At 46.4% G+C, this 275,352-nt stretch overlaps 2 protein-coding genes across 8 annotated transcripts; both read right to left on the reverse strand.

The window, feature by feature from the left end:
* Window positions 1–84,129: 84,129 nt before the first annotated feature.
* Window positions 84,130–184,913, reverse strand: PFKFB3 (6-phosphofructo-2-kinase/fructose-2,6-biphosphatase 3). Of its 6 annotated transcripts, none has more exons than XM_084651877.1 (16): window positions 184,774–184,913; window positions 135,543–135,668; window positions 134,832–134,928; window positions 133,888–133,954; window positions 133,161–133,235; window positions 132,557–132,613; window positions 129,426–129,550; window positions 127,617–127,824; window positions 127,210–127,356; window positions 126,527–126,631; window positions 124,771–124,900; window positions 123,992–124,054; window positions 123,689–123,753; window positions 122,049–122,222; window positions 120,699–120,721; window positions 84,130–86,339 (listed from the first exon to the last, which is right to left on the reverse strand). In XM_084651877.1, the coding sequence occupies exons 1-16, from the start codon at window positions 184,787–184,789 to the stop codon at window positions 86,036–86,038; spliced, it is 1,782 nt and encodes a 593-aa protein (XP_084508003.1). In that variant the 5' UTR covers window positions 184,790–184,913; the 3' UTR covers window positions 84,130–86,035. The 6 variants fall into 6 exon arrangements, with proteins under 6 accessions (XP_084508003.1, XP_084508002.1, XP_084508004.1 ...); XM_084651876.1 differs by lacking the exon at window positions 184,774–184,913 and adding an exon at window positions 144,104–144,582 and having other exon boundaries at window positions 85,278–86,339; XM_084651880.1 differs by lacking the exons at window positions 84,130–86,339; window positions 184,774–184,913 and adding exons at window positions 113,359–116,225; window positions 144,104–144,582.
* Window positions 184,914–204,041: 19,128 nt separating this feature from the next.
* On the reverse strand, window positions 204,042–224,932 carry RBM17 (RNA binding motif protein 17). Of its 2 annotated transcripts, none has more exons than XM_084617320.1 (12): window positions 224,726–224,932; window positions 220,791–220,932; window positions 218,003–218,119; window positions 216,709–216,875; window positions 213,327–213,424; window positions 212,117–212,173; window positions 209,052–209,193; window positions 206,686–206,837; window positions 205,567–205,640; window positions 204,917–205,015; window positions 204,475–204,547; window positions 204,042–204,332 (listed from the first exon to the last, which is right to left on the reverse strand). In XM_084617320.1, the coding sequence occupies exons 2-12, from the start codon at window positions 220,911–220,913 to the stop codon at window positions 204,229–204,231; spliced, it is 1,206 nt and encodes a 401-aa protein (XP_084473446.1). In that variant the 5' UTR covers window positions 220,914–220,932; window positions 224,726–224,932; the 3' UTR covers window positions 204,042–204,228. The 2 variants fall into 2 exon arrangements, with proteins under 2 accessions (XP_084473446.1, XP_084473445.1); XM_084617319.1 differs by having other exon boundaries at window positions 205,567–205,643; window positions 224,726–224,930.
* Window positions 224,933–275,352: the final 50,420 nt, after the last annotated feature.

The following is a 275,352-nucleotide window of genomic DNA, read 5'->3' on the forward strand; positions in this document are numbered from 1 at the left end:
ATAGTTTGTTAAATTAGGCACTAGTGAGCATTTGATCTTTATTTTTCTTGTAACCATTCCTGATTTTTATGCCTCATTACTTGTACTCACTTAAAATCTATCTCTTTGTCATTAATAAACTTGTTTTATTGTTTTATCTAATCCAGTGTGTTTAAGATGAAGTGTTTTGGTAACTCTATTTAAAATAATAAGGTGGTATATTATTCCCTTAAATGAATAATGGATTTAAAATATTTGTATTGTCCAGGAGAGGGCTGGGTAGTACAGGACATACATTTCTGGAGGGAAATCCAGGACTGGAGGTGTGTTGTGGTCACCCTGCAGTATAACCAAGGCTGATGAGAACCAGGCTATAACTGGCAGGGTGCAGTTACACACAGACACTCAGGGTGTGGCTTGCATGCTGAAAGGCTGTTTGTGAGCAGCCCAGGTGGCAGCTACTTCAGCAAGGCATCCAAAGTTGCAGGGCAGGGATGACACAGCCCCCCACCAGTCGGAATTATAGCCAAGTATGTCACAGAGGGTTATCAGAAAAAGGGTAAATGTTGTATTGCATGGTGGGCCAATTTAAAGCGGTATGCTGGTATTTTTGTTGGTGTGAGAAGTTCCTTGTAAATTCTGAAGCATGATTTTCACGTGAGCATCATCGTTATGTGCAGAAGGACAGTGCTGGTCATTACACAGCACCTTTCATGCTCAAGGTATGGCATAGTTCCATGATTCTACAAAGTAACTTGGCAGCCATTTTGAATTGGGCAGTGGGTCTCACACAGCCTTGCACATTAGAATCTGTGCATTGGAGAGGAATTTCAGGATGGCCCTCTATTGTAGTCCCCCTTCCATTCCCCATCATAGGCCCTCCATGGTAAATTTCAACAATTCTGAAACCTCCCTTTTTGATTTCAACCTTTTCTTTTTTCTTTTTTAATTTTTCACTAGAATTAGTTCAAGTTTTGAAACAAAAAGTCATTTCCAACAGGAAAACCAGAATTCTTCATTTTGAAAATGCCGGATGGGACATTTCAACTATTTAAAAAAATTTTTTAACATTTTTTGTGAAATTTGTTGTAACTGACCCTCTCCTGGCAATAGTTTCTATTTACACTGATCATCATTTTCCAGCAGGTATGTGCTGAACAATACTCAACCAGCTCTTGGCATAAGAAGGTTCAATGGGCATCTTTATGAGAAGTAACAAGGCCCTTTGTACTCTGGTCCCGCTCCTCTCCGTAGCTTCCTTGTTCCAGCTGGTTTTTTATTTCCTTGGGAAAATTACTAGACAAATACCAGCACAAAACTCAGCTGAAGCTATAAATCTTCCAATCATTAAATCCCTTCTACTGAATGACAGCTCTTATCACATTCTTTGGATTAACTGAGTAATAAAATAAGACACCGTTCATTGCTTGTGTAGTATATGAGATCTGGGAGTGCTAGGGGGAAGCTAAATCAGTTTACAAAACTGGCCTCAATCAAAATGGATGGATTAGGATCTTAGAAATGGGGTAGGTAGTTTGGTTACCGGTACTGGAATAGGTAGTTTGAAGTTAGCCCAGGTGGATATTGACTGTATGTTCTTACAACGTGATGGCTATCTTGTGTGGGTCTTAGGCTGTTTTCTAAGTAGACAGGAGTCCCAACCACAAAACTGCCTTTACAATTCACATGTTTGCTTGGAGAGACTCAGGACTGGACAGGCATAAGGCATAAGACAGCCCCTTCCCCTCAGAGGCTCAGTCAATCAGGCAGCTTTCACCAGCTCTAAATTCACCCCTGTGCAGGGACGCAGCACAAAATCCATGCACCACTTAAGTCTCCCTGAGGGTTTAGGAGAAAGTGGAGCTGCACAGGCTTTGCCTGAGGTTGGATTTCGCCCTATAAGAAAGAAGCCCCTCATGTGAAAAGTACTCAACCTGTTATGGCTGGTGCTGGGCAAACAATTCCCAATGAACAATTTAGTAAGCAAATGTCATCCTTTTTCCTCTCTGGCAATTACTGACAGAAAGTGAGTTCCTGTTCACACAGAGGAGGCAATATGACCTAGTGGACAGCACGTTGGACTAGGGCATGGTAAGAAAAAATGAAAAAAATTCAGTTTCAATTTGCAGCTTTTTCTTTTTTTTAATTTTCTCAGTGGCCACTAAACTGAAAAATTCAATATTTGCTCAGCTCTAATGACAAGGGTAAATTTTTGGACATAAGTGGATGACAGTTGCCCTTTAATTTGACTTGTTCTCTGTTAAACCACTGCTTGAGACAGTCCAATGAGGGTATAGCATGTCAGCCAGTCTCTCTATGCAATCTACTATAAATTCCTTCTGACTGAATGTAGCATTATTTATCATTAGCGGCAAACAAGTAGACTGTGAGAAAACTCACATACACTTAAAGATTTCTTTAAAACATAGGAGTAGCAAGTTAAAGGAGTTGCCAAGTGCATTAACAGTAAAACACTCTGGACATTAATAACAAGCGCCTTAAGTACAAGTGATCATGACTTTGATCACATTTATAATGTGCGAACAAAATAAAGTCAGGATTACTGATATCAGATAATAGGCACTGTAGAAAATTGATACGGGAGCCAAAGGAACACAAGGAGAACGCTATGGCCAGAAGAGTTAAGGACATTAAACAGGCATTTTTGAAGTGTATTAGGAACAAAAAGAATCCTAACAGTGGCACTGGTCCATTACTAGATGGAAATGATAGACTTATCAAAGGCAGAAGTGTTCCATAAGTATTTCTGTTCTGTATTTGGGAAAAAAACAGATGATGTAGTCATAACATATGATAACACTCTTTCCATTCCACTAGTATCTCAGGAAGATGTTAAACAGCAGCTTCTAAAATTAGCCATTTTAATATAATCAGATTCAGATAACTTGCATCCAACAGTTCTAAAAGAGCTGGCTGAGGAGATCACTGGACCATTTCTGTTGATTTTTAAGAAGTCTTGAAACACCGGGGAAGTTCCAGAAGACTCAAAGAAAGCTAAAGTTGTGCCAATATTTTGAAAGGACAAATGGGACAGCCCAGATAATTATAGGCCTGTCAGTCTGACATTAATCCTGGGCAAGATAATGGAGTGGTGGATACGGGTCTTGATTAATAAAGAATTAAAAGAAGGCAATATAATTAATGCCCATCAACATGAGTTTATGGAAAATAGATCCTGTCAACCTAACTTGTTATATTTTTATGAGCTTACAAGTTTGGTTGATAAAGGTAATAGGGTTGATGTAATATACTTACACTTGTGTAAGACATTTGACTTAGTACCATATAATATTTTGATTAAAAAATTAGAAAGGTATAAAATTAACATGGCACACATTCAATGGATTAAAAGGTGGCTAACTGATAGGGCTCAAAATGTAATGTAAATGTGGAGTCATCATTGAATGGGTGTGTTTCTACTGGGGTCCAACAGGTTCTTGGCCCTGTGCTTTTTTACATTTTAATTAATGACCTGGAAGAAAATATAAAATCATCACTGATAAAGTTTGCAGATCACACAAAAATTAGGGGGAGTAGTCAATAATGAAGAGGACAATCACCGATACAGAGCAATCTGGACCATTTGGTAAGCTGGGCGCAAGCAAACAATATGCATTTTAAATATGGCTAAATGTAAAAGTATTCATCTAGGAACAAAGAATGTCGGCCAGACTTACAGGATGAGGGACTCTATCCTACGAAGCAGTGACACTGAAAAAGATTTGAGGGTCGTGGAGGATAATCAGCTGAACATGAGCTCTCAGTGAAACTGTTGAGGAATATCTCTGTCTGCTGCCATTTTGTGTCCCAGCTCAAATGTAGAATCTTTCAGAGTGAACCACTGTGTGCTCTCTCATTGTTTTCCTTAGTCTGAAAAAAAAAAAACCATGTAAACTGACAACTACATGTGCTGTTCCTCGTGTATAGGGTAATACATAACAATGTTTGTTTAAATAAACTTTTGAAATTCCTCACATAATGGAAAGATTACTGTATATTTCTGATGAAAACTTCTAGAATGTCTGTAACGTTACCTGATTTCAGGTTCCAGGGTGAGTTTTTCCAAAGAGCCCTCTGTGACTTAGGAGCACAAGTCCCTTGGACTTTCAGTGGGACTTGAGCTCCAAGATGCTTTTAAATATTCCACCCTCAGCAAACACATTTATTTTGCCCCAAAGTAAATTCAGATATTTAGGCTGAAATTTCAAAAGGAGCCTAAAAGAGTTAGGTGTCCGACTAAATCAGTAGGAGTTGGCTACCTAGCTCCCATGGCTCCTTTAAAAATCCCATCCTCATTAAGAAATGCTATTGCCTACCAGATAGTACACTGGGTTAGGACTCAGGAGACCAGGTTTCAAGTACCCATCTCTGTCACTAGCCTGCTGGGTGACCTTGGGCAAGTCACGTAATATCTCCGTGCCTCAGTTTCCCCCTCTGTAAATGAAGATAATGATACTGCCCTTGTTTGTAAAGTGCTTTGAGATCTCCTGATGAAACGTGCTAGATACGAGCCAGGTGTTGTTATTACTCATAGAGCTGCAAAATGCTGACACAAACGGGAAGCTGGATAAGGCCCAGATCATGCAAAGATTACACCTGTGCTTAACTAACTGGCTGTTCAAGGAAACAGACTGTATATAAAAGTGCTGCCAAATGCAAAAAAGAAGCAAATTGCAAAACACGAGAGTTTTTTTCCTCTAATCTCCGTTAATTACAACAATCGTGTGCATTTCTTGTAATATAAACAGGCAAAAAAAAAAAGAATTCAGACAGACATGCTTTTTAAAATTGACAGTGTCTCTCTAATTTTACTTCAGATTTAGGGAAATACATTAGGAATTACACTGCTTTATTCATATTACTACATGGGGAGATTATAGTTGCCGAATTTTATGTATTTTATTTAAAAGCTAATAAAGTATCCAGTGAAAAAGCTTGAGTATATTAAATGTTCCAATCCAAAAATGCCTTAACATATTGGGCAGTGAAACATCATCTATATTTTTATCAGCTGTCTTTGCAGCAGTGGCTAAATATGGCTTGTACGTGCATGGCATTTTTCCCCGTTTGTGTAGATCCTTTCTGTTCTGTAAGGCAGTCCTCTGCATTACAGGCTTTATGTGCAACCACAAACTCATTTTGCCCCCAGTTCTTCCCTTTGTCCTCAGATGACTGAGCTCTGATTCCAGATTTGTGCATGCAAATTAAATTATTAAAACGAACAGTGCATCTGTCTTCTCTTATTTATTGTATCCAATGCCATGGGGGATGCGCTTCCGATTATAAAATAGGAAAAGATAAATTTAGCCAAACGAGCACTTTATACTGTAAACCGGCATAGTCCCTTGTGCCTCATGGACAGCAGTAGGGCTGAGCATTCTCCAATTAACAAAATTGGGCTAGCTTCCCAGATGGCATAAATCAGAACAGCTCCAATCAATGGAGCTATCTGATTTATACCAGCTGAGGATATATCCCAAACTCTGTTAAAGTCAGCAGAGCTGTGCCAAGTTACATCTGGCAAGGTTCTGGCCTTTCATGTTTTATATTTCAATGTTGATTCATCCACAGTACAGCCTAGAAGAATATGGGGTTATTTTTTTCAGTTTTAAAATAAACAGGAGCAGCTCCGTGAGTTTCAAAGCTATGATTTAATCTGAGCGGGGGGAAAATATCAGCCCCAACCTGAAACAAATGTAAATATCAAACAACCGTATTCAAACACAGACTAAACAATGGGGAAGATAGAAGGAAATGCAATGCCCTGCATGGTTCATGTCAACTTCTGAGAAGCAGGTTTATGGCCATGTGAAATCTTGCCAACCCAATTCACAAGTCAGCCGCCATTAACTATTTACAATCATTATTGCCATCTGCAATCTACTAGAAGGTGGTGGGCAGGGAGTATTCTCTTTGCCCTGGTTGTGTGGTATTATTTTTAGCTGTTCTTATTCAGGATCACATAGAGTTGGAGGAGTTAATTCACATTTTAAAAGTACATAAAATCATGACGTATTATTACACTCCAATTCATTAATAAATAGACGTTCTGATTCTCATTTACAATTAAGCCCCTTTATGCCCCCCGCCTGTGTAAAGATAAGCTGGAAGTTGCTAGTAGAATTGAACACACAAGACAATGCACAGATCCAAGACATCCGCTATATGATCTAACACACGGGTGGGTAAACTTTTTGGCCCTAGGGCCACATTGGGTACAGAAATTGTATGGAGGGCCAGGAAGGGAAGGCTGGGGGAGGCTATGCCTCCCCAAACAGCGAGGCGTGGCCTGGCCCCCGGCCCCATTCTGGCCCCCTGGAACTCCCACCCCCATCCAACCCCCCCTGCTCCCCACCCCTCACTGCCCCCCAGGACTCCTGTATCCTATCCAAACACTCCTGCCCTCTGCCACCTGACTGTCCCCCTGGGACGCCCATCCCCTATCCAATCTCCCCTGCTCCCCACCCCCTGACTGCCCCCCTGGGGCCTCTCCGTCCCCTATCCAACCCTCCCTGCTCTCCCTGCCCCACGTTACCTGTGGGGTGGGGGAAAGGGGGACTGTCCTTTCTCTGTGTGTTTGCCCTGCTCGTTTGGCTGCTCTCCCTGGCAGTCGGGCAGGGCTCGCTGTGGACAGGGGCCAAGCATGCTGGAGGTGGAGGGGGGACCTGGTTTACTCTGCCCCTGTCCCTGGCACCAGGACCCAGGACCCTCGACCACCCCTCTGAAACCCTCCCCTGCTCCTCGCCTCCCACCCCTGCCCCCGGAACTCCCCCTGACCACGCCACCCTGGAGCACCAGGTCTGTCTGCACTATAGCCGTGCCACCCGGCTGGAGAGCCTGCCACGTTGCCCAGGTGCCCCCCAGCAAACTGTGACTGAGAGGGAGGCAGGGAGGGAGGGGAGCAGAAGGGGAGGGGCCAGGGGCTAGGCTCTGCCCCGCTCACCATGCTGCCTGCGGGGAGTTGGGCTGGCTCCTCTGCAAGCCTGTCCTGACCCCGCTCCCTGGCAGGAGCTCAGGGGCCAGAGGGAAGGGACCTGCGGGCCGGCTGTGGCCCGTGGGCCGTAGTTTGCCCCCTCTGATCTAACACCACTGACGTCTCAGCCAAGATTTCTTGCCACCATTAAAGCCCTCACGTTGTCACCCAAACAGACAAGAGATCAGTTATGGCAAATGAGTAGAGAACAATCCTGTAGCCTCTGGACTCTGGCTCCAATCAGTCGAGCCCCTATTGCCCGGTGCAGATCAGCCTGGGACGGTGTAGCACTGCCTCAATCTACTCCACCATGGAGTTGCCGCGTTTAGAGATGTGATGATCAAGTGGGGCTCCATCACTGGCCCCAATACCTGTGACTGCGGCCAAAAGCCTCAGAATATGAAGCACCTCCTGCCAGAGATTCCCAGGACAGGAGCTGAAAAGTCAAATCCCTTTCACGCAGCTAAGCACAGACACTCCCACCAGAGTGTCTGGGAATGTTGACTTTACTGCAGACAGCTGGGACGAGGGCAGACTGGATGCAGCAATGTAATGCGTGTGAAAGTGGCTGGTGAACGGATGCAGGGGACCCAGCAATTCCCAACCTCACTTGGGGTGTATTTAACCCATTCATGCTACAGCAGTGACCCAGCATTCTTAAGATTCTGGGTTTCCTCCTATGCCACCGACTTACAAACTAAGCCTGTCTGTAGCCTGACAGGTCCTTATGCAGGGAGGTGCTCAAGGAGTCTCATTTGCAGAGACTGCTGCTTTTCGTGCAACCCCAGGGGACACAGCACTTCAAAGTGAGCGGAGAATAGGGTCTGCCATTGCATCTCCTCCAAACCTTGCATTGGTCCATGGAATGGGCTGACAGTTTTGAGTGGAACAGGCAGCGCTGGGGAAGGGTTGTGCCAGTTGAGAGACAAATCACTCCATTAAAAGCATATGGAGCATTTTTTCAATCCGATCAGATCTTTGATAAATCAAACACTCCTCAATCCAACCCTACTGCTCACCACACAACAACGATCAATACTGTGTGACATCGCTTTCACCTCATGGTGAGGGGCCGATATTCCAGGTGCAGGGCACCCCGAGCAAGAGCCTTCCCAGCTCCCATGGGCTTCACCAGAAGCTGCAGGTGTTTCGCACCTCTGAAAATCAGGCCCCTGGCATTTGAGTGCCTGACTTCAGGCTCCCAGGTTTTAAAAGTTGGCCTGATCCTATGAGCTGAGGATTCCAGTGAGCAGAGAGGGTGCTCTGCACCTCTAAGGAGCCAGTCTGGACCTCACAGGATCAGGTTCTTCATTAGGGGTGCACTCAAGCTGCAAAATACAGGTCTGGATCCACCTGTCAGGGATGGCCTAGATAATACTTAGTCCTGCCATGAGTGCAGGGGACTGAACTAGATGATCTCTGGAGGTCCCTTCCAGTCCCATGATTCTATCTTGGGTTGTTCAGATCCAGGGTTTTGGTTCAGCCCGTGATTAAGCATAGGGGCCATTTGCAGCTCCAGTTGAGAACTCGCTCCTCCCAGGGAAGGTTAAGGGCTGTTCAGACCTGTGTACTAGGTTTGAGCCCACTCTAGCTTCAAGGCTTTGAGAAGATTTTCATGAGGGGCTTGCAGATTCCTTGGAGGGGCATTTGTGGGAAGTTATTCAAGTGCAGGGGGCATCCTGAAGGAAAGGACAAAACTGATGGTGAGAAAAGGGGAGGGAAGTTGTAGTGAGGCAAAGGGCTGTGGAGAGCATGGGGCGTTTAAAGGGGTGTGGGGTAAAATCAGAGCAGGGATGTAGGCAGGAATGGAGCTGTGCCGGGCCCCAGTTAACAGCCATGACAGATCAGACCAGCAGCAGGCTGGTTTCATTAAGGGATACTGGTTAGATGGGCAACCTCCCCTACACAGCAGGGGCCATCTCTCCTCCTGGAAGGCCCCAAGGCAGATGGTAACTTATGAGAGCCTGCAAACTAGACAAAGCCCATAGAGGGGGGAACTCAGGAAGTAAGGCGGAGAAGTTTAATCACGACCTGAGTTCAGGGGCTGGAGCCCAAAACACAGCGCAACAACTATTTAAAGTGGCAAACGAGGCCCAACTATCCTCAGCTGTAGTGATCTTCTAGGGCCAACCACACTGGTCTAGTGGTAGCTCAGTCTAGACCAGGGATCGGCAACCTTTGGCACTCAGCCCATCAAGGAAATCTGCTGGCAAGCCGGGACAGTTTGTTTACCTGCAACGTCCGCAGGTTCGGCCGATCGCAGCTCCCACTGGCCACGGTTCGCCATTCCAGGCCAATGGGGACTGTGGGAAGCGGCCCATGCCCAGGGATGTGCCGGCCGCCGCTTCCCTAAAATGGGAGGAGAGGTAGATACGCTGGAGGGTAGGGATAGGATACAGAGGGACCTAGACAAATTGGAGGATTGGGCCAAAAGAAATTTGATGAGGTTCAACAAGGACAAGTGCAGAGTCCTGCACTTAGGACTGAAGAATGCATCGCTACAGACTAGGGACCAAATGGCTAGGCAGCAGTTCTGCAGAAAAGGACCTAGGGGTTACAGTGGACAAGAAGCTGGATATGAGTCAACAGTGTGCCCTTGTTGCCAAGAAGGCCAATGGCATTTTGGGATGTAGAAGTAGGGGCATTGCCAGCAGATCGATGGATGTGATCGTTCCCCTCTATTGGACACTGGTGAGGCCTCATCTGGAGTACTGTGTCCAGTTTTCGGCCCCACACTACAAGAAGGATGTGGAAAAATTGCAGAGTCCAGCGGAGGGCAACAAAAATGATTAGGGGACTGGAACACATGAGTTATGAGGAGAGGCTGAGGGAACTGGGGATGTTTAGTCTACGAAAGAGAAGAATGAGGGGGGATTTGATAGCTGCTTTCAACTACCTGAAAGGGGGTTCCAAAGAGGATGGTTCTAGACTGTTCTCAGTGGTAGCAGATGACAGAACAAGGAGTAATGGTCTAAAGTTGCAGTGGGGGAGATTTAGGTTGGATATTAGGAAAAACTTTTTCACTAGGAGGGTGGTGAAACACTGGAATGCGTTACCTAGGGAGGCGGTAGAATCTCCTTCCTTAGAAGTTTTTAAGGTCAGGCTTGGCAAAGCCCTGGCTGGGATGATTTAATTGGGGATTGGTCCTGCTTTGAGCAGGGGGTTGGACTAGATGACCTCCTGATATTCTATGATTCTATGATTCCCACAGCCCCCATTGGCCTGGACCAGTGATCCGCAGCCAGTGGGCGCTGCGATCAGCCGAACCTGCGGACACTGCAAGTAAACAAACCGTCCCAGCCTGCCAGCGGATTTCCCTAATGGACCGTGTGCCTAAGGTTGCTGATCCCTGGTCTAGACCCTTGTAGGGGATGTCAAGCCAGGTCTTCTGTGGGAGATGAATCTTTGCTACAGCAGGCCCAACAGTGTGGAAATACCTGCTTTAGCCCATCCTTCCCCATTTTACAATGCCTAAAATACTCTTCTTTCAGAAGCAGTTTTGTTGTTTAAATCATGATTTCTGCAAACAACAGGCGTAGGATATACCTTCCCATCCATCCATCCACCATATGGCCTTCATCCCTGCAATATATAATGTATAATGTGTAATTCACGTTTGGCCCAATTGGCCCAATGCATTTTTAATGAAATGCCCCAGTTACCTTGGAGGGGACGCTTTCTGACCTATATCCATTGGAGTTACAAGAAGTTACATCAGGCATGAATTGACACAGGCTGAATCAGTGGAGTTACACAAGGAATGATTTATACCAGGAATGTATTGCACAGAGTTGGGATTTACTCACACCCAGGATGAATCAATGGAATTATGCCAGGATGAATCTGACTATAAATAGACACACAGATACATGTATTTAATTTTACAGGGATGTGTTTTTCAGAAGGCTATATATACTAAATTAGACCAACGGTAACTGCTGAGTTCAGCACGTTTCACACTTTCCCACTCTCAGGTAGTTTCGCGCAAATTAAATTTCACACCAGCTCTTGCAAGATTATGAACTTTCCAGGCCAGTTTAGGGGATTCCACTATTTACGATCAAAGTATCTTTGCACTAACTGTGTAATGTGTGGATATAGGGAACATGTTTTTACAGCAATATCAGCTCATTCTATGCTGCAAGAAAAGAGCCCCCATACAGGAAAAACACAACCCAAAAAATGCATGCTGAAATGACCACATATGCATTGTGTCGCTCTGGTCTGGAAATCCACATTTCCCTTCTAGGGGTAGGAAGAAGAAGAATCTCTGATTTGTATGGTCAATAAATAGGTCCCCAAAGGCTGCCAGATTTCTCACGAAAGCTCCCCAAAACCATGCAACCAATGTTTCTTTCCCACTTGAAATCCAGTAGGGCCCTCCTTATTCAGGACAAGTTGCCATTCCAGTCTATAGAGTCCACATCCTTGGCTAGTGTAAATTGTCATAGGTCCATTGTTTTCACCAGTTTATGCCTGTGATGGCAGGTTGCCAGCTCAAATCAGAGCCATAGGCCAATTCACTTGTGTATTCACTTATTAGAATAGGAGAAAGGGGGATGTTACTACATTACATTTACATGGCATATGCCCCAGTAAATTACATTTGCTCTACATTCGTGAAAATTAGTGAAATGCTAATGTTATTGTCTTCACTTATCTGTAACCTGTTGGATTCTATTGCATTACATTATGTATAACCCTGTACTTAATTAACCTTAGATCAAGAGCATGTGTTAGTATTAAGATAATAATTTACTTGTTATATAAACCGCATGAAAACTAATAAAGTATTACTTTTATTGTTTTCACTTATCTATCCCTATCCTAATGTAATGGCAGACAATTGTATTATGTATATTCTTGTAACTAAATTACACATTAAATGCAGATGAAGCCTGGGGGGATATAAATGAGGAAGAGGCTAACTTCAAAGCAATGGCCATTAAGCAACACTGGGAATTCACAGACTGTCTGCATTGCTTATTCTTTGTCAAAGGCAGAACCCATGTGGGTGAAGACACTGTTCAGATTGGCTTCTGTGAGCAGGATCTATAAATGCTGGTTTAAGGGAATGATCCTGCATCTCTGAACTGTTTTGGATTCTAACAGGGTGAATAATAAACAAGTGGACAGAGATCCCCAGAATTTCTCTGAGTAACCCTGAGGAACTTTTAGAAATCTACCAGGTTCCTTAAACTCTGTTAACATTTTGGACTTACAAGCTTTGACTCACCTGTTAATGTATTTTACCTGCTTTAACCTCTCAATAACTCTGATTTCTTTTCTTAGCTAACAAACCTTTAGTTAGTTTCCAGCATTGTTTTTGATGTAAGATCAAGAGTACCCACTGACTGATCCTTTGGGATTGGGAGTAACCTAATGTGAGGTGATTTTGGGGTTCCTCACAAAGTCTAGTTTGTCTGGGCGGCAAGATGCGCTGGAGAGCCTAAAGGGACTGTGTCTGTGACTCCATGGTAAGACTAATATAGTAATCCAGGAGTGCACATGTGTTACTGGCTTGGTGAAATCTAATGATAGAATATACCACCAATTTAAGATGTCTGCCCTATTTTCTGACAGTCTGACCTGAGATGGGCACTCTCAGTTGTGAGTCTCTCAGACTGCACGACACCACCAACTGAGGAGCTGTCCCCCAGTGGGAGTTTTATCAGAGTCAGAAGCACAGACGCAGGCCCTCGATGACTCAAGAAATAACCGCCACAAGGTAAACAGGTAAAATCTGGCTTCCTCCTCAGATGGGGACTGATTCAAAACCTACTGAAATGAGTGGAAAGATCCCCATTGACTTCAATATGATTTCAATCAGGCCCAGAGTGTATTCATCCCTCTTCCTGTAAAAGTGCTGTAGGGCCACCACCTGGGGCTATAGGGCATGGAAGAAAGTTCCCTGCATGCTGTTTCCTAGGGGAGGTTGGGTGATGGGCGGTCCTGGATAGGGGAGGTGTCACCACTACACAAATCTGATGGTCCTTCCCCCAGTACCAGGGCCACGCCGCTGCTGAGTGTTGTCTGATGAGGGGAGGATTCCTCATTTCCCTCCGTCTGCAGTTTCCCAGCGTCAGTCAACCTGGGCACTATCGAAAGGATACGGGACTGTGTCCTAACATTTAAACTCAGCAGGAAAGCTTCTCAAAGTGCTTCCCTCGTGACAAGTAAGGCTGAGGACTGTGGTGTTGAAATCTCAGCAATAGCTGGCATTTATTATGCAATGAGCACAGAACTAACTAAGCTCAGTTTGTAAACTCAGCTCCCAAGGGTATAGAGTTTTACACTAGCTGGAGACATGGCCCATGGCAGGTGTGGGCCCACTACAAACAAGCTAAGAACAAATCAGAAACAGAGAGATGGTTGGTTTCAGAGTAGCAGCCGTGTTTGTCTGTATTCGCAAAAAGAGATGGTTGAATCCCCATGCATTTTTAGAGTTATTTAATTCATTTGCCTTTTCCAATTCCTTTTAAATCTGAGCCAAAAGATTTAACTAGCTGGGTAAATTGTGTCTGATGGCTCTATCTTTAACAACAAAAGGTAGGACTTCCTTTCCAAAGCTATCAGCCACACTTTCAATCCACCAGCATTAATTTGACTGATGGTTGGTAGCAAGGTTAATGGCCAGTGCCTGAAACAGTTGGCTCTTTGCATATTATTGGTTCTGGTAAAGGTTAAATAAGGACGCTGCAAAAAGCTGCATCAGGATTTGGCAGCCCTCTACGGGAAGTCTGTCTCAAGAAGAGTTTGCTGCAGTTTTTAACGCTGAATTTATTTCTTCAACCCCTCTGGAAATAAAAAGGTGTGAATTCATTACAAACAGTACCAGGAAAACCTGGAAAAGAAAAATCAACTTCTCTCTTTAAAAAAAAAAATGAAAATTTTTCAGCGACCTCTCTGTCTATGTCTTCCACCAGCCTCTTATCTGAGAAGAGGATTTTCTGTGGAGAAAGGGACTAGGCTGGAACCTGGGACAGCTAGGTTCAATTCCCGCCTCCACCATCGACTTCCTGTGTGGCCTTAGGCAAGTCATGTAATCTCTCTATGAGCCTCAGTCCCTAGTTGTAGAGTTAATATCTCCTTCCTCACAGGAGTCCTGTGGGGGGCAACTACATGTGCACAGATATTGTGGTAATGGGGCCCAGATAGGTGTCACATACATTGATAAACTTACCCTCACAACACCTGTGAAGTAGGGTAGTCTTACTAGACCCACTTTATAGATGGGAGACTGAGACACAGAGAGATTAAGTGACTTGCCCAAGATCACATGGACTGTCTGTGGAAGAGCCAGGAATTGAACCCATGTCTCCTGAGTCTCAGGCCAGTGCGTTCATACCAAGACCATCCTTCAATCATACAAGAAAAGCATGTGCTACTCTAAAAATAAGGATGAATGGCCAAGTTGGTTTAAAGAATCACTGACCACTATGAAGCTGAAATAATGGGTGGGGAGGTGACTCATCCATGTGGCAACTAATGGGTCTGTCAGGAGCCCTGTCAGCTGGTGCTCCAGACAGGAGCAGCAGGGTGCCGGGCAAGAAAATTCCCTGATCTACCAGTGACCGAGCAGAAGAGTCCAGGCATGGCAGCTCCTATGAGGGAATATGGGAAACGCAAGCAGATTTTCCAAGCACATTGGGAGGGATCCCCCTATCTCTTGGGCAGGGGGTACTGTCTCCAGCTTACAGATGGAGTAGCTGATACACACAGTTACATGCTAAGGGTCACCCAGCAAGTCAGAATCCAGGACCTTATCTCTCCCCTAGGCAGTAGCTATAGCAGCTCAGAGATTGGTTGCTGGGATGAGGTGAACTGTCCTTTACTAGAGAACAGAGCATGTGCCGACTCTATGATCTACACGAAAGTCTGTGGGGTCATCCCACAGTTTCCCCCAACTCACTTGGGATCCACTGACAAATACTGTGACTGCATTTTTCAAAAGGGCCGGATAATCTGTGGCTATTAATAATATTTGTAACTAGGGAAACTAAGGTAATAAGAGAAGAGTACTCCAGCACCATGCTTCAGGGCACAATCTGACCACCGGCAGGAATCAAGAAGGAATTTTCGTACTCCCACCACATACCTCAGCACTGCCCAACACTGGCTGGGTATATTATTAATGGGATTCGGTTTTTTTCATCCTCTGCTTAAGCCTCCAGCATTGGGCACAGTCAGAAACAGGAGACCGAACTAAACAGACCAGGTCAGATCCAGTAAGACAAATCCGACCTTCTTAGCTTCAAAAACACATCATAGCGTGGACACCAGCAGACAGTGTCAGAAAGCCTTTTACCAGCCCAGACCATCATTGCAACGATCATGGGCCCAAGAGAGCACAAGCTTTAAAGAAAAGCCCCAAGGTAGAAAATCCGATTATGGGAGTAAAAAAAAAAATTTTTAAAGGAAGAACGAAGCACGAAGTCTGAGCTTTTGTCCCCATGTAAAAATGTACAATTATTCTTTGACAGCCAGTGACTTTTGTGAGCGTGGCACATATGGGGGTGGGGAGGAGTGAGAATAGGTTGCTGCTGATGTTAAATATATTGCTAAAGTCCTGCCTGGATACAAAATTTGTCTCTGCATCCAATCCGCGATCCGCAAAAATGCTCCACGGGTATCCACGGATTTGTAGGGCTCTCTACGTTGCCATGTTCTGTAACTAGAGTGTAACTTTAAAGCAAGATATTTGCAAAGCACTGAGGCAACTATCATTTGAGCTAACCAAGATTTGAGAAAGAAAGCCACCCTGAGACCCATCAAGACCACTGCTTTTACTACTCTATAGAGAGGGTTCCTTGATTCAAATATTTTAAGGCCGAAAGGAACTGTTGTAATCCTCTAGTCTGACCACCAACATAGCATGGACATTGGCATCTCGCCCAGTAATTGCTGCATCAAGCCTGTACGCATCCTGTTCATAGAATCATAGAATCATAGAAGATATGGGTTGGAAGAGACCTCAGGAGGTCATCTAGTCTAACTCCCTGCTCAAATCAGGACCAACCCCAACTAAATCATCCCAGCCAGGGCTTTGTCAAGCCAGGCCTTAAAAACCTCTAAGGATGGAGATTCTACCACCTCCCTAGGGAACCCATTCCAGTGCTTCACCACCCTCCTAGTGAAATAGTGTTTCCTAATATCCAACCTAGACTTGCCCCACTGCACTTTGAGACCATTGTTCCTTGTTCTGTCATCTGCCACCACTGAGAACAGCCTAGCTCCATCCTCTCTGGAACCCTCCTTCAGGTAGTTGAAGGCTGCTAACAAATCCCCCCTCACTCTTCTCTTCTGCAGACTAAATAAGCCCCGTTCCCTCAGCCTCTCCTCGTAAGTTATGTGCCCCAGCCCCCTAATCATTTTTGTTGCCCTCTGCTGGACTCTCTCCAATTTGTCCACATCCTTTCTGTGGCGGGGGTCCCAAAACTGGACGCAATATTCCAGATGTGGCCTCACCAGTGCTGAATAGAGGGAAATAATCACTTCCATTGATCTGCTGGCAATGCTTCTACTAATGCAGCCCAATATGCTGTTAGCCTTTTTGGCAGCTAGGGCACACTGTTGAATCATATCCAGCTTCTCGCCAATGTAATCCCCAGGTCCTTTTCTGCAGAACTGCCACCTAGCCATACAGTCCCCAGCCTGCAGCAGTATATTGGATTCTTCCATCCTAAGTGTAGGAATCTGCACGTGTCCTTGTTGAATCTTATCAGATTTCTTTTGGCCCAATCCTTCAATTTGTCTAGGTCACTTTGGACCCTATCCCTACCCTTCAGCATATCTACCTCTCCCCAAAGCTTAGTGTCATCTGCAAAATTGCTGAGGGTGCAATCCATCCCATCATCCAGATCATTAATGATGATGTTGAACAAAATCAGCCCCAGGACTGACCCCTGGGGCACTCCACTTGATACCGGCTGCCAACTAGACATGGAGCCATTGATCACAACCCGTTGAGCCCGACAATCTAGCCAGTTTTCTATCCACCTTATAGTCCATTCATCCAATCCATACTTCTTTAACTTGCTGGCAAGAATGCTGTGGGAGACCATATCAAAAGCTTTGCTAAAGTCAAGGTATATCACGTCCACCACTTTCCCCATATCCACAGAGCCAGTTATCTCATCATAGAAGGCAATCAAGTTGGTCAGGCATGACTTGCCCTTACTGAATCCATGTTGACTGTTCCTGATCACCTTCCTCTCCACCAAGTGCTTCAAAATGGATTCCTTGAGGACCTGCTCCATGATTTTTCCGGGGACTGAGACTCTCAGCTTCCTACCTAGCTTCTCCGCCCTAGGTACTCTAGTACCTAGGGCGGAGAAGCTGAGTTTTTAATTATACTTACTATATACATGTTTAGTTCTTGTAACAATGAACAAATGATAATATTGGGTCAAATCCCCAGGGCCCAGATCCTCAAAGGTATTTAGGTGCCTAACTCCAATTGACATCTCACTGAAATACCTTTGAGGAGCCAAGTCCTTTCTCAAGGCCAATCAGTACTCACACCAGTTGTTCTATTGCCTCCAGTGAGAATACTCATATGAGGAACTTGCTCATCAGTGAGAATAAGTGTTCAGAATCTGGCCTTCAGTGACTACTCATGCAAAGCTCCCATTGGCTTCAGTGAGCATTGTGACTTTGAAAACCAGTCGAATTATTTAGATGCCTAAAAATGGACTAAAAAAGTGCCTGACAGTGGGCACCCAAGTTGGGATGTTTTTGCCTAAATGGCTTGTCAGGGTCACTGGACGAGTCATTGGCAGGGCAGAGCTGGGAATTGGATATGTGCCTGAACTACAAAGTTTACATCCAGCTCCAAACGTCGCCAAAGTTTGCAGGTGTTCAGACCCAGGATGTTCATTCAGGCTCATCTTTACTGGGAGCAGAGGTCAAGTCTGACTCCAAATCTTCTCAGCTATAGAGGAGTGTTTCTCAGCTGATGGGTCACGACCCTGCAGCTGGTCAATCAGGGTGGCGGGGAGCAGCCCAAGGCATTGAAAATGTTATTACTCTCTAAAGCAAAGAAAATGCAATTTCCAAAATAACTTTGGGGTAGCCAAATCCGACAACGTCTGCAGCCAAAAGTAGAAGCCTTAGTTGTGTGATGTAGCTCCACCCCTTTCCTATCCACAGCGACCTTCTCCCACTATCTCACTCTCCCACACACCCTTATCCTTCAACCTCTGGAAACACACTCACCCACACATTATATAGGCTTAGTGTTGTTAGCATTGATTCATTTCTATAGTAAAAAGAAAAGGAGTACTTGTGGCACCTTAGAGACTAACCAATTTATTTGAGCATGAGCTTTCGTAAGCTACAGCTCACTTCATCAGATGCATACTGTGGAAAGTACAGAAGATCTTTTTATACACACAAACCATATATATATAATATATGTATATGTATATATATACGTATATAGTATATGTATATATACTATAGTAAATGTCAGAGGGTCTTCAAAAAAGAACTGGATAAGTTCATGGAGGATGGGTCCATCAATGGCTATTAGCCAAGGTGGGCAGAGATGGTGTCACTAGCCTCTATTTGCCAGAAGCTGGGAATGGGAGACAGGGGACGGATCACGTGATGATTCCCTGTTCTGTTCATTCCCTCTGAGGCACCTGGCATTGGCCACTGTCGGAAGACAAGATACGGGGCTAGGACCTTTGGTCTGACCTAGTATGGCCATTCCGATGTTCTTACGCTGTAACATTTTTGGACTCCAAATAAAGGGTCACCAGCCTGAAAAGGTTGAGAAACCCTGAACTTGACCTTACACCTTCTTGTGACATCTCACATCTCAGTCAGTGGCTCCAGTGCCCTTTCAATGTTTATATTACCTCTCTCTTAATAGTCTACCAGTTTGTCTGCGGCATTACTAAATGCGACAGTAACACTGTTCGATTTGGTAATCCAGACCCTGCCTGCATCCTCTCTTCCTCTGTCCTACTTTCCTGCAATACCTCGGCCTCCTCCGGCAATTCAGAGTATAAGAAAACATTATTAACAAACAATGAGTAACAAATGGTGCTGCTGTTGCCTAGTCAGCTTTTGGCTCCTGTCCCACCCCTTGCATAACGACACAACTTTTTGGATCAGCTCCTTGGATACCATCACATTACTAGGGAAGGAAAGGTTCCATCATTCCATTTTCTTTTCCAAAGTAACTTCTATAATCACTATTACCAGCAGGAGAGTGAGTTTGTGTGTGTATGGGGGTGGGGGGAATGTGAGAAAACCTGGATTTGTGCAGGAAATAGCCCAACTTGATTGTCATGCACATTGTGTAAAGAGTTGTCACTTTGGATGGGCTATCACCAGCAGGAGAGTGAATTTGTGTGGGGGGGTGGAGGGTGAGAAAACCTGGATTTGTGCTGGAAATGGCCCACCTGATGATCACTTTAGATAAGCTATTACCAGCAGGACAGTGGGGTGGGAGGAGGTATTGGTTCATATTCTCTGTGTATATATAAAGTCTGCTGCAGTTTCCACGATATGCATCTGATGAAGTGAGCTGTAGCTCACGAAAGCTTATGCTCTAATAAATTGGTTAGTCTCTAAGGTGCCACAAGTACTCCTTTTCTTTCTATAATCACTGTAACCTAGTGAAAAGTACATTGGGCTAGGAGCCAGGAAGCCATAAATTCAAGTCTCTTCTTTGAGCCCTTGATGCCTCAGGTGGGCTGGAAAGGAAAGGAAGACCCTTTCACTTTTAGGGCACCTATTCAAATCCAGCCCATGTCAGTAGTGACCAAAAGGCCTTGTAACATTAGCGATTTAAATGCAGGAATCACATAATAGAGTTCTCCGGCCTGTAATATGTGAGAGCCCAGACTAGATATTCACAATGCTCCTTTTTGGTCTTAACATCTATGAATAATAATACAAGAATAGCACTTAACGAAGGGACAATGAACCTGGGGATTGCACAATTAGCTATATTGTTTGGCTTCCCTATCTTTGGATGCAGGAAATAGTGATGCAGAACGCCAGCTCCGAGTGCTAGCAGCCTTATCTGTCACCTAGTGAATTAACAAAAAGATTCCTGCATTTCCTTACTGTAAGTAGTATGTGAGGTGAGTCTTGTGATAAAAGTACAACTCATGACCTGCCCTCACCTATTGGTATTACCCATTGAGAAACACCCAGATTGATAATGTGGAACTATGGAAAAGGAAACAGTAGTAAATCCTGCTAGTCACAAGTATGAAGTATACCGGACGTGGGTGATGAGATAATGAACTTTCCCAACTCTGTTGCTTCACCACAGCTTTCCCGGTGAAGTTCAAGGTGCTATTTCATAGCCCTGGTCTACACTAGGACTTTAGGTCGAATTTAGCAACGTTAAATCGATTTAAACCTGCACCCGTCCACACAGTGAAGCCCTTTATTTCGACTTAAAGGGCTCTTAAAATCGATTTCCTTACTCCACCCCTGACAAGTGGATTAGCGCTTAAATCGACGTTCCCGGCTCGAATTTGGGGTACTGTGGACACAATTCGATGGTATTGGCCTCCGGGAGCTATCCCAGAGTGCTCCATTCTGACCGCTCTGGACAGCACTCTCAACTCAGATGCACTGGCCAGGTAGACAGGAAAAGAACCGCAAACTTTTGAATCTCATTTCCTGTTTGGCCAGCGTGGCAAGCTGCAGGTGACCATGCAGAGCTCATCAGCACAGGTGACCATGATGGAGTCCCAGAATCGCAAAAGAGCTCCAGCATGGACCGAACGGGAGGTACGGGATCTGATCGCTGTTTGGGGAGAGGAATCCGTGCTATCAGAACTCCGTTCCAGTTTTCGAAATGCCAAAACCTTTGTGAAAATCTCCCAGGGCATGAAGGACAGAGGCCATAACAGGGACCCGAAGCAGTGCCGCGTGAAACTGAAGGAGCTGAGGCAAGCCTACCAGAAAACCAGAGAGGCGAACAGCCGCTCTGGGTCAGAGCCCCAAACATGCCGCTTCTATGATGAGCTGCATGCCATTTTAGGGGGTTCAGCCACCACTACCCCAGCCGTGTTGTTTGACTCCTTCAATGGAGATGGAGGCAACACGGAAGCAGGTTTTGGGGACGAAGAAGATGAGGAGGAGGAGGAGGTTGTAGATAGCTCACAGCAAGCAAGCGGAGAAACCGGTTTTCCCGACAGCCAGGAACTGTTTCTCACCCTAGACCTGGAGCCAGTACCCCCCAAACCCACCCAAGGCTGCCTCCTGGACCCAGCAGGCGGAGAAGGGACCTCTGGTGAGTGTACCTTTTAAAATGCTATACATGGTTTAAAAGCAAGCATGTGAAAGGATTACTTTGCCCTGGCATTTGCGGTTCTCCTAGATGTAGTCCTAAAGCCTTTGCAAAAGGTTTCTGGGGAGGGCAGCCTTATTTCGTCCTTCATGGTAGGACACTTTACCACTCCAGGCCAGTAACACGTACTCGGGAATCACTGTAGAACAAAGCATTGCAGTGTATGTTTGCTGGCATTCAACCAAAATCCGTTCTTTATCTCTCTGTGTTATCCTCAGGAGAGTGAGATATAATTCATGGTCACCTGGTTGAAATAGAGTGCTTTTCTTCAGGGACACTCAGAGGTGCCCGTTCCTGCTGGGCTGTTTGCCTGTGGCTGAACAGAAATGTTCCCCGCTGTTAGCCACAGGGAGGGGGGAAGGTTGAGGGGGTAGTCACGCGGTGGGAGGAGGCAAAATGCGACCTTGTAATGAAAGCACATGTGCTATGTATGTAATGTTAACAGCAAGGTTTACCCTGAAAGAGTGTAGCGACTGTTTTATAAAATGTGTCTTTTTAAATACCGCTGTCCCTTTTTTTTTCTCCACCAGCTGCATGTGTTTCAATGATCACAGGATCTTCTCCTTCCCAGAGGCTAGTGAAGCTTAGAAAGAAAAAAAAACGCACTCGCGATGAAATGTTCTCCGAGCTCATGCTGTCCTCCCACACTGACAGAGCACAGACGAATGCGTGGAGGCAAATAATGTCAGAGTGCAGGAAAGCACAAAATGACCGGGAGGAGAGGTGGAGGGCTGAAGAGAGTAAGTGGCGGGCTGAAGAGAGTAAGTGGCGGGCTGAAGACAGGGCTGAAGCTCAAATGTGGCGGCAGCGTGATGAGAGGAGGCAGGATTCAATGCTGAGGCTGCTGCAGGACCAAACCAGAATGCTCCAGTGTATGGTTGAGCTGCAGCAAAGGCAGCTGGAGCACAGACTGCCACTGCTGCCCCTCTGTAACCAACCGCCCTCCTCCCCAAGTTCCATAGCCTCCACACCCAGACGCCCAAGAACGCGGTGGGGGGGCCTCCGGCCAACCAGCCACTCCACCACAGAGGATTGCCCAAAAAAAAGAAGGCTGTCATTCAATAAATTTTAAAGTTGTAAACTTTTAAAGTGCTGTGCTTAAAGTGCTGTGTGGCATTTTCCTTCCCTCCTCCACCACCCCTCCTGGGATACCTTGGTAGTCATCTCCCTATTTGTGTGATGAATGAATAACGAATGCATGACTGTGAAGCAGCAATGACTTTATTGCCTCTGCAAGCGGTGATTAAAGGGAGGAGGGGAGGGTGGTTAGCTTACAGGGAAGTAGAGTGAACCAAGGGGCGGGGGGTTTCATCAAGGAGAAACAAACAGAACTTTCACACCGTAGCCTGGCCAGTCATGAAACTGGTTTTCAAAGCTTCTCTGATGCGTACCGCACCCTCCTGTGCTCTTCTAACCGCCCTGGTGTCTGGCTGCGCGTAACCAGCAGCTAGGCGATTTGCCTCAGCCTCCCACCCCGCCATAAACGTCTCCCCCTTACTCTCACAGATATTGTGGAGCACACAGCAAGCAGTAATAACAGTGGGAATATTGGTTTCGCTGAGGTCTAAGCGAGTCAGTAAACTGCGCCAGCGCGCCTTTAAACGTCCAAATGCACATTCTACCACCATTCTGCACTTGCTCAGCCTGTAGTTGAACAGCTCCTGACTACTGTCCAGGCTGCCTGTGTACGGCTTCATGAGCCATGGCATTAAGGGGTCGGCTGGGTCCCCAAGGATAACTATAGGCATTTCAACATCCCCAACAGTTATTTTCTGGTCTGGGAATAAAGTCCCTTCCTGCAGCTTTTGAAACAGACCAGAGTTCCTGAAGATGCGAGCATCATGCACCTTTCCCGGCCATCCCACGTTGATGTTGGTGAAACGTCCCTTGTGATCCACCAGAGCTTGCAGCACTATCGAAAAGTACCCCTTGCGGTTTATGTACGCGGCGGCTTGGTGCTCCGGTGCCAAGATAGGGATATGGGTTCCGTCTATAGCCCCACCACAGTTAGGGAATCCCATTGCAGCAAAGCCATCCACTATGACCTGCACATTTCCCAGGGTCACTACCCTTGATATCAGCAGATCTTTGATTGCGTGAGCTACTTGCATCACAGCAGCCCCCACAGTAGATTTGCCCACTCCAAATTGATTCCCAACTGACCGGTAGCTGTCTGGCGTTGCAAGCTTCCACAGGGCTATCGCCACTCGCTTCTCAACTGTGAGGGCTGCTCTCATCCTGGTATTCATGCGCTTCAGGGCAGGGGAAAGCAAGTCACAAAGGTCCATGAAAGTGCCCTTACGCATGCGAAAGTTTCGCAGCCACTGGGAATCGTCCCAGACCTGCAACACTATGCGGTCCCACCAGTCTGTGCTTGTTTCCCGAGCCCAGAATCGGCGTTCCACAGCATGAACCTGCCCCATTAGCACCATGATGCATGCATTGGCAGGGCCCATACTTTCAGAGAAATCTGTGTCCATGTCCTGATCACTCACGGGACCGCGCTGACGTCGCCTCCTCGCCCAGTATCGCGTTGCCATGTTCTGGTGCTGCATATACTGCTGGATAATGCGTGTGGTGGTTGATGTGCTCCTAATTGCCAAAATGAGCTCAGCGGCCTCCATGCTTGCCTTGGTATGGCGTCCGCACAGAAAAAAGGCGCGGAACGATTGTCTGCCGTTGCTCTGACGGAGGGAGGGGCGACTGACGACACGGCTTACAGGGTTGGCTTCAGGGAGCTAAAATCAACAAAGGGTGTGCCTGTACATCAAGGAGTATTTCAGGCAGGACTGCACGGAGGGTTCCAATAAGAAATGGTGCACCTAAGTTATCGTTGTTATTGGAACAAGGAGGTTAGCCTGGCCTCTGATTGATACATGGCTAGATTTACCTCGCTGCACCTTCTCTGTGAGTGACTGCAGTGTGATCTAGACAGGGGAGGAGGAAAATGAGTACAAAACAAATCTGGTCTATTTCTTGTTCTGACCCACTCCATCTATCTTTTACATCTTTGGCTGGCAGCAGACGGTGCAGAAGGACTGCATGCCATCCACATCTCATGGCTGCTTGGCAGAAGATGGTACAGTACGACTGCTAGCCATCTTCATCTCTTGCCTGCCTGGCATAAGATGGTACAATATGACTGCTAGCAATCCTCATCTCTTGCCTGCCTGGCAGAAGATGGTACAGTACGACTGCTAGCAGTCCGTATCGCCTGCCCGCTCACCATAAGACGGTTCAATAGGACTGCAGGACTAAAGAGAATGACCTGGTCAAGTCACTCCAAATTTAGTCCCTGCGCCCATGTCTGCCCAGGCGCTCCCAGCCGACGTGGCCAGGAGCACCTCGGACACGACGAGGACGACTACCAATCGTATTGCACCGTCTGCTGCCAGAAGGCAATGGGTTGCTGCTACTGTGCAGCAAAGCCGTACCGCGTCTGCCAGCACCCAGGAGACATAGGGTGACGGTTACCTGAGCTGGCTCCATGCTTGCCGTGGTATGGTGTCTGCACAGGTAACTCATGAAAAAAGGCGCAAAATGATTGTCTGCCCTTGCTTTCACGGAGGGAGGGAGGGAACGGGGGCCTGACGACACGTACCCAGAACCACCCGCAACAATGTTTTAGCCCCATCAGAGTGCTCCATTGTGAGTGCTCTGGACAGCACTCTCAGATGCCCGATTGTTTGCCATTGCTCTGACGCTGGGAGGGGCGCTTACAGGGTTGGCTTCAGGGAGCTAAAATCAACAAAGGGGGTGGCTTTACATCAAGGAGTATTTCAGGCAGGACTTCACGGAGGGTTCCAATGAGAAATGGTGCACCTAAGTTATTGTCGTTATTGGAACAAGAAGGTTAGCCTGGCCTCTGATTGATACATGGCTAGATTTACCTCGCTGCACCTTCTCTGTAAGTGACTGCAGTGTGATCTAGAAGAATGAGTCCCCTAGACAGGGGAGGGGGGGAAGCAAATCTGGTCTATTTCTTGTTTTGATCCACTCCATCTATCTTTTACATCTTTGGCTGGCAGCAGACGGTGCAGAAGGACGGCATGCCATCCACATCTCATGGCTGCTTGGCAGAAGATGGTACAGTACGACTGCTAGCAGTCCGTATTGCCTGCCCGCTCACCATAAGACGGTTCAATAGGACTGACTGCAGGACTAAAGAGAATGACCTGCTCAAGTCACTCCAAATTTAGTCCCTGCGCCCATGTCTGCCCAGGCGCTCCTGATCGACCTCACAGAGGCGACCAGGAGCACCTCAGACATGACGATGACGGCTACCAGTCGTACTGTACCGTCTGCTGCCACAAGGCAAAGGGTTGCTGCTCCTGTGTAGCAATGCCGTACCGCGTCTGCCAGCACCCAGGAGACATAGGGTGACGGTTACCTGAGCGGGCTCCATGCTTGCCGTGGTATGGCGTCTGCACAGGTAACTCAGGAAAAAAGGCGCGAAATGATTGTCTGCCCTTGCTTTCACGGGGGGAGGGAGGGAACGGGGGCCTGACGATATGTACCCAGAACCACCCACGACAATGTTTTAGCCCCATCAGGCATTGGGATATCAACCCAGAATTCCAATGGGCAGCGGAGACTGCGGGAACTGTGGGATAGCTACCCACAGTGCAACGCTCCGGAAGTCGACGCTTGCCTCGGTACTGTGGAAGCGCTCCGCCGAGTTAATGCACTTAATGCACTTAGAGCATTTTCTGTGGGGACACACACACTCGAATATATAAAAGCGATTTCTAAAAAACCGACTTCTATAAATTCGACCTAATTTCGTAGTGTAGACATACCCTTAGTAAGGTCAATCCTTACATCAAAAAGCAGGAGTTAAAGTGAGGGATCTAATGAGGGGAATTGTACGAGCCACTGAATTAGGCTGCAATTAAAAAAAGACACTTTTAGGGCCACACCCTCATCTGATGTAAATCAACTCAGCTTCATTGACGTCAAAGGGCCCTGATTCTCATTCACACTAATTTTAATCAGGCCACTTAACAGTGTAAAGCAGTGGTTCTCAACCAGGGATACGTGTACCCCTGTGGGTATGCAGAGGTCTTCCAGAGGGTACATCAACTCCTCTAGATATTTGCCTACATGCTATATATAAAGCACCAGCGAAGTCAGTACAAACTAAAATTTCATAGACAAAGACTTGTTTTTACTGCTCTACGTACTATACACAGAAATGTAAGTATAATATTTGTAGTCCAATTGATTTATTTTATAACTACATAGTGAAAGTGAGAAGATAAACAAGCTTTCGGTAATAGTGTGCTGTAACATTTTTGTATTTTTGTGTCTGACTTTTTAAACAAGTAGTTTTTAACTGAGGTGAAACTTGGGAGTGTGCAAGACAACTCAGTCCTCTAGTGTGGATATGCTTATGCTGGTATAAAGTTGCTTATAGTGGTATAACTTATTCCCGTGTGGGAAGAGGGGATAATTATACTGATATGAGGCCAGGTCTCCATAGGAGAGATTCTGGGAATATAGTTAGGCCAATATACTATATTGGCAAAGCATCCCTAGTGGTGACACAGTTTATATGGGGCAAATCTGTGCTTTTAATGGGATGGCTTTTTCCAGCCCCTCCCCTCCAACAACAACAAGGAAATAAACTATACTGGCAAAACTAAGCTGTGTCCACACCAGCAGCTTTTGCCAGTACAGCCTTCTCAGTCACTAATCACACCCCATCATACTCCTGACCAACCCAGCTATGCCAGCAAAAGTCTGTAGCATAGACCTAGTCTAAAGCAATTTTATGATGATAGAACTGCATCCACCCTGTGGGTTGTACCAGTATCACTATTTCAGTAAAAAAAAAATCACATCCCTAAACTAATTAGTTACATTGGTACAAAAACTCTACATGAGCGAGGCCTAAATGAGAATCAGTCCCCATGTGCCTAGAGTTATTCTCCCAAATCCTTATTAAGGCACTGAAATAGACAGATTCGCAGCAGTGCTGAGCATCCAGCCATTCCACTTGACTGGGCTCATGTTTTAAGTGGCAAAAGGTGAACTGAGGAGTCTGTTCTGAAAATCTTGGTTAATGTGCACAACTAGTAGGATCATGTAGGTGCTTTTTAAAATCCCACCCACATTTATTAAAGCGCTGCACAATGATCATCTAGCCCAGGGGTTCTCAAACTTTTTCTTTCTGAGCCTCCCCCCCCAACATGCTATAACCCCACAACATGCTATAAAAATGTGCTGGCCCACATGTGCCACAACAACTGTTTTTCTCCATATTCAGTATATTAAAAGCCAGGGCTGGGGTAGCAAGCAGGGCAATGGCTCAGAGCCCGAGTCCACAGGTGGCTCCATGAACCTAAGTTGCTCAGGCTTTAGCTTCAACCCTGGGCGGCAGGGCTTAGGCTTCAGCTTTCTTCCCTGGGCCCCAGGGAGTCAAATGTTGGCCCTGCTCTCTGGTTTATTTTGGCGGACCTCCTGAAACCTGCTTGCAGCCCCATAGAGGGCCCCGGACCCCTGGTTAAAAAACACAGATCTAGCCGAGTTATCTGAGACAGGAACAGCATTGTTACCTTCATGCTATCACTCTCCCAGCTCCTCCCTCATCTCTTTGACTTTGATTCTCACTCTCTCTCCTGCAGGTCCCACTCGTATCCTTGGGCTTCAATCTCTATGGTGACTGATTCTGCTGACACTTGCATCTTCTCAGTGACTTCCTCATTCACCTTGCTATCCTGGAGCTAGTCTCCCTGCTCAGTACAAGGGTCATTCCCATGAACTCATCTTTGCCAGGAAGATGTGCACATACGTTGCCAACTGGAGCTGGTTGGGAATTTTCCATCAAAATGATTTTTTGCTAGCAAATGCAATTTCCGTATAATTGAAATTCTCTATGGAAAAATGTTGATTTTGCTAACATCTTTCAACTTTCCATTTAAGATCAAAGGCATTCATAAGAGAATGAATGCAACAAGCTAAGGAAAAAATACACTTTTAATAGACCTCTGAACGTTTTCCACAGCCGAAAGAGATGGGCTGAGGGAAATAAACGTAAAGGGGTTTTTCCATAGGTAGGGAAAGGGGTGATGGAAAAATTAACTCCACTGAAGCCAGCGCCGGTGTTGCATTATTCTTTCAGAATCATATGAGTGGAGTGAGTCACATGCTCAGTCTCTGCCTTGAGGGGACAAAGTGCAGCATTGCAGTTTCCTGCACAATGTGCTGGAAATAATAGCTGCCGGACAAAAGGAGTTGTAAGCTATTCCGATTGCCAGGCGCCAGGGACTCAGATCTGAAAGCATCTAAAGAATAACAGTCATGTTACTAATGATTCCAGCAGGCCAGGAGCCTTTATTGGAGTGTCATATGGTGTATTTATTAATTATTTAATAATATTGCAGTCATGTCCACAGACTGTGACTGAGATCCAGACCCAACTGGGCTAAGTGCTCTTAGCAAGAGGCATCCCTGCCCCAAAATGCTAAATAGATAAGACTGTTAAAGGTTATGAAAAAGGAAATGCTGTTTATGCACATTTTACAGATGAAAAATTGATGCACAGCAAGTGTAAGGCCTTGACCCATTGAAGTCAAGTGACTTGCCCAACAGTACAAAGATTGCCTGTGGCAGAAGAGGTACTTGTACCCATACGGGGTGAAAGTAAGTTAGAGGATTTACCGGTACTCCGGAGTCCTGAGCAGGGGGCGTGACCTCAACCGGAAGAGGCAGGGCCTCAAATCCCCAGGCCCTTTAAATCTTGATTTAAAGGGCCAGGGCTCCAGCGGCAGTAGTGGTGGCTGGGAGCCCAGGGCCCTTTAAATCACCCCCGAGCGACCAGCTGCAGAGGCGGCTGGAAACCCCAGGGCTCGGGGGCGATTTAAAGGGCCCAGAGCTCCAGCTGCCATTACCGCAGCAGAGCCCCGGGCCCTTTACGTCACTGAGGAGCCCTGGGGACTCCCGGTTGCCACCACTACCCCAGGACTCTGGGCTCTGGGGCTCTGCTGTGGTAGTGGCTGCCGGAGCCCCGAGCCCTTTAAATCCCCGCCTGAGCCCTGCTGCCCGAGCCCTGGGGTAGTGGCAGCTGGGCTCCATCGGGGATTTAAAGGGCCCCGGAGCTCCAGCCGCCACTACTGCCCCAGCCCTTTAAATCCACTCCGGAGCCTGCTGACGCTATCCCAGGGCTCGGGCAGCAGGGTTCAGGCAGGGATTTAAAGGCCTCGGGTGGTAGCAGAGGCTGGAGCTCCGGCGCCCTTTAAATCCCCGCCGCAGCCCCGCTGCCCCTACCCCAGGGCTTTAAATTGCCCTCTGGGAAAGCCGGTCCCTGTACAGTGCACTGGTTCTAACCGGTATGCCGTACCAGGGCGTACCGTCTTACTTTCACCTCTGTACCCAGATCTCCTGATTCCTAGCCCAGTGCTTTACCCACAGACCAATTTAAGTGGCTTAGAAAAAAAGTACCTCAAACCGATTTTCTGGGAACCCTGACAAATATCTGGTAGATTCATTTTTATATATTTCTTTATCCACTTGGAATTTTGAATTTCCCCTAAAATGGGGGGGTGTCATTAAAATGTAGAGGAATACCACAAAAGTAATAATAAATACACCTATTGTGTCTTTCATCTCTGGATCTTAAAGCCCTTTACAAACTTTAATGAGTGGCGGTCTAATAAAAATACGGGGTTGTTGTATTTGGCGGGGATAAGGAATTCACACTTAATAATACAATACTTTGCCTTTACTGTATACAGAGCCTTCGATTAAAAAAGAATACTTAGCTTTTACATATTACTTTTCGTCAATAGATCTCAAAGCATGTCACAAAGGAGGGCAGAATCATTATGCCCATTTTACAGATGGGGAAACTGAGGCACAGAAAGAGGCCGTGACTTCCCCATGTTTCCCCAGCAGGGCCAGCTGCAAAGTCAGGAATAGAATCCAAGTCTCCTGAATCCCAGTCAGGTATTGCAGCCTGTAGACCCAACTACCTCCCTATTAATAGGGCTCTACTGCATTACTCTCATTTTATGCCAGCTTAACTTTATTCATTTAATTTAATTTTAAAGGGAAATTTATGTATTTTCAAACCCCACCTTAATGGGATGCTGGGGTGGAAAGTTCAAGGGGCTGATCCAAAATGCATTGAAGTCAAGGGGAGTTTTTTTCCACTGACTTCCTGTTCCTGCAGTACAAAGTTGAGTTTACCACACTTTCTGGAAGCTGTCCTCATTTCACACCAACAGTAAAGCATCACCACTGTTAAACTGATGCCATAAATATTTGCCTTCAGTAAACTCATCCCTGTGTTTGCAGTATTCCATAAGCACCTGCCTTTCTTTGTGCTGGGTATAGGCAAACACTGAGTTAATATTATTTGGGTATCTCAGGCAAGAGACAAGCTTTTTCTATGTGGCCACTGCGCTGCACATGTGTGCATGGAAGTCTGAGTCACGGTTGCTGTGGGAACCAAAACTTTCCATCTCCTGACTCCTGTGCATTGGCATTCTTAGCCATAACGTTGCACTGATGTGGCTTTGTGCATCGTATTTAAATGAGCACACCCGAGTGTATAATACGCACACAACAATCTATTAGAAGCCACACTCCATTGAAGGGCAGTGACCATGTAAATGCAGCTTATCGATTTGATTGTCTGTAAGTGCGCACAGAGACAAAGGGAATGTACTGTGCTTTTGTTGGAATCAAGGTACTGTTGGCAGAAATAGGTCAATAAGCAAATGAAACACACACAGAGCCCTTCTACCTTGGACCATCTAGGCAAACTGAGATGACTCAGGAAAGCAATTGAGCTGGGAGTGAAAACTGGTTGGTTTGTTTTCCTTATTATTCTATTGGTTTTTCTTATTTGTAAAGTAAAGTAATGTCTGTGAAAGGTGCCAGATCAAAAGCCTTCACAACTGGAAGCCTCTAGCCATAGAACAGGTGCAATATAGCAGGAGCAGTTCAAATCTTCCTGCACTGCTCTGCCAGCCTCCCTCAATCTGAAGAATCCCCACTGCATGGCCGAGCAGACTCATGTATCATAGCATGCCTACCTACCTTTGAGGATCTGGGCCTTAGTCCCAGATTCCATCACTCATACGTATGTTGAGTCTGTCAGTAAGGAGCTACATATTGTGATTCTGAGGTCTTCAATGACCTGGGGAAATATGAACCTGTGACCTAGCAGTTAAGGCTGTCTAGGCCTGGAGACAACCAGTGCCCCATTTTGGCTTTATAATAATTCGCTGCTGGATTTTCTGACACAAAGTCACTCTTTTGGTTATAAAAAAAAAAAGAGTGAATTGGTAAAAGATACTGTGACACTGACAGATCAGATGCCCCCTCATGCCAAGGCCCCAGACCTCACTGAACGTCTGCTTCCCTTGAGTCAAGGATTTAAACTCTGCAATCTGGCAAGTCTTATCTCATGACTTTTAACAATAATGATGACATAGGATGCCAATCTCAAAGTATCATGTTTATGACTTAGACTTCAATTCCATCCCCTGGGGCTTTATAGAGCCATTACATAAAAATGATGACTCTACACCAGATAGTAAAAGTGTCTGCTTAATAGAAGAGATATTCTCTGTACTGTGCCCAAGCAACATGGTTCCCTCTTCAATAGGTCTGCAGTGCCACAGGCAATAGTGATGACTTCAAGATAGAGGAAGGTTTTGAGAGGACCAAAGAGAAGCACTTTGCATCTTTCTTCCCAAACCAATTCCTCTCCCTCCTTACTCCATCGCTGTTGCCAACACCTGTATCCTCCCCCTGGCTCACATCCTTGGTGTCATCATCGTCCCCTGTCTCCCACTCCTCACACATCTGGATCCTGCTCTTTCTTTCTTCCAAACATAGAAAAATCCAACCCTTCCTCTCCCTTTCTGGTTAATATATTTGCCCCTTCCCCAGGTTTTTAGTACCCTTATCTCAATCACCACCTCTTTGCCCCCTCAAATCCCATCTCGCTCCTCTCCAGCCAGAACACGGCAGCTAAAATCCATAAAAACCGTCTTGGCTTCCCCTTGCCTTCTGTATCAAGTTCAAGCTTCTCATCCTGTCCTTGAAGCCAATGCATAACTCCTCCCCCACCATCTTCATGCCTTCGCCCATGACACCCCCAAAGCTAGCATCCCCCACCCCAGTGCACCATGCACCCAACTTCTCTTCATTCATATCCCTCCTTAAAACTCAGTACTGCTTAGAGGTGCACAGACACCAACCTGTGTCAGCGAACCTACCCTCACCACCCTTTCATTAAAACAAAATGAGCAAACAGGTACAATCAAAATGACACTCTGTGCTGCAGCATCGATCTATCTGTCTATCAGGGCTGGTCACAAACTTTTCATTGAAACTTCTCCAGAGGGAAAACTGGGTTTTCAATTCAACAATGATTGTTGTGGAAAGGGTTCACTTACCACCAAACTTTTCGATTTTTCAATGGCAAACTGAAACATTTTCCACCAAAACCCAAAATATTTTCCGGTTTTTTCGATGCATGATGTGGTGTAGATTCCACACTAGCAGAGAAAGAGTTAACTAGAGCCAGAGAGCAATGAGTGGAGGGTGGGCCAGACCCAATTTAGGATTAGGCCTAGCAGGGGAGGAGCTGGGTGCCTGAATTAAGGACAGGAGTACTTGTGGCACCTTAGAGACTAACTAATTTATTTGAGCATAAGCTTTCGTGAGCTACAGCTCACTTCATCGGATGCATTCAGTGGAATGCATGTTTTTCGCTGCTGGATTTTCTGTCACAAAGTCACTCTTTTGGTTATAAAAAAAAAAAGAGTGAATTGGTAAAAGATACTGTGACACTGGCAGATCAGATGCCCCCTCATGCCAAGGCCCCAGACCTCACTGAACGTCTGCTTCCCTTGAGTCAAGGATTTAAACTCTGCAATCTGGCAAGTCTTATCTCATGACTTTTAACAATAATGATGACATAGGATGCCAATCTCAAAGTATCATGTTTATGACTTAGACTTCAATTCCATCCCCTGGGGCTTTATAGAGCCATTACATAAAAATGATGACTCTACACCAGATAGTAAAAGTGTCTGCTTAATAGAAGAGATATTCTCTGTACTGTGCCCAAGCAACATGGTTCCCTCTTCAATAGGTCTGCAGTGCCACAGGCAATAGTGATGACTTCAAGATAGAGGAAGGTTTTGAGAGGACCAAAGAGAAGCACTTTGCATCTTTCTTCCCAAACCAATTCCTCTCCCTCCTTACTCCATCGCTGTTGCCAACACCTGTATCCTCCCCCTGGCTCACATCCTTGGTGTCATCATCGTCCCCTGTCTCCCACTCCTCACACATCTGGATCCTGCTCTTTCTTTCTTCCAAACATAGAAAAATCCAACCCTTCCTCTCCCTTTCTGGTTAATATATTTGCCCCTTCCCCAGGTTTTTAGTACCCTTATCTCAATCACCACCTCTTTGCCCCCTCAAATCCCATCTCGCTCCTCTCCAGCCAGAACACGGCAGCTAAAATCCATAAAAACCGTCTTGGCTTCCCCTTGCCTTCTGTATCAAGTTCAAGCTTCTCATCCTGTCCTTGAAGCCAATGCATAACTCCTCCCCCACCATCTTCATGCCTTCGCCCATGACACCCCCAAAGCTAGCATCCCCCACCCCAGTGCACCATGCACCCAACTTCTCTTCATTCATATCCCTCCTTAAAACTCAGTACTGCTTAGAGGTGCACAGACACCAACCTGTGTCAGCGAACCTACCCTCACCACCCTTTCATTAAAACAAAATGAGCAAACAGGTACAATCAAAATGACACTCTGTGCTGCAGCATCGATCTATCTGTCTATCAGGGCTGGTCACAAACTTTTCATTGAAACTTCTCCAGAGGGAAAACTGGGTTTTCAATTCAACAATGATTGTTGTGGAAAGGGTTCACTTACCACCAAACTTTTCGATTTTTCAATGGCAAACTGAAACATTTTCCGCCAAAACCCAAAATATTTTCCGGTTTTTTCGATGCATGATGTGGTGTAGATTCCACACTAGCGGAGAAAGAGTTAACTAGAGCCAGAGAGCAATGAGTGGAGGGTGGGCCAGGCCCGATTTAGGATTAGGCCTAGCAGGGGAGGAGCTGGGTGCCTGAATTAAGGACAGGAGTACTTGTGGCACCTTAGAGACTAACTAATTTATTTGAGCATAAGCTTTCGTGAGCTACAGCTCACTTCATCGGATGCATTCAGTGGAATGCATGTTTTTCGCTGCTGGATTTTCTGTCACAAAGTCACTCTTTTGGTTATAAAAAAAAAAAAAGAGTGAATTGGTAAAAAATACTGTGACGCTGGCAGACCAGATGCCCCCTCATGCCAAGGCCCCAGACCTCACTGAACACTTCCAAATGCATAGCTGGAAACCAGTCTTGCTTACCTGTTTGTTAACATTATCAAAATAGCCATTAGCTATTTAAGTGCATAAGCATGTGTTTAGTGTTATAAAATGCTTGTAGGATACTGCGTGTGTTGTTCTCACTCAACTCTACCCCATGTTGTAAAGTGACAACAAGCATCTGCACTGTAAACCTCTGTGACAACGTAACTCGTCAAACAGGGGGAAATGGTCTCTAACAAAAAGATGTTAAATCCTGTTCATTAAACCCAAATGAGCCATTGTGTGAGATCAAGGATCAAAGACTTTGTTAAGTGCGTTCCTCCCCTCCTCCATGAAGAAGAGACTTGCCTGGGAACTGTTGCTATCGGCTTGATTTCTGAGGAAAGACAATATTAAAATGTCACACAAGGAAAAATAATCATCTCTTTGCAGTTTGAACGCTCACAGGACTAGATACTCTAAATTGAAGCCAGAGATCCCTCAGGGTTATCCTTAGGTTTGCCCTGAAAGACCTTTTGAATTGACCCATCACTACAACTCTGTCGCTCTGAGGATTTAGACTGCAGCTCATTTGTGTTATATGCTTGCTTGAACCTGTAAATAACTCTCATTTCTTTTTCCTTGTTAATAAACCTTTTATTAGTTTATTACAGAATTGGCTACAGGCATTGTTGTTGGTGTGAGATCTAAGATACAAATTGATCTGGGGTAGGTGACTGGTCTCGTGGGACAGGAAGCAACCTGAATATTTTGTGATTTTTGCTGTAAGTGACTATCACAAAGTCCAACTTGCCTGGGTGACAAGACAGACAGGAGAGTGTAAGAGGACTGTCCATGACTCCAGGGTAAGACTGATATAGTGATCCAGGAGTTCACATCTGTTATGAGGTTGACGAAATCTAATTACAGAATTTACCACCAGTTTGGGGTGTCTGCCCTGTTTTTGACAATCTGAGGTAGGCACTCACGGTCATGAGCCACTCCAGTCAGCAGGACAGATACTTAGACATCTATTAAGTAGATTAAACATATTTGCAGAGCAGCAGTCATTATACCTCTTGTGGACTAGCCAAAAAGGGAGCCGCTGTCATGACTATAGGTGGGCAGAGAAAAGTCATTCCATCTCGTGGAGGATTTTGATATTTCAAAATTTGATTTCATACCAATTCAGAAAAAAACCTAAATATTTCTAAAATCTCCATGAAAGGAAGTAGAGCCCCAGCACTGGGGCAGTCCCCATGGAAGTCCGGGGGTCTCTGACTTCAAGGCAGTCTGTGTGGCATGTTGCCCTGGACTTACAAACTGCAGGAACCCTGCAGACCAGAGCTGCAAGCCTGGGAGCTGGGGCTCCCTGGATTTCTAGGTTCTTGGCTGTCTGTCAGTCTGCCTGGCAGGTTGCTGAGGAGCTTGACAGGTGAGCTAGTGCCAGGCAGGATCTGAAACCTGCCTGGCTTCCCTCCAAACGTCATTGACATTGAACTCTTTCCTTAAAACCATTTCAATTGAGATGAATCGGCAAATTCCAACAACAAAACATTTCATCACAATTTTTCCAACCAGCTGTAGCCGTGACAATGATCTACCTACAGGGATAAACTGTAAAAGACTTAAGGCCTATGGACCATTACCCTAAAATTGTAGGATGCAAAAACAACGTCTGAACAGTGCACAAAGCACAGCTCCAGGAGCTGGGATTCTCACATATTTACAGACATGCAGTGGATTTATCAAATTGTGGCTCTCCAGATAATTAAGTGAATGGAAATCAGAGACAGGAAAGAATTATTAGCTCACCTAACCCATTTCCCAGTTAGTGCAGTATTGTCCCCATCAGTATATTCATGAGTGTTTTCCAGACTTGTTTTACAATGGTTAAGAACCCTCACATACCTCGTCTATACACGTCTGCTTCCCTTGAGTCAAGGATTCAAACTCTGCAATCTGGCAAGTCTTATCTCATGACTTTTAACAATAATGATGACATAGGATGCCAATCTCAAAGTATCATGTTTATGACTTAGACTTCAATTCCATCCCCTGGGGCTTTATAGAGCCATTACATAAAAATGATGACTCTACACTAGATAGTAAAAGTGTCTGCTTAATAGAAGAGATATTCTCTGTACTGTGCCCAAGCAACATGGTTCCCTCTTCAATAGGTCTGCAGTGCCACAGGCAATAGTGATGACTTCAAGATAGAGGAAGGTTTTGAGAGGACCAAAGAGAAGCACTTTGCATCTTTCTTCCCAAACCAATTCCTCTCCCTCCTTACTCCATCGCTGTTGCCAACACCTGTATCCTCCCCCTGGCTCACATCCTTGGTGTCATCATCGTCCCCTGTCTCCCACTCCTCACACATCTGGATCCTGCTCTTTCTTTCTTCCAAACATAGAAAAATCCAACCCTTCCTCTCCCTTTCTGGTTAATATATTTGCCCCTTCCCCAGGTTTTTAGTACCCTTATCTCAATCACCACCTCTTTGCCCCCTCAAATCCCATCTCGCTCCTCTCCAGCCAGAACACGGCAGCTAAAATCCATAAAAACCGTCTTGGCTTCCCCTTGCCTTCTGTATCAAGTTCAAGCTTCTCATCCTGTCCTTGAAGCCAATGCATAACTCCTCCCCCACCATCTTCATGCCTTCGCCCATGACACCCCCAAAGCTAGCATCCCCCACCCCAGTGCACCATGCACCCAACTTCTCTTCATTCATATCCCTCCTTAAAACTCAGTACTGCTTAGAGGTGCACAGACACCAACCTGTGTCAGCGAACCTACCCTCACCACCCTTTCATTAAAACAAAATGAGCAAACAGGTGCAATCAAAATGATACTCTGTGCTGCAGCATCGATCTATCTGTCTATCAGGGCTGGTCACAAACTTTTCATTGAAACTTCTCCAGAGGGAAAACTGGGTTTTCAATTCAACAATGATTGTTGTGGAAAGGGTTCACTTACCACCAAACTTTTCGATTTTTCAATGGCAAACTGAAACATTTTCCGCCAAAACCCAAAATATTTTCCGGTTTTTTCGATGCATGATGTGGTGTAGATTCCACACTAGCAGAGAAAGAGTTAACTAGAGCCAGAGAGCAATGAGTGGAGGGTGGGCCAGGCCCGATTTAGGATTAGGCCTAGCAGGGGAGGAGCTGGGTGCCTGAATTAAGGACAGGAGTACTTGTGGCACCTTAGAGACTAACTAATTTATTTGAGCATAAGCTTTCGTGAGCTACAGCTCACTTCATCGGATGCATTCAGTGGAATGCATGTTTTTCGCTGCTGGATTTTCTGTCACAAAGTCACTCTTTTGGTTATAAAAAAAAAAAAAGAGTGAATTGGTAAAAAATACTGTGACGCTGGCAGACCAGATGCCCCCTCATGCCAAGGCCCCAGACCTCACTGAACACTTCCAAATGCATAGCTGGAAACCAGTCTTGCTTACCTGTTTGTTAACATTATCAAAATAGCCATTAGCTATTTAAGTGCATAAGCATGTGTTTAGTGTTATAAAATGCTTGTAGGATACTGCGTGTGTTGTTCTCACTCAACTCTACCCCATGTTGTAAAGTGACAACAAGCATCTGCACTGTAAACCTCTGTGACAACGTAACTCGTCAAACAGGGGGAAATGGTCTCTAACAAAAAGATGTTAAATCCTGTTCATTAAACCCAAATGAGCCATTGTGTGAGATCAAGGATCAAAGACTTTGTTAAGTGCGTTCCTCCCCTCCTCCATGAAGAAGAGACTTGCCTGGGAACTGTTGCTATCGGCTTGATTTCTGAGGAAAGACAATATTAAAATGTCACACAAGGAAAAATAATCATCTCTTTGCAGTTTGAACGCTCACAGGAGAAAGAAAAGAAAAAGAAAAGGAGTACTTGTGGCACCTTAGAGACTAACTAATTTATTTGAGCATAAGCTTTCGTGAGCTACAGCTCACTTCATCGGATGCATTCAGTGGAATGCATGTTTTTCCACTGAATGCATCTGATGAAGTGAGCTGTAGCTCACGAAAGCTTATGCTCAAATAAATTAGTTAGTCTCTAAGGTGCCACAAGTCCTTCTTTTCTTTTTGCGAATACAGACTAACACGGCTGTTACTCTGAAACCTGAATTAAGGACGAGTCCCAGCTGAGAGGAGCAGGGTGACTAATTAAGGAAGGACTCCAGGACAGTAGATGGGAGGCAGCAGGCCAGGCTACGCTTTGGACTCCCATCCAGAGAAGGGAGCCTTGGCAGTGGACCAGGAGAGACACTGGGAAAAGACCGGAGTGGAACGAGCTCCTGGGGTGAGCCTTGACAAGAGGGCAGACATCAGAGAGGCCGCCCAGGGTTCAGGTTTCTGGAGGAAAGAGACATGCACACACACAGAGAGAGCCCGGGGAGAGGCAGAGAAGGAGTCGGGCCTGCAGGGAGAAGGCTCCGGGAAAGTATCACTCATTATATGAGCCAGAAAGAACTCTGCAGAGCCAGGGAAGGGGCAAAGAGCCTGCGGAGGAGAAGGAACTGGGGAAAAGGGTCCAGACACAGGCTGAGGTAGGAAATGGTCCAGGGAAGCAGCAAGGAGTCTGAAGAAGCAACAAGGAATCTGAACTGCTTGCTATAGGGACCCTGGACTGGAGCCCAGAGTGTGGGTGGGGGGCTGAGTTCCCCTACTGGCCCCTGAGAAAAGTGGCCTGGAAGCAGGAACAACCGTAGGCATTTTGCCATCTAGGGCAGAAAACACTCCCCCGCCTCTCCCTGAGCAAAAAAAGAAATAAGGAGAGGCTGAGCAGGGCACCCTCTGGATATTGGCCCCCAGGGCAACTGCCCTGATCCACCGCCTTCAGAACTGGCCCTGCATGAAAGCCCCTTGATATAAGGATTGCCAAAGACTATTAAGCCCACAATTTGGCCGAAGACCTGGCACATGATCACTGGACTATCATTTGGCGGGACCCCCTGTCACGCCAGAATGGGTGGGACTGAATGGGACCCTGCTGAAGGGCTGAGTCATAGCAAGCAGACCGCCGGAGTGACGTGGGCAAGGAATCATAGAGGACGAGAGCCTGCCATACCACATCCAACCAGGAGGAGGGGCAACAGCTGTGAAAAGTCCATATTTTCCATATGTAAAAAAACCCCCATTTTCTAACCAGCTCTTCTTTCTATCTATCCATCCATCCCATGCTCATCCCCACAGCAGCTGAGGAGTCAGAGGCTGAGGAGGAGCAGACAGGGAGGGTGCTGAGGTGCAGTAGGGATGGAAAAAGCAGTATGTGGTGATGAAAGTAAAGACTATATCTTAATGCATGTGCACAAGGGGTGTGCGCACAAGGGGGTGCACGCATGGTCAGCCTTAATTCGGGCCCTTCCTACCTTCTGAGTGCTTGACTTGGCAGCCTGAATGTTCTTTCAACATAGGTGGGGATTTTTGGCGGGAGGCAGCATGTCATGTGACTTGGACATGGGTGGTCAGGCCCATAGGTGCTGACTTCCCCGCTTTCCCCTGGGTGCTCAACCCCACCTCTACCCCCGGTCCCGCCCCCACTCTACCCCTCCCATGCAGCCCTGCCCCTGCCCCACCTCTTCCCACCCCTGCCCGCCCTCATTCCAACCCCTTCCCCAAAGACCCTGCCCCAACTCTGCCCCCTCCCTGCCCCTATTCCAACTCCTACCCCAAATCTCCACCCCAGCCCCGCCTCTTCCCCGCCTCCTCTCCTGAGCACACCACATTCCCGCTCCTCCACCTCCCAGCACGCTGCCAAACAGCTGTTTGGCGGTGGCTGGGCAGGAAACGCTGGGAGGTAGGCAGAGGAGCGGGGATGTGCTCAGCGGGGAGGTGGAGGGGAAAGGGAAGGAGATGGGACAGGGGGTGAAGGGAGCTTGGCTGCCAGTAGGTGCAGAGCACCCACTAATTTTTCCCTGTTAGCGCCTATGGTCAGGCCTAGTGGTCAGAGCAGGAGTCAGGCCTAGTGGTCAGAGCAGGAATTGGTACACATGAATTGGAACCCAGGTTCCAGAGCCAAGGGTCACAGCCGGAGTCAGGAATCAGAACATGAAGGTCAGAACCAGGTTACCTGGAGTGAGGCAAGGCAGACGCAGGGTCAGGACCAGATTGACTCTCCTGTGGGCCCAGGGCTATTAGATTTTGTGGGGCCCCTGTATACAAGTCTTTTTCCTAATTTAATATAAAATTATCACAATTATGACATCAAGGCTATTAACAGTATACTAAACTTGCCTTTTAATTAACATAAAGTCGTTCTGTGGTTCCATTTCAGTCCTAAAACATATAGAATATAGTTAAGTTAATTCAAAATAGCCTACTTCTTACCTTGGAACAGCTGTTATATTAGTGTTTCTGGGAGGAAGTTTGGGTGCAGGAGAGGACTCCAGGCTGGGGCAGAATGTTGGGGTGCAGGAGGGGATGTGGGCTCTGGGAGGGAGTTTGGTGCAGGAGGGGGATTCTGACCTGGGGCAGGGGGTTGGGGTGCAGGAGGGGGTGTGAGGTATAGGCTCCGGCCGGGAGGCTCTTACCACAGGCAGCTCCTGACTGGTGACTCAGCAGAGCTCAGGCCGGCTGCCTGCCTGCCTGCCATAGCCCCATACTGCTCCCGGAAGTGGCCAGCTGCAGGCACATCTCTGCACTCCCCTGGAGGGAGAGGGACAGCGTGTCTCCGTGCGGTGCCCACGTCCACAAGCGCTGCCCCCGTAGCTCCCATTGGCCAGTTCCTGGCCCAGGGGAGCTGCGGTGACGGAGCTGGGGCCGGGGGCAGCACGCGGAGCTGCCTCACCCTCACCCGCCAGGAGCCGCAGAGACATGCCAGCAGCCAGCCGCTTCCGGGAGTGGCGTGGGGCCACGACATGCAGGCAGCCTGCCAGCGCCCGGCTGCACCGGCGCCCCCCGTTAGCCCGGGGCCCTGGGCTGCAGCCCCTAAAGCCCCTGCATTAATCTGGCCCTGTGCAGGGTGAGGGAACAAGCAGACACGGCAGCTACCACAGCCATGAGCAAACGCTTTGAGCAGCCGCTGAACTGCTGCTGCTTCTCCTGGGCTTAAGAGCCAGTTTGACAGTGAGGCAGCGTAGCCCATCCGGCAATCTATTACAAGCCAGTTGCGCGCACTGGGAAGCCCACAGACAGGCTTTGCTGCAGGCCCTGATCAGTGGCAGGGGGGATGGAACAACAGAGACACAGTGCAATACATAAAGGAGATCACAAGACGTGGTCTTCATTCTACAGTCAACGCACGGATCAGAACCAAGCCAATTTGACCGCTTCCCTGGGAACAGAGCCCAAGTGGGATGTAACGAATGCATCATAGATTCATAGATTCCAAGGTCAGAAGGGACCATGGTGATCATCTAGTCTGACCTCCTGCATAACTCGGGCCAGAGAACTTCCCCCAAATAATTTCTACAGCAGATCTTTTAGAAGATCATCCAGTCATCTGTGCGGGTCCATTTTAACCCACTCTCACATCGGAGGAGATTCAGTGCTGTGAAGAGGGCAGACACAAGGCCAAGGTGCCACGTGAGGCCCTGAGGGGCTAAAGAGGAGCAAAGGCCTCTGTGCCGGTCTCCGTCCCTTGGCACAGCACCCATTCCAAGGTTCTGAGGGTGCTTGAAGCATTGCCTCTGTGAGATGGATCCACATCCTTCTAGACTCAATAAAGGCACCCTAAAGCCCATTGCTGAAAAGGACAGTTTCACTCCCTTCAGAAGGGCAAGCTGCCAGCTATGCTCAGTAAAGACACAATTGAGGCCTTTGCCCCATATGTATTCATACTGCTAACTTTCAAATAGCCAGCTCTGTGCAAGATGTTTTCAAATCGCTCCCCCCGAGCTAGGTTAGAGGCACAAACACGCTACTGCATATATTTCCGCAGAAGGGAGACATGTTCTGCACCTTTCTGTTACAATGCCTTCCATTGTTCTTTGTTTGATGGGAATTATAAAAATAAAAATAACACCTTATGCAGGTACTCCAACATAGGAGAGCTGTCAGTGCAGTCTGAGCCCACATGGCATTTCCCAGCTCTCAGTACAATTTGCCTTTTAATCATTAACCATTTTCTTAGCAGTATTAATCTGAGCTCCAGAGGAATCCCTCTAGAAAGAGCTTTGATAACTTTGGGGAGTTATTTTTAAAAATGTTAATAGCAAGAGGAATCTAATGAACTGGAGTCTTTCCATTGATTCCAATGGGCTTGGGAACAAGCCAGATGTTGGTACAAAGCTGCCTTGTAAAAAATAAATTTTGAAATTTACAAATGATTAAAAACTAAGACATCGACGTCGACTCTCTTAACAAGGATCGGGCTTTTACAGAGGCGCAGATTTGCCAGAATATATACAGGGTTGAAGCAAGACAGATGACCACCTATCACACCAAACACAGATCACAGGGAGCAAAAGAGCCAAAACATGTAAGAAAAGGACCTAAAGGGAGATAAAACACAGAACAGTGAAAAATGTGACAATAAAATACTAAATGTGAAATGCACTTGTATTCATTCAGCCCAAAGCTTGCATTAGAAAATGTTTTACAAAAAGTTTAACAAAGCAAAACTAATCCAAGAGGGAGTTACAAAGAAAATGTACCACCCGTGATACAAGGGAATGCTCAGAAATAAACCAGGAGCCAGTGTGGTCTGGGTGTTAGGTACAGGGCTTGGTGCCAGGAAATCTTAGTTCTTGTGCTGGTTCTGTCACTTATCTACTAAGTGACCTTGGGCAAGTCATATCCTCTCTCTTTCTGCCTCTTTTTTTTTCCCTTTGTGAGTCTTGTTTATTTAAACTGTAATCTCTTTGGGGCAGGGACTGTCTCTCGCTCTGTTTGCCCAGGGCCTAGCCCAATGGGGTCCTGACCTTGACTGGCTCTAGACTACACCATTATACAAATAATAATAATAATTAATAATAGACATAAAGGCTATATGATGTACCCAATGATGCATATATGGCTACGTTGTGTAACCCTCCTTACTGTTACCCTCACTTGTGTTACGTTTAACATTTAAGGCAGTGGTTTAGTCATAAACTGCAGCATCTCCTTGCCAGCCTGTCCCTCTAACCCTACCCCCATTCTGTTTTCTAACCCCACCCCTACACTGCAAGGGATGGGACACACTATGGTCTAGTGTAGCTGGTGGAGGTGTCTCTGGGAAGGGCTTTGCGCACCTTCGAGCTCTCTAAAAGAATAAGTAAACACCACTCATTCTCACATGTGCTTATTCTTTTAACACCAACCAGACTGTTCAGTCAAGATGAAATTAATTAGAAGTGACAGATAAAGTGGAAAAGAAAGATCAAGGTGATATTTCAGCCAGTGCATTGTGATGTTTACCAAACAAGTTACAGGGTTACCGGCATTTGGTTCAGGATTTACAAGAAGTCTCACAAGAGGATTATGAGAAATGCCCTCATCGAAGCACTTAGCAGCAAGTAGCAGAGAAGAATCAAGTTTCTCAGGGAAGCAATCAGACCATTTCAAGTGAACATGTTTCTCATCCGTTTACTGGACTTCCCAACGTCCCTTTATATGTCACAGGATATGTTATGTTTCCCACATACACAGTGGACAAACCAAGTGTTTCCAAGTCTAGCTAACTTTTACTTCAGATCAAGTAAATGAGAAGTATAAAATCTACATGTGAGTGAGAGCATACAGAGAGTCACTCCGAAACGTTCTGCATCTGAAGTGAAACACAAAATGGCAGCTGTCTCCCAGCTCCCCCCTGCAGCAGGTAGAGAGCATCAATATTTAAAGGTATAGTACAGAGAAACCACAATGAGAACATCTCCTTTCAGTTACAATCACAGGGTATTTTATCACTATGTCAAAACAAGGGCTGTGCAAATTGTTCACAATGAAACCAGATGCCATATGATTTTCAATTCCCCATAGCATGGGTTATAATTATGAAATGGAGATCAGCCTGATTTACGGCTCACTAAGGTTCATGCAACTTCTAAGAAAACCTGGCACTGAGTTATGACTTTATGTTAAAACCGTGCGACTTCTCTGACGGTTCTGAACGCAATTCACTTAGGGGTTTTGAGGTTTGCTGAACATAAAACTCAAAGCAAAACTTTGAGAGCTTACAAGTGAGTGGAAACTAAAATCAAGGGCAAAGCTTGCATAAACCACAGGGGAAGTGAAACCACCATATTTTACGTAGATCTGGTGAAAACATGCCAGCTTCATGTGAATGATACCAAAGATCCTCTACTCTTCTCCGAAGGGTGAAAGGAGGGGTCCATCAAGTCTGTCTGTCTGTCTGTGGGTCTGTACAGAGCCCATCACCATAGTATCTTAGTAGAGCTGATTTTAAAATGTTTTTTGTCAGAAATAATTGAAAACTTTTTTTTTATTTCCCATTCCATTTGTTTGTTGGGGAAATAGTTTTACTTTGTGTAATGACACATCCACTCCCAGTCTCTATTCAAGCCTAAGTTAATTGTATCCAGTTTGCAAATTAATTCCAATTCAGCAGTCTCCCATTGGAGTCTGTTTTTGAAGTCTTTTTGTTGTAGTATTGCGACCTTTAGGTCTGTAATCGAGTGACCAGAGAGATTGAAGTGTTCTCCGACTGGTTTATGAATGTTATAATTCTTGACATCTGATTAGGACAGGCCCAACAAAGAAAATAACAGAACGCCACTAGCCATCACCTTCAGCCCCCAACTAAAACCTCTCCAACGCATCATCAAGGATCTACAACCTATCCTGAAGGACGACCCATCACTCTCACAAATCTTGGAAGACAGGCCAGTCCTTGCCTACAGACAGCCCCCAACCTGAAGCAAATACTCACCAGCAACCACACACCACACAACAGAACCACTAACCCAGGAACCTATCCTTGCAACAAAGCCCGTTGCCAACTGTGTCCACATATCTATTCAGGGGACACCATCATAGGGCCTAATCACATCAGCCACACTATCAGAGGCTCGTTCAGCTGCACATCTGTCATAAATATAAAGGGAAGGGTAAACCCCTTTGAAATCCTTCCTGGCCAGGGGAAAGCTCCTCTCACCTGTAAAGGGTTAAGAAGCTAAAGGTAACCTCGCTGGCACCTGACCAAAATGACCAATGAGGAGACAAGATACTTTCAAAAGCTGGGAGGAGGGAGAGAAACAAAGGGTCTGTGGGTCTGTCTATATGCTGGTCTTTGTCGGGGATAGACCAGGAATGGAGTCTTAGAACTTTTAGTAAGTAATCTAGCTAGGTATGTGTTAGATTATGATTTCTTTAAATGGCTGAGAAAAGAATTGTGCTGAATAGAATAACTATTTCTGTCTGTGTATCTTTTTTGTAACTTAAGGTTTTGCCTAGAGGGGTTCTCTATGTTTTTGAAGCTAATTACCCTGTAAGATATCTACCATCCTGATTTTACAGGGGGGATTTCTTCATTTCTATTTACTTCTATTTTTATTAAAAGTCTTCTTGCAAGTGTTGGGAGGATTGTTCATTGTTCTTAAGATCCAAGGGTCTGGGTCTGTAGTCACCTAGGCAAATTGGTGAGGCTTTTTACCAAACCTTGTCCAGGAAGTGGGGTGCAAGGTTTTGGGAAGTATTTTGGGGGGAAGGACGCGTCCAAACAGCTCTTCCCCAGTAACCAGTATTAGTTTGGTGGTGGTAGCGGCCAGTCCAAGGACAACGGGTGGAATATTTTGTACCTTGGGGAAGTTTTGACCTAAGCTGGTAAAGATAAGCTTAGGAGGTTTTTCATGCAGGTCCCCACATCTGTACCCTAGAGTTCAGAGTCGGGGAGGAACCTTGACAACATCCACCAATGCGATATATGCCATCATGTGCCAGCAATGCCCCTCTGCCATGTACATTGGTCAAACTGGACAGTCGCTACGTAAAAGAAGAAATGGACACAAATCAGACGTCAAGAATTATAACATTCAAAAACCAGTCGGAGAACACTTCAACCTCCCTGGTCACTCGATTACAGACCTAAAGGTCACAATATTACAACAGGTTTCAGAGTAACAGCCATGTTAGTCTGTATTCGCAAAAAGAAAAGGAGTACTTGTGGCACCTTAGAGACGAACCAATTTATTTGAGCATGAGCTTTCGTGAGCTACAGTGAGCTGTAGCTCACGAAAGCTCATGCTCAAATAAATTGGTTCGTCTCTAAGGTGCCACAAGTACTCCTTTTCTTTTTGCGAATATTACAACAAAAAGACTTCAAAACCTGACTCCAAGGAGAGACTGCTGAATTGGAATTAATTTGCAAACTGGATACAATTAACTCAGGCTTGAGTAGGGACTGGGAGTGGATGTGTCATTACACAAAGTAAAACTATTTCCCCATGTTTATTCCCGCCCCACCACCTCCCACTGCTCCTCAGACATTCCTGTTAACTGCTGAAAATGGCCCACCTTGATTATCACTACAAAAGGTTTTCTCTCCCTCCTACCCCCCGCTGGTAATAGCTCATCTTAAGTGATCACTCTCCTTACAGTGTGTATGATAACACCCATTTTTTCATGTTCTGTGTGTATATAAATCTCCTCACTGTATTTCCACTTAATGCATCCGATGAAGTGAGCTGTAGCTCATGAAAGCTTATGCTCAAATAAATTGGTTCATCTCTAAGGTGCCACTAGTCCTCCTTTTCTTTTTGTTTGTTTGTTTTTTCAACGAAAAAATGAAACTGAAAACAAAACATTTTTTGGTTTCGGAAAGCAAAAATTTTTAATTTCTGTCCTCCACCGTCCCCGTCCCCCCTCCCCACACACACACGTTCCTTTTTCTCCTCTTTTCCAGTGACAACATTTGCCACTAGGGAAAAGTGGGGAATGAGTGAGAACAGTGGAGGAAAAATGTAAAACCAAAGCACTTGAGACCCACATTTTTGATTAGGAAAAAAATGCTATTTTCCATCAAAAATGTTTTTGATGGAAAATTATCCACCAACCTTGGACCTAATGGCGAAACTTGTGAAACTATGAAATAACTTCTCTGGAGGTGGTAGAAACTCCAACACTTGGGTCATTTAAAACTGAGCAAGAGAAGAGCTTGAAAATATGGCCAAGAGGCCAGTGCTGCGCTACCCCGTGACGTGATTAGGGATCCAATCCTGCAGCTGTACTATAGCCCTGAAATGAATGGGATTTCTGCATGCAGAGTAGGTGACCTAGAGCTATAGGTGATTTTTCATCTCTGCTGCCATGATATTTAATGTGGGGGAGGAGGGAATGTCTGTGGGTCTGATTCTGTGACGCATTGAACATTGCCTGAGAAGTTCTCAGTTCCTATTGATTTCAATAGGCTGGTAGCATTCCTCAAGAGCCACTGAGTACCTTGCAGGATTTAGCCTAATATGGAGGTGAACAGTAGTCTGACATGGATCTATTCCGGGGATCGGCAACGTTTGGCACGCAGCCCAAATCCGTCTTATAACTTTGGCACGCAGCCCAAATCCCTCTTATAAGTAGCCTTATAACTATAGCTGGTTAAAAAGCAGAGTCAGTCCCTCTGGAAGGTTTAGGTACAAGAAGCAAATGCTGCTTAGAGAATAGATCAGGGATCGGCAACCTTTGGCACGTGGCCCATCAGGGAAATCCGCTGACGGGCCGGGACGGTTTGTTTACCTGCAGCGTCCGCAGGTTTGGCCAATCGCAGCTCCCACTGGCCGCGGCTTGCCGTTCCAGGCCAATGGGGGCTGCGGGAAGTGACGTGGGCTGAGGGCTGTGCTGGCCACCGCTTCCCACAGCCCCCATTGGTCTGGAACGGTGAACCACGGCCAGTGGGAGCTGCGATCGGCCGAACCTGCAGATGCGGCAGGTAGACAAACCGTCCTGGCCCACCAGTGGATTTCCCTGATGGGCCACGTGCCAAAGGTTGCCGATCCCTGATCTATTCTCTTAGCAGCATTTGCTTCTTGTACCTAAACCTTCCAGAGGGACTGACTCTGCTTTTTAACCAGCTGTAGTTATAAGACTATATTATACCAGGGGTGGCCAACCTGTGACTCTGTAGCCACATGCGTCTCTTCAGAAGTTTCCAATGTGCCAGGGGGTGCTCACTGCTCAACCCCTGGCTCTGCCACAGGCCTTGCCACCAGTCCACCCTTTCCCGCCCCCTCCCCTGAGTCTGCCATGCCCTCGCTCCTCCTCCCTGCCCCCCAGAGCCTCCTGCACGTCACGAAACAGCTGATTGGAAAGTGCGGGGAGAGAGGGGGCAGGGAGCTGATGAGGGGCTGCTGACATATTACTCTGGCTCTTTGGCAATGTACATTGGTAAATTCTGGCTCCTTCTCAGGCTTAGGTTGGCCGCCCCGGATATTATACATTACACTGGAGTTTCCCTTTGAGTGACAATGGTTATCATATTTAAACACTTTGTATTTTTTCCTCTATCACTGTGGAGATTTGGGGCCAGATCCTCAGCCAGGGTAAATCAGTGTCATTCCACTGAAGTCAGTGGGGCTATGTTGATTAAAACAAGCTGTGGATCTAGCTCTTTATAACCTAGTGGCTCGATTCAGAAAGTTATCAGTTTCCAAATGATTTTTCTATTTTTGGTCGCATTTCCTGGCACTTGATTCTCCATGTGATTCAAAGGATTTCCTGGATCCTGGCTCTGCAGTGAGGTCAGCCATTCCGAATGTGTCTTCAGTCACACAAGCACTGAATAATAAAATTAATAAATAATACCCGCTCACGCTGTCAAAATATTTATAGCCGGCCCATTTAATTTCAAGTCATTGGAGGGATTTACAGGATTAATTTCTGAAACAGGATTTATTTGACTCTAATAAGACAAAATATGGGAAAGGTCAAGACTCTGGTGTACATTACTTCCCTGGTATCTGAATAAATAAAATGTAGGCACAAAGAGAACTGTACTAAGGACCACCTGTAATGGTTTCCCCCTTGTCTCAACACCCTGCCTTAAATTAACTCCAAGAATTTGAGCACAGGTTTGTGTGACCCATGGTTGCAGACCTAATTCTAAAGACAATCAATTTTCATCTGCCCCTGGATGGTCCTTAAAAGTGACCTCAACCACTAAATCTATTTGGCTTCAACAAATGGGACGAAAGTATTTAAAATGTGCCTAAAGGGAGGGTGACAATTTTCATTCAAAACACTTTTTTGACAAAAAATGTACATTCACATCATTTAGCAAGTGCACGTCAAATTTCATCAAATTGCTTTGGACAAAAAAAAAAGAAGAAAACAATTCTGAAGAACAGTAGACTAGTAAGAGGCCAGTATGGCTCAATCAGGAGCTCTTTAACACCCTGAAAATCAAAAAGGAATTCTACAAAAAGTGGAGAGTTGGACAAAAAAAAAAGAAGAAAACAATTCTGAAGAACAGTAGACTAGTAAGAGGCCAGTATGGCTCAATCAGGAGCTCTTTAACACCCTGAAAATCAAAAAGGAATTCTACAAAAAGTGGAGAGTTGGACAAATTGCCACAGATGAATATAAAATAATAGTGCACATATGTAGGGACAAAATCAGAAAGGCTAAGGCACAAAAGGAGTTACACCTAGCAAGGGACATAAAAGATAACAAGAGGTTCTATAAATACATTAGGAGCAAAAAAAAGACAAAGGAAAGTGTAGGTCTTCTACTCAGCAGGGCAGGAGAGCTAATAAGAGATGACATCAAGAAGGCTGAGGTGTGTAATTGTAAGGGGACTGTTGTTCCCTTACTAAAACTCAGTGAGGGTGTTCTCGTTGGCTAGCTGCCAGTACCAAAAGAAAGGGGAAGGGTTGATGGAAAATAAGGACCCTGAGACTGACAGTCCCCAGGAACAATAGCGAGAGGCCAATGTTCCAGGTCAAACTGATTGACAGGGTGGACAGGCTAATGAGGGAGTCAGGAGCCAGGAGGGTCCTGTCCTTTGTGTGAGCTGGAATTGCCTGGGACAGAGTGGGGCCAAGCTAAGGAGAGAGCAGAGGCCTGAGGTAAGCTGGGGAGCAGGGATGTGCCAGCCAGAGAAAAACAGAGAAGCAGCCCAGGGAGCAGGTCTGTGCTGGGAGACAAACTATAGCAATAAGAGTCAGAGGGGCCAGAAAAGCAGCCCAGGGAGCAGATCCATGCTGGGAGCAGGGCCAGAGCAGTCTGGAGCTGGGTGCGGTGAGCAGCTGGGGAGAGCAAAGGGGACCCAAGGCAGAGGGCCCAGTGCAGGGAGACGCCCCCAGCCAAAAGGCCCTGCAGGCCAGACTTGGAAGGGGATCGTAACCCCGACGTGGGGGGCGGGAGGCGACGCTGGGAAGAAGGGTCCTGCCACCTAAAGCCTGAGGGCGTGTGGCCACCGCCAGTGTCCAACCCGCAGCATCCCTGCAGCACAGCCAAGGCCTGGGCAGGAGGCCTGGGACTTGTGAGGAACAGGCTGAGCTTCTCCTACATTACAGAGACACTGGTTGTGACGTCCCCGTGCCACAGAGCAGGGTGACGGGTTTTCCTTATTTTTTTTTAATTGATTGCTGTTTAATAAACTGTATTTGCTTTGAACTCTATGTAATGATCAGTGGGTCAGGGAAGCATCCAGTGCAGAGAGAGCGCCCCGGAGTGGGGACACCTTAGCCCCTCCCCTAAGTGACCATGACAAGATTGGGGGTCAAGCCCCCCAGGAATCCTGGGCCCAGCCTTGTGGGGGTTATGAGGACTCTGCCACACAGGAGAGTGGAAGGGGAGCCCTCGAGGTTAGGCAGGCCTCTGGGTAAAGGGAGTGGGAGCGAGGACCCAGATCCTTTCACTAGCCCATTTCACTGGAGTAGTGTATAAGCCAGGAAAGTTCCCCGCAATAGCGGGACCATTCCCCCGCTTACATAATGCCTCTTTTGCTTCAGTCTTCACTAAAAAGGTTAATTGTGACCAGATACTCAATACAACTAATAATATAAACGGGCGAGGGGAGAGAAACACAAGCCAGAATAGGGAAAGAACAGGTTACAGAATATTTAGATGTATTCCAGTTGGCTGGGCCTGATGAAATTCATCCTAGGGTACTTAAGGAACTAGCTGAAGCAGTCCCGGAACCAATAGTGATTATCTCCAGGACTTCGTGGAGGACGGGTGAGCTCCCAGAGAAGTGGAGAAGGGTAAACGTACCAATCTTTAAAAAGGGGAACAAAGAGGACCCGGGGAATTATAGTCCGGTCAGCCTAACTTTGATACCTGGAAAGATACTGGAACCAATTATCAAACACTCAATTTGTAAGCACTTAGAGGATAACAGGTAGGGCTGCAGATTTGTCAGAGCATTTTTTATCAAAAATCACAGTAAAAGTCACGAGTTACTAAATTTACCATGACTGGCTCCCTGATCTTTGATAAAAAATGCCCTTCCCCTCTCCAGTCATGATGGAGGGTCCGGTGAGTCAAACCTGAATAAGACTGCGGCCCAGAGTGCCTGAAGCAGGGAGCCCGGCCCAGCCATGAGGGACAGGAGATGCAGGGGTGAGTAACGGACACAGAAGAGAGTCATGGACAAACAGAAAAATCACGCTATCTGTGATGGTTTTCCCACCATGACAAACCTGCAGCCCTAACAATAGGGTAATAAGTTATAGCCGATATGGATTTATTTTGTCAGGAACAAGTCATGCCAAACCAGCCTAACTTCCTTCTTTGACGGAGTTACGAGTCTCGCACTGGCCTAGTGGATATGGGGGAACCAGTGGATGAGATATACAGTACACTCCTGTTTATCCGAAACCCTATGATCCAAACCACCGTGTTATTGGAATCCTTTCCTTGGCTCCCACATATCCCACTCTACCGGAAAAGCAAGGAATTCAGATAGCGCAGCAGTTCAGATAATAGAATAGAGATCCCTAGCCAGGACTGCAAAGAGGAGGAAGGGGACAAGCCCCTGGCCATGGGTGACACCTAGGGCTGCCAACTGTTTAATCACAGAAACCCAAACACCCTTGCCCCACCCTCTACCCCACCCCTGCCCTGAGACCCCACCCCTGCCCCATCCCTTCTCTGAGGCCCCACCCCACTCACTCCATCACCCCTCCCTCCATCGCTCGCTCTCCCCCATTTTACTCACTTTCACTGGGCTGGGTCAGGGGGCTGGGGTGCGGGAGCGGGTGTGGGCTCTGGGTTGGGGCCGAGGGGTTCAGAGTGTGGGAGGGGGCTCCAGGCTGAGCCTGGGGCAGGGGGTTGGGGTGCAGGAAGGGATGCGGGGTGCAAGCTCTGGGAGGAAGTTTGGGCGCTGGAGGGGCTCAGACTCCCTGCCTGCTTAATCAGCTGCACGGGAGATTTAGGTTAGGTAAAGTTAAAAAAAAAAATTCCTAACAAGATAGTTAAACTCTGGAATAGACTTCCGAGCGAGATTGTGGAATCCCCAACATTGGAAGTTTTTAAAAACAGATTAGACACCTGGTCAGGGATGGTCTATGTATATTTGGTTTTGCCTCAGCATTGAGGGATGGACAAGATGACCTCTCAAGGTCCTTCCCAGCTTTACAATACTGTGATTCTATGAAAAAGTCCAAATCTTTCACTTCAACATTTTCTACAGAAAAATGTACATTTTTTATATGAAAAGATTTTTTGTTTTGACTTTTACTTCCATTTTCTTTTCTTTTTTTAATTATTAAAAAAAAACCTTAAAAGAAAAAAAAACATTTTATTTCAGGTCAAATGAAATGTTTTGTTCAACCTAAAATAAACTTTTTTATATTTTGCTTTGCCAAAAAAAATTTGAATAATTTTCATTTCAAGTCAACTTAAATTTTATTTGTAATTGTTGGTGCAGTCTCTGAACTAAAAAGTGGTTATTCACACAGTTCTACCCAGAAATATGTAATAAAATTAGTTTACATACATCTGCTACTGATTTCTCTGCTAATATTTGTGGTTTTACAGTCACTTTCTTTTTTAAAAAATAGTTTCTCTCAGCCTGGACAACTGACAGTCAATGAGGTCACTTTGGATATTGTTTAAAGTCAATTTCACTTTCAGGTTCCCGAAACAGAAATATTTGTGTTGCCAACATCACAAAGGTATAATTACATGTTTAAAGAAAACTACTTCCATTGGAATTTATTTTTTAAAACAGCTCTCAGCTGTTGCAGGAGTGTGGTCATTATTGTGAAATCTAAATTTTGGACCAGATTCAAACGGAGTTCTTTTAACCATTCAGTACATAACCCTCCTGCACAAGGTGCGGAAAAACTTTTTCACTAAGAGGGTGGTGAAACACTGGAATGTGTTACCTAGGGAGGTGGTAGAATCTCCTTCCTTAGAGGTTTTTAAGGTCAGGCTTGACAAAGCCCTGGCTGGGATGATTTAACTGGGAATTGGTCCTGCTTCGAGCAGGGGGTTGGACTAGATGACCTTCTGGGGTCCCTTCCAACCCTGATATTCTATGATTCTATGATTCTATGAAGGTGATCAGTTTGCTCACTGCTAGGTTAGGAGCACATGAGATGGTGACTCATCAGTTTCCAGAAGTCACAAGATGAGCAGAGTTTCCTATCTGAGTCACTGAATAAAGATCCCTGTATTAGGCTGCCTTTTTGTCATACCACAGGGTTCTGCAGTGCTGACTCACACAGGTAATGTACACATGGTGCAATCGGCAGCCGTCATGAAAATAACGCACAAGCCCACATCTATGGGTCACACATCTATGGGCAAAGTAATTGGGAATCTTGCCCATATATGAAACAATGTGCCTTTTCAACATAAATAAGATGCTATGTGCCCCCTGGATATTTATTTTCTCAGCTGGGATTTCATGGTTTATCTAAATGACTGTCCCAGTGCGGTTGCTTCATGGGACACACCGTACAACTCACAAAAGCTAGAATTAAGCAGCCTGAATGCAAAGGAATGTATTATAAATATGATGCAGTGTGTCCAGGTTTGGCAAGCAGAAGGGAGACGGGAAGCAGGCTGAGAAAGGGCGGGGATTAGAGATGAGCAGGAAATGGGTTTCCTATCCATGAATATTTTCAAGAGTTCAAAAATGTTTTCCCATCTAAAATCGGATGAAGAGTCAAAATCTTGAAAATATTCACAAACCCAATGATCTTCCATTTCAGAACTGAAAATGTTTAGATTTGATCATTTTGAAATGTTTTGTTTCAGTTTGGACTTTTTTTTTTTTTTTTAGTTTTTTTTATCTAATGAGCTAAATTTCAAAATGCAAAGTCATTTCAAACCAGCCAAGTCAGAATTTTTTTGTTCTTGAAATGTCAGCATGAAACATTTCAACCGTTACAAAAATTTTTTCTGGACCTTTTTTAATTGAGAAGTTCTCCTAACTAACGCTTTTGTGGGTTGGGAAGTCTGTCCCTCTGACTTCAATTGGCTTTGCATCAGCCACTTTATCTATTGTAGGCTGCTCTGTATATTCCTATCCATATATTAAGTAATTGCTGTGTATATTTCTAGCAGTATATAAGTGGGTGTGGGGCGGGGTGCTATAGCACCCCCAGGTTTTACGCAGGGCCACTGGCCCCATGCCCTGCTCCCTAGCTGCTGGCCCTGTGCCTGGGGCTCAGATCACGGCTGCCGGCCCCGCTTCCTGGTTGCTGGCCCTGTGCCCGGGGCCCGTGCCCAGAGCCCCACTCTCAGTCCTGCGCCCAGGACTCTACTTTTGGGGTGCTGGCCCCACTCCCTGGCCCCTGGCTTCTGGCCCTGCACTCAGCCCCCTGCTCCTGGAGTTCTGCTCTGCGACCGGGGCTCTGCTACTGACCCTGCATGTGGAGTCCTGACTGCAGGCCCCGTGCCCAGGGCTCTGCTCCTGGCCCCATGTCTGCCTTTACCCCTGTCAAGGTTCCTTCCCCACTCTGAACTCTAGGGTACAGATGTGGGGACCTGCATGAAAGACCCCCCCTAAGCTTATTCTTACCAGCTTAGGTTAAAAACTTCCCCAAGGTACAAACTTTGGCTTGTCCTTGAACCCTATGCTGCCACCACCAAGCATGTTAAACAAAGAACAGGGAAAGAGCCCACTTGGAGACGTCTTCCCCCCAAAATATCTCCCCAAGCCCTACACCCTCTTTCCTGGGGAAAGCTTGATAAAAATCCTCACCAGTTTGCATAGGTGAACACAGACCCAAAACCTTGGATCTTAAGAACAATGAAAAAGCAATCAGGAACTTAAAAGAAGAATCTTAATTAAAGAAAAAGTAAAAGAATCATCTCTGTAAAATCAGGATGGTAAATACCTTACAGGTAATCAGATTCAAAACATAGAGACTCCCTTGAGGCAAAACCTTAAGTTACAAAAAGACAAAAAAACAGGAATATACATTCCATTCAGCACAGCTTATTTACCAGCCATTTAAACAAAAGGAAATCTACTGCATTTCTAGCTAGATTACTTACTAATTTAACAGAAGTTCTGAAGAGCATTCCTGCCTAGTCCCGGCAAAAGCATCACACACACAGACAGACCCTTTGTTCCCCCCCCTCCAGCTTTGAAAGTAACTTGTCTCCTCATTGATCATTTTGGTCAGGTGCCAACGAGGTTATCCTAGCTTCTTAACCCTTTACAGGTGAAAGGGTTTTGTCTCTGGCCAGGAGGGATTTTATAGGTCTGTATACAGAAAGGTGGTTACCCTTCCCTTTATATTTATGATAACCCCCTTACTCCTGTCGAGGTCCCCCCCTCCTGGAGACACAGCCCTGCTCCCGGCCCCAGCTGAGGGGGGAAGCCGACAGGGGTAACGGGGCTGGCTTTCAGCACCCCCACTGTTGAAAGGGTTCCAGCACCACTGAACAGAACAGACCCGACTTACATTCGCCTAGCCAAACCCAGATCCTGCTGTGTGTCTTTGGGTCTCTCAGGCCATGGCCATATTACAGACTTCAGCCAGCAACAGCTATGGCGGGCAGGCAATTGATGTGGTCTGATCTCTGACCAACATAGCTCTGCTGACAAATGCCCCTAGAGTAGATGCGGCTATGCCAGCTGTGTTTTTACCCTACAGCTTGTTCTGCTCATAGGTCGAGAAGAAGGGATGTGAAATAAGCTATACCAATTAGGAGCACTTTGCTGGTATAGTATACGGGTATACCTATCCCTGTAAAGTGCACCTAGTGTAGACAGGGCTTCCATCTGGTTCCCTCATGCTCAAATTGGATTCAGTGCTTCCCAAGGACAGCAGGCTAGACCATTAAGGCAGCTGTTTTGGGGTCACAGCATCAGCAGATGGGGTCATCGCGATCCCTAGTGTATTGACGCCATTTTACTCGTCACAGCATGACCTCACACGGAAGGTGCATGCAAGATAATGCTATGTGGAGAAAACTATTTTGCTCTTCAAAATGGTGTCCTCCATGCTGTCTGGGGTTCCAAGAGGAAACAGTTCATTAAAATGGGGTCACACCAGCAAGTTTGGGAACCCCTGCATTAAGGCTACTGCTCTGAGATTGTTTCTTAATGATCCTTAAGAGTAAGGTCTTAGGGGGCTACCGGAAAAGGCCCTCTTCCATTTTTCTATTCAGACCCCTGATGTGAAATATCCTTTCCATTATATAGTACAGAGACACCATGCTAGTGACAGATCCAGAGATGATGTAACTAACTATTAAAGAGCACCCCACAATGTCATAGTGGGTTCATTGTACAAAACAAAAGAAGACAGAATCCCTTCCCCGTGGTGTTAATAATCCAAATAGACAACCCAGTGATGCACTGACAGACCCAGGGGAACTACTTTATGTACAGGATACAATATCCCTTTAACAATCATACAAAATTAATCACTCCTTTAATTTTTCTTTCTCTTTTAATTCATTTGTGATACACAATACACACTCACAGCAGGGAAGTTGGTCTTGCCTTCTGATAAACGTGCGCTGGGGAGACGTGGTAACCTTCCCTTTCATACCATGAATCAATGTATGCACAAGAGCTTGTTATCTAAAGCCATTCATAGTCATCTGTCTCTGTAACTTCCTGCTCCTCAAGTCTAAAATAGCACCACCCCATTCTGCGAGCTAAACAGTCTCCATGATGCACTCTAACTCAACCAGAAATTATGGGCTTCATCCAGGAATGACTTGAGGAAAGCCTTGGGCCTCTCTCTGGCCTGTGTTATAATTAGTTATGACGACGATGATTGATTGCTTTATTAATTTATTTATTTTACCAAAGTGCCTAGGAGCCCTCAATATGGACCAGATCCTGATTATACGAGGCCAGACTAGATGACCAAAATGGTCCCTTAAAATCTGTGAATCTATGAGCTAAAACCCAGACTCATCAGCCTATCCCTATTCATCAAAGCCCTTAAGCATGCGGGCCTTATGCTGAACAGGGATGGGTTTAAGCATGTGCTGAATTAGGATCTCAACAGGGTTGGTTGGGCCTGGTCAGAACTAGGATGGGAGACCTCCAAGGAAAACAGTCACAGAGTGACGCGAGAATTAAAGGGCTGATCCCATAAAGGGATAATGCAATCGGTTCCAACTAGTCAAGGGACGCTGAGGGGGCTGTTCAACATCTTGCTGGATCAGACATTCATCAAGTAGGGCTCCTCCCTCTGCATCAGTGCTTAGCCTTTGCCTGAGCATGGTACGGGAGAGAGTTCGCCGCTGGAGATGTTGCCTTTCATATGGAGACATTGAGAACTTGACCCTGACAAGGTGTCATCACTCAAAATTCGAGGGTGATTTTGGAGGGGTTGGCACCGTTGCAAAGGGGTATCAAGAAAAGGAGACTTGACGAGGCACAGCTGCCGTGGGTAGTCTGTGGAGTACGGTCTATGCAGTAATGGAAATGACGTGGATGAAAAGCGTATGTGTGGTTGGGTGGCTTAACTTTTCATTTAGTTGCTTTTATGGGTCTGAGTCAGTTAAGCATGTTGCAGCCCTCACTGCGTCACAGCAGTGGGTTTGGGGTTTGGGTTTATTTTTGTATAATGCTTTTACGGGTCTGACATAAATAGAGAAAAGATGGGAAACTCAAAGACTAAAAATACTCCATTCCCACAGGCAAATCCATTTTGCCGCATTCACATGGACAATTAATGAGACCCCGAGTATGAGTCAGATCAACTGGATTTGGCTTGTCACCTGTTCTGATGCATTTAGGGATTTCATGGCTCTGACAAATCATTCTAGGGTCACTTTGGGAGCTGCTTAGACTCAGTGGGCCTGACTCTGATCTCAGTTACACCTGTGTAAATCTGGAGTAACTGCATTAAAGCAAAACCAGCATGAGATCAGAAGCAGGCCCATTGCTGTATTGTGTAATCAACTATTTGTGTCTCCAGAATAGAATCTCCTAGGAACAGTAACTGCTTCTGGGTAGAAGCTACTTTTTCCTGTAAAACATGCTAATGATTTTGGTTTTGTTTTCAAACATGCCAGTAGTTAGGCCATATCGTGGCTGCAGCTGTTGCACAATTCCAGTTTTTGAAGCAAATCAAAAACTTTTTGTGGAGTTTACATAAGTAAACAAAAAATTTATCCAGAAGTGGGGAGAGGAGGGTTGCCAGGTATCCAATTTTTGACTGGAAAGTCTGGATGAAAGGGGACCCGTGCAGGGTCCAGTCAGTGCTGTTGACCGGACACCAAAAGTCCAGTTACCACAGTAACCAGCCTCCACCATGGGGAGGGTGGGAAGAGCAGCTGCTGCTGGAGGAGCTCAGCTGATGGAGAAAAGCTTAATCTGAGGAACTGGCTCCCAGCTCCAGCAGAGAGATAGGTACGAGTGACGCCAGAGGGAGGGATCCTGATCGTGTGCAGCATTTGAGGAGCGGGGCCCCATCCGTGATGGCCCGGCGGGGCTTCTCAGCCTCCCTGGGCCCTGGCTCTCTCCGGCCCCTCACTTTGGGGATTGAACCCCCTCATCCCCCATTGCTCCTCCGTGCCCCAGTTGGGCAGGCTGGCTCCGCATCCGCTCCTCCCAGCCCAGCTCTGCATCAGCTCCTCCCAGCCCAGGCAGCAGGTGAGCAGGGGGAGGTGGGAGTGATGGGGAAAGGGGGGAGCGAGCACCAGGGACAGGGGGGCCTGTAGTGTCTGGTTTTGAAAAGATTGGAAAGTTGGCAACCCTAGAGAGGAGACCTAAATGTGTGACTTTAATGTGGCCAAGTCATTCTCCTGCAAATATTAATATCTGTCTGACTCTCCAGCTAGGTTCTTATATTGGTGACTGGGATGGAGCTTAAACCCTCTCATCTATAAGGCAAGGAAAAGAATCCCAATTAGTCATGCTCCGCACCTGGAGGGATGTTAGCTAATTGCCTGCTGGCCAGAGGAGGCAGTGGTAGGCCTTATAAAGAGCTAAAGGAGCTCAGTTTGGGAAGCACAGACCCAAGACAGAAAAGGTAGGGAGTTCCCTCCTTCTCTGTCTCCTGGGAAGGGCCTGGGGTAGGCAGACTGAGGAAGGCTGCGGGGACAGAACTGATCCCAATTGCAAGCCCAGGAAAGAGGGGCAAGATCCAAGGAGAGACTGCAAAGAAGTCAGGACTGTCCTACAGAGAAAGACCCACAGTGAACAGAGTAGGATCCTGTGGAGGGAGCCCTGAGACAGGTTTGTAAGCAGAAACAGAAGACTACAATAGACCAAGGGGGCAGAAGAATTATTTGGTTTTGTTTGGACTTGTTCATGGTATCCCGGAAGGGGGTTGAACTTAAGAACATAAGAGCGGCCATACTGGGTCAGACCAAAGGTCCATCTAGCCCAGTGTCCTGTCTTCCAACAGTGACCAATGCCAGGTGCCTCAGAGGGAATGAACAGAACAGGTAATGATCAAGTGATCCATCCCCTGTTTCCCATTCCCAGCTTCCGGCAAACAGAGGCTAGAGACACCATCCCTGCCCATCCTGGCAAATAGCCAATGATGGACCTATCCTCCATAGATTTACCCAGTTTTTCTTTTAGCCCTGTTACAGTCTTGGCCTTCACAACATCCTCTGGCAATGAGTTCCACAGGTTGACTGTGAATTGTGTGAAAAAATACTTCCTTTTGTTTGTTTTAAACCTGCTGCCTGTTAATTTCATTTAGTGGCCCCTAGTTCTTGTGTTATGAGGAGTAAATAACACTTCCTTATTTATTTTCTCCACACCCGTCATGATCTTATAGACCTCAATCATATCCCCCCTTAGTCGTCTCTTTTCCAAGCTGAAAAGTCCCAGTCTTATGAATCACTCCTCATATGGCAGCCGTTCCATACCCCTAATCATTTTTGTAAACTTGATGTGACTTGGCTGGAGGGCTGAGTCACAGAAGACCCAGCAAGAGGCTGGCAAGCAGCAGGAGGTGCTGGAGCTGACGTCCCATGCAAGGTCACATCTGGGCATGCAGGGGTGACCATCACCACAGAATCTGAGTTCCAATGTCAAGGTTTGCTTCAGGAACAAATTATATGGTGCAGCTAAACAATGTTGGGTCCAGATTTACTGACTCCTGTGTAACGAGTGGCTCAGCCTCAGTCCAGTTTCCAACTGGACAAGTGTCGCCATAACAAACGGCACCCCCTGCCATAACTGCCATCTTTGTTGTAGGGAGTAGCATATGTGGAAACTGACCTCTTTATTACATGAGCCATTCACTGCGGTAGAGTAGCCAGGGACTGAATGGATCATGGAGACTGAACTCGCTTTTCATCCCTAGTTAGGTCTCTCCAGGGCAGGGTTAAGGTCCATCAGCAAGGCGAAATGGCTGAAGCATCTACTTCCTCTCTGTGCTGTCACTTTTCTGTGGCTGCCGTGGCCAGCCTGGCATGTCTCACAGACACTAAATACACATGCAAAAAAATAATAATTTTGGTTCCCCCTTAACGAGGGTGTTAAAAATGCTGCTTCTATTGCTTAACGACTGCAACAGTTGGCAGAGCAGGAAAAAGACTGTGTCATTTTCCCTTCCAGTGGCTGAGAAACTGTGAGTAAGACCTTCTTCCCTTTGAGTTCCTGTTATTCTCCAAAGGCAGCATCAGCAGATAAATAAAGACGAGGGGTCTCCTTTTCTCAGCCAAATCCTAATGTTTGTCTGGTGCTGCTGCCTTGTGAATTGGTAGCCAGTGCGGTCAATAGAATCACCTTTCCATTTGGTATGTACACTCTAGTGCCGGATGGGGGATTGGTGCTGAATAGCAATGACATGATCTTCATCACCTTCCGCATGATATTGATGATGATCTTCCATTTTAGTCACCGTTTAGTTAATCAGAATGCTATCTTTCTCCTGTGTTTCCCCAAAACACACAGGTTATTTAGGCTGCATTTCACAAAGACCTGGTTGAGTTTAGATTCACCTACTTCAGTTACAACCAATACTCATTTCAACTTGTACATAGAACCTTGTGGCTGAGGATCTGAAGCATTTATGAATTTTATTAGCGTTTCATGCCCCAAATGCATGGCACCCGGTCGCGAATGGGTTCACTGGTCACTCAGAACATGCCTACAGACCGTCATAATGGATAAAAACTCTCAGGTGACTTTCTTTTTTACAAACCTGGGAGCCTAAAGTTAGGCAGTGGTCTGCAGCAGAAGGAAACCTGCAATGTTGTACAGAAGCGCGTAGCTATATTATATGATAACGCTGAGAGGCACAAATACAAAAGCAGACACCAGAGATGCATTTTTGGGGATCCATTCTCCACTGTGTCCAAGCTCCATTCCGACACCGTGCAGCTCACTGCATCTCCCTGATCCTACACCGCCCAGCCCTGGCCTAAACTAGAACAGCTGAGAAGTTCTAACTTAGGCCTGGGCTACACTAGTGGGGAGGGCGGTTTGAACTAAGATACGCAACTTCCGTAATGCTATTCGCGTAGCTGAAGTCGAAGTAGCTTAGTTCGAGTTACCTGGCCGTCCTCACGGCAGCGAGTCGACCGCGGCGGCTCCCCCGTCGACTCCGCTTACTCCTCCTGCCGAGGCGGAGTACAGGTGTCAATTCGGGGATCGATTTATCGCATCTAGACGAGATGCGATAAATCGATCCCCGATAGATCGATCACTACCCTCCGAGCCGGTGGGTAGTGAAGACGTACCTTTACCCCACTGCCCCTGAAGGTGCATCCACGCTGCAGCTGTGAGCGTGCTTTCCAGCTCAGGTAGACAGACGCCTGCTAACTCTGCTTTTGCTACCACGCTAAAATTAGTAGCATAGCCGGGAGTAGCCCAGATTGCAGCGTGGGGGTCCGGGTGGTTTGTACTCAGGCTGCCAGCCCAAGCTGCTGCCTGTGCTTCCCACGGCTATGCTGCTGGTTTTAGTACACTAACTCAGGAAGAGCTGTCTACTCGCACGGTGAAGCATGCTCCCAGCTGCAGTGTAGACATGCCTGCAGTGACTTGGCCCCAGTGGGAGATCGGTGTAATGGAGCTCTGGTCTGCCACACTCACCCTCCACCCCCAAAGCATCCTGATATGCCCCCTACACCACAGGTCAGTGTGTGGCTGGCACAGGACGTATCTATACCAACTCCACCAGCTTTATGCTAATGGAGAGTTGCACTGCATAGGGTGGATTCTCTAATGACTGTATCTGGACACTTCCCGTCCACTCTGTGCTGCTCAAGCATTACGGAATGGACATAGCAGCCCAGAGACTCCGACCCTTTGAATTGAACCCTGTATTAATTTTCCAAGGTTCAGCACAGTAACTCATTTAAAAGGCAAAATATGAAATAGAAAGCTTTGAGAATCACACAAGGAATTTCTAGAGTCTTCTATGGCACCCCTGACTGACATAAACTATGGCAATATAAGTGGGAATTTGTAGATCCTTTAAGTCATGATCCTCTCTCTCCTTAAGTGATAAAAAAGAGTTGGGGGGGGGGGGAGGATACACAAATCCCAATTCAATTCCTCCACCCCAACAAGAAACCTGGAAAGGTAAAAACAGTGGCAACAGGACTCGGCCAATTATGTTATCATACAATAAGATAAATTCAATTAGGTCAAGTCCTAATCTCCTAATAACACAGCTATTGATTAAGACATGCATATTAATGAATGCAACATTCAAGAAACTAAAATGCACACCAAATATAGGAATCATGAATTGTAATTCTAAACACTTCCTGCCAGGTCTAATTAAGGCTGAAATTGAAGATTTTGCTTGTCCTGCAGTTTGCTTTAAAGCCATTTGGGTGAAAGTTGCATAAAATTACAAGAAAGAATGAGCCTAGCTTTCCCCCAACTCCCCTCATTAGCTACTTAGTCATTGTGATGATTTGGGGAATCTGTCTCCACAATCAAGGAATTCTGTGTGAGAGAAGGAACTTGCTATACGTACCTGTCCCAAGCTGCAAACTCCATTTTGAAGGTGCAGCTTTTTGTCTTCTCTGTTGTCCGTTGACCTCCTTGGTGGACTCAAATTCCAAGGAGCAGTGATACAGTAGAGGGCTGTTAAATGGGGATGATTCTCTGTTCAAACACAAACGTCCTGGACAATAGGCTGGCTCCTGGTTTGTCATGGGTCAGGTAGCCTGGCAATAGGGTGACCAGATAGACCATGATAAGAGTGGGAGGTAATAGGTGTCAATATAAGAAAAAGCCCTGAATGTCAGGACTTTCCCTATAAAATCAGGACGCCTGGTCACCCTACCTGGCAACAAAGTCACCTGGAGTCTGTGGTCACCTGAGGAGGATGATCCGAGAGTCAGCTGACAGAGGGACTGGAAGCTTATAAAAGGGCAGGAGCCCCCTGATGTGTTGGGATCGGTGTCCATTTTCACCAACTCAAGCAGAGGGAAGCTGCTGTAGGAGCCTGATGAAGCCGGGGTATACTGCCTACCTGAGCTCAGACAGTTTCCTCCCCCTTTCCCCCCAGACTCCTAGGGGAAGGGTGAATTAAAATGAAGGACATTGTGTTCCGGATGCGTGTTATTTTTTAAATGATCTGGACTCTCTGTGTATTTCTTGTCCTTAAGTAAAGAGGGCTGGTGTTTTAGAATCCTGTGCAAAGTGTGTGTTATCTGCTATATCTACCATGCACCCCTGGACGAGATAAACTGTGGGCCCACATGGCTGGAGCTCTGGGAGAGGGTGTGTTTGAGCTAAGGGAGCATCTGAGGGAGTCAGCACTGGTAACAGGGGCTAGGTAGCTGGATCACGGGGTCTTCGGTGTCAGGAGGGTATGCTAGACAGAGGGTCTGCAACCCAAGAGTTTGCCTAAGACCCCTAAGACATGGGCCATACCTGAGCTCTGTTCAGACTCCAGAGGCCTAAAGCACCTGGAGATTCAGAGACTGGATCCCCCCACTGCAGTTTGGTGAGTAGCCGGGGGGAACACGGGGGGACGGGACGGGGGGACACTCGACTAGATCTATGACAGTAATAAAATAGGCATGAAAGAGTTTGCATTAAGACATCGGTTCAAATCTGTCAGCAAAGGGTGAATCTAGCTGTGCTGTTTGGACAACAGTGAGGGAAGCAGAAAAGACTTAAGGCCTGGTTCTTGTCTACACTGCGGCCCCTTTACACTGGTCTGGCAGTACATTGCACTTGCACCCACTCTTAAGGCCCCAGAATGGTGTAGAAAGGCCTTAGTGTGATTGAGAATTCAGGCCACTGTGTGTAAATCCAGACTAGTTCCATTGGTTTACTGCAGCTTCTCAGTACATGACATTGGTGACTGATTTTGCTTGTCAGAAACGTGTAAGACCACTTGATTTAATGGCTCTTGGGAGGTATCGTGTTCAGGGGGTGTTGTTATGTAGGAATTACGACCAAGTGGACTTAAAGGCTTATAAACACTCTTTCACTGGGACAGATGTTTAGAGCTTTTTGCCTTGGGCCATGGAAGAAGAACACTTGGGTCGCATGCTATGGCTTGTTCACAAAAGGTGTTGTCCATTGTTTCCCAGGTCTAGTATCTCACACTAGGTCTATTCTACGGATCTATAAGTCTGATTAAGGGACTCAAGTTCCACTGTGCTGTTTTTTGAGATTACCTATGAAAACTAGCTTTGATCCATGGCCAACATTACATCCATTGTTTTGTATGATTGTAGCAATCTGGACTAAGTAGGAAGGCTAGTATTAAAGCCACCTAACCAATGCGGCTGCATGCTTGCAAGAGCCACAAAATAACACTAACACCTTTCTTTATTTATTTATTTCTATTACAATAGCACCTAGGCTCACCAATCAAGGACCAGAGCCTCATTTTTCGAGGTGTTGAATAGACACACAGAAAAAAAAACAGTCCCTGTCCCCCAAAGAACTCACAGTCTAGGAAGATTATGAGAAGATACACTAGTTGGACAAGATAAGTAAACAGACAACAGGTGGACACAAGGAAGGACAAGGTAACGATAAAGTTATCTAATATTTAACCAGAGATCTAAGCTCATTAGTAATCACCTTCCTAGTCAATGTCTTGTCTAGATGTATGATAGAGTGCTCTCAGTGAAAGAATTTGGAGACTTTAGGTGATTTTAATCTTACCTTAGACTGATGGAAAGAGGTTTCTGCTTCACGCTCCCAAATTATCTATTTTACATTATGAGCAAACCAATACATGACTGCAAAAGTTAAGAAAAACTTGACATTGTGCTTTGAAGCTATGGCCTTGAGGTTTGTTGTCTTGAGAGTAATGGGCATATTAACTCAAGTCTGGAGGCTGAGTGTAACTGAAACTGCATGATGAGCAAGGTGGATATTCCAACATTGGCTAGTTCCACAGAAACTCCATACACACACCCATGCCCACACACATTACCGAATGGATATCAAGTTGCACTTTTAGAAAGTATCCTCTCTTTGCAAGGGGTCGCATACAGAGCAAAGTTCAGGTAAACGCAGCATCCTTTCATGTTTTATTTCTCTAAATGCTCAGATAATCTTTATCTCTGTGCCTGGAGCCATGTGGGCTTGAACTGTAAGATTTCACAAACAAAGCCACAATGGGCCTTCTGAGAACTTGGATGGGGAGACTGCCAAGAAGAGTAAATTGGTGCAGTAGGACTAGCACCGGGGATTCAGCAGAGGGCACTCTTCCCTCGGTATATTGAACCAATGCCCAAGATGATGTCAACAGGCATTGTGCTGTAGAACGTCCTACCTTTAAGAAGCAAATTAACATCAAATAACTTGTGGTAATTTAAAATTCCTCTGCACTTTTCATAAGTGTCCTGGCTAAATTCCAATTTGGTCATTAAAATTTGCCTGCAGTTTAAATTGTTTACTGTATTTTTCTACCCTCCCCGACATAAAGTGTTGTACAGTGTTGCTTGGCTCTGTTCAGCAGCTGTTACGTTCCACCCTAGAAGTGGCTGCATTTCAGTGGAGGGAAGAGGCCTTGAAGTGATTCCCATATGCACATTTCGTAGAGCACTTAGGATGAAAGGCACTACATAAATGTCAATCATTTAAAATCTTCAGTCTCAGAGAGGACTGAACATTTCCATCCTTAGGAGTGTGGTGATTCAAGAAGTGAGCTAACCACTCAGTCTTGTGACGTAGGGCTCAGACAGGACCTATTTTAAAAGGGAACTCCCTTTCCTCCTTTCCTCTCTATTTATCTTCTGCCTGTGTGTTATGTCAATTATTTTAATGAAAGAGGACCTGCAGTCCTCCACCACCTCCCACCCATTCCCATCTTTCCATCGCCGGAGGACTGAGTTTTGGTCCTGATCCTGAGATCCCATGAGCACCCAAATCTCTCATTGGCACATGGTGCATCCTTTACAACATTGACTTGCAACATTAATGCAAAGTGGAGGCTGTGTATTGTTCCAGGACATAACTAAAGCCTTTAAAATGTACTCAGTGTTTATAGCCTCCAGGCCTTATAAACTGTGTATGTAGAAGTGACTCACTGGTAAGGTTAGTGATCCGTCACTGGGGAAGGAATCCCTGTTGTTATTAACAACAGTGGGGCACATTCTGCCCTGTTATATCTGTCAGTGGGCAGGGTCCCCAAATCAGAATCCCTCTTCGGCAAGTAACTTAAGCACATGCTTAAGTCCCATTGACGCTGGCTCTGATTCAGTGAGGTCCTCAAGCATGTGCCTTTAATTTATTTCACCTGCTTAAAGTCAGGCATGTAGTTAAGGATCTCACTGAATCAGGGCCTTAAATGGGACTTGAGCACATACTTAAGTGCTTTGCTGAAGACAGATGAACTTAAGCCCCTGCTCCAAATCTCTGTTCAACTGGGGCCTTCAGCTAGGGTATGTTTATACTCTGGTTTGTCAGGTGTGGAGTCTTTCGTTGTTATATTAATTTGTTTTTCATTTAATGTGTGGCCAGAGAGACAACAATGTGGCCTGTAAAAAAATGATAAATAAATATATTAATGCATGAAAGATGAGAATAAAAGGATCCAACATTCTATCATTCCCCGATATGTCCATATTCCCAGACCGACTCAGGGTTTTGCCAAGAATCAAGTGTTGCCTGGGCTTGTCTCTATTTTAACTAGCTCTAGTTAAAGCTCTTGACTTCAGCTCTTGGACTGAAAAGTTAACAGCCTTCATTACAGCTACGTTTTAAACTCTCTAATCTGAACCCCTTGTAATGGAAATGCTGACAGAGGCAGTACAAAGGAGACACTTTTCAGAGTAGAAGCCGTGTTAGTCTGTATTCGCAAAAAGAAAATAACAGCTATTCATTTTGCTACTTCAGGTGAGTGGAAAGCACAGTTTAAAAATAATAACAACTGTATTTTTGCATTTATATTCTGCTTTACTTCCAAGGATCTCAAAGTGCTTCACAAATATTAAAGGCATATGGCCCAAGTAAACCTCACACTTCTGTCTGAAATGTTTTTATCTTCCTCTGTTACAAATGACACCTAAAATTATTCTAACAAGAAATTAGAGAGGGGGAGTTCTCTGTTTTATCAGTTTGTTTACTTTGTGCATTTGACCGCACTTCGCATTAAATTCACTCCCCCATTACTTCAATGGGACTATTTACAGACTGTAAGATTAAGCATGTGCTTAAGTCTTTCAGGACTGGAGCCTTAGGACATCCAGGATACAAGTAGCACTTACACCTTTAGCTGGCCCTCTGCACAGAGTGAATTTCATCCAAAGGGCATAGTCAATTTCACCATCATCAGTCTTTCCTGGTATTTCTGTGGGTCTGTGTCATAAATATAAAGGGAAGGGTAAACCCCTTTGAAATCCCTCCTGGCCAGGGGAAAGCTCCTCTCACCTGTAAAGGGTTAAGAAGCTAAAGGTAACCTCGCTGGCACCTGACCAAAATGACCAATGAGGAGACAAGATACTTTCAAAAGCTGGGAGGAGGGAGAGAAACAAAGGGTCTGTGTGTCTGTCTATATGCTGGTCTTTACCGGGGATAGACCAGGAATGGAGTCTTAGAACTTTTAGTAAGTAATCTAGCTAGGTATGTGTTAGATTATGATTTCTTTAAATGGCTGAGAAAAGAATTGTGCTGAATAGAATAACTATTTCTGTCTGTGTATCTTTTTTGTAACTTAAGGTTTTGCCTAGAGGGGTTCTCTATGTTTTTGAATCTAATTACCCTGTAAGATATCTACCATCCTGATTTTACAGGGGGGATTTCTTTATTTCTATTTACTTCTATTTTTATTAAAAGTCTTCTTGTAAGAAAACTGAATGCTTTTTCATTGTTCTCAGATCCAAGGGTTTGGGTCGGTGGTCACCTATGCAAATTGGTGAGGCTTTTTATCCAACATTTCCCAGGAAAGGGGGAGTGCAAGTGTTGGGAGGATTGTTCATTGTTCTTAAGATCCAAGGGTCTGGGTCTGTAGTCACCTAGGCAAATTAGTGAGGCTTTTTACCAAACCTTGTCCAGGAAGTGGGGTGCAAGGTTTTGGGAAGTATTTTGGGGGGAAGGACGCGTCCAAACAGCTCTTTCCCAGTAACCAGTATTAGTTTGGTGGTGGTAGCGGCCAGTCCAAGGACAACGGGTGGAATATTTTGTACCTTGGGGAAGTTTTGACCTAAGCTGGTAAAGATAAGCTTAGGAGGTTTTTCATGCAGGTCCCCACATCTGTACCCTAGAGTTCAGAGTGGGGGAGGAACCTTGACAGTCTGCCATGCAGGAATGGAGCACAGGAAAACATCTAAAAAGAAAACAGGAAAATGGGGCTATGAAACCACAACTATGGGCAGAGGGTTTCAGGGGTGGGTGTAGCGCCTAAAGCTGCCTTGAACTAGGATTGCTAGAAAAATGTCTAATTTCAGTGAAAAATTCTTTTTTTCCTCTTCCTCCCCCCCCAGCCATCTCTACTTTTAACTCACCTTCTAAAAACAAACTCGACCTCAAACTGGCAGTGTCCTTAGAGGGCCAGTGCAAATAGTCAAGCTGAATAGTGTGCCGGGAAGTTTAACAAACTCCAGCTTTTCTGGACTGACGGGAAGCAGTTCTAATGCTGAGAAATCTGTTGGAAAGAGCCCATCAGCTCTGCCCATACAGCCTATTCCTGGGACCTCAGCATCAGCTGATGGTCAACTGCCATGCAGGGTATGGGGGAGGAGGCAGTTTCTCAGGAAGTGAAGTAGAACTTTAAAGATCAGTCTTAATTAGCACTTAGCAATGAAGTGGATGTGATAGTTTTTCTAAGTCTCTAGCCTCCGAGGATCTCAAAGCATTTTACAGACATTAACGAATTAAACCCCAGTACCACCAAGTGAGGTCAGTGGTGTTATCAGTGGGCAGACTGAACCAAAGAGAGGTTACGGACCAGATTCACAAAGGGACTTAGGCAACTAACTGCCACTTTACGTGCACAAGTACAACATTTAGGTGCCACTGGCATCCACAAAACCCCTGCTTTTTTTTACATTTTTGCAGTAAAAGTTCCTTCCCTGGCTACGTTTCTGCTTGCCTCCCTCGAGGCATCCAGACTCCTAAAACTCAGCTGGCTCCACTAAGCAAAGGAAGCTAGGCGTTCCGCTGCCTGTCTCACCTGCGGAGCCCAGTCTGGTAGGCGAGCTCTGAGCTGGCCCACCCGCTCAGGTCCCATCTGGCCAGAGGAGGTGCTGCTCACTTTCTAACTTTCCCACCCAGTGGCTAGCACATTCACTTGGGACATAAGAGCCCCAGGTTCAATTCCCCCCCCCCCCCCGCTTGATGAGGAGAAAGGATTTGACCAGGGAACTGCTGCCTCTCAGGGGAGTGCCCTAATCATTAAGCTATGGGTTATTAGGGTGTGGGGCTCTCCTACAGCAGCCTATCACATAGTCCAGTGATTAGGGGGCACTCCTGAGCAAGGTGGGAAACACCTGTTCAAATACTTTCTCTCTATATCAAGCAGAGGGGCAAACAGAACCTAGGTAGCCTACATCCTAGGTAAGTGAGCTAACAATGGGGCTATAAGGTGGACAGTGATGGGGCTTGCAAGAACCAGCTTAGATGCTTGACTCCAGGAGACGGACTCCAGGCTGCAGTTCACAATCAGAGATAGGCCGTTTTCTGCAGCCTTGACTCAGGTGCTGAATTCCCCCAGAGGGGAGGGGCTTAGAAGACAACCTTCTCAATCAGCATCTCCCATTGGCTAGTTTAGGTGACTCCCTGCTCCAGGGGCTGGTTTTTATGAATTCCATTCTTCCGAGCCTTTGTCTCCCTGTTCATTCTATAGGGAGCTTGGGAACTTACCCCCGGTTTGTGAATCCCAGTGATTTTCTACACATTGCAACAGAGTCGGCGCTAGGCATAAGCAGACTAGCAAATGCTTAGGGCCCCAAGCACCTCAAGGGGGCCCCCTATTTGCTTTCTATTGTGTTTTGTGGGGGGGGGGATTACTCCTGCTTAGGGCCCCCAATGGGCTAGCACCGCCCCTGCATTGCAACATTGGCTACATCCACACTATGAGCCAGAGGGGTGTTTTCCCTGCTTGTGTACACTTATTTGCACTAGCTCTCATCAAGCTAGCATGGGTAGCCATGCAGAGCACATACCCACCAATGTCAGGGCACCGTAGCAGCACTGGAGGTGGGAGGGTACAGATGTTATCACACATCTACCAACCAAAAAATCCAGATTGCAAAATTGGAATACAAGCCCGGTGACAAATCTACATATTCCAGGCATCCAATTGCCCTCAGGAGCCTTGGGCCATGACGATCAGGTGCTCAGGTTTGTTTACATGTAGGTTCTTTTCAAGTAGTTTGACATGTCTGTAATTACATTATCCCGCTGGCTGGCAGAGGTTCTTTCATGGGCTTAGCAATGTTAGCAGTGCAGGGGAGGTGTTTGTTTGGGAGATGGGTTTACTGTTCACATTCCTGTTTCTAGGTCAGCAAGCAAAGTGATTACTCTATAGCAGGGTAAGCCCAGAGGTTGGGTTTTAGTTTTGCCTCCAAAAAACCTCATTAGTTTATTTGCAGAACCATACCCCGTGGTGGTTCAGAACGGAGTCCTGATTTAGCCAACCTCCCAAAGAGCAATGGGGTGGGAAGGGTTGGATAAATGGATCCAGATGTGGTCAGTCACCATCAATCTTGGGGGGTTTATAATAAAATAAAATGTTATGAGCCGGTTGGTAAAAAGAAATTTTCATTTGCTTATATTTCTGCTGCTCTCCTTGTCAGCAATGCTGGACTGGGCTTGCCTACCACCACACCACTCCAGGCAATAGATACCAGTGCTTGGATCACAGCAGACCCTGGATATTTCCCTTCAGCATTTGCTCTAGAAACTCCTCTGCAGTGAGATGCAGCCTGTTCAGGTCTGTGGGACCCATGAGATCTGATGGTGTACAGATATATCAAGTCCCTGAGAGGACCAGGAGTCTGGCCTGTGAGCTGCTCCAGTGCTTTGGCTGCTCACGGCCTCCAGCACGGACACTGTGAGAAAGTTTGCAGATGTGCAATCTGTGTGTGGGCCTCTCCGTTTCAGCCTGACCATAAGCCATGAGGAAGGTGTTTAAAGCGAAGCAGATTCATGTTTTCAGAATCAAGGCCTTAGCCACACGCCCCTCCACCCCCTTTTTTTTTGTTCCCAAACTGATCCTGATTCCTATTGACATATTCGCTAACCATAAGTATTAAATGAATATGAACATATTCCAGCTTGTTGATCTTTGCAAATTACCCGTTTTCCCTTTGACTATCCATGAATCCCTTTTGCTGGTATATGCTAGTCTGTGCTTGAATAGGTAACTGGGACTTTTTAAACAAGAGGATAATTGACTGATACTTCCAGGATTCACAAATATTTTCACTATCGGAATCCACCCAGGACAGTAAAGTTAGGGACCTTAAAAATCTGTCCTAGCATTGGACTGGAAGCCATTGAAAACAGCAAGGCACTGGTGTGATGTTCTCACACATCTGTCCTACCTAGAACATGGGCCCCAGTCTTCTGAACCAGCTGGCATATCTGCCTGGCCTTCAGGATCATCCTCAGGTACAGTGAATGGCAATAGCCTAGGGCCAGATCACCACAGCTAGGCCACAGCATGGAGCAAGTGAAACCTGTTGGACAGCTAGAAATGAACACAAGCATTTCTGGCCACCACTGCTCTCTGAGTGTCCAGGGGCAGAAATTAACCCAGAAAAATCCCCAGGCAGGACACCACCTTCTAAATAAGAGGATGGACACACCCTATTGTAGGTCATTAGAAAAGTCCTTTCATTGGTAAAATTATATAAGACACAATTAAGGATGACTTGTTTCTTCCTTTCTCAGAGTAGAGCTTCCATGGATAGGTTTATGAACTATTGAGTCGGACCAATTTAGACCTACATGTGTTCTGTTTAACTTGAACATATAGGGCCAAATTCTGCTCTCCCTTATGCGGGTGAAAATCCAGGGGAACTCCATTGACTTCGGTAGAACTAATCCATATTTACAGTACTGTAACTGAAAGTAGAATTTGACCCAGAGCCAGCAAATCCATTTGCACCACACCTCTCACGTCTTTACTGTTCTTTTTCAAACTTTCCTTTTACTTTTCAGCACATGCAACATTTTGGATCAGATAACAGATTAGCCAATAAACTCAAAAACAAATTACCTCTCCTCTGGATATGTATCATCTGACTCAATTTCACTCTGACCTTCACTAAATTGTGTGAAATAACATTGTGCTGACTGAAGGGGCTAGCCTGTAGCCAAAAGTAGATTAGGAAGAATGGAAGTGTGGTGGCTAGCAATGTTCTTTTGTCCAGCTTTTATTCATTGCCAGACAAAAGTATTTCATTCTTCTGATAATTACATTTTCCTCGCCTTTAATTTTCTGTGAATTTCGTAAGGCAAAAGGTCCCAGAGACTCTGGTCCTCTCTCCAGAGTCCAGGGACAACAGAGCTGCAGCAGTCAGTCAGTACAAGTTATCCTACACGTTTTCCTGACAATGCTTCCTAGCCCTGGAGGTGCTGAAAGAACTGTAGGGCCACATATATGTCAATAAGGAGTCTGGTGGCACCTTAAAAACTAACAGATTTATTTGGGCATAAGCTTTCGTGGGTAAAACCCCACTTCTTCAGATGCATGGAGTGACAATTACAGATGCGGGCATTATATAATGACACATGAAGGGAAGGGAGTTGACAGGGCCCTGTCAACACTGGTTCTCCACTTATGAGGTAACTCCCTTCCCTTCACATGTCATTATATAATGCCTGCATCTGTAATTTTCACTCCATGCATCTGAAGAAGTGGGGTTTTACCCACGAAAGCTTATGCCCAAATAAATCTGTTAGTCTTTAAGGTGCCACCAGACTCCTTGTTGTTTTTGTGGATACAGACTAACACGGCTACCCCCTGATACTTGATATATGTCAATAGTTAGTTAATAGAGGTGCCAGTAGATGGCGCTCAAGAATACATTCCCAGGCTGGGTAGGACCAATAAAGCTTCTTGTGCCCTGCAAATGGCTTCCTCTGTGCAGCTCTTTATATGAGCTCTTAAGAGGGGGACCACCGAGGGGGTGAGGGGGAGTACACTCTCCATGGCCCATTTAATCCTTGACCCCTCTGGATTTGTGTTGACTAGGAAGAGCGGTTGAGTTATGTTGGGCCTAGCTAAACCCAATCTAAACTCAACTCTTGTCCCTAGGGTAGAGGCAGGACGTAATATTTTGTAGTTCCTGCCCAAGCTAGTGCCTCAGCCCAACAAACCATAGGCCACCGAACATCGACTGCTTGTCTTCACTATCAAGGTCCTTCACAGTCAGTCCCCACCCTACCCTATCATCTCTCGTTCCCTATAGAGCTGTCGACGCTCACCTCCGATTGGCTCATGATGCTGGCCTCCATCACCCACTTGTGACGCTTTCCAACAAGCACTTTCATGCTTTCTCCCATGCTGCCCCACTCACGTGTGGGACATTCCCCATAAACATCTGCAAAGCTACATCACTAGCCCCCTTCAGAGCCCTCCTTAAAATTCTCCTTTGCCATGAGTCCTACAAAGACCCTGACAAAGGTCTGCTGCTGCTGCTGTTGTGGTGAGATCACCACCCATCAGACTGACTCCTTGTACTTCCCTGTCTGCCCGTATCCATCTGTTGTCTCTTTTTCTATACTTAGATTGTACTTAGCTCTTTGGGATAGGGACTGTCTTTTGTATTCTGTGTTTGTAGCACAGTGGGGTCCTGGTCCCTGACTAGTGCTCCTAGGCACTACAGTAATATAAATAATAACCGATCAGTGAACAACCATGTCCTAGTTTTCTAAATGGAGGACATAGGTATGGCCCCCTCCATCATTTTCTGCATCTCACTCTATCATTTCACTCCTTCAGGACATTTGCTGGAAGTGTTCAATGCTGTCTCCTAGCTATAGAAGGGAAAGGAGCTAAATTATTCTCCAGTCTATTAATATGTCTATAGCACCATCGGTGTGTCTGGTTCTTATAGTGAGACTGTGCCGGAGGTAGGTTCAGATTGATGGGAATTTGCAACTATCTGTGTGGCAATGAGGTTTTATGACTGAGCAGTCAGTCACCCGACTATCTTGCAGAACATGCCGTAGCTTATCATGGGATCCTGCTGCATGGGGAGAATAACAACCCTGTGCTCAGTAGGGTACCTCACAGTTCTGATGGTTTGGGGAAGAAAGACAGAAGTGTTCTACGTTGTCCTGTATTATCTACCCGGTGATGGACGCAACGCAGGGCTGGAGGCTGGTTAGAAGCACTGAATTGTGTGGCAGCCTGTCTCTGTTGGTCAGTGGCTGCATAACATGCTTACACCATAAGGATCCAGATTTGGGTCAGTAAGGATATGTCTACACTGAAGTAAAAGACCCACGGCATGGCCATGGCTGGCCCAGATCAGCAGACTCAGGCTCGTGGGGCTCAGGCTGAGGGGCTATAAAAGAAGCTTTGTTTACCTTCATTGACCTGACTTCAAATAGATGGTGTCTCTCTGGTGTCTGCAAAGTGATCTTAGATGCTTGGAAGTAGACTGCTCTCTTCATGCAACAACTTGCAAGTTCTCAAGTTCTCAGCAAGTTGTTCTCAGCAAATTCCCAAGTTGTTGTTGCATTACAAACATTATATCTGTTTCAGAGTAGCAGCCGTGTTAGTCTGTATTTGCAAAAAGAAAAGGAGGACTTGTGGCACCTTAGAGACTAACCAATTTATTTGAGCATAAGCTTTCGTGAGCTACAGCTCGCTTCATCGGATGCATTCAGTGAAGTTGATCTATAAATACTCCCCTCATACAACCAAACAATGGCAGGTCACTGAGGCCTGGTACCCCAAAGGTCCGAGGACCCATCTGACATCATGCTCTGTGATCCTGTCAGTCCCCGTCCCCATCACCTCTTCACCCTCAATCCATGGAGGCAGAGCCAGTCTTGCTGCTAGGGATGAGCAAACAGCCCTTGTCCCCCCCAACACTAAGGGCTGATCTATAAGAGAAAGTTGCCACTGTAGCTTTTTAAACCTTTTTAAACAGGTGCAAACCTCTCTGTTGACACTGATTTCAGTAGTTTATTTTGAGCAGTTTATTTTGGGTTAATTTTAAACCTGTTCCTAACTGACTGAAACTAAACAGAAATAAGCCACTCAAACCACAGAGTGCTCAGGTGGCCCTTTGAGCTGGTCTGATTTACTGGTCTAAATTCACACCTGAGTTATGGGTTTAAATTCACACCTCGAGTTATACCAGTGCAACTTTCTCAGGGAGATTCTCCCTAAAAGTCCAATCTAAATTCAAGTTACATCTAACTAAGATACTGGTTCTGTAAGCCAATAAAGCAGCCAGAAGTTCACTGAGAAACTCCCTCTCCTCCGTCTTGCGTGACCCTGCAAAGCACCTTCCCCTGTGCATGGTTTAAGACCTCCCTTGGCCCTCTGGTAACTCTTTGTTATTCAATATGTCAAGGGCCATCATTACTAGTTTAGACAGGAGCTCAGACTTCTCACCAAGTTTGCTTATCTAATCACCATTGTCAACATTTTAAATTCAGTTTCCTCAATACAAGGATGTTCTTCTAATCACTGGAGGGATCACAGTGTAGTAGTTCTTATCCCAAAGGATCTGTGTGTGTACCCAATTAAGGAGTGCTTTTCTCCCAGGTGCTGCTTCACACCCCTGTATCTCATCCACTGCAGCCATAACTCAACTCCTTTTTGACTAAGGTCTATTAGCATTTATAGGGCCTATCAGCCCAGGATATGTCCTTTGGTTCCATGGCTGTATCATTAGCCAGCAATAGCGTTTAATTCCTCTCTTTAGTGATTACAGTTAGGTGGGCTGATCGGTGTTTAGGCCTGGCACAGATGTTGTACCTGTATAACCATTAGGGGATTACAGTGGATGAGAAGATGGATATGAGTCAGCAGTGTAGCCTTGTTGCCAAGAAGGCTAACGGCATATTGGGCTGCATTAGTAGGAACATTGCCAGAGGATCGAGGGAAGTGATTATTCCCCTCTATTCGGCTCTGGTGAGGCCACATCTGGAGTACTACATCCAGTTTTGGGCCCCCCACTACAGAAAGGATGTGGACAAACTGGAGAGAGTCCAGTGGAGGGCAACAAAAATGATTAGGGGGCTGGGGCACATGACTTACAAGGAGAGGCTGAGGGAACTGAGGTTATTTACAAAAATAAAAGGAGTACTTGTGGCACCTTAGAGACTAACCAATTTATTTGGTTAGTTTATTAGTCTCTAAGGTGCCACAAGTACTCCTTTTCTTTTTGCGAATACAGGCTAACACGGCTGCTACTCTGAAACCTGAGCTTATTTAGTTTGCAGAAAAGAAGAATGAGGCGGGGATTTGATAGCTGCTTTCAACTACCTGAAAGGGGGTTCCAAAGAGGATGGATCTAGACTGTTCTCAGTGGTGGCAGAGGACAGAACAAGGAGCAATGGTCTCAGGTTGCAGTGGGGGAGGTCTAGGTTGGATATGAGGAAACACTGTTTCACTAGGAGGGTGGTGGAGCGCTGGAATGGGTGACCTAGGGAGGTGGTGGAATCTCCATCCTTAGAGGTTTTTAAGGTCAGGCTTGAGAAAGCCCTGGCTGGGATGATTTAGTTGGGGATTGGTCCTGCTTTGAGCAGGGGGTTGGACTAGGTGACCTCCTGAGGTCTCTTCCAACCCTGATATTCTATGATTCTACGATTAGGGTTGAGCATGTGATTTATTAGTTTTTTTAAGCAAGTAGTCGTACTAGCACAATCCCTTGTGTGGATGCAGTTATCCCAGTGTACAGGTGCCTTTCCCAGTAGCATTTATTCCCCTTCCCATTTGGGAATAAGCTATACTGGGATAAGGAAGCATTATACAGGTATAACTATACCCAGACCAGGAGTTTTACCACTTTAACGGTACAGGTAGATTATTATTATTATTTATTATCGTATTATTGTAGCACCTAGGCGCCTTCTTCATGGACCAGGACCTTGTTGTGCCAGGTGCTGTACACACACACACAACAAAAAAGTCCGTTCCTGCTCCAAAGAACGTAACATCTAATTAGGCCTGGTCTACGCTAGAGACCTACAGCAGTTTAACTACATCACTCAGGGATGTGAAAAATCCACCCCTTTGAGGGACATAGTTATACTGACCTTAACCCTGCATGTAGACAGCACCACGTCGGCCGGAGAGCTTCTCCCGCTGACATAGCTACCAGCTGTCGGGGAGGTGGGTTAAGCGCCGATGGACGAGCTCGCTCCCATCGGTGCAGGGCATCTTCATTGTAGCAGTACGGCTAAGCCAATGCTGGGTTTTAAGTGTAGACATGCCCTCTGTAGTTAAAGCAGTACAACTTTTGTGTGTAGGGAAGGCCTCAGAGTGTAGCACATCCTCTTTCTGAAATACCCCCGATCTAAAGAGATAAGGGCCCCAGAACCACAGCTAATGCTAGTGCCTAATGCACTGTGTGTGTGTGTGTGTGTAATGACAAAGAGAAAAACCTAGGATTTGGGGGGCCAAGTAACTCCCTGCATGTATCTCACACACAGGGCTGCAGCCTTATCAAGTGATTCTCCTTAGCGGTTGCTGGGTTTTAGGATCTTTATCAGCTTCCAGATTTATGTGGGGTGGAACATTACAGATTTGTAGGAATTCAGGATCCAAAATCCAGCCTGAAGAATAGCAAAAGCTGCTGCTCTTCCAGCCTTACCAGGGCAGGCTGGGGAGCACTGAAGCAGATCAGATAAATGAGTAATGCAGAGAGAGAGAGACAAAGGGAAAGTGCTCTACAAATCTGGACTAGTCAGGCTCACCTCTGCAGGAGGAAGAAGAGGGGGTGGGGCAGGCGATCTGAAATAGAGGAGAAGTGTTAAGAAGGCTCCATATGTGCTCTCAGTCACAGACGCTGATATTTACTCAGCTCCCTGGCTGCAGGGGAATAAGCAGAAGCAAAACCTGCCTTAGGTCACATAGTCCTTTTCTCACCTCTCCCCAGAGCCAACACAGCCCTGGAGCTGGAGGAGGGGACAAGACTGCAGCTGGATGACGGACAGTCCAGTGTTTGACCTCCTGGCTTCTAGAGGATTTAATAATTTTATTAAGATGATGTTAAAATAAAAAGAAAACAGTACAGAGTTTAAGCATAGAAGTTTCTGGTTATCAGGGAATAAGGTACAGATTATCAAGGGGTATGAAGTTCGGTTTAGAAACAGATATGCATAAGAGATACATAATCTGCAATATCCCCGATTGGGGGTAAAAGGTTAACGGGTCAAAGTACAGACATTGAGATATGGGGGTATGTTGTTCATATAATGGCTATGTTCAGGTGTGGAGTATGATGAGTGGATACAATGATGAGGATGGATTTACCCTCATTTGGTGAGATTTAATGTTCAGTGAGTTTAATGTCCAGTTCATATGGTTCAATGGAAAAAGTATCTTGGTCCCTTTCTCGTAGTTGATGCACGATGTCGTACCAGCTCACACCTCCAGGTACTGTCAGTGGCCGGGGATGTGTTCGATGTAGATGTCCCTGGACCATCGGATGGTGTCCGACTAAAGCTGTAGTCTCCCCATACCTGGTCAAACCAGGGGCAGTGTTCTTGCCCCTTTTACTTAACTCTTTACACACTATGTTAACAGGTATTGATGGTCCATTTGATATTTTCATAATTGTGTAACTTTGCATAGCTAATAGCCACTTTCCTTGAAGTGGTTTACGAGCACTGGCCAAGAGGCATAGCTGGTGTGACTGGCAGAGCTGCGCGGAAGTATCATAGAATCATAGAATATCAGGATTGGAAGGGACCTCGGGAGGTCATCTAGCCCAGTCCCCTGCTCAAAGCAGGACCAATCCCCACCTAAATCATCCCAGCCAGGGCATTGTCAAGCTGGGCCTTAAAAACCTCTAAGGAAGGAGATTCCACCACCTCCCTAGGAAACCTATTCCAGTGCTTCACCACCCTCCTAGTGAAAAAGTTTTTCCTAATATCCAATCTAGACCGCCCCCACTGCAACTTGAGACCATTACTCCTTGTTCTGTCATCTGCCACCACTGAGAACCCTCTAGATCCATTCTCTTTGGAACCCCCCTTCAGGTAGTTGAAAGCAGCTATCAAATCCCCCCTCACTCTTCTCTTCTTCAGACTAAATAATCCCAGTTCCCTCAGCCTCTCCTCATAAATCATGTGCTCCAGCCCCCTAATCATTTTTGTTGCCCTCCGCTGGACTCTTTCCAATTTTTCCACATCCTTCTTGTAGTACTGGACACAGTACTCCAGATGAGGCCTCACCTATGCCGAATAGTGGTAACTGCAGAGTTGGCCCATTTTATTGTATTGATCTCTTTCTTTATGATTTATAAACACACCCATTGCAACATGAATGGGCACATCCATACAATAACCGAGGCTGTAAATTCACTGAGGCAGGGACCGTCTGCTTCTCCCTGTTTGTGCCGTGCCTACCATAATGGGGCTCTGATACTGGTTGGACCATATGCACTGCGGTAATAAACATGGTTAACATGAGTGGTGGAGGGAGAGCTGGTGGTGGTCCTTTTTGACCTTGGAATCTATAAATCCCCCTGTTCATTCCCTCCCTTCCTGGGCCACAGGGAGAACAGGATTGCTTGCCTTGCCCTCAACATGTTCAACACTTTCAGCTCTGTACTACGACAATGACTTTTAATCAAATCGCATGTTTCAGGGCTTCAGCTGGTCACCTGCAAGGGTCAGGAAGGACATTGTTCCTGAGGATACACAATTAGCCTAATGTACGCTGGGGGTTATTCAGCTTTTCTCTAAAACGTCAGAGATGGGCCAGAGCTGAAGACGGGATACCAGATGGGGTGAGCCAGTGCTCTGAGGTGGTACAGTGAATCCTCTTTCTTAGGCCTGGCCTACACTTCCAGTGGCATGTAGGGTACAAATAGCTGCATGCGGCAGTGAAAGGCTCTGGCCTGGGTGAGGCAGTGGGGAAAGGCTCTGGCAATGGAGAGCTGCAGGAGCCTTTCCCCACGGCCAGAGTCTTTCACGCTGGCGGGGAAAGGCTCTGGCAGAGGGAAGGCAGCGTGACACGACACTGCTAAAAAGAGGGAGGCACAGCACAGCGTGGGCATGCCAAGAGCTGTGTGGGGGATGTGCCCTAAGGTTCTGGCATGTCTGACCTCTACGCGCCTCAGCTGCCCTGCACCAGCTACAGGGCTAGCTATACCCGTGCTAGCTGGGCGTGCCGTGTCTGTTCTCTACATCCCACCACAAGTGTAGACCTGCCCTTAGACCAGGGGTAGGCAACCTATGGCACGCCTGCCAAAGGCAGCACACAAGCTGATTGTCAGCGGCACTCACACTGCCCGAGTCCTGGCCACCGGTCCAGGGGGAAAGGGGGGGGTGGGGCTCTGCATTTTAATTTAATTTTAAATGAAGTTTCTTAAACATTTTAAAAAACCTTATTTACTTTACATACAACAATAGTTTAGTTATATATTATAGACTTCTAGAAAGAGACCTTCTAAAAACGTTAAAATGTATGACTGGCACGCGAAACCTTAAATTAAAGTGAATAAATGAAGACTTGGCACACCACTTCTGAGAGGTTGCCGACCCCTGCCTTAGCCGCTTGGCGGATGAGCCTTGCTCGCGTGCTCAGGGCATAACTGATTACCAGATCTGCTGCCGGGAAGGAATTTTCCCCCAGGTCCGATTGGCAGGGACTTTGTGGTTTTTCTCCTTCTCTATAGCATGGGGTGTGGGTTGCCTGCAGGGATCATCTGGGCATGTCCCACCTAGAACCATAGAATCATAGAATATCAGGGTTGGAAGGGACCCCAGAAGGTCATCTAGTCCAACCCCCTGCTCGAAGCAGGACCAATTCCCAGTTAAATCATCCCAGCCAGGGCTTTGTCAAGCCTGACCTTAAAAACCTCTAAGGAAGGAGATTCTACCACCTCCCTAGGTAACGCATTCCAGTGTTTCACCACCCTCTTAGTGAAAAAGTTTTTCCTAATATCCAATCTAAACCTCCCCCACTGCAACTTGAGACCATTACTCCTCGTTCTGTCATCTGCTACCATTGAGAACAGTCTAAAGCCATCCTCTTTGGAACCCCCTTTCAGGTAGTTGAAAGCAGCTATCAAATCCCCCCTCATTCTTCTCTTCTGCAGGCTAAACAATCCCAGCTCCCTCAGCCTCTCCTCATAACTCATGTATTCCAGACCCCTAATCATTTTTGTTGCCCTTCGCTGGACTCTCTCCAATTTATCCACATCCTTCTTGTAGTGTGGGGCCCAAAACTGGACACAGTACTCCAGATGAGGCCTCACCAATCAATTCCCTCACCTAATCAATTCCCTGCCATTGCAGGGGCCTCAAGCATTGGTGGCACCTCGTGTCCTCCTATTCGCTGCTAGTGGCACATCATAGGTTAGTCTCCTGAGGCCTGAAATGCTTTAGTGTATCCCAAGTCCAGTTTCCCCCTCCCCACCCCACGGCAGAAAGGATGTGGACAAATTGGAGAGAGTCCAGCAGAGGGTAACAAAAATGATTAGAGGGCTGGGGCACATGACTTACGAGGAGAGGCTGAGGGAACTGGGCTTGTTTAGTCTGCAGAAGAGAAGAGTGAGGGCGGATTTGATAGCAGCCTTCAACTACCTGAAGGAGGGTTCCAAAGAGGCTGTTCTCAGTGGTGGCAGATGACAGAACAAGGAGTAATGGTCTCAAATTGCAGTGGGGGAGGTCTAGGTTTGGATATTAGGAAACACTATTTCACTAGGAGGGTGGTGAAGCACTGGAATGGGTTACTTAGGGAGGTGGTGGAGTCTCCATCCTTAGAGGTTTTTAAGGCCTGGCTTGACAAAGCCCTGGCTGGGACTATTTAGTTGGGGATTGGTCTTGCTTTGAGCAGGAAATTGGACTAGATGACCTCCTGAGGTCTCTTCCAACCCTTATCTTCTATGATTCTATGATTCTAAGTTGGTGTCAATATAGGGGTCATTGGGTGACATTTAATAGCCTGTGATATACAGGAGGCCAAACTGGAAGATCTATTGGTCCCTTCTGGACTTAAGCGCTGTACAAGTGTGGAACATTACCTACAAAACACACAATTCATGGCTCTGGGGACCTGACTTTCAAAGATGCTGAGCAGCTGTAACTGCCTGGGAAGTCTAGAGGAGCTGCAGATGTTCTGCACCTATGAAATCAATCCCACACCTAACGAAGTAAATTTTATGTTCATGAGCCAATGAAGAACCTGATAGTTCCCTGCCTGTCACAGCTTTAAGTTAGGAGTAAGGCCACTGGCACAAGCAGAATTATGTGGGTAGGGAACCAGCGTGGAGCAGAGGGGACCATCAGACCAGAAGGGGAAGTGAATTCAAGAGCCGAGAGTCTTTCCCTGAGGGTACCCTTCCACCAGCCCCCAGACAGTGAAACCGAGGGATGGTTTGCAAGAGCTCTGAAGCTGATTGCCTCTGCTGTGGCAGCACAAAGGGAGAAGGCCCATCTACACCACCACAGCAAAAAGTCTGGGATGACACATCTGCATAAATTATGCACAAATGCTGCATAAATTAATCATGAACTTTGCATAAATTACGCATGCATGTTGCACAAAGTATAAAAATTTTATTAAACCTAATGTTAAAAAATTATATAATACGCAGGTTAAGAAAAGAGTGTCTGTACATGTGGGTATAGTGCTTAGATTATCCACAAATACAAGGTTTTGTTTTTAAAGTCATAAGATATATATAGTGCATAATCAGCAATAACCCAAATTTAGGTGAATAAATGTAACAATACAGTTTAGATATTAGAATCCGAATACTTGGGTACATCACTCATGAAAAGTTATACAGAGAGTTGGTTGTGGAAAGCAAATATAGGAATGAGTGTAAATAGTCCCTCAGGAATTGAGCATTTAGGGTAGATTATCTATTTGGAAAATACAATCCATGAGGAAAGTATTTCAGTTACTTTCCCCATTGCTTTTCTCATTGGCACTCCAGCTCATCCCTTCTGGTATTGCCCATGTCCAGTGATGTGTTCTATGTAGATGTCCCTCGACCATCTGCTGGCGTCTGACACCATGAGTTGCCTCATCAGCCGAGTGTAGCGTTGACCGAGTCCGCTTTCTCTCAACACTCACTCGTTACCGGGGTCCCATGCACTCAAGGCTCCGACGACCAGCGCGTGTGTCTGAACCTGGTAACCCTTAGCTCTCAAGGTTTCAGCTAGAGGGGAATATTTCTTTCGAGCTCGGGTATCTTGGAAGGCGGGGATCCTGTTCTCAAAGGGCACAGTGACATCCACCCTGATGATCTTCTTCCGGTCCTCATTGGCGATGACGGTGTCCGGTCGCAACTGGCTGTCAGTTCTGGGGATGGGGGAGTTCACGGGTGGTGGGATGGCTCTGGCCAGGCGATCTTGGATGGCATTGTGTTGCAGCTGGAATGGAGCTTGCACAAAGTATATTACACTACCTAAACCTCCCAAAACCAGCAGTTCTCCCCCATCTTCCACTCCTTATCCAGTCCATTAGTCCCTCCTCCCCTAACCCCTTCACCAGTCCCTCACACATAAGCCAAGCTCTTCTCTTTGCTTTTGCTGACAAGAGCAGAAAGGGATGCAAAGCTCAGTTACTGACTCTACCCACCATGCATAAGAAACCAAAGGTTTAATTCAGTGAACAAGCCAAGTGGCTCTGAGATACTTTGGCTAAGTTACCTTTGTCCTCAAGGCTTCTGACCCAACTTGCTTATTTGAAAGTAGACTCTGCTCTGTGTACTTTGTTTGGAAATTATTAAAAGATAATAAGCCAGCAAACATGCAATCAAACACATTTATCACCATGCCTAACTACTATGAACTTTTATGGAACTAATTAAGAAAACACAATTATAATATCAAGCTCACAAATTGGAATCGACTCAATAAATCAATAGATTAGCAGTGATACTGAATTGAATCACCAATTTGTCAAGTCATCAAATTAATATAGTCCATAATCAAAAGCATGGAAATTAATACAGCCTATTGTCAATTCTTACAAATACTAATCCCAGGAATTCAAGGAGGCAGTTGTCTGTTTAGTCTCAGTTACAGGAGCTCACTCACGGCAAGATAATCAACTGGACCCCTGGAAAGTTTTGGAATCAAAACCAAACTGGTTTAAGGGCTTGTCTACACTTAAAATGCTGCAGTGAATCAGTGAAAACACTGCCTACGCTGAGGGGAGGGGTTCTCCCATCGTGACAGATACTCCACTTCCCCAAGAGGCAGTTGCTAGGTCAATGGGAAAATTCTCCCATCCACCTAGCACTTTCTACACCAAGGGTTAGATCAGTTTAACTGTGTCGCTCAGGGCTATGGATTTTTCACCCCCCTGAGCTACATAGTTATATCAACCTAGTTTCCTAGTATAGATCAGGCCTAACTTTGCTTTGAGGCCTGAGTGGTAGGTTCTTTCTGGAGTTCATGCTTACTGAGGGCTTGGCTACACTTGCGAGTTACAGTGCAATAAAGGAGCCCCGGGTGCACTAGGTCACTCCCCGTCCACACTGGCAAGGCACGTAGAGCACTCTGACTCCGTGGCTGGTCTGCTCCTGGTACTCCACCTCGGCAAGTGGAATAACATTTGCTGCGCCCCCGCTAGAGCATTGCGATGCCAGAGTGGATGCCCTGGTCTGTTAGTGTGCTCTGATCGGCCTCCAGAAGTGTCCCACAATGCCTGTGCTAGCCACTCTGGTCATCACTTTGAACTCTACTGCCCTGCCCTCAGGTGACCAACCATTGGACCCGTCCTTTAAATTCTCTGGGAATTTTGAAAATCCTCTTCCTGTTTGCTCAGCCAGGCGTGGAGCGCTCTCAGATAATCTCTCCAGGTGATCATGCCTCCACGCACCAGGTGATCCCCAGTATGGAGCAATGGCAAGGTGCTGGACCTCATCAGTGTTTGGGGGAGGAAGCTGTCCAGTCCCAGCTGCGCTCCAGCTGTAGGAATTATGATAATGAATTATGAATTATGAATGAATTATGAAATAAAAGATCAAAAGAGGCACCAGACTAATAGAGAAATTAAGATACATACTCGTATTCATGTACCTTGGTTACAGACACCTTAGAAAAACCTAAGCCAGACAGACAGATAGGAATCCTTTTGCCCACCACTAAAATGCGGTCATTTCTGGGGTAGAATGAGACAACTGTTGATCAAAGCACAGCAAGTAAAGAAAGGTGTCATAGCCCATTGCAACTCTGGAGGACATAGGTAGGCAAAATGAGATTGCACATATTCAAGGCTGGCCAGGATGTCAGTGATTGATAAACTTCCTACTCTTGCAGAAAATTAAATCAGGTTTTTAATGACTGCAACTGTTCAGGACATGAGCTCATACAAAAGCAACAGGGCCATATCCTGGCCCCTGCTACAGCTGCTTTACACTACCCTGGGATCTTAATTGTCTGGCGCAGGATTCCTCCAGCCTAAGGGAAACCTCAGGTGGTACAGAGCCAGAAAGGCTCAGAAGTGTAGGACTGGAAGGGACCTCAGCAGATCATCTAGTCCAGTCCCCTGCACTCAAGGCACGACTAAGTAATAACTAGACCATTCCTGACAAGTGTTTGTCTAATCTCTTTTTTAAAATCTCCAATGATGGAGATTCCACAACCTCCCTGGGTAATTTGTTCCAGTGCTTAACTATCCTGACAGTTAGGAAGTTTTTCATAATGTCCAACCTACATCTCCCTTTCTGAAATTTAAGCCCATTGCTTCTTGTCCTAACCTCAGAGGTTAAGGAAAACAATTTTTCGTCTTCCTTGTAAAAACCTTTTATGTACTTGAAAATTGTTATAATGTCCCTTCTCAGTCTTCGCTTCTCCAGATTAAACAAACCCAATTTTTTCAATCTTCCCTCATAAATCATGTTTTCTAGACCTTTCATCATTTTTGTTGCCCTCCTCCATACTTTCCCCAATTTGTCTATATCTTTCCTGAACTGTGATGCCCAGAACTGGACACAATATTCCAGTTGAGGCTTAATCAGCACGGAGTAAAGCAGAAGAATTACTTCTCGTGTCTTGCTTACAACACTCCTGAGAATACATCCCAGACTAATGTTTTCTTTTTTTTGCAACAGTGTTACACTGTTGACTCACATTTAGCTTGTGATCCACTATGACCCCTCAGATCCCTTTCCACAGTTCTCCTTCCTATGCAGTTATTTCCCATTTTGTATGTGTGCAACTGATTGTTCCTTCCTAAGTGGAGTACTCTGTATTTGTCCTTATTGAATTTCATTCTATTTACTTCAGACCATTTCTTCAGTTTGTCCAGATCATTTTGAATTTTAATCCTGTCCTCCAAAGCACTTGCAACACCTCCCAGCTTGGTAACATCCACAAACTTTATCAGTGTACTCTCTGTGCCATTATTTAAATCGTTGATGAAGATATTGAACAGAACCGGACCCAGGACCGATCCCTGTGGGACCCCACTTGTTATGCCCTTCCAGCTTGACTGTGAACCACTGATAACTACTCTCTGGAAATGGTTTTCCAAACAGTTATGCACCTACCTCATAGTAGCTCTATCTAGGTTGTATGTCCTTTGTTTGTTTATGAGAAGGTCATGCAATACTGTATCAAAAGCCTTACTAAAGTGAAGATATACCACATTTACCTCTATACCCGGCTCCCCATCCACAAGGCTTGTTATCCTCTCAAAGAAAGCTATCGGGTTGGTCTGACAAGATTTGTTCTTGACAAATCCATGCTGACTGTTACTTTTCACCTTATTATCTTCTAGGTGTTTGCAGATTGATTGCTTGATTATTTGCTCCATTATCTTTCCAGGTACAGAAGTTAAGCTGACTGGTTGTAATTCCCCTGGGTTGGCCTTATTTTTCTTTTTATAGATGGGCACTATATTTGCCCTCTTTCAATCCTCTGGAATCTCTCCCATCTTCCACATCTTTTCAAAGATAATGGCTAATGGCTCAGATATCTCCTTAGTCAGCAGCTTGAGTTTTCCAGAATGTATTTCATCAGGCCCTGCCGGTTTGAAGATATCTAACTTGTTTAAGTAATTTTTAACTTGTTCTTTCCCTATTTTAGCCTCAGATCCTACCTCTTGTTCACTGACATTCACTATGTTAGATGTCCGATCACTACTAACCTTTTGGTGAGAATTGGAACAAAAAAAGGCATTTAGCACTTCTGCTACTTCCACATTTTCCATTATTGGCTTTCCTTCCTCATTGAGTAACGGGCCTATCCTTGGTCTTCCTCTTGCTTCTCATGTATTTGTAGAATGTTTTCTTGTTACCCTGTATGTCTCTAGCTAGTTTAATCTCATTTTGTGCCATGGCCTTGTTCATTTTGTCCCTACATGCTTGTGTGGGTTTTTTGGATTTTTTTTATACTCATCCTTCGTAACTTGACCTACTTTCCACTTTTTGTGGGACTTGTTTTTGCGTTTCAGATCATTGAAGATCTCCTGGTTAAGCCAGGGTGTCCTCTTGCCAGACTTCCTATCTTTCCTACACAGTGAGACTGTTTGCTTTTGTGCCCTTAATAATGTCTCTTTGAAAAACTGCCAACGCTCTCAAACTGGTTTCCCCCTAAGGCTATGTCTATGCTACAAAGATAAATCTACGAAGATAAGTCAACTTACAGCCACTGCATTAATTATTACAGTGGCTATTGTCCACACTACCCTCCTTCTGTCGGTGGTGCACATCCTGACTGAAGAGAGGCAGTGTGGGGGATTGAGAGCCAGGGCTCTCCACTCCATGCAGCTCCCCACCAGTACACCAGCTGCTCTGCAGAGCTTCTCACCTCCTCTATCCCAGCCAGGAGCAGGGGGAAAGTTGCTCAGGGCTTCTCACCTCCGGTGGGGAGATCCACACCCAGAGTCCGGTCAGCTGCCATGCTCCCAGTGGGGAGCAGGGAGCCGGGACCCCGGAGGCAGCAGGGCTCCATGTGAGGAGCAGGGAATCTGGGCAACAGCCCAAGCCAAGAGCCTGGGTGGCAGCTCAGCTTGGAGAGGATACCAGGCAGCAGCTGCTTTCTTGTCAATTTGACGGCTCCAGTAAGCTATGAAATTGACAAGAATGAAAGCCAACAGCCCATGTAAGCAACACAGTGTCTACACAGACACTGCATCACCCTAACTACACTGACATAAGCCCTATGCCTCTCGTGGAGGTGGTTTTATTATGTCGGCATCGCAGGCGAGTTACATCAGTGGGAGGAGCATTTCAGCGTCTACCCCTCCACTGTTTTGTCAACAACAGCTGGCTTTTAGTTTTGTCGACAAAACTGTGTAGTGTAGACAAGGCCTTAGGCACCCTTCCGATGGGATCTTCCCTACCAACTCCCTGAGTTTGCTCAAGTCTGCCTTCCTGAAATGTATTATCTTTATTGTGCTGTTTTCCCTCCTACCATGCCTTAGTATCATGAACTCACCATTTCATGATCCCTTCACCCCAAAAAAGCCTCACCCACCTGTTCTTCCTGGTTAGGTGGTCTATAGCAGATCTCTACCATGGCATCATCCTTGGGTTTTTTTACCCCTTTTATCCTTACCCAGGGCAGGACATCTCCTTTCCTTGGGAAGGCACAACACACATTGGTTTTGCTTGCTGTACAACAGCTTTCTTTCGGGGGAAGCTTTTATTGCCCTGACATTATAAAACAGGCCCTCAAGACGCTCTGTGCAAAATGACCACCATGGAACCGGAAACAGTGCAGTTTGCCTGCTTCCATTGCAAACCAGATAGTTACGAGTGAATCTGGTTTATGATTTTGCATCAAAACCATGTGAAATTGGCAGTTTCTTGAGCCTCAGAGTTTCCAGGCAAAGCTGGGTGAGTCTTGACTGTTATGACCTGGTTTCACTTTGAGTTTCGGGATTGGTCTGAAACTGAAACTCAGGGCTTGGGTGTGTGTGAATCTACTTGTACTGAAAGTGAATCAGGCATTAGCCCAAACCTTAGCAAACTGAAATTAATGACCCTACCCTTCTATGTCAATTCACAGCTTGCGCCCATTCCCATCTAAATCAGAAGATGGTTTGTCATTGGCTTATATGGGGCAGGACTGAACCCTCAGCCTGTGCTACAGTACCTGGCATGCCACTCCTCCCAGGCTTAGCTACTTTCTCTTTAGACTGAAAAGCTATAAAAGGTGTATTAGCATTAGGGACAGGAAGAATTCTGTAACTGACTAATCCTAGTTAATTTTACTGGATCCTTTGTACATTTTGCATTGACCTCTCAGAGAATTAGTTTAAATAAAAAGTGAATGCATTTATCTGGAGTCAGTACATCTGCCATTTGTGCAGCCTAATGTCTGTAGAGGTGGAATATCCTCATCCATCTTAACCAGTAATCATGATCGTTGAGGTTAGAACCAAGCAACAACAGGAAATTCTCCCAAATTTCAACTAACAGGGACTCAGTAGTAAAATGTATCTAATTCAAAGGAGATGATCAAGGGCCCAATTCTTACCATGCTACTGGCATAGTCTTTACTACTTTTTGTCATAAAACATGCCTAGTCTACGGAGGACCATTGCACCAGCCAGAGTGACCACAGTTGATGGCATCGCACCAGGCATTGTGTAGTGAAGTTCCCAGATCTGGCCCAATCCTACAAATCCATGAATCTCTGGGGTGGCCCTGCGAGCAGTGCCAGGTAAGGTCAGGGTGTACACCACTTTGTGTGTCAGTTTGAGAGCACAATCTGCTGGGGTGGCTTGGTCCATCTTGGCGACACGGCTGAAGAGCATGCCATGCTGCTTCTGAATATGATGAGCAATTGGAGGAAGGCCAGATCTCTGCTAGATTGTGACATTTTCGTGCTGATAGCGCATCTGGATAGCAACTCCAAGCCTGCCTACAAGAGGGTCCAGATTTCTGACCCAGATAGCAATATAGGTAGTAGATAGGTTTGACAGGTCCCAAACTTTGTCTTGGCACAAAGATGTTTTTGCATCCAGAAGCAAGACATAAACGTTGTAGTCTTTACAACTGCGAGGGACTCCAGTTTATTCAAAGGAGCTATCCAGGGTAGTAAAGCACTCCACATGGGAGTAGGGCCCAGAGCCTCAAAGGTATGTAGGCAACTCCCATTGATTTCAGTGGAAGTTAGGCACCTAAATACCTTTGCAGCTCTGGGCCGAAGTTTAAAGGACTCAAGCCTACGTTAGGTCAATGGATTTGGTGACTGATTGTTGAATGGAAATACAATTGCTCACAATGTCCAGTTGCTGGGATTGATCACTGCCTGATGCTTCAGAAGAAGGGGAAATAATTATCCACAAACAAACCAGGTAAGGGCTCTACCAACAGTTCAATTCTGTATTAGGGTCAAAATTCTGTCTTGATAGCTGCAATGATCAGTTTATGCCCTGACTAGTGCAATTTGGTTGTTCATAGAATCATAAAAGATTAGGTTAGAAGAGACCTCAGGAGGTCATCGAGTCCAACCCCCTGCTCAAAGCAGGACCAACCCCAGCTAAATCATCCCAGCCAGGGCTTTGTCAAGCCGGGCCTTAAAAACCTCTAAGGATGGAGATTCCACCACCTCCCTAGGGAACCCATTCCAGTGCTTCACCGCCCTCCTTGTGAAATAGTGTTTCCTAATATCTAACCTAGACCTCCCCCACGGCAACTTGAGACCATTACTCCTTGTTCTGTCATCTGCTACCACTGAGAACAGCCTAGCTCCATCCTCTTTGGAACCCCCCTTCAGGTAGTTGAAGGCTGCTATCAAATGCCGCCTCACTCTTCTCTTCTGCAGACTAAATAAGCCCAGTTCCCTCAGCCTCTCCTTGTAAGTCATGTGCCCCAGTCCTCTAATCATTTTTATTGCCCTCCGCTGGACTCGCTCCAATTTTTCCATATCCTTTCTGTAGTGGGTGGTCCAAAACTGGAGACAGTACTCCAGAGGTGGCCTCACCAGTGCCGAATAGAGAAGAATAATCACTTCCCTCCATCTGCTGGCAATGCTCCTACTAATGCAGCCCGAGATGCCATTAATCTTCTTGGCAAAAAGGGCACACTGCTGACTCATATCCAGCTTCTCATCCACTGTAATCTCCAGGTCCTTTTCTGCAGAACTGCTGCTTAACCAGTCGGTCCCCAGCCTGTAGCAGTGCATGGGATTCTTCCGTCCTAAATGCAGGACTCTGCACTTGCCCTTGTTGAACCTCATCCGATTTCTTTTGGCCCAATCCTCCAATTTGTCTAGGTCACTCTGGACCCTATCCCTCCCCTCCAGCATATTTACCTCTCCCGCCACCACTTAGTGTCATCCGTGAACTTGTCGAGGGTGCAATCCATCCCATCATCCAGATCATTAACGAAGATGTTGAACAAAACCAGCCCCGGGACTGACCCCTGGGGCACTCTGCTTGATACCTGCTGCCAACTAGACATCGAGCCATTGATCACTACCCGTTGAGCATGACAATCTAGCCAGCTTTCTATCCAATTTATAGTCAATTAATCCAATTCATACTTCTTCAACTTGCTGGCAAGAATACTATGGGAGACCATATCAAAAGCTTTACTAAAGTCAAGGTATATCATGTCCACCACTTTCCCCATATCCACAGAGCCAGTTATCTCATCATAGAAGGCAATCAGGTTGGTCAGGCATGACTTGCCCTTAGTGAATCCATGTTGACTGTTCTTGATCACCTTCCTCTCCTCCAAGTGCTTCAAAATGGATTCCTTGAGGACCTGCTCCATGATTTTTCCAGGGACTTAAGTGAGGCTGACCAGTCTGTGGTTCCCCAGATTCTCCTTCTTCCCTTTTTAAAAGACGGGCACTATATTTGGCTTTTTTCAATTGTCTGGGACCTCCTCCGATCGCCATGAGTTTTCAAAGATAATGGCCAATGGCTCTGCAATCTCATCAGCCAACTCCTTCAGCATCCGTAGATGCATTGCATCTGGCCCTATGGACTTGTGCATGTCCAGCTTTTCTATATAGTCCTTAACTATATGTTCTTTCACCACTGAGGGCTGCTCACCTCCTCCCCATACTGTGCTGCCCAGTGCACCAGTCTGGGAGCTGACCTTGTCTGTGAAGACTGAGGCAAAAAAAGCATTGAGTACTTCAGCTTTTTCCACATCATCTGTCACTAGGTTGCCTCCCCCATTCAGTAAGGGTCCCACACTTTCCCTGACCACCTTCTTGTTGCTAACATACCTGTAGAAACCCTTCTTGTTACCCCTCACATCCCTTGCTAGCTGCAACTCCAATTGTGTGTTGGCCTTTCTGATTATACCCCTGCTTGCTCGAGCAATATTTTTATAGTCCTTCCTAGTCATCTGTCCAAGTTTCCACTTCTTGTAAGCTTCCTTTTTTGTGCTTAAGCTCACCAGAGATTTCTATGTTAAGCCAAGCTGGTTGCCTGCCATATTTGCTATTCTTTCTGCACGTCGGGATGGTTTGTTCCTGTGCCCTCAATAAGCCTTCTTTAAAATACAATCAGCTCTCCTGGACTCCCTTCCCCTTCATATTAGCCTCCCAGGGGATCCTGCCCGTCAGTTCCCTGAGGGAGTCAAAGTCTGCTTTTCTGAAGTCCAGGGTCCATATTCTGCTGCTCTCCTTTCTTCCTTTCGTCAGGATCCTGAACTCAACTATCTCATGGTCACTGCTGCCCAGGTTGCCACCCACTTCTACTTCCCCTACCAATTCTTCCCTGTTTGTGAGCAGCAGGTCAAGAGGAACACGGCCCCTAGTTGGTTGCTCCAGCACTTGCACCAGGAAGTTGTCCCCAACACTCTCCAAAAACTTCCCGGATTGCCTGTGCACTGCTGTATTGCTCTGCCAGCAGACGTCAGGGTGATTGAAGTCCCCCATGAGAACCAGGGCCTGTGATCTGGAAACTTCTGTTAGTTGTCCAAAGAAAGCCTCATCTACCTCATCCTCCTGGTCCGGTGGGCTATAGCTTGTTCATATCCAGCATGAATTATGTGCTAATAGCAGAGCTGGTCAGAAAGTGGCATTTCTGTTTCATGAGAAATTTCAAACTTAAAAAAAATCATTCCAAATCAAAATTAAAAGTTGAAAGTTTGAAATTCCACATGGTGCAAAAATTCTGATTTTTTTTCAAAGTCAGAACCATCTAAATGTTTCATTTCAATAATGTCCAATCACTTCCTTTTGATAATGTCAAAGCACTTCATTTTGCTACAGAAAAAAACATTTCATTTTGGTAACATTGATTCATTGCACGTAGATTATTATATTGTAATATATTATAATGTCTAAATAAAATAAATCAGAACAAACTATTTCAATGTTATCGAAACAAAACAAGAAAGTCAAAAAACAGTCTGCCTTTTCCCAATCAAAATCAACACATCCCCATGAAACATTTTAATTTGGACAAAATTGCATTTTTGATAGAAAACTCTTTCAGAGACATTATTTATCATTTATCAGAAAACTATCCTTTCATTTTAAAAAGCCTTCCACAGCATTGACCTCAGACTCCTGCAGCAGTGAGTCCCACAAGTCTCCAAATAGAACACATTCAAAGAAGCAATTGTATGTAAAATGTTTGTATGGGTCTGCTGGATTTTTAACAATAGTGTCATGAGCCCAATGTTAAGTGACCGTAAATTGCATTTCACTAGGAAGTCAGTTTCATTGTTGCACATTAACATTTCAATGTCTTTTCCTGGAGTCTGTTTATTTATTTGCTGCTTGACCTAGTGTTGCTTTCTCGGTTCAAAACCCACAAGTGATGCACAGATAGGATGACTCATGTTATTATCTGAAGGCAGATCAGTGGCCTGTTCAAAATGAATGTGTTGGTCTCTGTTTATTCATAGCGGACAGCTATCCGCATCACAGAAAGTGTCAGCATTGTGAGCACTAATTGGCCCTCTAACTGGCAGTCTCAGCAGAGGTGCCTAGGACAGACTGGGCTATGGAGACTGAACTGCCCTACAAATCAGCACACCATGGAGACAGATCAGCCCAGCAGTGTGGCGGAAGCCAATACCTATGCTGCAGATACGCATCAATAGATGATTTCAGACTCCAGAGCTGTCTGGCCAGCAGCCTTTGCATGAAAAGAAAAGGTGACTCTAGATGAACTTGGAATACACAAGCTCAGGTTTCCACCACCAAATCAGCTCTTCACACTCAGCCCAGCTTTTCAGCTGTGGCAAAGAGCCCAGTTCCTCTGAGGCCGGCTGGCTGGCATCCTTGCAGTTCTTGATCTTCTGCCTACCAATCATCAGCTGTGGTCCTGTAGCTGACAGACCACGGTGCAATGGGTCTTACGAGGCAGCAGAAACTGCACTGGCAGGCTGTTCCAGGGAAAGAAAGCAGCAATGGGGTTGTATGTGAGCCTGGCAGGGGCTGGCATCTTACAATGGGGCATCTTTTCCAGCAGTTGGGAAGAAGCAATTAGCATTCTACTGAGCCATGCTGCGGTGCTGCACTGCACATTCATGAGGACCCGGCGGCCCCGGGCTTCAAATATTCAGACACTGACATGCAATTGTGTGCTGCATTCCAAAGGATGAATAGCATTGGCCTAAATTCCAGACACAGCTACTCAGCATGACACCCGCTCCCAGAACACACACACACACACACACACATTTCCCTTACGGCGTGAAGAGCTGTCGAAATTGTTAAGTCATGCAGAAGACACACTCTCCCTGTCCTCTCTAGCCCTCCCTCCACCACCACTTCACGTGCTGAAATGGATTCTTTGTATAGACTTACACATGCCCTCCCCCGCCCCGCCCCCCCCAGCAAGCCATCTAGGGTGCCTAGATGCGGTAGCAATAGGGGCCTTAGAGATACCATAGACAGACAGGTTTCAGAGTAGCAGCCGTGTTAGTCTGTATTCGCAAAAAGAAAAGGAGGACTTGTGGCACCTTAGAGACTAACCAATTTATTAGAGCATAAGCTTTCGTGAGCTACAGCTCACTTCCTCAGATGCATATCGTGGAAACTGCAGCCAGACAGACAGACAGCCCTTTATAGCATGTCCATTACCACCTCCCTGGCTGTGCATGGCGTTTCGAAAGCATCTCCCTCCGTTTTTCTGTGAGCTTCAGTGCAAGGGGGCGAGTGTGGTGTCAAGCGGGCTGCAATGAATTCTAGCTGCATACAAAGTAAAATCTTTGGGCGAATGGTAATGTGACCTGTTGGGTGGATAAGGGCACCAAAACAAATGAAGATCTTAATGAAACTTTACAATAGTAAACAGTGACGTTGTGTGGGCCCCGCCCACCTTTAGTTGGAGTAAATTATTTCTGCCTTGCTTCCTATTATTTACGTCTCACTAGCCCAGGACTTTAGGAGGAAACTGGAAGACTCCTTCTTACAGTACTTTTAACGTACACAATCCAACTTGTCCTGGTCCACTTGTCGCCGACTACTGCTGGCTTTTTTTACAGACCATTTTATGCGACAGACTGAATCAGACTTTTGTTACCCTGGACAACTTAGAGTACAGGCCTCTGCATGACAGCTCAGTCCTAATGGGAGATCTGAGACTGGTCTCTGTCATAGAACCATAAGGTTAGACGGGACCACAAGGGTCATCTACTCTAACCCCCTGCCAAGACATAGGGTTTGTTGTAGAGTCCATGCTCATAGGTGCTTGCAATAAACCCGTGTGCTGGTTTAATAAACCTGGAAAATGCCCGTTATTACAAATTAACAATGATGTTTGATTATTGTTTTATTATTTTATTACATATTTATGTGGCTACCAAAGTGTGCTAGACACCTTACAGACAAATGAGAAAATAAAGTCCCTTATCTGAGGAGCTTACAAAAAAGGGCTAGATTCTGATAGCTTTACTCACATTCATTGTATATTACTCTCAGAGTAAAGTACTACTCAGTGTGAGGGATAACTCAGTGGTTTGAGCATTGGCCTGCTAAACCCAGGGTTGTGAGTTCAATCCTTGAGGGGGCCATTTGGGATCGGGGCAAAAATTGGGGATCGGTCCTGCGTTGAGCAGGGGGTTGGACTAGATGACCTCCTGAGGTCCCTTCCAACTCTGGTATTCTATGATTCTATTTGAGTAAGAGCCCTAAATAGTGGCATCCCTTTATGGGAAACCCCGACCAAATTTAATCAAGATGAAACCAATAAGGTTGGACAGCCATTCATTAGGGTTCTACAGAAATTACTCTTCAGTGCCACAGGAGCTGATTGCCAGCTGGTGCATGATGTCAGAGCTCCACGGATGGAACTTCGACAATTTACACCAGCTGAGGATCTGCCCCAGAGCATTCAATAGCGCATGAAATCCTTCCTCTAGGTCTTTTCGTACCATCGTCCCATTCCACTGCAGCAATGTAATTTGCTATTACATCCTGTAGAACTTCACCATAAGGGCACACATGACGGGCGGCGTGGTGAGATGCAACAAGATGCAAATGGTTAAATCCATCTTGCCCTGTTCTAAGCACCCTTCGATCTGGGGAGGACTAAGTATTTTTAAACCTCCTGGAGAAAATAATGTTCCTTGCTAGCCAAAATCCATCTGAGGACGGTGGTTTTGCTTGCATATCAGCCTCCAATGTTGGAGGGTGTAATGTATGCACGAAGTCTGGTTTGGATCACATTTATGATGGGCGGGGGGAGGTTCCTTGCTGTTGACTTATTTCTTTTGATAGACAGAGCAGTGAAAAGGCAAGGCCCATATCTGGAAATAGTCCCTATATTGACCAAAATCACAGCCTTACCTCTGGGATTTAAACTGCTTCTGGGAACATCTGGATTTTTGGTTGCACACATTCTAGTACTTTCATCCAGGGTGATGTTTCTTCACTCGATCATGATTATCATTTCTGCTCGTGTCTAAACTTCAGTGATACTTTTTGGTCACAGCCATTTGTTTGGGCCAGATGCTTGGCCTGTGTAAAGCTCCATTGACATGGATTTGAACATGAATTTAGCACTGGTACCAGGTCTGGCGTTAAAAATCCATGAAACTGAGATCTTTTATTTATCCAAAAGCAGAATGGGCAGCCGCAATGCAAGCTTCTCCAGTAAAGATCTATGCTGATCTGTAGGCCCACCATTCAACAAGGTCCATGCAATTTTTGGACCTTGGACAATGATGATCAATAGGGAAGCTTGTAGTGAGTCTTCTAAGACTGCCAACAAATTATCTTCTCAAACCCTTTAACTAGGAGTTGGTAGGTTCTGTCTCATAGCTACGTGTTTGCTAGGAACTGAGCTGGGATCACCAACTCGTTTGACCTAGACTAGTTTTTCTGTGTAATTAACTAGCTTGCCCACAGACTCAAGGAAGCTAGAATTAGAAAAGACGAACTAGCCCATCTCTAGTTGTGTGCTTGGCTTTGGGTCTGGTTGTCCCCAAGGAAAGGGGGCAAGTTACGAAATAGTCTCAGAGGGCCTGATCTGAAGGCAATGGAAATCAATGGCACGAGTCACCATCAGCTTTGACTCAAGGTCTTTGGGTGATCTTTAGAAACCTAAAACAGTTTAATTGGCATACATTTTAGTTCCATCGATTTTGGTCAAATTCACTAGGCGTTTGATTGGCAGGACAAGCTTGCCAAGTGTTGCTAAAGTGTAGGGAAAAGACAGGTCTGTGGAGCGTCTGTCAGTGGGTATGATACACCCAGGAGGGCATTTCACACACTGTGTTTGGGGATTGATCCGCTGTGACATTCCTGCAACAGGCCATCTCTGCCATCGCTCTCCTTTCTCTGAGGGTCCAACACCGTCTTTCGTCCTCACTCTTTGAGACATCCTTTATGCTTCCTGATAGCGTATGGAAATCTTTGTCACACTTCCTTGGAGATTGTGGAGTAGAAAGTATCTCTCTGGTTCCATCTCTCCTTTGTCCCACTGGCTGCATAGTTACTCTTCTCTGGGGTTAGGCTGTGCTCTATGCCTCTAGCGCGTGGCCACTGAGGATACATCTTCATAGCACAGTTAGCTAAACTCTAACTAGCTGACCCAAGTGATGCTGATGCTTGAGGCAGTCATGCAACAATTCAGCAGTGGCTAATCCAATCACTCTGTGCTGCTAATCCAATCCCACTGTGTAACTCAATTGTTGTTCTGAAATCTTGTTGCTCCCGCTTGAGGGGGGGCTAGAGTGCTGACTCAAGCCACCTGCTGCAGCGAAGTTAAGCCGGGTGTCCGTACTCATATTCTGCCTCAGAACAGGCAGGGGGGCGTCTTTGCGGGGGGCGGGGAATGTGTTTTGTTTGGGTGGGGGTCGAGAAGCGTAGTGGGGATGCTACCCTTGTGAACAGAGCTGTGGAGCACTTGCTGGTGGTCTGTAGAGAGCTGGTTTGTCCCACGGTCCTGGGCTACGCGGCTTTGTTTTTATTGTATTAAGAGCAAGATAACAATACATTCCACTCTGGCCAAACATTACATTTCCATGCAGGCAATCGCTGTGTCTCTCCAGGGACACTAGCCAACTACCTGTGGGAGCAGGGGTGCTGGAACAATTTGTGGAGTGGGGGTGCAGAGAGCCATTGAACCAAACTATAAACTATAAATCCTGTATATGATGGGAACCGCTTCAAGCCAGGGGGAGAGGCAGTACCCCTCGTTCTAGCACCTATGCATGGGAAGGAAGGAGGTCGGAGCGATTGCAAATCGGCGGGGAAGTGTGGCTACATTGTTGAGCCAGGGTCTGCCCTAGGAAAACGTCAGGGGACCCCTGCTTTATAGGAACCACGACCGAGACTGACCTGCTCTATGATTAGTCCTGCTGGAAAACGAGACCTCCTGTTAGGAAGGGAATTTTATTTTTGGAAACGCTAGAAATAGTTCTAGTTGTAGCCAGGTAAAGAACCGAGCAGGTTGGAAATACTTTGTAGCAAGCTGAAGAATGTTGAAGAAACTGCTCTGTACGATCAGAAGTGCTGGAAGAAGGGGTGCTGGGGGTGCAACTGCACCCCTGGCTTGAAGCGGTTCCCATCGTATACAGGGTTTAGAGTTTGGTTCAATGGCTCTCAGCCCCCCCACTATACACATTGTTCCAGTGCCCCTGTGTATGATCAGAGGAAGTTTTTTTAACTCTCAGTGCCCGCAGACGGAAGGCCCCACTTCCTTAGGGCTCGGTAAGCACTGTCCTGTGGGCACGCATGACAAGGCCCCCGAGGCCTCTGGAGAGTTAATGCCATTCATCGAAAATAAGCTGGCCCTTTAAGACTTCCCGGGTGAGACCCGAGATGGTGTGGCGTTATGTTCTCCCTTCCCCCACTGCCCTGCCCAGAGTCCATTGACCATGTAACAGGGAGTAAGTGGTGTGATTTAAAACACAACCCTTGGTTAACAAGGGCAGAGCAGGAGCCGCACGGCTCCATTCTTCGGCCCCTTCCTTTCCAGCATGCAAATCCCCTGTGTCCGAAGTTGCTCTTCTCCACCTTGCACAGCATCTTGCAGAGAAGCATCGCCTGATCTCTCCCAAGATCCAATTAGAATCCAGGCCCTTCCACCCCACGCCCCCCTTGGGAAGGCAGGAGTTGTCCTCTTCGCCCTTGCTCGGCCCTTCTGCAGTCAGTCGCCAAGGTAACGGAGCACAGAAACGAGTGGGCCAGCTATTTCGGGCCAGCTCCCTGAAGGATGGTTCAGCATCCATTAACCCTTTTGGAGCTGCGTGTTATGTGGGCAGGGGATGCTGATGTTCTCTTGATACATTCCAACCTCTGTCTCTGCCAGAGCGATTGGGAGTGGCGGGTGAAAAGATACCAGGGACTTCACTTCCCCCTCGTAACTCATCATGTAGAGCCCGCAGGCTCGCTGTTTTCCCCACATTTGGAATTTCCTGGGCGTTTTCTTTTCTTTCCCTCTCTGCACACAGTCGACATAGATTGAAGCCCATGGACAACTGCGCTATCTCTGTGCAAATGCAACAATCTTCCCTTTGCCTTCTGCGGTCTCAAGATTGAATTTTTTTTGGTAAGTCCCAAGAGATCACAGCATTAATAAACACCACGCAGTGCAGTGGGTAAGGCCTCAGGTAACCACGGCAGAGGGGAAACCGTTGCATTATTAGTAGGGGTATGTCTGAGTGACTGACTAAAGGCACATCTCTCTGTCCAAGGTACTTGGAGCCTCCTAGGACCACAGTATCTGGGCACCTTACATCCTTTACCAGTGTTCACCTCACAACACCCCCCCTCCCCCCGAAATAGGGCATTGCCAGCAGCCTCATGACACAGATTTGCTCAACGTCACCCAGGAAGTCTGCAGCAGAGCTCAGGTCTCCTAAGTCCTAGCCCAGCGCCCTGTCCACTGGACCTCCTTCGCGATACAGCCGGCACGTGTTTGAGCACCACTAACCCTGGAATTCCGGTTTTGTATTAAGCCAAGAGGAATCCGAATCACAAAACTCAGATGTGGACCTAGGGCAACGTTTCTCAAACGCGCCCACCATGGCTGCGTGCGGCCACCAGGGGCTTTTTGGGCGGCCACGACAGCCTCCTGTGCGGAGACTGGGCGGGAGGAGGGGCACAAAGCATCGGCCCCTCCCTCCTTGTTGCTCCTGGATGCGCTGCCCCTGGAGAGAGGTGGGGCACAACGCTGCAGGAGCAAGGCCCCTTGAACCACCTTGGGGGAGGGGGGTTGGGCGGCAGGCTCCAGCAGTGGGATTCAGGAAACTAGCCGTGAGGCCCTGGGCTCCGACCGTGGGGCAGCGGATACTGACCCCCCACCCCCACCCCGCCCCACACACACACGCCCGACTCTGGCCACATGGCCCTGGCCTCCAGCTGCGGGGCTTCGGCCTCCGGTCCCCGGTTCCCGCTGCACAGCAGCAGCCGCTGATCCACGGCCCCGGACGCGCGGCCCCAGCCCCTGGCACTGATCCCCTGCCCCAGCTGCATAGCATCAGGCGCTGACCCATGGCTCTGTTCCCAGGCTCCGGCCATGCGGTGGTGGGAACTGGCCCTGGGTGCCGACCCCTGACCCTGGCCACGCAGCAACGAGTGCTGGCTCTGGCCGCGGGCACTGAGCCCTGGCCCTGGCCGCATGGCAGCAGACACCAGGCTGTGGCTCTGGCCATGCGACAGTGGGACTCAGCACCCATCCCCATTGCCTCTGGCTCCTGCTGCCTCCCACAGCCCTGTCCTTATTTCCCTCCCCACCCCCCCACGAAGACCCTGCTGCCTTCCTGGTCTCACATCCATCACTCCCATTGCCAGGGCCCCCGCTGCCTCCCCCAGCCCCGCATCCATCCCACCATCACCTCTGGCCCCTGCTACCTCCCCCTCTGGCACCCCCATCCAGGGCCTAAAGGGTTCTGGGGCTTGCTGAGAAAAGTGATATTAACAAACATGCAAGTATCACTTCTCACAGCAGACCTACTAGCTATATGTGAAAAGTGATACTTGTATGTCTGTTAATGTCACTTATCACTTTTCAGAGCTTCCCAGGTAGCTACGAAGTGTGCCGTGATATTAACAAATATACAAATATCACTTTTCACAGCAGGCCCCAGGATTCACTGAGCCCTGATGGGGGGATGGGGGGGGGGCAAAGGGGAAGGCATCGTTATTGAGTCTGCCAAAAAACCTTACAAATATACATTACAATGATCTGGATGTTAATTGTTTTTCCTAAAGTTAATTAAGTATTTTACCAAAAAAGCTGTCAGCGCGGCTACAAGTGAGAGTTGGTAGCTGCACTCTGAGGCCACCAGAAATTTGTTGCGAGAACCCCTGACCAAGGTGCTGGAACGAGGGGTGCTTGGGGTGCTTGAAGTGGTTTCCATTATCTACTGGGTTTATAGTTCGGTTCAATGACTCTCAGCACCCCCACTATACACATTGTTCCAGCACTGTTGGATGTGGATTTCCAAGTTGGGGGGCTGGAATTCAAGGCTTTGGTTCTGTCCCTTCTCCAGGAATAAGAACAGAGGAATTGCCACACCAGAGCAGCGGTCTGCTTAGTCCAGCATCCCATTTCCCACAGCAGCCAGCATGAGAGGACGTGCAAGGAACCCTGTAATGGATGAGGTGCCCAGAGGAAACTTTTCCTTTATCTCTGGCTATCAGTTGGCTCATGCCCTGAAGCTTGAAGGTTTCTATCCCTTTTCTAATTGTGGATGTGCTCCTTAGCTGAAGCTTTTGTTAATCCTACTAAGCTCCAGGCCCGAGTGCTATTATGTGAAAATGACTTTCACAGCCTAGTTACCAGGAATGTTAGCAGTTTGAAATGTGTTGCCTTTTCTTTCATTGCATGGCCCTTGAAAGCGAGGATGGGTTGAATGAAACCACAGCTAGGTGTGCCTGAATCACTTCCTCTGCACCTCTTAGTCCCTTCCATCATCTCCTTGCTAAATTAAATGGCCCCAATCTTGTCAATCTCTCCCTCCCTCCAGCAATCTTTCCTTGGCTCTGATCATTTTCACTGCCTGTCTCTGAACTCCTTTCTGTTATGAGGTAGGGAAACCAGTATTGAAAATTCTCACTTTCTCTCTAGTGTATTCTCTTCCCTTCCATTTTTTTTTCCAGTGGGAGGTGGGGGGGGGTTAAGGGAAAGTAAAAATGTGATAGGGGAGACCCCTGAAAATTAAAAAAAAGATCAAATTTTTTGTCTACAGAGCTGGCCTGTGCTGGATAGAGGGAGCCGGTCTCTGTTCCTGGACCCCCACAGAGCCAGCCCAACCCAGGCAGAAGGAGTCAGGGTCTGGTCCTGGAGCCCCCCGGAGCCAGCCCAACATGGGGAGAGGGAGCCAGGCTCTGGTCCCGGAGCCCCACAGAGCCAGCCCTTTGCAAAGGAATGATCCCTGGAAGAGCCGTGTAAACATAATCGGCAGTTTCCTGGAGCCCTGCACTGATGCAGCAAGTTGTCGGTGATGAATTTGTGGGCAATAAACTGTAACAGCCACTTGGCTGCTTTCCCTTTGTGCCTCTGAAATATTGTATGGCACAGAGGCTGCCCTGCTCTCCACTGAAAGCAATTAGCCATGAGGTAAGAGACGTTGGCTCACATCGGCTATGCAGACTCATTTCATGGCAGATCCCTAGCCGTGCTCTGTCTGACTCATACTGTAAGCTCCTGGGGGCAGGGAATCTACCCCTACATTTTGCTGTTAATCAGTTAACACCATTGGTGCTATGTGAAAATCATTGCCAGTACAATAAATGCAACTGCTTTGCAGGTGGTATCCTGCTGCTGTTACAATGCCTTCTCCCTCCATGCAGCCTGTGATGGTTTATCGAACACATAGGAGCGGATCCTGAGCTGGTGTAAATCAGTATAGCTCATAGGACCATCAGAACGGCGATACTGGATCAGACAGAAGGTCCATCTAGCCCAGTATCCTGTCTTCTGACAGTGGCCAGTGCCAGGAGCCCCAGAGGGAATGAACAGAACAGGTAATCATCAAGTGATCCATCCCCTGTCGCCCATTCCCAGCTTCTGGCAAAGAGAGGCTAGGGACACCATTCCTGCCCATCCTGGCTAATAGCCACTGATGGACCTATCCTCCATGAACTTATCTAGTTCTTTTTTGAACCCTGTTATAGTCTTGGCCTTCACAACATCCTCTGGCAAAGCGTTCCACAGGTTGACTGTGCATTGTGTGAAGAAATACTTCCTTTTGTTTATTTTAAACCTGCTGCCTATTAATTTCATACGGTGACCCCTAGTTTGTGTGTTATGAGGAGAAAATAACACTTCCCTATTGACTTTCTCTACACCACTCATGATTTTATAGACCTCTCTCCTATCCCCCCTTAGTCATCTCTTTTCCAAGCTGAAAAGTCCCAATCTTATTAATCTCTCCTCGTATGGAAGCCGTCCCATACCCCGATTCATTTTTTGTTGCTCTTTTCTGAACCTTTCCCAATTCCAATATATCTTTTTTGAGATGGGGCAGCCACCTCTGCACGCAGTATTCAAGATGTGGGCGTACCATGGATTTATATAGAGGCAATATATTTTCTGGCTTATTCTCTATCCCTTACTTAATGATTCCCAATATTCTGTTGGCTTTTTTGACTGCCGCTGCACACTGAGTGGATGTTTTCAGAGAACTATCCACCAGGACTCCAAGATCTCTGTCTTGAGTGGTAACAGCTAATTCAGACCCCATCATTTTATATGTATAGTTGGGGTTATGTTTCCAACATGCATTGCTCTGCATTTATCAACATTCAGCTCCACTGAAAGGAAAGGGTGCTGCATCAGTTACCCGGCTGAGGATCTGGTCCACATAGTGCAACAAATCAGTGGCCACCTAGGGATTCACAATTGTTCCTATGCTGCACATTTGGCCGTTCAGAACTTCATGGCAGCAGGACTAACACTCGAGTCCTTCTGCTCCGGAAGCAGAGACATCTAGCACTTAGCTGTCATTGTGACAGACGCCATACAAGCCTGGCATTTAGAGAGAGTTAAAGGAGAATCTCTGTCAGCTGTTAGCGCTAGGTGGCCTATGACACACAGTTGAGCAGTGCCGCTGCTGGCCAGCAGAGGGGACTGCTACAAATGCCCAAGAGTAACGATGATATTCATGGCTAAATTGGGGCCTGATTCTGCGGTCTTGCGCCCTGTACCACTGACTCCCTTCCACGCCGTGGGCGTGAGAAAGGCCTGAGTTGGGACGGGGAGACCCTATAGCTAGCAGGATCCAAGCCAGCTTACAGACTGGAGGAAATTTGTCCCTTGTGTGGTTCCACGGCTGATTCTGAATGCCCTTCCCTCGAGGCCCTAAAATAGGGTGACCAGATAGTAACTGTGAGAAAACGGGACGGGGTAGGGGGTAATAGGCGCCTATATAAGAAAAAGTCCCAAAAAACGGGACTGTCCCTATAAAAACGGGACATCTGGTCACCCTACCCTAAAATAAACAGGATGGCCGACGAGAGACAAGCAAAACAAACCAGCAAGTCCTGGGCTATAAGTGCCCCTGCCTCCCACTCCTGTGTCTGCGAGGCACGCGGACCTGTAACATCAGGATCAGCAGCTTTGAATGTGGCCTTTGGTAACCTACACGCTGTGGGCAGGCGGGGGCCGGTGCAGCTGAAAGAGGATGAAGTCAGACAGGGGGGTTAGAACAGCGCAGCCAGACAAAATCTAACTGCCATTACCGAGCGGCTTTTGCTGCTCCCCGGCGTGTCCCACCCTCTCCCAGAAGGGTCCATCGAGCCTGGAGAGTTGGAATAACTGTTGCTGAATGCCCCCATCCCACCCTCCCCCGCAAATTGTTGGGGTTCTGGTCCTGACTTGGCCACTCCTAGGACCCGGCCAGGAAGAGCTGAGCCAACGCCACAGCCGGCGAGCACCCGCCACGTGTTGTCCATCATGCTTCCCACAACCTCCCCACGTGGAGCAGCACGACCACTAGTGTTTCATAACACGTCTCACTCTGAGGCGCTGCTTGGAGGAGTACAAACAGCCGCCCTGCGATGGAGAGTTTGGGACGGGTTCTCTCTTTTTTGGCGGGGGCAGACGGCAATGGTCTAGTCACGGGTGGGCCTGGCTGGTCTCCAATCTCTAAGATCAAATCAGTCCTGAACTTTGGGTGGTGAAAGCACCAGGTGTGACTGGAAACTGCAGCTTGTTTAATCACAGCCTATCTCAGTGGGATTCTTAGCTAAGCTCCATCCATCTCCTGGAACGGTTTTGCTCTTCCCTCAGAAATCAATCCCTTCAGCCCCTTGCCTGGAGCTCTTGTCACTCCCTCCTGTTTGTCTACATCTTGCCGGCATTTGGGTGGCCAGATCTGAAAGCCAGATTCCAAGCACAGTCGCACCAGAGCTGCATTGCAGAGAGGGACTAGCTCATCCCTGCACTAGGTGGCAGGACCCACTGATGGTGACGTCCATGCTGATGGCTGATTTTTTTGCTCCTCGACTAGCCAAAAAATTTAGCCAAGTTTACCTATTTTCCTTGCCACAGAAGCCAAACCCCAAAAACTTGTCCCATGCCCTCAGCCGAGAGGTGCGTAGAATCTAGAAACGTACGGCCGGACAGGACCACAAGAGGTCGTCTAGTCCAGTCCCCTGCACTGAGACAGGACCAAGTCTACCCTGCTCTTTAAACTCACTAGTGCCACGGATTCCACAACTTCCCTTGGAAGCCTGTTCCAGAGCTTAACTACCCTCATAATTAAAAAGTTTTTTCCTAAGATCTAACTTAAACCTCCCTTGCGGCAGATTCAGACCATTATGTCTTGCCCTACCTTCAGTGGACATGGAGAACAATTAGTCAGCATCCTCTTTATAACAGCCCGTAGCATATTATCAGGGCCCCGCTCATTCTTCATTTCTCAAGACTAAACATGCCCCGTTTTTTTTAACCTTTCCTCATAGGTCAGGTTTTCTAAACCTTTTCTCATTTGTGTTGCTCTCCTTGGGACTCTCTCCAATTTCTTAAAGTGTGAGAGGGGTTTGAAGTGCCTGTCTTCAGCCTAAGTAACACCTACTTCTGGAGGGCTCTCCTGTTAAGAATATAAGAACAGCCCTACTGGGTCAGACCAAGGGTCCATCTAGCCAGTATGCTGTCTTCTGACAGTAGCCAATGCCAGGAGCCCCAGAGGGAATGAACAGAACAGGTAATCATCAAGTGATCCGTCCCGTCACCTATTCCCAGCTTCTGGCAAACAGAGGCTAGGGAACCATTCCTGCCCATCCTGGCTAATAGCCATTGATGGATCTATCCTCCATGAACTTATCTAGTTCTTTTTTGAATCCTGTTATGGTCTTGGCCTTCACTACATCCTCTGGCAAGGAGTTCCACAGGTTGACTGCGCATTGTGTGAAGAAATACTTCCTTTTATTTGTTTTAAACCTGCTGGCTATTAATTTCATTTGGTGACCCCTAGTTCTTGTGTTATGAGAAGGAGTAAACAACACTTCCTTATCTACTTTCTCTACACCAGTCATGATTTTATACACCTCAATCATATCTCCCCTTAGCCGTCTCTTTTCCAAGCTGAAAAGTCCCAGTCTTATTAATCTCTCCTCATATGGAAGCCTTTCCATACCCCTAATCATCTTTGTTGCCCTTTTCTGAACCTTTTCCAATTCCAATATATCTCTTTTGAGATGGGGCAACCACATCTGCTCACGGTATTCAAGATGTGGGTGTACCATGGATGTTGTTGCACCATAAAGGTTCACTCCTTTGATTTTATCCTTTCCCGTGTTATACAAACGTAGCTCTACTTGCTGTGACGCCTTGCAGAACTGGCTCAGCTGGGATCTCTGCTGTCGTAGCACCCACAAGTTCCGTGACTTTGCTACTGCAGATGCAGCTTGCAGAGACTGGTGAATGGGCGAGGATGAGATTGTAAGAGCAGAGAAATGAGCCTCCTGTCAAGAGTAACCTTTAAAGCTGCTCTGCCTGGAGGAACGTCTCCTCTTTGCAAAGGTACAAAATGTACCGCACAAAGAAACGAGTCAGGGGAGCGAGGGGGCTGGATGCTTCATAACACACCCGTGTGCTCCCCATGTGCAGGAGCTGAGGGCTCTCAGGCCAGACCAAAGCACCTTGGTAAGAGGACTCTTTTGAGATGACTGTTCTGAACAGAGGTTGGCGAGGACCTCACCAATACTTCCAACAATATTCAGTCCAGTTCCGTTGTGATCACGTCCCTTCCACTTCCTGCCCACATTCGAGGCACCGAGTTAACTGGCAGGACTGGTCCTGGAAGCAAGAGTCAATACTGGAGCAATATTCCAGCAAACAATCGAGACCACGCAAGAGAGATTACCAGGAGAATATACTGGCAACTCTCCTGCTGCATCCCTGAGTCTTATACGAAAGAGCAGCCATGACAGGTCCCAGGGGTGGGATTCACAAAGGTACTCTACCTAACTCCCATTGATCTCCAAGGCCTCTCCACCCAGTGATGGCAGTGGAAATGCTTGACCTTTACGTGGTGGGGCTGGAGCAACAGGAAAGAGGATGCAGGAAGAGTTTATGAGAGATGCAGAGGCCTCCTGAGGGGGTGTGACACTCAGGAGCTATCGCTGCTGTGCATTCTGTTCCATAGCACAGGTAAGGATCCTGATTGGTCGAGACCTGAGCAAGGATTAGCCCCTTTAAACCAAGTCTGTACCCCAAAAGTTCTCTCTCCTGCACCTACCACTGTAGCATGCAAATCTCAGAAGCTGTTACCCACAGGATGTAGCGTATCTAGGATACAATATGAGACGCTCGGGTGGCCCTTTTCTCCTTCCTGAGTAGATGACTTGCTTTACAGCCAACAGGGCATGTATCCTCCAGTCACAGAACTAGATCCCTGGCTGGCACCGGAATCTCCAGCCACCATGGGGTTAACACATAGACCTTTCTACGGTGGCTTCCTCATGAGTTGGGCACTGTTGGAATAATCCCATTGGCACAGGCAGAAATTGGTTGCCGATGCTGTCACACGTGTCTCAAGAACCTTAACATGCATGACGGGCAGTGACCGGTGTAACGCGGATCTTGATGCACCAGAGACTTCAGGGCAGCAGGAATTTCCTGATAGCCTTGAAAATACCTTGATCCAAGCTGTGCTTATGCAAGCAAGCTTCTTATCTGGGTAAGCAGAGCAAGGTCAATGCTATCTGGACTTTCTGCACAGCTCCTGCTCGTCTGGTAAACAGGGGAGGCAGCGTGCTCATATGTTGTGGCTAACGGCTATTATTAGCTTTGGGTAACACATACGAGCGAGTTTTTTTTTTTTTTAGCCCCCTCCAAATAATGCAGACATAAATGTTGAGCTCCATATGTATTTAAACATTTAATATCTCAAACACAGTGACAGTGAAAGCCATTGGTGTCCCAAGCTGGAGACCACAGAACGGGTAACAGTGGCAAGTTCCCCGCCATCCCCATTTCACCTTCTGCAAAGGTGCTTCAAACCTGCTTGGAGGGTTGGTGTCTATTGGGGAGTTTGGTCTCTGGGCCTGTTTAGGCTTCTATGCAAGAGGCCAGCTCCTCAGCTGGTGAAAACTGGCTTAGCTTCATTAACTTTGATGGTGCTACGCTGATTCACACCAGCTGACCATCAGGCCCAAGGAGTTTATCACTTGGGGGCAGATTTTGCCCTCCATTACCTCAGAGTAAATCCACAGCAGCTCCCCTGAGCTTAATGGAGGCAAGGAAGAGCATAGTTTAGCCCTTGGTGGTGGTGTTTCTGCAGTGCACCCATGTTCCCACCCCAGGAGGGTCCACAGCCTCGAGATGAGAACTGCCTTGATTAGAGAAAACAAGGAAAGTATGCCTGGATTGTAAACTCCACCTGGAATGCTGCGGCCCGTGACCATGAATAAATGAGCAAGGTTCAGGGTTAGCTTTAGAGGAGCATTCCAAAGTTTGGACACTTATCCAACCAGGAGGAACCCCCTTTCCTATGGCTCAGACACCCCCCACCAGACCATGGACCCTCATGGGGCGGAAACATTGGGATTGCCTCTTTTTCACGACTTCTGGGTTTTTCCTAGGCTGGCAGCTAGGCTGACTCTCCATCTCCACCCCCATCCCCTCCTCAGCTGCAGGAGCAGCTGTCTCGACCCCTTCCTTCTGGCTTCTTCCAAAGGTGACTGACTGGCCTGCTCCCGCCTTGCACTGGTTTGGGGGCTGGCTATGAGGCCTAGTGGCTAGATTTCTTCAGCAGAAACTGGGTCCCAGATCCTCAGCTTGTGTGAATCCACACAGCTCCCCTGACACAGCTCTATTGACTTCAGTTTATCCCGGTTGAGGATCTGTAAATGACCCAGTGCCCTGTGGGGCTCTGATTGTAAGGGTTTTGTCCTGCAGCAGTGCACTCTGGGAAGTCTTGTCCAGTGAGTTTCTGGATGCTGTTGCTACAGTCGTAAGGTTAGGAGCAGGGGCTGGACAAGTCACCTGCCTCCCACGAGAGTTGGAGTAGGAAGTAGGCCTGTCAATTGGCTCCTCAACAAGCAAACAAAAATTCATGGAGAACAGCTCACTAACCATTTGTTGAAGGGGAATTCTGGGAGCTAGTCCCTGCCAGTCCCTGGCCCATGAAAACAGGAAGTGGGGAGAGAAGCAATCACCCAATTGCTTCCCCCACCAACAGGAGCAGGCTAGGAGGACACCAAGGATCTTAGAAAACATGACACAAAGCACCACGCACGATCCTCTGCTGGGACGTTTTGCCGCAGACCCAGCCCAGGCCAGCCAAGCAGATAGAAGCAGAGGAGGCAGCAGCCTGAGTGGGGACCTTACTGCTACCCCTCAGGGAGGATTCCCTCCCCCGCATGCTGCTCATCCTACCACCACCACCCCCCCAAGACGGGGGGGGGGGATGGCCACAGTGCAGGAGTGAAGCCACAGGCAGATTTGTGTTGCAGTGTGCCTAGGACCCTGGATTGCCATAATCCATGCCTGTAGCTGTGGTGTGTTCTGGAACGGGGATGGAGCAGGGGTTTATAAAATGCAGAACCCTCCAAAAGTTCAGAGATTTAAACTACAGCCAAAGCATCAACATGTTGCAACTTGGCCCATCACAAAGAGCGAGGTTAGAGCTGCTCTAAACCAGCCCAGTTGGGATGGGGCAGAGGGTGAAGCCTGACTTGAACTAACCCCGTCTGCAAAGCCTATTTATGGGTGCACCACCTCGAAGGTATAGGAGGGGCCAGTGCTGTGTCAGACAAAGGGTTAATTAACAGAGATGAGCCCGAACCAGCTGGGTCCAAACCCTTCTGGACTGTGGAGACATTCATAGCCACATCCAACCTTTGCAACTGGCTCCCACATTGTGGGGAAGCTGGAACCAGAACTTGGCTGCTCAGGCCCCTCTGTAATAGCAGCTAAGGATCTGAACCTCTCCCATTCAAAGTAACGAGGGAGGTTTGCCAATGGAGGTTTGCCAATCGATGTCAGTGGGAGCAGAACTAAGCCCTTGATGGGGAGGTATCGCCTCAGAGAAACAAAGTATTCTTTGGTTACTGTTCTGCTGAGGCAGTAAAAGCCCTTGCAGGGGAGTTAACCAGCAAAACTCTCTCCCGGTTTTCCTGCTCTCTTTTGGTTTGGCCGATGGTCTCCAAAGAAAACTGCGTGCCAGTCCTCTGTCTGCTTTTAGCAAGGAAAGAGAAAAGAGGGCTTGCGTTAAAAACTTTAGCCACCTTTGAATACATGCTCGATGGCAACTATTAAATCCATTTCACATTCAAACCTGCAGCGCAAGGGGTGCGACTGGTCTTTAAAGAGGCTGGGGCCATTAAGCCGTGAGTCCTAGTTATTCAACTGAGAAATGAACCCCGTAGGTCTGACGGTCTCTTAAATCCAGAGTAGGCATGTACTGTACCCACTAGGAAAGCTGCATGACTGAATTTTCTTCCTGCTCTTCCAGTGCATGGGGATGTCCATCCAGACTGTGACATTTTTAGGGGCAAGGGCTGTGTATTTTTATCTCCTACAGTACCAAGCACACCAGTGGCAGGCCCCTAATAGCAAGACCACTTCTGTTTTACAGGGAGTTTCTATTGCACTTTAAGCTAAATAAAAGTGGGCCAATTGACAAAGGTGCTGTATATCGGTAGCTTCCATCAACTGCACTGGAAATCTTCGACACCGAAGTAGAAGTGGTCTGATTTTTAAGATCTGCCTAACTTTGGACACCCTCCTTTGAAAGTTCTGAGCAGCGTGGGTGCTAAGGGTTCCACAGGAGTTTTCCCACATGAGCTGGATTTGGCCCCTGGCTGTGACCACTACTCCCACCGTTCTGCAGTATGCTGGGTGCCTGCCACTCTCCCACCCAGAAGTGACTGACTCAGGGTGTCTACACAGCAGAGAAAAAGCTGCACTTGGCCCTTGCCAGCTGACTGGGGCTTGCGGGGCTAGGACTGCAGGGCTGTTTCATTTCTGGGTAGACTTCTGGGCTTGGGAGACCCTCCCACCCCATAGGGTCCCAAGACTATACAGCAATGAAACAGCCTTACCCGCGTACAGTAACATTATTTGTATTCAAGAGGTGCTTGTCAGTGCGCTAGGCACAGCAGGGAAACCATGAATGAGAAGAATACCGTTGCCAAAGGAAGGTTCACGCCCATGTATATTTCAACAAGGTATTTTATTGGTCCAGCAACTGCAAAATATACAAATCTCTGAAAGGCATACCCTGTTCTTAAACTGGCACAGCTTTCATCTCAGGCAATTATTCCAGACATATATACAGAATACAAGTAACATATCACAAGTCAAAATAAAATAAACCCCAAAAGACCTACCCTTCTCTCCAAGCTCTGCAGTATACATTAAATAAATAAACAGCACTTCGCTATCAAAATTATAAAAAAATAAATTCAAGTCTCACAAAACAAACAAACAAACGAAGTCACTGGTGTGGTCCAAGTAGCCCCTTCTGCCCACCCACCCTGTCTTATAATGGCACGGCCCATGCCCAATATTTGCTCTAGAATTGGTGTCAGGTTTCCAGGGGAACACGATGGACAGAGAACCAACCCCAGGAAGCCCCTTTGCTCGCCTAACTCCCTCCTCTTTGCATCAGGGGATTGGTTTCAAGCGATATTCCACCACATTCCCTTTCAAGTAAACATACTCCTTTTCAGACAGATTAACATTATTTTTTGTAGGCCCCACCAATATGAAGTTATTTTCAGAACCGGAGATAAAGTTTGTTTTGAAATTTGGGTGTGTGTAAAATGGATCACGGGCCCTAATGTTTGCGTTTGCTGCGTTATCTTTCCGTAGCAGGGGGAGAAAGTTAAGCTCCTCAGGAAGCAGTTCAAAAGATAGGTCACTCACGCTCTAAAAATTAGTCTCTCTAAAACGAATGAAACTAAATAGCAGACATAAAACACGCAGGCAAAAAGGGAACTCTGGATTTATCAGCTATTCAAAAACAAAAATCTTCCACTTCATCATTACAAGAATAGCTGCATATAAACAAACCTCACATTGGCAGATCACCAATAAAAATATCTTCAATGGTCGGATATGGGCTGAGAGAGCCGCTACCAGCCCTTCCCTGGTGCTGCTTTAAAAGGTACAAATGTACAAAGCATTTTCACTGTGCAAGACTAAAGCACTAGGCACTGCGGTTCACCTTTCCAAAGAAATAACCACATTCCACCAGAGCCTTTCTGCTCCCATCTGCAGGAACCTCACCGACTAACCGTTACCTGAAGCAAGAATGAATACAAAGAAATAAAATGAACGAGAATGGAGAACTCCCCAGTACAATGCTGACAGCTCAGGACCCCGCCCACTTTGCTAATGGACTATAGGGTCCCTCCTTTGCACTTTAAACCGTTAAGACAATAAATGTATTGCTTGAGCTCCACTCGGCTTTTTGGCTCAGCACTCGCGCACCGGAGAGAGCGTGCGGCGGGGTCAAAAGAGAGCACGGGGACTAGCCAAGATTTAGGGCTTGGCAGGCCAAGGAAAAATGAGACACTACTTCAATATTCTCCTCCTCTCCCCGTTTCTGGAGTGAGGCTGGGCTGGAGAAAATGCTGTACAAGGATAATACAAGCGCACACGGGCACACAAACTTCTGCACAAATGACACAGTAGTGGTTATTCTTGGGTTTAAATCCCTTAACTTGAAGCACAGAACAGACGGCCAAGAAGAGACTCGCATACGGAACAACTGGAAGTTGGCCAGTCCCTACAACTAGTCCATAAATTAGTACCTCACACCCACCCTGCTCCCCTCTCCACAGCTAACACTGTAACTACCCACTGCTTTGCAGTCTTCATCTTTCAGCTCACGCAGTACAGCATCCAAGTATCTCAGCTTCATCTGTAAGAGGCAGGATGGGGGGGGGAGCACACCCCTGCCACATGTAAAGTGCAAAAACAAGCAGTTTATAAAAAGAAACTATTGTTTAAATGCCTCTGATTGTGGATTTTTCCACACACACACACAAAAACTTGCTCTTCACAGACAGACCTCCATGCAATCCCAAGAGGGTTGTGTGTCTGCCAAACCCACCTAACCTAGCCTAGCCAGCTACTTTACAACAGTAAATCCTGCTCAAGCACAGGGTAAAAACCTCTGGGAAGTAGAGGGTGCGGAAATTAATTACAAGGAAACGCCTCTTGGGTCACATAGGCCTGTACTCCTCCCCTCCCCCAACCTCATCCAAACAACAGCAGAGTGGGGCTTCCCCCCCAATCCAAGCCTCACTGCCATGTCAAGTCAGCAAGTGGCTCAAACCATCTCCCCTCAGGCAGCGCATCTCAGGTCGAGGCTAAATGCAGATTCCATTTGTTTCAGAAGCAGACGTACACACTCGGCAGATCCCTCTGATATTTACAGAGCTGTAGAATTGTTTTGTTAAAAGCGGCCGTAGATTTCTGCTTGAACAGCCAAAGATGTTGCCCAACTGTCTCTGCCGTCAGGTCACATGCCCTGAAGAGACTGGCTGCGTGCGTGTCACAGGCCATCGCTGGTACCAATAAGGAGTGTCCGGTGCATGGAGGAGTTAAAGACACCCCTCCCTTTTTGCATTTCTCTGCTCACCCTGCCTCCTCCACATATAAACACACATGAACGGGAGGAGACGGGGCAGTACCAGCCATCCCTGCAAGGTCATGTCACTTATACACAAAAAAAAAAAGTCCAGAAACTCAGTGCACTAGAAGCACTTTACAGCTTGCTAAGATATATCAAACACCCAAGGAGACACACACACAGATGGCCTATGGATCTGTTGTTGAATCCACTTTTTCCAGGCTGATGAGCTCTTCTCTCTCTCCCCTCCCCCAGCTCAATCCAGTCCAGTCAGCAGATGAACAGCTGTGGTAGAAGCAGCCAAGGGGCAACCTTGAGTTGAATGGAGGAGTACGATACAAGCAAACATCAGAAATGACGATGAAATGGGGTCGGCATCATCTGTAGGCTTCCAACGGCCCTGAAGAAATCACGATTGCTTCTGGGAGCTGTTCATGTTCTTGCAAAGAAACAAAGCAAAGCAGGGGTTGGATTTGCCCTGTAACTCGGAAACCAAACAGCAAGAAACACAGCAGCATCCTGTACATGCAGATGGGACATGGGGAAGGGAAGGCTAACAGAGCCACTGTAGAAATCACTGCAAAAGCATCTACTAGGGAGGCAGGTCAGACAATGCCCACTGAGGGAACGGCCATGATTAAAAAACAAAAAAGCAGCAGAGGAGATTTTCATCAGCATGCCGCCTGCCTCTAACCCTTGGCCCTCTATTGTTTGTGTTCATGGCCCTCGCTTATGTCATGTCTGTATTTAGACAGTAAGTGCCTCAGGGCAGGGACTATATGCCAGATTCTGTACTGCAGAGTAATCAACACCAGTGCAGCGTGGATGTGAAATTGTACCCACTCTGCACAGGCATAAATGAATACACAAGGGTGGAGACTCGGGCTCTGGGTCTTCCTTTGTTTCTCCAGACCTCCTAGCACATACTGGAACCCTCAGTAATTTGCACTAGTAAAGCTGAACCACCAGTTCTCATGTCAGCAAAGCTATGCTAAGCGCTATCCTGCACAATGGCTGAATGAGACATGAACACACTGGCTGCTCCAGCTGAGGAAAGGACCTTGGCTTCCCATAGTCTGCCTCACCGTCAACTACAGATTAAGATCTCCAGACTTTTCACTTGCCCCAATACTGTCTTTAAAAAGCACTAGGGCCTTCCATTGCTGCTCAAGTCTAGACACCATCCAGCTATAGACCTCAACTGTAGCTCTTCAGAACTGCTGTTGCAAAGACGTCCAGTGAACACCAACGTCAACTAGAAAAGCATTTTCTAATCCATGCCAAAGAGGTGAAAAGGATGCAAGTTTCAACAGCTAAACACACTAGTCACAATGCAAGACTGACACCCTCTGCAGTGGTCACAACACTGAGCAGCCCCCCACTAGATATGGGACATGAAGGTTTGTTGCGATTGGCAAGTTATCCACGTCACAACATCCCAGGGAGGGGAAAAGGGGGAAGAGACCAGTTTCTCAACAGAAATCTCAGTCCTGGCTGGGTTTATAGCATGGACCAAGATACAGAAGTGGGTTGAGATGCTCTCACTGCTATCCACAGAGACAGGGTCAGGTTAGGGAAGCCAGAGCATGCATTGAGCCATTTACCTTGGAAATATTAGTAAAGAGAAAACTTTAAGGAAGTGATACACAGTTCGTCTTTAAGCGTGAAAAGTGAAGGGGAAAGAGAGAAGGGGAGAGGAGGGGAAGAGACTTTAAATTTGATTTAATAAAAGTTCATTCAGGATCAAAACAAATAAAAAGACCCCACACACACACGCACACACCACCATTATAGTCAAAAGGCAACAGCTGTCCTCCACATTTGCTCCCCAGTGCCTAGATCCTACAGTGATGAGCACTTACTACAGTCTATTCCCAGCAAAAGTGCTAGGCTGCTGGTATGTGACCTTATTTCTTGCCTGCTTTCTAGGTTACATATAATCCTATTAACAACAAAGAATCCAATCCATACTAGGATGGTGGTTCCCAGCCACTGATGCTTCAGGCTCTGGGAGCTAGAGTCGGAAGGAAGGGACATTAGATGCTCCGAGATCCGCAACGGGGGTAAGTGGTCAGAGTTCCACTGATTCTCAATGGCACTGCGACACATTTACATCAGCTGAGCACCTGCCCTCAACTCCACCACAGACCTACTTACACCCACGAACAAAATGAGTCAGGGAGTGTACATTAGCGTAACATATATCCCCAAATAGGGGTAAAAGTCAGGGTTGACTATGATTCGTGCAAGTTGCCCTCTCTTCTAGCCGCTAAGGCAGCCACTTAGATGCTCATAGAGATTTGGATCACGGAGGAGGGTGTATGATGATAGACACATGTCTAAGTCAGCCTAAAATGGGATTGGATGAACATGCCAGTTACACATCACCTCTGAATTTGGCCTGAATGCCTTAGCTCCTTTAAGGTAGGGAAGAGGAACCTAAGCATAAAAGGTGCCACCAGCCAGTCAGCAAGGCAAGCTCCAAGCCACAATGGAGTCTGGTCTGCCCTAAGCTTTAGTCTTGCAACTACTGTCAGAACTTGGAGAGCATCGGCTGGTTCAGCAGAGTTCTTGGCCTGGCAAACTGAGCTAGCTGTCCCAAAAAGGTTTTGAACCTCTGCTTCAGAGGGGGCATTTTCAGTGGCACGGTCAGCATCAAGCTGTTCGGTGCCTTTTGATTACAACGTGGACAATATTAAGAAGCACCCTCACAAGCAGTAAGGAAAGGAAAAAGCAGCCGTGCATGCCATGTAGACAAATCAACATAAATCAAGACAAGCCTGCATTTGTCCTTTAACATACAAGAGCTGAGCTGCCCACAAACGAGAATCTTTCAAAATGTCATGCCCAGGTTTGCTAACGTGACCTATTCCCTTTCCCAACAACACAGAGGCTATTAGATTTGATATTTTAGCTAGACTATCACAAGATGAGAGGGAGATGATAAGAATTAATGAGGTTCGTCAGTGTGTTCAAGCATAACTGAATTCTGCCTCTGCTACTGCTCATTTTAGTTAACAGCAAATCCCAGCATCCTGAAAACAACAAGGACAGAGATGCAACATTAACTATGACTCAGGCTGATCCAGTCAGTGAGTAAGATGATGAACTGATGCCTTCTCACCATTACGCTGTACCTGTCCCCTGGCAGACTACAGAGCACCAGTATGTGCCAATTAGGCTCCCTCTAACTAACATTCGGTTATTCTGCAACTGATCTGTAGAAAGCCACGCAGTATGGAGTATAAAAGCAGCAGGAGTTAGGGGCAGTCATTCAAAGCACAGATACAACAATGTCAAGAATCATATTCTTGACCATAGCTGGAGGGGTCTACTTTACTGTCTACTATCCCCAAGCCAACATGGATACTCTATTCCCCAGAAGCCTCGAATCCCGATTTGCTTGTCACAGTTTTGTAGGTAGATGGACACCATGACCCGACAGCTCCCAGCCAAAGTCTAAACAGCCTCCTTTGAGACAGGAGATAAAATCCTTCTAGGGTGAGGGGAGCAACATGAAGCAGGACCCTCCCCAGGAAGCTCAATTGGTGCAACCTCACACTTTGTGTTTCCTCTAAGGTGCGCGTCTGGGCAACCGCAAAAGAGGGCATCAAGGGCCGCGCACCAAATTAGTGGAGCCGTGCAGACGTGCAGCAAAAGGTGGGCCTGGATCCCGAAGAGGCTGTGTAAGGTGAGGTGGGGGTTATAGGGGGTGGATGGGAGCAGTGGGGAGTTTGGGGTGTGCAGGGCTAGACACCCCTCCCCACTGCTGCCTGCCCACTGTTTCTGCAGTAGACCCACACCGGTTTGGCTGGGTTATACAGAAGGGTAACAGGATTTGGTGCCTTGACATATTCAATATATCCAGAGGCACAGGAAAAGATTCAGTGTTGTCCTATTCAATTACTCACAAAGCCATGATCTGATTCCCTAGCAGAAAGTGTTATAATATAATCTTGCAAATTAGAAAACTCTGACAATTCAAATGCTAAATGGCAGTTATCTACATAGCTCTTGTAACAGAAAACGATACAAGGCCCTGCATTACTTTTTAGCAAAAAGTAATACATAATATATAGATTATTGAGAATGAATACATAGCAAGGTCAACTGCAGATGCAGCTTCAGCAACAGCAACCCTTTAGTGGAAGGGTACAAAAAGCTGCTAAGTCCGATCAGCAATTCAGGTTTTTTGTTTGCACAGTTGGCGCGCATCCGCACATCACCTCGATATTGGTGTTGCACATAAAATTCATTCCGCACATGGAAGGAGAAAATGAGAGGGAACATTGCTCCCACTGGTTGCATTCTAAGGAGGTGGAAACACTGTTGTGTGGGAGTCTCTCCACGAGCCAGGGATACAAGCCGTCCCTGGCCAGGAGGGAACAGCACTAACTAGACATGGGATGGGGAGGGTGGAGGCCGATTGCACCAGAGGCAAAGCAGCCCCTCTCGCCACCTTCTAGTTAGACACTGCTAAACCACATCTACTGAAGTAGGAGTGTCACAGCTAACAGGAAGCCAAGCCAGCACCCAGGCAGGAAGGAAGGACAAACCAGAACTACAAACCAGATTAGAGGGTACAAGCACTGAAGAGAATCCTTAACAGATTCCAATGTCCTTGACCAAATGCTTGGAAAGGGCGCAGGAGGGGGACAAAAAGGAGGAGAGAGATCAGGAGGAGAGCAGTATCAGATCCAAGACCCTTGAGTGTTTGAATACCACTGATGGCCCCATCTTCCCCCCCATAAAGATGCATGAATTTCCCCCTTATGAAGGAAGACTTGGGAGCCACAGAATTAAAATCCAGAACTCAATCTAGTTTCACAGCAGCAGCAACAACAAAGATAACAACAAAGCCAGCTGGAAGGTAGGAGACACAGAAAGGAAAAACTCACAAGAAGATACTTACAGACACGCCTTCCCGAGTAAAGGCTGCAAGGAGACAAAGAGATAGAGAAAATGGAAAGAGAGGCATCAGTAATCAGTAAGTGCATGTAGGAAGGGAGTCATTTGAAATCAGCGAGAGGCAACCAACCAAAGAGCAATTTCAGGTCGAAGCTGAGCAGACGGTTAATTGGAAGGAGCGGTACCATGAAGGACACCAAAACTGGAGGCCTCCTTAACCATCTCCTTTAGTGCTAATTGGGAACCAGATGTTAGTGCAAAGCAGCCACCAACCAGAATCTCCAGCAATTCATCCCAGCCTGCAAGAATAGGAACTCGCAGCCTTACTTTTTAGGACTGGCCTACAAAGCAGTGGAGAGGGCAACAGGGAATTAACATGGACCACAGGGCACAGGAAGAGCAGACAGACCAGGCAGCAGGCTCTTATTCATCTATAACTAAGGTCGCTTCTAAGCCTGAAGAGATACACTTTTACGGGCACTTGTGTAGCCAGCACCCCAGATCTTTAACTGTGGGGGGAACTGACTCGGAGGAAGGAGTTTTACGACCTCTATTAAATATCAGAGGAGCAATCACGGGGAGAAGGCAGCACTAAGCAATGTCCCTAGAGGAGCTCCGTCCTCTACAATGGACAGAGCAAGCAAGCCCACGCGTCCCCTTGGGATTTGCGCAAGGGTACACAGCAGATGGTTCCGGCCAGGCTGCGAATCAAGTCACAGCCAATAGCGTCAAAGCCAGTTTGACTCCGTGACAGCTGGTCATTAGGGCTGCTGTTCAAAAAGGCAACATTGGCTGTTCTATTGCCCCACCTCTAGCTAGGCTGGGGTTCTTGGGAGAGTGATGGGAAGGGAGGCAGGTGCGGCCAGGGTATAGGTTCCCAGAGGTCATTATTCAGATAATGCCAAGAATTACTCCTTTATTGCAGCACCTAGAACAAAACTCCAACCTAGTATGGGACAGCTAGATCCCAGAGGAGGAAGGATTGGAGAGGCCAATGAACGATCTGGAATGCGAGTGGGCAAACCAGCACCAGGCACCCATTTAGAAGCTTGCACAGTAGCTGAGTTCAGAGGCACTTGAATGGGGACAGAGAGAAATATTAAATTTCAACAACACAGCTGCTCAGTTCAGTCTGGATTTGGATTTTCCTGGGCTTCCAAGGGTCCCAAGAAGCAAGAGACTGAAGAGTGAGTTAATTTTAGGTGCTTTTAATAGAAGGGAGGGCGCTGGTGGTAAACTAACTAAACGCAGCTCGAAGACAGCAGCATAATTAAAATAATCAAATGCTGCTCCTTTGATTAATAAGCGACAAGAAGCGAACAACAATAAAGAGAAGAAGAAGAATTCGACTAACTTGTCCAGGCAGCTGCGTGGGCACCTCTTGGGGCATACAGACTGGCAGGGCAGCAGCAGAAGAAGCCACATGCTCGTCAAAGCTGTTGATGCGCGGTTTTTTGGTGGGCTCTGGGCTTGCTAGAGGGGTAACACTATTACGTCTCATGAGCGGGTTAGGTCCCTTCTTTGCTTCCTAAATTAGAGCAAGACAAAGACAAAAAGAAAGAAGGCGAAAGTTATGAAAAAAAGCAATTTTAAATTCTCCTCTATTTCCCCACCCCAAAAAAAAAAAAAAAACCATCTACATACATGGTGCATGTTTGATGCATTAATGTCCCTGATCACCAAGTGCAACACAAAGGTCAGGAGAGACGTTCCAAGGGAAAAAACCCTATACTCTGAACCCTTCTGGTTCTACGCAGAAAAGGCCACGACTTGCAGCGATAATTGACTAGAACAGGAAGGCTCTTCTGTCTCCTTCTCAAGATCTTTCCTGCTGACCCAAGCAGATAGGCAAGAGGGGAGCACAAAAGCAAGAAGCACAGGAGGGCGCGAGTCTAGCCAATGAGAGCGATTGATTCAGCAATTGGACAGAGCAGCCAGCGAAGTTCCATTGCAAAGAGCTTAATGCTCACCTAGGGGATGTTCCGCTTCCTGGAACTGCCCACACTTCCCGTATGAAAGGGAGGGACAGCTACCCATGCAGCATATTAGGAGAATAACCAGAGCAATTTGTGCTTGTCTAGCTTTATGTTATCACCACAGCCTAGCTCTTGTTATTGCTGCAGAACCCATTGCTACAATACAGCAGCTGTCAAAGGATTCAGAAGCTCTTGGTCTACGCTACCCAGCCAGGAATTGCTTCACCCATTGCCGACTATGCAGCCACCTCTAGGCGGGAAAGGCTGACTTCTGGCAACCCTACAATGCAGTTTAGGACAGGAAGTGAAGAAAAAAAAGAGCCACCTGAAAGGGGGACAATTTAAATTGGATCTATCAGCACAGCATCCCCGAACACCATGCTGGAGCATGCCTTCAGTGCCAAGGCCATGGAAGTATGCCGTCTCCTAAATCATCAGCACCACTGCTCATAGCACCTACATGTTCCTTGGAGGTCTCCTAGCCACGTACTGACCAGGCTTAACCCTGCTTAGCTTACATGCCCACAGCACATTAATCTCACTCCCCAAAGGAGACTGCTAACATTTTTCCTTCCTCTCCCCTAGCCCTCCACAAGCATACAACACACTCACCCCTTCTGCTTAACAAGGAACGTGGCCTGATGGCTCTGGCCCTAACTACGGCACTGGAGAAATCATTCCCTGCCTCCTCCTCAGGCATTTATCAGTCTAGGCTCATTGGCTGTCAGAGGGCCTTATCCAAAGCCCGATGAAAGTCTGTCCATTGACTTCAGTGCGCTTGGGATCAGGGCTCTAGAATGTAGGGGAAGCACCTGAAGGCAGGTTGGGGGTTTTAGGGTCTTTAATTTCTGAAGCCTCCTCATCTGCCTGCAACTCCTGCAGCCGGTTCTCAAATGGCTGCTCATGGTGCCCAGCCCAGCGATCCTCAACCCCCAGCCCCTCTTGAAGTCCTTGTTGCAGGCTCACATTAGGAGGAAGGAGAGAGAGTGACAGAGATCTAAAGCAAAGCACAACTCACCTCTGTCTGGTCTCTGTGGGTGTTCACCGCTTCGACGTTCAGACAGATGGACTCCACTCGGCAACCTGCAGTGAGGAGCGAGAGACCGTGAGCAATTGATGGTTCCTCGTTACTTTAGGGTAGAGCCCAAAGGCCTCCGTTAGGATCAGGGACCCACTGCGCTAGGCAGCGTACAAACACAGGAAGAGCGCTCCAGTCCTGCCCCAAAGAGCCTACAATCTAGCCTGAACCAAGGTGTAACCATCAGCAAACACTTCACCCAACCGCGCTAGCCAGCGCGCCAAGGGAAAACATTCCACTTACCATAGGCCACAGGTGTCAGCTTCAGCACCGTGTGAAGGGGGCATTTCAGGTAGGGCATTTCAGCTGGAGGAAGGGCAAACAAGGGGGGGAGGGGAGGTTAGTGACAGCACAAGTGGCAGAGTCCCGTCTGCAAATGGGTTTGTAGATGTATGGACCGACTCGGTAGAGGCCGGTGGGACTCCCCGTGTATAACTTAGCACACTGCCTAGGTCACCCGAAGCACAGGCAAAACAAGGGTCCACCCAGGGCTCCTCTCTACAGCTGGCCCAACGCCCCTGGCTAGTTCCAATCTCCCACTTCAGCAGTAGACCGGACTGGGAGACTGAATGCCCCCTCCTCGGCAACTTGGGGACTCCTCAGGCCGACCCTGGAGCTCACTTGGTGGTGCCAGGGTTCCAAAAGATGTTCAGAGGAATGACACTGCAGCAGCCCAGAAGCTGGAGCAGGGACCAGCAGCACAGGAGAGGTCCTACACTCTCAGTGACCAGCCCACCGCATGATACAGCAGGGGCTCAGGCTGGTGCAATTCCACTTAAAATACCACGAGCGTCATATGGCCCAGTCTTTGCAGACACAGAACTGTGTGCACCAAGCAGCACTCCCAGCACCATCCAACTTCGAGAACTCCTTGGAGGAGCGTGTGCAAGGAATCCCTTTCTCTCTGAGCTTCTGTAAAATACCCCCATCCGCCCTCCCCTGGCAGCCCAATGTAGAGCAGCCGGAAGCAACATGGGACCCAACTGCCTCCGGCTAAGACTGCCGGGGTGTGTGTCACATACCCGCGCTCTTGTCTAGGAAATAAGCCAGAAGGCACCGCATCACAGCCTGGTGACAGATCACGAGGACGTTCTCCTGCCTCTCCAGCTCCATGATGACTGGCTCCAGGCGCTGCACCAGATCTTGGTATGACTGCAAAATAAGTAGAGCGAGAGATAAATTCAGAGCACAGTCAGGAATTACAAGGAGTCAAAAGCAAAGCCACCGTTTTGATCCATCTACTGAGTTCATGCTTTAAACCAAGGGAACCCCCCAAAGCTCCTGGAGTTTGGAGCTGTACCCACGGCTTACAGGACAAAAGCAGCTGGAACACTGTTGAAATGATGCTTTACATGAGGTCTGTAGTAAGAGGTGTTTCCTTCTCCTACTGGATTCTTTTAAACTAGACATATTCACAACCCTCCTCTCCTACTATACAGAAGAATCACCACCATCATTTGAGATCCACCCAACCTTTCCACAATGCCAGCTAGAGTTTGCCTGGAGTTTGTGCCCTTCTGCTTAAGCAGATCTGTTCTGAACCTTGATCTCTCCGCTCAAAAATGAATTTAGCTTTGGTGAAAGGTTCTAAATCAAACAGCCTTACAGACTGAGGTCTTCCATCTAGTCAGAGTACAGGAGGCAGAGACAGTGCGAGATCCCCCACACCGCCAACCTGTTTTAACTCTGAATGATAGGGACCACCCTCTACGAATCAGGAGATAGTTTTGGCTCAGTGGAACATCTGGTCCTTGGCTTCTCTGCAGAGACTGCCAGCATGGTGGCCATCTACCCACTAGGAATTGACTTTCAGTCACGAGTAATATGGATTTGAACAGGTGAACTTGTGGCAAAAGGCTCTATGGCCCATTAGCCACCCCTTCCAAGTAATTTCAGCAGTTCTCTAAAATGAACACACCACATCTCATGACAGAACACTAAACACAAGGTCACTTCTCTGCTCTGGTATTGGGAGGAGAAAGAACCTCAGCAACAGACAGACTTCTGCTTTCATATCTGCACTGGATACTGGAAGGGTTTATTAAGCTACATGGAGTTTTCGAGGATAATGAATATCTATGTTTCAGAAGCTTGTTTTTCTACAAGAGCCATATACTCTGGAGAACAGAAACAAGAGTGGTAGCTGGTGGGAATTTTAGCCCCTACAGTCAATATTACGCACATCACTATTCCATAACTTTGAAATCCACAAGCCTGTATTTTTCCAGGAGCTGGTGGATATTCCTCATACATCTTTATCTTTATTCCATGGCACTGAACTAAACTCCCATGTCAATGACCACAAATCACTTCATCACCCGCTAAAAACATACCATCAGCTCACTCCCCCAGTCAGCAGAGAGCTCTGGAGAAATGCTACCATCAGCCTCAGGAGGGTGCCTTAGGGCAGGGCAGTAAAGAGAACTCCTTTGGGATGGAAGATACTATTTTACATTAAATATAGGGCCAGATTCAGATACCTTTGCTCAGGTTAAGCAGCACCTTATGCCTCGAGCGGTCTTGATGAAATCAACGGGACCACCCAACAACTTGACGAAGGTATCAGAACTAGCCCATTAAAATTTGACAAGCGCCCAGATGGGGTCAGCACTCACATCTAGTTACCGCTTTGACTCAAAGCACTCAGAAAGCCTAGACTGACCCATTCCTTTTCTGCCCTCTAGGTTGGATGCAGTGCAGAAGGGTATACGGGTATGATAGGAAAGTATGTGGCATTTTAGACCAGTCAGGTTCCAGAGGGTTTCTCTGCAGACATACCTCTCCAGAAGGGTAGCGGTAATAGTACTTGTCCTGATCGCGTAAAGCATATTCCTCCGGGTGCTGCGCCTTGATCTCTTCGTAAGTCATCTCTTCACATACACCCTGCGGGAACAAGACATCCCCCGAAGTTATTTACTGGGCTTCAGACAACAGAGCTGCAGGTGCCAACCAATGCAGGTACCAGGCAGCCTTACGGCAAACCCTTCTCCTGCACACAGAGAATAGACTGCACTTGAGCCCCTAAGAATTCAGCCGTACAGTGGCCCCAGTGGCAGCAATGTTAAATCAGTAGGTTAGAGACAAAAGCTAACAAGCTCTTTGGCAGCACCGCATTTGCTGCCAAAACCAGGCCGGGAAACAATACTGCCTCTTTACGTCTCTGGAGAGGTTTGATGTCACTGCTTGGGAAATGTCAGCAATGGCTGTCAGAGCTAGGCACGGAGTCAGCTTCCCCCACTTAGCACTTCCACCGCACCTCGGTCCTGGCCCTCCCCTTCCCATGCTCGCTATTACAGCTCCAGCCTCTCCTGGACAAAACCAGCCGAGCTGGCCAGGTCACAGTGTGTTGGAGCGGGCAAACCTCGCTTCCACTGTGACATTTGGGCAGAGGTGGAAGGCCAGTGCCCTCACTGCTCCACTCAGTGAGAGTCGGCAATTAGTAAGCCAGTTAAGATGCTTACAGCATCGATTTCGTTGAGCGCCTTCCACTGTTCATAGGGCAGCTTGAGGGCTTCCGCCGTTTGAATTGTCCTCTTGAGTTGGCTGGTCCAGATTTTGAGGTCCTTCAAGTTCTGCTCCTCAACAAATTTGTTCAATGCGCTGGCAAACTAAAGGAGATAAAACACAAAGGGTGGTTACTGAACCTCTGTTACCCAGGGCTTCCAGATGGTCCTGCTTAATTACCCCTGATTTCAGAGGAGCTCATTTAGGTACCGGTAGTGCACTGAAATGTTGCCAATTCGGAAGACACATTCAGGCCTACACCAAGTATATATATCTGATGCCACCTTGTCTCACACACGGCATATTACACAACCAGGGGCTTGCTCCCACTTGCCCAAATACAAGAGGGATATTGTTCCCCTACCTTCTTGCCCCTATTGGAGAGTCCACAGTCGCCGCCAATCCTCCCTTTGAGGTTGAATTCACTCTCGCCGTGTCGACACAGATAAATGGTGCGTGGCTGGACGTGGATGTTCATTAGGTAATAGACAATCCTGCTCTGGATGTGATCCTGGACCCTGTTCACCAGGAACCTCCGGCCAACGTCGATCACTTTGATCAGAGACACATCCCTGCGGAAAACACAGCAAGGAGCAGTGGAAACATGAATCAAAGGCAACTCTCGAGAATAAATGTCAAGGGGATATAATCCCCATGTTAAAAGGATTTGCTGCAGGGGTATTCCATGGTAGCTGTAAGGCTTTCCTTTGAAACCACTGCTACATTGAGACTGGCCAGGTGATCTCCATTTTCCTTGTTCCATTAAAAAAAGATTAAATAAGATTATTCTGACTCCAGGCTCACGGCTGGTAGCTAGCACAAGCCTCCATTGTACGAGAGATCTGGGATGAGGCAGCATCCCCCATGTGGCTTTCACACCTCGGGACAGCTGAGATTGACAGCACACACTGAATGACTGACTACACTGAAACCCTGAAGGCCCAGAGAAAGCCACCTGCTGCCCCACGCCAGGTGCAGAAAGTCATAGGATAAGGGAGGAGTTACTCATGGTAAAAAAAGTGTTCCCAAATGGAGATGCAGAGGAGATAAATATTGCAGCACTGCAATATTTATCTGACTGACTCTATCCAGAATCACTTAGGATGACTACGGCCTCCTGGGTGTCTGCTCTGGCTGGAGAGTTGATCTACGGTAGGGGACGGTTTCCTCCCAGGGCTCGCAATATTACAGAGCTTTGATGGGATAATGTCAAAAGGTTCACAGAAGTACCCCAAATCTCAGCTGCCCCTCCAAAGTTCTTGGGTCTGGAAACCAGCCTGAAAGCCTCAAAAGATCAGCACATGCTGCTTCTGGTCGGCCCAGAAATCGCATGTAAAAATTTCCGCAGGATGTTCTGGTCCTCTGGTTCCATGCTGGAGCCACAACGCATAAAGGATGGTGAAAAAGCCCACATCTTCTTGGTTCTCCAATAGAGGCTTGAGTTTAGAATGAGAGCTTGGGGCTCGCTCTTAATTTTATTGTAATACAGGGGTGGGCAAACTTTTTGGCCCGAGGGTCACATCCAGGCATGAAACTATATGAAGGGCCGGGTAGAGAAGGCTGTGCCTCCCCAAACAGACTGGCCCCATCTGCCCCCTCCCACTTCCCACCCCCTGTCTGCCCCCCTCAAAACTCCCAACCCATCCAACCCCCCCAACCTGCTCCTTGTCCCGCGACGGCCCCTTCCCGGGACCTCCCACCCCAACTGCCCCCCGGGACCCCACCCCCTATCTAACCCCCCCGCTCCCTGTCCCCTGACTGCCCCCCACCAAACCTCTGTCCTATCTGACCGCCCCCCCCCCCAACTGCCCCCTGACTGCCCCCCAGGACTCCCTGCCCCTTATCCAACCCCCCGGCCCCAGCCCTATTACCATGCCGCTCAGAGCAGCATGTCTGGCCGCCGCGCTGCCCGGCCAGAGCCAGACACGCTGCCGTGCTGCCCTACATGAAGGGCAGCCCCGCAGCCCAGAGTACTGCCCTGCGGCGGCGTGGCTGCTGGGGAGGGGCCGGGGGCTAGCCTCCTGGACCAGGAGCTCAGGGGCCAGGCAGGACAGTCCTGCGAGCCAAATGTGGCCTGCGGGCCGTAGTTTGCCCACCTCTCTTCTAATAAATTCACTTTTTCAAACAGACACTGAAATACAGATCTATGCTCTTTCAAAGCAAAACCCCTTACCTATCATAGTTATCTGGGTCAAGCGGCTGGTAGCTGGCCTGGTAACAATTGATTCTCTTCATAAAGTCTTCCATGGCATCAGCTGAGTTGCAGTCCCTATAATCTGGGCTAGACAATTTAACTTCCTGCAGGAACACAGAAAGCAAATCAGTGAGTCATCAGAAAGCTTTCTGTACAGACAAAAGCTAGCATCTCAGTCAATGACAGTGCAAACACGATATGTCTTGGAACAATCAGGCTGTTCTAATATCAGGTGTCAAAAGCCTTCCAAGAGCCATGTACAAAGAGTCCACTTACAGCTGGAATTTTGGCATTATAAAAGAAGTAAGAACTAATGGTAAGTGTAAGGTGGGTAAACGCATGGCTGCAGCATGTATCTTGGGTTACCATTTCCTCTCAGAATCAAAGGCTACCCAGCTCAAGTGTTTCTCAGTGATTTAGCCTCAATATTTTGTTGCCAAGAAAAGAGAAGCGAGTCCAGTGACAGTCACAGCTCCCTAACAAGTTGGCTGAACACACCCATACTAAGGGAAAAAAATAAACCATCCAACTACTTGTAAAGAGAACCAGTGATGTCTACGTGGTTAGAGTGGAACATGGGAAGCAAGTGACCTTAGGCAAGATAGTTGTACAGCACGGAGCAGAATGAGGTCCTAATCCATGAATACCTACTGCATTATAAATAATGTAAATGTTCTGTGCCTCAGTTTCCCCATCTGCGTAACGGAGGTAATAGTACTTTACTTCCTCCCCCGGCCTCATTAATTAGCATTTGTGAATTGCTTTAGGATCCTTGGATGACACATGCGGTAAGGCCACAATGTTATCATCCAACATTTATTCTAAGTTTCTGATGCTGCAGCACCAAGCTTTGGCATTGCAGCTAACAGTGTTGGTGTTGCAATTACATCAAACTCGCTGACCCTACAATGGCTTACACATGTCAGTAATATGGAAGCCAATGCAACACCTCATGTAAGTAAAGTTAAGTGTGTGCAGAACTGTTCGCAGGATCGGGGCCTTGTGTCGTTGCTGTCATTACTACAATTTATTTTCTTATATGGCACCTGAGCACTAACACACTGTTAATCTGTAATGTCCGGTGAAGCAGAAACTGACATACATGTAGGAGCCAATTTTATCTCCAGTCACGTCCTCATTAATTAACTTGAAGGGAAGTTATTGATTTGTGTAAAATAAGGTGTACGCTATCCATAGAGATAAGAAGGAAAATAACCAAATCAAGAGTTAGGATAGAGAGAGAGAAATCTGGTCCGCTCCAAGGTTTTGCCCATGGAGACCAAACTCCCACTGAACTTCTTCACAGGAGCTGTGCTTGTATGAGGGTGACAAGATGGGCCCCATTCAAGTGTAGGATGTTCCCAGGTGCACCCTTATCTGTCTGGATGTAACTCAACACTGTGTAGGTAGCAAGTACCATTAAGGGAATTCTATGGAAAGGGGAGATATGAGTCATCTTAATCTGTGGTGACACCAGACACCAATACAAGACAAACCCATGCCCTAAAACCTTGTCACCTAGGAACAAACACCATTTGAACTCTTGGCATCCAGCCAATGGAGTCTGAGGTGCTGTAAAGCGACTTGGAAAGTTGTGATGTATAACTGGAGATAAGATTGGCAGTTGGAACAATGCCTCGTAACAGGTTAGCAGGGAAAGTGAATTTTCATTAAAGAAACAAAAAAAAAGCCCCTCTCTGCTCTGGCCAACCCTAAGACAGGGGGTCACCTCTTCTGACACAGGCACAGGCAGGGCAATACATCAGAAAGACAGTTTCTCAAGAAGGAAGTTGCATGCCATTAATGTTTCTTCCCTAGCTAAAAAAACGTGCACAGTGAGGCCTGGGTTACTGTCTTTTCTTGTGCATCTGTTTAATAGCAGACCTTGAGTAAAGTTTTCAAAAAGCACAGAAATGACTTAGGAGCCTAAGTCCCACTGACTTTCACTGAGATTTGGGCTTCAAGGTCATTTTTGAAAACGGGATTTATAATCCAGCCACTTAAGCACATTTGTTATTAAGTTATTGTGACAAAGTGGCAATATTTTGTAATATTTTTATGAGTCATACGTGTGCCTCAGTTTCCCCCATACTTTGGATTGCTACTAAGTAGTGGGAGAAGGATTAAGTTCGCTCTCAGGGCAGACTACAAAATATAGATGTGTGTCACCTCTGTCTGGGTAGAACAATTAGAGTCATTAAGAAACTGGCTGAAACCAGCCCAGATCTACAAGGGGTCCAGAAACACAATGCAAGCTCCAGTGACTCATAACGTGAGTCTCACCAGCAGGAAGCTCTGGCCAGGGGGGTTGTGAACTCAGCATGATCCTGCCTGGAGAACAAAGGACAGACATGACCAGCAGGGGATAAGAGATGGCTTCTGGAAGAAGCTCGGGGCTTGGAATGGACTGAGGAAGGAAGTCAACGAGAGAAAGAGCTTGAAAATGGAGTTCACCAGAGCTTGGCTGGTGAATTGTGGCTTGACCAGGATGGACTACCCTTTAACCTTCATTTCTCTGTGCTAACCTAAGAACTTCCAATGTTGTGTTCCACTTGACTAATAAACCCTGCTCTGTTTTGAAAATGCTGTTTGGGGGTGGCACTGCAAATACCAGCTGGGGTGCATCAGTCCTTGAAGAGAATACACATCTCTACCAGGAGTCTACCTCCGTTGGACTTGCTGAGCAGAGCAGGGCTGCTGGAGCCCAGTAGCTCAGTCTAGGAGGCCATGAAGCAGTGTGGCCTTCTCTGAAGGAACAGTGAGACCCCCATAGCCGGGGGGAAGGGGGTCCTGGCACACTGCAGGGCTTCCTCCAAGAGACTGTTCAAAAGCTGAGGTATGGCAGTACGTATTAAAAGAACGGGGATTGGGAGCACAGAAAAGATTGAAAGTGAAGGCTGTATTCAAACGCTTTTGCATAGTCCTGAAGTGGCTGATGCCAGACAGTCTTTACACACTTTCTGCCCCGAGACAGATAAAAACTAAAAATCCTCAGCTGGTGTAAATTATCCCAGTGCCGCTGAAGTACAATAAGCAGATCACCAGCTAGGGTCAAATACAATCTGTGCACATACAGGATTTAGAAATAGTTAATAGCTTTCCATTCTCACCATAACATTGGTGGCAACCACGGATGGGTCATTGCAAACAGATTCAATGAAGAACACCTGGAAGACAAGGCAAACGCCAGTTGAAGATTGGCAGTGAAACATAGGGAGTTTATTACATCCAGCCTGATGTCTCCTCTAACCACTCCATGCAATTCGGAGTAGACTGTTTCAAAACTATTTTCTAATCCACCATATGGCAGAAAGTTTCCCCTCTCACCAGCTCATCTATTTTATTCTCCTTGGCTTGGAGATCTTAGGGGGGAGTAGGGTGGAAATGTTCTTATGCTTGGTTCCCACTAACCTGGGCTCTGGAAACCCAGGGTCAATTCCCTGCTTCACCACAGACTTCCTGTGCGACCCTGAGCACTTAGGCCCAGATCCTCAAAGGTATTTAGACTCCTCACTCCCAAGTTAGGCAACTAAATACTTTCAATTGAGGACCTGGGCCTAGGGCCTAAGTCTCTCTGTGCCTCTGTTTTCCCATCTGTAAAACAGCACTTCCCCATCTCAAAGGGGTGTTGTGAGGCCTGAGAGATACTCAGATACTATGGTAACGCAGGCCATGTAAATACCTTAGATAGATAAAAGTCTGGTGTATACTGACCTTGAACCCATTTTCTTTGGCAAAGTTTAAGACCATTCCTCTTCTCTCCCTTGTTGTGTTGGTAGCATCAAAAACCTATACAATAAAAATGCCAGGGCGGTCATCTTCAGGGGACATTTAAATAGCTTTCAGGGGAGGGGAAGAGGGGAATATTGTTTGACAATATATTTGCTGGGGTTTAGAATCAGAAAAAAAAAGTAATAAATTCATCACTTAAGGCAGTATTCAGTTCTAAGCCTTTCTATCTTAGAACAAAACCATGGCAGTAAAAACCTTCAGAAGGCAAGTAAGGGAGCAAAAGGGATCCTGTGGATTTAATGGAGTGTGCAAGGAAGGATGGTCTTAAGGCACTGAAGTTGTGGGTTCAGTTCCTGGCTCTCCCACCACAAACTTCCTTTGTAGCCTTGGTCAAATCACTTAATTCCTCAGCCTGTTTTCACCCTACAGGCAGCAGGTAGAATACTCATAGGGAAGCTGTGAGGAAGACTTTGTTCAGGTTTGTGAGGCTCTCGATACTGTGGTGATGGGAGCATCTAAGGAAAACAGAATCTGAAGTCCGGTAATGATGGGAATGGCCTCTTCCCCCAGGCACTGTTCCAGTGTGTAGAAGACGGGCCGCAGGATGGAGTTTCACTGGGGGACTGTCTCAGCACACACTGACAAGGGAGTATTTTGAGGATGGAAAGAGGCCTCTTGTTTCAACTAGCAGACCCCTATCTGAACTTACCGCGATCTGGCCACCTTCCTCCGACAGGTACAACTTGACGTCTCTCAAGGCGGCTAAGGCACATTGTCTGTAGCAGAGGAAGAGAGAGATGTGTTTCTTAAGTAATTAGAGATGCTTGTAAGACCCAGTGGATTGGTCCTAAAGAAGAAGCCTTAAAGTTCCAACTCCTCCTAACCTTCCCACAACCCACAACTCCTGGTATGTGCAAGGACTGACATCCCCTGATTGACGGTCCGGAGCTGTGCGGCCAAAAGCCCCTGTTCTGGCATTTACCGCGAGGCCACTGGCAAGTGGCTTCACATCCATGAGGTTTGCCCATTTTGCAGATGGGGACCTCAATCCTGACTTCCTGTGAGCGCCTGGTTAGATAACAGCTATAGCGCTCTGTGAACATGCAGCCACTCTGCAGGCTAAATATTATTCAACACCTCAATGGACAGTGGGTGGCCTTGCACTTTCTGGTGGCTCTGACAAGCTAAGAGGGAGCTGCACTCCGCTTTCTCACCACAGAACCACAAACCAGGAACGTCAATAGCCTGGCCTGGGGCGGGGGAATCCCTGGGCTCCAAGGACGATTCTCTCAGGGCTCGCTTTTCAGAAGTGCGGAGCCCCCTCAAAAGTTCAGCTAAAGTCAAAGGGAGCTGTGGGTGCTCAGCACGTCTGAAAAAATCAGGCCTGAAGGCTCAGATCATCAAAGGGAACTGGTGCCTAAATCCCTTTCAGGATCTGGGCTTAAGCCCTGAATGAGAAACCGACAGAGAAGCTGGGTGGGGGTGAGGCAGCAGGGGAAATGTTAAGAGACCGGGTCGGATCGTGCTTCCAGTTACACTGCTCTAACTCCAGAGAAATTCCCTTCAAATCAGGGGGAAGGGTTAAATCCAATTTACAGCAGATTTTGGCTCAAAGAGAACGGGCTTAACGGAACAAGACAACAGCAAACTTACTTCCGGACATTCATGCCCTCCTCGTTGTCGGGGCGGAAGAAGTCATAGGAGCTGTAATGCTTCACCGCCTCCCGGCGATACTCTCCCACGTTGAAAACTGCAAGGTGAAGGCAGGCAGTGAGTACAGCATTGGAAAGGGGACAGGTGGTATGTCCCATACACAGCTCAGCAGGCTCCAGGAGAAGCACGACAGTATGTACGGGAATCCATCCAGAGACTGGCAGGAAAAGGGTTAACCCTCTCTCTCTCTAACACCCGCACTATGAAAATAGCATCTCCAGCAGACATTCTCCAGGGATCCCAGCGACAAGGGTGTCAAACATGGCTGGGCCCAACAGCCCACTGCAAGGAGCTTCTGGCAAGTGCCCACACTCTCTGGACAGATCCGAGAGCCAGATTCACCCTTGGAGGAGGAGGCGCAAAAGGCTTTGGGAAATCCCTCATACAAGCCCTTTCGATAAACAAACCAAATGGGCTTGGCCCCCTCGGCGAAAAATTAACATCTCTGTAGCATCTCATCACTGGCAGGGGTAGGGGGCAGGCAGAAGCCACCATGCAGTCAGGATCCCCTCCCAAGGATCTCTCTCCCAGATGGATACGGAAGAGGGAGATCCTGTCAGGCTCAATCCATTGGAGTGTTTAACTCCACAGTCACGTCCCCAGTGGACCAGGGCACATATCTTCTAGCAGGAACCAGGGCTGGGGCCTCACCTTTTGTTGGGACGCCAATCCAATTGAGGTAGCGAGTCAGCTTCTTGGAGATATAGGTCTTCCCCCGAGCTGGAAGGCCAACCATAACGATCACAGTGGGGGAATTGGTAAGCTGCGGCCCGCAGGCTACAATGAGGGGAGAAAACACACAAGCAGCCATTATAATCCCTCAGCATCATCCCTGCAAGGTTTGACAAAGCAGGCAGCAGGGCGCTTACTACTGCTCCAACATCCCCTCAGTACATCGACAGCAGGAGGAAATCTAATACCTCCCTCTTTAGTCTTCCTTCTCCCCACCAGAACAACTGGCGCCAGGCACTGAAGCCTCGAGTCTGCAAATTTGCTGACTCATTTTTGCAACAGGATCTGCTGAATGAACATGTCAGACTGAGCAGAGACGGGCAGCAGACAGCTCTGGGGTCACTGGGTAACGAAGCCTGATGCAGTGGCCTGACGAAACCAAGCAATACTTGAGACGTCACTCTGTGACCTACAGTGCATGGGAAGTGGAAATCGTTAACTGACTATGAATGCACCCCTCTTCCCCTAAGCACTGACGTACCGGGAGGGAAGGCAGACAGTCTTACAGATAAAGCTCAATATTAGGAGACATGGTTCGACACCCAGCTCTACCACAGGCTTCCTGCATGACCTTGGTCAAGTCACATCACCCCTCTGTGCCTCAGTTTCCCCATTTATAAAATGAGGACAATAATACCTCCCCCACCTCACAGGGACACTGGTGGACTACTTCAATAAAGAGCATGGGGAATTCAGGCTACAATGGTATGATTCATTATGTTTGGTTTGCTGATTTGAAACACAAGATATTTCTCTTCAGAACCTGGTTCCCAGAAGCGTTACTCAGTGTCCGAGCTCTTCGGGACTTTAAGGGGCCGCCTCCTGCATATGACTTTCCAGCAATCTAGACCGTCTTCTATACAAGTGGGTAGTTCACTGGGATTCAAAAGGCACTGACTGAAGCTGGTCCAACTGGTGCCAGCTTCATTTCTAGGCCTGCCGTAGCAGCAAGGAGTTCACGGATCACACGTGCCCGAGCAGAATGGGCACCTGGCTAACGCTCTCTGCTGCTGCCACGGCCAAGATGGCATCGCGCACAGGCGAGGGCATTCTGGAGTTGGGTGATTACACCATCAACTTGCAGGCGGATGGGGTCAAGTTAAACCACTCCCAGTCCCCACTTTGTGACTTTGCTTCCTTACTCCACTCCCACAAGACTCAAGTGTTCTTGAAGTCCTTTTACAACGAGGTGCTTGGGAGCACGGTGTCCTGAACATCCCAGGGACACGGAGAAGTGTAAACGTGCTTCACTGCAAGTGACTTTCTCACTGAAATGGCCTTTAGTTACTTCACTCCTGTAACAGAGTGCAAAACTGGTGCTCACAAATGCAAGGCACAGCAACACTAGCCAGACCTAGGCATAGGGCAGGCCTTGCTCAGACTTCTTTCCCCACTCAGCAAATATACCTCCATTGGGTCCAGCAGAACCGCCCTGCCCATTCTAGTCCTGTCTGTCTGTGCTCAGGAAGAGATCCAAATTAGGTACTGGATTTATGATGCGGAAAAAAATCCATGAAAGACTAAGATGTGACTGCTGCACTTAAACTTGCAGACATGACTGCAGGTCTCTAAAGCCCTGAAAGAGAAGGCTATAAACCCACTGGACAGTCCCTTCCAACCAGCTTTCTTAGAATGAGTAACAGCTTTTAACTTAACACAGACATGCAACTGACCACCCCCTTGAGCTTGAAAAAGGACAGAAATAGAATGATACACATTAGCTGCAGAGCTGTGGCCATTCAGAAAGTGACATTTAAGAATGAAATGGTCCATTACAGCCTCCACCGCTTACCACGTGTATAGAAAGCTATTTTGAAGCAGGTACTTTTTAAAATTTAAAGCCCGACCTGTGTCAATGGATTGAAATTCAGTTCAGAGAGGATATGAGTAAAACCACTGACACAGCAGCAGGTTAACTGTTAAAATAAAGATCCCTCCTCTTTTAACCTAATTACATGACCAAAAAGTAGCAAGGATTCTGAGCCAAATTTCTCTCATATTTAGACATCTCCACCCCCAACAAGGTCTTAGAGTCCCGCTGCTCCACAAGGGAAGAGAAACTCATAGGACATGCTCCTAAACCTCAAAGGAAAGGACTGACACTTACACCAAGTATAGAAAAATGCAAGAAAGGATGACAGCTGTCATTGATGGCATAACAGAATCTGGATTATAGTTGCGTTCCTTAATGCTACTTGGCATCCCACATGCAAAACCTCCTGGTCTTCATGCTAAGCATAAAAAGAGCCTTAAGTAAGAGTCACCCATGGACAACTCAGAGTGAAGTTATCTGCAGTCGTCATTTTTATACACAAGCCTTTCACGGACATTTTCCCTCCATTCCTTACACACTGATAGTTCTGCCTAGTTTGTCAGCCTCATCAAGTTGCAGTGGGGGAGGTTTAGATTGGATATTAGGAAAAACTTTTTCACTAGGAGGGTGGTGAAACACTGGAATGGGTGACCTAGGGAGGTGGTAGAATCTCCTTCCTTAGAGGTTTTTAAGGTCAGGCTTGACAAAGCCCTGGCTGGGATGATTTAACTGGGAATGGGTCCTGCTTTGAGCAGGGGGTTGGACTAGATGACCTTCTGGGGTCCCTTCCAACCCTGATATTCTATGATTCTATGATTCTATGATCAGAATGGCATGCAAGGAGCGAATGTCTTTTGTGATTACAGCAACAAAAATAAACGTAATAACCACATGAATGAAGCTGAGTATTGTGCACGCAATAAACAGGACTCCGATCTCATCCGGCGGCATCCGATCAATCTGGATCATGTGATTTGCTGAACCCCAACAATAGTTTTGGATAGTGCAAGCAAGAGGCAGATTGCTGAAAGGGAAGGGGGATGGGACTTGTCTCAAACTCGATTTGGGAGTCGCAGCCAAATTTAAGGGGTGTAGATTCCTTTCAGTGTCTACGTAAATTCCTGTGCATCTAGATCAGGACAGATTTCTACCGCCTTGCATCCAAAAAAAACCCTAAAGCTATTGGAAAAAGGACAGCCTGGTACAAAATTATAGCAACAATGAAAAAGACCGATTATATCCTTGAGTCATTCCTCTTGCCAGTGCCTGATATAGCTAGCAGAGGACTGGATCTTAGCCAAGAGGGGGTCAACACTGAAAAAAATCCAAGAATGACAGAATGGTTAACTTTAATTAAAAAAAAACCAAAAACCTACACACAAGTTTTTCTTGTGCTAAGGAAAAAAAAATTAAGCAGGTCTTAAAAGACTCCAGTAAAATGCTAAAGCAAATCTGAAAAGAAAAATTAATTGGAGGGTCTGTTCAGCCTTCCTCTCCTGAATTACCATCTCGACTCTGGGGTCTGCAGGGCAGGATTAAAGGAGAGTTCCCCCAACTTTCCCATTTGAGCTCACCCAATCAGGGCTGCAGCTATTACAAGAGATTAGGGTGACCAGACAGCAAGTGTGAAAAATTGGGACGGGGGTAATAGGAGCCTATATAAGAAAAAGACCCAAAAATCGGAACTGTCCCTATAAAATCGGGACATCTGGTCACCCTACAAGAGATCCCCAATCCCAGACCTCAGGGCAGCATTGCAGGTGTTTCCCCATCTCTACACTCACACCAGCACTGCTGAAGTCTCACCATTGGCTAGAGAGGGTGAGAGATGAAAGAAGAAACTTAATTTGCTCCCTTCCCCCACAGCAGAAAAAAGATCCACAACCCTAAGCCAAGAGGAGTTTTGCCAAGCGTGCTCGACATTAAAAATAAATAGATAATTGAACAGAGAAGGGAACTGGACTGTTCACTCCACTAAATATTTCATTATTCTTATACTCCAGTTAATTAAATCTGACCCTATAAGGATGACCATGCACATACACACAGGCAAATCTGCAAATCTGCGGGTCTGATCCTCAGAGGTCCTGGAGTCCGAGCACACACACTGCTCCCACTGACTTTAATGGGAGTTGCAGGAGCAGAGCATCTTCATTTGGAAATTTTTCCCTCAGATGCATTTTAAGGAAGGTCTATAAACTCAGGATTGGGGAGAGTCTCCTAAAGAGAAGTAGCAGCTGGGAATTGTATGTGTGCTTCCTTGTTAAGAACCTGATCTAAAGTCCACCAAAGTCAGTGAGAGTCTTTCAGTGACGTTTACGGGAACTCAATGAAAAACCTGGAAAGGTGCAAACCATGGAGCACATAAAATGAACCAAAGATTCAGCTAATCCTTTCTGGCCTCCACTAAAAATAATACATATTTCAGTGTAACCAAAACCAAGTTCCAACTGTAAAGAGGATTCAGCGAGGATCTTTAGAAGCACAAAAATCAGTGCAAACATTTCCCAATGTACCATGATATTCACCAAACTGTGTGAGTGGGGAGATCTCCTGCTACTACCAACCTGAGTTTAAAATAGAAAATCCCCCCAATCAATTTTTATTTTTACTATCTAAATAAAGACTAGGAGTACTTGTGGCACCTTAGAGACTAACCAATTTATTTGAGCATGAGCTTTCGTCAGACTAACACGGCTGTTACTCTGAAACCTAAATAAAGACTGTTAGTTTATGCCAAACAGACTGCAAGAATACAAGCTGCAAGATCACGACAAACAACAGAATGACACCGGGTTAGGAGGGGCTGCAAAAAAGGTGTGTGTAATATACCTGTCTAGACTTTTCTACAATGCATATATTTTATAAGAATATATATGCACATGTGCACACAGATTTATAGAGAGAGAGATAAAAACACTTTGGTAAAATTAGTGCATATAGCATTTCTATGGTGCTCTTCAGCATGGTGGGTGCGTGTGTTGGTATGTACTCTGGGACTTGACACCACAGAATTGCTTGCATGCGCACAACACACACAGTATACATATATTAGGTATATAATTGTACACACACACACACACAAAACATATGTTGGTACACATGCATGTTGAGCTAGGATGAAGGAAAAAAAAAGTACCAGCCATGCAACCTCAAATATTCCATGCACACCCCCCCTCTTGTAAAGTGAGTGGCTCTGCCCATTAAGCTGTCTGCAATAACTTGGCTTCACAGACTACGTGAGAGACGTGCAACTTGACAGAAATTTAATGGATCACCATCAAGAGGCGGGAGGAAGGCATCTTTTGACATCCATTCAATCTCTCCTAGCAAGAAGTCAGCCAAGGAGATGAATTTTTCTGCGTGTGTGCATATGAAATAATTAAAGCTGTTGGCCCAGGAAGCTTTTTGATGATGCTTAAAAGAGACACTATCACTCCCTGCTTTCCCTGGGATTACATGCTATTTGCATCAGATAAGAATCTCTATTGTAGCTCAGGATTTGCTCTGCAGTCTGGAGTGATGTTTGTGCTCCTTGTTTTACTTTTATGGAGCAGCTGCGGGAGGGGGGAGGGTCCTTGATGCCCAAATGAATCAAATTAAAGAAGTATATTCCAACAGATTATTAGGAATCACCCCCGAGGGGACCCATTCCATGTTAACACAGAGTAATTACAAACTCCATTATCACATCAACTAGCACTTCCAGGGAAGTCTTGATAAACCAAAATACATCACAAGCTCTCTCTCCCTCAGCAATTGAGGTTGATGACTGTGGAGTACCGAGTATAGGGCCATATCTGTTTTATAAGGATTTCTTTAAAAAGCCAAACACCTAAGTGGAGTACCCTGTAAAAGTCCCATCTGCTAACTATATAGTGAATTTCCCCAGACAGGAGACGTGCTATCCTGCAGAAATCAAGGTCCTGCTGCCACACAGATATGCAGCCTTCTCCATAAAGCTATTTCCTACTCAGTTTACTCTACACAGCTGACTGACAAAGGAAAGCAGGGGGTATCAAATCCCACACGTAGCCCTGTTCTGGGCAGACTGTACCATCTCTGACAGAAACCCAAGGGGTCGGTCTTTTTTTCTTATGCTTTGGCAACACTGTATAATTTCTCCAGCCAAAAAAATCTCATTTAATTTGACTAGCAAATCCATTGGGAAAATATCACAGAGTTTTCTCTTTCAGACCAGAGACCACATTTGTTTTCCTTATTTGTTGTAAAATCGCATTGGCATTCAAGACACATCAAGACACACACTCTCTTACATATTTCATAGGCAAGAGAGCCAGCACAATCAGTGGCTGGTTTTTAACCCCAGCTGTTTAAAGGGGCAGTGTTTCTGGTCAAGGGACACAAATGCACAAGCTACTTTGAAACGATAACACTTAGCTAAAAGACAAGACTAGTATCTCTGACTGCCCGAGTTACTTCTGTATCTTCCCAGAGTGCAGAATACAAGCAATCTTCACCTCACAACAGCAGTATTTGTGCAAAGGTTTCTAGAATGCTTATTTATCAAAGTTATGTGACTTGCATCTTTACAGCTTTGCTTACATATAAGTTGACCGACTCCCGAAAGGTCAAAATTTATATTTGATGCAGCAGCCCCAATATGATTCCGGTGTTTGCTTTTTTATTTTAATTGAATGGTTCTTTTTTTTTTTGACCATGAGGCTTTCCATTCATGTCAGTTTTTAAAAAAATCAAATTATGAAGCTAATGTTTCAGCTTTATTATTCACACCACTTATCCCTTTCGCCTCCCTCCTAAGGGATCACAACCCGTCAGTTAACAAAATCAAGTCACTTATGCAGCTCCTTTTGCACATGGAAGCAAAGGATGAGGGACTTTCCAGCGCTAAGTCTGCTCCCATTGAAGTCAATGGTAAAACTCCAAGCAGAATCAGGCTTTTGACAATCCCAGCCGAAATAAAACATGAGTGAAACGGGTTAACAGCTTGAGTCCTGTGTATCACCCCCCTGTAATCCTACATATAATTTTACAAAATTAGGTGGCATTTGCCAGGCCATCAGTACGTCAGGGGCTCTGAAAGTGGGTTAGAGAGATCAGCATTAGCATCCCCTGATAGGGTGGGTTGTCCTTTCAAATTTCTCTGTATTGGAGGAGCCTATTGGAAGCTAGGTGAAGGCAAACAGACAGGTGACCCACCACTCCCGCAGCAGCCAGCCACCGCCACTTGTCTCATGCTGAGAGAGGAACGCTATAGACTTTAGTTCTTGCTCAAGGCAATGGGACTTTTCAGTGCTACACCAGGGGAGAAACACTTTAATCAGCTCTCCTGGGGAAAGATCGGGGATGGTATGATGTAGTGTTGTTGTAGCCCTGTGAGCCCCAGGATAGTAGAGAGAAGGCGGGTGAGGTAGCATCTTTTATGGGACCAGCTTCTGCAGGTGAGAGACACGTGCTTTGGCGCTTACACAGAGCTCTTCTTCAGGGGATAGTCTATGAGGCTTAATTAATTAATGTTTATAAAGAACTTGGAGAGCCCTTGGTGCAAGGGGCTATAGAGATGCAGATTGGGAATGCATCCTCTGCAGCTCCTTAACAAAGAGGAGAATTAGGCGCCGGGGTGTCTTTTGGAGGGAGGTGGGATTGCGCCGGGCTCAGATCTCCCTTATGGGGGAAGAAATGGGAACAACGAAGGAGGGAAAATGCGGCACCCATGCTCTCCCCCCTCCCTCTCCCACCCAATCCAGCAAGGCTACCCGTGGGGAAGCCACATCAGCCACCTCCCAGCACTACAGATCCCTGGTCCCGTCCCCTCCAATGCACTGTCGGATGCGGCAAACCCATGGCCACTTCCAGCCTGTGTGTCTCCCCCACCGCACCCCACCCCACCCCGGCACGGCGGAGACACGCGCCAGCAGCAGTCCCCGCCTCCAGCCATGCGTGCAGCCGGAGGCGGCGCGCTGCGGCTCGATCGGGGCTCGGGAGCACTTCGGGTCACCCGCGCGTCCGCCGCCGGCAGCACTGAGGGCGCGGAGACGCGGAACCACGGGCCGGAGACGCGCCCATGCCGGCGCCCAGCTCGCCCGGCGCACCGCGTGCAGCAACCCCCCCCCCCCCCGTCCGCGGGAGCTGCGCCTCCCTGCTCAGCCTCACACGGGTGCGCTGCCCCGGGTCAGCCCGTCGGTGCAGACGTGGGAGTATGTTCCTCCCGCCGGAGGGACACACGGGACAAGCGGCCTGTCCAAATACAGGACCGCGCTTGATTTCTCGGGAAACGCCGTTCCCCGGAGCCTGGCCGGTATTCGCGCCTCCGGTGCCCGTTCCCACTGATCTCCAGTGCAATCGTCCGACGCCCCCGTGTACTCTTGCAAACAGCGCCCACGATCCCTTTTAAAATACGGGGTGATGCTCACCCCAAGGGATAAATCAATGACACCGAGGGGAGCCCCCCCAGCATCCCACTCCCATCGTCTAGGAAGGCGTGTGGCGCACGCAGCTCCCCGCACGCCCACCAACTCCCGCAAAGACACCGCAAGTGAAATACACCCGTGGTGCATCAGCGCGCAGAGAGCCTGGCTCTGCTCTACCTAGGTGCGGGCACCGCTAAGGCTTATCCCTCCTCCCTGCCCCCCATTCCCACACATCTGTCCTCCCTCCGCCCCCCTCCCTCCCGCACTATACTCACATCTGCGGGGCAGCGCGGGGCGGTTATCATTGGGGAGCCAAATCTTCTGGATCCGGCTTTGGGTCAGCTCCATGGGCATGTTTATAACCAAGGTCGCTTTGCGCTCCGCGTCCGCCTTGGTGGATAGATGCACGGGGAAGAGAATAAAAAGGGGCTTTTTTTTTTTACAAGCACCTGATGTCTTTACAGCTAGTCTTAAGGCTTCTGACCACGCAGTGATTGCAAAGTAAGGCCGGGACCCTGCCTGGCGGGGAGGGAATCCCAGCAGCGACTGAGAGTTAAAACCAGCGGCACGTGTTCCCCGGGACAAGAGGGCTCGATTCTCGCCGACCAGCCACTCTCACGCCCCTGCAACGCTGCTCGGCGGGCGGAATTTCCCCGGGGGCTTCCCTCTGCGGGAGCCGTTCGGGGAATGCCGGGGGGGACGGGTTCTTGGGAGCGTTCCTCCGCCTCCTGCCTCTCTCGTGTGAATGCCCCGGCTCCCACCTCGTCCCAGCTATTTCTGCGGCGAAAGACCGGCCGGCAAACCCTGCGTCACCCACAGCCCGCCCCTAGCCGGCAAGGGCGGGGGAAATTCTTTGCAGGCAGCAGCCGGCGTGGGAGAAGCAAACCCTGCTGCCGTCGCGTGGCGGCTAGGCGAGTTGCAGCCACCCGGGGGAATTTGCAATCAATTTTTTCTGAGACAAAGGACTCGCATCAGTGAGACAAGCTTGCAGAAAATCCATACATGGCACGGATAATCTACGCGACTCTAGAATAATGTTAAGAGAGCACCGTATCGCTCCCATGTATGCATGTTGTATACATTCTCGATCTAGCATTATATACTAGTCTGGGTGCAATAAATACCCCTGCATGCATATTTTATGCACACACTACGTGTATAATATATATACAGTACACGTTTATTGCACAGTCATATATAAAAATCTGGAAACGATAAGGGGAAAGTTCTCATATGCATTTGTATAGATGAAGGGGAAATTAATGTACTTTATAGTAGCTCTAAAATATGGCTACATATAAGTATTTTCACTGAACTGTATTGTGAATACACTAAATCCCAAATGGATTATTTCCCTGAGATATACGCCAAATATCAATGGATTATTTCCCTGTATATTGTGTATACACAATGCACGGGGATGATCTCCTCCCTATTAAGGGGTGAAATATAAATGCAAAGATTTTGTATTTAAACCAACAAAGAAAAATCCCTGACTCTTATCCTTTTGCCGTCTGCCCCATTCAGGCTCCCGTAACCTTTATGCAACCGATCGGAGATCAGGAGCTTATTTTTTATAGTAAAATTATATTTTATATTTAATATCGATCGTTTCCCCTCCTAATGGAAAGCCAGGCTGCATTTCAGCGCGTGAACTGAGTTTTGCACCCCCCCCCCTTGGGGCTCCGGGAAGCGACACAAAAGGCAAAAGGCAGGCAGAGGTGTGGGCTGCCGGCTGCAGGCACGTCCCTCACGTTCCGCATGACTCTGCGGGGAAGCCTCAGCCCTAGCTACAGACGCTCCTTTCATCGCAGCTGGATGCACTTGCTGCGGCTGGGAGACGCAGCCCTAGGAAGCAGCTGGCGCTGGGACCGGTTCGCTCTCCAGCCCTCCCGTGGGCGCAGCTCTTCCGAGCGGGGCTTGCTGGCTGCCAGGCGGCTAGGAAACTTCAGGACTCAAGATTTAGTTCAGTTTGGCTGTTACAGTAGGAGCAGCGCGTTGTGCTAGGCACAGTACTCCCGCTGGTCCAGCAGCCCTGTATTAACAGCATAAGCTACTGATGGGATGCTTTTATTAACAAGCATAGTAATTTACACAATACAATAGTCAGATTAATGGGGGGGAAAGTCACTCGTTTCTAATATCCAGGGATTAAGGACACAACCTGCAGGGACCCAGGACCTAGGCCCTGTGAAGTGCTGAGCACACTTCATACTCATAGAAGTCAGCGGAAATTTTGGGTCTCTCTCCCCCAGGGGACATAGGAGCTTACTCCAAAACCCATGGAAGGGGGTTCTTCTATGGACGTTGGGTCAGGCCTAGAATGACTAAGGCAAGAGAGAGCTTTTGTGCACAAGAATAAATCATGAGCTTGAGGGGGGAGGAGAAGGATAAACTCTTAATATTGTCCTTGGCAAAGTTAATTCCCTGCAGGATTAAAGGCTGATTATGGTTAGATTCCAGGGAATGACCTATAGGGCCCATTAGCTTGGTGCTGCCAGGTCATTATTTCACAGGAAAGGCAATGCACCAGGCTGGGTAAGGTTAATGTTTAAATTGACAGATTTTTATCTGATGGCCAGATTCCTGCAGTTTAAAACAATGCTTCCAGGCTAGGGGATGTACCACAACTGCCTTAATAAAATCAATCCCAGGGTGGCTGAAATAAATTAACATAGCAAATAAAGATGTGACGATAAAATTATGGAAGAGCCAGAAAAATATACCCCAAGCTTGTAAGTGGCATGGCCCCAGCATTCCCAAAGCTGCTTCATTTGGGAATGATGGGGCAGATCCTTAGCTGGAGTAAAGTGTCATAACTCCATTAAATTCAGTGGAGCTATGACCATTTACACCAGGTGAGGGTCTGCCCCCATTCATCTACTTCATTGATGTAGAAAGTTTAGAAGCCGTGAGGAACTCAAGACGTGGTGATAAGCACAACATAAACACGTTGACAACCAAACACACCACAGGTGTTAGATGCTACATTATAGCCCCTTATGCAATACTGGGAGTCATGAGTCTGCTTTAACCGTTTTTAACATACCTATCGTGCTTGAAAACTAAGCCATTCCAAGAAATTGGCACCACAACATTTAGAGTGTTAACTAGTTTCTTACACTATATAGTGCACCCTTGATTTCTGGAAGTAAATCTCTATATTGTTGTTACAAATATACAGCAAGAGCATATACTTGGCCACAATTTTACTTTGCAATAAATATACAATCACCCATGTATAGGTAGCCTTGATTGAGTAGATTAAAATGCAAGGTCCCAAAAAACACTCGGGGGGGGGGGCAGGAAATCCAAGTACGGGAGTTGGGGAAAAAAATCCAAAAGGGCTTGGCTGATAAAAAATAAAATTATATGTCAAGAGCAGAGAGAGTTGTTACAAAATCTGGAAGTGGGAGACCCTGTAGATCAAACAGATATTACAATATACAATTTATGTACCAACCATCCTTGATATAGCCACAGGATACAGGTAGAATCATAAAATCATAGGTTTAGAAGGGACCGCAAGGGTCAGTCTAACCCCCTGCCAAGGTACAGTACAGCTGTACAGCCTCTGATTTGGTTGTACCCATAGAGGCAAAGGCATTTAGTTTTCTCCATTCCATCAGTGAGAGAATTTCTCATGTCAACTTTCTCCAAGGAGTCACAATGAGTTTCACGGAAGAGTTTAGTTGTGTCTGAATTGCAATGGGCTGAGATGCTGCTGCTAGCGTAGAGCAACACCAGGTCCACTAAAGTCTGTAGTTTTGCTCCTGATTTAAAGGTGACTTGAGAAGGCAGGAAAATGTGTTCATGCCTTTATCCGATGATATATAAACTTTCTCCTTCTGCTTGTTTCTTTGCTTGAAAAATTCAGATCTTGTGATGCCACACTACCCCGGAAAAGGATTAAGGTGGCTGCTGGAGAGAGGGAGGTGTTAAGTAACTTGACAGTCCACACTTAAAGGATAGTTAAGCTTGATTGGCAAACACCTACAGAAGATGAACAGAAGCTAGACAGGAGAAAGCAGGACTGGTATAAGGCCAGGAAGAGGGTAGAAGGAGGCTGCAGTGTGGAAGCCTGCAGTCAGTCTCTAGGTTTAGAGAGGGAAAAGGAGGAAACTCAGAGAGGGAGTAGAAGTCCTGCACACAAATTTGACATCAGCAATTATAACATTCAAAAACCAGTAGGAGAACAGTGGCAATTCTTCAATAAAAAAAACTTCAAAACCAGACTCCAAACGTGAAACTGCAGAACTGGAATTAATTTGCAAACTGGACACCATCAAATTAGGCCTGAATAAAGACTGGGAGTGGTTGGGTCATTACAAAACCTACACCTAATTTCCCCCTACTGTTACTTCTTGTCAACAGTTTGAAATGGGCCACTTTCATTACCATTACAAAAGTGACAGGTTTCAGAGTAGCAGCCGTGTTAGTCTGTATCCGCGCACACACATACAAAAAAGTACTTGTGGCATGCATCCGATGAAGTGAGCTGTAGCTCACGAAAGCTTATGCTCAAATAAATTTGTCGTCTCTAAGGTGCCACAAGTCCTCCTTTTTATTTTTTTTATTACAAAAGTGATTTTTCCTCCCTTGGTATCCTACTGTTAATTGAATTGTCTCATTAGACTGACCTCCCACTTGGTAAGGCAACTCCCACCCTTTCATGTGCTGTGTATTTATACCTGCTACTGTATTTTCCACTCCATGCATCTGATGAAGTGGGTTCTAGCCCACGAAAGCTTATGCCCTAATAAATTTGTTAGTCTCTAAGGTGCCAGAAGGACTCCTCATTGTTTTTGCTGATACGGACTAACGTGGCTACCACTCTGAAACCAGAAACCATATAGTGACCTGGCCAGAGGGCCGAGTCACCGAGGAAGTACCACAAGTCCTGGAGCATGAACAGGGCCGCAGCCCACGAGAGATGAAAAAGGGGTCTCAGACCAGGCAGAGCTATTCCCCAGATACAGCCACAAGCAGGCCACCCCAGTGGTGAGCAGAGAACACGGTGACACTTATATATCCTGTTTATCCGGGAAGACTTGTGGATGACTGGAGAACTGGTAGGATAATGACATCACAAGTACCAAGGAAATGAAACCTGATTGAATTAAAATCAGATTCCCCCTTCAATTAGGCTCCATAATAATTATTGGCCAAGATTTCCCAAAACAGGAGCCTAAAGTTAGGTTCATACTTAGGCACCTAAGTGACCTGATTTTCAAAGGTGTGAGCACCCAGCTACACCCGCTGAGTCAAATTGAGGATATGTTCATTGGTGTTTATGCAGCATTCAGATGCTACGATGGTTTTGGTCACCTAAGTAAACAGAACATAAGGAAAAGCACTAGGTGCTGTAAAACAGCTCCTGTCTAAAGTGCAGTGGTAAAAAGCACAGCTTCTTATACACCAACATGCTTATCACGCTTGTAAGTAAACTTCACACACCGCTTCCCCAATTCCGGGGCCACGAGTTGTTTAGTTAATTCCCTTTTATGAGGGCGAGAGACTGGAAGTCACTTAGCAGTGGCCATCTGTGTATTACTCAGGACTGCGTGTCAGGCGGCCCGACACGCAGCGTTCCCTGCATGTCACCCAAGGTGAGGGATGCCTCTATCAAACAGAAGGGAAAAAAGCCAGTTCTCTGTGGACTGCAGAGCCAGAGGGAATGGACAGGATCTGGCTGTAAAGAAAGATGCAGAGGGAGGAATACAAACAACAAAAGGCATTATGGGATATTCAGAAAGGAAAGAATCGTGTGATTTTGACCCAAAAGGCTTCCTGTCCATTGGTCAGCCAAATCCCACCATTTAAAAAAATGGTACTACTAAAGGACTTAGCTAGAGATTGGTCTAGGTGGCGCTTTATCTGCGAGGAGGCTACATCCCTTTAGGATTTGCCATGCTGCTGCTCCAGAAATAAAGACAGGTTTCAGAGTAACAGCCGTGTTAGTCTGTATTCGCAAAAAGAAAAGGAGTACTTGTGGCACCTTAGAGACTAAGACTTTAGATAAGCTATTACCAGCTGGACAGTGGGGTGGGAGGAGGTATTGTTTCATATTCTCTGTGTATATATAAAGTCTGCTACAGTTTCCACGGCATGCATCCGATGAAGTGAGCTGTAGCTCACGAAAGCTCATGCTCAAATAAATTGGTTAGTCTCTAAGGTGCCACAAGTCCTCCTTTTCTTTTTCCAGAAATAAAGTTACCCTGCACAGGGTTCTTATCCTTCATCAGTTCACATACAACACTACAGCCGTTTTGTACTGCCGCAGCTAGGGCCCTGTATCTTGGAAATTCCATCTATCCATCCAGGGGATTATATAGCCTTCATCACTATAGCACTGAGTGCTTCCAAGATCAGAGCTAGAGGTACTTGGGCAGAGCTGTGCAGGGTCCAAAACTGGAGTAGCAGGGGGTGTTGCGGCTGAGGATATGTGCGCACTGGCGGAGTTTGGGGAGTGGATGGGATACTTGCATAGCATCTCCACATAGCAAGCAAGGAACTAGCATGCACTAGACTAGAGTGAGTTGTGCTATCAGGAGAAACAAATGTACTTACTTTTTAAATTAAACAAGCACATTTGCATTTAAAAAGTAGCCTAAACCAGGCAAGAATCGAAAGGAAGAACATGTGTGGAATCTAAGAGAAAAACAAGGACCTCTTGTCAACCATAGACAGCAGGGCCTGGAATTACAGTACACTACCACCATTTCCATTAGACATCTCCCTTTACTGGCTTTAGGAATTTAAAATTCAGCATGTGAAATTGGCTTTTGGCTGCAATGTCTCTACACAGGAGCGTTTCCGGTGTAGTTATTTTTGTGGGGGTGGGGGGTGGGCAGTCATTTTGGTCTATTTTCACTTAAGGGGGGGGGGATTCTATGCATGATTTTGGTGGATTTCAGATGCTTTTTAGTTACTATCAGATTATACCAACATTACTCACATTGAGTAATACCTTCCCCTTCAAATAGCCCCAATGAAATCGGCACAGTTAAGCATGGCAGATAAACCAGGGTTCCTAGCCCTGTTGGAGAGAGAGGGAATTGGAAATGCCTTTAAATAGCTCTCGGCCAGTAACCTTTTAGTTCTGATCTCCTCAGTAATAATCTCTCTCCTTTCTCTTTTTATTTAAGGATGCTCTTGTCCTGTGGATTATTACTACAGTAAAATGCTCTGTGCCTGAGATTTTTTCAATCCCTATGGCAGCTCTGGACAACAATTCACGTTAAAATTAATGGGAACTGAATGTCAAATGCCCTTTTGAAGATCTTAGCAAAATCGGTAAGAGCTACTTGACTGCTCAGCACTTTTGATAATCAAGCCACTAATTTAAGTGCCTAATTATGGTCTTAGATGGCTTTGATCTAGGTGCCAAACTCCCACTGAATTTCAGTCCTCTGGGCTCCTTTAAAAACCAAGGCTTGTGTTTTCAAAGTCTTGGCCTATGTGTTTAATTCTCTTTTGTTTCTCTGCTGTTAGATACATGAGCGTCTGGCACCAAACCCCACATGTGTGTGTGCCCCAAGCCTTCTGGACGCATGAGTCAGGCTCTAAACATAGCAGCTGCTGGGCCTTGTGTCTCTGATGGGTCAACCCAAAGCCCCAGAGCTAAATGCTCTAGACTTTTGGAAGAACTTGGACTTGAATTTGGCAGTTTGGGCCCATTTTCGGTAAAATCTCTCCTATTAATATCCACTGTACAGAAATAAAGATTAACAATGATTTATTTTTGAGAACACTGGCTCCCAAAGGACATGACTCCTATTCTTATTCCCAAAGAAGCTTATGTCACATCCATGTTTCCTGGTCTGAAGTTTGGAGAGGAAACCAGATTCACTTCTCCATGATGTGGCACAAAAAGTGCAGCGTATAGACTGGGTGTGTCAGAGCAATCTGGTGATAATATGCAAGTTCTCACTGACTCAGAGAGGGACTTGACATATTTATCATTACAATGTCTCTGGACTTAGCATGCATGCCAGATGATGTCAGTGTGTATTGAGAGTATTATGCAAAAGATGCCCAAAGCTTAATGGCTTGAATGGCCCATATCACACTCCAAAGAGAGCTACTTCCAGGCCAATGAGGAGAGTTACAAGAAAAATAGTGGGCATTCACTGGTAGCTACACTGGGATGTAACTACAGATTCAGCACACGGATCACTTGATCATTACCTGTTCTGTTCATTCCCTCTGAAGCACCTGGCATAGGCCACTGTCTGAAGACAGGACACTGGGCTAGATGGACCTTGGTCTGACCCAGTATGGCCGTTCTTATGTTGTTCTTATTGGGAATTACATCAGATGCTGTTATAAAATACTGTACCTAAAACCACTGTACTTTCCCCCGGGACGCATAGGAAATGACTGAAAACAATATAATGAAGCTGAAGGAAAAGAAGGCAGGGTTTCAGTTTTTTAAAGTTGATGACAAAGGCATGATCAGAATACAGGCCAAGGAGCCAGGACTGGAGGTCTAGATTCAACAAGGTACTTAAGAGTGTGCTTAAAATTAAACACACACTTATGTACTACTGAAGTGTTAAGCAGCTGCTTAGGTGCTTGGCTGAACTGGTGCCCAAGGCCCAGCTCGTCAAAGCTATTTAGGTACTTAAAATCTTTTGAAAATCTGGGCCCAAATTCCTGAGCTCCAATAACAACTCACTGTGTGGCCTTGGAGAGTCACCTACCCTCTGTAGGACCCTCTGTAGGGCTTGCTGAGGTCAATGGGAGTTTTGCCACTGACCTCAATGAGAAGAGGATGGGGGTTGAGCGTGCCTCAGTTTCCTGTTCTATAAAAAGTGCATAACTTATCACCTAATGTTCATGAATAATAATCAAGGTGCTAAATGTTTTATATCTCAATAGTAATAAAGGTGTCTTTTGTTCCATTTCTGTAACAAATGAACCAGTGTTTCCAGTACATACATGTATGTATGTATGGTTCAGTTTCTTTAAAAAAAAAAATTTTTTTTAAAAAGCAGCCAGACCCTTTGGAAAACCAGAATTTGTCTGCCACCTCCTATGAGAATCTGGGACTTTCAAAAGCAAAATGAGAGACTATGGCCATTTCATTGTCTTGGGACCTGTTTATGAAGCTATTTTCACTGCCAACAATTCGCTCTTGCTGGACTTTGGAAAAACCTGTGAAAAATCACAGATGGGAAAATTTTGTGGAGTAGGAGGTTTTGCGAACATTGGGAAATATTTGCATTAGGGTTTGCAAAACTAGTGGAAGTCCGCAAGGAAACCAGCACTCTGTATTAGCGAATCATACCCCATCCCACAAGCCAGGCTGGTACAAGTGGGTGGCATGTACAGGAGATATAAACTGTCTCCTCTTAGATTCTCTCTCTTTCCCTGCCAAACCTTCATGTTTCTCTGTCTTGTTTGTTTCTCCAACCTTCACAGATTTTAAGGCCAGAAGGGACTGTTAGATCATCCAGTCTGTCCTCATCCATCACACAGGCCAGAGAAATTCACCCAGTGATTCCTACAGTGGAGGTAATGGTTTTGTCATCTTCTCCATTTTTAACGCTGTATTTCCACGGGATTTCTCTCTCTTTCCTACCCCTTGCCTTTCCCCTCTCAGCCTTTGTTCTTTTTAGCCCACACTCTATTAAATAGATGTTGAACCCATTAACTTTCTAAATACAATCAAACCCACCCGGTTTAAGTTGGCACAAAATCAGGCAATTTCATGGAGTTTAAAGCCAGAAGAGACTATAGATCATCCAGTCTGACCTCCTGTATATCACAGGCCACTCAACTTACCTAAAAAGTAAAGGAGTACTTGTGGCACCTTAGAAACTAACAAATTTATTTGAGCATAAAGTGATGAAGTGAGCTGTAGCTCACGAAAGCTTATGCTCAAATAAATTGGTTAGTCACTAAGGTGCCACAAGTCCTCCTGTTCTTTTTGCAGATACAGACTAACACGGCTGCTACTCTGAAACCTGTCAACTTACCTAGTTACCCCTGTGTTGAGCCCAATAACTGCGGTTAGACTAAAGCATTTCAGTCCTCAGGAGCCTGAATTGTTGTGTGCCACGAAGAGAGAACATACAGACCAATAGTGTCAGTTATTTAAAGGGGATGACAAAATTCTAATTAGACAGGCCAAAAAAGAATCTGAAGAGCAACTAGGAAAAGACACAAAAATTAACAGCAATTTTTTTAAAAGTACATCAGAAGCAGGAAGACTGCCAGGCAATCAGTGGGGCCGTTGGACAATTGAGATGTTAAAAGAGCGCTCAAGAAAGGCAAGGCTGTTGAAGCAAAGCGAAATCAATGAATTCTTTGTATCAGTCTTCACTGCAGAGGATGTGAGGGAGAGTCCCACACTTGAGCCATTCATTTTGGGTGACAAATCAAAGGCATCAGAGGAGGTTTTGAAATAAATTGATAAATGAAACAGTAAAATCACCAGGACCAGCTGGTGTTCACCAAGAGTTCTGCAGAAACTCAAATATGAAATTGCAAAACTAACTGTGGTATAAAGAAAAGGAGTACTTGTGGCACCTTAGAGACTAACCAATTTATTTGAGCATGAGCTTTCGTGAGCTACAGCTCACTTCATCGGATGCATGCCGTGGAAACTGCAGACGACTTTATTTATACACAGAGAATATGAAAACTGTGGTATGTAACCTATCGCTTAAATCAGCCCCTGTACCATGAGATTAATAAGACTGGGACTGTTCAGCTTAGAAAAGAGATAACTGGGGAGGAGGGGCATGATAGATGTCTATAAAATCACGAATGGTACAAAGAAAGTGAATAGGGAAATGTTATTTACCTTTTCTCATAACACAAGAACCAGGGGTCACCCAATGAAATTAATAGGCAGCAGGTTTAAAACAAACTTAAGGAAGTACGTCTTCATACAACACAGAGTCAACGCGTGGAACTCCTTGCCAGAGGATGTTGTGAAGGCCAACAGTATAACTGGGTTAAAAAAGAATTAGATAAATTCATGGAGGATAGGTCCATCAATGGCTATTAGCCAGGATGATTAGGGATGCAACCCAATGCTCTGGGTGTCCCTAAACCTCTGACTGTCAGAAGCAGAGACTGGATAACAGGGAATGGAGCTTGATAATTGCCCCGTTGTGTTCATTTCCTCTGAAGCATCTGGCGGAAGACAGGATACTGGGCTAGATGGACCATTGGTCTGATCCAGTATGGCCGATCTTATGAGATTCCACCATTGCCAGAGGCCCCTGCAGGGGCAGGGAATTGATTAAGTCAGATATGCTCAAATGATTCTAGCAAACTACCTGCTCCCCACACAATAGAGGAAGGTGAAAAAACCTCAAGATCTCTGTCAATCTGATCCCTTCCTGACAGAATTCCTTCCTGACCCCACATCTGGCAGAATTTTCCAAGACCTAATACAAACTATTTTAAAATAAATACTACAACAGAGCACATAGTTGAGCCTGACAGAGCCCAGCCACAAATTCAGAGTAAAATTGTGTTCTCCTGCCAGGGGTCTCTGGAGAGGAGTGCTGTCACTTGATAGGTCACTATAGATCAGCACGACCATTTAACTACCCCTGATTTTTAAAGTCAGTAAATAGATTGGTATACAAGGAATATTTCCAACTCTACAATACTTTAGGGTCTCTTTTCATGGTGCTGCAGTCCAGCCATCGCAATGCTACAAAGTGTGAGAGAGTGCACAGGTGAAAGCCAGGTGCAAAGATCATGAGCCAAATCCTTGGTTATGGCCAAAATGCACATAGTGGGTGCTGTGCAAAGCTAGCCTAAACCTTCCCTTGGTCCTGACCCTGGTGCTCTGTGCATGTCATCCCCTGTGTACTGTGATACAGTAGCTCAAGGGATGCACTAGTCTTTAACTGCCACAAAGGCCTGAAAACCATGCTCCCCCTTCACAGCCATGCCTCCTTCCGCCACTCTGCGGTGGCTGAGCAAAGGCAGACAAGCCTCTGATTTGGATCTATGCCCTTGCACTGGTGTGATCTTCCCTGTCACTCTATGGATTTCAGTGGGACTACCGGAGGATGAAGGTGCTATACTCAGTGAGTGAGGGTGACCGATTTGGGGCCCTGAGAGAGCCAAAGAAGGACATTATGCTGAAACATACGATTGCAGCACCAAAGCACTTGCTGTTCCAGTTTTGTAACACACATTAGGTTGAATGACAAATCTGACCAAGCGAAACTCCTTCCTTCCCCATTAAAAAAAAAAAAAATTCTACCCATTATGAGAAATGAGACACTCAAATGGCAGCCGAGCAGTTGGCCCACTGCTGAGCAATACATTCAGAGTCAAACTTTAGCCTTCCTTAAAGCTGCTGCCGCTGGAGCAGTTTGCTGGAGTCCGATTTATTGGGCTCGGAGGCAGAGTAACTTCTGCTGCTAAGGGAAGTCCCCATGCACCGGAGAGGAGTCGTTGCCATAACAGTACAAGCAGCTTGGTTCAAACACTGCCCTGGAAAGCTTGTCCTCCAATTTCTAAATAGTCCAAATCTGCCACTTCATTGCTGAGAAACAGGGAAAAGTCACTAACTGCACAGGACCCACAAAAACTGGGATGTGAATTTTTCCTACCAACTCTATGAGCAGCGGCTAAGCACTGCTACTCTCCAGGGGATGGCTTAGGGGTCTAAGAATCAGGCTTGGAGCATCTAATCTCATTGGGAACTGCCTGTTCTGTTCCTGGCAAGAGCAGCTCAGCCCTACATCATTCAGTGATAGAGAAGTTGAGCTCCCTGCAGTTTATTCTTTATTTATTCTTAGATTCTTATTCTGGGCGTAGTTTTCAGATGAGAAGCTCAAAATCAGGGGCCTTGCCTGTACATTAAATTCAACTGTCTATTTTGTAAGCCTGGGAGTTCGCACCAGTGTCTGGGTAAAATATTTAACACTGAGGACTAAATACCAGAGTATTTTTTCCAGCATGAGGGTTTGTTTAGTAATACAAAAAGAACAGGAGTACTTGTGGCACCTTAGAGACTAACCAATTTATTTGAGCATAAGCTTTCGTGAGCTACAGCTCACTTCATCGGATGCATCACGAAACCTTATGCTCAAATAAATTGGTTAGTCTCTAAGGTGCCACAAGTCCTCCTTTTCTTTTTGCGGATACAGACTAACATGGCTGCTACTCTGAAACCTTTAGTAATACAGGCTCTCCTAGTGCCCTGCAGTAGAAGCCAGTGCACAAGATTCAGGAATAATAGTCGTTTCCAATCACACAAAAGTTGACATCTGCAGGGCACTTTAGAGACAAACTCAATGGGTGAAATCCTGGCCCTATGGAAGTCAATGGGAGTTCTGCCACTGGGGCCAAGATTTCACCCTATGACCTCAAAACTCCCCTGCAAGAAGGCAGGTAGTTATTATTATCCCTGTTTTAGAGAGGGGAAACAGACATGGAGAGATTTAAGCCAACATTTTCAAGACTGGGAGTCTGAAATGGGCATCTTCATCCACATTTTAGGCCCCAAACTACAGGGGCCCAATTTGCAGAGATCCCAGTGATATCATGCTCCTGGCCAGATGTCCATGGGAGCTGGAGGGCTCAAAGTCAGGCCATTTATTTAGGTGCTTAACTTGAGGCACCTCTATTGGAAAATGAGGGGCTTAGTGAGTTGTCCAAGGCCACAAAGCAAACCAGCACCAGGCGAAAACCTCAGGAGTTGCTGGGTCTCTGCACTTTGCTAAACCCACTAGAGTATTTAGAGGCATCTTTCCATTTAAGAAACATGATTGTCAAAGGTTGTGAAGAGAATATGTATTTGTCATTGCTCTAAAATGACTCACTCGGAGGTACTCAACCACTGCTCTATGGAAGCCTTCCAGATAGCAGGCTTATGAACCACAGATTTAACCCATTGACTACTGGTCCTCCAAGCTGCCATAATTCCATAGAAATCAGTGGTATGCTGATCACATCACTGGCCCATTTGGCCATCTGACAAATGTGTTTCACTGGATAGAATGAGCCCCTGGCACCAGTTAAGTCGTTTAAAGGTACACACTGAGTCTTGCCTCAATTTCTGTGGAAAAAAGTCTTAAATGATGGAGGGTCAGCTGCACGCATCCATCTGAAACCAGCATTTAGAGTATTAGAACAGGACCATTTCTCAACACCAAAAGGCCTCTAGGAAGCGTATGGAAGAGGCTTATGCAATGTACTCTGAAAGTTCCTGCATGCAAAAATCTAACACTAGACAAAACCAAAGCACGTGAGGCCATATAGCAAACTGCTAGGCCATGAAGTAACGGACTGTGGCTCTCTAACCTGCAAGCATAGTTCTTTAGTCTCACATGCGTAGAAAGTAAAGATGGGACCTCAGCATGTTTCAAGCTGGGGAATTTGATCCAGTCCTTTATAGAAATAGAAGCTGGATGCAAAGTTCAAGTCTGGATCCAAACATCAATATTCAGGAGGCATTCAACTCAATCTCTGATATACATGGTCTTACACCTGTGGTTCTCAGACACCTGTAGCTGTACCAGCATGGATTGGGCCTTCAAGATTTTGTAACTAGATTCTATTCCCAGGTCTCCCATGTGACCTTAGCTAGGGCCTTAGCTACACTTGCACGTTATACCGCAATAAAGCCAGCCAGAGCGCTCTAACTCACTCCCCGTCCACACTGGCAAGGCACGTAGAGCGCTCTGACTCCCTGGCTAGAACGCTGCTGATACTCCACTTCCCCCAGAGGAATAAAGTTTGCTGCGGATTGGGTGAGACACTACAGCGTCAGTGTGAACGAGGAGTTACGTTACAGCGCTCTGATTGCCCTCCAGAAAGGTCCCAGAATCCCATTAACTGAAGCGGCCTCTCTTGTCTTTGTGGTGAACTCCCGGCAGGAATGTGGAAGTTGCCTTTTCAAAGCTCCGTTGGGAGTGCCAGCTGCTTATCAGCTCCGAGAAAAAAAAACAAACAGCTAATGTTTGCTTTGAGTGAGTGAGAAAGAGGCCAGGGAGGAGAGTCTGTACTTACAAGACGGCGTGCTGACACACTCTCAGCACCCCAAAACCCCACTCTCTCTCCCCCCCACATACACACAACACACTCCACCCACCCCCTCCCCATTTGAAAAGCACGTTGCAGCCACTTGAACGGGGGGAGGACAGTTGCCCATAATGCACTGCTGCCAATGCCACTGCAAGTGCTGCAAATGTGGCCACGCCAGCGCGCTTTCAGCTGTCAGTGTGGAGAGACTGCAGCGCTTTCCCTCCTGCGCCATACGAAGGCGAGTTTAACCCAAAGCGCTCTACATCTGCAAGCGTAGCCAAGCCCTCGGTCACTTAATCACTATTAGATTTGCATCTTCTTTACTGGAACAATGGGAACAATAATCCTTTACCTCACAAGGGTACATATGGAGAATTAGAGTTTGTAAAGCAATCTGAGATCTCAGATTGCAGGTGTGATGATCCAGATTCACAGGAGGTGAAAATGACCACTCAAGTCAAGGGTGCTACTCAGACTTACATCAGCTAGGAACCTGGCCCTTTAAGAGCAGGGTATTGTTATTAGTCATGCACTTTTAATAACAGGGCCCCAATGGCTTCTTTTAGGGTCAGATTCTTGCACCTTTAAACTCAGTCTAACTAAGAACCTGATCCACAGCCCATTGAAGTTAGTGGCCTACAGATCAAGCCCTACTACCTCACACTGTTGTTAGTCCCATTCATTTTAATGGGGCTAATTGTGCTACTCCGCCTGAGAAAGGGTGGCAGAATCTCACCCTTAGAACTCTAGTTACTCCATTATCCAATGGTCCTCACTGGTAGGAAGCATTTTCTGCTCTCTCATTTACATTTACCTTTCATTCAGCTCAGGTTCCATCGCCACAGTTATCCCATCACTGCCACGTGGGAAAGCTGAGGCTGTCTTTTCAACCCAGCCACTTTCTTGGGCCTAATTTATCCGGTGATGTCACAAGCCAATGGCAGTGACAGCCCCACTGCTACCATGGGAACTAATAGTGACCCCCTATATGAACACAACTTGGGGACTTCATGGAGTAGCAGAGTTAGAGAGGCAGGAGCTTCTCTTTAGACTAAAACCACTTCAATAATCAACAAAGATGCAAAAGGAAATAGATATTTTTAGTCAAATCAGCTGTGGTTTAAAGTTTGCCTGCAAGCAGCTGGTTTAAGCAATGAAGCAAACAAAAGAGGAAGAAAAAGTGGCGTTTGTTATTATTATTGATTGGTGATGCTGGGCTTTTAGGCAGCACAGTACCTCGAACCAATTGCAGGTCTAGAAACCAGGAACTCCCGAGTTCTAACTCCAGCATCACCTCTGGCTGTGTGTGCATAACCTTGGGCAAGTTACTTAAACTCTCTGGGCCCAAATTTCCATTGAAATGGTGAGATTACACCCAAGGGTGTAAACTACACAAGCTGCAACACACTAACGAATCAGATGTGTGCCTCAGTTTCACCACTCATAAAATGGGTGTAATACTTAGCTAATGGAATCACTCAGTTAAAATCAGTGTTTGCACAAAGCTTTGAAATACAAAGCACTGTGTAAGTGCTAATGATTACAAAGCTGCTATGCTGATGGGACTTTAGAACAGTGTGTAATTCTACAATATGCCTAGGCATACAGTGGGTGCACTGAGAATTCCTATAATTTTGAAGGATCAGACTAAACTCTTTATTCCTAGATTTTAAGGCCAGAAGGGACTGTTTTGATCAACTGTTCTGACTTGCATAATGCAAGCCATAGATCTCACCCCAGTGATTCCTGCCTGGAGCCCATCACTTCTGATTGAAGTCTGGTTCAGTCTAAACTTAACTGGCTCTCTCCAAGGGATAGTCCCTAACTCTGTAATGGTGACATCTGCTAGAAATGACAGAATCTTCCAAAACGGCAGAGTGTTCTTAAGGGCAGACTGTCAGAGGGGAACACGAGTCCAAATAATCAAAGATCATACATAGCACCTTGTGTCTCTGAATTGGCTGTAATCATCCTGTGCCATTTCATTCTCCAAAATGCTGGCTCATTTAGGGAGGCAAAGTTAATCATTTCTCACCATTTGCATTTCAAAACAAAGTAGGTGCTGTCAAGAGATTGCTGATCCCCTGGCAACCAGTTACTTCCCAGCCCCTTGTATGTATATAGGGAAAGGACTGGTACCACATTAACAATGCCAGAGCCTGAACTCCTGGGCTTACCCCCCAGAACAGATACAGCCCAGGCAGCAGCAGGGTTGGCTTCCCCCACCCCAGTCCACCAATGTGCCTCAGCCCTGACCTGGAAGCACCACTTCCAGACATGAAAGGGGAGGTCCGATTCAATCCTTGGCCTCTCTTTTAGTGCCAGCTGTGAGCTGTGTTCACTGGGAACTGGACTGAGACAGAGAGCTCATTTTACAAGGATTCCTGACAGTCCTCAACCTTCCTAGTCTCACCAACGGCTCTTGTCATGCTGTGTTCTCCAAGCAGGTAACATTCATGAATTACGCCTCACAACAGCTTAGAGTTACTATTCCCTTTTTTCAGATGGGCAGGTATGAGGCCAGGCCCCCCACCACACACACACACACCAGACATAAGGGCCAATGATGTGGGGAAGAGGGGAGAGGAACAGGCAGGGGACAGCGGTTTGGGGGGGGGGGAAGAGGTGGTGTGGGAGCGGGACCCTGGGGAAGGGGCAGTGTGAGGGCAGGACCTCAGAAAGAAAGGGTGGAGCCCGGGGCAGGGCCACAGTTCAAGCACCTGTGGCCCCCCTCCCACATTTTTAGGGAACTTCTGCTGCTCCTGTATGAGGCACAGATGGATGAGGTACAGAGAAGTGAACCAACTTGCCCAAGTCCATAGAGCAAGTGAATATCAGAGCTGGGCATAAAATCCAAGAGTCCTGACTGTCAGAACTGCTTGATCATACTCTTGCTCTCCTTATCAGGTGCAATGACTTTTGGATACTACTGGCTAGGGCTAGATGGATCAATAAGCTAGAGATGAAAAGCTCCGTATGCCAGTATCTCTCATGCAATTGAGATCCCAACCAACTTCTTTTAGAAGTGGAGATGAGATTGAATCTAGGTGCCACTGGATGTTAACATAGCTATTTCCAATTGAAGTCTGCCATATGTAATCTTTCAGAACCTCAGTTGTTTTTAATCAGCTTTCCTAGCCAATTTCTGGGGAAGAAACCAGATAAGACTAATCACTGGAATGCAGAAGTTGAATAATAATGTTACCCCCACCAGCAGCTGCTTGAATTTTCCTTACTACAGGGCAGGGATTTAAAGTAAAGTAATTTAAACTCTTAACACGAACAAGCTGTTTTTAATTTGTGTATTTCATTTAATTAATTTACTCCATTCACTAAGGGGAGAGCTGGATGGAAAATGGGGAGAAAACTGTACAAAAATATTTATACTATTTTATTTCCACTTTTCACATTTTCCAACTAAATAATGTTAACAAGAAATTTCTCTGAAATTATGAGGCAAGATAAACAATATTTAGTACTTTGTGTTAACATATTTTCCCAAAGGCGTTCCCCATCCCACAATGACATACTTAATAGCTATTTGGAAAAAAAAATCATTTGGATGTTTACCTGCTATGGTCTGGGGTTTATTATGTAACAGTGAGTCAGAACCCTGAGTACTTTGAAACTTCAGATGTTAGTGTGTTGCACATTACTTGGCATTTCAAAGCAAGGGTGGAGATAGAACTCCCGTTCCCTTGCTCCAAAAGAAAGGGCCCCTGTCACTTGAGCTAAAGATGTGTCCTTTTTAGAAGATTAGCAGTATCGGGTCTATAACATGCAGTTGAGCAGAGCGGATTCCATAACATATATAGCAGTGGTACATCCATATGCTGCTCCGTTCATTACAATATTTACTGATATACTGTTAAGATGGACTGGGAAAATTCACACCATTTTTATTGCTATGGTTCCAGTCTTGCTGACTGGACAAGTAAATCATAGAATGGGAAGGGACCTCGAGAAGTCATCTAGTCCAGTCCTCTGCACCCATGGCAGGACTAAGTATTATCTGACCATCCCTAATGGATGTTTGTCCAACTTGCTCTTAAAAATCCCCAAGGATGGAGATTCCACCACCTCCCTAAGCAATTTATTCCAGGGCTTAACCACTCTGACAGTTAGGAAGTTTTTCCTAATGCCCAGCCTAAACCGCCCATGATGCAAATTAAGCCCATTGCTTCTTGTCCGTCCTCAGAGGTTAAGGAGAACAATTTTTCTCCCTCCCCCTTGTAGAAACCTTTTATGTACTTGAAAACTGTTACCGTGTCCCCTCTCAGTCTTCTCTTCTCCAGACTGAAAAAATTGGGTTTGTTTAATCTTCCCTCATAGGTCATGTTTTCTAGACCTTTAAACATTTTTGTTGCTCTTCTCTGGACTTTCTCCAATTTGTCCACATCTTTCCTGAAATGTGGTGCCCAGAACTGGACACAATACTCCAGTTAATGCCTAATCAGCGCGGAGTAGAGCGGAAGGATTACTTCCTGTGTCTTGCTTACAATACTCCTGCTAATACAGCCCAGAATGATCTTTGCTTTTTTTGCATCCTATTTAGTTTGTGATCCACTGTGACCCCCAGATCCCTTGCTGCAGTACTCCTTCCTAGGCAGTCATTTCCCATTTTGTATGTGTGCAACTGATTGTTCCTTCCTAATTGGAGTACTTTGCATTTGTCCTTATTGAATTTCACCCTATTTACTTCAGACCATTTCTCCAGTTTGTCCAGATCATTTTGAATGTTAATGCTATTCTCCAAAGCACATGCATTGCTATATCATGCATTGATACACTGATTGCATCCAGGAAGGCTGAAAGTTTCTCTTCCCCATCCCTCAAAACAAAACCTTAGATTCCAGAGGGTACAGCACAGTCTGCACCTTCATTTCCATAAAAGCTGAGGTCACAATTGCTGTTTACTAGTTTTGGTCTCATGGCTTTGCTCCCATGGATGCCACCGCAAGAGGAACCGTTTCACATTTCACAGTCTTGCGATTTGCCTGGAACGCTTGCTGACTCAAAACAACTGTTACAGAAGAGTCTGAGTCAACAGGAGATCTGAAGGTCCTTATACAGTGTCCCATTCAATGTCTGCTGGCAATTCCCTAATAAACAATTCCCAGGGTCATACCCATGGCAGGACATTCCTTAGCTTGATCAGTGTGATGATCAGTTCTAGGGCAAAGATTTTCCAAGGCACCTAAGAGACAGGAGTTGGGCATTTAACTTCCACTGAGAGCCAGTGGGGGTTTGCTGCCTATCTCCTTTAGGCACCTTGGAAAATCTCAGCCCTCTATGCCATAGAGATTTTACTGAGGAAAACATGGAGCATTTCCTGCTAACATATAGCTAGGACTTTGGCTGAGCGCAGACTTTCTATGCAGAGCTGCACTCTACATGGCAGCAGGGTGGAGAGTGCTGTTCAGATTGACACCTGAGCCACACTGGATGTTCTACAACTTCAGCTTCAGCAGACGCGACGCTGTGATATCATCCCAACACCACTGTTCCAACATTACCCCCAAGGGCCCATGCCCAGAGTTTGGATGGCAGGGTAGAGATGTCAGCTTTCCCCCTGCTCTTGCTGCCAGGACTCTGGGGGTGGCCTCCTGGAACATGGGCTTGTGTCATGCCACTAACAGTGCAGCTCAGGGTGGGTTCATTGAACTTAATGACTACAGCCAGACCCCATTCTCTTCTCTGGGGTCCCCTAGCCCCTGTGTGAAAGCTGATCTCAGCAAGGACGTTTGTCTTCATATGTGAGAAGGAGAGGCTCACATATGGTGTAGCCAGGACTCTTGCAGGGGCTGTCATACATGCATCTGAGTCACATATGGTGCATACATGCCACAGAGTTTGCAAAAGAAATGGAGTAAGGCTAGCAGAGGCTGAGGTCTCATTTGCCAGGACTCACACATTATAAAGGCTCGTGTGCTACCCCTGGGGGAATTCTGCACCACTGCGCAATGCAGAATTTTGCAGAATTCCCTGTTTCCCCTGCAGAATTTCTGGCCATCAGTAGGGGGCTGCTGGACTCTGCAGAGCCCAGCTCGCAGTGAGCAGAGCACCCAGCCTGGTAGAGCTGGAGACTGTACACACTTTGATCCTCATTCTCCTGGGACGGGACAGAGCCTAGGAGACCCAGCTCTGGCAAAGGGTGAGGAAGGGCAGGGCCTCATCACACCATATCCTCCCCTCCCCCAGGACAGTAAAGAAGTTGGGAGGAGTAAAGGCTTGGGAAGGGGTGTCTGGGCCAGGGGCTGCCCCGTGTTTGGGCTCTGTGGGAAAGGGGGTGCTGGTGTCTGCCCCGCGGCTGGGCTCTGTGGGGCGGGGGTTGCTGGTGTCTGAATGGGGGCTGCCCCATGGCTGGGCTCTGTGGGGAAGAGAAGGACTGATGCCTGGGCTGGCGGCTGCCCCACAGGACTCTGTGGGGAGGGGAATGCTGGTGTCTGCAGGGTGCCCCGCAGCATTATCCATCCAGCCCTCATGAGGACCCTGCAATAACAAATTAGCACATGCTTAAGATTCAGGGAGTCGTGTGAAACAGATTTCCCTTTCAGTATATTGAACACTTATGCAAAGGAGAACCAAGTAAACAGTAGTAGTTCTAACAATCAAAAATCTCTCTACTGCATCCTCTAAACTTAAGCACAGACAAGATCATGGAAAATTTTCGCTAGCATCAAACCCAAGACTGAAAGGAGGGGCACCTTAAAGGAACACTTTATCTCCGCTGGTATGGTAGTCTTTTCTACACTGAATTTTGCACTGTTGCAAAGTGCTGACCTGACATCCTCGACTCATCTCCAGAATTAGACCCGCCCGGCAGCAACAGAGCCAGCTTCCCCCATGCTGTCCCCTCCTGATGCATGTCTGCCCCCTGCCCCAGTGGGAGCACCTCCAGAGGGGAGAGGATAATCAGCCTCCACAGCCCAGACCAGTCCTTGACTCTTTTGACAAGGCTGCCAACTAGTGTCATGCTTTGTCTGAGGAACTGGCCGGACGGACAACTCGTTTCACATAGGCCTCCGTCATGCAGAATGACTGTCTGTCACTACCCGCACCAGCCTGGATTCAAACGGGCAACCGAGAGATTAAAACTATTGGTTATAACTTTTGCTTATACCAGATGCAGGAAGTTAGGAAGCCACAGCAGCATCAGCTATGGAGGGTCAGCATGAAAACATCAGGGCTGATGTACTCTTTACTCTCCCAGGTTTTGCTGGTGCCCAGCAACAGCTCCAATTCAGCAATCAGCGGTCAGCTATTGCAGCAGCTACACCCTCGCTGACCGCTCATTTTAGATACAGTACTTATATGGCCCCCCATTACCCTAGTATCTGACTGTCTCACCATCTTCAAGGAACATATCCTCACAACACCCCTGAAAGGCAATGCAATGCCATTATCCCCATTGCCCAAATGGGCAACTGGGGCCCACAGAAGCTAAGTGACTTGCCAAAGGCCGCACAGAAAGTCTGTGACAGAGGAGGGAATTAAACCCAGCTCTCCCGAGTGGCAAGTTAGTGCTCTAACCACTTGGCAATCCTTCCTCGAAGCACAGAAAATGGCAAGCCAGCATTTGCACCAACTGAACTAATCAGGCCTTACCCATGCTTCAAACAGAGGTAAATCCCTGATGACTTCAGCCAAAGCAAATCCTCACTTTCCTGAATGGGGGCTATTTCCAAGCCCTGAAAATGCCATTTTGGATGTACTTTGCAACACTCGAAGGACAGCAGCAGTTTAGAAGAAAGTCACTGCTGAAGCCTGGAAGCTTGAAAAATCTATGTTTTCTCCCTCAAGTGCTCAGCAAAACATTAATGCACCAGGGTGTTCATTCTCCTCTTGTTTACCACCCACAGCTGTTCCCAAGGTTTCCTGGAAATCAGTTTTCAAGCAGACAAGGCAGGGAAGCAGCAACAATAACTGTTCATGACCCTTTCACATGTCCAGGGAGGAGAAGAGCTTTATCAGAGCTATTAACAGAGCTGGGGGTGGGACGGAGAGGAGAGCCCAACATCATTTCCTCCCGTGTTGCACATGTGAAGAGGGCATGCACAGCCAGTGCTGTGGTTGGAGTGCTCACATGGCCGAGGGGGAGGAGAGCTCCCCAAGCAGCCCCGGCTGTTTACCTACATACTAAAACGATTGTATTTCTTGGGATGCAGAGGCAGGGTCCTGCCAGGCGCCAAGCAGAGGAACTTTCCCAGAACTGTGAGGCTTTCACCTGCCTCGCCGCTGCAAAAATCCCCCGTTAAAGGCTCACTCCAGTTCCAGTTTGATAAACAAGTTTACAACAAGTTACCTAGGGTGTGGGGAGGCACTGAGAAAAGGGTGGGTTTCACATTTCAGCTGCTGAATGCCCACTCCAGTGGTATATAGGAATCTCTTAACCCCTTCAGTGCTGCCTCCAGGGCCGGCTGCAGCCTGGATAGGGCCCTGTACCCAGGGAGCTGGCCCCACGCTCACCTTTAAAGACCTGGCATATGCCAAGGGTCAGAGGTCACCTGAGCAGAACATACCTGGCCCTGGTTTTTATCAGGGGGTTGATTTTTGAAGCTCTGCGTTGCAGTATTCATTAGTAACAGGACAGGCCATATGGGGTTATAGTTTGGGCGAGCCCCAAGTCTGGGCTCTCCACATGGCTGAGGCGCGGTGAGGCCGTCAGTAAGGAGCTTGGTCTGTATATTTCCCATCCCATACGAACAAGAAAGTGTTTTTTCTGCTTCTTGTCTGGACATTACTGGTATGTCTCCACTGCATTGTAAAGATGGTTCTTTGGGACCCGGGCTTGTGGTTTCAGGCATTTCCAAGCCCGTGCTCTGTTGTCCACACTGCATTGTAAAACCCAGGTTTACAATTGCTGGCCCTGGCCCTCACAACTGTGCGAACATCCATACTGCAGTAAACAGACCTTCCGACATAGGTCTGTGGCATGACCTGTGTCCACACTGCAAATTGACAGCGCTTGGACCAGATCTAAGCATGACTTGGGCTCTCACACACTCTCCCAGTAGGGTCCTCAGGCCTGAGTCCAGAAGGGTTCCTGGCCCGAGTCAGACTGATTTCTGTGTGGACAGAAGGGGCTTGGAGGCTCAAACCTGAGTCTGAGCCCAGGTTTACAGTGCAGCATAGACATAACCTAGAAGTTTAGAGTTGCCCATCCCTGGAAGGCTCTCATGTAAGAGCTGTGGAATGAGGAAACTACATATGCCATGGAAGTGAAACGTCATTCAGTGAGGGGCAGGAGATTTGGAGTCAAACTGCTTAAAATGCTTGGATTCCATTTCCTTGTTTTCACCAGTTCCACTATCACTCCGAAGGAAAACACTCCTTGTGAAAGAGTCAACACGGCCTCTGCAACGAAGGTGGGAGAGAGTTAACAGTGCTCATCCCCGAATCAACCACAAGGGCCTCTGAAAAGCGAGAGGCCACACAAAAAATCTGAAGACTTGGCATTTGAGGTTTAAGTGAAGAAACAAGCAGCAAGGGGCAGCAGAGTCTAATGGCCAGGGGTGCCAAAGAGGGTCCTGGCTCTGCCACTGACCTGCTGTGCAACCATGGGCAAGTCACTTCCTCTCTGTCTCTCCATCTCCCCACCCACCTGTTGCCTGCCTTGGCTATTCAGACTGGAAGCTCATTGAAGCCAGCACTGTATCTCATTACATGTCCGTACAGCACCCAGCACAATGTCACCCTAATCTCAGGTGGGGCCTCTGTGTGCTACCCTCATACCAATAATCAAACCCATAGGTGCCGACTCTGTGGGTGCTCCAGGGCTGGAGCACCCACGGGGAAAAATTGGTGGGTGCTCTGCACCCACCGGCAGCTCCCTGCCCCACCCCAGCTCACCTCCGCCTCCTCCCCTGAGCACGCTGCCACGTCCTGCTTCTCCCCCCTCCCTCCCAGTGCTTGCACTGCGAAATAGCTGTTTTGCGCAGCAAGCGCTGGGAGGGACGGGGGAGGAGGAGGAGGAGGAACGCGACACGCTCGGGGAAGAGACAGGGCCAGGGCGAGGATTTGGGGAGGGGTCCAATAGGGGCGGGGAGGGGGCAGAGTCAGGTGGGGCCGGGGCGGAGGGGCACGAGCACTCATCGGCGCTAAGGAAAGTTGGCGCCTGTGATAGTCAGGCCTTCTTTATACAACATAAAAGACCTTATAAGCACCTTCTCCCGTGCCCCTCAGCGGGCCGCTTTCAACAGCAAAACCTGGAATGCACTTGCTGAGTAACAGGCAGAGCCCAGGTCCCACCTAGTGACTCGGCAGCTCCAGTCTCTCAGGTTTAGAGCCAGTTTCTGGGTTTGTGCCTCCTAAAGAATCCATGGCTCACAGTGAGACAAAATAATGGGGGACGGGGAAGAAGCTAACAGCAGCTACCATGATGGGACTCAGGGCGTTATCATGAACTCTGCCCCAGTTATGGCCAATCTGCCACAAGCTGGGTTTTATGCTGCCCTCTCTACCGCTTCTCAAACCCCATCTGCTTCTCAAAATAACCAGCCAGAAGGTAGTGCAGATGAGACCAGAGCCATGTACAGGCAGTGTGGTCTAGCACTGGGCAGGGACTCAGGTGACCTGGGTGCTATTTGCAGCTCTGGCCTGCTGGGTGACCTTGGGCAAGTTGTGTCCCTTCTCTGTCCCTCAGTTTCCCCATTTTACAGATGGGGTGATAAGGATACCAGCCTCCTTAAAAATGTGTTTTGAGCTCTGCTAATGAAAAGCATGATGTAAGAGCTAAGTATTAATTATTACAGGGATATGGCAGCTCAGCACACATGGCGTCACCACCACATGGCCAGTCAGTGCAACGCATGGTGCAAAGGAGAGGATGCCCAGAAAGCAGCCCTGCCCGTGAACTCCACCGTCCAGCACAACAGACCTGCCCTGGGGAGTTAGGCATCAGGAGCCTCATGGTGAGGGCAGGGGAGGCAAGGCAATGGGAGATGCTGCAGCTAGGGAGCAAGATGGAGCTTCCCAGCGGGCGTGATCAGAAGGGGGAGTACCAGGCCGGAGCCTCATGGAGTTATCCAGGAGGGGAGGGACTGGGTGGTGCTGGAAAACCAAGGGACTGAAATTAACTGGCACCCCCTGCAGGCAATTCACTCACACCCTCAACCAGCACTGGAGAAGCAGCCACTGTATGAGTAGCTGGTTTCTCCTTGCCAAGGCCGCTATGAATTTCCATGCCACCTGTGCTGGTTATTTTCTGCCACATTAAGACACCCAGCAGCCACACTAAACAACAGCATCTTCCACCTGGCTCCTGCTTCCCCGCTGAAGTAAGGCAAGGAGTGGACTCTGGAGCCGACCTGGGTGTTAGAGTGTTGGAGTAAGAGGGGTGGGCCTGGAGACAAGAAAGACTGTCTAGGGATTAGGGCATTAGTCTAGCACTCAGGAGAATCCAGTTCAATTCCCTGCTCTGCCATAGTCTGTCTCTGTGACCTTGGGTAAATCGCTTGGGTTCTCTGTGCCTCAATTCCCCATCTGTGCAATAGGGATATCTTACAGGGGTATTGTGAAGCAATCAGTGTATTTATTCTCACAGTCTTTAGATACAACACGTGGGTGGCACGTGCAGAGGTACTGTACGTCTGCTACAAAATAACAGCAATCAGCAAGGTAAAGTAAGTCTGACGGGACAGCGACGTATTGACATGCAGTATCAAATCCCACTGTTTGTGCCCTGTCTGCACATGGGAGTGCATTCACCAAGTCTGGAATGTCTGCGGGATCTGTGGGAGACTGGATCAGAGGCATGACAGAACGATCCCATCAATCAGCGGCTCACTCCGTTCCTGTCAGCAGCAGGAAACCCAGCCAGCAAGAACCACCAACAGCAGCAGTGGGAAATAAACAGAGCAACAGCCAGCTGCACTTGTTGCTGACGGGTAGCAGGGAGGGAGAAGCTGCAGAAAACAAGATACAATTGTGAAGGTGAAAAGAGGGATTGAATGTTTACATGGATAGCCAGAATATCCAGCATTATAATAGCTACTGCTAACAAAAAGAGGGAGAGAAAACCTCATGCTTTCGGGTTTAAACCAAACTCTGTTAGAGATTAGGATGAGACCTTCATGGAGGGCAGATTATCCCACATGTGCCAACTGCGGGGTTGCTTGCACCTTCCTCTGAATCAGCTGGGGTTGGCCACTGTCAGAGACGCTGGACTAGATGGACCAAGGGTCTGACACAGCCTGGCAGTTCCTACCAATGGGTAAATTTCCACCCGTTGGCTTCAGAAGCAGCAGCTGGAGATTCAGGAGAAGAGTGGTAAATCCACAGAGGGACACAAAGGAAAGGAAGTCAACAGAGGGAGAGGGAATGGAAATGAACTGCCCAGAGAAAGAAGAAATCTAAAGGAGGCGGAGAGGTTGACAAAAGAAAGGAGGAGGAAAAGAACTCAAAGATGTGGCGAAGGGAGAAAGGGAAACCACAATTAGAGGGAGACAATCACTAGAAGGGGCTTCAATGCAGTTCCACGTGGAGAAACATCCATCCATCTCTCTGCCACACACACACACACCATTATCGGCCCCATTCTTGGCAGTCTCAGAGAAGTTTAGGATGGAATGGACCAAGGACAATGGGCCCCAATGGTCGGGCTTCAGGGAGTAGTGGGGGGAGTTTATATGCGCTGCCCCATCTGAGCATTAACAGAAGTTTCAGAGTCTAGGGTTTCACATCTAAATTCTCATTGGAAAAAACAAAGGAAAGTGAGAAAAGATGATAATTAAAAAAAACCCTTCAGGGTCAGAAAGGAGAAGAGGTTTATTGCTCCCAAGTGAGCAGCACTGGGAAGGCCAGAATAGCATTTGCATCTTCATGATCCATCTTAGACTCAGCACCACTGAAAAAAACCCAGCCCAACAGTTAAGATCCATCTCTTCAGTGCCAGTAATTTCTGAAATACAGACGCCAGACCTATCAGATTGCACAAACTGAACATAACAGGATAGACAGAGAAAAAAAGGCAGCAGAATTTAGTAACTGTGGTCTAGTGGTTAGAATAGGGGGCTGGGAGCCAGGAATTCCAGAGTCCTGATCCTGGATGTTACAGACTTCTGTGGCTTTGGATAAGTCACTTAAACTCTCTGTGCCTCAGTTTTCCCCCATCTGTAAACTCAAGCTAATAAGCCTTCCCTTCCTCACAGGGGATTTGTAGGACTAATTGAACTAATGTTTGTAAAAAATTTGAAGATAAGAAATGCAGAGTACTATTACATATTTAAAATTACTGTCCAGGGACTTAGCAACTCAAACATAATATCTATGAAATCCTCCAATGCTGATCTGCTAGACTGAGTGCCTAGCACTCCTAGGGGAAAAAAAAGGAAAAAGACAAAGGGGTGGGGGGGAACAAAAACTACTCACTGATTTGTGATAAGCCCACTGTCTAGTCAGCTAGTGCACATCCGACAGATGCCATAGGGTTAGAAATACCATAGATAAAATATGAGCTGTATTGTCTGTCTTTGTAGATCAGGGATCGGCAACCTTTGGCACGTCGCCCATCAGGGAAATCCGCTGGCGGGCCGAGACGTTTGTTTACCTGCAGCGTCTGCAGGTTTGGCCAGTTGCAGCTCCAGCTGGCCGTGGTTCACCGTTCCAGGCCAATGGGGGCTGCAGGAAGCGGCGACCAGCACATCCCTCAGCCCACGCCACTTCCCACAGCCCCCATTGGCCTGGAACAGCGAACCACTGCCAGTGAGAGCTGCGATCGGCTGAACCTGCGGATGCTGCAGGTAAGCAAACTGTCCCGGCCTGCCAGAGGATTTCCCTGATGGGCCGTGTGCCAAAGGTTGCCGCTCCCTGATGTAGATTATTCACTCCTTGGTGCAGTCACCAGCTTTCCTGTATATTCGGTACATAGGACACTCATGCCATAAATGAATAAGCTCACTGAGGCCTCAAGCAATTCAAATCATACCTCTTAGTGGTGCTGAATGGGATTTGACATCCCTGTAACTAGCTATCTGCTCAGAATCAAACATGTCCCCTACTCATCTTGACCTGTCCTGAACTTCACACCCAATAGCTTTGCTGGAAAAACAAAGCCGGCTGTGACGAACCAGCAGGGACAACCCTGCAGATGTTACCAGTGTTTGTAGCACAAAGACTTGAGGTGCCCAGATTCTGTACCTTCAGTAATGTTCCCTCTTTGACAGCGCACACTAGAGTCACAGTCACCTTTACGGATTATTAGCAGTATGGCTATGGCAGCTAGACACTCCAACCAGGATTGGGCTCTCATTGTGCTAGGGGCTGTACACACACATTGTTAGGGAGTCCTGCCCTGGCGAGCTTCCAGTCTAGTCAGACAAGGCAAACAACCAAAGGGTGGGAGGAGAAAGTGAGGCCTGGAGAGGGGAAGGGACATGCCTAAGGTTACACGGCCACGAACAGAATCCAGGGTCTCTGGGTCCCAATCCAGTGCTCTACCCACTACACCACACTGCCTTTCTACTTAAACCACCCACAAGTGTCCCATGGCAGATAGCACACTCAGTGAGGCTAGCATGGGATTAGACAAGGGAACAAACTATTCTGAGAGGCGTTAGTGACTGAGATTCACTGGGGTGGGTCAAGCTCAGGGCTTTCAAGATGGCACTGTTTAAATGACAGAGATTAAACCAGAGGCTTTCTGACCTCCCTCTTGTGAGGCATGCTGAGGTTGCAAGGGGGAAGCCAGCAGAGGAGGCCCAGGAAAGGTGCTTGACCTCCGCAGCAGGCTGGCTCAGGGGAGGCCCTGGCTCAATGCAGGCTGCTGCATTCCTCACCACCACTGTTCCAGTCTGTGCTGCCCCCTAGTGACTGTTGCCAACAGCAGCTGAGGTCTGGCCTCCCTCCTTTGGGTGCTGCTGGGCCTGAATCCTAGAACTCCGGGGTTCCCCCAGACTCTCCAGCCCTCTTCCTGCTTTTGGTGAGACAGGGAGGAAGTAGCTCCCCGAGTCACCTTCTTCCTGTAGCTCACCTGAGCCAGGCAGGCCAGAGTTTTACCCCAGATATCTCAATGAAGCCCCATTGCAAAGTCCTTCCATAGAAGCACGAGAGACGTGAAAAATAAACCCCAAACGAGGGAGTCTAGAGGAGTAAAATGTGGCCAGTCTGAGACCCTCCAAAGCGTGAAGTGGAATTTGAATGCAAAGGGAGCATGCGTCACCCAACTGTCATACAGCAGGGGCCCCAGCGACATGATCAAGCGCTGACAGCTGCTATCTTTTAAATCCTCCCCCATACTCCCTCTGAAATCATGTGCTCCTTTTCTTTTATGCTAATCCACCTCTGGAGGCATGCTGCAGGTGAAGAGGCGTGGGAGCCTCTCCTTTGTCAGGCTCCTTTAAAGGCTGGCTGCATATCTGCATATCTACTCATGAGGCAAGGATGAATCAGAACCCAAATGTTTACGTGACAACCATCTGCCTTTAGGGACTTGTGCCCGATTTCCAGCCCCACCTCTGCTGCAGCAGCGAATGCTCAGGGAGAAGCCTCTTATCTCTGGATCTGTGGTGTGGTTTGATATAGGTTAAGAAAAAGATATTTCAATAGATCCATCTTCCAAATTAATGAAGGCAAGTAAATCACCATCCAGCTATCAAGCCATAAAGCCTATGTCTACCCTGTAATCACAGGGTAATTGCAGCTCGGGTAGGCATCCCTCAGCTTGCTTTCACCTCACTGGCTCTGGTTCTGGAGCGGTGAAGCCATGACAGCATGCGCTTCAGCACGAGCTGTACAAACCGGCCCAGGACCCGGGATAATTACTCACAAGGCCAGCCCGAGCTCCCCCCTCACTGCTCCTCACCAGAGCTAGCTAGAATAAAGCTATCTGGGGGATAGTTGCTATTGAGCTGTAGCATGCCCTCCAAGTTTACTGGGGGGACTCTTTCAGACAGGCAGCTCACAACTGACAGGGCTCCCCCACAGGGGCCAGGCTAGGAAATAACAAACCTGTCTTATAAACAGCTCAGCTCAACTTTCCCCTCGGTGATTACCAGATTCCAAGACAGCACAAGGCACAGCTAAGAAACATAAGATTTTAATGGTCCATAAAGTTTGGCAGGGGCTAGGGAGGGCAGGGGCCGGCCTAGGACATAAAACTACTTTGGCCACACTTTACGGAAAAGGTTCATTTATGAATAGCTTCTAAAAGGTTAATTAATAGTTAGAAATATTATGTGTGTTATACGTGGTTATAAGAACAGCTGTGGAAGGTGCTACAGAAGATGGATAGAAGCAATCTATTGCTCTGTGGGAGTCTATTAAAACATCCTAATAATTCATTAATCCTTTACAGCCACCCTTGATATAAAGGGCAACGGCTACTTTTAACTCTTTTTTTTTTAATGGACTTGCTTTCCATCTGATGGTGTCCCTATAGCTCATGGTGTCTCCCAATGACCTTTTAGGGGTACGTATACACACAGCAATTGCTTCAGCCGTTACTGAAATGCAGCCACGTCGGTGATGGAACACAGTCGCTGTTTATCACACAGTAGCACCGCATGACTATCTGCAAGAGCCTGCTAATGGCCATTGGATGGTACTGCCTTTGGACAAGCGACCTAAAGGACCTGTGTTGTGCTACCAAGATCCTGAGTTATCCAGCCCCTTTCCCATGTTTCCTTAACATCTCATGGCTCATGACACTGATGAATGTAACCAGTGTAGGCTGAGTCCCCTCTTACTACAGCAAGGTGGGAAGCCTATGGAAGTTAGCAGCGCTCAGCACATCGGAGTCAGGCCCTGAATAGCTGGTGCCCTACCCCTACTCCAGAGCTGGTCCAACAAAGGCTTAACCCCACAGCAGCCCTCTCACAGAAAGAGGCTGCAGAGGGCTATGTGTGTGCAGACCTTCCCAAGGAAGAGTTGAGGGAGAAGGCAGTGGATGGGAGGGAAAGGAATCCTCCTCTCTGGGCTGCCCACTTAATCTTGTTTCCACACTGGGAAAGATAAGGCCTCCCCTGAAAGGGGTGAGGGTAGGCAGGGTGTTACTCGCTACCTGTCACCAAGCAAACAGCTGCAAGGAAGTAACTGGCACAATCAGGAGGTGGGAAGAAAGGGGACTTTCTAGCCTGTGATCACTGAGTTCGGTGGATAATCTTTCAGGATACATATTTATTGAAGGCAAGATGATGCTGGGGGTGAAGCCCTAGGCCTGTGACTTAGGAGAGCTAGGATCTATGTCTGGCTTTGCCATGAGTTTCCTGCATCCTGTGGGATGCTGAGCATTCATCGCCCATCCCGCTCCTGGGAGGGTGCCACCCAGGGCACAGTCACATCCCAGGAGCCTGTTCTTATGGGACTCAGTTTCCTCATCTGGAAGTCATTGACCTCCCAGGGGTGTTAGGAGCTTAATTCATTAGCATTCGTACACCCATGTAAGCTCCCTCGATGGAAAATGCGACACCAGTGCAAAATATTTTTAAAAGCTGACATTCGAAGCACAGGATGATCTGGATATTTAAAACAATGGCATATGAGCCTACATCGGGTTGTGTCCCACAGAGCTTTACAACCAAACAAAACATCAAACTGGAATATAGCCAAAGACACATCTGACCATTGTACTAGTGAAGATCTAAAGAAGGGCAAATTCTACCCTCAGACTTTGTCACCCTGCTACAATGCACAATTTCCCAACAGGGGAGCTATAGCACAATTATGTCTCAGAACTTGGAGAGCACATGGCTTCGTGTGAGAGGACAGCGCAGGTGGAGGAAGGACCTGAGTGTTGCATTGGCTTGGCCCTGTCCCTTTATCAGCATTGCCAGCCTCAACACATTGGATCAAGACAGGATGTTTTCCCACAAAAACCTGCTCTGGGAATTTGGCGGGGGCGGGCAGTTCTCTGGCCCATGTTAGACAGGAGATCAGACTAGAAGACCACAATGGTTCCTTCTGGCCTTGGACTCTATGAAGAGATCAAAAGCCTTGAGTCAGGCCCTAAAAATCTTTTTTTTTTTTTTTTTTTTTTTAAACAAAGCCAATAACATGTTTCTTTGGTCTGTCAGTTGATTTGGGCCTCTTGCCATGGTGTGTGTATGAGAAAATTAGTGCCGCCCACTCTCCCAATTGTATGGGGTAAGGGGCTATTGGCCCCCATTGCAGGAGCTCTCACCCCAACATCTCTCCCTCCCCAGCTATTAATTCTGCCCCACCCGTTCAACCCCCCCACAGCCCCTACCTCCCCCAGTGTTGCCCCCCCCGCAATCCCCACCCCCACAGTTCATTCCCCCCTCTGCTCCTCCTGGGGCTGTTCACCCCACTCTCCAGGCCTGGGGGGCTGCAGTGGGGCCCCCTCTTGCCCTTCCAGGCTGCGGGGCAGCTCCAAGGGCTCTTCACCCCCGCAACCCCTCCGGGGTGGGGGGAAAACAGAGGCACTGTCCTGTCCCCGTTGCTCACGGCTTCAGGTCGCCATGGGAGCGAGAGCCCTCTCTGCCAGCGGCAGCACTGATTGGTTGTTCTGCCCCAAGAGGTGGGCAAAGGGGGTGGGCAGCCAATCAGAGGGCTCTAATTCACTAGGGGGCTGGGGCGTCTCGTGTTCCAGGCCCATTGGCCACGCGGCTTCCCGTTCACCCACACAGGGTGACCAGACAGCAAATATGAAACATCGGGACAGGGGGTGGGGGGGTAATAGGAGCCTATATAAGAAAAAGGCCCAAAAATCGGGACATCTGGTCACCCTACACCCACAGCACCCCCCAATCCCACTGAGGACCGCCAGGGCTACACGTGCATTTCGGAGAGCAGAAATCGGGCGAACAAGCATTCGGCTCTCTGACCCCATGGGGCAAGACTTTCTAGCAACAGGAGCATTGTTGTAAAGGCAAATCCATCTTCCTGCCCTTCCCTGCAAACACCTTTAAATTGGGGCCTGAACCACCCCAGAAATCACGCCTGCAACATTACGCAAAATTCCCTAGACATTTTGGGAGGGTAACGGGGTAGGGGAGGGGAGAACCTCTAAGAGAACAAAGATTTGGTCCAATTTAGCAGAAGCAGCTTTTTGGGACATGCTTCCCTGAGGGCAACCCTCAGGTCGCAAAGCAGGGAGGGAGGGAGCAAGGGAAATCTGGGTTTGCAAAGTGGCTTATCTGCTGATTTTATTGAGCTCTAATAGTTCTGTGTGCCTCTATCTAGCATTTTCTTTTCTGCTCATCACTGTAGTACCTGAGCACCGATTACACCTCCCGTGCAAAGATCTCAAAATGATTTGCAAACTAATGAATCAACCCTCACAGCACCCCCAGAAGGTAGATATTATCACCGGCATTTGACATGGGAAAACCGAGTCTGTGACTTTCAGTGGCCTCAGGGGAGTTAGGAACCCCTTGTCTTTCAGCGGGAGTTGGGTACGGCTTCTTCAGGCTCCTGAAAATACCAACCTAAGTGACTTATCCGAGGATACATATCAACTCATTAGTAGAGCTGGGAGGAGAACTCAAACCTCCTGATTCCCTGTCTTGTGCTTTAGCCATAGACAGTAAAGAAGTGCCACAGAAATTGAAACCATTCCATTTGTCTTCCTAAGGAAATACACTTTGCGGCTAGGTAAAAGCTCGCATGGCTGCCTGTGCGGAACTGCGATGACATACAGTGGTTGTTCAGTGTAGCACAGCATGCACTGACTTGTGGACATCCAGAAAATGTACAAGCAACAATGATATGGTATGTGCATTTAGCATCTTTCATCGGATGAGACAGACCCCAACATGCTTGAGCAGTAGCTAAACGCATCACCTTGCCCAGCACTAAAAAGGAGCCATCTCAACCGTGAAAACGTGGCACCGGTTTTGCACCTGCCTCATTACACAGGAGAGGGTCTAAAAAAAATAACTTCTCCAGTTTAAACTGCCAGGGGAATTGCCCTCGGCTTCAAGACCAGAAGGGATCATTACAATCATCTAGTCTGACCTTCTGCACAACACAGGCCAGAAAAATCTCACTCAGGGATTCCCTGCATCAAGCCCATAACTTCTCCGTTAGACACCCGGCCAATCTTGAAAGACCTCAATTGATGGACAAATCTCAGATCAGCTCAAATGAGTAATTAGGGACTCAGATGCTGTGGTGGTGAGCACAGCTAATATAATGCCTGAACAGAGGTGGGAAATAGCCTTAGTATCCTGGCTACTTTCTATCCCCACTCATTACTCTCTGGTTTTGTTTGCTTGTATTTTGTTTTCAACTGTTCAGATCTTTCCATCCCATGCACATGACGTTACTTCAGTAGCACAGCGTCCCCTAGTCCTGTGCTAGGGTGCTGGCTCTGAAGTAACTCAGAGAAGAGGTCCAAACAGCATATCATTTTTGGGAGTACTTTGGGTTTTCCTGGTAGACCTGAACATTCTTCAGGCACAACCACGCTTCAGCTGCCAGCCCAAAGCAAAGTGACGTTCTACTGAAAAACTTCAGCAGCTTCCACTCCACAGAGGCCACTAGAACGTTAACTCAGTAAGCGCATGGAGCTCAGGCCTGGATGGGCCAGATCGGTTCCAATTCAGTGTTTTTAAAGGGCCAGATCTGACCCGTCACCCACATGTAATTCTGGAGTAACTTCACTGAAGTCAGTCTGGACTTACTGAGATCAGGAGAAGTTTAGGGACAATTCTTAACATGGAAGTAGCTGGGGAACTCATTCACAGCCTATTCCTCTGGCAGCCAGAACATTTGCACACTGAAGCACCCGGTCAGCTCGCATTCTGGACTTTGACTGGTACAGGTCTCCTCCTGTAGGATATGATCCCACTCCTACTGAGTTCAACAGGAGACTTCCCATTGACCACAATGGGAATTGGCGAGGACTCTTAAAAAGAGTGCAGCCAGCAGGATCCCGCACAATGGCTCACCCAATACCCCTTCTGCTCGAGGCCAGAAGCTGAGAAGGGAGGCATAATCCCAATTATGACCTAAGGCTCATACTCCCCTAGCCTCAGATATGGGTGGAAGGAGGAAATTTCATAAGCTTCCAGGGCTGCCTCAAAAATCTCCAGATTTTCATGATGCCAAAGCTGTGGGTGCTGTAGGTATATCTGATCTCACACAGATATGGCACATAAGCGTGGACAGGTATCACCACCACAGATAGACAGGCTGGGGTGTGGAGAGGAGGAGGGAGGGACCACACCTGCCACAAAGAAGACAACTTGAACCTCACTACTGTCTAGGGGTGGGGTGTGTCTGGTGAGGGAAGGGGGAAATGACATTATTTTTGTACGCATTTTCTTGGATGCCAGTATCTTTCTCTGATGGCAAAAGGAAACCTGGGGGAAGACCACTGGCTGATCCATATCCCCCGCAGGCAGCCCTGCCAAGGTGCTCTCTGCACCCATTCTGAAAGCTACATTAGCATCTTGCCCAGAAAACCCATGTCTAAGAAGGCTGGGTGGGCACTCTGCTGTCAGGGGAAGATACTGCAGCCAGCTTCCCTGCCCTGTTGCTGAAGGAAGAAAGGGCTTATTGCTCTGCTCCAAGCTTGCCGGTATCACCATCTTCCTCTTGCTGGAACTTCCTTACCAGAGGAGACACGCATCCTGCATCCCGCAGTGACTAGTGCCTTCATAATGGAGGATTGTGCAATAACATGGCCACAGGGGAAACATCTTACTAACCTATGGCACTTAGTGGCTGGCTTATGTCCTGGCTCTTAAAAAGTTGATCTACCTTAGAGATACACTCCCGGCAGTTAGGCGGCCATGTTACAAAGCTCTAGCCCTCATCTTAAGAGAGCAGTTGTGACTTTCCTCCTATCTCCCTCCGCAACAAAAAGAAACAAAGGCAGGAAGGCTCCTACTGGGCCCTAAACATCGCAGAGATGATCACGGAGCCCTGTGCCACTGATCATCATTATCCTGCAAAACCAGAACATAATCCCCCGCTTCCCGCAGGAGACAGTGTTGATATTCCACTGCAGTGACACACAAGCTTAGCTTGGCACATAACATTTGCAAAAAGTCCAGTTAAACCCAGTCAAGGTTAGAGATGAAAAGTCAGCAATGTTGTGGCATCCTTTCTTTTAACTGTACCCCAGCAAAGCTCTGCAATTTCATCAGGTGATGGAGGGCACGGACCAGCTTTCAGTACCCAGCCCGGGCCGGGGAAGCTAATGATCCAACCAGTGGACCAAATTCGGTAATGAATCCTGGTCACGTGTCACCTGAGGCTCATACTAAGTGTCAGGGGTTGACACTTATGTTGCACGTATGCTAAGAGGAAGCAGGGGTTGGTTGGGAGGAGTTTGGGTTGTTTTTCTGCAGTGACGCAACCAACCTGCAGCAGTTTCTCCCTCACAGGGTTGGCTTTGTCAAGGACTGTGCGTGCCAGGCTTAAATATGTATGTGGAAGTAGGGTTTTTATAAAACACAATCAAGGTTCTACCAATGTGATATATGCCATCATGTGCCAGCAATGCCCCTCTGCCATGTACATTGGCCAAACCAGACAGTCTGTACGTAAAAGAATAAATGGACATAAATCAGATGTCAAGAATTATAACATTCAAAAACTGGGGGGAGAACACTTCAATCTCTCTGGCCACTCAGTAAAAGATTTAAGGGTGGCAATTTTGCAACAGAAAAGCTTCAAAAACAGACTCCAATGAGAAACTGCTGAGCTTGAATTAATATGCAAACTAGATACCATTAACTTGGGTTTGAATAGAGACTGGGAGTGGCTGGGTCATTACACATATTGAATCTATTTCCCCATGTTAAATATCCTCACACCTTCTTGTCAACTGTCTAAATGGGCCATCTTGGATTATCACTACAAAAGGTTTTTTTTTCCTCCAGCTGATAATAGCTCATCTTAATTAATTAGCCTCTTACAGTTTGTATGGCAACTTCCACTTTCTCTGTATGTGTATATATATCTATCCCTTCTATACTATATGTTCCATTCTATGCATCCGATGAAGTGGGCTGTAGCCCACGAAAGCTTATGGTCTAATAAATTTGTTAGTCTCTAAGGTACCACAAGTACTCCTGTTATTTTTGCAGATACAGAGGAACACAGCTGCTACTGTGAAATCAAGGTTTGTATTCTTTCACAGTTCCAGTGCAGGAGATTGCAAGACTGGCTGATCCTTGGGCCAAGGTCCCTTTGTACAGCAGCCTCTCTCTGATCAAAGGCCCCCCCCACCAGTAGCGGGCCAGCAACCTGATTGTCATAAGAGTTCAGCCCCCATTTAGACACCTGAACAAAAAACCCAGATTAACACAAGTGCTCAAGCCTCATCATTCTCCTTGGGAGCCGCTGGGTGCTGAGCACTTTTGAAAGTCCGGCCTCCATTCTCTGACCCGTTGGTCTTTCTTCCCCGCAGGCTCATGTGTTTCTCAGTCTGTTACAAACGGTTCTGTCCTTCACCTGACAATACATATACAAATCTGAAATTGGCTGTCCAATCCAACCACAAAGATGTAAATCGGCACATGCTGCTCCGAGTCTCAGAAAGGAACAGAAGTACACTCCTAGGCTGGGATCACGCTCTGTATTAACATGCCTGCAAGCAAGCCTGTACACACCCTGATCACCTTGACACTTAGAACCAGTTCTCTTCTCCCCACATTTCCCTTTCCCTCTGGGTCACCCCCATCTTTCCTCAGGCCTCTCCTGGTCTTCCCCACACAAGTTCGGTATCAGTATTTTACTGCAGTTTTCCAGGCCTCTCCTCTGCAGTTGTCCTACCCTGTCTCACTCTTATCACACTGGGTCATCATCTCTGTTCAATGCGCCTCCTGTCAAACAGCCCAGCTGTGCTGATCTGGTGGAGTGAGAAAGAGAGAGCTGCTTAAAAGGTTGGGGAGGAGAGAGCTCACAGCAGGATAGGATGGAGGCTCATAAACTTTAAATCCTATGCCCCAGCCCTGCTGCCCCCCAACCCACACACACACACACACACACACACCATCCAGCCTGAAACTCCCCTTTCTCAATTTCATCCCTTAATTCCTCTTTACACCACCTTAACCAGTCCCTTCTCTGAGCAGCGCTGTAGGGTTAGATACTACACTTGCTTGAAGGGACTATTTCCCCCGTGGCTATCACTCAACCAAACTTTATGTATTCAACTCAGCCTTTCCTGATCAGTCGTCCCCTCAATCATTTTGGGTGAACTCTGCCTGCAGATCTAACTGTCATGCTGTTTTGGCAGCAGGGACACCAGAATAGAGCCCTCTCCTCCCAGAGAAGCTTATGTCACAAGTGTTTTGATGTACTAATCCTTTGAATAAGTATGTACATTATTCATACCTGCAGTCCAATCCCACTTTCTTGAGACAGCGAGTCCAGTTCTCCTCTCACACCACTCACTTCATTGGCGTTACTCCTGACACACACCAGGTTAAATGAAAGGAGAACGTGGCCCTTCATTTTTAAAAGGCGACCAGCGACTGGAAAGATTAAGCCTTTGGGGGTTATATGCTACACTGCGTCTGCTCAGAGAGGAGCAGTACAATGTTCATTTGAAATGTACTGGGGTTTTCTTCCTTTTGGTTTCCCACAGATGTCCTGCCCGATTCCCATTCTGCATCCCGGCACGCACCATGCTAGGATGTCACCGCTGTCACAGAACTTGCTGGCACACAGAGCTAACATGGGTGTACATGGGAAGGGAATTACTAACAATACCACCTAGCTTTTATATAACCCTCTTCATTGCGAGATCTTAAAGCACTTTGCAGAGGACCTCAGTAGTCACTATTCCTGTTTTATGATGGGGAAACTGAGGAACAGGGCTGTGAAGTGACTTGCCCAAGGTCGCTCAGCAGGCCACTGGCAGAGCCCGAAATTGAGTGCAGGTCTCCAGCGTCACAGTAAAGCTTCCCTTAAAGTAAAGGCACTGCATCGCAGCAGCCCCAGGAGGATGAGAATCTACTCCCTCTGCAGCACTCACCACTCCTACACTTATCTATGAGTGGCTCACAAGACAGCTAGTAGGTGCCTTTGTCCCCTGTAAGCTGTGTCCGTTCCCCATAGCACTTTAACCCCATGCTGGCCTGCAGAGCTTTGGGACAAGCAGACGGGACTGACTTCAGTCAATCACTGAAGTGGAACCTCACAGAAATGGGGATGGATTCAACCCTGTAATAAATCCACAACCACCTAGGAATTCCAGACTGCCACATTATGACAATTTCACTGTGGTTTCTGGGATAGAACTCAGCTCCTCCGGCTCCAGAAGCCCAGTCCCCTGCTAGAAGAGAATCTCTGTTAGCAGTCTAGGTCCTATGACACACAGTTGAGCAGTTCTGATTCTCTCCAGCAGAGAGCAAGGACAACACACACTAGCCAGGTCCTCTCAGCCTAAGTGGCCAAAGTCCATCCCACAACAAGGCAGGACTGATCCCTACTGTATGTTTTTCCATTGCTTTGTCCATTTTCAAACGACTGGCTCCCCCATTTCAGTGAGAGATGTACTTGAACTGTACAACAGCGGTTCGGTTAATCAAGGCGACCAATGCAGTAAAAAAGAGAGAGAGAGAGAGAGCGCCTTTCAAATAGGAAATACATATATCCCAGGTGCTTGTTCTAAGTCAATTAAACCTTGATCAGTTGATGTACCTATTATTAGCTGAAAGGGTGTGTGTGACTAACTCACACACTGTACCCACACGCAGCATAGCCCAGGGCAAGGCGGACAGTCAAATCCCAGCCCAAGCAAACAGGAAGCCAACCAGCTTTTCAAACCACCCCCTAAGCACAGCGCGGAAACCACCAGCAGCAGCAGCCCGGCCCTGGCCCCCCCAGATCAGCGGCGCCCAGTGTTCCCGCAGCCCCGGCCTTGAGCTGGAGGGGGGGGGGGTGCACCCCAAATCCCACCGTCCTCCTCTTTGCCATTCAACCCTCCTGCAGCCCCCGAGCCCGCTGCAGGGCCACGCCTCGCCTGCCGACCCAGGGGGGCAGGGGCAGGGGCATGTGCCCGCAGGGGCGCCCTTACCTTTTCGGAAGGGCATGATGAGCCGCGCGGCAACAGGGATCGCTCGGAGCCGGACGCCTGGGTTCCGCAGCCTCCCCCTGCCGGCGAGGCTTGTCCGTCCGTCCGTCTGTCTGTCTCTCAGAGGGAAACTGACATACTTGGTCAAGTCCCGGCTGCAAGCGGCGTCACCGGAGCGCGGCAGGAGGCAGAGGAGGAAGTTAAGCCCTTTAACCCGTCTCTCCCCGCAGCCGCCGGCAGAGCTGGCAGCCGCATGGGGCAGGGGTGCTCGGTCTGCAGAGATCGGGAGGGCAGGGAGTCGGGTGACCAGGCAGCAAATGTGAAAACTCAGGACTGGGGGGGGGGGTAATTGTGTGCCCCCCCCTGCCCACAAAAGAGCGCTACAGAGGCAAATGCAGTGGGTTGGTGCCCAGCTAAGCATTGTTAGAAAATAAGAAAAAGACCCCAAAATCGGGACGGTCCCTATAAAATCGGGACATCGAGCCGGGAGGGATGTTGGCGGGTGCTGAACTATCTGCAGCCGGGAGGACAATTGCCTGGGGTGCAGGGCGGGCATCTTTCCAAGGCATGGCTGGGACAGTCGACCTTTACAGCGAAGCAGGCCGGGGAGCAGAAACTGCCCATGCACCGAGGCTGTGGAGAGGGGACTCCAGTCTCCTCATTTAATATTTGCCTGGCTTCAGCCCCGAGGCAGAGGTGGCTTCAGATTTATGTATTTACCCTGGGCACAGAGAACAGTTGGGCCCCCTGCTTCCCCGGGGCCCAAGAACTGGGGAAGTCCTCGGGAGCCATGCACCTGCTTCCCCGGGGCCCAAGAACTGGGGAAGTCCTCGGGAGCCATGCACCTGCTTCCCCGGGGCCCAAGAACTGGGGAAGTCCTCGGGAGCCATGCACCCCCCCCACACACACACACTCTCTCTCTCTCTCTCATTTTTAAAGGAGGGCCAGGCCTGGCGCTCACTTTTGAACCTGGGCGGCGTAGCCTTAGGCAGGCGCAAAGCCCCTGCTAGCAGCACCAGCCTCTTTCCAGTGGGGGGGTTGAGGTGGGCCTGAGCCCCTCACCACAGGGCCCCACAACCTGCTTCTCCTCGACCTCCTCCCTCCCAAGGCCCCACCCGCAGGCCAGGCCGGAAGCTGGAGCCAGGCCCTAGTAAGAGCCAGCCAGCCTGGCCCCTGGGAGGAGCTCTGGACACTCCAGCTGCCCTGGACAATGTGCCCTGGGGGGAGGGGACATGGTCCAAGGGCTGCTCTTGGGCCCCCCAGGCCGGTGAAGGGTCCAAGGCTCCCCACAGTGGCCTGAGCTCCCTGCCCTGGCTCTGGCTTCCAGCCTGTCCAGGGGGTGGGGCATTACGAGGAAGAGGAGGAGCAAGGCGCAGGGCCACACTTCCCCTGCTGGTGCCTCCCCCCACTTCTACACATCTTCCAGTGCTCCTGCAGGGCCTCCAGATTGGCTGGGGCCCCTGGCCAGTGCATTACTCAGCCTAGGAGTACCTAGGAGCCCCAGCCATGGATCTAGGGTTGCCATTGTCCTGGAGCCTCCAGGATTAATCTTTAATTAAGGATTATGGCATGTGATGAAACCTCCAGGAACACTTCCAACCAAAACTGGCAACCCTATGTGGATCAGGGCCCCCTCCTGCTAAGTGCTGTAGGAACACAAAGATGGCCCCTACCCACAAAAGAGTGATACAGAGGCAAATGCAGTGGGTTGGTGCCCAGTCTATGAATTGCAGGTGCACTGGCCAAGGGGAGCTGTAAAAATAAAGAATTCCTCTCACTGTGTGTGCAGCTTGCAACCTCCAGCTCCACCCCACCTCTCATTGCATTTGCAACTGCTGTTGTGCAATCATCGCTAACTTCACCCACTCTCCTTCCTGGAACTCAAGGTAAATGCGTAGGCCTTCCACTCCATCGCAATGAGTTGCGTATACAGTGGGGAGGAAGGAGAGGAGTTCTATTTCCTATGCCATAGATGTGTAAATGCAATGGATGTGGGAACACGGATTATTATAATGACTGATTACAGTGCATTAATATGCAACAGGAGGGTGATCTTTACAAGGACATAGGACTAGCCTATACACTGAATACCACAAAAGGTGAATCAACACGAATTTAGTTATTTCGGTGCATGTTTGTGTGCACAGCCCATAGTTTCAAATGCAATGCAGTTGATAGGTATTTCTCTCCAGGATTAATGTAAAATCTATTGTTTACATTTGAACAGGATGGGGAAATTGGAATAGGATATCAGGCAGCTGCAAGAGGCGAGCCACCTACCCTTGGAAATTCACCGTGGTTACTCATTGCCCTCTCTAACAGACCTCGTTCAAGAGAAACTTCTTATGCTAAACAGAGCTGTATCCAATATATTTTTCTTCCAACAAAACAATAAGAAGCTGGCTGGCATGTTGTATGTTGCCATACCCCTATACTGAATAGAGTCAGGACTGCTCGTTGGAGTCATAGGCCATATACAAACTGTTAAATGTTGATTCCCCTTAGTACAGCAGGATCTGAAATCTACCACTGCCGTCACTGTGAAACCCTGCATGCCATTCTATGTAGCACAGCAATGCCCAGGCACTGCCCGTGGTCATGAATTTATTAGAGTCACAGCACTCTTATTGTGACTTTCGTCCGGGGCTCTCACCACATTTTGTGGGCAATTACGCAGGCAACTGCTGCTGCTTACGATAGTCATAACCGTCTCACTTTGCCCTGTGCTTCCTCAATCTCTTTTATTGTTCTGTAGGGCAAAGACTATCTTTCTGTGACCTGCCTAGCACAATGGGACCCTGATCCAGAGCCTCTAGGCACCCCCACAATACAAGTCATTAGTGAATCCTCACAACTCCTCACATGAGGCAGGTAAATATTAGACAGCTAAATACAGAAAGGGCGGTATTAAAGACAGTGCTAAGGCACCGGGGTACATTGATGGATGCTATGCAAATACCTGTGTGCAATAATAATTACAAAGGAGGGGACAGCCAGAGCATAGGTACAAGGGTTTCAGTAGCTTTGCTTTCTTCCTACTTCAATCTTTGTCAATGTAGAATAAAAATGTACATTGAGCATAAGTGTTCTACTGTGTGTTTAAAATCACATTACCTGCTACTTAGGCCTGGTCTACACTAGCGCTCTATGTCGATGTAAGTTATGCAACTTAAGTCAACGTAGCTTAATCAACTTAAAGCGGTGTCTACTCCATGCTATGTCAATGGGAGATGCTCTCCAGTCGACATAATTTATCCCCCTTAACAAGAGGTGGAAGTTAAGTCGACAGGAGAGCGCTGGCCTGTCGACTTACCACATCTTCACTAGTTAAATCGTTAAATCGATGCTACTGCATCAATCGCAGCAGTGCCGATTTAGCCTGTAGTGTAGACAAGGCCATAGGTTGTAAACCCTTTGGGGCACGGTCCTTCTTTTTGTTCTGTATTTATGCAGTGCCTGAGATGATGGGGTCTTTGTCCATGACTGAGGCTCCTAGGCCTTATGATCATTTACATCAGTGGTTTTCAAACCATGGGTTGCAACCCAGAACTGGGTCACGCAGGCTGCAGTCGGCACGGCCGACCAGGCCATTAAAAGTCCCGTTGGTGGTGCTGCCCGGCTAAGGCAGGCTAGTCCCCACCTGTTCTGACACCGCGCTGCGCCCCAGAAGCGGCCAGCAGGTCCAGCTCCTAGGCTCCATGTGCTGCCCCCCGCCCCCGAGCAATCCCATTGGCCAGGAACAATGGGGGGGGGCAGTGCCAGCAGGCAAGAGCCACATGGAGCTGCTTGCGTACCTCCACCTAGGAGCCAGACCTGCTGCTGGCCGCTTCCAGGGTGCAGTGCGGTCCGCGGTAGGCAGGAAGCCTGCCTCTGCACCCAACTGCGCCACTGACCAGGAGCTGCCAGAGGTAAGCCCACACACCAATCCCCTGCCCCATCCCTGAGCCCCCCCCACAAACCCAGAGCCCCTTCCTGCACCCCAAACCCCTCATCCCCAGCCCTACCCCAGAGCCCGCATCCGCACCCCAGGCCCTGACCCCCTCTCGCACCCCAGCCCTATGCCCCAGCCCAGAGCCCCCTCCCACACTCTGAACCCCTCATTCGTGGCCCCACCCCACAGCCCAAACCTCTGCCCCAGCCCTGAGCCCCTTCCACACCCCAAAGCCCTCATCCTAAACTCCACTGGGTCATGGGCATCAACAATTTTCTTCAACTGGATTGCCAGAAAAAAAGTTTGAAAACCACTAATATACATAACACACAGTAAGAGCCAGTAACTCCAGATTCTAATCCTGACTCGCTGTGGGGCACTGCAGCAAATGGGACTCAGCACAGATGCCAGGGTGGTGCTCATTACAAGCTCAGGGCCCAAGTCAGTAATGAGCCAATAACTGAGCATGGTGCTAGGAAGCAGTATGTTGTTACAAGCGTCACGGCAGTTTTGGAGAGGGTGTGTCAACCCCAGTGCTCAAATTCCCTATCTGAATGCTTAAATCCTGCCTACATTTCCTCTGTGGGTTCAGTTGGTCACATGCTGCTTAACTTCCGGCCCTGAACCTTGCAACATTTCTGCATGCTGTGAAGACAGCAACCCAACCCCAACTCAAAGAGGAAGAGTTGCAAAGCATTTGGGGATGCTTTGGGATGAAGATTATTTATTTGACCTAGACGAGGATTTTCCCTGAGCTAGGAGCCTGAGTCCACTTTCTCCATAACTGGACACAGAGGGGAAAGGATGTTATTCATGGCTCTAAACCTCATCTCTATTTAAAATTCCCTGTATCAGGGATTTTCATCATACATTGAAATGTTAGCAGTAGTTTTATTGTTCTCATTCTCCCTCCCCAACATCTTCACGTGTGTTTAATTCACTCTGGGCCAGATTCTGAGTAGCACCTTATTTTACAATTAGCCCAGTTTACATCAGGGAGGCTACTCATGAAATAAGGTGCTACTCAGTGGGATGAAGGGTATCTAAATCCAGCTCTCTGTGTGTACATCAAAACAGGTGCATGCACCAGGAAGGGTAAACATGAGCAATTAATTTCTCACAGCATATTCTCATCATAGGCCAACAGAACGTAATAGGGACATGTAAAGAGAAACTGTTACCCATGGACCTCTCCAGGCCAACTGGCAAGGGGGATACAAGAATACCCTGATTCAGGTATGTACATTCTGGTTCTCCAAAGAGCTTCATGTGAGGTCTTAAATGAAAGCCAGGGTCACACTGGTCATTAATATCATTGTGAAATGTACGTACAGGTAATAGATAAGGAGTTATTTATCTATACTGAAAATACTTTCTTCGATTCGCTATCACAGCGGAGGTGGAGAATCATAGAAGTGTAGGATTGGAAGGGACCTCAATAGGTCATCTAGTCCAGTCCCTTGCACTGAAGTGGGAATAAGTATTATCTAGAACACCTCTGAGAGATGTTTGTCTAGTCTGTTCTTAAAAACCTCCAATGATGGTGATTCCACAACCTTCCTAGGCAATTTCTTTAACTGCTTAATTACCCTGACAGGAAGTTTTTCCTAGTAGCTCACGAAAGCTCATGCTCAAATAAATTGGTTAGTCTCTAAGGTGCCACAAGTACTCCTTTTCTTTTTGCGAATACAGACTAACACGGCTGTTACTCTGAAACCTATTTTCTTAGCTAAATCTCCCTTGCTGCAACTTAAGCCCATTACTTCTTGTCCTATCCTCAGTGGATAAGGAAAACACCTTCTCTTTTTAACAACTTTTTATGTACTTGAAGACTTATGTCCCACCTCAGTCTTCTCTTCTCCAGACTAAACAAACCCAATTTTTTCAATATTTCCTCACAGGTCATATTTTCTAGACCTTTGATCATTTTTGTTGCTCTCCTCTGAACCTTCTCCAAGTCTTTCCTGAAGTATGCTGCCCAGAACTGACCACAATACTCCAGTTGAGGCCTTCTTAGTGTTGAAGAGAGTGGAAGAATTATTTCTTGTGCCTTACTTACAACACTCTAATATATCCCAGAATGATGTTTGGCTTTTTTGGAACGCTATTGCAGTGTTGATGTATTTAGTTTGTGATCCACTATAATCCCTAGACCCTTTTCTGCAGCACTCCTTTCTAGGCAGTAATTTCATTTCTCATTTTGTATTTGTGCAATTCATTATTCCTTCCTAAGTGGAGTACTTTGCATTTGTCCTTATTGAATTTCATTCTATTTATTTCAGACCATTTCTCCTGTTTTTTTCAAGATCATTTTGAATTCCAATTCTTTCCTCCAAAATGCTTGCAACCCCTCCCAGTTTGCTGTCTTCTGGAAATTTTATAATTGTACTCTCTGTGATGCCACCAAACAAGTGCCAGCTCAAGCCGAAGTCCCCATGTGTCAACTCAACACTGACAAATATGTAGCTGGAATCAGTCTGGTTTACCTGTGTGTTAGTATTGTTACAATGGTATTAGAATTCTAAGAATGTGTTTAGACTTGATTGAATGCTTGTGAGTTGCTGGATGCATTAATCTCACTTGTAACATCTGTATCCCTTATTCAAGGTAATGTTTGAGTGGTTGTATTTGAGCCTCAGGGGCTGTGTAAATCACTAGACAGGAGAGTGGCACTAACCAACATGAAGTGCTGATCTCCAGCAGAAGGTATTACATCTTGTCTGACAGGAAAGGTCCATTGACACCCACTGGACTATTGTGGGATGTTAAAGAGGACAAACAAACAATGTTGGTTGTTCTGCCCTCCTGTTGGATCATATTAAAGAAGTTCTGTATTAAAATCACAAATGAGTTTGATTCCCCATAATTAGTAATACCCTGGAATTTAAACTAAGAGGTCTCTTGTTTTTTGATCTCTTGTGTTTACTATTTCTCTCCCTCTCTGTGTGAAACTTGCAAGCTGCTAATTGTGTTAGTACATCCTAAGACAGAGTCTGTTCTCAAAGCAATACTTTGAAACAACAACAACTACTCACACAGAGAGAGACTCAAAGCGATACTTTGTAACAACAGAAATAGCACACAGAGACTCCCCGCCCTTTTGTTGTATTTATCTCGCTTTGTTAACAATTGTGATTAAAATAGAGATAGAGGATGTATGTGGATGGATGCTTGGTATGGATAATAACTGAATGATCAGGGAGGTGCCAGCCTAAGAAACCAGTGTCCATCGGCCAAAGAAGGCGTCAAGTGGAGACAACCAGAGGACCCCCGGAGGGCAGACTGGAATCCACCCAACAGCCTCAAGGATGGGAGAACCGAAGAACAACATGGAGCCGTCAGGAATGTGCCATCTGCTGATTGATTCAGCAACAGCATGATGAAGCAATTCCCATAAACTGGCATAAGAAGAAATTCCTATAAAAATGGACTCTAGAAACTGAGAACTTTGGGGTCTGATTCTGCAAACCAACTTCCAGGAGCGTCAGATGTGCATCTGACAAGGCCCTGCTCCCTCCTTATGTCCAGGCCACCTGGCCAGTGGCTTGGCATGAGCAACTCTAAGGCTGGTAACTATGATAACAACCTTGCAGAACCTGTGTCTGTGTGTATGAATGAATGTGTGAATAAATATGAAATTGAATGGAATGTTATAGCTATACCCAACTGCTTACTATGATTCTTTCTGTATTCACAATAAATGTGGCATTTTGCCTTATTCCCTTTAATAAGATCCTGCTGGTTTTTATTTATTGGTATAACACTCCGCCCCATAAAGACAAGTCATGCAAAGTGGATTCCTCCCATCAGCTGAGTTTGCAGCTCAGAGCACATGGCCTTATTGGGATCCAGGAAGTGGATGGGCAAAGCCCGCCCACTGCTAAAGGACCCCCCCCCCAGCCTAAGGGGGGGTCCACAGGACCTGGAAAACCAAATAATTACGGGGGACAACTAATGAACAACAGGGGCAGGAGTGTGGTCAAAGGGTCAAACGAAGGGAACCAGATGGGGACACTGAGCAGAGGACCCCAGACAGTGCCCACTGCTCTTCAAAGGTGTCAAGGGAGTCAGTTGGTGCCGCCCAGAGGAATTCTGCCCGGAGGCGTGAATGGACAGAGGATCGGAAATAGACCCCACATGGCAGGAGCGGGATAAAAACCCCAAATGGAAGAAACAGGATCTTTATGCTGCTTGCACTCTGGGGAAGGGAGCAAAGTTTACTAGGCATAAGCATGAGATTCCCAGCTGCAAAGGCCATATGAACTTTTTATTATAAAAGTTTCTGTTTTCTTTTGAAAACTAAGATTATATCTCATTTGTGTGTATATGTTTACTTGTTTTAACTCAGTAAATAACTCATTTCCTTTTCCTATTTAATAAATCTTTAGATAGTTTATTGTAGGCTTGGCTACAAGCATTGTCTTTGTGGGAGATCTAAGGTGCAATTGTAAATCAAAGTTTGAAACTCACTTCCCTCCTTAGCCCATGAGAGCCCAGATTTGTTACTCTTCCAGGCAGACCGTAAAACCCGCCTTTCCCCCAGGCATTGAGCAGGTTGATGTGCTGGAGCAGAGAGTAATGATCTCTGGATGATCACTTAGGGGTGAGGGCTTGGGGAATAGACACATCTTCATTTTTTATATATTGAATACATTTGTTTTAATCCATGGACAGTACCTAGGGTGTAAACTGGGTACTATAAAGTTTAAACAGGTAAATAAAGGAGTTGGGTAGAGCTGACCCAGAGCTTTGGATTTCTTGATCATTGTACTTTGAAAATCTCACCCACACTGTTGCAGGGTCCCATCTGTTTGCATCAGATTTAAAAAAAAAAAAAGGAAGGAAGCTATTCTAATAGATACTAAAATGTCAGCTGAACTAAACTAAATGCAGTTCAGAGGCAGAAAGCTAGAAAGATTTTTGCTCTTACCTGTCCATGCAATGCCAGAGCAGAAACAATGTGAGATGGGTTGCTGTTTTGCTAGCACTTCCCTAACAGGCCCAGCCACACCCTCCCTATGACCTCTCTTTAAAGAGTTTACTCAGGTGATTCTAGGGTAAGCTGAAAAGAGGGATGGGAATATACTCCCCCCCTCCCCTTAGGTTTGTTTGTAAGAGCCGTCCAAAGTGTTCAGTTATTTTGGTTCGCAGATTTAAAGCACAAGTTCAATTAAGATCCCAGCTGAGGTGTGTAATGATGGGGACGGCTGCTGTGCTACAGGCAAGTGGCAGTAAGGTGATGGTAGCTAGCTGCCCATAAATTAGAGCTGGAGACAGATTCTGAAATTCTTCATCAGGCATAAATCTCAGCAAAACTGATGAGGATTTTGCCTGAGAAACTACTTCAGGATTTGGCCCTCAGAGCTGCTAATTACTTGAAATATTTTTCCTTCCTGGGCATGCTCCTAGAAGTGAAATGTGCTGAAGTCACAGAAGTAATGAGCATGCCAGATCGTCTAGTACATTTTGGTGTCAATGATTTAATTCGTGATCTGTGCATGGCATTTACCAGTCTGCACTGCTCATTGTCTCATCCACACAATCAATCTGATACAGTGCAAATATCCCACTAACTTCCATGGCTATTGGACTGGGTCTGCCCCGGGTGGTGACACAGGCTGTCAGTCAGCCTGGGAAATAGAAAACAGAGGAGAATTACAGGGTCTTCTCTGTGTCCAGCAGCCAGGAAAAAGAATCCCCTTTATATTCATTACAACCAAGCCCTCTTTTCTACGACTCTGTGGTATTACCCTCATCTCCTGCCCATCTTGTGTCCAAGCACTGAACAAATAATGATTACATTAAGCACGCCCTGGATTTATATAAGTAAAGAGTATGGGGGCTGAAATGTAACACCAGGATAAAGTGCTCAGCATTTCTTTAGGGGAGGCATAGAAAGCTCTCTGGCTTTTCCCAGGGCATTCAGTGCGGAAGAGCCGATTACATATCGGTAGCTGCCCAGCCAGGAAATTAGTATTGAACTGTTCTAACATTCCAGTAAGTAACAGAGTCATCCTATACTGAAGCACGTGTTAGGGTATGGAAAGATGTGTGTGAAGATTGGGGGTGGCAGCAGTGATGCAAACAGGGCACCATTTATGGATTAAGGTAAAGCACAGGTTGTTTCCAATGAGGATTTCTGTATAACGAATGTATCGCAGCCTAACCCAGATGAATTTTTTTTTTTTTTTGCTGAACTCCAGCGTTAGAGCTCACCTCACCATATCACAGAGATTGGGTGTTTTATAAATGCCTTGAGACAAGCCATCAGATTAGACTGAGAGCTGTCAAAAATGCAGAGCCATACACTGTTGTACAAATCAATGGGCCGATGAGTCTAGTATCCTGTTTTTAACAGTGGTCAATTCTGGATGCTTGAGATGAAGGCATAAAATCTATGTATCAGACCTAACTGCATTTCCCCTTGGCAATAGCTTCTTCAGCCCCATCTTCCCCTGCCACCATGGCTTTCATGGCTTTTCTTCTGTTTCTGCAGCTGCCTCCATGAGCTGATTTAGAAGCATGGCCTTGTGTCTTGCATGTAGTTAGCTCTCCCTTAGAATCTGACAACCATTCTATTGATGTCAAGGGGTTTAGAACTGATACAACATGTATAACTAAATATAAAATTCCTGCTATAATGAAATCTCTCAGCCATTCTTACAGCACCTTTTGGATGAGATGTGTTTAGAAACCAATCCTGCTTCATGTAGCCCTGGCTACAATTATCCTTATTGTGATGCAGGTTATTTACAGAGAGCTAAATCCTGAAGTCTTTATTCAGTTTCTATTCAGGGAAAACTTTCCATTGAACTGGGAGTTTTGCTTGGAATGTCTATTAGCAGGGTAAGGGCGCCAGGATTTGCCTTTGCTTTCTTGGACAAATTAGAAATAAAACTGGGTGCAGCATTTCTAAACTATTATATGGAAAGTAAACTGGAGAATGGAAACAATAATACAAGTGGCTTCTTACTGCTGCCCAACTTTTCAGGAGTAAGTTTATTTTCATATTTGAGCTAAATCCCTGGCGTACTCAGTGTGGTCGGGGAGCTGAATTCTTGCAGGTGGGAACAATGCTTTGTTTGTATATTCCGAAATGAATGTGATATCAACCCGCTGTGGGGCTCTGTGCTTTATTCTGGATTTCACCACTGCTGACTGCTAAGAGAAAGGGAGGAAACGCTGGAAAGCTACAACAGTGAGGAGCAGAGAAAGCAGATGTGAAGAAAATAATACTGTTCATTGGTCAATCTCAAACGGTTCTACAAGGAGATCAGAATCATTAGCCCCATTTTACAGATGTGGAAAATGAGGCACAGGGGAAGGGAAGTGACTTGACCAAGCCCACCCAGAAGGCCAGTAGTAGAGCCAGGATTAGAACCCCAAGCTCCCGAGTCACAGCCTAGTGTGCTGTCCACTAGGCTATACTGCATCACAAGCAAAAGAATGGCCGTGCTGGGTCAGACCAATGGTCCTTCTAGCCCAGTATCCTGTCTTCGGACCGTGGCTGGTGCCAGATGTGTCAGAGGGAATGAACAGAGGAGGGCAATTATCAAGTGATCCATCCCATCATCCAGGCTCAACTTCTGGCAGTCAGACGTTTAGGAACTCAGAGCATGGCATGGCAACGCTGACCCTCTTAGCTAATAGCCATTGATACAACTAGCCTCCATTAATTTATCCTGGTATCACACCCTCCAATTAACAGTACTCTTTGTTCCTTTGGCTTTCACCCTCTCTAAGTTTCTATTTCAGTCGTCCAATCTTCACACCCATTCTTTGTTCTCCTTATCCACGTAAAACCTTGCTCTCTGGTTTAGAAAGGCTGTTAGCATTTTAGCTCCTTCATGCTAAAAGATTCAAGAGTTGAGCTCCTCCGAGCATCAGTCACATTCTAATTACAAGACACTCCTCCCTGACATGGAGTCGGTAAGAAAACAAGATCAGGGTTAGCGTAGGTATGGTAATGCACATGACTCACTCCAATAAGCTGGCTTTAGCACTGACTAGCATGATCAAGTTTGTTATAAACTCTTGCCACTGGGAGCTAGGAGAATCATAAAGGCTGTTTCTATGGAGAGGGAAGGCTGCACTCAGGTATATCTGTGGAGAGCTGAGAGCTGTCAGATTCACCCGGCATTTTTTAATAACGCTAAAAGCCCTGCCCAACATTCATTAATTTCCCCTACATTATCTTGCTTGCTGAGCTGTGGTTATAGTGACTCAAAGACTCGAGAAATGGCGTATAAACATCATTTCATTAAAGGAACAATAAAGGCAAAAATACTTTATCTAGACCAGCAGGAAGGGGGGACTGGGCGAAGAGGAAGAGGAAGCTGACTTTACAAGGTTAGTTTTTGATTGGAGAGAATTTCAGAGTTCATGGAGACTTTGGTGGGAGAAAAAAAGAGGGGAGGTAGAATTAATCTTTAGGATACAAATATTTTCCTGACTACCTGATAAATGGATGAGTTTGTGTGTGTGTATGAAAGTCTCCAAACGGGCTAAAATTTTCAGCACCACTGCAGTAGATTGTTATAACAAACTATTATAATTACACACAATTTGCCCATCTCTAACATCGTTCATCTAAGAAGCACAAACTCCTCTGAGGTCAATGTTTATTATTAAGCTCATTTTACAGATGCATAAATGGAGCTTCAGAGAAATAAAGAGATTTCCCTGAGATTATGTGCTCACAGCAAGTTAGTAACAGAGCCAGGAATAGAACCCAGGCGTCCTACCTCCCTAACCACAGCTCTAAGCACTGAACCTTACACTACCTCCCTATGTTAGGAGATGCCCCGCCGCCATCCCTTGCAAAATAATGCACCGGCTCTTCCATGGTCAACATTAGAAAACTGGGAAACCAAACATATTTATCAAATAAATTACTTTACAAGTGAGAGGAACAACCACCCCTTGAGGACATTCAGCATTCCAAAGGTGAAAGTCACCCTTCTGATGAGGGGCAGGATAGGGGTGGATTTCATCCAATATCTGTGCAATCTTATGATAGACACTTCAACATGACTTAAGTTGGTTTCATGCTGGATTCTCTGTTATTCAATGGCCATATTGTCTTTCAAAGTACATTGATTACCAAAGTCTCTGTTGTTGTGTGAGCGCTTTGGAGCAGGAACTGTCTTTTTGTAGGGTATTTGTATAGCACCTAGTACAATGGGGGGCTGATCCATGACTCCTAGATGCTACTGCAGACAAATAATAAATATTTACACTAGAAAGCAATGAGCCAAGATTTGGGGGCCAAATGGAGCATGGATTTAGTGCATTAATTTTCTATAATACTGTAGTTCACGGTGAATTCAGTATTGGTGCCAGTCTTGCAGATGAGGTCCTCTCTCCACAGACCAGATATAGCTCAGGATGCTTTAGTGCAAGTTTCCCTGTTACTGCCACCAAACTGATCTGGAGTGACCACCTCTAGGCATAATGATGAAGTGGATTCTCCATATTCTTTCAGTCCTGGGCCTCTCTCCTGAGATTTCTAGGCAGGGTGTCAATGGAGATGGTAGTTTCCGTGACACAGATACCAGCCACCAAAGAACTGAACTGAAACCAATGTCATTTCACATAAGCCACAAAGCTGATCAGATGGTAAAGGATTCTGAACATACCATCTCTGACTCCGGATTTGAACCATTAATGAGTAGGTGACTAGAATCATATCTTTAGCATCATTGATCCACACAGTGGCTAATGTTATTTTCAGGATTGTTTTATCACAGCCACAACCACCAAAGCGGTTTCTTTAAACAAGGAGTAAATTTATCACAAGCTCTTGGCTACATGAATCAGCAAAAAGAGGGGTTTACTATGCTTCATCACAGCTGTGGGAAATCCATCTCTTATACAGGCTCATCTAATGTCCTGCCAGCATCAGACAAAATCAAGTCCCCTTTCCAGAAGATGTAACATGGGTAATTAAAGTGTTTAGAAAATAGAAAGCATTTGCTTTGGCACAGTGGAAAACCCCTAATTTTGATTCTGACAGCTGCCAAGCAGGAAACTGGAGACTGGTTGTATCAATAGACAACCCCAGTCAGTCAGCTAATCTGTGGCATTGCCTGCCTGGCCTGCAGAAGGCTGCACTTTTATGTGAAACTGCAGACAGCTGGTTTATAAACTGAAACATTGCATGACAAACTGCAGGAATTTTCAAAGCAAAAATAGTACATCAATAAAATCCTCAAGTCAGAACTAGGCTGTATGTACCGGCCTTGGACCATGTCAAATTAACGTCATGAGTATATATTCTACTAGTGTCAGTCTGCATGGCTCATGTAGAAAAAGCCAAAGGCACGGCCTCACTAGAGAGACAGACTATCTTGTAAGAGCCAAATCCACTAATGCATTTTGATAAACACCTGCGCTGACATTTCTTAGTATTTATATTTCATTTTCTTCCAATATATTATCAAACCTCTTATTTGTTTGTAATGCTCATGTGAATTAAGTGTACGAGAAAAGTGCTGGTTTGACAGCAAGCCCTCTATTAAGCACAGCATGGGCAGCATGTGCTTTCCCACGCTGCCCAACCCAGACCTAGAGGAAGTTGACTCTTTAGAGCTAAGAAGCCAGTTTGGTCTTCATGGTCCACTCAACCCTCAGCCTTCCAATAAGAGAACCAATTGCGAGGCTATTTTAAATGATGTGGATTATGAATGTCAGCCAATATATTAGTAGTTCTTCGCTGGCAACAGTAGATCTTTAGGTCCGCTGTACAAGTGGGGAAAGAGGCAGCAAAACTATTTCCCACCTCCCGCTTCTATATATACTTGGTGCAAAGAGCCACTCATCCATTCCCACAGATTGCTGAACCATATGATCAGAATGAACTCTGAGCATTCGTACAGCAGCAAAAGCATTATCAATGGCATGAACTTTGTCTCAAGTTGGAAGCCAGGGGCTAGACCCCAGGGAGCCCTAAGATACAGATTCCAGTCCTAACGGCCAAGATTCTATGGGCCTGTCACTTAACTTCTCTGCCTGTTGTCCCCATTGTAAAATCAGCTCCTACACAGCCCCCTCATGAGTAAAGAGCCCTTTCAGCTCCTCAGGAGGAAGGCTCTACAGAAGTAGAAAGTGTTACTTTGATGAACACTGTATAAAAAGGGAAATAAAAAAGGGATTAATTAGAAATAGGACTTTATTTCCCTCTCAGTGGGTTTTAGAGTTGCAGCATCGTTTTGTTTTACTGCTCCTAATTCACCATCTGGCAGCATCCAGAGGCCTCAAGCAGGACCAGGATCTCAAATGCGCTAGCTGCTGAACAAATACAGAAAGAAAGAAAGCTCTTGCTTGGGAGAATTCATTCAATTCCCGAACTACATTCAGCATTAAAGCATTGATTTAATTTCCATAGAGCTTTTGAAAGAAAGAGAACACAGAAGACTTCACGAAGGTGCATGTTAGCCTTGTGGAAACATGGATTTTCTTCTAATGACAGATTCTATACTGTGCCCCTCTTCTGGTAAATTGGCCTGGGCACTCACACCCAGAGCAAACACAGGAGTTTGATTTCAACTTATAAGTGAGCCAGGCAAGGCTAGCGTTCATGCAGAGCGCAACACAAAAATCGCACCCACCTCTTTCTTATTTTAGAAGATTCTGCAGAGAATCTGACATTTTGGGCAGTTATTAAAAAAACAAAAACTCTCCCAGCAGTGGGTTCTTTTGTTTCTATTGAATTTAAACATTTTTACCCCAGGGGGCTGGGTTACAATCCCAACTCTGCCCCTGGCCGGTTTGGTGACCTTAGGCAAGTTACTTCCTGTCTCTGTACCTCTCTTTCTCTTTGTCTGTTATGCCTATTTAGATCCAGTTCCTTGAGGTGGGGACTGTTTCTTCCTATTTGTACAATGCCTCACACAATGGTGGCCTAAGCAGTTTGGGCCTCTGGGTGCTATCAATACAAATAATGCAAAACATTTTTGCTTGCCTGTTTGGTCTGGATGTTGGTTTGCAAGATTGATATTGAGCTTGGAGTACTTTTCTTTTCCTGCCTGGCTACCACATCACAGCTATGCATGTCTTACTTAGCCTGTCTCTAAACTATCTCCAACCATGCCTTCCAAAAGTTAAGCACTGAAGCCCAATTCCCAGAGGTACCAAACAACCAAAGCATCTACTGACTGATGGGAGCTACAACTGTCCAGCACCTCTGAAAATCAGGCCCCTTAAATATAGTTACATGCCTAACTTTGGGCAGCAAAGATAAAAAATTCTGGCCTTAACACTTCATGCTGTAAAACCTAGACTCTTCCTTGGCAAGTGGATACATAATATAAACATGTTCTTTTTCTTCTTAATTCATGCTAGCTGGCCACTTTCCTCTCCTGTTTTAATGGTTGCCCATTTAAGGCATCAGGAGCGTTAAAGAAAAAAAGTAAGGCATTCAAGCCCCACACTAATCAGATTATTTAAGACACACAGAGAGATGTGTGTGTGTGGAATGTGTCACTTACTTGTCACTCTTCACTTGAAGATAAGAAACTTTTAAAAAAGAGCGAGGGAGTATTGGATTCTGTGGGTAATGTGCATTTGCAGAAGGTGATGAACAGCTGAGAGAATAAGAAATGATAGATTTGAGTGAGTAGCGGTTTAAGGTGTAGGTGTGGAAAGTTATTTCAGGAATTAATGGGAACATAAGCAGGCACTCACAATTAGAGCTTTTAATGTTGGAGGGGGAAAAAATACAGGTGGTTGCACAGATTACCTGGGGGTCGAGATCCACCAAGGGACTTAGGCTTTGCAACACTGAGTATTGCAGCACCCAACTTCAGACACCTAGAAAATCTAGGAACACTGGAATCCACAAAGTTAGGTGCCCAGGCTCCCTGTACAATGAATGGAGAGAGAGGGGCACCTAAGAATCCGACCCACAAAAGCCACCACCCTAGGCAGAAAGCCACCTAAGCTAGCCAGTGGGAGATGCCAACGAGAGGTGTGTGCACTAAGCCATGCCTCTCTCAGAATAAGCGCCTAAGTCCAGGCTGCAGGGAGGTACCTGTCTCTGCTAAGCAACCCATGAATGAGCACCTGCTGCCTGGAGCCAGGTGGTTCCAGCACCAAAGGCATTTTTTGCAGGAACAAATTAATTGCCTGTCTCGCCCCACACAGAACAGGAGAACAAGGTGGTGGTGCCAGAGTCCACCTTATAACTTTTAGCCCAGTGGTTAGAGCACACACCTGGAATGTGGGACACCCAGGTTCAATACCCCCGAAGGATTTGGACAGAGACCACTCACCTCTCAGGAGCATGCTCTAACCACTGAGCTGTGGGACAGTCATTCTGACACGCACTCACAGGAAGAATGGTTTTAAAGTTTTGTTTCTTGGACACCAATAGCTGGTCACAAACACAGGCCACACCCCTTTACTCAGGAAATGCTTAAAGGCAGTAAATTAGGGCATCCACATTTGGTGAAGCAAGTGCAATTAATAAGTGACACAGTTTAAAGGACATTTTAGGGCAGATTTGGGTAGAGTTAAATTGGGATGCTCAGGTCAGGGTATTTCAACAGTGCCTTTGTTCGAATGATCTGACTTTTACAAAGAAGTTAAGCCTCATCCTTATTACAGGCATTTCCTCATCTTAAACATGGGAAACCTAAAACGCAAAGAGGCTGTTCTAGGTCACAAAGTAAATCGATGGCAGAGCTGAAAATAGAACCCGGATCCCGTGCCCCCAGTCCTATGATTTATCCATAGGCCACGCTGCTGCTCATTCAGGAATAACTCCTTAATGTCTGTAGTCAAGGTTTTGTAGGAGCAGATCCCAACCGTCGCCACCAAGAGACTGTAGGCTTAACAGTCCAAAACACAACGTGCAGGTGACTGATTTGGAGGTCAGGTCTTGAAGGACAGAAAAATCTGCATTTAAAACAGTGAAGAAGCAGATATACAAGTCTTGTTTTTTAAAAAAAGCTTGTAAATCAGGACACAAAGGTTCACACAGAGATTGCTGGGAAGTAAACAGACAAAAATACCATAAGCAAAAAAATCCAACAAGATCAAGGTGTTTGTTTTTTTTAAGGGATCAGCTGATAAAAATGCAGTGACATAAGATATTCACAGCACTGATCAACTACTGGCCTACACCCATAAAAATACATTTATACATGGGGAAAAGACATCCAAGTATCTCACCCTCCAGCAAGCTAAAAGGCTCTTGAGGCTCGTATCCATTTTAAAACCTTTGTATGATTCCTGTGGCACTTCTACTGTGACACAAGTTGGGTAAGAGATAACCACCCAGGGCCATCTATCTTTCTCTCTCTCTCTCTCTCTCTCTCACACACACAGACATAAGGGAAAAGTGTCCCAAGCCCAAGGCATCAGTTATTTCACAAAACAATGGAGTAAGCTGTTATGTACAAGTCAATGCGAGACAGAACAGTTTTAGTGTTCTTTGTATCCAGCTCTTCACAGTCTTTTGGATTCTTACACATGGATTCTTTTCAACACACTGGTACAGCTCACACAATATTTCAAGAGGAGTTCAAATGCTCGGCCCTTAAAAAACATTCAATAGATCTAATGAGGCTTAAACAGAGCTACAAGTGCCATCACCATGCCACTTTAAAAAAAAAAAACAATTAGTGGACAGATTTGGTGTTCATCGGAAGTGAAAACACAGAGGACTCTGGCTAGAACCAAGCATGAAGAATTTACATGCCCTTCAGTACTGACCTGTACCTCTCCTAATAGATCAGTCCTGGCCCTTTCAAGCAAAGATGGCCAATAATACGTGGTTTGATGAAGTGTCCACTTGGAGACCTTCAAACTATATGTAAACTGGGGCTCATACACAGATCTCCAGCTCTGGATGGCTAGTTGCATCAACTCTCTCTCCTGGTTCTCATGGGTTTAATTTATGTATTTTGTCTAGGTTCAGGGGGAGGAATAAGAATTTCAAATTCTTTCCTTGGTACTTTTCTCTGCATTCTGGTATGGAAAAGATTTTCCCTAAAACAAGTCCTTAATGAGTCAGAAGAGAACAGAGAAACTGTTGCCTGTCCAGAGTCCCCAAATTACTTTGGATTGGGGAAACTGGAGGTTTATGAGCTGAGTAGAGATTCCACCATGAAGCATCAGAAAAGAAAAATATCCCAGCCCACAGTTCTTTTCCAAAGCTTGCTGCTCACAGCAGATGTAGCATGATGTGCTCCACACTACAGCACTAGAACAAGGAAACCAGAAAAAGACAAAACAGCTCTTCAGCGGTGGGTTTCAAGAGAGTGCAATTAATTGAAAGCTACAAAAAACAGGATTCCAGACCAGTAAACAGAACCTGTGCAATCAAAACACACAGATGTGAATCTTTCAAAGGATTTATACTTAAAAACAAAACAAAATAAGCGTCAGTCACAATGAATGTGAAAAATCCATTCAAGAGGGCTTGTTTCCAGTTTGTTTGGAATGCTGCCGTCTCCTCTCTACTCCCAGCCTCCAGCTGAAAACACAATCGCTGGCACAGTGACAACTGGAGCTAGGTCCTTAAATCAGACTAGCTCTGCCAGATCCAGTACTCTGAACTTATCCAGGTTGTAGAAACAAGCCTTCACCACTCGTCCACCAAAGTATCTTCCATTCAGATCCACCACAGCTGGAATCCAAGCCAAAAACAGGTCACTAAACACCAAGTAAGGTAAACAATTCTCCAGCTAACACAGTTCTGCTTGAAAAAAATAACTATTTTTAAAAATCAACTTTTGGAAATTAACAGGAATTATAGTGCAATCTCTGACCTTTAATTGCTGATTCAACCCTCTCAAACTCTAAAAATATTCTCACTGCTTCATCATCAGGGGCACCAGGAATCTGACAAAAGAGACAGTTGATCAGAATGGTCAAAATACAGCTATGAACTGTTGGGCTTTATAGGAAAAGCAGGTAGGATTAAAAACATACAGCAACCAGATGTGGTCCCATCAAGTTGCCAGCGTGGTGCTCAGTGCTAGCCAGGCTGAGTGCCACTTCTCTCTGGGGAAAGGCTGTTCATTGGAACAGGTCTATAGCCATACGCTGCTACATGCCAAACTTCACAATAACTTGATGTACAAGGCGTGGCTATCGCAGCAAGAACCAAACAGTCCCAAGCACTTCCAGCTCAGCGTTTTTGCCTACTTCCTCATCTGAAAAGTTAAGCATTTATAGATGTGGTGGAGAAAGAGGTCAATTAATTCTTACCTCAAAGATGACACATTTCCCAACCTTGCCATATTTTTCACATTCTTCCTTGGTTTCACCTTCTAGATCTTCATCAACCTCTCCAGCACCTACCATGTTCTGCAAGTAAAGGGAGGAAAACCAATTCAACAGATGGATGCTAAACAAAGGGTGCATCCTTTCACCAGGGGGAGCATTATATTGAAACTATGAATGAGTTATAAGTGTCAGTTCATCAAATCATAGGCCACCCATTGTAGCATCACATGGTGCTAGACAATTCCCTGGCACTAACATGCTATCCTTGAGTTATTGTTTCCTTTGTATGGCCCACAGTCATGTTAACTGGTTAATACAGGACAGATCAGCTGTGTTATCACAAGTTATTGATCAAAACCTTGTAATTTCAATGTACTCAAATGGCAAAAAACAAAACTTCTTTTCAGTCCCCACGCTAGACACATCAAGACTAATGATCAGAGGTATTATGGCAACTGTTAGGTATTTTCCAACAACACAGCAGGACAAGAATAAGACCACAGTGCACAATGTGGGGGGGAAAAGTTTGCATCTCATGGAGCTTTTATAACAGGAGAAAAGGGTTTGAGCACTAAAATTGAAACACACAGTCTATATTACAAAATGTGAAGTTAAATGTCCTCCTGACTCACCCTTAATAAGACCACTTTCGTCGGGCACTTTAGTATCTCTGTTAATGGATTCGAATCAGTTTTCTTGGATGCATCTACTATAAAGAGAGTAAGTCACGGTATATGTTACATTTTTTTAGAACATGTTCCTTGGGGGGCCTACATCGAACTGTTCCAATAGCTGCATTCAGTTACAAACCACTAAACGTAGTCTCGGAGTAAAGGCCTTTCACTGAACCAAGTCACTTCATGGCTACTTGAACAATTACTGGAAAAACTGGCTCCCTTTTAACAGGCTGTTCAGATCACTGACAGCATGAATACCAAGCTGAAATACAGGCAATGTTATATTTGCCAATAATCCTCTGTCAGTTTTAACAGATACCAAATCTTCTAAGGTTCGCTGGACTTCAGATCAGGGGACTCTGCTCGGAAAGTATGATTTCAACCATGACTATAAAGTGTTACCAGGAAACGAAGATCAGAACAAAAAGCAGCATTTACAAATGTGCAGTAGCTTTTGCACATTACATTTATCTCTTAATTTCCCAGTGGTGATAACCTGGAAGATGGCTGTTTTTAAGGGCTGTTAAGTGAGGGAGTTACTGTAGAGAGGAGAATGACTTTTACTTGGATTGTGTCCCAACTCACTCCACCCCTGGCACCTGTCCTCCATGCTTGGGCTGTGCTCACATGGAGCTCCCCTCTTGACCCGAGCTTTGGGCTGGAAAGCAGCAGCGGAAAAGACGGCTGCATCAAAGGTGCATGCTGAGAAAGAACCTGCTTGTGCAGGGAGCACATTTTAACAGGGAGATGAGATGGCAGGAAGGGGAGGTGCCTGACTACACTGAGGAAAGGCACAGAATGGAACTGGAGAGGGTGGTGGTGAAGAGGATGAAGAGCTGAAAATTTAAAGCAGTAGGGCACAGAGCAATTGTTAACACTTAAATTCTTCAATGTCCACAAAGAAAAAACTGTCATCAGTCATCAATGTTCCACAACGAGTCGACATTGTGTACAAAGATATAGGGTAAACAAAACAAGAAAAGCCACCACTGAGCCGGATCCCTAACTTAACTCCTGTTTCCTTCTCAGAAACCGTCAAGGTGAACAGCTTCCCACAGAATGGAATCGAGTTACCTTTATCTGCAGCATCACCAACAATGATCTTTCCACCTCTCTTGCTTGTTTTTTCTACTGACAGTGCTGTGCTTAGCCCTTGTTCGTGCTTCCCCAGCCCTTGGCCCTCTCTGAAACCATACTTCTGCATGATTTTATGAGCTACGGTGCCTCTGTTGAGAGAAAAAGGACGGGTTGTCAACCATTCATTTCATTTCTTAAGCAGCACTGTCAACACATTTCATCTTTGTGCTCAGGGGAACTCAACATAGGCCCTCGCAATAAGCAGGTTCCAAATACTGCCCTGCAAAACCAACTGTTGTGTGCAGATGGTATCTACAGCTGCTCTGCCAAGGAGTTTACAACCCATGTCTTAGTTTAGTGTTGCCATAATATTTAAGAGAACATATAAAATAGTCTAACTCCTAAAATCTTATTACACGCAGATCGACTAGAAGAGCTTATATGGGAGCTTCTAACACCTAAAAATTTACAGCACTTTACAAAGCTGACTAACTATTATCATCCCCGGATTACAGATAGGGACACAGACAGTTCAATCACTGAATAAAGCTGCTCGCACTCGTTAGGTATAGCATGACTTTCATTAGCAACGAACATAAGTGTCACAGATTCCACAGAAACAGCCAGAATGGATCAGACTCAAGGTCCAGATACTCCAGTATCTTGTCTCTGACAGTATCCACCATGAGACGCTTCAGAGGAAAACATAAGAACTCCGCAGTAGCAGATGTGGGGCAATCTGTCCTCCATATTAGGTCACAGATAGGCTCAGGTCCTGAAGCTCAATATCCCTTTCACAAAACTATTATCATTATGACAACTCAGGATATTCTTAATACCCATTTAATGTCCAACCCCTTCCTGAATCTTGTTCTTTGTCTTAATGACATCATGTGGCAATGAGTTCCACTGTTTAATGACATATTGTATGAAAAAGTATTTCCTTGTATTTGGTCTTGATTTTTCCACCTTTTAATTTTCCATGGAAAAAATTGTGAGTCAACAGTTCGCTACACAACCAAACAAGTATGGGCCTTTTCAAAACACAACTTGTGTTATGTCTTTTCAACATTTCATTTGCAGATCATGAATGGATGGTCAAGATGTGACAGGCCTTACAAGACTACAGAAGTTTACACTGCACCACAGTATAAAGATCCCGCTCTCTGAAAAGATTATTTTTTAACTTGATAGGAATGAAAGATTATAAAGAGAAATGAAAGATCAGTGACCATTTAGCTATTTCTCAAATGCACAATACAGTCAAATACAAATATTAAAAGTAGTTGAAAGCTCTGGATCACTGATTCAAAATAAGGTCTCCAGACAATCCTAACCAGAGAAAATAACTAGGTCTGACTCAATAGATTGGAGGAATCCTTTTTCAGATCGGATGAAAAAACCTTATTAGAAAAACTGCATGAAAAACAAAGTATATAAATATAGAAAAAGTGAGCTATTAGTATTCTATAAAATACTTGTACACTTTCATGGCTGGTTTCAGAGTAGCAGCCGTGTTAGTCTGTATCTGCAAAAAGAAAAGGAGTACTTGTGGCACTTTAGAGACAAATTTACTTCAGCATAAGCTTTCGTGAGCTGCAGCATCCGATGAAGTGAGCTGTAGCTCACTAAAGCTTATAGCTCAAATAAATTTGTTAGTCTCTAAGGTGCCACAAGTCCTCCGTTTCTTTTTACTTTCATGGCTGTGACTCTTGTGAGTGCTAGTACTGTAATTACCCTGCAGTTACATAAAAATTAACATGCGTGGAGTTGAATATAAATCGTAATTATCACAAATAAATATTACACCTTTCAGTTGAGGTCTCCAAGCACGTTATAAACATTAATTAAGCCTCTATATTCCCCTAGCTGGAATTATAAGCAGTTTTACAGAAGAGCAAAGGGAGGCACAGATTGGGTAAGGGTGTGGCGCCCACAGCTGCCACTAACTTCAAACAGAGTTGAGATGCTCAATGCCTCTGAAAAAAAAAAAATCAGTGATTTGCTCAAGGTTACACACAACACGCCTCTGACAAAGGCAGGAAAAAGCACTCAGGGTCTTGAACTAGCCACACGTACTTACAAATTGGCCACACCAGCTTGGCATGGGCAAGCCATAAACCTTTATACTGGAGAGGGCTCCAGAACTCACTAAAAACTGGCCATTCCTCCTCAAACTCATTGGCCCAATTCACACAAAACCATTGTGTACTACATTTCCTGCATTCAGATTAAGTTATTACAGTGAAGAATATACATGCAAAGACTGTGTTCTTCTGCACACTGAGACAACATTTTTAACTTTCATCCTCTCCCCCGGCAAGGCACTTCTCATGAAATGTTAACTTGTCAATGATATTTACCCCATGTTAGCAAGGAAAGAATTACTAGGCCCTGTTGGGGACCGCGGTCTTTCTGGCTCATCATACACCGGGGGAGGAATAGCTGCTTTGGCAGATGGTGCACGAGGTCTTGACTCCTCTTCAAATGGAAAGGATGGTACAGCTGGAAGAAACATGAGACATTTACTAGTTGGTCAAAATACATTTGATGAACTATATAGGTCATCACTTCCCACCATTTTCAAATCTCATCTAACAGCATCATGGGCCTCTCTCTCATTTACACTGAGGCCTCTTAAAGGTAGCGTAAATATAATTTGCCTGTTAAGGTTCTTTATACTGCCAGAGTAAGACAATGCGGTCTTAGGCTTGGTCTACGTGGCGTGGGGGGATCGATCTAAGTTACGCAACTTCAGCTATGTGAATAACATAGCTGAAGTTGACATACTTAGATCTACTTACCGTGGTGTCTTCACTGAGGTAAGTCGACGACTGACACTCTCCCGTGGACTCCGCCTGCGCCTCTCACCCTGGTAGAGTACTGGAGTCGACAGGAGAGCGCTCGACGGTCAATTTATCGCATCTAGACTAGAAGCGATAAATTGACCCCCGCTGGATCGATCGCTTCCCGTTGATCCAGCAGGTAATATAGACAAGCCCTTAGCGTAAATGAGAATCAGGCCCTTTATTTTCCTTGCTCATACAACTTACTATGTCTCCTCTCCACTATTAATTCTCTCTGTAACTAGGTTTAACCTCTGAAGTGTTTGGGGATATATTTGTATGGCATATTACACTGATTCTTTGTTTCTACAGGTAATCAGGGCTCTATCATCTCTACTTAGCTGCCCTTCGTTAGTTTGTTTCAATTCCCCATTGCATCTTAAGGTCATTTGTCTCCTCAACAGTAAATTCTCTGGAAAGAGGGAACCCAAACATATGTTTTTTAATCACGAACTGAATTATAGAAAGATTGGGTTATGCACAAAATTTGGTAACAAGAAGCTTAAAAGGAGTGCTCTGTACTCTTATGCATAGGAAGAATGACTCCTAAAGACAGAACTAATGCAACTTAAAAACTGTGTGTTGAAAGGCTCTTTTCTGTTGATAGCTTTGGAATAACAGATTCCCAAGTGAGATGAGCATATCAGTCTCACAAGTCAAGTCAAACTATGGTGGTGCTAAGGAAAGTGGCAGACAAGTGTGAAGTTGCGAGTGAGTTTGCATATATAATACTATGATTTCATTTCAGAGTGATTACTTCTGTTAATTACTAATTGTACCTAAACAAAAAGTTAGACGTCAGTTTGGGGAAATCATAGAAGCGGAGACAGAAGAGACCTCAAGGTGATTCAGGTAATCCAGTCCATCTACTGTCCAAATGCAAGACTGTTCCCTGTAGTAATTTTTTTTTTAGGGTTTGTCCAGTCTAGATATAAGTGTCTCAGGAAATAAGGCTTACATTGATTCCCTTATGAGATCATTTCACACTTTAAGAGATCACGCCCTTAGGTTATTTTTTCTGAGTTCCAGCCTATATTTAACATTCCTTGACTCTATCCAATTGCTCTTAACTATACTCCCCTAAACAATTCTTCTTTGTCTTTGGTGTTTACAACCTTAAATATTTGCAGAAATTTATGTCCCCACTTAGTCTTAGTCAACCTTTACATCTCAATTCCCTGCCCTCCACCACCACCTTATTCTGATAAATCATTTCAGGACTCCCAAGGGAAAGAGTTCTTTATGTATAAAATATTCACAAACACATTTATACTTGTACATGCATAATGAGATGTTAATGAATTTTAATTAAAAGCTAAAACTACAAAAGAAATGTCAAAAAAGTTTGAGTGTGCTTTTTATTTTATTTAAATTATAATTTTTCTTTTTAAAAATAAACTTGCTTGAAATGAAATCTGAATTTAATACAAAATATGTTAAGGCGTAAACTTATCAGAATCTCTTAAAACATTTAAATAAAAATGAATATGCTGAATCCATAAACTTCTATAAAAAATTCTGAGTTAAAGGCTGCTTTTCTATATAAAGAAAAATGTTTTTCCATTGATTCTAACCTGTGAGGTCAAGCTTTATACATATGGCACAGAAGGTCATGTACCATATTTAGGACTTGTATTGTTTAATAAAAGTAAATTTTATATGATAATTTGTGTGTTTAATTAGATTCTAGTTACCATCCTAATGCAGCTTGATGTAAATCATGAGCAAAGAGTTAATTATCTAGTAAACAATTATCGTTCACTATTTTCTAACGCAATAAAAATATACAATTAATAAGAATCAGAAAATATTAAGCTATGTAATTGCTTAAATAAAGGTATATAGTTATAATGCACCTTCCCAGGTAGCAAAAAGTAATGCAAAGGCTCTATTTAATTGTAAAGCAACATGTTTTAATGGTTATATCAACGAATGAAAATGCACCTTTCTTTAGAAAATAATTGAAATAAAAATGGAAAAGTTGATTAAAATTGATGATTTAAACTGAGGCTTTCCACTTGGTGATTTAAATCGCCTTGATTTAAATGCCCCGATACACATATTGCAATCTTGTCTTTAAAACTAATGTCACTGAGAAACTGAGAACCACCCAGCCCTCACCTCCCAAGGGATAAACTCCCATCCCTACACACAGACCCTTGAAACAGATCATGTACAAGAGTACCCAGGGGTGTGGGAAGGGTGGAGAAATCCTCCCCTGCCCACCAATATGGAGCGAAACAGCTCTGCAGCTGCATGGTTGGTCTACCTGCTGCACTTCCTCCTTTATGTAGCATGTGAATGGCTGACACAATCCATGCCATTATGGACCAGCCAGTTATACCACTCCTCACAGAAGAAACCCTGTGAACTGCAGCTCTGAAGCATGCAGGTGGTGCAAATCCCCTGCTCAAGTTCCGAGCACCCTGTCCCCCTACCCTCTGCAGCCAGGGACCTCCATGCCTGTGCAGGGGAACGGCAGGATCTGTGCCTCGCTGAGCGGAAAGTTTAAGTAGGGACTTAAACTGTTTTTCAAGGGTTAGAAAATGTAAAGGTCAAAGCATTGATTTTGATATACATACGTTCTTTGTCCTTCTCAACAAGAGACGTAGGTGGTGCAATGGCAGCACCTCCCATGCCTGTGAATGAAATTATAAATCATGTGATTGGAATGTAAGACATTCATGCAGATGAAGTGTTTTGTCATTTGAGATAACAAAACTCTTCCGGACACATTAATGCAAGGCGGCCACCAGAAGCACAAACATACAACCCCAGGACTCCTACAAGAAATCATGGTGCTCGCTGAAGGACTTTGCACACACATTTTTATATAGCTTGCTGCCAATAACAAGCATCAAAGTGGTGGAAAAAGCATCTGACTTGGAAATCTTAACGGTGATAGTTAATAAACTGCTGCAAACTTAAGATTTCTAATATATCAAAGGATACCATATCATACCAAGCCGATGTGCTACGGGGATGTGAATAAAAATTATGCAATACAACTGCCTTAAAATCAATACCCGTGATTTTGGAAGACTGTAGCAATAAAGACCGCAGCAGTAAAGACTGCATTAAAATGGAACCTCAACTCACAGATTGTCTGCTCATCAAGCCAACTAAAAAATTATATTGTACTCAAGGACAATTACATTAACACAAGAGTGCGAAACAGAGGGCCTTTTCCAGTCAGGGAAGCGTGAATGGCAAAGTAGTTCTAAACATACACTACAGAACATACGCGTTTTATTAAACATAGCCTTGTTTCAAAAATGAAGATCTAAAGAAGTGGGTCTGTATTACCAACGGTGAATCTGCTACTGAAATTCAGAGCAGATTTTTAGTTTCTCTGAACTGAGAGAGATACCCATCCACACAGAGCTGCATTTTATTATGTGGCTCCAAGGGCTTTCAAATAAGGAGAGGTGCAGTGATTGCACACATTAAGAGAAGTCAGAGCTCAATCTTTTAAAATCAAACCACAAGAATGAGCTCATGCACCTCTGTTCACTGGAGCCTACATCATTCAGAAATCTCTAACGCGTGTATCTAAAAACTAATGTTAAAAGGGAATTTCACAGGCAAAAAAGGGGTCTCTTTTACCCCCAAAAAAGAATGTGGTTTCCTACTCTACAACAGCTACTCCATAATAAAGTGACAAATGTATTATAGGAGGCCAATGGACACTAGATTCTTGGGGTGAGAGGGGAGGAATAGTTTACAGCAAAAAACTGACTGCAGAGAATTTGATTTGCCCAAGGACATAAAGTTAGACAATTCTCCTCTTACTTCTTTTCCTCCTCTCTCTCTCATAATCTTCATCTTCATCAGAATCTGGATCTGGTCTTCTTGAAAACCCACTGGCTTCATGCCGGTCTTTACGTCTCCTAATAATTAGAATAGGAATTATGGTAAGAAACTATCAAGTGAAAAAAGAACTAATGTTTCAGAGAAATGCTTGCAGTGTGAATTACATTACTAGCTCCTCATCTGCATTTCATATAATGCTTTATCAGCTAAGATGTCTCTTATAAGCAAACTGCCTTTTGTTTGTTTTGATTGATTCTTTCCGGTTTTCACATTTTCTGCTTTCATCCTTTATAGAACAAATCTTTTTAAACACTAGATGGGGTCCAATCCTCCAACAGACATTCACACTTTCATGCTGAAATCAAGTCATTGGGAATGCACAGAAATGAAGATCTGCACATGTAGATCTGTTTGCGGACCAAACCCCAGATTTAGGTGGTTGCAATGGAAGAAATGCAGGATGAAATTACTAGGAAGGTAACGGAAGACCATGGCTGATTGTCTTGCTTTGAACAGTATGCCTACCGCTTTACTGGTTTTCTGTTACAAAGATTAAGAACGGGAGTACTTGTGGCACCTTAGAGACTACTCATGAAAGCTAATGCTCAGATAAATTTGTTCGTCTCTAAGGTGCCACAAGTACTCCTTTTCTTTTTGCAGATACAGACTAACACGGCTGCTACTCTGAAATTTATTAGAGCATAAGCTTTTGTGGGCTACAGCCCACTTCATCGGATGCATAAAATGGAAGATATAGTAAGATTGTGTGTATATATATACACATACACACACAGAGATAAGTTTGAAGTTACCATACAAATTGTGAGAGGCTAATTAGTTAAGATGAGCTATTATCAGCAGGAGAAAAAAACTTTTGTAGTGATAATCAAGATGGCCCACTTGGACAGTTGACCAGAAGGTGTGAGGATACTTAACATGGGGAAATAGATTCAATATGTGTAATGACCCAGCCACTCCCAGACTCTAGTCAAACCCAAGTTAATGGTATCTAGTTTGCATATTAATTCAAGCTCAGCAGTTTCTCATTGGAGTCTGTTTTTGAAGCTTTCTGTTGCAATATTGCCACCCTTAAATCTTTTACTGAGTGGCTAGAGAGGTTGAAGTGCTCTCCCCCCGGTTTTTGAATGTTATGATTCCTGATGTCAGATTTGTGTCCATTTATTCTTTTGCATAGAGACTATCCGGTTTGGCCAATGTACATGGCAGAGGGGCATTGCTGGCACATGATGGCATATATCACATTGGTAAATGTGCAGGTGAACGAGCTCCTGATGGCGTGGCTAATGTGATTAGGTCCTATGATGGTGTCACTTGAATAAATATGTGGACAGAGTTGGCATCGGGCTTTGTTGCAAGGATAGGTTCCTGGGTTAGTGTTTTTGTTGTATGGTTGCTAGTGAGTATTTGCTTCACGCTGGGGGGTTGTGTGCCACAAGTACTCCTGTTCTTTTTGTGGATACAGACTAACACGGCTGCTACTCTGAAACCAAAGATTAAGAACATCACCATGGTTCAGTCAGTCAAAACATTCACCATGTATAAATCTCAAATCGGTGAAAATGTAGATTAGTAAAATAAAAATATTTGTTTTGACCTTAGGGTCATGTTTTAAGTCATGTAATATCTGCATGTACTTTAATACAATCTTAAATGAGGATCATGACAGCCCAGATTGTGGTCTTTTAAGAAAGAAAAAAGTAGATACTTGTAAGACATTTACAAATATTACACAACAGCCTCAAACACAAAGGGGAAAAAACTCCCATCCCCAGCACTAGCCATGAAAATTGTGCTAACAGAGGTTAGTTAAGAATAGAGGTCCCACAATTAGGTATCATTGAGGCACCTGACAATACTCTCAAGAGACTCTCTGTATTAAAAAGCAAATATCCCCAAATATATTTTCTAGAGACTGCACCATACAAATACTTGTGTTGCCGCAACAATGCATCCCTCCTTAGTGCAGACTTGGTTATTGAAACACATTCTAGAGTAATCTCATATTCAAGTCTCATGACATAAAATCATTTTTTGAAGATGGTTTGTTTCCTGAGGTTGTAGAGCAGTGGTGGGCAACTTGCAGCCTGCCAGCTGCACGTGGCCTGCCAGCGGATTAACCCGTGTGCAGCCCACGAGACAGTGTTTACATTGACCGCCCGCAGGCACAGCCACCCACAGCGCCCAGTGGCCACGGTTCACCGTTCCTGGCCAATGGGAGCTGCGGGAAGCGGCGGCCAGCATGTCCCTGAGGCCCGTGCCGCTTCCTGCAGCTCCCATTGGCTGGGAATGGAGAACCGCGGTCCCTGGGAGCTGTGGGCGGCCGTGCCTGCAGGCGGTCAATGTAAACACTGTCTCATGGCCCGCCAGCGGATTACCCTGACAGGCTGCATGTGGCCCGCAGGTTGCCCACCACTGTTGTAGAGCCATCAATATTCATTATGTATTTATTCCCTCTCTTTTGTTGGGTTTACAGAAAAATAAGAAGGAGCCCTGGCAATCAATGGTGAAGCTGTAGGTAAGGGTACATCTAACTCTGCAGCTGGAGGTGTAATTTCTGGTTTGGGTAGATGAACACGTGCTAGCTTTGATCAAGATAGTATCTAAAAATAGCAGTACAGCCATGGCAGCATGGGCGGGGCAGCCAGCCACCCTGAGTACAAACCTACCCAGGACCCTCAATACTTACTCCAATAGCTAACCTGTCCAGCCACACCAGCTTTTAGCATGCTAGCTCACTCAAAGCCAGTGTGTGCACATCTAACCAAGCTGGAAACTACCCCCCCAGCCTGAGTGTAGAATTACCTTAAGATTAATTCAGATTTCAGTGACCCTTTGACCCCAAATAAGGAACAGCATGAAAGGGCCTCAGAGAGTCCCAGGTTGTCCTCTTTCACTGGAAGGATGGCGATCATGACTAAAAGAAGAGGAAGCAGTCTACTTGACCAGAAAGGTGGAGGGAATTAGCAGAAGTAGGACCTAGGTTATCCCTCTTGTAACTTCATTGACTACAGAGGACACACATCATGGAGGAATTTGGCCCATTAATCCTACTAATAAAGCTGGACATGTTTTCAATATTGTATTGAAATAGCAGGGAAAACACCTGCCAGATATCCAATAAGATTAATCAGCTACTAATTTAAAATACACTATCATACAGGAACCAAGGAGCTGTAGAGTAAATGCTTATTTTAATGACACCAATGCTTTTACCTGGATTGAGGAATATTTTCTCTCATGCTTTGAGAAGCCACAAATAACAATATGCAATTAACTTCTTTTAACTGAATGCTGAATAAAAAAAAGTGTCCCATCTCAGGAACCGAAACTAAAGTCTTACTTTTCTCTTTCTTCAATCTCTTTTTGCCTCTCCAGCTCACGCTGTCTTTGTCGTTCCTCCCTCTGGCGTTTTACTACTTTCTCATAATCATTGGGAAACATAGGATCATATTCATCAGCCAAAGGAATCAGCACATCTCCTGCAGAAAAACCACTAGGTACGGGATCCTTACACAGAAAAAGCATAAATATCAATGTGATCAGACACCTAAGAGCAGCAGTTGGAATAAGCCAGTTGTTTTTACCACTACCAACAAATAAGTTTAATATCTTCAGACTGCTTAGATAGAAAGTGAAATCCTAGTCTGAGTGAAGTCAACGGGAGTTTTGCCATGGACTTCAATGGCAAAGGTTTTACCCTATGTCACTTTCCGCTCAATTTTTTGTGTGCAGAAAACAACTATCCCACCCACTCCCTTCCAAACACAAAGAGGTGCCAAACAAGCATAGCTAAGGTCACATTAATACCCAATAAGTTCTCTATCCAAAACTACAGCCTGCTTGCGTAGGGCTGGGAGGGGTGCTTGAAAGAAACCTGTGAGCTTGTATCCATCTGTCTGCTACTATATTAAGGATTGACATCCTCAACCCTTCTTATTCCATCTGGAAGGAATATTTGCTCTGGAGATTAGATTAGATTTCTTCTGTTTGTTATAAAAGACCACTTCCAAGCATGATAGGATCGCAATTTAATTTTTTCCCCCCAACCTACCTACCTCACAGGGTTGCTTGCAAAGTGCCCTGAACTCCTCAAAAGAAAGGTGCTATGTAAACGCATACTTTTTAGTTCAATTAAGAACACTAAGGGTTTGTCTACATGGTGAGGTAATGCACTCTATAGGGCTATGATTTCTAAAGTGCACTGATGAGTTGCACATCAATTGGCCTGTGTATACTCTCCTAGTGCACACTAAAGGTTCCTTACTGTAGTTGAACTATGGAAAAGTGCACCAACAGGGTTTACACGGGCCAAATGATGTGCAACATGTCAGTGAACTTTAGAAATCACATTCCTGTAGAGCACATAATGTCCCCTACCCCGCCATGTAGACATGCCCTCAGTAGTCTATATATTTATAGACTGTAGCACCGGGAGAAGTTTGCATACATTTGGAATTTTCATGATTGAAAATAAGTCTGAACAGAAGAGAGGCTAAAAGCAAGTAGAACAGTTGAGACCAGTAGGACAAGTAAATTAATAAATAAAATGCAGACTACTACAGAAGGCAGAGAAAGAAAACGAGAATTCAGAATCAGATGTAATCTGCTGTGTTTTTAAGCTGATCTAGCCTTACCTTTAACCCAGCAGCTACATGAGGTGGCGTGTCTACAATCTGTCTGTCATCAGAAGAGCTCCCTCGCTTCAGGTCAATCACTGGAGCAAGGACTGTCGTTTGTTTTGTTCTCTGACTCTGAAACCATCAAAATACAAAAAAAGCAGAAGACAATACATTCATTTTTTTAAAAGGGGGTATTTACTTCATATTCCTAAACTAGATGTTTCTTGATTTCAAGAAAGCTTAAAATTGGATGAATATCGTCTCAGGCCTCAATCCTGCCTCTCTGCCCCATGCAAAACTTACCATACCACTTGCATTTTCATTTTACCAACATATAGTCCTTCCTCAGCATTTCTAACCGTGCTTGAAGTTGTGATTGTTCATTTCATATGTTATTTATGCACCAGCACAATGGGTCACAATACAGCTCTATGGCTAAAGTTTATTGACTGCCGCTGTAAAGCTTATACAGGAACACACATCCAACATAAACCTTAACGGGCTTGATCCTACCCGACTGAATTCAATAGGAGTTTTGCCATTAACTTCAATAGGAGCAGGATCAGACCGGAAATGTGTTTGGTTTTCTAAGTCTAGAACTGAAAATATACCTTTAAAATTGAGAGAATCTCCTCAGTGAAGAGCTTTGTTTGAATAAGAGCAGCAGAATAGGTCTTTTCTTTCACTAAAGTCCTGTTGGTTTTCACATTTCACCATGAGGAAAATAGAACTTTCTAAAAACAGGATTAATACATTCTTATATATATAGTTGGATGGGTTTCCAAGAAAAGACAGACATATTGGCACATCGTGCCTCAGAACCACACAGAAGGGGGTGCTTTAAAAGATCACATCTATCAGTTGTAGCCTTATTTCAGGTTTCATCTGTACAAAACTCGTAAATTAAGGACCAAATTCTGCTCTCAATTACAGCAGCATAAATCTGGAGTAATTGCACTGATTTCCACAAGGGTAACTGAAAACAGGATTTAGCCCCAAGAAAGGATTTTACTATTTAAAAGTTTAACTATATTTTTCCCTCTTCTAATTGATCTTCTTTGCACCAGAAACTATGGAGACTTTGACAGCAGCAGCCTGTGACTGAAGCACACGAAAAATACATTCATTCATTCATCAACAAAAGAAGTAGGACAATGATGATGTCATGTTGCAATATATTGAGAGAAGACAGCTTGGTACAAACTTGCTTCTTCATTTTCCCTGAAGGAATTAGTTTATACTTTCTCTGCCTTCCTTTCAGCCTTCTAAGTGGACTGGAAATATTCTCAGCAGCAATTTCTGACCTGACTGGCAATACCAGGAATCACACCGCAGCCTCTGGCGGCTTTTAAAATGATAAGCAAGAAATGATGCAAGTTGGCCAACAACAACAGTTACCAAATACCAAGCAGCACAAAAAATTGAACATCTCCAATTTCCCATCAAAGGCTGAACCAGCCTTGCCTATTCACTTATTTTTAAAATACTTAAGTACCCAATTTAATGTCTTCAGGGTTAAATTTGAGCTCCACATCAACACTTAATTATTTATTTAAGAAATGAAAGCAGTTCCCACAGCCATGCTGTGCATATATTAATTATGCTATACTTTATATGAAGGGTCTCAGAGAACTTATACCACTTTGTTCTTGCTTCTACTGCATACTCCTGGGGGAATTTCGTGTCACTGCATGCACACAGAATTCATAGCCCCCACAGATTTCTTTGCTTCCCTGCAGAAAAATGACTTCTGACAGGGAAGCAAAGGGAAGCCACAAGAGCACTCCTGCACCCGCTCCCCAGCAGTGCAGGCAGGTCAGTTTGGACACCCATAGCAGCCGGTAGAGACATAAATCACCGTGGGGGGGAGGGGTGGGCAGGGCAGTCGTGTGTGAGAGAGAGACACTGTGTCCCTCTCACTCGCTATTGCAGGATGCTCGGCGTGGAGGGGCAGGGCTTTGGGGTGTTTTTGAAGAGGCAGGTGTGGGGCAGGCTCTGTTCCCTCAGGCAGAGCAGAATATAGCAGCCTGCCTGCTTAGCGAATTGTTCCCATTGTTCTTAGTGAATTCCCCCAGGAATATAAAAGTTTTAAGGCTCCTTTACATTGCCAGAGTGGTGTAAAGGAGCTTTATTGTAAAGGAAGTACGACCTTATAAATGCTTATGGTGCTTTAGTGATTAGAACTAGTCTAAATGCTTGGACTAAAAAAATTTCCTATCAAAATGTGCTCCATGAACTGTTTGCTACTGACCTTTTTGGAGATGGTCGGTAGCCAGTATAAATTGTGAGTTTGAGTACTCAGTCCTCACTTGCTCTTCAGTTGCCTACGATGTAACACTGAGCCTATGGCTGCATATATTTGTTGACTAATATCTAAAAGTAAAGGGTCAATACTAGCTACATTACTATTAGACAGAAGGGGTTTGGTGATTTCCTCCAATGCTCCCCACTCCCATTCTCCATCCATTGTATTGCAGTTTAAATAAATTATCAACATATTTGAAGCTAGCTTGATTATATTGTGGTATTTTGACAAAAAATATGCAGAATTTTAAAATATGGTGCGCAGAATTTTTAATTTGGCGCAGAATTCACCAGGAGTATTCTTCTAGTGCTGCCCACTACCAACTGAACAAAGCCTGACAATGCATCCAAAAGTCTGTACAGCTGGGAATGTACACTCCGCAGCGTGCTCAGTACAAAGGAAATCCTACTAAGACCAGCATTTCAGGAGAAAAATTTAAAAAGACAGCATTCCCTATGGCCAGCAACCTTGAGCCATCGGGAGCAGCAATATCTGTACCTTTGCTTGAGTGAGAGCCGCCTTCTTCACCTGCAACTGAGACTGCAGTAGTTTGAAATTTTTGGACCAGCCTTCTGTTTTCGAATCGCTGGTTTCCACTCCCAGGTCATCATAAAGTGACATTTTCCCCTTCCGGTTAAAACTAAAAGACAAAAGAAAAGTTAGGCTGAATTAATAATTTTAATAACATTAGACATAAATAGTTAACTAAATATTATTTTGGAAACATTTGGACTCCAAGGTGTTGGGGGGGGGGCAGGGTTCTGTTTTTTTAAAAGAAATATTAAAGATCAACAGACCTACACTAAATTTCCTTTCCAAAACAAGGGCAAATTATGAAAAAATAGCAACATATTAGTCCCTAATTTGTTTTTCCCCCCAGACAGTGGTACTTGTGTCTGTCTCTCTCATAAAGGCCATAGGGCAACAAAACAAGTTACCATTCAAAAAGCTGTGCAGTGCTTCCATAAATGTCCCCCAGGTATCAAGTGATATTAGACATTTTCTAATATTACATCTGTGGTGTTAGATGTGGTGGATTCACCATCATTCAAAACTTTTAAATCAAGACTAGTTGTATTTTTAAAATGTACACCACAGCTAAAACAGAAGTTATGGCAGGAGTGGTGAAACTACGGTCCGCACCACGCTTGAGGTCAGCGCCACTCAAAGCCAGCACCCCTGAGACTCTCCCCACGACCCAACCCCCAGCCTTGATCCCCCTCCTGCTCTCCAAACCCCTCGATCCCAGCCCAGCGCACCCTCCTGCACCTCAAACTCCTCATCCCCAGCCTCACCCCAGAGCCCGCCCCCCACCCCATTTTTGTGAGCATTCACGTCCAGCCATACAATTTCTATTCCCCAATGTGGCCCTCGGGCCAAAAAGTTTGCCCACCCCTGAGTTACGGGCTGAAACTACTGGGTGAGTTCCCGTGGCATCATGCAGGTCATACTAGATGATGATAATGTCTTAAAATCTATGCCTATAAGTAGATTTTTAAATTTAACTCTTCCTGCTACACCTGAGAACTTTTTTGTATCATCCTACTAAGTAAAAAGCCAATATCCTTCTACACTAATTAGGTTTGCCAAAATATCACCTGACATTTCCATAGCACACAAAGGCCCCCCAAATGCCTTTCTAATTATAGACAATAAAAATCCATAACATCAACAGCATGGGGAAAAAAACACTCTCCATGTGATGTTACACCTGAATTTGAAAAGGATTCAGGCAAAAGTTATCACCCCCAGGCCTGCAGCCAACCACCTCAGCTGCATGAAGAGATCTCAGCCTACTGTCATCAGTAACATGTTCTAGTCATGGGCCTCTCACTATTAAGGTCTTGATCCTGCAATCAGATCCATGCAGTGGAGCCCTAATGACAGAGGAGCAAGGATTTTCCAGTGTGGAACCAACGGCAGGATTGAAGCCAAAGTGACATTTATGCCATGTGATGATTGACAGAAAAATGAGGACCCAGAGCAGGACTGTACAGGAAAAGAGAAGAGGCTATATTGCATCAAGATATGTTATACCTATTGAAGTCCCCAAAAAAGCCACGGGAAAGCATGAATGCAGTCCCTCACTACTACAAATTATAGTCGAGTTTCTCCTATTTGGGGAAATCGCAGAGGTCAGCAGACCCGCAGTGCAGTGGATGACCCTCACCCAGAGAAAACCACCTTCATGATCACGACCATAGTCAGGACGGACCATCATCCAACATTATTCAGCTTCATGTTAATTTTGATGCATTGCTCCTAACAATCTGATCATTCAAATACATTGGGACTCCGAGCCCTGGTGGTATTGTTATACAACTCACTGGAAGTGGCTAGCATAATTTACGTTTAACGCTGTGCTCTTAGAGGCGGTGCGTGAACACTTTGAAATAAATAACAAATAAACTAGTGATTATACAGTCAATCAAAGATCATGTAACAAAGTTCACAGCACACAGAAAACTGATTTCATCTTGCACTGGGATGGAAATAAGGGGGTCAACTGGGGCAGAGCACACTGCATAGAAACAGATGGGAATTTTCGCTGGGGCTATTGCTATTGTTTGTACTGCAGTAGCCCCCGAAAAGCCAGTATCAGGATCACTTGGCCACATGTAAACACACAACCGGGGGTGACCCCTGCCTGAGGAGTCTACAACACTTAACACCAGTAGTGAGACAGACAGGAATGGAGGGAAACGGTGACAAACCCCAGTTCTGAGGGGAAGGGCCACAGGCACTGGCCCCTGAACAGAGCTGAGAACGTCTCAGTCACTGAAGTCTTACATAAAGACCCTCACAGTTTAAGATGTATGAAGGGTGAAGGGCTGGGTCGATGCCTGACTCTGTGGCAGGAGCTTACAGTGACACAGCCATTCAGGTCCACTCCCCCAGCGCTGGACCACAAGCCATCACCCAAATCGTCACCCCCCCAAGCCTGCAGCCAACCAGCCCAGCTGACTGGACCTGGCCACCCCTTTGGTCCCCAGAACAGGCCTGGCCCTGGGAGCTGCTGGTAGAGCCGCTCTTCAAGCCTGAAAGCCCCAGCCCCTGTCCAAGCCTCCTAAGTAGCTCACCAGCCCCTCCAGCTGGCTGGGCCTGGTGCCCCCCGATCTATAGCCCAGCCCCCCATAACTCCTCCCGATCTACCCCCAACAACCCGCATGCTGGCCTCCCCCAGGAACCCCCTAAACTACCCCATAACCCCTGAATTACCCCACCCCCCCGAACCTCCCACCTTACCCCCCACAGCCCCTGGGCTGGCCCAGCCCCCCATGCACCGCCCAATCTGCCCCCCAGGAACCCCCTAAACTACTCCATAACCCCTGAATTACCCCCCTGAACCTCCCACCCTACTTCCCACAGCCCCTGGGCTGGCCCAGCCCTCCATGCACCTCCCGATCTGCCCCCAGAAGCCCCTAAACTACCCCATAACCCCTCAATTACCCCCCCGAACCTCCCACCCTACCCCCCACAGCCCCTGGGCTGGCCCAACCCCTTATGCACCTCCTGATCTGCCCCCCTAAACTATTCCATAACCCCTGAATTACCCACCCTGAATTACCCCCCCCGAACCTCCCACCCTACTCCCCACAGCCCCTGGGCTGGCCCAACCCCTTATGCACCTCCTGATCTGCTCCCCTAAACTATTCCATAACCCCTGAATTACCCACCCTGAACCTCCCACCCTACTTCCCACAGCTCCTGTGCTGGCCCAGCCCCCCATGCACCGCCCGATCTGCCCCCCAGGAACCCCCTAAACTACCTCATAACCCCTCAATTACCCCCCCTGAACCTCCCACCCTACCCCCCACAGCCCCTGGGCTGGCCCAGCCCCCCATGCACCTCCTGATCTGCCCCCCAGGAACCCCCTAAACTACCCCATAACCCCTCAATTACCCCCCTCCCCGAACCTCCCACCCTACCCCCCACAGCCCCTGGGCTGGCCCAGCCCCCCATGCACCTCCTGATCTGCCCCCCAGGAACCCCCTAAACTACCCCATAACCCCTCAATTACCCCCCTCCCCGAACCTCCCACCCTACCCCCCACAGCCCCTGGGCTGACCCAGCCCCCCATGCACCGCCCGATCTGCCCCCCAGGAACCCCTTAAACTACCCCATAACCCCTGAATTACCCCCCCCGAACCTCCCACCTTACCCCCCACAGCCCCTGGGCTGGCCCAGCCCCCCATGCACCTCCCGATCTGCCCCCAGAAGCCCCTAAACTACCCCATAACCCCTCAATTACCCCCCCGAACCTCCCACCCTACCCCCCACAGCCCCCCATAATCTACCCCTCCACAACCCCCGGAATTACCCGCGGCCCCCCGCCATGAAGCCCCCGAGCGGGCCCTGCCCCCCACCCCGGAAACGGGGCCTCCCGGCGCGGCCTAACGCCCCGGCCTCGCGTAGCGCCGGGGCCCGCTCACCCCGGCAGAGCCCGCCAGCGACCCGCCGCCGAGGAGGCAGGGAAAGGCTGTGGCCGGCTGGGGCGCCCGGGCGCGCCGTACGCGGCCGCTGCGCAAACCCCGTACGTAAGCTGCGTGAACTCGGTCCGCCGGGGGAGCGAGGATAAGAAGTACGCAAACTCCGTAAAGGGGCGGCAGGGCGAGATCGGCGCAGAGGGAGAGCTGGCGATGGGGAGGCGTTCCCCAAAACGCGGAACTGCGCGAACGTCGTATCTTAGGGGCGGTGTTCCGCAAATGACGTAATGTGGCCATAGAGAGTGCAGCCGAAGGCACTGGCCCACTGCTGACCCCTAGCGTCGGCACCCTGATATTGCATGAAGAGGGGAAACCCACAACCGCTGCAACAAGTTGGTCCAGTGAGACAGGAGGACTTGTGGCATCTTAGAGACTAACCAATTTATTTGAGCATGAGCTTTCGTGAGCTACAGCTCGCTTCATCGGATGCATACTGTGGAAAGAACAGAAGATCTTTTTATACACACAAACCATGAAACAATACCTCCTCCCACCCCACTCTCCTGCTGGTAATAGCTTATCTAAAGTGATCACTCTCCTTACAGTAAGAAAAGGAGGACGTGTGGCACCTGAGAGACTAACCAATTTATTTGAGCATGAGCTTTCGTGAGCTACAGCTCACGAAAGCTCCTGCTCAAATAAATTGGTTAGTCTCTCAGGTGCCACACGTCCTCCTTTTCTTTTTGCGAATACAGACTAACACGGCTGTTACTCTGAAACCAGTGAGACAGTGGTTCTCAGCCAGAGGTCTGGGGTCCCCTGGGGGGCCGTGAGCAGGTTTCAGGGGGTCTGCCGAGCATAGCCGGCATTAGACTCGCTAGGGCCCCGAGCAGAAAGCTGAAGCCCCGTCGCGCAGGACTGCAACCCGGGGCCCTGAGCCCCACCACCTGGATCTGAAGCCAAAGCCTGAGCAACTTAGCTTCACGGTTGCCCCTTGTGGCGTAGGGCCTGGGGCAATTGCCCTGCTTGCTACCCCCTGATACCGGCCCTGGCTTTTATATGGAGAAAAACAGTTCTTGTGGTACAGGTGGGCCATGGGGTTTTTTATAGCATGAGGGGAGAGAGCGGCTCAGAAAAAAAAAATTTGAGATCCTCTGCAATAAAAGATATTACCTCACCCAGCTTGTCTCTCTAATGTCCTTGCAAGAGGAGCCCGTGTGAGTGTGAGATCAAAGGGGAACAGGCTTCCCAAACCTTACACACACTAAACACGGATCACCTCACCCAGCGCTGCCATACAGGCCTTGCCAGCTTGACCCCGGGTCCCAGGAAATCACAAAGGCAGCATTGCCAACTCTCATGACTGGCTCGCGACTCTTGGGACCCACTGTCACAATGATGCGAGAAGCTCCTTGGATCCCACAATGATCAGGGCTGCCCCCCGCAGCAACAGCTGCTTTTCTCTGACTCCCCTCCCCTGCCTCTTGTTGCCCCAGGGATTGTCCTCTGCCCAGAGCCTACAGTGATCACGCTTCCCAGCACAGCACTGCTGGGGCTCTGGTAACCGAGAAGCCCTGGCGCAGCAGGAGGCAGGGGAGAGTTGGGGAACCATTGCCAAGTCCCAGGGCAGCAGATGGCAAGGATGTGGCAGTCTCAGGGAAATGCTGCCCAGTCCCTGGCAGAGAAGTCCCAAGACAGTGAGAGGGGGACTGCAGAAGTGCTTCTGAGTCCTGGACAGATCCTGATTTTTGATCCCTTGAGGTTGACAATACTGCAAACATCCCTTTTTTCCCCAGGCCCTGTTGGTTGTTTTGTCCTGATTTTTGTAACCATCCCCTGGCGAACTTGAGTCTAAGGAGTCACTTCGCAGCTGGGTTAGCAAGAGTTGCATAAGAGCCCTAGTCTTCTCATGTGTGGACATCCTACCAGCTCCACTTCCAAGCCCCCAGTGTTCTGCAATCAACTCCTTGAACCATCCCTATCTCTATCCCACACACATAGCTAGTCCCATGGGACACTAGCAAAGGGGGGTGGGGGCTAGCTAGTCCCATGGGACACTAGCAAAGGGGGGTGGGGGCTACCTGGAAGGAGAAGTGGGTTCCCGTTTTTCACCCTCTGATGCACACCTCCTTGAGACTGACCAAAACCACCCCCTCATTCATGCTCTATGGCAGATGCCCTGGTTTTCACTTTGCAACTCTGGGAAGCAGGAGTAGCTTGGGGACCTCAGCAGCAACACAGTGATATAGGTGCGTGTTTCCCTGTGCTCCTACCCTGCTCCTCCTTTTTTGCCTTGTGCAACATTCTTCACCTGCACTGTGGGGGGAATCAAGCCCTTTGTGCATGTAAAGCACATGAGCGTTATGTCACCCACTAATGGTTGGCCCACAGGGAGGACAAGGGACTTACTATTACAGCTAGCAAGGGGACATGTCCTTGAGTAGAGAGGCCTGTGTTTTTGAAGAAGGACCGTGGGCCTTGTCCAGCTCCACCAGTGGGTGTAATTTGTCTTGTACGGATGTGGTGGTCCCTGCTATAGGTGGATTCGTTACAAGCTTCCTTCCAGTTTCTTTAATAGATCCATAGTGCACAGCTCACAGAGATCACAGATACACCTTGCGTAATATTATCCCAATAACTGCCTGGCAGGAAGAGGGTGTCTGAAAGAGATGACAGAGCAGGGGCGTTCTTATACAGTGTCTGCCTCCAGCTTTGACTCCTCTAGCCAGACAGTGAGGGGAAAATAGCTTCGGTCTTTGAGAAAGGAAGAAAACCAGGTTTTTTTAATCACTGGAATCAATAAAAACAAAATAGATTCTGTTCCTTGTTTTCTCTTGATTTTTTAAAATAATATTTGATGGTAATACAATATCCCCCCAGCTCAGCTAAGGGATGCTTGAAAAATGAAATGACACCCTAAATAACGCAGCTTCTTCAAACTCATTTGAGAAGAATTCTCTGGGTACTGAGAGAGAGAAACTGAGCCCAGAATATCTTGTCCAGAGGCTGATTAAGGGTTCGTGGGGCCCTGGGCCAGAGCAATTGGGGGCCCTGCCCCACCCCTTCCGCCTGCAGTCAGAAGCCCTTGCACCCCGACCCCACTCCCTGGCAGCACCCCTGTCTTTGTAATATAGAACACAAGAAACCACCCATATTTGATTGTGCTATCACCAGGTTTATACTTCTATTAAACAACATCTAGTTCTTCAGCCTACGTTTGAGCCCAAGCACACATAGGAACACCTGCTGCACTACAGTAATAGTGAAATAGTCACTATTTCAAACTATATTGAGTGGGTTTTGTCCTTATACCGACATACTTGTGTAACTTTGCCACATGGCCTTATTTTGGGCCTGATCCAAAACCCACTGAACTCAGTTGGAATCTTTCCACTGACTCAGATGAGCACTGGACCATGCCACAGGTATGTGTTATATGAAACAGTATCAAATTATAATACCAGCACTGGGTATTAACACTAGCGATCCCACATTTAAAGTATCGATTCTGAAATTCATGTAACACCCATTTGGGGTTTTCCAGATCCTAGAGCTCTGGTCTGAGCCTCTAGATCAGAGGTCCCCAAACTGTGGAGTGCACCCGCCTAGGGGAGGAACATCCATGTGTGCGGCGGGGCCCGGGCCAGCCTCCATGGGGATGGGGAGGGAGCGATCCCCAGCCCCTCCCTGCCCCAAGTTCTGCTCCGGTCCTGCTCCCAGCCACGGACATGGGTCCCGGCCCCACGCCTGCCCCCAGCCTCAGCTGCTAGCCATGGCTCCTTTCCCTGCCCATGGCCGAGGCTGAGGGCAAGGCCAGCAGCAGGGCCGCACCTGGCCACAGTCCCAGCTGCCAGCCCCCACCACAGTCTGGCTGAGGTTCTGCTCCTGCCCCCAGCTGCGGCCCAGCCTCAGCCCCCCTGCCCCACCGAAGCCACAGTCCCGCTCCTGGCCCAGCTCTGGGGATGGCACAAACAGGAATTGGGGGGCACAACCCTCAAAAGTTTGGGGACTGCTGCTCTAGATGGCCTGACCAATAGAACTAGAGCTAAGAGGGCTACCCAAGGCCCCTGGCTCCGGTGGTGCAAGTAGAAATCATTTCTTGCTGGTACTGCACTCATGGGAGGGACACAAGGGGGGCCCATTACCTCCCCACTTGACCCTCCATGTGACTCCTCCCTGCCCCGCCCCGCCCCCAGCCTGGGGCCCCCATGCTTTCCCCATCCCCTCCGACACCCACCTTTGTATATACAAACATCAACATGCTTAACTGCACATTTTCCCCCCAAATATGTAGTATTCAGTCTGTTTATATGGAATATTGGTGTTGGGTTAGGAGCCGTTTAAACACGTGTGACTTATTAAAAGACAAATTTTAGGTAGAACTGTATCCTAAATTGCTTTATGGTATTATACCCAAACATTGCATTTGAATGGGGGATTCAACTTCCTTTATAGGAACAGACTCCTGAAACTCTTACCAGCCCACAAAAGCAGTCCATAGTCATGTAAATAGTCCCATTGTCTTCAATGGGATTGATCAAATGATTAAGGGTTTACAAGATTAGGTTCCAAGTTTGTAAATTGTTCTGGATGAAACTGACAATGCCTGAATTGTCAGATCAGAAGGAGCTTCATTCGAATAAAGGTGGGCAGATGTGTGATAAGTCTTAGCTCTGTTGCTAAGATGAGGAACATATTTTCAACAAAGTTCTTGGCAGATTCCTGAGGCAGCTGGTTTAAGGCTTCAGTGTCCAGCATTATAATCTTCACTTGTAGTCCTCTCACCCACAAAGCTGGAAAATTAGGCATTTGTTTTCTTTCTTTTGCTGCTCCAGTTCCAGTTAACAAAATGCATGTTAGACTAGTTTGGCTGCAAAGAAGAATTCTATGTACACTGGGGACAACACCTGATTCCTGTCAGGCTGCAGAACTGGGCTGACATCAGAATCCAAACATCCTCTTGTCTGTGCAAGCAGAAGCATTCCTCTAATGATTTGGACTGTGATGCAGTGTGGACGTTATGGATAATTCAGACCAATGGGGAGAAACAGAATAAAAAACACTGTTTAAACTCCTTCTGTCCCCCCCCACCCCTCCCCTCTTGAGGATCCTGACCAATATAACAGACAGCCAAATCCAGGCTGAGAGTGTCCTTTCACTGCATTAGGGCATAAGTATTAGGGCTTACAGCAAAGACATTTCAACCAGCAGAGGGCAAGAAAATACATGCACACTAGCCATTAATGACAGGTTTCGGAGTAGCAGCTGTGTTAGTCTGTATTCGCAAAAAGAAAAGGAGTACTTGTGGCACCTTAGAGACTAACCAATTTATTTGAGCATAAGCTTTCGTGAGCTACAGCTCACTTCATTGGATGCCATTAAGTTCTATTGCATTGCAATTAAGCTTGGCACAATTCAATTTTTATTATTTTAAATAATTTGGATGAATATTATCAATTGTTGAAGCATTTTTTCCCCATTTTTATCCATTCAAATTTTTCAGTTACAGGAAACTATGGGGACAGACAATTATTTAATGACAGTAGATAACAGTAGATTTGAGATTCAAAAAATTAAAGCTTTATAACTGTTAAAACACAAATTGTCAAAATATATAAAGTAAATATCCTTAGATCAAACTCTAATAAGTTCTCAAATAGCATTTTTCTTACTTTGCCTATCTGTAAATTTTGATTATTATCTATGGAAGTATGTTTTAATCAATGTGTGTGTGTACGGTGAAAGTGACATTTGCCAATAAAAATCTAATCCTTCCAAGCAGAATGACAATGCGCATTAGTATTACCCTTGGAAGTCTATGATAGTTTATCAATTGGCAGGGGGGAGCAACTGTAAAAATCCTGGACATCCACCTAAGCAGCTATTTGCCTTACTGCACTACTGATCATGAATGAAATGATTGAATTAGCTAATTTAAAGTCCTTGTAATTAATGCAGTTTACCTAAAAATGTGGGACTTTCCCCCAAGAATCTGACAATATAGTCACAATGAAAGAAGAACTGAATAACATTCTAGAAGTAGCTGCTCACTTGGAGGAAAGAAAGGGGAGCGCTACTCATCCCACTTAAACAGGCATTTGAGGTTTCCCAGCTAGTCAGTCAGACAAGCTTAACACAAGCTTACTTTGATTTCCATCAGAATTAATTTTTGCCTATGGACAATCATATTATTAAAATAAATTAAAGGCTATTGGAATTGTATCAAAGATCACTGCATTATATGGGCCTGAAGTGGGTCACGTAGTCTATCTCCCTCTATAGTGGCTGGATTCATTTCATTATACCTAAAGTATCCCTAAGAGATGGGTGTCCAGTCCAGCCAGGAATTTAATCAAGAAGGGCAATTTCACAGCTTCCGTAGCTTGTTCCAGCTTGCCCAGAGTAACCTGTCTTGCAGCTCAAGTCCATTACTGCATCTTCTGTCCTCTTTTACTTATGGGAAAGAATTGATCACCTTTTTGTTTACAATATCCAGGTATGTTCTGTACTTCTAGACATATAGGCAAATGAGCTGAGCTTTCTCAGAATTCAGGCCACTCGCAGACAAATAGTGCAGTGAACAAACAGTGTATTAAGCTTTGAAATTAACACACTAGTGTTTTATTATTTTCTTCCTGAGTTGATGCAGCATCACCCCTCCAGCAAACGCTCCCCAGGTAGTCCTCAAGACTATTACTACAGAGCCTTCCACCTAATTCATACACGTGTTAACCTGCTTTTCCTGTTCAACTTAACCAAAACCTCTGAAGTCTATACTGGCCCAGGCCAGCTGACTTGGGCTCACGGGCTCAGACTTCAGGGCTATTTAGTTGTGGGGTAGAAGTTCCAGCTTGGGCTTTAGCCCCAGCACTGAGACCCTCCCACCTCACAGGGTCCTAGAGCCTGGGCTCCAGCTCAAGCCCAGAAGTCTACACTGCAATTAAACGGCCCCACAAGCTATGCTGTCCCTAGTTATATATTTACTTAGACTGTGAGCTCTTTGAGGAACATACCATCTTTTTGTTAATGTGTTAGTACAACATCCAGTACAAAAGGGTCCTGGTCCACGACTGTGGCTCCTACTTGCTACCACAATTCAAATAAATGAGAATATATCATGCCACAGCTTCTGGGAGATACCCGCTACACCCAATTTTGCACAGTCTGCAATTTTTGGTCAAAATTCTCTAAGTATCATGGACTATCATAGGCTTCTGAGGATTTTGCTTCATTCAGACATTTTACAAATCTCCTGGCCTGCCGATAAGTTTCAGAAGGCTGCAGAAATCCTACAGTAATTCTTGTGTGATTTTTAGCTGCTGTCTATGAAACACTGGGCATCTGCTAGCAGGATTCCTTCTCTCTGCCTCTGCTCTCTGTTCCTCCCATGTTCCTCTCACCCCTATTCCCAGATGCCATGTTGCTGTGGCTCGCAGCACATGTGTAAGCCCCACTTTTTTGCTGAGAGACAAAGAGAATTTTCTATTGCTACTGCAGAGACAAATATCCAGAGCATTACCAAGTACCTGTTTGAACACTTAAAGCAGTAAAGTACTTAGTTGTCTATTACAGAGGAACATAAGGGTAGTGAAACTGTGAAAATATGAGGTTGGTCCAGCTAGTACCCAAAGTGGTGGAGGGGAGAAGGAAAGAGACTGACTGGCTGCCTGTCTGACCTGAAATGGTTTCAACATATTCCATTTTCCTTCGTGCTTGACAACTGTTTAATGGAAGAAAGCACTTGGAGTGAGTTGGCTGCCAACAAAGTGAGCTCTCCTACCCCAGCAGATGGCACTGTTGCCTTGGTCTCAAGGTACAGTAAACCGTTACCTCCTGCTAGTCACATGATTTCCTTCCTCCACCTTAAACACTAGTTTTACAAAATGTCTCCCCACCCCTGGAGAAAAGCTGGTCCCAACCCCTAGGGCTGTGATATAAAAGCAGATATGAATATAAACACTGCATTCTTCCCCTCACTTTATTGCTTGTTTCTGAAAAGTTCCTTAAAAAGGGTGTATGACCAGGTGTCGCTACCGTAACAATAGTAATGACAGCTGGTTAAACATAACACCCACGCTGCTCTTTTGTGCTGTTTGCAAGGAGACTTGTGAGCCTTCCCCTATCAAAAACGCTTCTTTGTTTCTTGTCTGCCAAGGGATACATTGACAGAAATTCCCATAGAGAGAGGAGACGTATAAAATCGAGGTACATGGGTTGGTAGTGTTTGCAGAGTGGGTTACAGACTCTCAATAAGAAACAGAGCCTCTATTAGTACAGGACAGTATTAGTACAGCACAGTATATTAGCCGGTCGAGCCCTTAGAGGATGGTCTTTCTGAATCTGAATCTAACCCCCCCACCCCGACTTTTTGGACAGGAGTTGCAGCAATAACGTGCACCCCGAACTAGTGCTGCTGCCTGTGGTGTGTTGTGACAACCTGAGCAAGTCCCTGCGGCGGAGCGTGTGTGCCTCCACGGCACAAGAGGGGCTACGGCAAAGTGAGCAGCAGCTTCCACAGCTCTCAAAATGTGATGCAAAGCATGCTGGAAGCTGGGTCACAGTTAGCATAAGTACAGAAAAGTCAAAGCCTTCTACCAATATTGTAGCTCACAAATACTGCCTGCCCAAGACATAGCTACATCATTCTCTACTTAGTCTCTTTCCTCTCTTCTACCTCCTGTCTGTCTCTTTCTCCTTTCGTTTTACAACCACGTTCACTTAATCCTTCATTATGTCAAGCTGTGGCAGCCCTCATTCTTTGTTTGCAGGATTGTTGCTGTCATGCTGATCCCAGGATATTCGAGAGGTAAGGTAGGTGAGATAGTGTCTATTATTGAACTAACTGAAGAAGAGCTCTGTGTAAGCTCAAAAGCGTGTCTCTTTCACAGAAATTGGTCCAACAAAGATATTACCTCACCCCTTGTCTCTCTAATGATTCTTTGTGTACTTTATGGTGGTAGTATAGAATAAGGGTTTTGATTGGGGCCTGTGCCCAGAGACCACAGGTGGCTCGGTAAGTAATGGTCTTAACAGACCACCTCTCATTCAGGTTACCTCCATAATATTACTAACCATCTGAGGCTTGTAAGAGCCATTTCTAAGCTGCTGTACGTTGCCTTCATTGGTGCTTTTGTGTGTGTATGAAGAGAAGAACTGCATGATATTAGAAGAGTTTTCCCTTTCCTCATCTAAGTTTGTATCATGGATAAATATGAAACCCTCTTACCACTGGGAGTTACAGAAAATTGAAACTGGATCTTTAATCACAACCAGAAGAAGGAGAGGAAGAATGGGGGGAGGGAGGGATGGGGACTGAGGGGTTAGAGGGGAGCATGGCCCAGTGAAATATTTATGTGATGGAGATGAAAGAAATCCTCAGGTCATTGGGCTATAATAGGAAATACACCAGCCTCTTCAATGGTCCTGTTTCACGCCCCCTAGCAGGCAGGTCTCTTATTTCCTCACAGTTTGGTTAAAGCATTAGGGTTACTTTCATTGCAGCACTGTAAAGTTCAAAACTGGCCCCTCTATTCCCTAAGTCAAACTGCTGTCAGCACTGCAGGATTGACTGGAAACTAGTGCCTGTAGCACCAACTAACCTGGTTATAACCCTGGTCCTTTTATCCTACCCCCCACCTTGTTTGCTGACATAACTCATTGATATTTGTCGCTGGATTTTCTCAAGAGTAGCCTGCAGAAGCTATGGTCCACTGTTCTCTACTTTATCGTAATGCTGCTGTGCAGTGCTTGGCTAGTTGGCAGGGTGTTCTTCAATGACATAGGTCATGGAGGCCAGCCAGAGGTGGTAATGAAGGGACACTGTCCCGGTCAGCGTCTCCAAAAGGAAACTAGCTCCCCCGAAAGAACACCTTGCACTTGCATAACCAATATTTGCTGGGTGCAATATTTGTTGCTGCTTTTATAAAGGTGCATGCAATGGTCCCTCACCTTCTCACATACTCTCTCATGGCACTGCCATCGCTCCCTGGCTAAGAGCCTTGCAGCATTGTCATCCATCTCAAGGCATAAGGGTACCTGGCCCTCCAGCTAGGTCCCTCTGCAGACCACCCTTTCTGGATCATTACAGTCCTTCACCAATATCAACCCCCCAGATAGCAACCCTCAAAGTCTTACTTCTTCTTAGTCTCTTCCCAATGGGATACCAAACAAGCACTACCCCTGCTCACTCCCAGCCCTTCAAGTTTGAGAACTCCCTGTTCCTCCATTCTCCCACCAAGTCAATGACCTGAACAGTCCATTTGTCCTCAGGTCCTTGCCCCTGCAGCCTTTTATTTTATTTGAAGTTAATTTTAGTAGTTATATTACATGACGGAGGGTTCAGCTCTGGTGGCTACAGTCTTAAGTTTAACAGAGTTATCTCTGCTTGTTTTAGATTGGGAGCTCAGAGGAACACATGAAACCATAGGCAAGTAACACATACAATTACAAGAGCCAGATTCACCAGCTTTTATTAAAGTTGCCAACACGGTTATGAACGTCACAGCTTATACTCCTAAATATATTTATGTACCTGTTATAACTACAGACATACGCGCATCCTCCTAGATAGTCTTAGAGTCTGATGGCTCTCTCATGGATTTATTTAGTTGGGGATCGGTCCTGCTTTGAGCAGGGGGTTGGACTAGATGACCGCCTGAGGTCCCTTCCAACCCTGATATTCTATGATTCTATGATCATTAATACAGGGATGGGTCCCACTGGAGTTATCCCACAGGAATCTAAATTTTCCCATTCTGGGCACCCCCTTTTTATAATGTGATTCTGTCTATTGCTACATGCTGCACATGTACATGAAAGTGTCAACCCTCTTTTCCTTACTGGTCTGGGTTGCCCAGAAACATAAGGCAGCCCAAATTCTGTAGGCTGTGTAGGTTTTTTTTATTCTTATTACCACTGACACAACACCTGTATCCTGTGGTTAAGACATATGTTGGAAACAGATGTGCCTTTACAGCTTTTTTATGATTTAAAATTAATCTTCTGGACAATTTTTTGCAATATTACCACTTGGTAACTCTTTCCCCGTACTCCTAGGGCATTGGGTTATTCTTCAGTCATTTACTGAAGAATAACCCAAATAACTCCCTGCCGCCAACCAGCTAGAACAGGACCTCCTCTCCTCGCAGAACGTGTCTGCCTGTCCCGGGGAAGGGGCAGGAGGCTGGACCGGAGCCCCTGCCCCTGGATCTCACCGGCAGTGGAGTGCCACAGGGGGTGGAGACAAGGGCCTGAGGCTACTCTCAGGCACTCCAGCCCCTGCCCAGGGCAGGTGGAGGGTCTAGGACTCACCAGAGCGGCCCGGGCTCCCTGGGCAGCTCTTACACTGCCCAACTCTGGCTCCCAGCCTGGTCAGGGGGCTAGGGTGACCAGGTGTCTAGTTTTCTACTGGAACACCCGTTCAAAAAGGGATCCTGGAGGCTCCTGTCAGCACTGCTGACTGGGCTGTTGACTGTCCAATTGGCGGTGCTGCACAGTGGGGCTGGTAGGCTACTTGCTAGCCTCAGTGCTGCGCAGCTCCTGGGAAGCAGCTGGCATGTCCCCACTATGGTTCCTACGTGTAGGGGCAGCTAGGGAGCTCCTCATGCTGCCCCCTCCCCAAATACCACACCTGCAGATCCCCTTGGTTAAGAACTGCAGCCAATGGAAGCTGCGGGTGCAGCACCCGTGGACAGGGCAGCGAGCAGACCTGCCTGGCTGTGCCTCCGCATAGGAGCTGGAGGCGGTACATGCCACAGCTTCTTGGAGCTGCTTGAGGTAAGCACTGCCTGGAGCCTGCACCCTGACCCCCTCCTGGACCCCAACCTCCTGCCCCAGCCCTGATGCCCCTCTTGCCCTCCAAACCCCTCAATCCCAGCCCAGAACACCCTCCTGCACCCAAAACCACTCACCCCCAGCTCGCTCCTGCACTCTGAACTCCTCATTTCTGACCCCACCCTGGAGCCCGCATCCCTAGCCAGAGCCCTCACCCCCTCCCACACCCTAGCCCCCAAGCCAGCCTGGTAAAAATAAGCAAGTGAGTAAGGGTGGGGAGAGCAAGTGACAGAGGAAGGGGTGATGGAGTGAGCGGGGGTGGGGCCTTGGAGAAGGGGTGGGGCATCAGAAGAGGGGCAGGGGACAGGGCAAGAGTGTCCAGTTTTGTGCGAGTAGAAAATTGGCAACCCTACAGGGGGCAGGGACTCAGGGGGAAGAGGAGTAGCACAGGGCAGGGCCACAGGTCCAGCAGTGGTGCCCCCCCCACTTTTACCCAGGTTCCAGTGCTCCTGTGGGGACCCCCAAATTGGCCAGGGCCTGTGCATTAATTCGTTACTAAGACTGAGCTGATGTTGTCTTGGTTCCAGCACAGGTGTGGAAGGTCATTTGATATTCTTACTTCTCCCACTGACCCTACACCCAGGGGGGCAAGACCTAAGTTTCCAGAGGGAGCAGGAAGGACTCCCAGAGTCTGGTACATCTTTGACAGAGACACTGAACACCCAATACTTCCTCACTGTCAATAAAGGAACAGGCTGCTCTTGGTTTGAGGCATGGAAATCATTCTCGCAGCCTCCTCAATGGCAGAGATTGGTGCTCCCTGCTCCACTGGGTTCAGTTCAGGCCACTGCTCCAGGAGCAGAGAATCAGCTTCCCAACAGGACTAATCCAGGAAGATCACACACCCCTTGGAGATGCCCTATGATTCAGGCCTCCCATATAGGGAGACTGATCCTACATGATCCAGCCCCCCGGGGCACAATGCTTCCTTATGATTCAAACTAGCTACGTGCTAATCCTGTGAAAATCCAGGCTCCTCCATGGGATGTTTTTCCCAGATTGTGATGTTCTAGAATAAATGGGAATTTTTCTTCCTGGTTGTTTGAATGTATGGGTTGGCCTGCAGCATTACAAGCATCTCCCCCCAGCAAGCAGAAGGGACTGACAACCTTTAAACAGACAGAGGTTGGATTCCCCAACTAAACAGTCTCTTCATGCTGGCACAACTTTCACTTGCTACCTAGTCTTTATGCTTCCCTGTGTGGAGAAGCTGCAGGCTCTTCAGGTGTGCCCAGCTGGGTACCAGCAACATCCTGGGTAGGTTCCTGCCCTTTTTTAGAGTTGAGGCCATGCTAAGCAGAGTGATGAATTTTCAAGTTACATTTTGATCATGTTGAATGAATGACCATGGATTGTTGCTTTGGAGCAGGGAATGCTGCTGGATCTGGGATTTCCCTCCAGGCAGAGTCCAACTGGTTGCGATGGACAATTGTGTGTTACAATCAAGGAGTTCCTCAAGGATGGATCCTACATCCCAAATGGCTCAGTGTCTCTTGAAAGCATCCTGGAGAGGTAGGGTTAGAGAATCATCAGAAGGCTGATACATCACTGTACAATTCCTGCCCCTAAACTCTGACAACTTCACCTCTGCCATGGAGGAAGCCTGAATGATACTGCTGGCTGGGTTTACTAGAACTCTCTCATCCTCAGCACTGGGAATAGAGGAAAAGTGGTCTTGTCAGCCAGAGTCTGTTCTAGGACATCAGAGTTCATCCTGTGTGATCTTCAACAAGTTACATATTCTCTCTGCCCATCTGTAAAATGGAGATAATTATAATTCCTTACCTCAGAAGGCTGTTGTGTGGATAAATACATTAGTGTTTGTGAGGTTCCTCATTTCTACAGTGATGAAAGCCATATAAATAGCAAGCCAGCTAATGTAAAAGAGAAATTCGTTAGAGTGGAATATACACAGCAATATTTGGAGACCCAGGAAAGACTTATATAAAGCAACAATTTAAATTGCTTTCATCTTTATTCTCACAAGGTGTCACCACTGCACTCTGAAGAGCTCACGCCTCTTAATAAAAGTGTTGAAATGTCTTGTTATATTTGTCTTGCACTGTCATTCTACTTTCATCACACTTTTAAAATAGAAAATCAATGAGAAGTAAATTATCAAAAGACAATGAGTCTACATGTTCCTAACAGCCGGTTTGGAATATGCACATATTGATCGAATTCTGCTGGTGTAGGAAATGGAACTAACTCTTAGAGACCTGGTCTTCAGAGAAATTTCATTTCCGCAGCCTCTATCACACCCACAGGGAGCTGCATACAAAGCATTTCACACATGTAGGAAACATTGGTGGGTTTGGTTCTCCGTATTTGGAAGATAAATCAGCGTCCCAACCCACATCCCAACCATGCTTGGAACAATCCAGCTCCTGCTACTACAGGGTTTGCAGAAGACTCATGCAGAGGAAAGTTTCTTCAACATTAGCCAGTGTTTACCAAAGTTCCCCTCGGGGCTAGAGAACTCATTAACCCCTTCCTTTCTTGGTTTGTTACAATGAAGTGTAAATATAAAGTAACCCTATGTCCTGCTTTTACTGGGACAGTCTTGATTTTTCATATGATATTCCAGTGCCCCAGGAACTGCTTTCAGGACACATTAAATGTGTTCAGTTTTTCATTTCATCCATCAAAATGTTTGGGTTTTTATCACATGTGATATGTGTTGAAGGCATATTGCTGTAGTGAGCAGCATTTGCTCTGTGTTCAGTGGGAGCAAACCGTCTGGTGGAACAAGAGTTCAGTGCGATGAGCAGTTTGGAGTGGAGAGAAAAGCTGTTCTTTTGCTCCAAGTGAATGTTAATGATACATGTCCACCATCCCATGATGAATTCATAGAGATCACTAACTGTGTAACCAATCTGCCAGGTGAAGTTGGCAGCAAGAGGGACTGGGTTCAATATCCAGGGGCTCCTCTTAACTCTACAACACAGAACCAGCTCGAGCTCCCACCCACTAATCTGGGAAAACTTAACACCACCCCCAGGTGCTGCTAAGAGGCAATACTTCCCCACGCACAAGCAGTGAGTCTGTGTACAACAAGCGAGAACTTTTTTTAAAAGGGAAAGGGAACCCAGCACTGGTTTGGGAAAATGCCACAACCACATTCAAAAACATGCGATCGTAAGCCAGCCTGACCCCACAGTGCATTGAGCAGTGCCCTTTGCCTCATTCTCCCAGCTTGCAGTGGGGAAGTCTGACATGAGCCCATCGCTCGCCTGTGAGCCCATCGCTCGCCTCTCCTTCCACTGCCCCGCACTCACAGTTGGCTGTTCTTGGTCAGCAAAGACCCAGAGGTGTGTTCATGTGGGTTCACATCCTGCCCCCGGGGGGAGAGGGGTGGGGGGAAAGGAAGTATTGAGCAATTCTTCAGCTGCAGCTGACGCCTCCACAACTGACTCACAGTTACCATCCCTCACTCTGCGGCCACGGTTCACGCCGATGCTGTCATTTATTCTGACTCTGCCACACTTTGAGCCAGCCCTCAGTGATTATGGTGGGTCGTAGGGAACTCAGGACTAGTGCAGGCTGGCTACCGAAGCAGAGTAGGCGTGTTAGGATGTAAATATGGTCTGGCACAGGCGCCGACTTTCCAAAGTGCCGGGGGGGGTGCTCGACCCCCCTGGCTTTGCCCCAGGCCCTGCCCCCACTCCACCCCTTTCCCCAAGGTCCCACCCATGCCCCGCCTCTTCCCGGCCCCACTCTACCCTCACACTGCCTCTCCCCGCCCAGTTCCACCTCCTCCCCCAAGCACGCCACGTCCTCACTCCTCCTCCCTCCCTCCCAGCCTCCTGAACACCACAAAACAGCTGATTGCAGCGGGAGGTGTGGAGAGCGAGGGGGAGGAGCTGATCTGCAAGGCCTGCTGGTGGGCGGGGGGCACTGGGAGGGGGGGAGCTGATAGGCGGGCTGCGGGTGCGTGCTCAGCACCCACTACTTTTCCCCTGTGGGTGCTCCAGGCCTGGAGTCAGTGCCTATGTGGTCTTGTCCTCAGCTCATCACTAGATGTCAGGGGAGAGTTCATTTAGATCCTGCTTACAGCTGGCAAATACCCTCTTCTCTGAGAAATATACATGTGTAGCTGTTGTGTCAGAAGCTGGCAGCAGATACACCAGGACCTGTTTTTAAAAAACATACTTCTCTATCACTACTTTGCAAGCCTACAAAATGTTGTCACAAAGGCATCCTGGCTTTTTATTTTGAAAAGGTGGTCCCCGTCGCTAAGCAATGAGATCAAACATGCTGGAATTTCACAGTGGGATTCGGTGGGCCTTCAAGAGCTGCTTTAACATTATCACACGTGTATCCTTTATTGGCAGTTAATAACACTGGCCTCCCTTGCTTTATCCACAGCACAGAGATCTTACCAGGCAGTAACAGAGAAAGTCCATGAGTAGGAGAGCACAGTGAAAAGCGACGCCGTCCAAGTGCTCAGATTCATGGCAATACAGTCATGGCCTGATTTTCAGAGCATCCACAACTTGCATTGAAGTGAATTTCCTGTGGTTGTTAATTATTATTATTATTTATTATTTGTAGTGCCTTGGAGCCCTATGGACAGGACCCCATTGTGTTAGATACTGTGTTCTACAGTGAGATTGAAGTGGGGAGGTAAAGGAGAGGTTATCATTTATTTCCGTAAAAACTGATGTTTATATGAACAACTTCACAACCTGATCCAGGCTGCAAATTCAATCTGCATTTCCCAGTAGGAACAAAATTCAAACAATGACCAAGCTTATTAACAAGTCCCCGCCTACATGATCCCATTTATCTCTTTGCATCTCAGAGGTAAAGTTTTGTTATGAACTAGGGAAGGATCATTCTTTTAAAAACAAGGGAGGCAAAAACTTTTCAGATTTTATGTATTCAATCACGCTGACAAATTTGGCCATTCTATTTATTGTTTCAGAGTGGTAACCGTGTTAGTCTGTATCAACAAAAAGAACAAGGAGTACTTGTGGCATCTTAGAGACTAACAAATTTATTTGGTCATAAACTTTCGTGGGTTAAAACCCAGTTCATCGGGTGCATGCCATGGAAAATACAGTAGGAAGATACATATACACAGAGAACATGAAAAATGGGTGTTGCCATACCAACTATAATGAGACTAATCAATTAAGTGGGCTATGATCAGCAGGAGAAAAAAACCTTTTGTAGTAATAATGAGGATGGCCCATTTCAAACAGTTGACAAGAAGGTGTGAGTAACAGTAAGGGAAAAAATTAGCATGGGGAAATAGTTTTTCTTTGTGTAATGACCCATCCACTCCCAATCTTTATTCAAGCCTAATTTAATGATGTTCGGTTTGCAAATTAATTCCAATTCAGCAGTTTCTCGTTGGAGTCAGGTTTTGAAATTTTTTTGTTGGAGTATTGCAACTTTTAGGTCTGTAATTGAGTGACGAGGGAGGCTGAAGTGTTCTCCGACTGGTTTTTGAATGTTATAATTCTTGACGTCTGATTTGTGTCCATTTATTCTTTTGCGCAGAGACTGTCCGGTTTGGCCAATGTATATGGCAGAGGGGCATTGCTGGCATATGATGGCCTATATCACATTGGTAGATGTGCAGGTTAAAGAGCCTCTGATGGTGTGGCTGATGTGATTAGGTCCTATGATGGTGTCCCCAAATAGATATGTGGACAGAGTTGGCAACAGGCTTTGTTGCAAGGATAGGTTCCTGGGTTAGTGTTTTTGTTGTGTGGTGTGTAGTTGCTGGTGAGTATTTGCTTCAGGTTAGGGGGCTGTCTGTAGGCAAGGACTGGCCTGTCTCCCAAGATCTGTGAGAGTGATGGGTCGTCCTTCAGGATAGATTGTAGATCCTTGATGATGCGCTGGAGAGGTTTAAACTGGGGGCTGAAGGTGACGGCTAGTGGCTTTCTGTTACTTTCTTTATTGGGCCTGTCCTGGAGTAGATGACTTCTGGGTATTCTTCTGGCTCTGTCAATCTGTTTCTTCACTTCAGCAGGTAGGTATTGTAATTTTGAGGGATTGGAGAAAATGCGGTTGGATCTTACAGCTTGGCTGTAGACAATGGATCGTGTGATGTGGTCTGGATGAAAGCTGGAGGCAGGTCACATAAACACCACCCTATACCGGAAACCTACTGACCACTATACTTACCTACATGCCTCCAGCTGTAATTTGCCCATATATATTATAATCAGCTGTGAAACATCTATAGTACTTTTAAGTCAAAGGTACTGTACAAATATATATTACATTACACAATAAATACTCAAATGAAATGGGATATTCTAGTGCTAAAGAGATGGGTCTGTGAGAGGCATGGAGGATGGGCAAGGTAGCTTCTCTAGGCTCCCCAGTATTTGTTGTGAAGTAGAACTTGATTTCTTCCTGAAAATTAGGCTGTTCATATTTTATTTTCCTGAATCTTCATTCATTTCCAGCAGCCCTAGATTCTGAAGACCTCAGATTATCTGATAACAGTTGTTGTTGATGCAGGGGAAAGTACGCAGCAAAGCAATACCATAGTTGCGTTCTTTGTCATGTTAATGTTCATTATCTTCTAGACATGGCTTAATTCCAGCCTCTGACGATGGAGAATGGTGCACCTCTAGCAACATCTCAACCCCTTCATTGCCACCTCCTCTCTACAGGAGTCACTGTGGGCAGTGGCAGTTGTTAGGTTAAGAACATGTTCTATGTTATTTTTTCTGAATATAGAAGCATTGGATGTACAGTAGAGAAACACTGGATCTGAGAGTTCTCCATGTCATTTATGAGGACTGACACAGATCACTACACATGTCTTTCTCAAACGCTGTGATGTTTATCCAGCTTTAGCAGAACTCACCTCTTTCCTTTTATACAACTTCCAAGATGTTAAATCCATGCTCTGGCGGTTTTCTGCCTTAATTATCACATTCTCTTCTTTGCTGGTGTTTCCCTCTTCCAATTGTATCCCTCTTACCCATCCAAAATGCAGTTGTTAAGATTATCTTCCTTCCCCATCTCTCAGACAATGTCTCCCTGCCACTTGAATCTCTACACAGACTTCCCTTCTTCTGTATTAAGATCACGGCTCTGCTCCTTCAAAGTTCTTCATAATTCTGACCCTGTTTACATTTTCCCCCTTGTATCAGCAGGAAGGAGAGAGATTTCCATCCTCTGAAAGCAACAAATTCAGCCCCCTTAAAATAAACATTAAGCTCCAGGGATTAAATTCAATAGTAATTCAATTTCCCATAGGATGACAAAGAGCAGCATTCCTCAACAACCCCATCCCTCTCCATAGCACTCCTCCCAGGGTAGGGGTGTTAGCCATAAAAGCAACCACAGAGAGATGGAGGTGTGGGAGACATTTCCCATCATCCCAAATTTTTGCTATGCTGTTGCTGTCTCCCTCAATTCAGATACAGGACTCATGCATTCTCACACCCAGTTCCCCATAGCTTCTCTTATGTATCATGTTAGTCATGTTGTTCTGGCAGACCTTTCAGCTCAGGTCATTATATTCTGCCTTGTTACATTTCCCCCCAGTAGTTTTAATTAGCTAATTTATTCCTTATGATAATCTCTTAAATAGGCCCTGGCAAATGAGCATTGCAAGTCACCCAAGAATTATCTGCATTATACTGGTGGGTGAAAGAGAGCTTCTGTTCTCCCAGTCACGTAACACAAGAAGAAAGGGACAGTTCATGCATGAAATTGAAAAGTGGCAAGCCCAAAACAGCTAAAAGGAAGTATTTTTTCACACAATGCATAATTAGACTGAGGAACTCATTGCCACATAATATCACTGAGGATAAGATTGAGCAAGATTCGAAGAGGGATTGGAAATTTCTGTGGATAACAAGAATATCCAGCATTATAATTACTAATGCTAAGAAAAAATAGGAAGGATTATAAAATCTTACGCTTCAGGATTTAGCCGACCTCCATTAGGATCTAGGATAATATCTTCAAGAAGGGCAGATTATCCCACATCTACATACCACAGGGTTTCTCACATTTTCTTCTGAAGCAACTGGTGCTAACCACTGTCCGGGGCAGGATACTGAATGAAATTGACCATGAATCTGTCTGATCTAGTGTGGCAATTCTTAAAGAATCCTTAAGAAAACAGAATATAGACACAGAGAGAGTCTGTAAAACATCTTGTAATCTGGTCCTTCTTGTTGAAAAGTATAAAAGCAAGGCGAATTAATTAGCTAGAACAAGATGACAGGTAAGTGCTTTCATTTGTTTTGATCATGATGATGTTCATTCTGCCCTATTCCTTTCCCCTCACACCCTTTGTACTTTTTATAGAAAGAAGACGATGAACACAAGTCTATATCTGCCAAGAATGAGCAACAGCAATCCTTTTGTTCCTGAAAAACACAGAAGAACTCAGACAAAAAATTATCCCTTCTACAGGTGACAAGCTTGTAAACAGTATTATCTCCATCTACCACATCATCAGACCACACCACATGCACGTAAAAGGATGTGTTATCAAAATATCTATAATGGTGACCTTAAAAAAAGCGAACAAGAAATGCTAATGGTTTTCTTGTTATTTTAGAAAGGGACTTTTTTCTCTCCGTTAGAGTGGAGAGCTTCCTGGAGCAAAAACAAATGAAGCTGCTGTCTTTATATATTAGTTAAAGAACTATTTAGCTAAGTTTCTATCATTTCTATTCAGTTTTTCAATTAATTCAAACAGTAGTACTACTTAAAACTTTTAGCATTGTGCATGTTCAAAGTCTGCAGCATCATTAATAAAGACAATGCTCAAACATGCCATTGAAGAAGATAAGGATTATTAGCATCTTTTTACAGATGGGGTGAAATGAGGCAGAGAAGTGACTTGGTCAAGGTCACATAGTAAATCAGTGGAAGAGCCCATATTAGAATTCAGGATTTTTAACGCTCTTCTCTGGGCTCGTTCTTTTTCATCTTGTTGCCTCTTGGTGGCAGAAGCTGCTTCTTATTCTCAGGTGGTTCCACTTTCTAGCTCCTTCTGTTCCTTTATTATGTGCCAGTGTTTATTTTTAATCTTTCAAGAATGAGTTTGGGACTGGTCAGTGCTTGGATGGGGCACCTCAAAGGAAAATTCAGGGTGCTGCTGGGAGTCATATTGAGGCACTGTCCCTTGTTAATCAGTACTGTTGCTTTGTGATGCTGTGCTACTGAAAATGCCATCTTCCAGAGATGACAAAAAAAATGAAGGCTTGACCATATGTGGTCATTATATTTGCCATGATTCTTTTCACAGAGAGTGGGTATGACCTGGCCACATTTCAGATGGGGTGAGTATATCCTACTTGTCAAAAAATCACCTTCTGAATTGAAAAGGAGAACTTTTTCTTGATTCTCCCTGCTAAAAACTCACACTTGCTGCCACATTCCACACCAGTGACAGGTGAATGAGCTTTACAGATAGTGCTCTGGGATCCTTCTGGACTAAATGCTCTAGATAAATAGTATTCTACTAATCCGTATCTTCTTTACCTTCTAACTTCCATCCCAAGACCACCACACCCTATTATTTTCTCCAGAGTGGGTTATCAAGAGACTGTGGGACTCCCATCGGAGATTAGAATGAACTCTAGCCTGACCCGTTTCAAAACACAATGCAAAATCAATTTTTTCCAAACTAAGCAGGGAAGAAAAAAATCATACTCTAGATATTAGCAGCTGAATCAAAGACTGGGAAAAGCCAAGCTCATTTGAAGCAAAACTTAATATCATCTCAAGTGGCTACATCCTGTGTTATCTTGGTGGGCACTTTATAAATAGTATAGATAGACAGCCAAGTACGCAGATATTGTCCGATTATCCTTCTTCATGTTTCCATATTGCATTGTAACACTTTTTCCTGTGTAACTCATGAACATATCTACACATCACATCTGGAGTATTTTCCATTGGAAACCTTAAAAGAGCTGACAAAACATTAATAAATGAGGATGTTCATTGTCTGTGGTGTTTATTAGTCACAACAAACATTTTGGGTTTTCCACTCTTGCGCACCATAATAACAGCTGATCAGGGTTTTTTTAACACCATTTTGCATTGATGTAGACATTGGAAGGGTAACAGAATGTCCTTATTTTCAGGCATTCAGCTATTCTGTCCTTACCAGTAAATTACATTTTAAAAAACTAAATTAAAAGAGCATTAAAGGTTGCAGAGTCAGACACTCAGAAGTTAGGCAATGCCAGGCAACCTTAATTTGGCCCCTTTGTGTGTATGCATTAAGATACAGTCTTTAATGCTATGATTTCATACTATTTTTTCTATATGTAACTCTTCTGCCTGTCAGAGTTGGCAGCAACAAAGCGCCGGGTTCAGTATCTAGGGGTTCCGTTCCAACACCACAATGCAAAACCGGTTCAAGCCCCCACCCAGTGACCTGGGACAATTACATACCACCCCCCTGGGCTCTTCAAAGAGGCAATACTTCCCCTCTCGTAAGTACAGAGTCTGAGTGTAGCAAAAGCCTTTTAATAAAAGAGGGAAACAATGCGGCATTATGTTGGGGAAACACCACCAACAGGATTCATAACACCAACCAGGAGGAAAAGACCCACCCCCAAGTAAGTCTGGCAGTGTCCTTTTCCCCTCAGGGTCTTAAGTCCAGCAACCCAATAGTCACCCCCTCCCCCGCAGTTTCTGTCCTTGGTCAGTGCAGCCCCCCAGAGTTCAGAAGTCCCTCTGCAGAGTTTCCCTGCCTGGGTGGAAGTGGAGGGAGGTATGGGGGGCATCTTACATGCTCCACTGCTCAGGTCAACGGCCAAATGTTAGTGTTCTGCTGCACCCTTCACCACCAGCCGTGCCTCTCCGTCAGCCGCCCTGCTGTGCACTCCTCTCACTGTCCACTCCCCTCCGCCAGCCACCCAGCTATCGGCTCTCCTCTTGCCAGCCTGCTGTCCGCTCACCAACTTGTCTTTAGCCCCCCCCCTTAACAAAGCTCTCAGTGATTTTTAGCTGGTAGTAGGGGAAGCCTCACTACCAGTACACCACTAGCCTAACGTAGGTCTAATGCCTAGACCTAGGTGTCAGCGATTTCAGCTCTACAGCCTGTAACAAGACTCCTGATGGAGCCAAAATTAGCTCTGTTATTACACCATGGTATCATCATCGGGGGGGGGGGCTCAGAAGGGGCCCACACTACCAAGTACACATGCCTGTCCCCAACCTCTCTCCATTCACTGGGTTTTGGAACCCATGCCCCTTGCCCAGAGAGTGCTACTTAGTTGAGGGCGAGTCCCTCCATCGTAAAATGCCAAGTACAGTTCTACTGTCCTTGATTCGCATAACCAGGATAACAACCCTGTATTACTCCTGCCCCAATAACAGAGAGACTGGGGATCCCACAGCAGCCAAAGTGACCATTTGGGCAAGCAGTCCAAATGGTCACTCCTGCTAGGCAGGGTGGGTGTGCCCATGCAAACAAGATCAGCCCCTGAAGTCCTTTTCCACAGCTCATCACCAGATGTCAGGGTAAGCTCATTCTGACTCTGCTTACATCTACAACCCCTTCCTCTACTTTCATTGGCTTTAATTATCCATATGTGTGTAGTATGGCTCTGCTTTGGGGAGCTGGTTCCAAAATGAAGCGTGCAAACTTACCATCAAGGTGGGACATAGCAAGGAAACAGGGATTCGCGCTGCTAATACATTTAGAGGCCAGCTGCACTGTCGTGTGAGACTCCAGGGTAATTCTCAGTCCCGATCTCTCATTTTCATGGCTGAATGGACTGCAGAGGCAACGTGCTTAGTCCCAGGACAGGGAACAAATAGGAAGCTCTGTGTCACTCAAGAGTGAAGGCTTCATTTAAAGAGCTGCATTCACAGCCTCCAAAAGTAGCCCCAGATAGTTCACCTTGTCTGGGAGGACAGTGGTACTGAAACAGGGTCTGGCTGTAAAGTGAGGCTTCCTAAGGGACAGAGCTGGCTCCCCACAGATATCATGGTTGTCGTTATGGACTGACCCCAGCCAGGACCTTTGGCAAAAGCCCCTCCTACTTTGAGCTAAGGGAGCCAATCAATCCACTGTCAACAGGTAGTAGGTGTTATTCCTGCTGAGCCCAGCAACTATTGGGAGATGTGGGGGAAGGGATAGCTCAGTGGTTTGAGCATTGACCTACTAAACCCAGGGTTGTGAGCTCAATCCTTGAGGGGGCCATTTAGGGATCTGGGGCAAAATTTGAGGATTGGTCCTGCTTTGAGCAGGGGGTTGGACTAGATGACCTCCTGAGGTCCCTTCCAAGCCTGATATTCTATGATTCGATGTGATCACAAGCCCTCAGCCAATGCACAATTACAGTAGATGGAGTTTGCTTGTGCAAGTGAAAGCTGACTGGAGACTTTCAATCCCAAAGTGTTCCCTGCCAGGCAGAGCAGACCAGGAGTATTTCTGCTTGGGAGTGGACAGGGAATTGAAGTTCTCTGAAGTACCAGAACAGACTGTTCAAGTCACTGTAAATCATTGCAACACAAATGTTTTCACAGAGTGAACCTTTCTAAAGAGCTCGTCTCATGCCTGCCTCCCCTTCCACTCTCAATCCTGATCTCATGCCTTCCTTGAGGCAACTATGGTGCTTGGTTACACAAAAGAGTAACATTAGGACAGCAATAAGGCGAGGAGACAAGGTAATGCAAAGGGTGCTGCCAACCACTTATCTGTATCTGTCCTGTAATTTCCTCTCTCTGGATCTACAATTCCATTTATTAGCACCAACTGCCCACCGACCTGACTGCTTTATTGTCCCTAGTTTAATTGTGCTTCCCTAGGTGTTTGCTACACCCTGAGTTGTAGTCTCATTGCCACATTTGATCATGGCTGAATTTGCACTAAAGAAACACTGGAAAGAGAAATCCCTGAAGCAGCAACAAAAGGTGAAGAGAGGTGACTGGGTTTTTATAGTGAAGATGTCAAAAATGAGTCTGGTACCCCTAAAACAGTCCTGGGCTGGCTACACCTAGCAGGAAGTGTCACTGCTTGAAGCCTGACAGATGTTTCACCACAGTGTGAGAAGTAGCTTAGTGAATCATTTGTAGACAGTCTTGAGCCCATTGCTATACTTCAAAACACCTTACTGGAGGTCATTCACCAGCTATTGGACTTCCCTGATCTATAATTTCAGACTGGAAATAAGGCATACATGTTCAATTTTGAGAGTAAGTAGTCACTGGAACAATTTACCAACAGTCATGATAGATTCTCCATCGCTGACAATTATTATATCAAGATTGGATGTTTTTATAAAACATACGCTCTAAGAATTATTTTTGGGGAACTTCTATGGCCTGTGTTATATAGAAGGTGAGACTAGATCAGGGTTTCTCAACCCATGGGTTAGGACCCAAAATTGGGTTGCCAGAATGTTTCAAAGGGTTGCATGGCAGCTCCTGTGGCTCCTGTCCCATGGGGCTGGCTGAACTCACCTCCCTGCTCCAGGCACTGCAACCTCTGGGGTCCCAGCACCGCTCAGGTTTAGCCCAGCCGCCATGATAACGGGCGTCTGGGTAGGCCAAATTTGAGTGAGTGGCACTGCCCCATGAGCCAGGCCACAGCTCCACTCACACAAAGTTTGTCCAGTCAGGCCAAACCTGAACGGCATTGCAACCCTGGAAGTTACAATGCCCAAAGCAGAGAGCCAAGCCCAGCCAGCCCCACAGCACAGGAACTGCAGGAGCTGCCATTGTGGGATGAGTGCTGGGCAGGATCCAGCACTCCCTGGGGGGAAGGACCTCAACGAAACCACCCCAGGGCCTCCAGACTATTTACTGGGTCGCAACCACCCCCAGACTATTTACTGGGTCGCAACAGGCCATAAACATTTATAAATGGGTCCTGAGCCCAAAATGGCTGAGAACCACTGGAACAGATCATCACAATGCTCCATTCTGCCCTTGGAATCTATAATCTATAATGGATAAAACAATCTATTTAAAATATATATTTATCTGCACAAAGGAAAAGACTCTTCTGTTTTTTTAACCTGATTGATGAGATGTGACCTTTCTACCTTCTGCTTTAACTTTCTCACCATAACAGCTTCCTTCCTGGGGACCTCAGCAATTTTCTCACACAGACCTAGGGACCTAAGTGTAACCATAAGCAAGAAACCATACAACTCAGTTCAGCTGAAATAGTGAGGAAAAGAACACTCTGAGAATTAAAATGTATCAAATGCTATAGTTTGGTAAATGGGCTGGCTGACTAAGGTTAATTCTTGGAACCCTTTGTAACCGCCTTATGAAGCAGTAAATTCAGAGCTGAGTAAGTGCATCTAAGTCAGCCAACAAGTTAATAACAACATACATTTGTACAGCTGAAACTAATCATGTCCTCATTCAACTGATCTCTACCCAGAAATATATAACAACCTCTAGGAATGACAGACGGCTCAGTAAACTGTCCCAGATCCTGGGTTGCAAGTGGAAGAAAGATTTAATCCAGGATTGTCAACCAGGAGACTCACCAATACTTGTATGTCATGATGTTCAAATAGCCAGAAGTGACATAGAAATAGTAGAATATAATATACTGTACTTTACATGTGGTACATGTGACCAAACGAATTATCCCTCTCTTAAAATTTTCCATACTCTCTCAGTGTCTAGTCACTGGTTAAAAAAGGATGTTATATCCTGGACAGTGTGTACTTTCTGACTGGCTCATTTCTGTAGCTATATACAGTATATGATATTATGTTATATTGAATGGTGCCATCAGCCTAACCCCTCAAGGTTAGGATGTGCCACATTTACACTTTCCTCTGTATCTCCAAAAATAGGTTGTAAGAATCTTTTATAGAGAGTGTTAGGCGATCAAAATATAGGGCTCACTACCCAGCTCTACCTGTAATAATAACACATCCCACAGCCTGCTCAGTATATGAAACTTAAACATATAAAAAGAGGTTTTAAGGTGGACCCCAGGCTCAGCAGATAAGTCTGAGGAGAATAGGTTGAAAATCAGGCCTTTTACAGCTCTGCTCACAAGACATAGCCTCATTAAATAGTCACTTGCTTGGTATTTAATTTGCACCGTGAAAGAGCACTGCCTTGGGGATATGTGCAGAGGTAAAAGGGACAGTGCTGTGCCAGCTTTAGCCAAACAAATGTGGTTTTGGGTAAACTCCCTGTGTTTGAAGAAGGGGAATTGTGTAACCCAACTCTCATGATTTTATCACGACTCTAGCGTTTTAAATCTGTCTCTTGAAAGCATGATGAAAGGCTGCCACCTCTTGGATTTTCCCATATTCAGAAAGGCTGCCACATCCTACTATGCCAATGGGGCTTAAGCCAGCAAGATGGCCACCATTTCCCTGTAGCCCATCTGCATGTAGAAGTGAGGCTGCCCTTAATAAAGTTGTCTGCCACCTCCCAGTGTTTTCAGTGCGGTTGAAGCCACACCCACAGGCAAAATGGCTGCTACTCCATGGTTCAGAGGGGTGGACAGGACATAGGGACTGTGAGGAGCAGCAGAGACACTGTGGAAAGTGAATGAGGAGAGTGATGGGGACTAGGAGGCAGACTTAGGGGTTGCAGGGAGTGGCTGGCAAAGCATTCATATAACTCAGTTGGATGTGTCCTGTCTGTGGATGTCTGTGGATGTGTGGTAACTGCCAGAGGTTTGTGGCTTAGCAACAGCATCACAATGTGAGAGGGACACCCCAGGTCAGTGGGACAGAGGACTCAGCAGTTCCACAGTCCAGGTTGCACCCCAGGAACCCTATCACAGGGGGATACTGCCCAGTCTAGGGCTGATGGTGTCAGGGAAGTATTGCTTCTTGTAAAATTCTGAACCAATCCCATATTCATAGAATCATAGAAATGCAGGGCTGGAAGGGACTTTGAGAGATCATCTAGCCCAGCCCCCTGCACCCGAGGCAGGACCAAGTAAACCTCGACCATCCCTGACAGGTGTATGCTCAATCTGTCCTTAAAAACCTCCAGTGATGGGAATTAGAACATTTTTCCTAATATCTAACCTAAATCTCCCTTGCTGCAAATTAAGCCCATTACTTCTTGTCCTGCCTTCAGTGGACATGGAGAACAATTGAACAGTCATCTTTATAACAGCCCTTAACATATTTGAAGACTCTGATCAGCCTCCCTCCAGTCTCTCTCATAATTAAATGTGCACAGTTTTTTTAACTTTTCCTCATAGGTCAGGTTTTCTAAACCTCCTATCATTTTTGTTGCTCTCCTCTGGACTCCATTCAATTCGTTCACATCTTTACTGACATGTGGCACCCAGAATATGACACAGTATTCCTGCTGAGGCCTCACCAGTGCTTAGTAGAGCAGGACAATTGCTTCCCATGTCTAACACACAACACTCCTGATTATGCACTTCAGAATGATATTAGCCTCTTTTGGAAATGCATCACACTGTTTGAGAGGTAAGATGGGTGAGCTAATATCTTTTATTGAACCAACTTCTGTTGGTGAGAGAGACAAGCTTTTGAATTTACGAGAGCTCTTCTTCAGGACTGACATGGCTACAACATCACATTGTTCACGCATATTCAATTTGTGATCCATTATAATTCCAGATCCTTTTCAGCATTTCTATTGCCTAGCCATTTATTCCTCATTTTGTAGCTGTGCATTTGACCTTTCCTTCCTATGTACAGTACTTTGCACTTATCTTTATTGAATTTCGTCTTGTTGATTTCAGACCAATTCTTGGATTGCTTAAGGTCATTTTGAATTCTAATCCTGTCCTCAAAAGTGCTTTCTACCCTTCCCCTCTGCAAATTTTATAAGCATATTCTGCACTCCATTACCCATTATCCATATTGGTTTTACTGTGACATTACCATTTATATGAGCGATTGATATAAGCTCTTACACAGAAACACTGTCATTATTGGTTCATTTCTGGAATATTACAAATACTTTCAACATAATTTTTTAAAAATACTTAATGGAAGGAAATTTCGTAACACTATGCTCCCTAAGGATGCTGGCTACTGGTTAGCTGCCCATTAGCTAACACTAATTAGCTATGTCATAGCTACTTGTCATCTGTTCTTTTACTGTAGTACTACACAAACATATGGATTTATTCATATGTAGGGACAGAGCATGTTTCTCTTCTGCTGTTTCACACAACGTACAATATTCATTAAGATCCCCTCTCCTGACACATTCCTCTTGTCATAAATATAAAGGGAAGGGTAACCACCTTTCTGTATACAGTGCTATAAAATCCCTCCTGGCCAGAGGCAAAACCCTTTCACCTGTAAAGGGTTAAGAAACTAAAATAATCTCACTGGCACCTGACCCAAAATGACCAAGGAGGGGACAAGATACTTGCAAATCTGGAGGGGGGGAAACAAAGGGTTCTGTCTGTCTGTGTGATGCTTTTGCCAGGAACAGATCAAAAATGCAAGCCTTCCAACTCCTGTTAAGTTAGTAACTAATCCAGCTAGAAAATGCGTTAGATTTTCTTTTCTTTTTGCCTCCATTTCTTTTGCCTCCATTTCCATCTGTCTGAGTTCTACCCATCTTTCATGTTCCTTTTGTTTTTCCTCAGCCTCAAATCTGGCTAATTCCAGCTTCTGTTGAACATTGCATTCTGTCATCCTAACCTCTCTGTTTTTAACTAACTTTACACCCGAGAGTTAGAAAAACAAAAACAAAAAAAACCTGGCTTGTAAAATTTTACTGTGCTGTAACCTGATACCTTTTGTCTCTGATAGCTGTTCTCAGCCTACAGAAAAATCTTTTTGTTATGCCTGCTGCTCTGTCCTCCAGGCAGAGAGACAGAATCTACAGCTGCAATCACCTTTTACAAAACCTTTTAAAATCCTGCTGTGCTTCTGGTTCAAAATGATCCCACCGCTCTGCCACCAATGTCAAGGTTCCTTCCCCACTCTGAACTCTAGGGTACAGATGTGGCGACTTGCATGAAAGACCCCCTAAGCTTATTCTTACCAGCTTAGGTTAAAAACTTCCCCAATGTACAAACTTTGCCTTGTCTTTGAACAGTATGCTGCCACCACCAAGCGTTTTAAACAAAGAACAGGGAAAAAGACCACTTGCAGATGTCTTCCCCCAAAATATCCCCCCAAGCCCTACACCCCCTTTCCAGGGGAGGGCTTGATAAAAATCCTCACCAATTTATACAGGTGAACACAGACCCAAACCCTTGGATCCTAAGAACAATGAAAAATCAATCAGATTCTTAAAAGAAGAATTTTAATTAAAGAAAAGGTAAAAGAATCACCTCTGTAAAATCAGGATAGTAAATACCTTTCAGGGTAATCAGATTCTAAACATAGAGAGTCCCTCTAGGCAAAACCTTAAATTACAAAAAGACACAAAACCAGGAATATACATTCCCTCCAGCACAGTTTATTTTACCAGCCATTAAACAAAAGAAAATCTAACGCATTTTCTAGCTAGATTACTTACTAACTTAACAGGAGTTGGAAGGCTTACATTTCTGATCTGTTCCCAGCAAAAGCATCACACAGACAGATAGAACCCTTTGTTTCCCCTCCCCCCCAGATTTGAAAGTATCTTGTCCCCTCCTTGGTCATTTTGGGTCAGGTTCCAGCGAGGTTATCTTAGCTTCTTAACCCTTTACAGGTTGAAGGGTTTTGCCTCTGGCCAGGAGGGATTTTATAGCACTGTATACAGAAAGGTGGTTACCCTTCCCTTTATATTTATGACACCTCTGCACCCTTTTCAGCTAATTCAGAAAGCAGGAGTTAATGTAAAGTTCTTTAAGATGCATATCTGTAATTCATCAGTTCGAAAAAGTAATATAAGTTCTATGTGCAGTTGTGAATCATGATGCATTAATCGAGTCATTGGTCTTCAAACTCATTATCTGTGATCTCTTGAGCTTGGCGATATTGCTAACCAAACAGCCTCAACAAAACATCTGCTAAGGCCTTACAGTCATATGACTGTTAGTTCCGTATCACTTACAGCCACAGTTCCAACTACTAGAAGGCTCCCAATGCAGTGGAATCATACTTTTTATATGGAAATTACAACCCCAGCACTTATGGAGTTTTGGTGACATTCATAGGCCTCCACAGGATTTACTATACCATTAATCTATCCAATCCAGTATCCTGCTTCCAACTTTGTCCTTTGCCTGATTCTTCCAAGAGAGGCAAAAATACCCTCATCCCATAAGGCAGCTAACAAGTTATACAATACTGTACATGGGAGGGGAAGAAGAGGGGCATTTCAGCCTGATCTCTGTACTTTGAAGGCTCTTACTAGTCTCTCCCCATCTACATTAAGGAGCTCATTTTCTCCTACTCCTTTGCTCACTTCCTAAGATTCTCTCAAGCCTGCTCTTAGCTTTGTGCCTTCTATTACGTTGCTCCCTGTACTTGGAACAACCCCCCACTTCTTTTCCTCTAAGCCATCCCTTGTAAGAACCATCTTCTTGCATGAATATTTATATGTTCTTAGTCCTGGCAGTTGCAGTTTTAGACCTGAATATACTGTAGATGTTACGCACACAAGTGTGCAAAGAGACTCTCTCTCCAATTAAACTTTTCTGCTCAGGGTTCCCTCAGTGTAAAGTTGTTCCAAACTTGTCTAGCTATATTTAGTCCTGCCTCAGAGTTGAGAGTGGACTAGATGACCTCTCGAGGTCCCTTCCAGCCCTATATTTCTATGGTACCTTGGGGTGGAGAACACTAATATAACCTTTAAGGAGGCAAGAATTCACCCTGAACAGATATGTTCCAACATCTTCATCACAGAAACACATTATCATCACAAGGAACAGTTAATGAGAGTAAAATTAAATCAATCCAAGATACTTTAGATTAAATCTCAGGAAAAGCTCCCTAACTGTGAGAACAGTAGGACAATGAAACAGACCGCCGAGAGACGTTGTGGAAGCTCCTTCGCTGGACGTTTTCAAAAAGAGGCTGGATAGTCACCTGTCTTTCCTGGATGGTTTAGACACAACAAATCCTGCATCTTGGCAGGGGGTTAGACTAGATGACCCTTGTGGTCCCTTCTAACCCTATGGTTCTGTGATTCTATCATTCTATGCTCAACAAAGGGGACTCTAATGCCTTTAGAAACCAAACAGTGCAAATGCCTGCCACAAACTCCTGCCCTTAATCCTAGACCAGGAAAAGTTCATCCCTTCAGGCTCTGCCTACTTCTTTCATGCAGTGCAGTGCAAGTTTAAAGCCAACAGTGACCTCTGGAGCTTAGTGCATGAGCCTCTATTGCATGAGCTAAAAGCCAACCGGCTCCTAGCTAAGGCTGTAGAGAAGACTCATTTAACTCTCTCTAGGTGGTCTCGGTGCCACTAAATGGGCCAGAACACCACACCCAGGGGGTGTGTGGGTTACATAAACTCATAATGAACATGTGTGACCCAGGTCCTTTATGCTGCAGAATTTTATTTTTCTCAAAGAAAGGGAAAGAAGCATTGAGGAGCAGGAGTGGATTTTTGTTTACACACAGAGAGAGCACAGCAGGGCAACTCACTTAAAAGAGCCCAGAAACATCCTGAAGAAGGGCATGGTAGTTTCTAGACCTCCTCAGCAGGTTTTTCAGAAGCTATTGTTACCCCTCTGACCTGAGCAGTTAGCCAAAAGGTTGCAGGGTTGTTTCTGTTAGAATGAGAAATCAGTGATGTGAGTCAGGTATATTCTTGATATAATGTTTTTTATTTATCAAAAAAAATTTACACAAAGTGCAGTTTCCCTGGATACAGTAGAAACAAACACCTGCAGGCAGCTTCCTTGTTCAGAAATCACCACCTCTGCTATTCCAGGAAGCCTGTCCCCAAGAAGCCCTGTTTCTCTGCTTCCTCTCAAGATCACCCCCACAAATCCTTTTTCAGGCTTCTGTCTCCAACGTACGCAGGCTGCAACTCATAGCCTACCCCCTGCCTTTGCAACCAGGGACACCTCGTCAATCCACACATGCAGGGCCATCCCTAGCCATTTTGGTGCCTTACGCAGCCTCCCTGCAGGGGGGCTGTGTGGGGCCCTGGCCCCAGGCCTCTGAGAGCAGGGGAAAGGAGCAGGCTTGGGGGTCAGGGGGGAACTGCCCCCCAGCATGAGCCAGCGGAGTGGAGCGGGTTCGGGCCACGTTGCTCCACTTTCTGCTGCCCGGTGAGTGCAGGGCAGGCCTGACCCCGCACTCACGGGGCGCTGGGAAGTGGAGTGATCCGGCCCCAGCCTGCTCTGCTCCCCTGGCTCCCAGCCTTGGGGGACAGAGGGGAACCGCCCCTCAGCACTCACTGGAGGTGCGGTTGGGAGCCAGCGGCGCGGAGGGGGCTGGGGCTGGGTCGCTCCTCCACTTACCGCCACCCAGTGAGTGCAGGGAGCCCAACCCCTGCTGCAGTCCTCAGGGGCAGGGCTGGAGTTGGGGGCGGGGCAGGGGCAGAGCAGAGGCAGGTAGGGGGCTTTGGGGATGGGGTGGAGTGGGGGTGGGGCTGGGGCAGAACAGGGGTGGGGGCCATGGAGAAGAGACGGAACAGGGGCTGGAGCAGCACGCAGCTGCATAGGGCACCAGGAAATATGGTGCCCCAAACTTCCTGGTGCCCTACCCAGCTGCGTACTTTGCGTATGGGTAGGGACAGCCCTGCACACATGCCATGCGGCCTCGCCCTTTGGTAGTAGCCTCTATTCTTTGCAGCTGTTTTAACTACATAAAGGGGCTTGATTGCTCCTTCTGTTATTGAGTCTGAAGGAGGAGGATAATTGGCACATCCATTGGCTTTAATGAGGTGGGACTGTCTTTCCAGTCCAAGACTCTGTTGATGGCAACCATCAGCCTCTCTCAGCATGACACTCTGTAGAAAACCTGCAATATGGGCATAGGGTTAAGGTTAGGTCAGGGTTGCACCTTGTACAAAGTCATAGCCTGAGAGCTAGGCCACTCAAACCTCAGAGAGGGAGAAGTTATAAACATAGGAGTTAAACTTAGGCTATGTCTACACTACCGCAGTAAGTCGAGCTACACTATACAACTCCAGCTATGTGAATAACGTAGCTGGAGTCGACATACCTTAGTTCGAGTTACCGTGGGGTCTACACCACAGGGAGTCAATGGGAGAAAATGTTTCCCCTCATACATTCTTATAAAACGTGGCATAACTAACAAATTAGACAAGAAATTCATTTTGCAACTAGCTTAAAAAAAAGGAAAGACAAAAAGCTTTTAAAGTGATAATTGGAAAGAAAATATTACAATAGATTGGCCAACATGGGTTTCCTATCAGCTCTAAGACACTTGAAGGTGTATTTCTAGTAGAGAAAATGTTATCACCTTTTTCCAGTGGTGATGTGTTTTCTTTTATTATTAAGTTACTTAATAATTAGAAATAAAGTCTTAAACATTGTAATTAGGGCTGTCGATTAATTGCAGTTAACTCATGCGATTAACTCAAAAAAATAATCGTGATTAATCGCAGCTTTAATTGCACTGTTAAACAAGAGACTACCAATTGAAATTTATTACATATTTTGGATGTTTTTCTGAATTTTCATAAATATCTTGTATTCTGTGTTGTAATTGAAATCAAAGTATATATTTTGATTACAGATATTTGCACCGTAAAAACAATAAACAAAAGAAATAGTATTTTTAAATTCACTTCCTACAAGTACCATAGTGCAATCTCTTTGTCCTGAAAGTGCAACTTACAAATGTAGAATTTTTTTGTTATATAACTGCACTCAAAAACAAAACAATGTAAAACTTTAGAGGCTACAAGTCCACTCAGTCCTACTTCTTATTCAGCAAATTGCTAAGACAAACAAGTTTGTTTACATTTACGGGAGATAATGCTGCACTCTTCTTATTTACAATGTCACCAGAAAGTGAGAACAGGCATTTGCATGACACTTTTGTAGCCAGCATTGCAAGGTATTTATGTGCCAGATATGCTAAACATTCGTATGCCCCTTCATGCTTCAGCCACCATTCCAGAGGACACGCTTCCATGCCGATGACGCTTGTTAAAAAAATAATATGTTAATTAAATTTGTGACTGAACTCCTTGGGGAAGAATTGTATGTCCCCTGCTCTGTTTTACCCACTGTGACAGGTTAGATCACAGAAACCCCCTTGGGAGCTGTCACCTGATGTGCCAAGATTACTTCTGCCCCTGTTTTCTTGCCCAGTCAGTTTAGGATTTCAGTGCCCTGCCTGGTTTGAGCCAGACCCACTAGCCTGCTGGAAACCCAGACCCAGGTCCGAACCACGTCCCCTAACAGCTGTAGGCTTAACTGAAAGCAGCTTACAGAAGTGTGCCTGTCTTTAACACTCAGATGCCCAACTCCCAATAGGGTCCAAACCCCAAATAAATCCATTTTACCCTGTATAAAGCTTATACAGGGTAAACTCATAAATTGTTCACCCTCTATAACACTGATAGAGCAATATGCACAGCTGTTTGCCCCCCACCCCACCAGTACTAATACATACTCTGGGTTAATTAATAAGTAAAAAGTGTTTTATTAAATACAGAAAGTAGGATTTAAGTGGTTCCAAGTAGTAACAGACAGAACAAAGTGAATTACCAAGCAAAATAAAATAAAACACGCAAGTCTATGTCTAATTAAACTGAATACAGATAAAAACCTCACCAGTTCCAGTAAGCTCTCTTTTACAGACTAGCCTCCTTCTAGTCTGGGTCCACCAAGCACTCACACCCCCTGTAGTTACTGTCCTTTGTTCCAGTTTCTTTCAGGTATCCTTGGGGGTGGAGAGGCTATCTCCTCAGCCAGCTGAAGACAAAATGGAGGGGTCTCTAATGGGCTTAAATAGACTTTCTCCTGTGGGTGGAGACCCGCTCCTCTTTCCTATGCAAAGTCCAGCTCCAAGATGGAGTTCTGGAGTCACCTGGGCAAGTCACATGCCCATGCATGACTCACAGGTTTTACAGGCAGAACCCATTGCCCACGTGGTATCACGAATGTCTCCAGGAAGACTTCTTATGTGGATTGGAGCCTTCCAAGATGCATTGTTCCTTAAGTGCTTCTTGATTGGGCACTTAACTTTGCGAATTCCTTTCTCCAGGAACTGACCAAATGCTCTACTAAGGTAATTTAGAAATCAAGCCAGTACACGGCCCATATTCATAACTTCAAATACAAAAATGATACATGCATACAAATAGAATTAATAGATTCAGTAGATCATAACCTTTACATAGATATGTTACATGGCATATGTAGCATAGAACATATTCCAGTTATGTCGTATATATTCATAAGCATATTTCCATAAAGCCGTATGAGGGGCACCGTCACACCCACATTCTGATATATATTTCATGTTATAGCAGTCTCGGATGATGACCCAGCACATGTTGTTCATTTTAAGAACACTTTCACTGCAGATCTCACAAAACGCGAAGAAGGTACCAATGTGAGATTTCTAAAGCTAGATACAGCACTTGACCCAAGATTTAAGAACCTGAAGTGCCTTCCAAAATCTGAGAGGGATGAGGTGTGGACCATGCTTTCAGAAGTCTTAAAAGAGCAACACTCTGATGCGGAAACAACAGAAACCAAACCACAAAAAAAGAAAATCAACCTTCTACTCATGGTATCTGATGCAGATAATGAAAATGAACATGCATCGGTCCACGCTGCTTTGGATGGTTTTCGAGCAGAACCCATCATCAGCATGGCTGCATGTCTCCTGGAATGGTGGTTGAAGCATGCACATCTGGCAAGGGTGTGGGGCTAGGAGCGGGGACCCCATGTGCGGGGCCAAGAGCAGAGCCCTGGCTGTGGGGCCAAGTGCAGGGCCCTGGGCACAGGACCAATGGCCAGGGATCAGGGCTGGCAGCCAGGGCCCCAGGAGCAGAGCCCTAAGTGCAGGACCAGGAGAGGGGCAGGCCCCAGAAGCGGAGGTCTGGGAGCAGGGTGGGGCCAGCGGCCAGGACCCAAGCCCCAGGTGAGATGAGGGGTTGGGAAGCAGAGTGCGGGAGGAGTGCCAGGAGCAGGGCATAGGCATGGGAAACACCCACAGGTTTTATGCATGGAACCAGTTGCTAGGGAGTGGGGCCCAGGGCTAGCAGCCCTGCATAAAACTTCGGGGTGCTGAAGCACCCCCCACGCCCGTACTGCCTGCACCTCTGCTGGCTGGGGTGATTTAGCATCCTGATTTAGCAACCTGATTTAGCAGGGCTGGGTCCTGCTTTGAGCAGGGGGTTGGACTAGATGACCTCCTGAGGTCCCTTCCAACCCGGATATTCTATGATTCTTCTATGATTCAATGAACTGGATGATTCTTAACCATGTCTTAATGAAAATATAATATGACACTATATGTCTTAAATGTTATTAAGAAAATTTGCCCTGTAAACAATGTAATCTTCAAAGGCATATGTAACCCATGTGTCTAATAGGGAAATAGCTCTTTAAGAGACACATTGCAGGGAGGTAGGAGGAGGGTTGTCCCTATGGGGATGCGGGGCCAGGACAACCCCCACCCCTCCAGTCCAGGCACCGTCCCCACTCCACCCCTTCCCCCAAATCCCCTCCCTGCCTCTTCCCGCCCCCACCCCCCATTCGACCCCTTCCCCCAAGCTCTGCCCCCGCTCCACCTCTTCCCGGCTTCCGCTCCATCCCTCAAGCGACACTGGAAGCACCAGGCCCCCTGCTAATCCCCCAGGCCGCCCTGGACCCAAAAGCGCGGAGCCCCCCAAAGTGCAGGGCCCAGGGCAGTTGCCCCTGTCTGTCCTATGGACAGGACGGCTCTGGGTAGAAGTAAGTTGTGTCTCGGTCATTGTTGCTAGGCAGATTAAGCACACCACATCCAGAAGCTTCTGGATTTTGCGTGTGGTAATTTTGGGGATGCTCCAGTAGGTTCCCTGTTGCTGGGGGTCAGACTCCATGAGGGCAAGCAGTCAGGGCAGCTGCTTTGCAGGGGGCCATGTGCCCTGGGTGAGTTGGGAGAAGCTGGGCCCAGGAGCAGAAAGGAGTACTTGTGGCGCCTTAGAGACTAACAAATTTATCTGAGCATAAGCTTTCGTGAGCTACAGCTCACTTCATTGCATGCATTCCTGTGAATTGATGAATTCCCGTGAATTGATGAATTCCCGATGAAATGAGCTGTAGCTCACGAAAGCTTATGCTCAAATAAATTTGTTAGTCCCTAAGGTGCCACAAGTCCTCCTGTTCTTTTTGCGAATACAGACTAACACAGCTGCTACTCTGAAACATTTCTATTTTGCTATTCTCAGTTTTGCATTTTCTTGTAACAGGGTTTTCTTTAAATCTATACACTTGTGACTTAATTGAGTGATTTCAGCAGAGGAAGAGTCTGCATGGATTCCAACTGAAGATTCCTACGAACAAGTAGGGGGAAGATGTTGTTTTAGACTCAGCAAACTGTACAGATTTGGTGATCAAAGACTCTGAGACTTAGGTGAGCTCATCCTAAGCTTTTGGGAACTCTCAGTTTCTTCTCACTGTGTTTCCGTGAACTGTTCAGATTTTTAATTTGTTTTCTTTATTTATGTTTATGTATAACTGTGAAGATAATGTTTGTGGATTATAAAATAGCCATGTTATGCTGTAAAAAATTTAGATTTTATAAAGTTATTTAATTAAATTCATTTCTTTAGTTCCTTTTGGGACTTGAATGTGGGGGGGGGGGGGCTGACCCTGGGCAATCCTTGCTGAAAATCCTTAGAGACTGAATGCTGGTTCTCCAGCTACTTTTCTATGGGAATTGGGTTTTTTTTAGGCACTGGAGAAGGGCAATAAAGTGAACGCTAGCCCACCCACATGTTACACATACTCAAATATTAAGGAAGTTAGTAAAGAGACCTGACTGTAACAACCTAGTAGGATTAAGAGCACTCCAGGAATTGTTTAAAAAAAAAAAGAGAGAGAAAAAGTCCCAGGGGTCCATAGACTAATTCAAGAAAGAAAACATGTTTTATTTTCTGACTGAGAAGAAGAGGTATGTGTAATAACTTCCTCTGATTTCCATCAGGAGCAACTGAAATGTATAAGGGAGGCACTGACTGTTACATTGAAAATAAAACTGATCAGCTTTGTGGCAGAGACTTGAGGAGATCAGCACTCACCAGGTCTCTTCTCTGACATAGAATATGAGGGTTGGAAGGGACCTCAGGAGGTCATCTAGTCCAACCCCCTGCTCAAAGCAGGACCAATCCCCAATTTTTGCCCCAGATCCCAAATGGCCCCCTCAAGGATTGAACTCACAACCCTGGGTTTAGCAGGCCAATGCTCAAACCACTGAGCTATCCCTCTCCACCAAGGCTAGCCAGAAACTGCTCTCTCCTGGCTCTCGTCCTATCAGCTGGGTGACAAGGAGCTATTTACCTGTATGAAGTGCTTTGAGTGCCCCTCTGGTGCTGGGGCTGCTGGGGCTGCTGCTACCTGTGGGGCTGGCAGGGGGGTTTCTAATGGGCACACAGGTTGGCTCTCAGCGGCCCAGCCGGAGGCAGCGTTTGGGAACCTCATTAGACTCGCTCTGCAAAGTGTAGCCCAGTGGGCCAGCTTACCTGTATTATATTCATTGCTTTGTTATTCTGCTTTGTTATATTTAGTAGTAATGCAAGAAACCTACAGGCTTTTATCCTGTAAGATTTGGCTTTGGTAGATAGTGTGAGGCTTGAGGCCTATTACCTTTGACATAGATAAACTTAAGTAACTCATAAGTTATAGGGAACTAAAAATAGCATGCAAGAGGGGGAATTTTGTCCAAAATACTGACATCAGCCACCTGTGCACAGAACGTAGCTGACACCAGCATCCGGAAGGTTCCGGACAGAACATCCGACCACAAAGGTGCCATGACAGCAGAGTAACATGTATGCTAATAGGGTAACATCATACATATACTAACCTATAAAAAACAAACACCTTAAGGAAAGAAAATACAAATGAAAACCTCTAGTAAATATGCATTAAACATGGCAGCGTCAGCGTACCTTACTATAAAAGTAACATCCCAGGGGCAGCAAAAGGGCTGAAAAAATGTAAACCTTGGGAGGGGCCAAAATAATGGCCACCGAGAAAAAAAAAAAGCGATAACGGTAATAAAAAATAATGGTCATGTATGTAAAATAATGGTTAAGTAGGTTAAAAAAAACAAGCGTGTAAGTATAAACGTCCAAATGTACTTTCTGTGTTATCTCTATCTGCCTTGTGAAGTTAAAGTGTGTGTATAACTTTGCTAAATTATTAATAAATTATATATTTGTAAATAGATATAAAAAGTTCCTAGGGTGTAAGTGTTGCACCTGTGCACATCAGGGTTCCCAAACTATATAATAATTTTACAATAATCTTAGCAGGCCTAATCTTGAAACAAAAACCTGTTAATCCTCAAGTTACAATTATATATATCCAACTTTGGGTCAGGCTACAAAACGGGGGGCGGACAGAGCAGCAGAGCAGCCCACACAGCCCGAGAATTTACATTTCCCACAGCCCAGAGCCAAGGGGGGTGGAAATAGCTGATGATCCAGCTCCTCGGGGACAGCCCTGTCAGCCAACAGTAACTTTTTACTCAGATCACACCTAAGGGCTTCGGGTTCCTCGGGTGAGAGTTTCCTGTTTGCGCTCTGCTGTGGTACGAAACTTGGGGAGAGGGCAGGAGCCCCCCAGATATCCCTAACTGGCACTCCTTATTAATAATAATAATAATTAATAAGAGGAGGGGTGGGGCAGGGACACTAAGAAAACAGTCCCTTATTTTTGAAATACAGTGTTGGCAATCCTAAGAGGCCCTTAGCTCTGAGCCACCGCGGGGAGCTGCAGGCTCAGAGCTGGAGAGCAGATGCCTGCTGTGCCACAAGGAACACCAGAGACGAATGTGTTGAGCAGCTGGGGAGAGCAAGGGGGGGCCCCTGAGCAGCGAGGGCCCAGTGCGGGGAGATGGCATCAGATAAGAGGTCTGGCAGGCCAGACTTGGTGGTGGGGACATGACCCCAATGGGGTGGAGGGTGGGGGCAACTCTGGGAAGAAAGGCTCTGCACCTAGAGGGCATGTGGCCACTGACCCCTGGTGTCACTGCAGAACAGCCAGGGCCTGAGAAGGAGGCCTGGGATGTGTGAGGAAGAGACTGAACTTTCCTTACGTCCTAGAGACAGCTGTGTGTGGTTTCCCCGTGCCCAGGGAGCGGGGTTCCTTGTTTCCTTTAATCTTTCCCATTTTTTTCCTTATAGTTGTTGTTTAATAAATTGAATTTGGTTTGAACTTAAAGTAATGATCAGTGGGTCAGGGAAGTGTCCTGCGCAGAGAGAGTACTCCAGAGTGGGGACATCCTAACTCCCGTTCTAAATGACCATGGCAAGACTGGGGGTTAAGACTCCCAGGAATCCTGGGCCCAGCCTTACAAGGACTCTGGTGTAAGGGACAGTAAAAGGGGAGTCCTCAAGGTCAGGCAGGCCTCTGGGTAAAGGGAGTTGGAGCAAGGACTCAGATCCTTTCACTAGCAATTCCATGGGGTATTCCATGCATAAGCCAGGAAAGTTCTCATAGCGGGACCATCCCACTGCTTACATACAGTAGCTGGGGGGGGGGAGGAGAAAACCATTTCTGTATTTTGAGTTGGGATACTTCACTTTTGTGGGCTCCTGATATGTTGTTCTTGTTGTGTTTTCTTGGGGTATTGTAATAAATATCTTGGTTTTAAAAAAAAATCTCCCAAATCTTGGCTAGCCAGTACATTGGTGGCTTAGTCCCCCGCTGAGAATAGACAATAAGCTAGATCTAGGTTAGGTTTTCCTCCCTTGCTTCATGGCTCTGTTTATTGTCTTCACAAACAAGAAGGAAAAGTGTGCAAAAAGTAACACAAGCAACAGTCTGGGTAGGGGATCAGGATGCAATCCTCTGGTCTCTGCTAGCTACCAGGTAGGGCCCGCTCTGACTGCACAAGGAGGCTCCACAGGGGCAGAGTTGGCTGCTCCCTGTTCCCCCCACCCCTGCAGGCTATTAAAGGGGCAGATTGCCTTGTTACAGAGCCTTTATCTCATCATTTCTTTGGTGGGCAGGGACATCCGGACACCTGTTTTGCAGTGCCACAATCTCCCTCAGTCTTAACATTTATCCAAACCCTTTACCTAATACCCTTTGTAAGCAGCAAAAAGGCTTTATTGAAAGGGTGGTACCTTCCTCACTGATCATTGTAACAGCCAGCTAAGAGTTACAAGGCTAACTCACACAAACTGCACTTCAAATTTTCAGCCACCTAAGGTCTCTGTTACTTCCAATATCAGGGTTAGTGAGGTAGGGTTGTACATTTTCATATAGATGTAAAATCCCAGGGAGAACTGGAAGTTCTGGCACAGTCAAGGAATTATGATGTGACTGGAATAACAGAGACTTGGTGGGATAACTCACATGACTGGAGTACTGAATGAGGGAGGCAACCTAGTGACAGAGGATGTGGAAAAAGCTAATGTACTCAATGCTTTTTTTGCCTCTGTCTTCACTAACAAGGTCAGCTCCCAGACTGCTGCGCTGGGCATCACAGCGTGAGGAGTAGATGGCCAGCCCTCTGTGGAGAAAGAGGTGGTTAGGGACTATTTAAAAAAGCTGGACATGCACAAGTCCATGGGGCCGGACGAGTTGCATCTGAGAGTGCTAAAGGAATTGGCGGCTGTGATTGCAGAGCCATTGGCCATTATCTTTGAAAACTCGTGGCGAACGGGGGAAGTCCCAGATGACTGGAAAAAGGCTAATGTAGTGCCAATCTTTAAAAAAGGGAAGAAGGAGGATCCTGGGAACTACAGGCCAGTCAGCCTCACCTCAGTCCCCGGAAAAATCATGGAGCAGGTCCTCAAAGAATCAATCCTGAAGCACTTACATGAGAGGAAAGTGATCAGGAACAGTCAGCATGGATTCACCAAGGGAAGGTCATGCCTGACTAATCTAATCACCTTCTATGATGAGATTACTGATTCTGTGGATGAAGGGAAAGCAGTGGATGTATTGTTTCTTGACTTTAGCAAAGCTTTTGACACGGTCTCCCACAGTATTCTTGTCAGCAAGTTAAAGAAGTATGGGCTGGATGAATGCACTATAAGGTGGATAGAAAGCTGGCTAGATTGTCAGGCTCAACGGGTAGTGATCAATGACTCCATGTCTAGTTGGCAACCAGTATCAAGTGGAGTGCCCCAGGGGTCGGTCCTGGGGCCGATTTTGTTCAATATCTTCATAAATGATCTGGAGGATGGTGTGGATTGCACTCTCAGCAAATTTGCGGATGATACTAAACTAGGAGGAGTGGTAGATACGCTGGAGGGCACGGATAGGATACAGAGGGACCTAGACAAATTGGAGGATTGGGCCAAAAGAAATCTGATGAGGTTCAATAAGGATAAATGCAGGGTCCTGCACTTAGGACAGAAGAACCCAATGCACCGCTACAGACTAGGGACCGAATGGCTAGGCAGCAGTTCTGCGGAAAAGGACCTAGCGGTGACAGTGCACAAGAAGCTGGATATGAGTCAACAGTGTGCCCTTGTTGCCAAGAAGGCCAATGTCATTTTGGGATGTATAAGTAGGGGCATAGCTAGCAGATCGAGGGACGCGATCGTTCCCCTCTATTCGACACTGGTGAGGCCTCATCTGGAGTACTGTGTCCAGTTTTGGGCCCCACACTACAAGAAGGATGTGGATAAATTGGAGAGAGTCCAGCGAAGGGCAACAAAAATGATTAGGGGTGTGGAACACATGACTTATGAGGAGAGGCTGAGGGAACTGGGATTGTTTAGTCTACAGAAGAGAAGAATGAGGGGGGATTTGATAGCTGCTTTCAACTACCTGAGAGGTGGTTCCAGAGAGGATGGTTCTAGACTATTCTCAGTGGTAGAAGAGGACAGGACAAGGAGTAATGGTCTCAAGTTGCAGTGGGGGAGGTTTAGGTTGGATATTAGGAAAAACTTTTTCACTAGGAGGGTGGTGAAACACTGGAATGCGTTACCTAGGGAGGTGGTAGAATCTCCTTCCTTAGAAGTTTTTAAGGTCAGGCTTGACAAAGCTCTGGCTGGGATGATTTAATTGGGGATTGGTCCTGCTTTGAGCAGGGAGTTGGACTAGATGGCCTCTTGAGGTCCCTTCCAACCCTGATATTCTATGATTCTATGATTCTACTGTCATGGATGGATATAAACTGTTCAGGAAGGACAGGCAGGGCAGAAAAGGTGGGGGTGTTGCATTGTATGTAAGAGAGCAGTAGGACTGCTCAGAGCTCCGTATGAAACTGCTGAAAAACCTGAGAGTCTCTGGATTAAGTTTAGAAGTGTGAGCAACAAGGGTGATGTGGTGGTGGGAGTCTGCTATAGACCACCAGACCAGGGGGATGAGGTGGATGTGGCTTTCTTCTGGCAACTAATGGAAGTTACTAGATCGCAGGCCCTGGTTCTCATGGGAGACTTCAGTCACCCAGATATCTGCTGGGAGAGCAATACAGCAGTGCACAGACGATCTAGGAAGTTTTTGGAAAGTGTAGGGGACAATTTCCTGGTGCAAGTGCTGGAGGAACCAACTAGGGGCAGAGCTCTTCTCGACCTGCTGCTCACAAACAGGGAAAAATTAGTAGAGGAAGCAAAAGTTGATGGGAACCTGGGAGGCAGTGATCATGAGATGGTCGAGTTCATGATCCTGACACAAGGTAGAAAGGAGAGCAGCAGAATACAGACCCTGGACTTCAGAAAAACGGACTTTGACTCCCTCAGGGAACTGATGGGCAGGATCCCCGGGGAAAATAACATGAGGGGGAAAGGAGTGCAGGAGAGCTGGCTGTATTTTAAAGAATCCTTATTGAGGTTGCAGGAACAAACCATCCCGATGTGTAGAAAGAATAGTAAATATGGCAGGCCACCAGCTTGTTTTAACAGTGAAATCCTTGCTGAGCTTAAACACAAAAAAGAAGCTTACAAGAAATGAAAGATTGGACAAATGACCAGGGAAGAGTATAAAAATATTGCTCAGGCATGCAGGAGTGAAATCAGGAAGGCCAAATCACACTTGGAGTTGCAGCTAGCAAGGGAGTTCAGAGTAACAAGAAGGGTTTCTACAGGTATGTTAGCAACAAGAAGAAGGTCAGGGAAAGTGTGGGCCCCTTACTGAATGAGGGAGGCAACCTAGTGACAGAGAATGTGGAAAAAGCTAATGTACTCAGGTTTCAGAGTAACAGCAGTGTTAGTCTGTATTCGCAAAAAGAAAAGGAGGACTTGTGGCACCTTGAGCCCTGGTCTACACTAGGACTTTAGGTCGAATTTAGCAACGTTAAATCGATTTAAACCTGCACCCGTCCACACAGTAAAGCCCTTTATTTCGACTTAAAGGGCTCTTAAAATCAATTTCCTTACTCCACCCCTGACAAGTGGATTAGCGCTTAAATTGACGTTCCCAGCTCGAATTTGGGGTACTGTGGACACAATTCGATGGTATTGGCCTCCGGGAGCTATCCCAGAGTGCTCCATTCTGACCGCTCTGGACAGCACTCTCAACTCAGATGCACTGGCCAGGTAGACAGGAAAAGAACCGCGAACTTTTGAATCTCATTTCCTGTTTGGCCAGCGTGGCAAGCTGCAGGTGACCATGCAGAGCTCATCAGCACAGGTGACCATGATGGAGTCCCAGAATCGCAAAAGAGCTCCAGCATGGACCGAACGGGAGGTACGGGATCTGATCGCTGTTTGGGGAGAGGAATCCGTGCTATCAGAACTCCGTTCCAGTTTTTGAAATGCCAAAACCTTTGTGAAAATCTCCCAGGGCATGAAGGACAGAGGCCATAACAGGGACCCGAAGCAGTGCCGCGTGAAACTGAAGGAGTTGAGGCAAGCCTACCAGAAAACCAGAGAGGCGAACAGCCGCTCTGGGTCAGAGCCCCAAACATGCCGCTTCTATGATGAGCTGCATGCCATTTTAGGGGGTTCAGCCACCACTACCCCAGCCGTGTTGTTTGACTCCTTCAATGGAGATGGAGGCAATACGGAAGCAGGTTTTGGGGACGAAGATGATGATGAGGAGGAGGTTGTAGATAGCTCACAGCAAGCAAGCGGAGAAACCGGTTTTCCCGACAGCCAGGAACTGTTTCTCACCCTAGACCTGGAGCCAGTACCCCCCGAACCCACCCAAGGCTGCCTCCTGGACCCAGCAGGCGGAGAAGGGACCTCTGGTGAGTGTACCTTTTAAAATGCTATACATGGTTTAAAAGCAAGCATGTGAAAGGATTACTTTGCCCTGGCATTTGCGGTTCTCCTAGATGTAGTCCTAAAGCCTTTGCAAAAGGTTTCTGGGGAGGGCAGCCTTATTTCGTCCTTCATGGTAGGACACTTTATCACTCCAGGCCAGTAACACATACTCGGGAATCACTGTAGAACAAAGCATTGCAGTGTATGTTTGCTGGCATTCAACCAAAATCCGTTCTTTCTCTCTCTGTGTTATCCTCAGGAGAGTGAGATATAATTCATGGTCACCTGGTTGAAATAGGGTGCTTTTCTTCAGGGACACTCAGTATAGCCCATTCCTGCTGGGCTGTTTGCCTGTGGCTGAACAGAAATGTTCCCCGCTGTTAGCCACAGGGAGGGGGGAAGGTTGAGGGGGTAGTCACGCGGTGGGAGGAGGCAAAATGCGACCTTGTAACGAAAGCACATGTGCTATGTATGTAATGTTAACAGCAAGGTTTACCCTGAAAGAGTGTAGCGACTGTTTTATAAAATGTGTCTTTTTAAATACCGCTGTCCCTTTTTTTTTCTCCACCAGCTGCATGTGTTTCAATGATCACAGGATCTTCTCCTTCCCAGAGGCTAGTGAAGCTTAGAAAGAAAAAAAAAACGCACTCGCGATGAAATGTTCTCCGAGCTCATGCTGTCCTCCCACACTGACAGAGCACAGACGAATGCGTGGAGGCAAATAATGTCAGAGTGCAGGAAAGCACAAAATGACCGGGAGGAGAGGTGGAGGGCTGAAGAGAGTAAGTGGCGGGCTGAAGACAGGGCTGAAGCTCAAATGTGGCGGCAGCGTGATGAGAGGAGGCAGGATTCAATGCTGAGGCTGCTGCAGGACCAAACCAGAATGCTCCAGTGTATGGTTGAGCTGCAGCAAAGGCAGCTGGAGCACAGACTGCCACTGCTGCCCCTCTGTAACCAACCGCCCTCCTCCTCAAGTTCCATAGCCTCCACACCCAGACGCCCAAGAACGCGGTGGGGGGGCCTCCGGCCAACCAGCCACTCCACAACAGAGGATTGCCCAAAAAAAAGAAGGCTGTCATTCAATAAATTTTAAAGTTGTAAACTTTTAAAGTGCTGTGCTTAAAGTGCTGTGTGGCATTTTCCTTCCCTCCTCCACCACCCCTCCTGGGATACCTTGGTAGTCATCTCCCTATTTGTGTGATGAATGAATAACGAATGCATGACTGTGAAGCAGCAATGACTTTATTGCCTCTGCAAGCGGTGATTAAAGGGAGGAGGGGAGCGTGGTTAGCTTACAGGGAAGTAGAGTGAACCAAGGGGCGGGGGGTTTCATCAAGGAGAAACAAACAGAACTTTCACACTGTAGCCTGGCCAGTCATGAAACTGGTTTTCAAAGCTTCTCTGATGCGTACCGCACCCTCCTGTGCTCTTCTAACCGCCCTGGTGTCTGGCTGCGCATAACCAGCAGCTAGGCGATTTGCCTCAACCTCCCACCCCGCCATAAACGTCTCCCCCTTACTCTCACAGATATTGTGGAGCACACAGCAAGCAGTAATAACAGTGGGAATATTGGTTTCGCTGAGGTCTAAGCGAGTCAGTAAACTGCGCCAGCGCACCTTTAAACGTCCAAATGCACATTCTACCACCATTCTGCACTTGCTCAGCCTGTAGTTGAACAGCTCCTGACCACTGTCCAGGCTGCCTGTGTACAGCTTCATGAGCCATGGCATTAAGGGGTAGGCTGGGTCCCCAAGGATACATATAGGCATTTCAACATCCCCAACAGTTATTTTCTGGTCTGGGAAGAAAGTCCCTTCCTGCAGCTTTTGAAACAGACCAGAGTTTCTGAAGATGCGAGCATCATGCACCTTTCCCGGCCATCCCACGTTGATGTTGGTGAAACGTCCCTTGTGATCCACCAGAGCTTGCAGCACTATCGAAAAGTACCCCTTGCGGTTTATGTACTCGCCGGCTTGGTGCTCTGGTGCCAAGATAGGGATATGGGTTCCGTCTATAGCCCCACCACAGTTAGGAAATCCCATTGCAGCAAAGCCATCCACTATGACCTGCACATTTCCCAGGGTCACTACCCTTGATATCAGCAGATCTTTGATTGCGTGAGCTACTTGCATCACAGCAGCCCCCACAGTAGATTTGCCCACTCCAAATTGATTCCCAACTGACCGGTAGCTGTCTGGCGTTGCAAGCTTCCACAGGGCTATCGCCACTCGCTTCTCAACTGTGAGGGCTGCTCTCATCCTGGTATTCATGCGCTTCAGGGCAGGGGAAAGCAAGTCACAAAGTTCCATGAAAGTGCCCTTACGCATGCGAAAGTTTCGCAGCCACTGGGAATCGTCCCAGACCTGCAACACTATGCGGTCCCACCAGTCTGTGCTTGTTTCCCGAGCCCAGAATCGGCATTCCACAGCATGAACCTGCCCCATTAGCACCATGATGCATGCATTGGCAGGGCCCATGCTTTCAGAGAAATCTGTGTCCATGTCCTGATCACTCACGGAACCGCGCTGACGTCGCCTCCTCGCCCGGTATCGCGTTGCCATGTTCTGGTGCTGCATATACTGCTGGATAATGCGTGTGGTGGTTGATGTGCTCCTAATTGCCAAAATGAGCTCAGCGGCCTCCATGCTTGCCTTGGTATGGCGTCCGCACAGAAAAAAGGCGCGGAACGATTGTCTGCCGTTGCTCTGACGGAGGGAGGGGCGACTGACGACACGGCTTACAGGGTTGGCTTCAGGGAGCTAAAATCAACAAAGGGTGTGCCTGTACATCAAGGAGTATTTCAGGCAGGACTGCACGGAGGGTTCCAATAAGAAATGGTGCACCAAAGTTATCGTTGTTATTGGAACAAGGAGGTTAGCCTGGCCTATGATTGATACATGGCTAGATTAACCTCGCTGCGCCTTCTCTGTGACTGACTGCAGTGTGATCTAGACAGGGGAGGAGGAAAATGAGTACAAAACAAATCTGGTCTATTTCTTGTTCTGACCCACTCCATCTATCCTTTACATCTTTGGCTGGCAGCAGACAAAAAAGGCGCGAAATGATTGTCTGCCCTTGCTTTCACGGGGGGAGGGAGGGTGGGAACGGGGTCCTGACGATATGTACCCAGAACCACCCGCGACAATGTTTTAGCCCCATCAGGCATTGGGATATCAACCCAGAATTCCAATGGGCAGCGGAGACTGTGGGAACTGTGGGATAGCTACCCACAGTGCAACGCTCCGGAAGTCGACGCTTGCCTCGGTACTGTGGAAGCGCTCCGCCGAGTTAATGCACTTAATGCACTTAGAACATTTTCTGTGGGGACACACACACTCGAATATATAAAACCGATTTCAAAAAAACCGACTTCTATAAATTCGACCTAATTTCGTAGTGTAGACATACCCTTAGAGACTAACCAATTTATTTGAGCATGAGCTTTCGTGAGCTACAGCTCACTTCATCGGATGCATACCGTGGAAACTGCAGAAGACATTATATACACAGAGACCATGAAACAATACCTCCTCCCACCCCACTCTCCTGCTGGTAATAGCTTATCTAAAGTGATCATCAAGTTGGGCCATTTCCAGCACACATCCAGGTTTTCTCACCCTCCGCCCCCCCCCGCACACACAAACTCACTCTCCTGCTGGTAATAGCCCATCCAAAGTGACCACTCTCTTTAAAATGTGTATGATAATCAAGGTGGGCCATTTCCAGCACAAATCCAGGTTTTCTCACCCCCTCACCCCCCTCCAAAAACCACACACACAAACTCACTCTCCTACTGGTAATAGCTTATCCAAAGTGACCACTCTCCTCACTCCACCTTGATTATCATACACATTTTAAAGAGAGTGGTCACTTTTGATGGGCTATTACCAGCAGGAGAGTGAGTTTGGGGGGGAGGGGGGAGAGTGAGAAAACCTGGATTTGTGCTGGAAATGGCCCAACTTGATGATCACTTTAGATAAGCTATTACCTGCAGGAGAGTGGGGTGGGAGGAGGTATTGTTTCATGGTCTCTGTGTATATAATGTCTTCTGCAGTTTCCACGGTATGCATCCGATGAAGTGAGCTGTAGCTCACGAAAGCTCATGCTCAAATAAATTGGTTAGTCTCTAAGGTGCCACAAGTACTCCTTTTCTTTTTGCTAATGTACTCAGTGCTTTTTTCGCCTCTCTCTTCATGAACAAGGTCAGCTCCCAGACTACTGCACTGGGTAGCACAGTATGGGAAGGAGGTGACCAGCCCTCTGTGGAGAAAGAAGTGGTTCAGGACTATTTAGAAAAGCTGGATGAGCACAAGTCCATGCGGCTGGATGCACTGCATCTGAGGATGCTAAAGGAGTTGGCAGATGATACTAAACTGGGAGGAGTGGTAGATACGCTGGAGGGCAGGGATAGGATACAGAAAGACCTAGACAAATTGGAGGATTGGGCCAAAAGAAATCTGATGAGGTTCAATAAGGATAAGTGCAGGGTCCTGCACTTGGGACGGAAGAACCCAATGCACAGCTACAGACTAGGGACCGAATGGCTAGGCAGCAGTTCTGCAGAAAAGACCCTAGGGGTGACAGTGGACGAGAAGCTGGCTATGAGTCAGCAGTGTGCCCTTGTTGCCAAGAAGGCCAATGGCATTTTGGGATGTATAAGTAGGGGCAT

Source organism: Lepidochelys olivacea (genome assembly GCF_965140295.1).
Source record: "Lepidochelys olivacea isolate rLepOli2 genome assembly, chromosome: 1".
Classification (NCBI taxonomy): domain Eukaryota; kingdom Metazoa; phylum Chordata; order Testudines; family Cheloniidae; genus Lepidochelys; species Lepidochelys olivacea.

Bases quoted from the DNA above. Each gene is read 5' to 3' on its own strand.
- PFKFB3 (XM_084651876.1), bottom strand. From the start codon at position 144,182: ATGCCCATGGAGCTGACCCAAAGCCGGATCCAGAAGATTTGGCTCCCC. The intron at 126,632-127,209 runs GTAAGCATCTTA...TTGTTCCCGCAG, and splicing joins CGCTCAACGAAATCGATGCT to GGTGTATGTGAAGAGATGAC. The intron at 124,901-126,526 runs GTATGTCTGCAG...CTTATTTTGCAG, and splicing joins ACCGCTACCCTTCTGGAGAG to TCATACCAAGATCTGGTGCA.
- RBM17 (XM_084617319.1), bottom strand. From the start codon at position 220,913: ATGTCACTTTATGATGACCTGGGAGTGGAAACCAGCGATTCGAAAACA. The intron at 206,838-209,051 runs GTAAATATCATT...TTCTCTCAACAG, and splicing joins TCTTTCCTTGCTAACATGGG to AGGCACCGTAGCTCATAAAA. The intron at 205,016-205,566 runs GTGAGTCAGGAG...CTTTACTTGCAG, and splicing joins CGAAAGTGGTCTTATTAAGG to AACATGGTAGGTGCTGGAGA.